General features: G+C 36.4%; 1 pseudogene; it reads left to right on the top strand.

The window, feature by feature from the left end:
- The first annotated feature begins 212,178 nt into the window (after positions 1-212,178).
- On the top strand, positions 212,179-217,782 carry LOC143683394 (mitochondrial import inner membrane translocase subunit TIM14-like; annotated as a pseudogene).
- The last annotated feature ends 70,576 nt before the right edge of the window (positions 217,783-288,358 follow it).

The following is a 288,358-nucleotide window of genomic DNA, read 5'->3' as shown; positions in this document are numbered from 1 at the left end:
TTTTGAGTTAACTTTTGTATAGGGTGTGAGAGATGGGTCTTTTTTCATTCTTTTGCATATGGATATCCAGTTCTCTAGGCACCATTTATTGAAGAGACTGCTCTGTCCCAGGTGAGTTGGCTTGACTGCCTTATCAAAGATCAAATGTCCATAGATGAGAGGGTCTATATCTGAGCACTCTATTCGATTCCATTGGTCGATATATCTATCTTTATGCCAATACCATGCTGTTTTGACCACTGTGGCTTCATAATATGCCTTAAAGTCAGGCAGCGCAAGACCTCCAGCTTCGTTTTTTTTCCTCAAGATGTTTTTAGCAATTCGGGGCACCCTGCCCTTCCAGATAAATTTGCTTATTGGTTTTTCTATTTCTGAAAAATAAGTTGTTGGGATTTTGATTGGTATTGCATTGAATCTGTAAATCAATTTAGGTAGGATTGACATCTTAACTATATTTAGTCTTCCAATCCATGAACACGGTATGCCCTTCCATCTATTTAGGTCTTCTGTGATTTCTTTTAGCAGTTTTTGTAGTTTTCTTTATATAGGTTTTTTGTCTCTTTGGTTAAATTTATTCCTAGGTATTTTATTCTTTTAGTTGCAATTGTAAATGGGATTCGTTTCTTGATTTCTGCCTCAGCTTGTTCATTACTAGTGTATAGAAAAGCTACAGATTTTTGAATGTTGATCTTGTAGCCTGCTACTTTGCTGTACTCATTTATTAGCTCTAGTAATTTTGCTGTGGATTTTTCTGGGTTTTCTACATATAGTATCATATCGTCTGCAAACAGTGATAGTTTTACTTCTTCCTTTCCAATTTTGATGCCTTGTATTTCTTTTTCTTGCCTAATTGCTCTGGCTAGAACTTCCAACACAATGTTGAATAATAGTGGTGATAGTGGACATCCTTGTCTTGTTCCTGATCTTAGGGGGAAAGTTTTCAATTTTTCTCCATTGAGGATGATATTAGCTGTGGGTTTTTCATATATTCCCTCTATTATTTTAAGGAAATTCCCTTGTATTCCTATCTTTTGAAGTGTTTTCAGCAGGAAAGGATGTTGAATCTTGTCAAATGCCTTCTCTGCATAAATTGAGATGATCATGTGATTTTTCTGTTTTGATTTGTTGATATGGTGTATTACATTAATTGATTTTCTTATGTTGAACCATCCTTGCATACAATAGGTAGTTATTTAAAAGAAGATAAAATTGGACCCATAGCACATATAAAACCCCAGAATTATCAATAATTTAAATGTATTTAGAAATGAAATCTTTAACTAAAGAAAAAAGTGAGAAGATGATTTTATGGCTTTGGAATTGGAAGGCTTTTTAACCATGCCTCAGGAACTACTAAATAAATTTCCAGGAGTGACAGAATGTAACAATTTTAACAATTGTTAAAAAAAATAAGAAAAAGCAAAGTCAAACAAAAACAAATGCAAAAACAAATGAACAAACACACACACACTAGGAAAAAAAGAAAATGACAATGAAACAAGTGAAATGATGTTAATTTCATTCATATTAAGAGGACTGAAGGAATTTCAACAAGACATAAATGTCCACATATGTGCACCCATGCATGGCACACACTTTATCTGTCAAAAAGCATATGTTTGACAATGTACTTCATTTGCAGGGCTTTGAGCAAAGAGGTATTTTCACAGATTGCTAGTAGAAGTGTGAAATGGTTCAACCTCTAATGAAGGGAAATTTGACAGTATCTATCAAAACTTCAATTAGATTTACCCTTTTGATTTAGGAATCCCACTTTGGGAAATATATCTTGCATATATATCAAAATATGTAGAAAATGACTTACATATATTGTTCTTCATAGTACCCCTGTTCATAATAGCAAAGTATTGTATGCAAGCTAAGTCGTCTTAAACAAACTGTGGTATACATGCACAGCGTAACAGGTACAGCTTTATAAAGAAGGGAAATGCTCTCTATGTACAAAAAGGAAAACTTCCCCATTATATTTTTACATGTAAAAAGAAAGATATGGTGCAAAATATAACCTGCTATATTTTGTTAAATAAAGGAAAACAAAACTATATACTTTATTTTCATATAGAAACAAGCACTGAAAAGACGAATTTAAAAATCTTATAAAAATTGAAACCATACGGAATGGGAAAATGGTACAGAGAGGATTAAGAGTAAGACTTTTCAATGTACATTATTTTGTATCATTTTGGCTTTGATCGGGGTGAATGTACTGTCTATTGAAAAATATATCATAAGTTATATAAATAATAAATCAAAAGCTGCAACCTGCCAGTTTATGCCCTTTGTCCATTTTTGTATTGAGCTGTAAGTTCTTTTTTTAAAGAATATAAGAATTATTTACAAAATAAAGAGAATAAGTCTTCATAATATATTCTGTAAATATATTTTTCCCATATGATATTTCTCTTTTGGCCTTATTTGTGGTATTTTTCCTCTTGGAGAAATGCTTATTTGGAATCAAATCTATCAGACTTCTCTTTTATGGTTTTTGGTTTTTTGTAGCTTACATCTAGTGGTCTTTTCTGCTCCATTATTAGTAAAACAAAATTTACCCATTCTTTTCCTCTACGTCTTCTATAGTGGCTTTATATTACATAATATAAATAGTCTTTGATCTATCTGCTAATTAATTTTGCTGTAAATGATAAAAGGAGGCAGAGATTTTCCCACCCTGAACAGTTGTAGCTAGTTATTGTAATATCATTTATTGAGTGATGAACTTTCCTCCACAGATTTAAATAACATATTTATCAAATACTCTGTACCTTTTGCATACTTCATTCTATTGTCTTTAACTTACTTTTTATTATTTCACCTGATTTTTAAATAGAATAAATTTCCTAGTATATTCTCCCTCTTCTAAATTTTACCTAAGGTTTTTGTTCCTAGAAAGTCTAACAACTTTTGTTCATTAATCATTTATTCACTCATCTTACTTAATTTTCTTATATTTTTAAGAATTTTATAGGCAGATTTTCTTGGGTTTTGCAATTATAAGATCATCAGTTAAAAACAATAAATTTACTGCATAAATTTATAATAATAATAATACATACTTTAATTAGTGTTAACTTGTCTAAATGAAATCACTTCTTGGCAAACCATGCAAAACAGAGATATATCAAAGTTGCCCAGATGTTTTAGTGTAATACTTATTTTGTTCCTCAGCCCCAGCTCTAGTGTAAAATGGACAAGGAATGAAAAGAGCGGGTGAGTTGAAGGATATTCTTTCTAGTGTCTCTGATGTCTGCTTCATATAGGTAGGATTTGGAGTTATTTTTCGCAAACAATTGCAAAGATAATATTCAACTTTTAGTGAAGGAGGCTCAAGGTTCAAAAGAAAATATGTCTCCTGTGGAAGAAGAGTATAAATAATGATGGAGTTCATTAAATTAGCAATATAAATAGATTGCTTAGTAATGGATAGCCCTATTCTCATCTCTGAATATTATATCCATAATTCTCAGCAAACATTTTCTCCCTGGAATAATCAATATTCAATACAATGTAATAATGTTACCTAACGCTACAGAGAGTTTTCATAAATGCTTTGCAGAAGTCTATAGGACAAATGTATCTTTTGCCACTTTTATTAGTTTACTTCAATTTAATTTATTTTCTCCAGTTGCTTCTTGTTTCTTTGTAATATTAATAGTCACCAGAGTTCAGTTGATTCATAAATGGGTTGTTATCATGGTGTTCAGCATTAACATTTCTCTTTAGAATATGTTAAATTATTTTTATTACCTTTTCAGTTTCCCAAAGCTAAAAATGGTGACAAGTCCAGATTCAATTTTTTATACGGGAACACTTATAAATATGTACCCTACATTTTAAAGAATATGTGATATATTTGATATTTTTGTTACAATAAAAGCTATTTCATTATCATATTTCTAAGATTGCTGTTGGGAAAACTTTACTACAGAGGAAATTCATGCTCCCTTGTCTTGAGTGTTTTCCTGTGCTGGCCATTTCTATTGATTACTTATTCTCCCCTTGGATGCTGAAAGCATTGTTTTGCCTGCTCATATTATACAGTTGGGAACTTTCCATTAGCTCCTTTCTTTATATGTGGATAAATTTCATCCATAGGACAATATGTTACCATGAACATAAGTGAATATAATAAGAGAATTCAGTGATTCTAGGAAGTTTTAGAAATAACTAAGAAAAATGTAAATTCAATCAATAAAGGTTTAATTCTTTTAAATAGTATATCACCAGGCTTTGTGTACAAATGCAAAACCGTGGGTTTCAATGTGGAAATATTTATTGTGTCATAATGTGGAATATGACATCTAGAGGATATTGCCATATACTGGTCAGGAAATTATAGTATTGAGGATTATTTTTAATTTAAAGATACTCTTTACATTTTTTCAAGATAGTTAGATAAATGTCTTTTTCTAAAATCCTCATGATGTGGAAGAGAAAGGAAGAACTGACACAAAAAGTTAAAAATTAAATGTACAGATAAATTCAATTGTACATTTTTTCAAAGTTTTTATTTTCTTCTCATAGAATTTTTAAACATTTTTATTATTAAATATAACAAATATACAAAAAGTAATAAATTTCAATGTACATTGCAACAAGAAGGTATAGAATAGATTTCAGAGTTTGGTATGAGTACAGTTCCACAATTTTAGGTTGTTCTTTTTAGCTGCTGTAAGACATTGGAGACTGAAACAAATAAAAATAAAATGATTCAGCAGTCATACTTTTTGTTAAATCCTGTCTTCTCAGTTATCACGCCTTCTCCTTTGATCTTTCTCCCAATCTTTAGTGGTATTTTGACTCTGCCTATTCTAAGTTTTTCATGTTTGAAAGGGGTGTTTATAATATGGAATAAGGAGTTGAATTGGTTGATGTTCTAGAGAGGTTGGCCCCTCTGGATTTCAGGATGTTTCAGGCAGAGGATCCCATATGGAGGTTGCTGGTTTCTGGAAAGTAATTTTACTGTGTGAAACTTTTGTAAACTCTCGGATAGAGCCTAGGTGTTCTTTAGGGTTGCCAGGAACGGTGATAACTGGGGTTGGTAAACCCTGGTAATTAGCAATATATATCTGAAGCTAGCATAAGAGTAACCTCCAGAATAGCCTCTTGACCCTATATGAACCCTCTTGGTATTGAGGATTTTATACTCAGTAAATTTCTAAATATTGTATACCTGTTTTAGTTTTAATTACTAAGTAATTCAGTCATTGTAAGAAGCTATAAAGACAGAACAATTAAATTGAAAGGAATAAAATGTGAATGAGAATTTTTCATTACAATAAAAGCTTAATTTGCCGGGATACTGCTAGATTGTTCAGCTTCCTCTAATATTTAGATCAGCACATGAAGAAATAGCACTCTAATTTCATTAATGGTGGAATATTCCCAGATTTTTCTTTTATTTTTTGATGATAGGTTTTGTATTCTGACATTTTTAAGAATGAGGGGTGAAGTTTCTTTTTTAAAAAATCCACTTATGGGTGGACAGTGGTGGCACAGTGGCAGAGTTCTCACCTGCCATGCCGGAGACCTGGGTTTGATTTCCAGTGCTTGCCCATGCCAAAAAAAAAAAAAAAAAAAAAAAAAAATAGCCACTTATAAGTTGTTCCATTAAAGTTGTAACTTAATTAAAAGGTTTTTCAGATTCTATCTTTCAAAACACATTAAAAATACTATATTGTTTGTCTGATGGTTTCTTTATCCTTTTAACTCTTATTAGGGCATATTTCCACTCACTAACTTCTGATTAATTAGTAGCTCATTCTTTAATATAGTTCTTCTTTAGAAAAACATGTTAAATATATGTGGTATTCATGTAATATTACTTAAAATACATAAATAATTTAAACCACAGAATTCAAACATAAGATTGCAAAGTGCTTGAGGGATTTAAATATTTACATTGGTATGAGTGCCACTTCAGAGAAAGTCTCATGTAGTCTTAGCAAGTCCCCTCTTGTTTAAATGAAAATAGAGCTCCTTCTGACTTCAATCCATTGCTTTTAATTTTGACTTCTGGGAATTTTTCTAAATACACTGTATTTATCCTATACTATTCCTTGAACTATTAGAAAAAGTACTCAGTTTTTTCATATATATACTCAATAATAAATTTCCATCCCTCCTATGTGCACTGAATTTCAAAGTGGGTACATTTATTCTTAGATTTTTTTAAAGTCCATGATACTAATAAGAGTTTTGAGGAGTTATGAAAGCTAGATATTGGCTAGATAAATTTTTAAATTATCTCATTTAATAATTATAGAAACTGAGAAGATAACAGAATAGGATGGGTTGAGTTCTCCACTGCTCCAAAGAACAGCTAGAGAAGGGAGAGAAAAAAGACTGGGGGAGTGATTCCAGGGTATAGGTGACCTGTGAAGGTTTTCTACACCACATGGGATGGCTCTGGTTGAAGAACCAGAAGAATTGAGACGCAGAGAACCTGAGACTATCCAGCTAGTGCAAACGGCCTGGTGCATCCATTTCCAGATGGAGGCCCGGAGCTATCAGGAGTGCATGGGCAGGGAGAAGGGGACAAGGAAGGAAGCCCAAGCTGTGCTCCATGAACATGCTACCCTCATGTGCACCACCCCTGTCTTGTGACCCATGACTCCCCCCATACCCACGCACATGAACGCTGTCACCCCCACCCACCCCACTCCAAGCATCCTCAGCCCAAGCCCCCTCCCCACATGCACATGCACCCACTCATGCCATGTCCCCTCAGCTCTGGGCATCCAGGCCACACCTGCCCCCAGCTCATGCAAGGACAACCACAATCTCACCCCACTACCCCTTAGCTCAGTGCATGTGTACCCCACCACCCAAACCCAAGCACACCAAGGCCCTGCCTTCCAGATCCACACACTGGCACAGTGTGCCTACTGGGCAACCACATATAATTTGTGAGTGGACCTGTTGACTCCTACACCCAACCCTCTTACCACACACACATGCACACCCTTGACAAACACCATGGCACAAGTGCCTTTCTTCCATACCTGGCAGGTGCTCATGGGCACATCTCTACCATATAGCTTCTGCCCTGTGCAAGCAGACACCCGTACCCCATCCAGCATCATCCATCCATGACACAAATCTCACAACCTGCATTTTGTGTGCCCTGCCCCTACACGCTCACACATCCACATCACGCACCCCCTGAACCCCTCTCCCTGGGAAGAACCCACACCCACTCCCCAATCTCCAGGTGTCCTGACTTCTGTGACCTGTACCTCACATCCTGACACCCACAGCCCACATGCTTCATGCATCCACCAGAGCTCCAGCTGAGCTGTCCCCACATGTCTCCTGCCATGCCCTACCTCTGTGTCCCCCACAACACACCCTGTGCTATAAGGTCTGCCTGAGATTTACCTCACCCCGATGGCCTGCACCACACATCCATGACCTTGTGACCCCACCCCATGCTAACAGGCACCAGCATAGAGTCCCCAACCCATGCATACACCTGCACTGCAAACCATCATCAGACTGTTGTGCTCCAGTCTGTGCCCCACATCCTGCTCCATACCCATGTTGCAAATACAAAGCTTTAGACTACTGAAGGAAATCAACATCCAAAGTAACTCTATCCGAAAGATCACTAACCATATGAAGATGCAGACAGATATAGTCCAGTCTAATGACCAAATTAAAACACTGGAGGAGACACAGATTTGGAACAACTAATCAAAGATGTTCATATACCTTTACTAAATAAAACCAGTAGCATGGCTAATAACATAAAGAAGGTCAAGAAGACACTAGAAAAGCATAAAGAGGAATTTGAAAGAATAAATAGAAAAATAGTGGCTATTATAGAGATTAAAGATGCAGTAGATCAAATAAAATTATGCTAGAGACACACAGCAGATTTGGAGGGGCAGAAGAAATAATAAATGAGCTAGAGGGCAGGACAACTAATTTTCAACACACCAAAGATCAAATGACTGAGAAAAAAAAAAGGAAAAATTTGAACTGGATCTCAGGAAAATGATGGACAAAACAAAGGCACACAAATGTAAGAATTATCAGTGTCTCAGAAGTAGCAGAGAAGAGTAAAGGGCTAGGAAGATTAGTGGAAGATATAGCAGGGGGAAATTCCAAACCTTTATAAAAGACACGAACAATAAACTCCAAATAGAAAAAAATCCAACTAGACTGACCTCAAGACATAATACTAATTAGTCTGTCAAATGTTGAAGAGAAGCAGAAAATCCTTAAAGCCGCAAGAGAAAAACTTTACTACATACAAATGAAACTACATAAGAATGAGTTCAGACTACTCAACTGGGACTGTGGAAGCAAGAAGACAGTGGCATAATATATTTAAGACCTGAAAGACAGAGACTTCCAGCCAAGAATTCCGTACCCAAACAAATTGTCCTTCAAAACTGAAGGTGAGATTAAAATGTTCACAGACAAGCAAAGGCTGAGAGATATGTCAGCAAGAGACCAGCTGCACAAGAAATACTAAAAAGGGTCCTGGTTGCTGAAAAAAGAGACAGAAGAGGGGGATCTGGAGGAAAGCACGGAATTGAAGAGTATCAGTAAGGGTAACTTAAAGGATAAAAAGAGAAAGAGGGAAAAGAACATATAGATCTGACAAATAAAATCCAAAGGATAAAATGGTGGATTTAAGAGATGCCTTTACAGTAATAACTTTGAATGTTAGTGGACTAAACATACCAATTAAAGGATACAGATTGGCAGAATGGATTAAGAAATATAATCCTTAATCCAGCATCTGTATGCTGCTTATCAGAGATGCATTTTAGATAGGAGGATGCAGATAGATTGAAAGTGAAGGAATGGAAAAAGATGTTCCATGCAAGTTGTAATCAAAAGAAAGGAGGAGCAGTTATACTAATATCAGACAAAATAGACTTTAAATCTAAAGACATCATAAGAGACAAAGACAAACATTATATATTAGTAAAAGAGACTATTAACCAAGAAGAAACAATCATAAATGTCTATGGTTCCAATCAAGGAACTCCAAAGTACCTGAGACAGACATTGACAAAACTGAAGGGAGTGATAGATGTTTTATCAATAATGGTTGGAGACTTCAATACACTACTTTCCTCTATAGACAGAACAAACAGAGAGAGATCAATAAGGAAATAGAGAACTCAAACAGTCTGATAAATGGATTATACCTAACAGACATATATAGGTTGTTACACATCAAAACATCAGAATATATATTTTTCTCTAGTGCTCCCAGAACATTCTCCAGGATAGATCATCTGCTGGGGCACAAAACAGGTCTTCATAAATTTAAAAACTTTGAAATTATTCAAAGCACTTTCTCTGATCACAGTGGACTGAATCTAGAAATCAATAACTACCAAAAAACAAGAACTTTCACAAATATATGAAGATTAAATAACACTCAAACAATGAATGGGTCAAAGAAGAAATCACTAGAGAAATCAGTAGCTAGCTGGAGATGAATGAAAATGAGACTACAGCATATCAGAACTTATGAGATGTGGCAAAGGCTGTGCTGAAAGGGAAATTTATAGCCCTATTTCCCATATTAAAAACAGGAAAGAGCAAAAATTGGGGACTTAACAGCTCACCAGGAGGAACTTTAGAAAGATCAGCAAACCAACACCAAAGCAAATAGAAGAAGAGAAATAAGAAAGAGTAAAGTGGAGTTACATGAATGGGAGAATAAAAGAACAATAGAAAGAATCAATAAAACCAAAAGTTGGTTTTTTGAGAAAAGCAATAAAATTGATAGGCCACTATCAAGGCTGACAAAGAAAAAAAGAGAGGATGCAAATAAACAAAATCAGAAATGAGAGAGCAATCACTACCACAAATCCTGAATAAATAAAAAAAAAATCACGAGTATACTATAAACAACTATATGCCAACAAACTAGACCAATTAGATGAAACAGACAAATTCCTGGAAACACACAAACAAGTTTCACTGACCCAAGAAGAAATAGAAAATTTCAACAAACCGATCACAAGTGAAGAGATTTAAAGAGTTATCAAAAGCCTTCCTACAATGAAAAGCCCAGGGCCAGATGGCTTTACAGGAGAATTTTATCAAACATTCCAAAAAGAACTAACACCTATTCTTTTCCAAAAAAAAATGAGGAAAAAGGAACAATAATTAACTCACTTTATGAAGCTAACATCACTTTAATAAGCATATTTAAGATACTACAATAAAACTACAGACCAATCTCCCTAATGAATTTAAATGCAAAAATTATCAACAAAATATTAGCAAATTGAATCCAACAGCACATTAAGAGAATTGTACACCATGCCCAAGTGTGTGTTTATACCAGGAATGGTTCAACACAAGAAAATCAGTTAAAGTAATAGAGTACATTAACAAATCTAAAGGGAAAAATCACATGATTATCTCAATTGATGTTGAAAAAGTATTTGACAAAATTCAACATGCTTTTCTAATAAAAACACTTCAAAATGTGGGAAACAAAGGTAATTTCTTCAACATGATAAAGAGTCATATATGAAAAAACCATAGCCAGAATTGTACTCAATGATGAGAAGTTGAAAACTTTCCCCCTAAGATCAGGAGTAGGACAAGGATGCCCTCTGTCACCACTATTACTCAACATTATACTAGAAATTCTAGCTAGAGCAATCAGGTAGCACAAAGAAATAAAAGGCATCCAAATTGGGAAGGAATAAATAAAACTTTCATTATTTGTAGATGACATGATACTATACTTGGAAAATCCTGAAAAATCTACAACAAAGTTACATGAGCTAGTAAAAGAATTTAGCAAATTGGCAGGATATAATGTTAATGTGCAAAAATCAATAATGTTTCTATACACAAACAATGACCTAACTGATGAGTCAATTAAGGGAAAAGTTCAACTTAAAATTGGAACTAAAAAAAATCAGGTGTCTGGGAATGAATTTAACTAGGGATGTAAAGGACTTGTACACAGAGAACTACATAATACTGTTAAAAGAAATCAAAGAAGATCTAAATAGGTGGAAAGACATTCCACACTCAGTGGAGAGGAAGGTTAAATGTAATTAAAGTGTCAATTCTACCCTAATTGATCTACAGATTCAATGTAATACCAATCAAAATTCCATCAATCTATTTTGAAGACTTGGAAAAGCTAGTTACCAAATTCATCTGGAAAGGAAAGAGACACCAAATAGCTAAAAGCATCCAAAAATAAGAAGGAGAAAGGAGGAGGAGGAGGAGGAGGTGGAGGAGTAGAAGAAGAAGGAAGTGGGAGGATTAACAATCCCTTATTTTAAAACTTATTATAAAGCTGCAGTGGTACCAAAACAGCATGGTGCTGGCACAAAGATAGAAGTATTTACCAATGGAATTGAATTGAGAGTGCAGAAATAGACCAACAAATCTATGGTCAACTGCTCTTCAACAAGGCCCTCAAATCCACTGAACTGGGGCAAAATAATCTTTTCAATAGATGGGCATGGGTGAACTGGATATCAGTACCCAGAAGAATGAAAGAATGAGAGAGGACCCTTACCGTACACCCTATGCCAAATTAACTCAAATTGGATCAAACACTCAAACATAAGAACCAATACAATAAAGCTCTTGGAAGAAAATGTAGGGAAACATCTTCAAGGCCTAGCAACAGGAGGTAGTTTCCTAAACTTGACATGCAAAAAACACAAGCAACAAAAGAAAAGATAAACGGACCTCATCAAAACCATGTGCTTTTGCACTTCAAAAGACTTTGTTAAAAAGGTGAAGAGGCAATGAACTCAATGGGAGAAAATATTTGTAAATTACACATCAGATAAATGTTTGATATCCTGTACACATAAAGAAATCATACAACTCAACAACAAAAGAACAAGCAACCCAATTATAAAGTGGGTCAAAGGTATGAGTAGACATTTTTTCTGAAGATCAAGTACAGATGGCTAAAAAGCACATGAAAAGATGTTCATTCTCATTAGCTATAAGGGAAATGCAAATCAAGACTACAATGAGATACCACCTCACACCTGTAAGAATGGCTTCAATTAAACAAACAAGGTATTACAAATGTCAGAGAGGATGTTAAGAAATTGGGTCACTTATGCATTGCTGGTTGGAATGTATAATGGTACAGCTGCTATGGAAGAAAATCTGGAGGTTCCTCAGAAAACTTAATATCAAGTATCTCCATGACCCAGCAATAGGATTACTCAGTATTTACCCAGAAGAGCTGAAAGCAGTGACACAAACAGAGATGGGTACACTGATGTTCATAGTAGCACTACTCACAATTGCTGGAAGATGGAAACAATCCAAGTGTCCATAAACAGATGAATGGATTAACAAAATTTGGCATATACATATGATGGAATATTTTGCACCAAAAGATGAAATGACATCCTGAACCACGTGACAAGATGGATGAGGGAGCATTGAGGACATAATGCTGAGCAAAATAAGCCAGACACAAAAGGACAGATATTGTATGATTCCACATTTATGACTATGGTAAAGGTAAAATCAAAGGCTTATAATACAAAATATAGGGGCCCTAGAAATACACAGAAGCTTGAGATGGGTGAACGGTTTGCTAATGAGGTTGAACTTCACTGTAAGGGAATAGACAGAAGTGATGGTGGGTCTATAAGTAATATTACCATATTGAAAGTGAACATGATTGAAAGGGGTTTTATAGACTCATGTGTCCCACCAGTTAACACTACAAACATAAATAAGTTCTTGCATGAACTACTTCAAAGTTATGAATCTTGTATGAAGAGTGTAAAATTATGGGGTGTTGGGGGAAAAGGATATTGCATGCTCTGGGCTATGTTTAACAGGAATACATCAACAGTACCACAGTCATACAAGGGACACATAATGGGAAAAGGGACAAGTGTTAGGGGGAGGTTTGGGTTTTCCATTTGGTGAGGGTGAGTTGATTAGTTATGTTTTTCTTGGAAACAATGAAATTATCTAAAATTGAGAGTGTTGATGAAGTGTTGACTTTGGACATTATACATGAGTACCAATAGATAGAGATGACTGAAAGATGCACTGACTGAGAAGTAGATTAGTGAATAATGGTATAAATATATGATCAAACACAGTGCTGTTCCAAAAAGGAACAAAGTTGTCAGGCATGCAATGATATGAATGAACCTGTGGGAAATCTGGTGAGGTAAAATAAGAAGAAATAAAAGAGCAAATATTATATGATCTCATTTGAAAATACTTACAGGAAAACTGGGGCCAAGATTGTAAGTTCTCATAGCAGTCATATTTAGTTCAGAGTAGTAATTGTTATTTCTGGATGGGGGGGCTGTTTTATATATGTATAGCCTGGTGTTTAGAGATAAGAATGAAGTCAGTCAGATCAGGATTAAGGTAATTCAGACACAGTGGCAAGGAGAACATTGCCAGTATTTTAGAACTTCACCTACTCCTTGATACCAAAGGAAGAAAGCTTTATTGTGCCCAGAACCTTGGTTTTCTGAGGCACATAATCTAATGCAACCTGTCTGGATAGATTATTTAAACTAACAAAACACAGGAAATCCAGAATAAGAATGAGAGCCTTTAATCCTGTATAGCTTAATGCAATGTCTGGATACATCCCAGAGTACATTAACCAAATAATCAAAAAGTATTGGCTAAGTCCTTTGAGGGGTGGGAGAAAAATTATGGAACTATTAAACTTTACTACCAATGAAACCCTTGGAGGCTGTACTAAACATTAGGGACACCCAAATTAATGGGCCTAAGCCCTTGACCTTGAGGCTTGCTCTTGTGAAGCTCATGTATGTAAGAGAGAAGCTCAGCCTACCTATAGGTATGCCTAAGACTCACCTCAAGGACCTCTTTTGTTGCTCAGATTAGCCTTTCTTCCAACTCTGGAAGTGAAACCATAGCCTTCCCCTTCCCCTACATAGGACATGACATCCAGGGATGAAAGTCTCCCTGGTCCCATGGGATCATCAATGTCATCTTAAACAAAAGGGGGTAAAGAAGTATAACAAATAATGTATCAGTGGCTGAGAGAATTCAAATAGTCAAGAGGTTATACTGGGGATCACTTTTATCCATGATTCAGTTAGACATTGTTATCTATCAAAACTTGCCAAACCCTAACAAAAACCATTCCTGCCAATACTAAAGAACACCTAGGGTATTGTATAAGATTCTTCAAAGTTTCCATGCAATAAAATAACTCTCCAAAACCTACACCCTCCAGGTGGATCTCTGAGTCAGATAAGTCCTGAAATGCATAGAGGCTAGCCCTTCCAGAACATCAATTAGTTCCATCCCTCTATCCCATATTATCAACAGCCCCTTCCAATATGAAAAAGTTACAGCGGGCATAACCCAAATACCCCCCAAAAGCAGGAAAGATCAAAGGTGATGGTGGAGTTATACAGAGTTGGTCAGGTTTAACAAATGAGTTTGAGTGCTGAATCATTACACTGATATTTCTTTTAGCCTCTAGTACCTTAGAGCAGCTAGAAACAAAAAAACAAAATTGTGAAATTGTAAACATACTCAACTCTGAAATCTGTTCTACAACTAATTGTTGTGATGTACTTTGAAATTCATTGCTTTTAATGTATGGAGAAGGTGGAGTATAATATAGAAGATAGGATTTAGCAAATGAGTATGACTGCTGAATCATTATACTGATATTTCTGTTGGTCTCCATGTCTTGGAGAAGCTAGATTAAAAAAATAACAAATTGTGGAACTGCAAGCCAAGCCAAACTTTAAAATCTGTTTTATAATTACTTTTTAAAAAAAAGTTCAAAAAATAATTATAGGAACTGTATGATATAATAACTCCCAAATTTCATTGACTTGACTCACTAAAAGTTATTGTTTCCTCATGTCAAATTTCCCAAGAGGTGAATAGTTGAAAATTACAGTGAGAGACACTTACAAGCAAGGTCTAGAAACTGCATGCAACTTCACTTCAGTTCCAGTGGTTAGAGCACAGGTACATGACCCAAACTTTACTACAAGGGACAAGAACATGGTTATGTACCCAGGAATAAAATGAAATTTGCTTGCAGAATTCATGGCATTATGAATGCCACAGCGTACTCTTTTGATCAATAATTGTCTGTGTCTCCTATTCTCCCATATGAAGAAGATACTTCCTCACCATTAAAACAGCTATTAAATCCAGCTACACAACAAGCTCCCCTAGTTCTAGGAGTAAGGAGAATAAATATTCCAGGAAATAAATACAGAGCACTCCCCAGACTTAGCTAAAGACTTGAATATGGAAGTCCAAGAAGCCCAGAAAACACGAAAGATTATAAACATGAAAAAAAAAAAACCCTATCTTAATGATCAAACTGTTGAATTCAGAGGACAAGAGGAGATTCTGGAGCTGCAATTAAAAAAGCAATGTGTTATGTACAAGAGATTCCCATTTATATTGAGTACTGAAAGAAAACAACTGTCAATCAATAATTTTATAACTGGCAAGACTTACTTTCAAAAAGGAAGGAGAAATTATGTCATGCCCATATAAACAAACATGCAGGAGTTTATTAAGACTAGGCTAGACTTAAAAGCAATTCTAAAGGGAGTTCTTCAAACTGAAATAAAGGACACTAGGAAGTGGTTCAAAGCACCACAAAGAACTAAAGACCTCTGGTAATGGTAGCCATTCCAGTAAGTATAAATGCCAGGACTATTACTTTTTTTATTTTTTATTTTATTTTTAATTTTTTTATTAACAGAAAGAAAAAAAAAGAAATTAACACAACATTTAGATGTCATACCACTCTACATATGCACTCAGTAATTCTTAACATCATCACATAGATGCATGATCATCGTTTCTTAGTATATTTGCATCGGTTTAGAGGAACTAGCAACACAACAGAAAAAGATATAAAATGTTAATATAGAGAAAATAAATAAAAGTAGTAATAATAGTAAACAAACAAACAAACAAACAAACAAACAAACAAAAAGAACCCTATAGCTCAGATGCAGCTTCATTCAGTGTTTTAACATGATTACTTTACAATTAGGTATTATTGTGCTGTCCATTTTTGAGTTTTTGTATCTAGTCCTGTTGCACAGTCTGTATCCCTTCAGCTTCAATTACGCATTGTCTTACCCTATTTCTAACTCCTGCTGGACTCTGTTACCAATGACATATTTCAAGTTTATTCTCAAATGTCCGTTCACATCAGTGGGACCATACAGTATTTGTCCTTTAGTTTTTGGCTGGACTCACTCAGCATAATATTCTCTAGGTCCATCCATGTTATTACATGTTTCATAAGTTTATCTTGTCTTAAAGCTGCATAATATTCCATCGTATGTATATACCACAGTTTGTTTAGCCATTCTTCTGTTGATGGACATTTTGGCTGTTTCCATCTCTTTGCAATTGTAAATAACGCTGCTATAAACATTGGTGTACAAATGTTCGTTTGTGTCTTTGCCCTTAAGTCCTTTGAGTAGATACCTAGCAATGGTATTGCTGGGTTGTATGGAAATTCTATATTCAGCTTTTTGAGGAACTGCCAAACTGCCTTCCACAGTGGTTGCACCATTTGACATTCCCACCAACAGTGGATAAGTGTGCCTCTTTCTCCGCATCCTCTCCAGCACTTGTCATTTTCTGTTTTGTTGATAATGGCCATTCTGGTGGGTGTGAGATGATATCTCATTGTGGTTTTTATTTGCATTTCTCTAATGGCCAGGGACATTGAGCATCTCTTCATGTGCCTCTTGGCCATCTGTATTTCCTCTTCTGGTAGGTGTCTGTTCAAGTCTTTTTCCCATTTTGTAATTGGGTTGGCTGTCTTTTTGTTGTTGAGTTGAACAATCTCTTTATAAATTCTGGATACTAGACCTTTATCTGATATGTCATTTCCAAATATTATCTCCCATTGTGTAGGCTGTCTTTCTACTTTCTTGATGAAGTTCTTTGATGCACAAAAGTGTTTAATTTTGAGGAGCTCCCATTTATTTATTTATTTCTTCAGTGCTCTTGCTTTAGGTTTAAGGTCCATAAAACCGCCTCCAGTTGTAAGATTCATAAGACATCTCCCTACATTTTCCTCTAACTGTTTTATGGTCTTAGACCTAATGTTTAGATCTTTGATCCATTTTGAGTTAACTTTTGTATAAGGTGTGAGATACGGGTCTTCTTTCATTCTTTTACATATGGATATCCAGTTCTCTAGGCACCATTTATTGAAGAGACTGTTCTGTCCCAGGTGAGTTGGCTTGACTGCCTTATCAAAGATCAAATGTCCATAGATGAGAGGGTCTATTTCTGAGCACTCTATTCGATTCCATTGGTCGATATATCTATCTTTATGCCAATACCATGCTGTTTTGACAACTGTGGCTTCATAATATGCCTTAAAGTCCGGCATTGCTAGACCTCCAGCTTCGTTTTTTTTCCTCAAGATGTTTTTAGCAATTCGGGGCAACCTGCCCTTCCAGATAAATTTGCTTATTGGCTTTTCTAACTCTGAAAAATAAGTTGTTGGGATTTTGATTGGTATTGCATTGAATCTGTAGATCAGTTTAGGTAGGATTGACATCTTAATTATATTTAGTCTTCCAATCCATGAACACGGTATGCCCTTCCATCTATTTAGGTCTTCTGTGATTTCTTTTAGCAGTTTTTGTAGTTTTCTTTATATAGGTTTTTTGTCTCTTTGGTTAAATTTATTCCTAGGTATTTTATTCTTTTAGTTGCAATTGTAAATGGGATTCGTTTCTTGATTTCCCCCTCAGCTTGTTCATTACTAGTGTATAGAAAAGCTACAGATTTTTGAATGTTGATCTTGTAGCCTGCTACTTTGCTGTACTCATTTATTAGCTCTAGTAATTTTGTTGTGGATTTTTCTGGGTTTTCTACGTATAGTATCATATCGTCTGCAAACAGTGATAGTTTACTTCTTCCTTTCCAATTTTGATGCCTTGTATTTCTTTTTCTTGTCTAATTGCTCTGGCTAGAACTTCCAACACAATGTTGAATAATAGTGGTGATAGTGGACATCCTTGTCTTGTTCCTGATCTTAGGGGGAAAGTTTTCAATTTTTCCCCATTGAGGATGATATTAGCTGTGGGTTTTTCATATATTCCCTCCATCATTTTAAGGAAGTGCGCTTGTATTCCTATCTTTTGAAGTGTTTTCAACAGGAAAGGATGTTGAATTTTGTCAAATACCTTCTCTGCATCAATTGAGATGATCATGTGATTTTTCTGCTTTGATTTGTTGATGTGGTGTATCACATTAATTGATTTTCTTATGTTGAACCGTCCTTGCATACCTGGGATGAATCCTACTTGGTCATGATGTATAATTCTTTTAATGTGTTGTTGGATACGATTTGCAAGAATTTTATTGAGGATTTTTGCATCTGTATTCATTAGAGAGATTGGTCTGTAGTTTTCTTTTTTTGTAATATCTTTGCCTGGTTTTGGTATGAGGGTGATGTTGGCTTCATAGAATGAATTAGGTAGTTTTCCCTCCACTTCGATTATGTTGAAGAGTTTGAGGAGAGTTGGTACTAATTCTTTCTGGAATGTTTGATAGAATTCACATGTGAAGCCATCTGGTCCTGGACTTTTCTTTTTAGGGAGCTTGGAATGACTAATTCAATCTCTTTACTTGTGTTTGGTTTGGTGAGGTCATCTATTTCTTCAGGAGTCAAAGTTGGTTGTTCATGTCTTTCCAGGAACCCGTCCATTTCATCTAAATTGTTGTATTTATTAGCATAAAGTTGTTCATAGTATCCTGTTATTACCTCCTTTATTTCTGTGAGATCAGTAGTTATGTCTCCTCTTCCATTTCTGATCTTATTTATTTGCATTCTCTCTCTTCTTGTTGTCAATCTTGCTAAGGGCCCATCAATCTTATTGATTTTCTCATAGAACCAATTTCTGGTCTTATTGATTTTCTCTATTGTTTTCATGTTTTCAATTTCATTTATTTCTGCTCTAATCTTTGTTATTTCTTTCCTTTTGCTTGCTTTGGGATTAGTTTGCTGTTCTTTCTCCAGTTCTTCCAAGCGGACAGTTAATTCCTGCATTTTTGCCTTTTCTTCTTTTCTGATAAAGGCATTTAGGGCAATAAATTTCCCTCTTAGCACTGCCTTTGCTGTGTCCCATAAGTTTTGATATGTTGTGTCTTAATTTTCATTTGCCTCTAGGTATTTACTAATTTCTCTTGCAATTTCTTCTTTGACCCACTTGTTATTTAAGAGTGTGTTGTTGAGCGTCCATGTATTTGTGAATTTTCTGGCACTCCGCCTATTATTGATGTCCAACTTCATTCCTTTATGATCCGAGAAAGTGTTGTGTATGATTTCAATCTTTTTAAATTTGTTAAGACTTGCTTTGTGACCCAGCATATGGTCTATCTTTGAGAATGATCCATGAGCACTTGAAAAAAAGGTGTATCCTGCTGTTGTGGGATGTAATGTCCTATAAATGTCTGTTAAGTCTAGCTCATTTATAGTAATATTCAGATTCTCTATTTCTTGATTGATCCTCTGTCTAGATGTTCTGTCCATTGATGAGAGTGGTGAATTGAAGTCTCCAACTATTATGGTATATGTGTCTATTTCCCTTTTCAGTGTTTGCAGTGTATTCCTCACGTATTTTGGGGCATTCTGGTTTGGTGAGTAAATATTTATGATTGTTATGTCTTCTTGTTTAATTGTTCCTTTTATTAGTATATAGTGTCCTTCTTTGTCTCTTTTAACTGTTTTACATTTGAAGTCTAATTTGTTAGATATTAGTATAGCCACTCCTGCGCTTTTCTGGTTGTTATTTGCATGAAATATCTTTTCCCAACCTTTCACTTTCAACCTATATTTATCTTTAGGTCTAAGATGTGTTTCCTGTAGACAGCATATAGAAGGATCCTGTTTTTTACTCCATTCTGCCATAGATTCCCCAATCTATGTCTTTGATTGGGGAATTCAGTCCATTAATATTTAGAGTTATTACTGTTTGGATAATATTTTCCTCTACCATTTTGCCTTTTGTATTATGTATATCATATCTGACTTTCCTTCTTTCTACACTCTTCTCCATGCCTCTCTCTTCTGTCTTTTTGTATCTGACTCTAGTGCTCCCTTTAGTATTTCTTGCAGAGCTGGTCTCTTGGTCACAAATTCTCTCAGTGACTTTTTGTCTGAGAATGTTTTAATTTCTCCCTCATTTTTGAAGGACAATTTTGCTGGATATAGGAGTCTTGGTTGGCAGTTTTTCTCTTTTAGTAACTTAAATATATCATCCCACTGTCTTCTAGCTTTCATGGTTTCTGCTGAGAAATCTACACATAATCTTACTGGGTTTCCCTTGTATGTAATGGATTGTTTTTCTCTTGCTGCTTTCAAGATCCTCTCTTTCTCTTTGACCTCTGACATCCTAACTAGTAAGTGTCTTGGGGAATGCCTATTTGTGTCTAATCTCTTTGGGGTGCGCTGCACTTCTTGGATCTGTAATTTTAGGTCTTTCATAAGTGTTGGGAAATTTTCAGTGAAAATTTCTTCCATTAGTTTTTCTCCTCCTTTTCCCTTCTCTTCTCCTTCTGGGACACCCACAACACGTATATTTGTGCGTTTCACATTGTCCTTGAGTTCCCTGATACCCTGTTCAAATTTTTGCATTCTTTTCCAGATAGTTTCTGTTTCTTTTTGGAATTCAGATGTTCCATCCTCCAAATCACTAATTCTATCTCTGTCTCTTTAAATCTGTCATTGTAGGTATCCATTGTTTTTTCCACGTTTTCTACTTTATCCTTCACTTCCATAAGCTCTGTGATTTGTTTTTTCAGTTTTTCTATTTCTTCTTTTTGATCAGCCCATGTCTTCTTCATGTCCTCCCTCAATTTATCGATTTTGTTTTTGAAGAGGTTTTCCATTTCTGTTCGTATATTCAGCATTAGTTGTTTCAGCTCCTGTATCTCATTTGAACTATTGGTTTGTTCCTTTGACTGAGCCATATTTTCAATTTTCTGAGCGTGATCCGTTATCTTCTGCTGGTGTCTGGGCATTTAGTCAGATTTCCCTGGGTGTTGGACCCCACAGGTTGAAAGATTTTTCTGTGAAATCTCTGGGTTCTGTTTTTCTTATCCTGCCCAGTAGGTGGCACTCGTGGCACATGTTTGTCTACGGGTTCCACCAGTGAAAGTTGCTGTGGGTCCTTTAACTCTGGAAAATTCTCGCCGTAGGGGAGGTTCGGCAGCCGAAGCATCTTGGAAGAGTGCCAGCCAGCCCAGGGTTCCGAATGCGGGGAGCGTCGCCGGCCGCCACAGCACAGGTGAGCGCCCGGCCGAATTACCTAGTCGGCCCGGGGCGCCAAGCATGGCGGGAGGGCGCCAGCTGTCGCAGCCCGGGAGAGTGCACTGTTCCCAGCCGGACTGGGGAGTCACGTGTTTGGAAGGGACCCCTCGGTCACTGTTCTCCGCAGTCTGGGGATTTCTGACTCAACTCTCTCAGTTGGTCCGGGGGGCCTCGTGTGGTGGGGGCACCATCCGCCACGGCCCAAGGGGACCGCCTGTCCAATTCTGCCAGCTGGCCTGGGAAGGAGGAAGGGATGGACTCTGGCCGCTTGCCGTCCTACCCAGGAAAGCCCGTGCCCGTCGGTGATCTCACCGGAGCTGGTTCTCCCAGACAGTCAGCCGTTCCAGGATGGGGTATGCCGTCCCTTTGATCTCCGTCGTGGCTCCAGGAGCTGCTCTGTATCGTCTCCACTCCCCAAGTAGCTGTTCTGGAGGAGGAAAGATGAGGGTGGCAAGGCTGTCAAGGCCTGTGGCAGAGGAGCCGGTGAAGGCGGATGAGGGGAGAGGAGGGCGGGCGGGTCGGCTGCTGCGGGGCGTGGGCCCCGCATGGCGGGCCGGCAGACAAAGAGGGGAGAGGAGGGTGGGCGGGTTGGCTGCTGCAGGGCGTGGGCGCTGCACGGCAGGCCGGCGGACAAAGAGGGGAGAGGAGGGCGGGCGGGTCAGCTGCTGCGGGGCGTAGGACTATTACTTTTTATTTTTGGTATTTAATTTTACTTCTTAATTCCTACAAGTGCTGTTATAATTTGCTAGCTGCTGGAATATAATATATCAGAACTGAAACAGCTTTTACAAAGGGTAATTTAATAAGTTGCTGGTTTATAGTTCTAATGCCATGGAACTGTCCAAAAGCAAATCTATAGAAATGTCTGATCTAAGGCATTCAGGGAAAGATACCTTGGTTCAAGAAGGTCTATGAAGTTCATGGTTTCTCTCTCCACTGGAAAGGCACATGGTGAACAGGGTGACATCTACTAGCTTCCTCTCCAGATCTCTTATTTCATGAAGCTTCCTGATGACCTTCTCCTTCTTCATTTCCAAATGTCACTGGCTGGTGAACTGTGGGGTTCCTTCATTCTGTAGTGGCTCTGTGGCTTTTTCCTCATTCTCAAAAGCAACTGTCTCCTCTTTTATAAGATTCAGGTAAACTAATCAAGACCCGTGTAGAATGGGCAGAGATATGTCTCCATCTAATCAAGTTTAGTATCCACAATTAATTGAGTTACATCTCCATGGAAATAATCTAATTAAGTTTCCAACCCATAGTGCTGAATAAGAATTAGAAGAAAAGGTTGCTACAACAAGATGTATCAGGATTAAAACATGGCTTTTCTAGGGTACAAAAATCCTTTCAAACTGGCACATTCCATCCTCTGGACCCTAAAAAAGGCTTGTCTTTCCCATATACAAAATTCCTTCATTCCATAACAATTTCGGATAACCTTAAACCATTTCAGTAACAATAAGATACAATACAAAGTGAAAACCAGGACAAAGTCTCATCAAAGTTAGTTATAGGCATGGTCTGTTCTAAAATTCACCTCTGTCTCTGGACCTGTGAAACTTAGACAAGGTATATCCTCCAACATACAAAGGAGGAACAGTCACAGGACACATATACCCATTTCCATAGGGAGGAATTGGAAACAACACAGGGTTACTGGATACAAGCAGTTTTGAAAACCTGCAGGGCAAAGTCCATTAGATTTCAAAGTCTGAGAGTCATTTATCTTTGGGGCTTTAGAAAGTGGCAATCCCACACTTTCCAAGAGCCTACACAGTGACCCACCTGTCCCTGAAGGCAAATTTGGGGGACATTGGGGAGACTACCTTTTTCTCGGCTCCACCCTGTCTAAACATTGGGGCTGCACCTGGGCTCTCTGACATTTCTGGGGCACATGCTCAGTCTCTCCATGTGGTGGCAGCCAGGGTCTCCCCAATCTGCGAGGAGTGTGCTGCACTCTTTCCAAGGCCTGAGGTGGCACCACACTCCCACTGCAATGAGGTGGAAGGCCCATCCTCTGCTTTTGGGGCAAACTCACCCTCTCCATGTGCTTGGGTGGGTCCAGTCTACTAGCCCAAGGCTTCTTGACTTCAGACTTCAGCCTGAATCATTCTGCCTCCAAAGTTATTTTTCCTCCAATGTGTCCCTTCTCTGTCCCTTTCAGGCAACTGACAGTGGTTCTTTTTATACAGATTCTGCAACACTCTCATTGGCTTTCTATGTAGTAGCCTTGGATCATGCCCATCAGACATAAGGAGTTTCCACAAATCCTTCCTGGATAACTCTATGTCCAATCTTGGCCTTTTCAGAAATGACTGACTGGTTTCACATTTGGCCAAATCCTCATGTGGGGTGCCATTCTCTGAGGTCTCCCTTCCTAGAAGTCCAGAATTTTCCAGAACAACAATTTCTTGTTTCTTTGTATCCATGAGCTTAGATTTCAGCTCATCTCCTTTCTGTCACATTTCACTATAAGTTGTGAGAAGAAACCAGGCTGTGCTTTCCACATTTAATTTTGAAAGCTCTTCTGCTAAATATCTAAGTACACAGCTTTTAAAATCTGCCTTTCAGCCAAAGCCACTAGTCAATTTTGCCAGATTATTTGCCATTTTAAAACAAGGATCACCTTCCTTCCAGTTTACAATAACATGCGTCTCATCTCTGCCTAGACCCTTGTCAGAGGCATCCTTAGAGTCCACATTTCTAACAACAATTACTCCAAAACATTCTAAGTCTTCTCTGTCAAGCTCCTCACCACTTCTCTGGAATCTTCTGCTTATCCATTTAAAAAGCTGTTCCAATATGTTCGATATTTGCAAACCTCAGCAGTACTCCTATGGTACCAAAATCTGTTCTAATTTTCTAGCTGCTAGAATGTGATATACCAGAACTGCAACATCTTTTAAAAAGGGGGATTTAATAAGTTGCTAGTTTATAGTTCTAATGCCATGGAACTGTTCAAAAGCAAGTCTATAGAAATGTCTGAACGAAGGCATCCAGAGAAAGATATCTTGGTTCAAGAAGGCCTAATAACTTCAGGGTTTCTCTCTCCACTGGAAAAGCACATGGTGAACAGGGTGATGTCTATTGCTTCCTCTTTAGGCTTCTTGCTTCATGAAGCTCCCCAGTGGCATTCTCCTTCTTCATCTCAAATCTCACTGACTGGTGGACTCTGGAGTTCTCTCATCACTCTATCATGGTTCTGTGGCTCTCTCCTCATCTTCAAAAGGAACTGTTTCCAAAATGTCTCCCTTTTATAGGATTCCAGTAAACTAATTAAGACCCACATAGAATGGGTAGAGACATATCTCCATCTAATCAAGTTTAATACCCACAATTTATTGAGTCACATCTCCATGGAGATAACCCAATCAAGTTTCTAACCAATAGTGCTGAATAGGGATTAGAAGAAAATATCACTCCCACAAGATTAATTAGAATTAAAACAAGGCTTTTCTATGGTACATAAATCCTTTCAAATTGGCACACTTGTAGAAGGCAAATGCATAAAAAGCAATGACACAAATTTAATTGGTAACAAGTACAAAAAATGTGGGGGGTACTGAAAAGTATAGTAAAAACATATGTTTATGCCATTGAGGTCAATTTGGTATCAAACCCTATGTGATTTATATTTAGGATCTTCAGTTTTATAAACAAAAGGAAAATATATGAAAAATTTATCCAGATAGCAATGAAAAGGCTGTCAAAGGACAGAAATTGGCAGAATGTATAAGAAAGCATCAATGAACAATATACTGTCTACAAGAGACTCATACTAAATTCAAAGAAACAAGGATTTTGAAAGTGAAAGGATGGAAAATACATAACATGCAAGTATTAATCAAAAGAGAGTTGGGGTAAGGACACTAGCTTCAGATAAAATGGACTTTAAGTAGTTACAATTGTAAAGGACAAAGATGGTCATCATATATCAATAGACGGGAAAATTCAACAAGAACATGTCACAATTATAAATACATATGCATCTAATAGCAGAGCCCCAAAATATATGAAGTGAATGCTGTCAGATATGAAGGGAGAAATTGATGGCTCTACATTAATAGTAGGAAAATTTAATACACTACTTTCAATAAAGGATAGAACATTCAGATAGAGATCAATAAATAAATATGACTTGAACAATACTCTAAACCAACTAGACCTTAAAAGACATATGTAGACTAATTTCCCCAAGAACAACAGAATACAAATTCCTCTCAGTTCATATGGATCATTTTCCAGCATAGGCCATATCACAGATCAAAAAACAAGTCTCAAAAAATTTTAAAAATATGTAAATTATACAATGTATATCCTTTAATCACAATGGAATGAAGCTAGAAGTCCATGAGAGAAAAATGGAAAAATTTTTGCAAATATATGGAAATTAAACAACATACTCAAGTAATGGGTAGGTGTGATAGTCAAGTACATGTATCAATTTGGCCAGGTGATGGTGCCCAGTTGTCTGGTCAAGCAAGCACTGGCCTATCTGTTGCTGTAAGGAAATTTCATGGACTTAAATTATGAGTGTGTTGGTTGCATCCATGGCTGATTGTATCTGCAGTAGACTAAGGGGAGTATCTTCTGCAATGAGAGATACTTAATCTTCAACCAAAGGCTTTGAATGAAACTTCAGAAGAGAGAATTGTTCTTTCTGCTTCAGCCAGTGAACATCTCCTGGGAGTTCATTGAGGACCTTCACTGGAGGTGGCAGTTTCATAGCCTGCCTACAGGTTTTGGACTGTTATGTTCCCACAGCTGCATGAGACACTTTTATAAATTTCACATTTATAGATATCTCCTGTTGGTTCTATTTCTCTAGAGAAACTTGGCTAATACCAATTGGGAGTGGTTCCTGAGAAAAAGAATCTTAAAAATGTTTTTTTACTGTTGGTTTTCTACTCTGATTAGAGTCAAAGGCAATAATGACTCTGTTTCCAGTAATCATGATGGCACTGACAGATCATGGGTTGAGTTGGCAAGAGGGATACATAAAATATCACAATTTGATTCAAATAATTTTGCAGTTATATGAAACAAGGCTCTGGTGGGAGTACTTTTGAAACTTTAACAGTTTTGTGGAGTTAAAAGATGTAATGATATTGACTTTTGTTCCCAGATATGCTAGATACAGTTATAAAATAAAGGGATGAGCTGAAGGCTTCAATTTTGCACCTTAAGTGCCATAAGAAAGATACAAAAGTTTCTATGAGTGCCCTGAAGGAAATTTCCTTTGTTTGTAGACTTGAGATCTCTGGATATCAGACCCAGTGTCTCATTGTTAGAGTAGCAGATTTACAATGTAAACTGAAATCTCAACCTAGCATGGTGTCTGCTGTTAAAACGGGGACATTGTTTGGAAAGGAATGGGATCCTGAAAAAAAGGATGGTAATACATGGATTAATAATGATGGCTGTGGAAACACTGAAACCCTAGATTCTGCTGAGTCTTTTCTAGATAAACCTGTAATGGTCTTCCCAGAGAATATAACTGCCCCACTTCCAACCTTCTGTAGCAAAAGAGCTACCCAGCTTCCAGCCTGCCTTGAGGAAATGGCCTCCCAACCTCCAGTCCATTCTGAGAAGTCGGCCATTCAAGCTCCACCTCAAGAGATTAATCCTTCACATAACTACCTCTTCTTGTTTCAGCTATATAAATAAAAGAGTTCTAGGTCAAATGAACAGAAGCCTAACTTGCAACACAAAAACAGAGAGCCATAGGCCCTTAGTCAATTCCCAGACTTGAGACAGTTTACAGACCCAGAACCCCTTGAATGAGGGAAAGGCCAGGTCCATTTGGAGGAGGACCTGTTATACTGCCACAAATTTATGCTATTAATCTTCCTTCCAACCGTCCCCAAGGAGACCTACAGCCTTTTACTAGGGTAAGTGCATTGGGGAAAATGAAGTGATGAGGTATTTCAGGGGCTGCTAGACACTGACTCAAAGTGACATTAATTCCAGGTGACACAAAATGTCACTTTCATCCACTTGTCAGTGTAGGGGCTTATGAAGGTCAGGTAATCAACGGGGTTTTTGCTCAGATCCAACTCACAGTGGGTTCAGTGGGCCCCAAGACCCGTTCTATAATTAGCTTCCCAGTGTCCAGAATGAATAATTGAAATAGAAATACCCAGCAACTGGCAGAATCCCCACCTTGGCTCTCTGGCTCGTTGAGTGAGGGCTATAATGGTAAGAAAGTCCAAGTGCAAATCTCTAGTACTGCACCTCCCTAGCAAAATAGCATATCAGAAGCAATACTGGATTCCTTGGAAGGATTACAAAGATTAATGCCATTCCTTAGGACTGAATGATTCAGGATGGTTTCCACCATATCCCCAGTCAACTATACTATTTGGCCTGTGCAGAAAACACATGGCTCATGGAGCATGATAGTGGATTATTGTAAATTAAACTAGGTTGTGACTCCAATTTCAGCTGCTGTCCAGACATGCTTTCATTGCTTGAGCAAATGAACACATCCCTGGCACCTGCTATGCAGCTATTGATCTATAAAATTCTTTTTTTTTTCAATAGCTGTTAGAAAGGACCATCAGAAACAGTTTGCTTTCAGCTGTCAAGACCAGCAATATACCATCACTGTTCCACCTCAATGGCATATCAACTCTCCAGCCCTATGTCGTAATCTTGTCTGCAAGGAACTTGATCCCTTGTTCTTCCAACAAGGCATCACACTGGTTTTTCTAGTTTGCTAGCTGCTGGAAAGCAATATACCAGAAACAGAATGGCTTTTAAAAAGGAGAATTTAATAGTTGCTAGTTTACAGTTCTAAGATGGAGAAAATGTCCCAATTAAAACAAGTCTGTAGAAATGTCCAATCTAAGACATCCAGGGAAAGATACCCTGGTTCAAGAAAGTTGATGAAGTTCAGGGTTTCTTTCTCAAGTAGAAAGAACATGGTGGACATGGCATCATCTGCTGGCTTCTTCTCCTGGCTTCCTGTTTCATGAAACATTTTCCTTCTTCATCTCCCAAGGTCACTGGCTTGTGGGCTCTCTTTTTCTCATAGTTATGTTGTTCTTCTCTGCTCTCTCAGAATCTCTTATTCACCAAAATGTTTCTTCTTTCATAAGACTTCAGAAACTAATCAAGACCTACCTGAATTGGTGGAGACATGTCATTACCTAATCCAGCTTAACAACCACTCTCAATTACTTCACATCTCCAGGAGATGATGTAATTAAAGTTTTAAACATACAATGCTGATTAGGGATTAGAAGAAATGGCTGCCTTTACAAAGTGGGATTAGGATTAAAACATGGCTTTTCTAGGGGACATACATCCTTTCAAACCAGCACACTGGTCCATGACATTGATTATTTCATGCTGATTGTATCTACTGAGCAAGAAGTAGCAACTACTCTAGACTTATTGGTAAGACATTTGCATGTCAGATGATGGGAGACAAATTCAACAAAAATACAGGGACTTTCCACCTCAATGAAATTTCTATGTGTCTAGTGGTGTGGGGCATGTTGAGGTATCCTTTCTGAGGTGAAAAATGAGCTGCTGCTCCTATGACCAAAAAAAAAAAAAAAAACACAAACACCTAATTGGTCTCTTTGGATTTTAGAAACCACATATTCCCCATTTGGATGTGTTACTCTTATCCATTTACCTAGTGACCAGAAAAGCAGATAGTTTTGAGTGGGGATCTGAGCAAGAGCAGGCGCCATGACAGGTCCAAGCTGCTAGACAAGCTGCAGTGCCACTTGAACCCTCTTGATTCAGCAGATCCAATGATGCTGAAAGTGTCAATGACAAATAGAGATGCTGTCTGGAGCCTTTGGCAGGCTGCTGTAGGAGAACCACAATGCAGGCCCTTAGGATTTTGGAGTAGGACCTTGCCATCCTCTGCAGATAATTACTTTCCTTTTGAGAGACAGCTTTTGGCCTGCTACTGGGCCTTAGTAGAGACTGAACACTTAACCATAGGACACCAAGTTACCATGAGTCCTGAGTTGCCTATCATGATCTGGGTGCTGGCTAACCCACCACACCATAAAGTTGGGCATGCACAGCAGCACTCCATCATAAAATGGAAACGGTAAACATGAGATAGGGCCAAAGCAAGTCCTGAAGGCACAAGTAATTTACATGAGGAAGTGGCTCAAGTATCCCTGACCCCCACTCCTGCCATACTACCTTCTCTTTCCCAGCCCAGAGTGATGCCTCTTGGGGAATTCCTTATATTCAGTTGATTGAGAAAGAGAAAATTCTGGCCTGATTTACAGATATTTCTGCACAATAAGCAAGTACCAGTCAAAAGTGGAGAGCTGCAGTGCTGCAGCCCCTTTCTGGAGTGTCCCTGAAGGATAGTGGTGAGGGGAAGTCTTCCCAATGGGTGGGACTTCAAGCAGTGCATCAGGTCATTCATTTAGCTTGTAAGGAGAACTGACAGGAGGTGCATTTGTATGCCGATTCATGGGCTGTTGTTAATGGTTTGGCTGAACGGTCAGGGATTCGGAAAGAGCATGATTGGAAGATTGGTGACAAAAAGAGGTCTGGGGTAGAGTTATGTGGATAGAGCTTTCTGAGTGGGCAAAGAACATGAAGATATTTCTGCCCTATGTGAATGCTCACCAGAGGGTGACTTCAGCAGAAGAGGTTTTTAATAATCAAGTGGATAAGATGACCTGTCCTGTGGATACAAGTAATTCTCTTTCCTCAGCCACTCCTTCCATTGTTCAGTGGGCTCATGAACAAAGTGGTCATGGTATTAGGGATGGAGGTTATGCAGTGGCTCAGCAACATGGACTTCCATTCACCAAGGCTGGCATGATTACAGACACAGCTGAATGCCCCATTTGCCAGCAGCAGAGACCCACACTCAGCCCCTGATATGGCTCCATTCCCCATGGAGATCAGCCTGATACATGGTGGCAGGTTTATTACACTGAACCACTTCCATCATGGAAGGGGCAGTGATTTGTTCTAATTGGAATAGATACATACTCTGGAAATGGGTTTGTCTTTTCTATATGCAATGCCTCTGCTGAAACTACCATCTGTGGACTTATAGGATGTCTTTTCCACCATCATGGTATCACACCAGCATTGCTTCTGATCAAGGAATCCACTTCACAACAAATGAAGAGCGGGAATGGGCACATGCTCATGGAATTCTCCTCTCTTACTGTGTTCCTCATCATCCTGAAGCAGCTGGATTGACAGAATGGTAGACTGACCTTTTGAAGACCCAATAATAGTGCCAACTAGGTGACAAAACCTTGCAGGTCTGAGACATTGTTCTCCAGGAGGCTGTGTATGCTCTAAATCAGCATCCAATCTATGGTGCTGTTTCTCCAATAGCTAGGATTCATGGGGTCTAGGAATCAAGGTGGAAATGTAAGTGGAATCACTCACTATTACCCCTAGTGATGCACTACAAAATATTTGCTTCTTGTCCCTGCAAACGTGAGCTCTCTGGTCTACAGGTTTTAGTTCCAGAAGGTGGAATGTTTCTACCAGGAGAATCCACAATTATTCCATTAAACTGGAAGCTAAGGCTGCCACATGATCTTTGGGCTATTCATGTCCCTGGATCAACAGATAAACAAGGGGATTATTTTATTGGCTGGGATGATTGACCCTGACTATTAAGAAGAAATAGGACTGCAGTTACTCAATGGAGGTAAAGAAGAGTTTTCCTAGTGTACAGATTACCTAGGGCATGTGTGCTGGTTTGAAATGATGTATGTCCCATAGAAAGCCATGTTTTAATCAAAATCCCATTTCATGAAGGTAGAATTATCCCTATTCAGTACTGTATGTTTGAAACTGTAATCAGATCATCTCCCTGGATGATGTGATTTAGTCAAGAGTGGTTATTAAGCTAGATTAGGTGATGACATGTCTCCACTCATTTGGGTGGATCTTGATAAGTTTCTGGAGTCCTAAAATAGAGGAAACATTTTGGAGAATGAAGAAGATTCAGAGAGAGCAGAGAATGCTGCAGCACCATGAAGCAGAGAATCCACTAGCCAGTGCTCTGGAGATGAAGAAGGAAAATGCCTCCCGGGGAGCTTCATGAAACAGGAAGCCAGGAGAGAAACCAGCAGATGATGCCATGCTCACCATGTGGCCTTCCAGCTAAGAGAAACCATAACTGTGTTCACCATTTGCCTTCTCACTTGAGAGAGAAACCCTGAACTTCATCGACCTTCTTGAACCAAGGTATCTTTCCCTGGATGCCATTGATTGGACATTTCCACAGACTTGTTTTAATTGGGACATTTTCTCAGTCTTAGAACTGTAAACTAGCAAATAAAATTCACCTTTTTAAAAGCCATTCTATTTCTGGTATATTGCATACCGACAGCTAGCTAACTAGAACAGCATATCTTAGTATTACCATGCTTATGATTAAAATCAATGGAAAACTACAACAACTGAATCCACAAAGGACTACCAATGGCCCAAAACTTCAAGAAGGAAGGGCTCATTCACTCCACTAGGCAAAGAACAATGGCCAACTGAGGTACTTGTTGAGAGTAAAGGCAACATGGAATGGGTAGTGGAAGCAGGTAGCGATAAATATAAACTATGACCATGTGACCAGTTATAGAAACAAGGAGTGTATTGTCTGAATGTTTCTTCCTTAATTTGTAGTGAATATCTATGTATTTGTACATAAAGCAAATATCTTTGTTTTCCTTTCTATTTTATCCCCTGTATCATATGGCATAAGTTGTGTTTTTCATGTAATAGTATTTAAGTTATAGAATATCAAGTGCAAGAGTGAATATTACCCATGAACTTGAACCCTATTCTGGAAAGATTTAATATGTTTCTCGTTGTTACAGGACAGTTGAATATTATTAGGTGTGGAAAAAATATCTGTTATTGTGTCTTTAGAGATTAAGTATGCTTTAAGGTAACAGCTGCTGAGTTGACAAGTGGTCGACTGTGATGGTCTGGTTCCTGTGTCAACCTGGCCAGGTGATAGTGTCCACTTGTCCGATCAAGCAAACACTTGACTCTCTGTTGCTGTGAGGGCATTTCATGGACTTAAATCATGAGCATGTTGGTTGCATCCATGGCTGATTACATCAGCAGTCAACTAAGGGAAGTGTCTTCTGCGATGAGTGGTGCTTAATCTGATCACCCAATGACTTTTAATGAGAATTCAGAAGAGAGGACTGTTCTTTCCACTTCAACCAGTCAGCCTCTCCTGGGGAGTCCTTTGAGAACCTTCATTGAAGCTGCTAACTTGTGGCCTGCCCTACAGATATTGGATTCTGATGTCCCCATGGTTGAATGAGACAGTTTTATAAAGCTCATATTTACAGATATCTCCTACTGATTCTATTTCTCTAAAGAACCTTAGCTAACACAATAGGTTAAAGAGAAAATTACAACAGAAATTAGGAAATATTTTAAGGTAACTGCAAATGAAAATAAAACATACCAAAACTTATGGGATTCAGTGGAAGCAATGCAGAGAAGGTAATATATAACATAAAATGTCTACACTAAAAAAGAGGGAGGATCTCAAATCAGAGACCTAACCTCAAAACAGAAAGAACTGAAAAAAGAAAAGCAAACTAAGCACAAAGCAAACAGAAGGAAAGAAATAAAGATGATAACAGTGATAAATTTAATAAAGGACAAATAAACAATAGAAAGAATCAACAAAATCAAAAGTTGTTTCTTTGAAAAGATTAATAAAATTAACTAACCTTTAGCCTGACTTACAATGAAAAAGAAAGGACACACAAATGTCCTTGAAAAAAGGACATTAATATCAGCCCTACTGAAATAAGATATTTTAGATGCCTCCCTGCATTTTCTTTTAGGAGTTTTATGGTCCCTGTTCTTATGTTTAGATCTTTGTGAATTTTGAGTTAATTTTTTGTATATGGTGTGAGATAGCAGTCCTCTTTCATTCCTTTGTATTTGGATATCCAGTTCTTCCAGCACAATTTGTTTAACTGACTATTCTTTATCAGTTGAGTGGATTTGTCACCTTCATGGAAAATCAAATGGCCATAGATATGAGGGTCTATTTCTGAACTTTCAGTTCAATTCCATTGGTCAATATATCTAACTTTATGAAAGTATCATGCTTTTTTGACCTCTGTTGCATTGTAATATGATTTAAAGTCTGTTAATGTAAGTCCTCCAACTTTGTTCTCTTTCAAGATGCTTTTGGCTATTCAGGTCCCCCTTACTATTCCAAATATATTTGATAATTGGCTTTTCCATTTCTGCAAACTAGGTTGTGGGAGTTTTGACTGTGATGGCCTTGAATCTTTAAATCAATTTGGGTAGAATTGATATCTTAATGACATTTAGCCTTCAAGTCCTTGAACATGGAATGTCCTTCCATTATTTGGTTTCTGTTTTATTTTTTTTAGTAATGTTTTGTAATTTTGTGTGTAGAAGTCCATTATGTAGTTGGTTAAATTTCCTATATATTTGATTCTTTTAGTTGCTATTATAAGTGGAATTTTTTTTGTGTGTTCCTTCTCGGACTACTCATTACTACTGTATACAAACACTGCTGATTTTTGCATGTTCCTCTTGTATCCTGCCACTTTTCTGAACTCATTTATTAGGTATAGTAGCTGTGTTGTAGATTTTTCATGACTTTCTATATATATCATCTTGCCGTTTGCAAATAATCAAAGTTTTACTTTTTCCTTTCCAATTTAGATGCCTTTTATTTCTTTTTCTTGCTTATCAGCTTTAGTTAGAACTTTTAGCATGATGTTGATTAACAGTAGTGACAGGGAGCATCCTCTTGTTCCAGATTTTAGAGGGAAAGTTTTCAGTCTTTCAACATTGAATATGATGTTACCTGTGCATTTGCCATATATGCTCTTGTTTTTATCAAGAAAGCATGCTGAACTTTGTCAAGGGCCTTTTCTGCATTAATTGAGATGATCATGTGGGTTTTCCCCTTCAATTTGCCAGTGTGATTTATAGTATTAATTGATTTTCTTATGTTGAACCATTCTTGCATACCTGGGATAAACCCAGTTGATTACGGTGTATGATACTTTTATTGTGTTGCTGGATTTGAGTTGCACATATTTTGTTAAGGATTTTGCATCTATTACCATAAAAGAAATCATTCCAAAATTTTCTTTTCTTGTAGTATCTTTATCTTGCTTTGGAATTAGGGTGATGTTGGTCTCATAGAATCAGTTAGGTAATGCTTCCTTCTCCTCATTTTTTGGGGGGGAAATTTTGAGTAGGACTCATATTAATTCTTCTTAAAATTTTTAGCATAATTCACCTAGCAATCCATCTGGTACTCAAATTTTCTTTGTTGGGAGGTTCTTGATGACAACAATCTCTTTAGTTGTATTTAGTTTGTTGAGATATTCTACTTTTTCTAGGGTCAGTGTAAGTTGTTTGTGTTTTTCTAGGAATTTTCCCACTTCATTTAAGTTGTCTTATATACTAGCATACAGTTGTTCATATATGCTCTTATGATCCTTTTTATTTCAGTGGTATCAGTAGTAATGCCCCCCTCATTTTTAAGTATTATTTCCATCTTCTCTCATTTTGCCTTTGTCAGTCTAGCTAAGAGCTTATTGGTTTTACTAATTTTCTTGAAGAGTCAATATTTGGTTTGGTTAATTTCCTCTATTGTTAATTCCCTCTTATTGTTCTTTCTTTCTTTCTGCATGCCTGGAATTGGTTTGCTGTTCTTTTTTTTTAATTCCTCCATATGTGCTGTTAGGACTATAATTTTAGCTCTGACTTTTTAAATGTAAGCATTTAGAGCTATAAACTTCCCTCTCAGTGCTACCTTCATTGCATCAAGAATTGCTCTCATTTTCATTCATCTCAAGAAATTTACTGATTTCACTTGCAATTTCTTCTTTGACCCACTCATTGTTTCAGCGTGGGTCATATATTTGTGAATTTTCTAGTTCTCCACCTGTTATTGATTTCCAGTTTCATTCCATTATTATCAGTGAAAGTGCTTTATATCATTTCAATCTTAAAATTTATTGGGACTTGTTTTGTGATTGAAAGTGTGGTCTGCCCTGGAGAATGATCCATGAGGCATAAGAAGAATATATATCCTGCTGTTTTGGGGTGCAATGATCTGCAGTGTGTGCTAGGTCTAGTTCACTCATCATATCATATAAGTTCTCTGTTACTTATGATTCTTTGTCTATAGATTCTCTCTATTGGTGAGTGTAGTGGACTGAATTATCCAGCAATCATTGTACAGATGTTCATTTTTCCAGTATTTGCCTCATGTATTTTAGGGCACCACTGTTATAAGCATTTATGATTGTAATTTATTCTTCATGGATTTTCCTTTTATTAATATGTACTGTCTCTTAACATTTTAAAGTTCTTTTTTTCTCTCATATTGGTCTATCTATCCAACCTCTTTTTGGTTAAAATTTGTATGATATACCTTTCTCCCACCTTTCACATTCAATCAGTCCTGTTGCATGATCTATATTCCTTTAGCACCAACTGCCCAATCTCTACCCAATTTATATCTCCTGATAATCTGTATTCTTAATTTCAGTTCTCCATGTTCACTCATTAGTATTACTTCATATAAGAAAGACCGTGCAGTATTTATCCTTTTGTTTCTGGCTAATATCACTCAGCATAATGTCCTTAAGTTCCATCCACATTGTTATATGTTTCATGACTTTATTCTCTCTTACAGCATTGTAATATTCCATTTTATGTATATACCACAGCTTTCTTAGCCACTCATCCACTGATGGACATCTGGGCTGTTTCCATCCCTTGGCAATCATAAATAATGCTGCTATGAACATTGGTGTGCAAATGTCCATATGTGTCCTTGCCCTCATGTCCTCTGAATATATACCCAGCAATGGGATTGCTGGATTATATTGCAATTTTATACTTATCTTCCTGAGGAAATGCAAAACTGCCTTCCAGAGTGGTTATACCATTTTATATTCCCACCAACAGTGGATAAGTGTGCCTCTTTGTCCACATCCTCTCCAGCACTTGTCATTTTCTATTGCTGTTGTTTTAATAATGGCCATTCTAATGGGTGATATTCATTGTGATTTTGATTTGCATTTCCCTAATAGCCAGTGAAGTTGAGCATCTTTTCTGTGTCTTTGAGCCATTTGTATTTCCTATTCTGAGAAGTGCCTATTCATGTCTCTTGCCCATTTTTAATTGAATTCTTTGTCTTTCTGTTGTTGAGTTGAACAATCTCTTTATATATTCCGGATACTAGACCCTTATTTGAGATTTCATTTCCAAATAATGTCTCCCATTGTGTCAGTTGCCTTTTTACTTTCTTGACAAAGTTCTTTGATGCATGAAAGTTTTAATTTTCAGGAGTCCCATTTATCTATTTCTTTCTTTAATGCTCAGGCTTTAGGTGCAAGGTCTAGGAAACTGTCTTGTATTACAAATTTTATATGATATTTCCCTACATTTTCTTCTAGAGTTTCTATGGTCCCAGCTCTAACCTATTTTGAGTTAATTTTTTGTGTAGGATGTGATATATGGATACTTTTTCATTCTTCTGCATAAGGATATCCATTTCACCAAGCACCATTTATTGAAGAAGCTATTCTATCCCAGATGGATTGGCTTGATCACCTAATCAAAGATAAATAGTCCATAGATGAGAAGGTCTATATCTGAACATCCTATTCAATTTCATAGATCAGTTTATCTCTTTATGCTAATACCATTCTGTTTTGACCACTGTAGCTTTGTAATATGCTTTAACGTCAGGTAGTGTGAAGCCTCCCACTTAATTTTTCTTTCTCAAGATATGATGGCTATTTGAGATACCCTTCCCTTCAAAATAAATTTGGCTATGAGTTTCTCTATTCCTGCAAAGTAAGTTTTTGGGATTTTAATTGGTGTTGCATTGAATCAATAAATCAATTTGAGTAGAATTGACATCTTAATAATATTGAGTCTTCCAATCAATGAAAACAGTATGCTTTTCCAATTATTTAGGTCTTCCATGATTTCTTTTAACAATTTCTTGTAGTTTTTTGTGTATAAATCTTTTGTTTTCTTGGTTAAATTTATTTGTAAATATTTGATTATTTTGGTTGCTTTTGTAAATTGATTTTTTTTCCTGATTTCTTCCTCAGATTGTTCATTACTAGTGTATAGAAACACTACTCTTTTGGGGGTGTTGATCTTGTAACCTGCCACTTTGCTGTACTCATTTATTGGCTCAAGCATCTTTGCTGTAGATTTTTCAGGATTTTCTACATATAGCATCATATCATCTACAAACAGTAAAATTTTTACTTCTTCCTTTCCAAAATGGATGCCTCATATCTTTTTCTTATCTAATTGTTCTGGCTAGAACTTCCAGTTCAATGTTGAATAACAATGGTGACAGTGGGAATCCTTACTGGTTCCTGATTTTAGAGGCAAAACGTCCAGTCTTTCCCCATTGAGGATGATGTTGGCTGTGGGTTTTTCATATATTCCCTTTATCATGTTGAGGATGTTCCCTTCTATTCCTATCCTTTGAAGTGTTTTCATCAAGAAAGGATGGTGAACTTTGTGAAATGTCTCTTCTGCATCAACCGAGATGATCATGTAATTTTTCTCCTTGTATTTTTTGATATGGTATATTACATAAATTTATTTTCTTATGTTGAACCATCTTTGCATCCCTAAAATAATCTGACTTGTTCATGGTGTATGATTTTTTTAATGTACTCCTGGATTTGACTTGTAAGTATTTTGTTGAAGATTTTCACATATATATATTCATTAGAGAGATTGGTCTGTAATTTTCTTTTCTTGTAGTATCTTTGTCTGACTTTGATAATTGGGTGATGTTGACTTCATAGAATGAGTTGCACAGCTTTCCCTCCTCTTCTAGTTTTTTGAAGAACTTGAGCATGGTTGGTAACAATTCTTTCTTGAATTCTTGGTAGAATTCACATGTGAAGCCATCTTGTCCTGGACTGTTCTTTTTGCGGAGCTTCTTTATGACTGAGTCAATCTCTTTACCTGTGATTGGCTTGTTGAGATTGTCTATTTCTTCTCAAATCAATGTTGCTTGTTCATGCATTTCTGGGGAATTGTCCATTTCATCTATGTTGTCTAGTTTATTAACATATAGTTGCTCATAATATCCTTTCATCATGTCCTTTATTTTATTGCTGTTCTTTCTCTACTTCTTCTAAGTGAGCAGACAATTTCTCAGTTTTTGCTCTTTCTTCTTTTTTCAATACAGGCATTTAAGACAATAAATTTCCCTCTTAGCACTTCCTCTAGTTGTTTAAGAGTGTGTTGTTTAGCCTTCACATATTTGTGAATTCTATTGACATCTATTGATTTCCAACTTATTATATTATGATCTGATAAAGTGTTTTGGATGATTTCAATCTCCTTAAATTTATCAAGATTGGTCTGTGACACAGCATATGGTCTATCATTAAGGAGATCCATGAGCCCTTAAAAAAATTGATGAGAGAGGAGAATTAGGGTCCCCAACTATTATAGCAGAGGTGTCTATTTCTCCCTTCAGTGTTGTCAGTTTTTGCTTCATGTATATTGGAGCACTCTGGCTTCATGAATAAATATTTATGATTGTTATGTAATTCTTGTTGAATTGGTCCTTTATTATTACATAGCATTCTTTGTCCCTCTTAATTGTTTTACATTGTGCTGGTTTGAAATGATCTATGTACCCTAGAAAAGCCATGTTTTAATCCTAATCCCATTTTGTAAAGGCAGCCATTTCTTCTAACCCCTATTCATTTTGAATGTTTGGAACTGTAATTAGATCATCTCCCTGGAGATGTGATTTAATCAAGAGTGGTTGTTAAACTGCATTATCTGGAGGCATGTCTCCACTCATTTGGGTTGGTCTTGATTAGTTTCTGGAGTCCTATGAAAGAGAAAACATTTTGGAAAAAGAAAGAGATTTCTGAGAGAGCAGAGAATGACCTAGCTACGAGAAGCGGAGTCAACCAACCAGTGACCTTTGGAGATGAAGAAGGAAAATGCCTCCCAGGGAGCTTCATGAAACAGGAAGCCAGGAGAAGAAGCTAGCAGATGATGCTGTGTTCACCATATACCCTTCCAGAGGAGACAGAAGCCCTGAATATGTTCGCCATGTGCCTTTCCAGCTCAGAGAGAAACCCTGACCATGTTCACCATGTGCCTTCTCACTTGAGACAGAAACCCTGAACCTCATCAACCTTCTTGAACCGAAGTATCTTTCTCTGGATGCCTTAGATTGGACATTTCTATAGACTTGTTTTAATTGGGACATTTTCTTGGCCTTAGAACTGTAAACTAGCAACTTATTAAATTCCCCTTTTTAAAAGCCATTCTGTTTAAAATTGAATTCTGGCAGCTAGCAAACTAGAACGTACATTTTAAGTCTAATTCATTGAATATTAGCTTTGCTACTCCTGCTTTTTTCTGATTCTTGTTTGTATGAAATATCTTTTCCAAACCTTTCATGTTCAACCTATTTTTGTCCTTGGCTCTAAAATCAGTCTCTTGTAGGCAGCATATAGATGGATCAATTTTTAATCCATTCTGCCAGTCTATGTCTTTTGATTGGGGATTTTAATCCATTAAAATGTACTGTATTACTGTAAAGGCAGTACTTTCTTCTACTATTTTGTCTTTTGGATTTTATATGTCATAACTTGTTTTTTCCCTTTTTACCTTTACTGACAGCCTTCATTTCTATACTCTTCTCCAGACCTCTCTCTCCTGCCTTTTTCTATCTGCCAGTAGTGCCCTCTTTTGTATTTCTTGCAAAGCCAGCCTCATTGTGACAAATTCTCTCAGTGACTTTTTGTCTGAAAATATTTTAATCTCTCCCTCATTTTTGAAGGACAATTTTACTGAATATAGAATTCTTGTTTGGCAGTTTTTCTATTTTAGAATCTTAAATACATCATACCACTGCCTTCTCAACTCCATGTTTTCTGCTGAGAAATCCACGTACAGTCTTATTGGGCTTCCTAAGTATGCAATGGATTGTTTTTCTCTTGCTGCTTTCAAAATTCTTTTTTCTCTTTGATATCTGACAATCTGATTAGTACAAGTCTTGGAGTATATATATTTGCATCTATTCTGTTTGGGGTATGCTCCACTTCTTGGATCTGTAATTTAATGTCTTTCATAAGAGATAAGAATTTTTCAGTGATTATTTCCTCCATTATTCTTTCTCCTCCTTTTTCTTTCTCTTCTCCTTCTGGGACACCCACAACATGTATCTTCATGGACTTCATGTAGTCATTCAATTCCCTGGGGTCTGCTCATATTTTTCTATTCTTTTCCCTATATTTTCTTTTGTGTCTTGGATTTCAGATGTCCAGTCCTCTAGTTCACTCATCCTTTCTTCTGACTTCAAATATACTGTTGTAGGTTTCCATTTTTTTCATCTTTTCTATTGTGCTTTTCATTCCCATAAGTTCTGCAATTTATTTTTTCAAACTTTTGATTTTTTCTTCTTCTTCACCCAATATCTTCTTATATACTCCCTCAACTTAATGATTTGATTTTTGATGAGACTTTCTATGTCTTTTAGAACATCCTGAATTAGTTGTTTCAACTCCTATATCTCATTTGAATTGTTTGTTTGCTCCTTTGACTGGACCATATCTTCCATTTTTCTAGTATGACATTTTCTTTTTTGCTGGTGTCCAGACATTTGATTTCCTTAATTAGTTAGTTCTGGAGATTATTTTCACTCTTTTACTTAGGATTTTCTTGCTGGATGCCTTTGTTCTCTATTTGTTCTTCGACATTCAGTTCAACTTATTCTAGACCTCTAGCATAGGTTCTGTCCATCTGATTTGAATTTTTCAGTTCTTGTTTTCCTGTTTCTTCCCTGCCTATTGGATTCTTTTTCTTTTTTTTTTTCTTTTTGAGAAGAGTCTCCTCAGATATTATACACACCAGTCAGACTTTCCTGGACTGGACTGGGCACCTCTCAGTAAGAAAGAGCCACTAGCATCAATTTTCCCTGAGGGTGAGATGCAGTAGGTTGTCAGACTTTCCTATGAAAACTCCTCAGTCTGTTTTTTGCCATCCTGCCTAGCTTGTCTGCCTATGGCTTCCCACCTGCGTAAAGTGATGTGATGCCTTCAATTTCAGCAGACTCTCCTTTCTGGGAGCATGTTTGCAACAGAGGTGAAGTTGTGGATTGGCATTAATTGCTTCAGTTTTCCAGTCTCTGGGGCCTGAATTTCTTGAAAGAGTGATTACACTTGACCTGGGCCCCACCTTTCTCTTGGGAAAGTTACAGCCTTCAGAGAATTAACTCCTTTCATCTGATAGCTATTTTGTTTCCCAGACAATCATAATCAACTCTTGTCTGGGGCAGTGCTGAAGTCTGAGAAGGCTTCCAGTTCTATCTAAAGAGTTGTTAATGCATAGAAAACAAAGCAAAACAAAGCAAAACAAAACAAAAAGCCTTTTAAGAGCAGGGCCCCTGATCCCTGGGTTTGTCAATCAAGAGCTTAAGTGGGTACATGGCTCTATGTCTCTTTAGGCTTCTAGGTATCTGATTATCTTAATGAATTTACTCTGAAGGTCAGTTGCTCTCTCTTACCTAGGGTTTTGTTGTTCATTGGCTTTGAGTTAAGGCTTTTCTTTGACACTTTCTTTCAACTTATTCTAGAACTTTAGAGTAGCCTCTGTTGAACTGACCAGGTTTTTTCAGCTCTTCTTCATTGGTTTCTTAACCTGGATATATGGTACAATTTTTAAGATTGCACTATGTATGCAATTATTTCACCCTCAGGAGAAAGTTTCCCTTCATCTGTTCCTTCTCCAGGTATCTCAATATCTTCTGTTTCAGTTTTGTTTATATAAGTTTGTCCTTTCATTATCTCTAGCTGCTTTCATCTAAAGAGCAAATTCTGGAAGGAGGACTTTCTGAAGTCGGTATTTCCCAGCCTAAACAAGGGGTGCAGACTGGTTCAAAGTACCCTTAGGAGAGGGTCAGGAAAGACACCAAAAGCCTTTTTGATTGTTCCCTGAAACTGTGCTTTCCTGTCCTACCCAGAAGATGGCTCCCTTCACCAAACTGACCCCCATAGGCCTAAAGAGGCACTGTGCCTTTAAACCTCCACTGCCATCCCATTTGGGGGTGGTGTTGAAATACTGGCTGTTGCTACCTTTTTCCATGGTGGCTTGAAACAGTAGCTCAAAGCCAGGACCCAGTGATCCAAATTTGCTAATCAAAAGCCATGTTCAGTGCTCAGCTATTCTTTCCTCCCCCCCTCCCCCATTCCTGGGGAAGAGAATTTTTATATCCCTTTCTATCCAGAGACTGGATCCCAAGGTCAACCACTTGGAGAGTGGAGAATGGGTCTGGCAGATGCCATGAAGAGAGAACTTCTCACCGTTCTTTACTGTAGTTTGTCTCTTCCTTCTGTCCTTCCCTGTATGCTATAGTGTTCTTCTGGCCTCCACAGTCCCAGATCATTTGCTGCAGATAGTTCCTGCTAACTTACTAGTTGTTTTAGGGGAAGGAGTGAGTCCTGGTGCTCCCTACTCAGTCATCTTCTTCAGAAGTCCTTCAGCAATCAGTTTTTTAACAAGGCCCCCAGGTGATTCTGGTGCAGTTAAAAATTAGAATCTTCAACCTGGATAGTAAGCATGATCAGTCACAGCTGCATTCTGGCACCTGCTTGGCCAGTAGCATACACTAACATTTTCTGATGACTGAATCAACTGCACATGGCTGTCTGGAAAGGGAACACATGAAGCAATTGGATGATGTAACTCTCCAGTTATTATTATTTAGCCTGTTTCCTTATCTATCCCCTACTTTCAGTTTTAGAGACATTTTACCCTCCAAAGCAGGTTCATTGGCTCTTACTCATCATCTACATATGGAATCTATGGACAGCTTGGGAAAACTAACACAAAATACTCTTCCTCCAGATCATATGCACTACTCCTTTTTATATGCTTCAGGGCAGCCTATGAATATTTCTATATTCTGAAGGAGCTTTTGCCCAGAGTCTCAAATGAGTATTTGAGGAACAACACTCTCTCTTTTCTCAATATTATCCTCAGTTTTTAAAATCAATTCTTCATTGAATGCTGAAGGTCAGAAAATCAGGGCACATGAGTCTTTCTCCCTCATTCTCTGTCTCAATTTCCTTCTTCCTTTCTCTAACATTCTCTGGGGCCAGAATAGAGTCTATTTTATATTTTCTTCCTTATGCTGTATCTTACTACCATACAAACCTATAGACACCATAGAAAATATTCATTTTCAAAGCATAAGTAGCTTCTCAATCAGACTGTGGAGAAAAGGAATCTATGATTTGAGAACTTCAAATCCTCTTTCACCACTGCAATGTGATGGACTTCATCCTATTTTAAATATCAATGGCTGAAAATTATTTTGGTCTTTCCTTTTGTATTCCTTTGTATATTTCTAAATCAATATCTTAAGGTAGACATTGCCTTAGATAAATTAGATTGACGGTCTTATATTTCAAAAGGCAAATGAAAGTATGTTAATTGTTTTTGACATGTCCTTGCTGTTGCAAATATTTCTCAGCAGACAATTAGAATAATTCTCAGACAGAACAGCCACTTTTTAATTTTATGATGTCTCTCTCTTCTCAAAATATATTTTAATCTAGAGGTCTCCATGTTATTTTCTAATTTCTCTTCTAACTTTTGTGAAAAATTTTAAGAAATGCATCATATTCTCAACACATAAGAATTCACTGAAAAGAAATGCTAAATAGTGTTTAATAACATGCTTTTAATTTTAATAACTTTTCAGTTTTTAAAAAGTGATTCATATTGTGGTACATTTTAATGACATGAAATTTAAATTCTAAAATTCTTGCTTAATTTACAATTGGCAATTGGTCTAAATGTGGGCATAATCTTTGACCATCAATATTAATTCTGCATTATATAAATTGCCCTTAGCGACAAAAACAAGGACTGGCTTTTTTTCTTCTTTTTTTGTATGCTGTATGGCAGGGTCACATTTCATTATTTTTCCATATAAGTATCCCATTATTGCAGCACCATTGGTTGATTTTGTTTGTTTGCTTGTTTGTTGTTTGTTTTGCTTGCTTGTTTTTTGTTTTGCTTGCTTATTTTTTGGGAAATGCATGGACTGGGAATCAAACCTGGGTATCCTGCATGGCAGGCCAAAATTCTACCAATGAACTACCCTTGCATCCCTCAGGACTGGCATTTAAGCAGTAAACTCCAGAATATAAAGACTGAACATATCTATATCTATCTATCTATCTATCTATCTATCTATCTACCTATCTATCTATCTATAAACATATATATGTCTGTAGATAGATATAATAAACTATATTGTAATTATTTAATGTTTATTTTTATAAATATAATTTATTTATATATTTATTACATGTATTATATTATGTATTATTTATTTATTTTAATATTTTATTATATTTATGTAGTAGGGTACTTCAGCTAAAACTAAAATAAATCACATTACTATTCACTTAGGACACATTGAAGTTAACATAAATGCACATATAAGAAAAATAGTAAAAGTCTATGTATGGCCTTCCACTTTGTTAGCTATTCTTACATATCAAGAACATTTACCTCAGCAGTGCCAATTAAAAAGTGAAATTATGCAACAATTATCATCTTTTGGCTTGTCTTCTAAATTGCTGTGATAGGCAGATGGAGGAGTTCCTTACAGAAATATGAATCATCGGAGTACCAACAAGTGAATTCTTTCCTGAGTTCAATATATCAGACTTCTTTCAAAATGAACACATATACACACCCTCACAAAAAATAACTAAATGCCAAGATTTCAACCACTTTCCTTTAGTATATAATGATAATGAAAATATTTAAATAACTTTTATTTTCATCATGTAATATACACCGTGTACCGCAGTATATATTTTATACATATTATCTATTTTAATTACAATAACTTCATATGAGATATATTTTTCAAAGAGTTGAATCTTGGAGATAAAAAAGGTTAAATATGTCTCCCAATCACAAAAACCAATCACTAAGGTTTCCAATTCCAAAGCTCATGCTCTCAACAACTATGCTAAACTGTCCTAAAATCTGTTAATGAGAAAGTCCTTAATATTTAAGCATTACCCCCCCCATAGATTTATCTTAAAGAACTCTTCTTTTAATAAATACATAGTACAACATTACTTACCTGTACCAAGGCAGTTATTAGACTTTATTCACTTCATTTAGGAGAATACATGGTAAATCTGTTAAGGAATTACCTTACTGAGGCTATAATAATGGCTATCTATGCTTTAGTCCTTGTACAAAGATTTTGAGGGATGAATATTGTTGTAGTTTGCTAGCTGCCAGAATGCAATATACTAGAAATGGAATGGGTTTTAAAAAGGGGAACCTCATAAGTTGCTAGTTTACAGTTCTAAGGCCAAGAAAATGTCTCAATTAGAGCAAATCTATAGAAAGTTCCAATCTAAGGCATCCAGAGAAAGATACCTTGATTCAAGAAGGCCAATGAAGTTCAGGGTTTCTGTCCAAGTGGAAAGGTATGTAGTGAACACAATTAGGGTTACTCTCTCGGCCGGAAGAGCACGTGGTGAACACGGAGTCATCTGCTAACTTCCTCTCCAGCTCCCTGGGAGGCATTTTCCTTCTTCATCTCCAAAAGTCACGGGCTAGTGGACTCTACTTCATGGTTCTGTAGCATTTTCTGAAGTCCTTCTCTGCTGTCCCTTAATCTCTTTCTTTCCCTAAAATGTTTCCTCTTTTTATATTTTACACAGTAAAGTAATCAAGACCCACCTAGAAAGGGTGGAGACACATCTCCCCCTAATCCAACTTAAGAACCACTCTTGATTGAGTCACATCTCCGGGAGATGATCTAATTAAATTTCAAACATAGAGTACTGAATGTTTAGATTAGAAGAAATGGCTGCCTTTACAAAATGAGATTAGGATTAAAACATGGCTTTTCTAGAGTACATCCTTTCAAAACCGGCACAACTGTATTATCAATAATACTTATATTTATGTGCCTTCTTTCCAGAGTAGCAATATGGCATCTTATTTGATCATCCCTTAAGGTCTGTGTAGAAAGTAAGAGAACTAGATTTCATTTTGTTAGGAAAATAACAAACTTCTCTATTTTGAATAAATGAATTTAGCTTCTTGGAAATAATCACTTGACAAGTTCTAGAATATCTTATAGAATGATATCATTTTACATGGTGTTGATTACCTCAATAGAACAGTAAAATTTAACAACCCTTATTCCAGGGCTATGATTTGAACAGTTTTTTAATTGGGCATTTGGGTTATAATGATGAATAAGCCACAGTCTCTATTCTAAAGACCTACAATCCCAGACCATATTTTTAATATAATGGCTTTCAACTCTTTCTCATAGGGTTTTTCAATTAGGGATCAAGATACATAACATCAATAGTTTACATTTAAAAAAAATAATCTATTTTTTAAATTCTGGAAAATAGGAGAGATGTAATTTAAACATTTTGTGCAGGAACATAACTGTATTTCATTAATAGATCTGGCATTGTATGTATTTAAAAGGAAATATTTTCAAAATGATATTGTGAGTGCAGATGCTTTGGAGATCAATAAAGAAAAATTATCTGTACTTTATATTAACCTTTTTATCTCTGTAATCTTACCCTTCCAATATATGTCTTAAGACTCTTGAATTAAAAATAATAAGGGTTAAGATAAAATCAAAAGGAAAAAAATCATGTTAAAATATACTAAGGTAATCATAACTAGTCCAATGCAATAAATTATAGATTATTGGCAAATACTACAGGGTCTATTGTTTTCTAATAATTTATAAAAATTCCTTAGGAGTTTTATTGCTCCTAAACTTACCATGAAAAATACTGTGGAAAATTGTGCTAGTAAGCAAATTTAATTAAATGTTTTCTCGGAGGAATGACACATGGACAAGCATTTTCCTAACCTTGATTTCTTATACTTCTGGTTTTGGAATACTTTCGCCAATGTTACCATCTAAATATTTCAGAATTATTATATGGATGAACCTTCAAAAATACTGCACTGAGGATTTTAAATTAGTTCCAGGTAACTGAAAAAAAAAAAATCACATGCAAATTAGCATAAAAGTTTATATGTGAAACAGCATTGTAGTAGATTGAATTATGTAGTCCAGAAAAAAATCTTAATTTAAAAAATCTAAATGAATGTCATTTTTATTATGGTGCAGCGAAGTGAATCAAGGCCTTAATCTTAATAGTGAAGGCTTTGTAAAACATAACCTGGACACCAATGGAACCTGGAAGAGTATGAAGAGATGTTGCCATGTGCATTGTTGTGTAACAAAAAAATCAAGAAGCCAAGGATCAGTGGACTCAGCATACCACATTCTTCAGGAAGAAAGTATTGACTTAATTTTGGACTTCTCCTACCCACAAAACCATTAGCCAATAAATTCCCATTGTTTGAGCCAATCCATGTTGTGGTGTTTATGGTCCCAGCCAGGAAATTAAGACAAGTATTTGTTTTCATTTGCATTAATTTATTTCACTTCCACCACCACCTTCCTGTAAGGTAGATATCGCAGGTACAGTAATGCTTGCTTATTTATCTTGAAATCTGTACTCTTAAGTAGTTGCAAGATTCAGCCTTTGACTCAGCTTGTAAAGTGCTTCTCAGACAGTATTTCAGAATATCTAACCTCAGGGACAGCAGTCTGTCTATGACGCTGCACTGTACTTTACATGAAGCATGCAAACATGAACAAAATGAATAACTTACAACTTATTGAAAATGTATTATATTCTACATATTGTGCCCAGTGCTTTAGATATGTGTTGTCTCTTATAATCCATGCAGCCGCCTTAACTTCATTGTATAGATGAGGAAAACAAAACTTAGAGACAATTTAAAAGCATTAACTGCATTTAATCTTTTTGACTCCAAAGATAACAAAAATATGGTATCATAGATACCATGATATGGCCTCCAGGAGAGGGAGACAGAGAGTGCTGGATTTGGGAATAGGACAGAAGAGTTTGTGTTCTTTCTGAGACTTTCCAGGGTCTGACTACCAGGAACTCCCTTAAACTTGGAGTCTAGACATTTTGCATTATTGGGGGAAGTAGTGGAAGTTGCCATTTGTTTTCTTTTGCTTTGAAAGTCTAAATTTTGGATTAACAAATAAATACCTTGAAGCCTTTGAGGTTTCAGCGATGCAATGTGTGGCATTATTTTGTTGTTTATAAAGAGCCATACAACCATAAGAAATACATCGATTGTAATTTTCTAAAAGGCTAGCCCTCAGATGCATTTTGAAAATAATTTTAAGGAATGAGGATGAACTGTAAGACTTTTAATATGGTAGGCCAACTCTAGTTTCTAAGAAAGATGAAATGTATGTGTTCCTCCATCCATTCTGTCCAAGGAGGAAAGGTATTTAAAAATTTTTAAGACAATGAAAGTTTATGTTTCTTGTCCCAAAATATAACACTATTATATGACCACAAGGTATTTTTAACAGAGTCTCCAAATGTGAATTTATGAAATTTATAGATTTGGAATAGCTTCTCAACTTTCAAGTAAAAAAATGTAGCATTTTATATTTTAACTAGTTCATTTACTTAAATTAACATCATGACTCTTGCTTCAGAAAGATTTATAGAAACATAGCTTGAATAAGGAAGAGTATGCATATGATTAGTAGAGAGGTTCATTAAATTTCTTAAAGATATTTTGGCATATACTCCTGTGGGTCATTAATAAGTGATGAGTTAAAGCATAGGCTGATTTCACTGTCTTTACAGTGACACTTGTGACCAGGCAATAAAATTCTTGATGTCTGGGAATTCAGCTCTATAACTTCGTTTTGCTCAAGAAGCACAGTGCCATAAGTCATTTTATTTTCCTGCCATTAAAGTACAGGTCACCTTTACCGTGTACTAGAAGTAAAATTAGACAACTATGGTTCTACAAGGGCAAGATAATTTTTACCCTATTAAAACCAGGCAGTTGGCTTTTGGTCTTGTAATTCATATGTAAGTGAACATTCTTGCCAAGAGAAGATACAGAGCTTACTCCAGGAATCTGGAATCATAACTTTATGCCATCATTTATTATCTATTTGAAACTGGGAACATTGATAAAATCCTTTAATCTATGTTTCTTTATTTATTAATATGATATTTTAATAATACCATAATTTAAGTTTTGGGAAAATGACAAAACCATTCATATGTGCATCAAATAATGGTGTATCTAGTCATTCCTTTGAAAAATCATCATAAAAAATTAACATGGTAAGGCAGGTTGGCTATTTTTCATCCAAATTATAGCTTAAAACCTATTTATTCATGAATATGTGTGGCTATATCATATAAAAAATCTGTTTGTTAATTCCTTTAGTATCATGCTTAGTTTCATGCTCATTCCATGGCATGAAATGAGATTACTTAAAAAATGGGAATTTATTGGCTCATACTTTTGAGCCTAGGAAAAGCCAAGAATTAAGACATTATCAAATGATGCTTTTTCCCAGAAATCTGTAGTGTTCTGGGGCTGGTTGATTGCTGCTTCTGGCTTTCTTTCTTTCTTCTTTTTTTCTGACCTTCCCTATAAGGCTATCATTGATTGGATTAAGACCCTTCCTGTTTCAGCTGGGTCGCACCTTAACTGACGTAACCTCATCAAAAGGTCTTATTTACAAGGGTTCAGACCCACAGGAATGGATAAGTTCAAGAACAAGTTTTTCTGGGCACAAAGCTCCCAGCCAACACATGTCAGTTTATCAGTTTATCACTCACTATCCAATGAGTGATAATGACCTAAAAGTAATTTACTTCCAAACCATATCCATTATATATAGTGGTAGAACAGAAATTTAGACTCGAATCTCTTCTTTTTGGAAATCAGGAAGCTGAAGCAACATATGCAAAGTCCCATCTTAAGATCATAGTGAAGTCAGGGCCAGGTCAGTGCTATTTCCACTGCTCCAGAGAGACTCCATCTGCATTCTCTACTGCTCCTAGCTGCTAATTTCTTCTATACTAAGTAGTTATTTCCTGACTGAACCACAGCTTTCTGTGATAACTTCAGGGCTGCTTTTGAAAATACAACTCAAATCATTGTGATTTTGAAATACTCGTGACTTTCTAATTTGGAATGATTCATAGTATGGTGCCTCCATTAAGATATAGCCTCAAGTATCAGCTGTACTGGACATGAGCATGAAAGAAAACATTAAAAAAAAGGAAGAACTCAAAATAGTGATGCTGGTACAGAGAGAAACAGTCTGTGTTTGATATATTATTAGAAAAATAATGTTTCTAAACAAATGAGAATGTATGTCAGCAGAGAAGAAATGAAGAAAACCCTTCGTATACTTTCAGAATAGATCCTAGCTCCTCAATAGCTACAACCAAATTCTCTAAACAAATGAGAATGTATGTCAGCAGAGAAGAAATGAAGAAAACCCTTCGTATACTTTCAGAATAGATCCTAGCTCCTCAATAGCTACAACCAAATTCTCTAATTGAGTGCAATGTGATTCTAATTAAACTTCCATTATTGTCAAAATGAATATTGCAGATCCATCCAAAGAGTACTAGAGAATACTGAAGTAACTAGCTTGATGACCGTGTCATCTTCCTGTATTTGTTTAAAAATGTAAATTGAGTGGTTTGAAGCTATATTGCATTTAAGTTTATTTCCAGTTATAAATTAAATTTTCAAGGCATTTAATCCATTCCCTCCATCTTTTTTACTTCCTCTGTTGACTAATAAACACCACTGCAATGTTAATTTCTGTGTCACTTTGGCTAGGTTAATGTACCCAGTTGTTTGGTCAAGCAAGCATTGGTTTTATTGTTACTGTAAGGATGTTTTATGGATTTAATCAGTTGAGCACCTCCATAGCTGATTGCATCTTCAATCAACTAAGGAAATATTTTTGGTTTGTTAAATGCTGCTAGAATGCAGTATACCAAAAATGGAGTGGCTTTTATTTAAAGGATTTATTAAGTTACAAGTTTACAGTTCTAAGGCCAGTAAAATGTCGAAACTAAGGCATTCAGGAAAAGATACCTTGACTCAAGAAAGGCTGATGTCTGTCACATGGAAAGGTAGTGGCTGGCATCTGCTGGTCCTTGTTCCCAGTTCCATTGCTTCCAGCTTCTGATGCCAGTGGTTTCCTCTCTAAACATCTGTGGGCCTTCACTCATCTCCTTTGAGATACAACTCTGGTTTCTGGCTTGCATAGCATCTCATGAGAAAGCACATGGTGATGTCTGCTGGGCTCTGCATCTCCAAACATCCATGTCTAGGCATCTGCTCTCTCTTTCAGCACTCCAACCATCTTCAAATAGCTCCTATTCTGTCAGCTCTGAAGCAACTCCAAAATATTTCCCTTTTTAAAGGACTCTGATAAACTAATCAAGACTCACCAGAATGGGCAAAGTCAGATCTCCATCTAATCAAAATATCAAACCCACAATTGGATGTGTCACATCTCCATGGAAAGAATACTATCAGAGGTTTTCTACCCTACAATATTCAAGCAGGATTAAAAGAAACATGGCCGCCCCTACAAGACATGGCTTTTCTGGGGTACATAATAGCTTCAAGCTGGGACAGAGATTGCCTTTAACAATGAAAGAAGTCTCATTCAATCAGTCGAAGGTCTGAGAAAGAAAACAGCTGCCAAAAAAGAAGAATTTCCATCTCTGTTTCAGCCAGTCAGCTTCTTCCAGGTAATTCATTGTAAACCTTGATCATAGTTCCCAGCTTACATTCTGCTCTACAGAATTCAGACTTGCCCATCCCCAAAATCACATGAACCAATTCCTACAACAATTCTCATAATATTTACATTATACATATAGACTAATTCATATATAAATACAACCACCAAAGTAGTAAATTGCTGTAATGCAGAAAGTGCCTTCTTTTATAAATATCCACAAGATTCCTTGAACTAGACTATGTTTGAGTTGAAAAGTTGGTAAAAAGTGAAGGAGAAGGGCTTTACAAATTGATGTGATACATTTTTAACTTACCTGTTTCCAAGTCTGAAAAATTCAAAAAATATATATATATATATATTTTCCATGTGATGTAGTTGTTCAGCTAATTGCAGCACTTCAGTAATGTAACCCACACTTATATTTAATAAAAAAATTGTAGGAGCAATATTACAATAGTGACTGCTTATTAGCATATTTTGAAAGAAATGCTGTTTTCTACACATTCTACTAATAGAAACAATGAGTGATGTTTATTGTTAATATAGCGTTTTCACAGTGAATAAGTCACTGATTCTAGTCTAGCAAATGTTGTGTAATATTTCCCCTCCCCCAAGGGAAAAGCATGGTATAAGAAAAGTAAAATGAACAATGTGTAGAAAGTTTAGTTGTGTCACTGATTTGTGACAATGGGGACAGTGATTGTCTTGGATGAGCAGAATCAACAGTAACATTTCAGACTTCATCAACTTCAAACAAACCCTTTGCCAGAGATATTGAGGAGTGGGGAATTGGCCCAATATGGTCACTAGCTCGACCACCAGGCACGGGTGAAGGTGCCAGAGAACCATGTCCCAAAGGAGAAGGCAGCCAGGGCAAAGCCTGACAATAGAATCCTCATTAGATAGTGAGCGCTCCACAAATGTTGTTGGGATGAATAATTTTAAAGAATTCAACTTGATTTTTGCTTTACAGATAGCAGAAGCCCATTTCAACACAGTGTTAAGTGAGAACCAAGTATTCATTTGGGGATCTGTAAATAATTTTTCTGCTATGTTTGGATGGAAGTGTACATATTTATACTACTAGCTCCTCCCCCAAATTTTATATTATCTCTCCAGTTTTCATTTTTCACATATTTCTTCTCTCAAAGGAGCTCTTTTGGATAATAATTTTATTGTAAAACCTTAACATAAGATTTTTGTCATTTGGGGCAAAAAATTATGGTGTTTATGAGTTTGTTATCCTCACAATTAATGAGCCTGTCTCATTCCACCATTTATTCTCTATTTCTCCCTCCTCCAAAAACCTAGCAATTTTATTTCTTCCCAGCAAGTATATTGTAATTAACACCATTACTGTAACAATAATGGAGGTGAAACCAAGAGCCTGCACTGAAAATAACTGTGTGGCAACATGCTACTCAATCTCTTTGTACAACTCAGAATCGTGGGAATAATATAGCATACATGTTTTCTTTGAACCTCTCTTCTCTTGAAAGATCAGATTAAGGCAACAGGACAGGTAAAAGTTTTAGCCTTTGTGATGCTTAAGTTCATCTTTCCAGTTGTTTAATCAAGCAGGTACTGTCATGATTGTTATCCTGAGGATATTTCATGGATTCAAATCATCAGTAAGTTGATTGCATCTATAGCTTACAGCATCTACAACCAACTAAGGAGATTGTCTTTAACAATGTGAGACATCTCTCCCAATCAGTTGAAGTCTTTTAAAGAAGTGATGAAAATTTCTATTTCTATTTGGCCAGCAAGCTTCTCCTGGGGAATTAATTCGAAGCCTTCATTGGAATTCCAGCTTGTGACCTGCCCAATGGAATTTGGACTCACCCATTCCAAAGTCACATCACCCAATTTCTATGTAAAAATCTCATATAATAAATCTCTATATAGAGAACCCTAACTTCATACGTACCTGACTTCAGAGCCTGGATTTAAATATAGGGCCCATTACTTAACTGCTGTGTAATATTCGGAAAGTTATTAAATCTAAACTTTAAATCTACAGAATGGGCAAATGTATTGGATCTACTCTCAAGGAACTGCAAGGGCCAAATGAGATATGTTGACAGCATATACCATAATGAATGCCCCACACATAAAAACACTAAATAAATGATATTTTATGCTGTTCATTATTTTAAAGGCTTTTAGCATGTGATTTCATTTTCATTCATAAGTATCTACTTGTGAAGGAAAAAAATTACATCACTAAATGTAGTGAATATTGAAAAGATTGTCACTATACAATATATTTTTTTAATGATCTTTAATTTTTTCTAAAAATACATGGTGTTTTCCAAAAGTACTAGAGGACAATGGTTGGGGAGGGATGGATTGAGGAATCAAATCAGTCCTTTACCACAGATCATTATAGAATCTCTTGAGAAATACTTCTTTAACTGTAATGTGCACACAAATCACCTGGGTTGGGGTGAACCGTGAGAGTCTGCATTTCTAATAAGCATCCTGCTCAGAGTAAAACATTTTAGTAGAAATATATATAGGAGAGAACTCATACTAATCACAACTTCTGGCTCATTCATAGTTAGTAAAAAACCATACTTGTCACCACAATTGAATTTTATTGGTTGCCTTCAATCAACTGTCTCAATGTGAATTAAATATACAGCTCAATTAGGAAAAGTGAAAATGTTTAGGAGTTATCTAAATTGGCTTTAGTATATATTAGTATATTTGGAAAGCATTTACCTTTGATACAGGACCTTGGCTACCTGTCAAGGATGAAGGTATTTTCTAAGATGCAAAGAGAAAGGCTTTGATATTCTAATCTATTCTGGGATAGAGGCCAATTAGCGTGTCATAGTAGAAGTCACCTTGTATACATAGTGTGTACATTTGCTTCATGAATGTGGGAGAATTTAAAAATGTCTGTAGTAAATTCCATTTGAAGACAGAAATGAAATGTTACTGAGGCAGATAAATACTGGAAAAGATCAGTGGGCTAACAATATTATGAACACAGAATGCCTCCCTTCTAATTTCCAGTTGCTTTAATTTGTGTCTCATCAAATCAAAACTCCAACTGCAAGGCTGTAGGGATTTTACTGGGTATTGCAAACCCAAATGCTGTCCCTGAACCATTCATTTCTGCCTTCACCACCTAGTTGAAAACAATTGTTTATAAAAATAAAAATATTGCCACCTACTGCAATGGTTAGGATCTTGTGTCAACTTGGCCAAGTGATGATGCCCAGTAGTCTGGTCAGGCAAGCACTGTTTTGACCATTGCTGCAAGGAAGTTTCATGGCTGGTTGATAAACTGGAAGGCTGGTGTATTAAATCGTCAGTCAGTTGATTCTATCTATATCTGATCACATCTGTGATCAACTAAGGCGTGTGTCACACCACAAGATAATCCAATCAGTTGAAAGCTTTTAAGGAAGAAAAGAGATTCTTTCCCTGCTTCTTTATCCAGCAAGCCTCTCCTGTGGAGTTTGTCCAGACCCTACATCAGAGCTGCCAGCTTCACAGACTACCTAATGGACTTTGGACTCTTTCTTTCCCACAGTTGCATGAGACACTTTTTATATATCTCATATTTACAGAGCTCTCCTATGGGTTCTGCTTCTCTAGAGAATCCTGACTAACCTACCTACTTAAAATATTTCTCTTTGTGACAATATTAAGATACCAGTCTCTCATCTACAATGTCATCCCCCCTAAAGGATGATGTTTTCCTTTATCGACTCTCTACTGAGAAACAAAACTGTTCCATGTTTTGTTTTGTTTTGTTTTTGTCCAAGAACATAAACCTCTAATAAATTCTAAGTAGAAACTCCAGGATTTTATGGATATCTCAGCAAAATTTTCGTTTTCTGTATGTACTTTTCCTGTGTCCACATTCTGCCTTAACCAATTTAATGGCAAATCAATGATATAAAACTTCAAAAGCAATATGACCCTTCAATTTATTAAAATCCCTCATATTATCTAATTTACTAGGCAGTGAATTAATATTTGTCTGATTTACTTTTCTGCTTTTGGTGCCAACAAATAGTTTGTGAAGTATATTTTGGTTTTGGTTTTCCTTTGGGAGAACACACTAAAATATTAAGACCAATTGTTATAAAATGGGGAAAAAAACACAGAAAATAGACTGCATTTCTCAAATGTCCATTACTATTGTCAGTGTTTGGGGAATATCTGAAGTAATTTACTTTCTAAAACCTTTGCAACATAGCTGTAGTGCTTTCTGCTTTCTATTACTTAATTGTAGCTCAGAATGACCAATTAATTAATTAATCATAAAAATGCTTGCTATTGCCTATCACATGCTCGGCATCATGCCAAACACTGTATTATGACATGCATTCGTAAGGCCCACAATTGGAAGGAAAATGCAATTGTATTAGCAATAATTAAGTACCAGTAAAGGTACATCATTTATGTACTTTACTAGGTAAAGGTTATCTGAACTAACTGTAGTGCAGATATCAGGGAAGGTTGCACAGAGAAAGAAATTGGAATTTCGTAGCACTGAATAAGAGTGTATGCTCTGGCGTCATATAGACAGAATTGAGGTCTCATTCCATCATTCATTAGCTGTGTAACCTTGGATAAATTTAAATTCTCTTGGTCTTGTTTCATGATCTGTAAGATTAGGCTTGTAAGATCTAAATACAGATATTGATCTTAACATAGTGATCATAGATAACATGACCATGGAATGTTAACAAATATTAAGTTAAACCAAAGAATGAGTAGATGCATAGCAAGTGAACAAGGCTAGAAAGGTCATTTCCAGGAAACAACACATGTAGGAGTTGGTAGTAGCATGTGAAGTCCCTGTCCAGTCCCTGTACCAGTTGGAAGTTTCCCCGCACTAGTTTACAAAATACAATGATTATAATGTCAGGACTTTTATGAGCCAGTTGTTAAACATAGCTGTTATTAAAAAAAAACATTTAAACTTATAAATGAATAAATTGTGTTAATTTATTTCACTTCCCAATTATTTGCCTACATTTTATCTGTGTTACTGCAGTTATTTGCCTCTATAGTCTACCCATCCACTAGAAATACTACATAATGACATTGCACAATGCCTAACTTCTCAACTCTGCCTTGACATAATTTCACCTTGGTAGTTATTAACATTAGCCATGAAAATTGACAAATGTGTCAAATATGATTCAGCAAAGAAGTCACTTATGCCACTGATGTATAATTGATGCTCTGACATGCATCTCTTGGCTTCACTTTCTTACTCATTATCAGCAAATGAAAATATCAACCAAAATTCATGTCAGAGGTACATTTGTCAGTCAATCGCAACCATAGATTAGCTATGGATATAAGAGTTCAACAAAAATCAATGAAAGCATTCTGTGAGAATCAGTTGGTTATATGGAATTTACATTAAGGAATATTGTCTATTTTATTAGCATTTGTACATTGTGAGCTATACAACCTTTATATAAGTAACATGTGTAATAAATATATTTGCTTTTTTCCTCTTATTTTTATAGAGAGCCAGTTGCTAGACACTTACCAGAAAACCACTACGGACAGGATAATATGCAAGTATAAGGTCATTGGTTGTTGCTGAAGAGCAGGCAGGGAAGTGACTACAAAGAGTGTAGAAAGGCAAACAATAGTAATAGCTCGTATATTTTGGGAGCTCAACCTTTAATCTAGACACTGTTTGAAAGGGCATTGTCTATCATTTTTTTTAACAAGAATATTATGACAGTCATCTATTACTGTTAGGGAAATCACAAGCGTCTATGAAGTGGCCGTCACCACACCTCATGCACACCTACCTCCTTCTTTGGGGAAGTCATGAACATATGCTAAGTGACCATCCTCCAGATACTCCCACCTCCTTTTCTCTCATGCCAGTCCCCAGTCCAGGGGTGATGTTAAGTCTAGTGAAAAAGCCCAGCCAGACCTTAAACCCAGAACTGGGATAAGCAGCCTCAGATGCTTATCAGAACAGTAATTCTCAGTGACAAGGCTACCTCCTCCTAAGATGAATAAAACCACACTCAAACAGTAGAGATTGAACTCTCTTCTCCAAGTCAAAGTGGAGTGTGAGGAGATACCATCTACTGACCCTGAGCTGATGTAGTTTTCAGACACCCCAGGAGACCGCTGACCTAGGACTACTTCCCCTACTCTACTGGTCTCACTGTGCTTTGTAAGTAGCAAGGAGATTATTTGCCCTTTCTGAACTCTTTATTTGTGCAAGTAGGAAAGGGATCATTTGCTGAAAGTTTCTGTGGGGACCTGAATCTGTGTTCCCACAATGCACTATTGTAGCAGCTGTTTCACTATTGCCATTTAACACATGAACCAAAACTTAGTGGCCTCTTATAACAACCACTTTATTTTCTCGATATTCTGCAATTTGGACTGAATTCAGGTGAGTGGTTCTTCTGCTAATCCTGCCAATGGTCACTTGGATTACATTCAACTAGAAAATCAGCTGGGACTGGACTCACCCGGGAAGTTGAGCTAGGTCGCCTTCTCTCTCTTTCCACTCGACTCTGCCATTTTTGCTCCATGAGAACTCTCCATGAGACTTTCCCTATGTTCTCTTTAGTAGTTTCTTGAGCATGGTAGCAAGGCTTCTTATTGGTGCTTCAGAAATCTGAAAAGCACAAAATGGAATCTTCAGGCTTTCTTAAGACTTAGACCCAGAAAAACCTATCGCACTCCTCTGACATTTTATTAGTAAAAGTGGGTAACAGGGCTAGCCCAGATTCAGGATGAGGAGCTGTATAAGGACAACGATACTGAGACCCCACCAGTATCATCGACTACCACAGTCTGTTCACATTCTCCTGACTATTACTGTTCTCATTCCTCCTGCAAGCATGAGATATTCTCCCTTTAACCAGGACCCAAAATCTCATTCCACTTTGGGATCAGGCTCATGCTAGAGGGTCAGGATCTCATCATCTTTACCAGCTCTCCTTACAGACTAAACCCCTTGGGTACAGTTGCTTAGGTGTAGCTCCTCAATAGAGCTTCTGAGGGAGAATGAAGAACCTGAATGAATGTAATGGAGGGAGGAATGAGGACATGGAGATGTGAAAATTATTTATGCAATGTATGGATATTCTGGAAGTGAATGTTAGCAAAAGGAAAGAGTTCAGAGATGAGACGTGGGTTCCCAATTTTGGGGTACAAGTGGATGCTGCATATGTTATCTAAGAAAAAATAGGGGAGAATGAACATGATTGGGAGCTTGGTAGGGTAAAAATACATTACTTTCACTTATACCTATAGACCCTGGATATCTACATTATATTTAAATATATATGTTCATATAAATGTTATTCTTGCACTTGAGAGAAGGGTAGAGACTAAAAACACACGATTAGATTTATACTGTCATATAAAGTAAAATTAGAAGAATCTCAGTGGATTAAATCATCCAGATAAAATGTGTTGATCAAGAAGAGAACAGGACAAAATACAGCATGGAGAAAAATAGTTTTAATTGACCAAGAAGAAGGCACTTAAAGAAGCCCAAGAATATTAAAAAAAAATTGAAGCACTTAAATATCTATGCTAGTCGGTAAGGTCTTTGGGTCAGTCAGGGTTCTGCAGAGAAATAAAACAAGTTGGATGTGTATGTGTATATGTGTGTGTGTGTGTGTGTGTGTGTGTGTGTGTAAATAAATTATCTTAAGTAATTGGCTCACCTGATTGTGGGGTGGGGGCTGGCAAGTTTGAAATCAGTAAGACAAGACAGCAGTCTGGATGAAAACTGAGACAAGAACTGATATTGTAGTCTCAAGGTAGAATTTCTTCCCTGGGAATCCTTAGACCTTTGCTCTTAAGCTTCCAATTAGTTGGATGAGAACCACCCACATTATTAAGGGTAATATCCTTTGCTTAAAGTCAACTGATTGTAGATGATAATTTATGGCTACAGAATACCTTTGCAGTCACATCTAGATTAGTGTTTGGCCAAACATCAGGACACACTAACAAATGTGACCCATAAAATTAACTATAGAGCCATAAGAGTTTAAATTTGATTCCCTGAAATATTTTGAATGACATCTAACAATCCAGATAAAAGGTCCTACAGGGCATATAATTCTAGTGTTTTCTGTAAGAGAAAGTAATACATAAAAGACATCCTTCCTTTAAAGAAAGATGAGATGTTATCTTAATATGATCAGTGGAAGTCTTAATATGGTTATGTATTAATTTGTTCATTTGTTTTCATTTTAGAATCTTGATGATAATGGAGTGCATCTTTTTGAAAAATCTGAAATCAACAGTAGAGACAATAAAATAAAACATCCAGGAAGGAAGAAATTGCTGAATTTAGCACATAGTTGAGGAGAAAAGACAGTCCTCATTCATAAAGGAGAAGAAAAAATAGAGAGGGAGAGAAAAAAAGAGAGAGAGAGAGAGAAAGTAAGAAAGGAAGGAAGGAAGACACAAAGGAAGGAAGAAAAAAAAGAAAGAGGAAAGAAAGAGGGGGGAAGGGATGGCGGAGGGGAGGGAAAATTATAATCAGTCCTCCAGTTCAAATCAAATTAACCAAATGGACTAAGATTTCTAAGAACTGCTTCTCCTCCATACTTGGCAGCAGTATGTAGGAAGGATTAGAACATTCAGGAAATGCACTAATGTCTTGAGCTCCTTGTGCCAACCACTGGAGATAAAGTGGAAATAACAGGGCTGCCCCTATCCCAAGAATCTTACAGTCTCTCAGGAGGCCAACTTCAAATGATTATATAATTGTGACTTAATAAGTGCTGGGAACAACAACATACTATCAAAGTGGACAATAGTGGCTGCTAATTTAGTGGTGGGGGAACAAGGGGGCAGTCTTTCAAAAGCCTCTTTGAGGAAGTCACAGTTAAGAACTCTGAGGAGGACTCAGTCAGGGGAAATTGGGGAAGGAGCACTCCATGACAAAGGGAACATAATGTGTAAATCCCTGAGGCAAGAAAGAAGTGAAAGATGTCAGTTAAGCAGCCTGTGGCTGGGATATAATGAATGAGAAGAGGAGTGGCTTAAAGTACAGGTATACGGTAGACTCAGTGGGCTGATCTTCCCCACCATGCTGAGGGGCCTGGGTTTCGTTCTCAGTGCAATGGGAATTTACCAGAAAGATCTAAACCAGGAACCGACAAAATGGAATTTTAATTTTTTAAAGATCACTTGGTTGTAGCGCAGACAAGATTAATCTGGAGGAATGGAAACATAGGTTTTGAAGCCGGATAGTCCAGGCAAGAGGTGATGATGCCTAAAATGAAGATACTGAGCGAAGCTCAGTCAGGAGGTGACTGAAAGAGTCTACAGAAGCAGGGCATGAGCTGGGTCGGGAACAAATGGAATGGAAGGGAAATTACGGATTTGAGAAGTTCTGAAACAAGGGAAATATATAAATAAAAGCAGGAATAATATATGGAGATATAAAATGGGTCAGTCTCCAAATGACAAAGACTTTTAATCTATCTGAAATAAAAGATCTATTATAAGAAGAATTAGTACAGGAAGTAAAGTCCAACCTTTTTCAGAGAGAAGAGTCTATTTGAGAACTCACAGAGCATCCCATCATTGGGTATATTGTCTCTGTGCAAATACTCAAAGGCAGAAATGATCATTTTTAAATTAATTGTATATATAAAACATTATATTTACTTAAAACATAATAATTGGTTGTTTCTCATTGTAAAGTTGCATTTTTAACAATCTGAAACAAAATCTGCACTCTCTGACCAGGGATCAAATTGAGAGACTTTTAGCACATCTCCTACAGAGAGGTTTTGTTAAAAAAAAAAAATGGTATTGCATGCCTGGAATGAAAATTCAGGTAGAACAATTTTTCTTCTACCTTAAAAACATCTTGGGGAAATAGTGTTGGAGAATCATCAAATAATATTTTATTCAATTCTTCAGTAATGTAACATCATCCTGAAAAGGAAAATGGATTTTTTTAAAAGGTGGTCTATAAAGTTTGATGAAACTACATGAAAATTAATCAGCTGTGTCCTGTCAACGGCAATTCAGAGCCCTGTGCTGTGCCTACATGTCCAGTGGGCCATTATTTTGAGAGTCTACCAAGACCAGATGCCATGGTTGGCCCTGGATTTACAATAAAAGACAAATTTCATGGAGTTTAAATACTAGACCATTTATTTCTAAAGCTGGTATATATTGAGCACCTACTATATGCCAGTAACTGTTCTGGATACTGTAGATAAAAGCAATAAATTCATTTTATTCAAGCTCTCCCTCCCTCATGGAGCTTATGGAGCTTACAATCTAATGAGGTAAAAATTATACCTTATAATTAAATGATACTATAATACTCTGGAGAATACATTGGACATATCTAAATTATATGTAATATTTGCATTTAAATCACTTTAATCTTCAATTAATAATAGAAATTATTTTGTTAATCATTTTTAATGCATGTATATGAATTGATGACTTCAAGTAATTGCAGAATATACTCGTAGATCTATTATCTGGCTCATTTTTATGCATGAGGACAGAGAATGCAAATCAAAATTTTCAAATGAAATTTTACAGTGATTTTCTAATTATCACATATATTGAAAGTGCCTGTGGGTCTTTTATGTCCTATGTTTTGATTCTTTTTCATAGACACATCAGCTAGTACTTCAAAAAGATTGCTAATGGATTTTTAAAGTTATGGCCTAAGTAAATTTTGAAACAAAAAATTAAACAACAATTTTCTAACACCGCTAATGAATTCCTTCAGAAAACTCTTCTTAGAGGCTCGTGCTCCTTTACTTCTTGATGATTTGAACAGAAATGCCTTAACTGTTTTGTACTGTGCTCCAGTGCAGATATAAGGATATGACAAAATGAAATAAGAACCCTGGATAACAATGCACATTTCAACATCCATTCACAAAGTACCGCATGACCCTCTAGAACTGCAGAAAGCAAACATTGACCAGTGTAGCAATCAGCTAAAAGCCTGATTAAGCAAGTAGGACTTAAGCAAACATTTGAAACACTCAAGATTGATCCCTGAAGTTTCTGAGCTCGGGGACTGCCTTTTTTTATTATCATAAACTATAAGCCCATGCAGACAGAACAGGGTCTCAAATGCAAAAACGGAACTATCAACATGACTGAAATGGAAGCCAGAGTGAGGGACAAAATCAGCAATATAAACGATAGAGTACACCATTTAGAAGTTGCACCTCTAGCATAAAGGTGGGTAGTGCCTATAAAGCACCATATGTGAACCTGAGTGTTGTTCTAAGCCAGTAACATATTATCACCTGCCTAGATGCACCAAAGCATTAAGAAGGACATTTAGTTCATTGGACCACCAATTTTAAGAAATAATGTATAAGTTAATTAATTAGGTGCATAGGGATTTTGAAGATATATTCTGAGTAAAAATTCTTATTATAGATATTTTGTCAAATTTTAATGTCCATATTTTATGTTTTGAATTGGAGTTTTATTATTTAGAATTCTAATTTTCGTACACAATCTTAAAACTAAAATTGGTTTCCATTTATTGATCTTGTATCCTTAAGCTTGAAAAGTAGTGTTGAAGTCTCCAGCTAGAATTGTGGATTTCTCTATTTTCTCTTTTTAGGTATATTAGTTTTTATTTCATTTATTTCAAACATAGATGTTAGGTGCATACATATCTAGGATATTATCTATGTCTTCTTAAGAATTTCTCCTTGTTCATTATGTAATGATCCTTTTATCCCTGATAATATTCACTGTTCTGAAGTCTACTTTGTCTGATAGTAATATAGCAACTCCAGCTTTCTTTTGGTAAGTATTGGCATGGTGTATTGGAAATCCACAATAACATAATCAAGTATGATGATTCACTAGGTGGAATCACAGGACTCAGAAATTGTCATAATCTTAGTATAGCTCATTGTATAAAAAGAATGCAGAGTAAACTCAGCAAAGTAAAAAGCATAAAACGAAGTCTGGAAGAAATCTAGTATAAGCTTCCAAGTATCCTTTCCCAGTGGAGAGGCACAGGATGTACTCGTTTCCTCCAGGATCTATATATGGCAAAATGTGCAAAGTGTTGCCAAAATATGAAACTCACCTGAACCTGGCTGTTCCGAATTTTTATTAGAGGTCAGAAACATAACCATATAACACCTCTGTGACTAACCTCAGTTCCTCAAGCTCCAGAATTCCAGAGAAAAAGGTGTTCACCATAAATCAAAGTGTTAACATAAACCATTTGTACAAACTTGTACAGCATTGTCCAAGGTCTCAGGCCTGGGAAAACATTCTTGCCACACAGAACATTCAGAAAGGCCTTTTGTGGAAATAGTCTGTGTTTGAAAAATCCAGGCCTGTTGTTTTTTCTGCACACTTGGTGTTCTAGTATGCTAGCTGCCAGAATGCAACATATCAGAAATGGAATGGCTTTTAAAAAGGGGAATTTAATAAGTTGCTAGTTTACAGTTCTATCCTAATTAAAGCAAGTCTATAGAAATGCCCAATCAAAGGCATCCAGAGAAAGATATCTTGGTTCAAGAAGGCTGATGAAGTTCAGGGTTTCTCTCTCAAGGGAGAAGGCACATGGCAAACACAGTCAGGGTTTCTCTCTCAGCTGGAAGGGCATGTTCCAAGCATGGCGTCATCTGTGAGCTTTCTCACCTGGCTTCCTGTGTTTTGAAGCTCCCCGGGAGGTGTTTTCCTTCTTCATCTCCAAGGGTTGCTGGGTGGTAGACTCTGCTTCTCATGGCTATGTCATTCTGCTCTGCTCTCTCTGACTCTCTGGCTTTCTCCAAAATGTTTCCTCTTTTATAGGATTCCAGTAAACTAATCAAGACCTACCCAAATCGGTGGAAACATGCCTCTACCTAATTAAATTAAGAATTAAAACACAGCTTTTCTAGGATATTATACATTCTTTCAAACCAGCACACTTGGTATAACTTTTCCAACCTTTTCATTTTAACCTATCTCATATCTTGATTTTTAAAATGAGTTTCATTTAACCTGCATTATAGTTGGATATTGCTTTTTTATCCAATATGGAAATCTCTATCTTTTAACTAAGTTTAGACCATTCATGTTCAATGTGTATTGATAAGGTTGGATTGAAGTTACTATCTTAATCAAGACATTTTTACCAGGTTATGTACAGCCACTTGGTAGATCCAGGAGTGGTTTCAAGAGCCTCTGTAAACCTGCGGAATTTGTATGCAAATCTTTGTATGCATGTATTTGAGTGCAGTTTTTTTGTGGAGAACAGCAACAACTTCTCATTAGATGCTCAGAGGCATCTGTGACATGCTTCACAGACATCCTCCAAATAATGTTTAGAGTGCAATGAAATGAAAAGAATTAAGAGGGAAAAAGAAGGCAGGAATAGTAAAGCAATAACTACCATCACCTAAACACTAAACTATGTGAGCCAACACTGTTTCAAGAGAATTGTATTCACTGAATCACTTCTTTCTCTAAAAATATGAGGAGGAAGTTATTATTATCCCCATTTTACAGATGATTCAATAGAGAGAGTTTAAATAACTTGCATGGGTTGCACAGCTAATAACTGATCAAATGGATGACAAAATTCAGGCTCCCTAGTCCTAGAAAGTACATTCAACAGCATATTTGACAACCAGTCATAAAGCTCTCACAGACACTGAGATCATAAATCTGTACATATCAACACCAGAAGTGAAACATCATTATCCATAGATCCTGATTTTCATGGCAAATAACTGAAGAAAACAGTAAGTTTTACTATCTGGCAGCACAATTATTTATAATGAAAGAGGAAACCAACCCAAAGGAGCTGGTATGCAATGATTGTTTCTCAAATGTGAGAAATTCCAATCCAGTTATTAATGTCAAGTCAATATAGATTTCTCTATATTACTTTATAAATGACACATTTGTCTGTTTGAGCCTTTTTCACATCATCATTTACTGCCTAAAACAGTGCAATTTTTGTACCTGTAAAATATCTAACCTAACCAACATTCAAAGGTATTATTATTGCAATATTATATAAAATATAAATATAGAAATATAGAGATACATTCATAAATAGATAGCTATAGATAGGTAGAGAGAGAGAGAGAGATGGAATTTCTGTTTCACTAGGCAAATAGAAAGGATGTATCATTCCAAAAATCAAACAATATATAATATCTATCTGCTGAATCAGAAGACATTCCCTGCAAACCTCTGGAGAATAAGCATTCAGGTCAATGAAAAAGACAGTGAGTGACACAGTTCTGAGACTGGAACATATTTGGAAAGTTCCAAGAATGATGGAGTCCAGTGTGTCTGGGAGGAAGTGGGCTTTGAATTTATGAGTAGAAGATGATTCAGGCTCTAGAATGAGGTGACCGATCTTGTAAGTCCTTGTAGGTAATTGTAAGAGCTTTGGGTTTTATTCCTAATACAATGGGGAACTATTCAAAGTTTTGAACAGAGAAGATAAATCATATGACTTAATATTTAAAAGGACTTATATCACAGCTGAGTCTGCTCATGGAAAACAGTAGAAGCAGGGAGACCAGTTAGGGGTGTTTTATAATAATCCAGACAAGAGAAGTTACTAGTTACCAGTATGATAGCAGCAAAAGTGATGACAGATGTTTAAAATATGGAAATATTTTTAAGGTAGAGTCAGTGGTACTTGCTTTTGGAAAGGATGTGTGGCATGAGAGAAGAAAAGAGTTAAGGATGACTCCAGAGATTTTGGTCAACTGGAAGAATATCTGGGTATTAATTCAAACTACTAAATGTAGGCATATAAAATTTCATGAGGTACAGAATAAAGTTCAGTGTGGGGCATGTTAAGTTTCAGGTACCAATTACACACCCAATTGGAAATGCTAAGTAAGAATTATTTTGATGAATGAATGAATGAATGAATGGTACTCCTAAATAAGACTTCGTGAATAATAGCATTTGTCATTAATTTCTCAGGTGCACTTTTTTTTTTTGTATTCTGTATGGCAGGGTCACATTTCATTATTTTTCCATGTGATTATCCCATTATTGCACAACAGTTGTTGAATTTTTGTTTGTTTGTTTTTATTTGTTTGTTTTGCTTGTTTGTTTTTGGGGAAGTGCATGGACTGGGAATCAAACCCAGGTCTCCCGCATGGCAGGTGAGAATTTTACCACTCAACTACCCTGGCATTCCCCTTCTCATGTGCATTTTTATCTTTACATGGGAATTCATCATAAATATATAGATTAGGAATAAAGAATTAATATCTATAAAAGGTGTTGTAAAGACAGAAAGAATTTTAATCGCAAGAACTCCATTTGGAGAAGAATAAATAACCTGATAGTTCTTCTCCCAGAGAAAGAACTAAGTTAATGGAAGATTAGGCTGCAGTCTCCCATGGGCTGTGTCATGTGGGCAGGTTCACAAGTTAGAATGCACATCAAGCATGAAAAGAATAGCCGAGGAAATGAAAGAGTGAGAAAATAGAATCTTTTATTGGTGAGACAGCTGAGAAAGGATGGCAGTCAAGCACTTTACTATGCGCTCTGAATGCTAAACTTCTCTATCTTACTATGAAAGTTTCTCACACTTGTATAAGAATTTTTTTTTACCAAATTGAGTAGGATATCAAGGTTATTGTGCAATGAGAATGTGTTGCCTGCCATGTCATGTTTCAGTATGAGCAAGATACACTGTGCAATTGACCGCGCAATGAGTTCTACACAACCCTACATTCATTTAGTCATTTATTTTATAGGTATTTATTGAGAGCCTGTTATATGTCAGGCACTTTTGAGGTTCTGGGATATTTCAATGAAAAAATAAGACATAAATCATTGCTTTCATGAAAGAAATCAGACACAAATCATTGTTCTCATAAAGATTATATTCTAGCGGGGAGAGATGGAAATTTTTAAAATTAAATAAATAAGCAAAATACATAGTAGGTTGTAGAGAAATGCATGCTGTGAGAAATATATATATGAAAGTTTAGAAGGTATGAGAAGTGCCAAAAAAGCAGAGTGGGTGCTATCACTAAAATGTTTACTATATGCCTCACAAGCAATGCTTGTCTTTTATATCTAGACAGTCATATAACATCCAGAGAAGCTTTCTCAGAATTTGCAATATTAGTAAGGTGTCTGCGTTGCTCACTAATGTCCTTGAAAGGCAGAAACCTATGAGCATCCACCTGTAACTTTCAAATGGAAAGTTTGAAAGGTATTTCAAATGGAAAAGCTCCTACAAATATTTATGTGACAATGCAGTCAACAATGAGACACACTGAAAATTGTCCACACCTGAGGTAAGGGCATCATGCTTTTCAGCTAGTGTAATAAGCTTTCAACTCTTTACTGTGATGCAAGAGGTGTAAAGTGGCTGATGAGGGAAAAATAAGAACTTAGGAAAGGGAAGAAGCCATAAAATACAAAAAATAGCAAAAGAGGCATGTTTTGAAGAATCATTGAAAGCCTAGGTTGAAAGTTGTAAGAATGGTAATCACTAACATGCATTGAGTATTTACAGTGTGACAGGAATTATTCCAAGTACAAAACATTTATTAACTCGTTTATTCTTTAGAACAATTGTAAACAATAGGAACAACTTTTAAATCCATTTTATCAACACGGAAATGGGGGCTCAAAAAGTTTAAATAACTTGTCAAATTCACACAGCTGGCAAGTGATGGAGCTGTGACAGTCTCATGCCACATCACATGTTCCTAACTGCTAGGCAAAGCTACCTACTTTTCTTTCAGATAAGAATAGCCTGTCCTATATCCACATAAAGTTTATTGCAAATTCCGTTTAGTTATCTTTGTACATTTACCAAAATAGGCAATAGCTCTGGAGAAAACAAGGCTCAAAGTAGAATGAAATGTTACAGAAATTTTTATTTTGGAGATACTTTTTTCCTGTGAAAAAGTATGAGAAATATCATAGCTGTATATGTTAAATTATGTATATGTGTGTATATGTGTAAATAACATTATAGACATATATAATTATACATTATAGATATGCTATAATTATACATTATAGATAATATATAACACATATGTATGCAATCATTTAACTGTAATCACTGATCTTCAATTTGTCTTATTTTACCATTGAAACGTTCACAAATTGATGAACAAATTAACATCTAATTAGTCCTATTCCTCTCTACTGGTGCATCAACCTCAGTTTTAACCATTTAGAAGGGATGATGATAATAATAATCAGTTTTAAAATGTTATGTGTACAATATTCTCTTTGATATTTGTACCAACACAATGATTTAGGTATTGTCTCCTCTTTAGAAGACTAGTGAAAGAGTTTCACAGATAAAATCTAACTCAGCTAAATAATGTCTAAGCCTCATCAAATTCAGTTCACTAAGTACCAGGTTCCTGTACATTCTTCTCTGCCGACAGGTACAAATAACATCCCTTTGTGGTAAAACTCGCCTACAAAAATTTTATTACACCTAAATGTTTTATTTTTGGCACTGAATCACAAAAAGTAACAGTGCCAAATCTGATAAACAACCTAATTAATCTAGATAGAGAAAAAGAGGAGAAGCAATAAGAAGAAGAGGAGCCTGGGAAATGACAAAGGAAAGGAAATGGAAGCCTTTTTTTTTTTTTCAGGATTGTAGACACTTTGGCTTCAATATTGGTATTAGCCACAAAAGTAAGGATGCGTATAATAACAGATTTTAAAGCTAGCATTTGATCTGGGCATTAAGTTAGCACTATTGGACAAATGGAACCAAACCCTCTCTTGGTGTTCTAGTGTGGTCACGGTTTGAATTTTCTCTATGCCTTTTCCATTTGAAGGGGAAAAGATTAATCTTCATATTTATCTAAAGTAGCATTCATCCATTAATAATGGAGAAACTAACAGCAGTCATGGCTAATTCCTGATTTAATCATTGATATTTAAAGACAGTAAACTTAACAGGGAGACCCCAAAGAGTGAAACTTCAGACAGTAAATCATAATATTCTGTAAAGAGTTTTGGGATAGATGACAAAGGACCTGGAAAGGAACTATTATTGGGAATGAAAATATGAGCCCTCTTACAACATTCTATGAACTCCCATGGTCTCTCTTTGATTCAGGGTGGGGCTGGCTGGGGAAGCCCCCTAAAATAACTAAAGATACCATAGTTCTAGATTTTGGCAAATGTTTTATGCCAAGGTTTAATTAATTGTTGTTTGCCTTGTTTTAAATTATGGCATCTATTAATGACTTTGTACCAATATTAATTTTAAATGGCACCAGTTACAGGTTTGTGAAACATTGTTAAACCTCAAGTAAATACAATAAATAAAAAGGGTTAACGGAGATGAGAATGAGCAAACTGAAAAGAAATATCTCATAAAACTTCGTTGGATACTTATTCATTTTAGAGTATTGCATCCTTCCAGTGTTTGTCAGCACTGATTGTTTCAAATAGAATCTTGTTTGTGCTCCTTTGAACATTAGATCTAATGGGTTTCATTAAATGGCATAACTCATGAAATTCCCTGGGAAATTCTATGGATGCCTAAATGAATAAGCAATCTATTAAATTATGGATATATAGCTTTGATGACAAGTTCACTTAAAAACTCTAGCTGTTTTGGTCCCACAGCACAAACACTCAGTTTAAGGCACTTGTAGTTTAACACAGTGAAAAAAAAAATGGAATTCATATAATGTAGCAATAGATTATAGTTGACTGTGGGGGGGGGGCTTCCATAGAGAAACATAAGCACGCTCCATTTCACTAAATAACAAAGGAGAGGAAAGGTTTCAGATGTGTGAGGAAATAGTATGGCAGAAAGGGAAATGAGTTAGGGCAAAGAGAAGCCAGAAAACGGCAGCAGAAGCAGCCTTAACATATTAGGAATCATCAAGTAAAGTGATCATATGAAGCTTATGAGTTGCCCTAAGACATGCAGAACATTTAACAGAGGATAATGGCAGCTCTTAAATCACTGCAAATGTGCTTTTAGAATTTAGCCAGCAATCAAGTGGAGATGAGCAAGGTCATGTTCCCGCAATGGGGAACTGACATGTTTATTTCCACTTTTCTGGGCAATTGCATACAAGAAGGAAAATTACGTATTATTCTTCTTTCAACCTGCATTCCGTCTGGATTTGTTCACTGTCGACAATGACAGAGGGAGGAGAGGTAGATTTCATTTTTATTTCATTTTTTATTTTTCCTTTGAAGAATTTCATTGTTGTCTTAAAACAGTTTTCTAAAAGGAGTCCAAGCTATAATCCTGTTTTCTCTGATCTAAGAATGTGTTGGCAAACCATGTGAAAAATTGCATGAAATTGTTGGAAAGACTTTTTGGATGCAGGGGCAGAAGATATTTTAAGACACAGAGTTACTGATAAACTCACACTAAAGGAAGGCACCTTTAAATGGATATTATTTTTTTATCATTCAACTTTGTACAGCTAAAGGACAAGGTTACAGATCTTTCTTTTAATGAAATATTGCCCTTTGGAATCCTGTTTGAAAGTAGACATATACCTGTAAAGCAACTTATAAAAATATAATTAGAACCTTCACCTAATAATAAAAAAATTCACATTCTTTTCAAGTACTCACAAAACACTTAACAAAATTGACCAACTCTAGGTCAGGATGTGAACTTTCCTAATAACTTTATTATATGCTGTGAAAGATTGGAAATCTAAGTATATGGTGTGTATGATATTATTTTGTGAATTAATGGAACTTTACTATGTAACAGCTTATTAACATTTGAATATTTTGGTACTTGACATTCTCTTAGGAAAAGTTAGCCTCCAAATTTTGAGGTGGAAAGTTACTGGAATAACTTTAGAAAAGAAGTACAGCTATACAGCTTTTTAGATTTTCTGTACATACATTAAGAATTGTGTACAAATTGTTCATCTCTGTGTGCTGATCTTCAGAACAACCAATAAAATCTGAATTGTGAAAGAAAAAATTAATATCCAACCTTGCTTCTCTAGTAACTACAGCAAACTAATGTAGAGAAAGTAGATGGAAAGAAATAATAAAGATAAGAACAGAAATAAATGAAAAGAAAGCAAATATACAATAAATAAAATCTAGATGCAAAGATTGATAACCACCTAGAAAAACTGAATATTGATGACAGAGACAGAGAAAGAGAGGAAGAGACAAAATTAGACTTGCAAAAGGAGACAATGCTATACACCCCCAAGCATTAATTCAGCAATTTAGGGGAAATGGAAAACTTCTTTAGGAAAACAATATACCAAAATTGATACAAGAAGGAAATGAAAATCTACATATTTCTGTATCTATTATAAATTGAATCTACTATTAAAATTCTTCACACAAAGGAAAATCTCTTCTTTCAATCAATTAAGAAAGAAATAACACTAATAGTTTACATCCTATACAAACTCTGTAAATAAACAGGAAAAAAAGGGATATTTCACACTTGTTTCTTGTGTCCAGGATAATGTTGATAGCAAAACCTGACAAAAATATGACAAAGAAATTTACAGCCCAATTTGTCTCATGAACAGAGATAAAATAAACTAAAATTTAAAATTAGCATTTAAGTTCCAGTGGTGAATAAAAATGATTATCACAAATGAATAAAGGACTTAAAGTTGCTCTCAATATTTGAAAATCCATTTATACAATCTGTTAGATTGACTGCAAAATGAAGAAAATCTAATGAGAATTTCAATCAATGAAGAAAAAGCATTAGATAAAATCATTTGTTATTACAAATAAGTAGCAAACTAGAAATAAATGGAAACATTACTCTGAAAAACAGGATCTAACAATAGCATAAATAACAAAAATACAAGAAAATATCTACCTAATTGTGAAACATATTAAAGTTTTCCCCCAAGAATAGGAAGGGGACAATTGTCCTGTATCCCTCTTATTCATCAATGTACATCTCAGTGATTTTAGCCTGTTAAAGTAAAGAAAAGAGATAAGAGCAGGAAAGAAAGAAAGAAAGAAAACTGTAATTATCCACAGGTAGCATGATTTTGTAAGCAGAACTGTGAAAGAATCTAGTGCAAATAATAAGAATTAAGAAACACATTTAGCAAAGTTATGGGATGAAAAAATAAGATAAATATTCTGTTTCTATAAGCCAACAACAAACAAATCAAAACCAAAATTAAAAAAAAATCCTTAAGTAAAAACTTTAAAACTCAACAAATAGCTAGGAAAAAATTAATAAAAATTGTGCATGATTTCTATGGTAAAAATAATAAAACATTAAGAAAAATTAAATAATTAAATAGTGTACTATACCATACCATACTTGTGTTATAAAAACTCAATATTAAAAATACATAAATTCTTTCCAAATTGAGCTACAAATTTATTGCAATCAAAACCAACAGTTTCAGCTTTCTCTGGTGGAAATTGGCAAGCCAATTCCAAAATTTATAAATTTGCCAATATTGAAGAAGATCAACAGAGCTTTAAGATTTTTAACTACTAAATAGGAAGTATGATTGTAATGACATAGTGATAAAGACAGACATTATTGTCACAAAGGTAGAACAAGAGATCAAAGGAAAAGAGCAAAGTCTACAAATAGATCCATATCTCTAAGTTCTTATTTCTGACAGTGGAGGGAAGGATGGTCATATGGAAAAAAAAGTACATTTTTACTCCTACCTTACATCATACAAAAAGAAAACAAAACAGAAAAATTTCAGATGGATTGAAAAATCTAAATGTGAATGATGACATGAAGACAAAATGTCATTAAATAATCATTCACCAAAATCCCCACTGTTCAAAATACATCCCAATGTAGGTAAGTGGTCAAATAAATCATAACCATTTAAAGTTTAAAGGGATAGAAAATTTTATTTAAAACATGAAAATAAACCATATAAAAATTGATTAAGGAGCATGATTCATATACATATGAATATAAAAAACTGGAATAGATATACGAAAATAAGACAGTAGTTATCTTTGGAGGTAGGATTGTCATTACCTTTTTGCTTTCTTTATCCTTTTCTGCATTTTTAATTTTCTAACCAGGAATAAAGTATTTAAAAAAAAACTGCCTCCATTTTTTTTATAAATCACATGTTGTTTTGCATTTTATGTGCATCTATTTAAGATCATTTATAAAAGGCGATCCTGACAACTTCCTCAAATTATGTGATACTCTGACCAGGGTAGACTTTTTTACAATAAGTTTTTTCTAAATCTTTACACATTTGATTCACTTGTTTTTAACTCACGTTTGATTTTTTCTAAGAACAAACTTATGGCAGTTCTAATATTTACAGACTTTAAAATTTAAAACTCATGCTGTGCTCTCAAAACTCAACATTAATAAAACCAACACTCCAATTAGACCATGGGCAAATAAGGGGAGGGACATTTCACCAAGAAGATATACAGATAACAAATTAGCACATGAAAAGATAATCAACATCATTACAAATGGGAAATACAAATTGCAACCCACAATGCCATTATTATTATGGATCTATTCGAATAACTAAAATTTTAAAAAGTGTCAACAACAAATGTTGGTGTGGGTGTGGATAAACGGGATCTCTCATACAGTGCTGGTGGGAATGTTAAATGGGTACAACTCTCTGGAAGAGAGGGACAGTTTCTTTATGGTACTAAATACTTATCCATCAAAAGATATAGCAATTGCAGCCCTGGGGCATTTATCCCAGAGAAACACAGATTTCCATTAACACAAAAAACTGTACACAAATATTTATTGCAGCTTTAATCAGAATATTCAAAAAATAAGCCAGATATCATTCAGTGGTTAAATAAGCAAACTGTAGTACATCCATACCATGGAATATTACCCACCCAGCTAGAAATAAAATGAACCACTGAAAGCAATAACTGGGATGAATCTCAAGAGAATTACATTGTGAGAAAAAAAAAATTCCAAAAGGTTACATACCGTATGATTTCATTAATATAATATTATTGAAATTACAAAATTATAACAATGGGGAACAGATTAGTGTTGTCAGGGATTATGGAGGGGGTGGGGACAGGAAGGAATTGGGTGTAGCTATAAATGAGCAACATGAAAAATCACTGTATCTTGACTATATCAATGTCAATTTCCCAGTTGTGATATTGTACAATGATTTTGCAAGATGTTACCACTACAGGAAACTGGATAAAGAATACCAGGTATCCTTTGTATTATTTCTTACAATTACACGTGAATCTATAATTATCTTAACATAAAACATCTAATTAAACAGAAAACTAATTTCCTTTGGGGAAAATAGCGTTATAGGTCTCCATATATAAGAGTGAGGGAAAAAAATAAATGAATCAATTAGGTGGTTATTGGACAGAGAACTGAAACATTTCATGAAATCAGTTAATCAATCCCCCAACCCCTGGCATTACATAGACACAGTTTCAATGTAACATCACATGTTTCAGAGATATTGATATGAGAGATCGATTACTCTCTATTCCTTTCTCCTATTGATTTACATACTACTATATATGATGCAGTATTGAGCATACAGACCCAGTCATCTTTAAATGAAAGAAGTAGTACTGATGTTAACATCTTGCAAGTAAATTATGTAGGAAAAATGCACAACTGAATCATCAGACATTATGAATTATCCCTTAGTCTGCAGAACCTGAGCAAGGCCTCCATTGGAAGAGCATAATTAGCTGCATTACAGCATTTGTGTGAAAAGAAATTAATATTTGGGCAAGTCAAGTAACTTTAAGGGAAGAAGTTCTTTACATAATTGCAAATAGCTCGGCTGCACATACCTTAAAAAAAGAAAGTTTATCTTTGAATATAATGTTGGCATTAATGAAGACATCCTCAAAGTAGTGACCAAATGAAGTGCAGCAAATATTTAAATTAAGGGCTCTCTTAATGTTAACTCAGCCCAGTGATAGGAAGGCCAATTTTTCTCTGAATATCATGATTTAGAACTCAGGCACTCAAAGATCTGATGAGAACTACTGTCAGGAAATGACAACAAAAATTAAATAGCTGTTGTGTGATGCACAAGTTAGATTCAGGAGGTGATAAAACTGCAGAATTATTTTTATCTGTTTTAACAAGCTACTTTCGAAGGTACTGCCTTTCTTACAAAGATGGTAAAAAAGAAGTCTGAAAAGTTTCATTAAGTACATCATTATCAGAATATCTGGAAAATGTGCCTAATGACATGCTTTCCTCATCTTCACTCTGTGATGTTGCTCATTGGGAAATCCATGTAAGTGTTTAATACTAAAAATTTGCTGATCCTTTGTGCAGTGTTTTAGTTCATATTTTAGCCATCAGGGTGGAAAAAAACCTTAAAACAGGCATTGTCCATTGTTTTTGAATGGGTAGGTTTTTGATAGCCATGATTCGTCTCTGGGTTTTCCTGGTCCATATTCCTTCACAGTCAAGCAGGAAAGGGGTGAAAGTAATAAGTTTTGATTAACAGATTTCGAGATTTCAATTCTCTTCCACCCACTACCACACTTTGCAACAGCAAATCTACTCACTGTTCATCCATGGAGCTTGCAAACAGTCATCTTGGTTTTTTTTATTTTATAGAAGAGATCCTTTATTGTCCCCTCTTGAGCAATATTTACCTCTCTGAACTGGTTGAAATTTGAATTAAATGTGCCACACCCTCCTCTCTTCTGGAGTCTAGGCAGCATTGCAGTAGTTCAGTATTTTTGTTGGGGAGTAGCACAGATGCTTTAGAATCAGCTTCTGCCAGTTATATCTTCAAATCTGACTCATGACTAGGGCCAGACATAAAGAAATATAGGCAGGAGTCCAGCTAAGGGGAGAAAAGTGAGACTTTTTCAACCTTAGGGAGATTTATGATGTCTGGATTCTCTATGGGAGGGTTCTGCCCTCTTCCCTAAGTGAAGTTATAACAGTACACAGCAGAAGAGAGACAACTAAGGAATTGCCCCAACCCTTCAGCCAGTTTAAGATTTTCAAGTAATCTGGACAACTAAATAAAAGTTTGTCTGAGTTGTTGGGCTTTAGATAATAAACTCAATAGTTGCAATCAAATTGTTCATTGGAAAATAAGGACTTGAAAGGACAGGAAAGGTTCAATCTAGTTAAACACATATTGCTGGTTTATATTTGCAAATGTGAATTTGTGAAAATCCTTGTGAAATAGGTGACAATCTTGTGTAACTCTAATATTACAAAATAACCTTCTGAGCAGATGCCAAGTGAATTAGGTAATTAATTCAGTCTGAATCTCACCACTGTTTATTTGGGCAACTGCATTATAACAGATGAAAGGGATGTAATTGGCAGTCCTAGTCACCGAATTAGTTCGAAAGATTGGAAAACATAGTGTCGATATGTCCAAAAAAATAATAAGCATTTTTCTAAGGGACCTATTTAGATACCTACATTTGTACCAAACATAAAAAATATTTTACAAATATTCTCCAAAAATTTGAATACTTCTGCTTCTCTTACTTCTTGCTTTGAATCGATCCCCTTGCTGTCCCCTTTTAGCACTGTCTTTTATTCTTAAGGGATTCAGGTGATTACATCAGACCCTCTCACATGATTCATGATAATTTCCCTACTTTAAAGTCAACTGTTTAGTAACTTTAATTATAGTTATATCTATATTTGAATTATAATTCAAATTATATCTCCAAAGTCCCTTCCCAGCAGTACCTAGGTTAGTGTTTGATTGAATTCCCTTCGGTTGGGACCGTTGGGGAACATGTTCAGAATCCTCCCTACCATAGGACCCCAGAGGCAGAGCTGAGAGTAGTGAAAACTGGAGAAAAGATAACCAACTTCACCAGAATTACATATGAGATTTGTCATAAATCCAAAACTATTCTTTTATTTTTGGGATTGGAGTTTTTGTGTGTTTTTTTTCTTTTAAACATGGCATTTATTTTGTAAGTAAAACATGATCATTGCAAAAACTTGAAAACAAAATAGAAATGATGAAACTGTGAGAAAATGATCCATAGTTCCATCATGCAAAGACAGAAACATTAACCCTTAATCTGCCTTTTTCCTTTTTTTTTTTTTGCTGCTAAAGAACATTTATGTGTGTGTGTGTGTGTGTGTGTATACGTATTTGTGCATGTATTTCTGTCTGTCTGTAACTTCTTATGCTTAAGCAGTTACATTATATTTAATTAAATTTCTTGAATAGTAGAAACCTGCCTGTGAGAATGTTTTTCCTAGAGAAATTTTGGGAGATTCAATAATAAGACTCTTACTGTAAGTGATATTAACTCATTGGATTTCTTGTTTTGACATTTCTTCCATTAACAGAAGAAGCAGTCCTTTATTCTTCTCAGAGTTTTAATCAAATTACAAGTTTCAAATAGATGTTGCTTAGAAAGGTGATGATTTTCCTCAAATCTCACAGTATGGATTGCTGATACGTTTATTATATGCAAAAATTCTGCTTAGCTCTTTCATCCTGAAACTTCCAAAGTTTTTAATCCAAATTTGGATTTTTCCCAATCAAGTTGATGGTTCCAAATAACATGTTGAATGAGTGCAAAAACATGCTTTATATAAACCTTAGTGCTTATGTAAATACTTTATGATTGCCTTCACATTTAAAATATATCTCAGTTGGAAAAACAAAATATTGAACTTCAAATTTATCTCTGTCAAAATTCTAAGTCTTTCTCTATCCAAATTTTGGTATTTAGAATTGCAAAAGAGAAGATTAAATTCAAACTAATTTGTATTTATCTGGAGGTAAACAAAGTTTTCTACTGTAATGCATGTGTTTGTTTTACTTTAGCATTCAAATTCAAAATGTTTCAAGGATTTTGAATTACTTGAAAAAGAACTTGATTTTTTTTTTTTTTTTTTTTTTTTGCTATGCTATTTTATCTATATCCTGAGTTCTATAGTGATTCAGGAATAAAGCAATTTTGTATTACTGCTTCTGTGATTATTTCGGTATAATCTTCAGGAACACTGACAACTTTTAGATTAAATCTTTGCTTTCTGGCCCCACGTGTGTCATATTCTCTGTCATTGTTTTAATCTTCTTGTCTTGCAGATTCTGGAAGAGTGACTGGAAGAGTAACGAAGGCATTTTCCTCTACAACTTTGATACAGTTTGTCAGTGATAGTTTTTCTATAGCATTTTTTGTTTCCCTCCAACCATTCCTGTCATGATCTCTCTTTTAAACATAATTCTGCAAGCTTTATAACTTTATCTATTCTTTCCATGTAATTTCTGCTTCTCTGCAAAGAAGTCAATCATTCTCTCTCCTTTTCCTATTAAATATGTCAGATATGGCTATATAATTTTCTTCTGGCTCTTGGTAGGAAACTGCCAGGACTTTCTGAGTCTTTATGAAGATGTTCTCTTACTATTGTTCTGAAACATTAGCTTCATGTTGTTTGACTCTCCTAGAGAGATGAGCGCTACATCCAGAGCCTGTATTTGCAAAGAGACAAAGTGAATAAATGACTCTTCACCTTGTTATTGGTTCATTCCAGTGCTAATCAAATCTCTTTTTCAGATGGCTAAGTGAAAAAGAGTCAAGGTTCTTTGTTAACAATTCCCTTTGTTAAAAATACTTTTATTTGAGGCAGCACTTACATATTTATGGGTACTCATCTCCTACCTGTAGCCTTACGTTTGCTTGATTAGGTTGGGCACTTGCGCTGAAAACATTTATGTTATTTATTGGAGAAAAGGCTAATCCTGACTGCCCTAACCACAATGAGACTTCAGAAAGACCTACTTTCAAATCTATCACTTTCTCGCTGCATAGCTTTTGGCAAGTTTCATAACCTCTTTGAATCAATTTTTAATCTGTATGATGGGAGTAAAATCATCTACTCCTCGAGATTCTTGTGTGAATTACATGAAAAACACCAGTAATTTTCCTAATATTGAACTTACCATGAGGTTCCTGTGAGTGTTGAGTTTAATGATTACATTCTCAGTATGCAGAGAGCCAACAGCAATTACCCTTGCTTCCTGTCCAGTTTTCCCCCCTCAATATTGCAGGCTTTGACTCAATATAAAAAGCAAATTTATACTGAGGGATGGGAAGGGAGGGGTTAAGGTCAGTACTTTGCCTCAGTAAGTGTCACACCCTTGGGAGCAAGGCAGTTGATTGCTTTTTCTATTGATAGAGATCTTGACTGGTGGAGCCAGAAGGTAGAATGTCTTCTGATTGCAGGCGCAAGCTGTAGAAACTACCAATTTTGTTTTCTTCAATCCCATTCCCCCAGGCTCTTAGAGGAAATCCCTCACACTTTATCAGAATATGTTGACAGTCAGCCCTAACTGTTAGCATGAGTTTGAGAGTCTGTGTGCTGTGTGTGTATATGCCATAAGTATTTTAGTGGGAAGTGGGACTACCTCAGGGGCTGCTACCAAATAACCATTTAGAACAAAAAGCTCTGTTTTAGTAAAAGATTCCTCTTTAATTCAAAATCCTTGAGGTGAAATTGGCAACATTTCCAGCGGGCTTCTTCAGGATACCCGTTCTATGATATATCAGTACAATTCATTTGGGAATACTCAATTGAAAAAAAATGAATCTTTTCCTTCCTGCCTTGCTTCTTAAGATCTATAACAGGTTCTTATACATTATGTTTCTCAGAACAAGTATAGTACATAATGCTTCTCACATTAATTTGACACAATAAGCATTTGGGATGTGAGTAGTTGCTGTGGACACTCTCGGTGTCCTACCTATAAAACTTGACCCCCCTTTAAAAACATTGCGCTCCATCCTCCAGGTTCTGCTTGTTTCGCTGCTAAAATTCCTCACCTGCAAACTCCTTCAGAGGGGTACCCTCGGGCACGGGAACAGCCTTGTCAGTGGGAAGAGCTGGAAATGCATGGGCATTTATGCTCTTTTACTCCCGTTTCAATCGCCAATGAATGATTGTTGTGTGAGTACAAAAGGCTAGATCCGGGCGGGCCGCGGTGGCTCAGCGGGCAAAGTGCTTGCCTGCTATGCCGGAGGACCTCGGTTCGATTCCCGGCCCCAGCCCATGTAACAAAAACGGAAAAACAAAATACAATAAAGCAAGAAAATGTTTGGAGATGTTTCCCTTTCTTCCTTCCTTCCTTCCTTCTATCCTTCCTTCCTTCTCTCTGTCTTTCCTTTAAAAAAAAAAAAAAAAGGCTAGATCCATTTCCAGGAGAATTCTCAGGCTTACTTCATGCTTCAGTCCTCCCTGTGGATTAGGCTGAGTCTGGTACCTCACCTGATTCCCTGCCCTGTCCTACGTTTCCATTTCCCCACCTCCCAGTGGAAATATCTGAAAGTATTTCTTAAGTAAATCATGTATGCTCAAATCCTCGGCTAAGGGTCTTTTTGTGGGAAAACGCAACCTAAGACAGCAGAACATTTAATAACTATGGCTTGAGAAATAACAATTGAGAAACACTGCTCTGTACCATGATGATTGCATTCAGGATAGCTGGAAGTGGATTCCAGGATCTGTGTTTTCACAAGCATCCCAAGTAATTTGATGCAATTTTAGGCTTAAGAATAAAGTAACAATAAGTACATTAATAGTGCTTATTAAATTTGTCTTGATAATGAAAGTCTTTCACTCTTGTTCACTGATTCCAGTCTTCATCACTCCATTCTTCAGAAATAATTTCTAAATGCTCTTTGTTAAGACTTTTATCCTTTACTTTCTCAATTGCTTTAAGCAATCATTTCAGGAAAGTTTCAGTACCCAGAGTAAAATTTGCATTAACCTATTTGAATTTCAAATAATAGTCTGTTAGCACTGGGAGAGACCTCAGTGGTCATTTATTTTAACCCTGTCATTTCAAAGATGAGGAAACTTAAATTTAGAGAAGGAAAGTTATGGCCCAAGGTCATGCATAGCCATCAGAAGTCTTCTGAATCCAAGTCATATACTTAATTCTTTATACAACAGTGCCTTTCTAATTTTACAGATAATGACTAAGCAGGAATGCATTACATTTCTTGAGTATTCATTTTAGTTGTAATTCTTTTCACAAAAATATGATCATTGCTTTATGGAGAATTCATACTTAACATTCTAAACTTCACAGATTGAAACTGAATTTTTCTATTTTACCTGACTGTGAGAAAGAAGAAAATATTTAAAAATTCATATATGCAGGAAAATGCAAAGATAATTATCGTCTCTCATGACTTCCCTTAGAATTTCACAGCTATTGTAAAAATCTTTATATTATTGGCCCCTAAATAGAAAGAAAATGCTTTTTGTGCAAAACTACAGTTGATTACACTTTTCCAAGGAATAAATTTGGAAACTTCTCTATGACTAAGTTTACAATAAAATTTAAGGAGCAAATGACACTTTTGAAAGTGAAGGATGGAGTTATTAGTAGTTATAGGAGGTCAGTCCCAGCAAATTGGGACTATGGTCCTTCTTTTCACAACTATGTGTTAATAAACAACCTACAAATCCCACCTTCACCAAGAACATTTCTCATTCCTACTCTCCCAGACTGACTCTTTCCTTCATACAACCTTCCACAGGCCAATGCATTTCTCTCTCTCTCTCCGTCTCTCTGTTTGCCTCTCTCTTTCTCAGTCCATCTTTTACCCTACATACTGACTGATACATTGTTCATACTTGGTTCCCAATTAATGTACTTACAATTTGAGTACTTGAGTCAACCATTTATAAACTATAGACCACAACCTGAAAATAACACAAATACATCCAGCCAAGGCAGCTCAAACCCAGTTTTCTTATATTTGGTTACCAAACATGAAGATAATAGTCAAGAAGTGAAAATATTTGCTAGGCATATATTAGGGGCTTCAAAGAGATTTGTAGAATGGAAGATATGTGTGTGTGCCTTAATTATCTCTTACTTACAATTTTTTATATAAAGAATTTAGAGGAATTGTAGATGTTTGGTAATGTCAATTAATTCATTAGTGTTGCTATTATTCTCTTCTTGCAACCCAAACTAATTCTCCTAATAGCCAGTCATTTTTCTTAATTATATTACAAGCTCTGAGAATATTGATCTGATTGCAAATATGAGAAAAAATTAAAGAATAGGAGCAAAAGGAAAAGGTAATGCAAATTCCACTCCTCCTGGTCTCCTTTCATACAATGTAATGGCTTTGGATACTTATAGCAGTCAGCATCTCTGTCTGCCTTGTTCTATAATAATATGACATTAAAATATTGGTCCACTGTCACGAGAAAAACATGAGTTATTGGCACTGAGGCATTAATATCACATCACCACTTTACAGTCTTACTTCATGGAGTTTGAGTGGCAACTGTTACTTCAGCCATTTAAGTGAGCAGTTTTTTTCCCACAGACTTCAGAAAACCCTATGGGTTAGGTAGTAACATTTCCCTGTATTTCTAAATGCCAGAAACCTAATTTGGAATCCATTGGTCTCGAATGTTTATGTTCCATGAACACGTTTCACATCAGAAAACGTGAAAATGCATCCAAGGAAAATTGTGTAAAAAAAATTGCCAAGCAACTGGAACAATTTTAGCTTCCCTCATACCTAAATAGTTTAATTTGATAATTCACAAGGCTTGCCACAAGTAATTATTTAGTAGGCAATTTTGCAGATATTTGCAATCTAACAGGGCATCAGGAAATGTAATAAATATTGAGCAGAATTGGTTTTAGTTGCTTTCATTATTGTTTCATTTTATCCTCAAAATAACTGTGGCAGAGAAGTATTATGATTTCCGTTACATGAGAAAACTTAGCTGATGGAGGTTAAGGGAATTGCTCAGTGGCTACCCATCTACTAAGTATGAGATGAATACAAGTTAGTTCTGATTCCACATGTTTTACAGTACATCAGAGGGCTATGAACTCTAATTAGAGGTGAAGTATATTTTGAAATGATTTTTACCTCAGCTTCTGATTTTTGGCAGTATCATTTTTTATCAATCTACTCATGTGAGGACAATGTATTAGAGTAGTTGGGGTAGTTGAAACAAGTAACCTTGGAAATTAAAGCCTATGTGATTTGGAGCACATCACTTAATATTAAATTTAATCATATTTATCCTTAAAATGGAATTGATACATCTCTTACTCAGAGTTGTGAAGACTAAATGTTAAATTGCCTGGTATAGTATTATTACTACAAATACTGTTCATATGGAAGATACTCATTGTTTTTTTTAAGACTGGGTTGAAAATTTACTGTAACTTCTCAACTAGGGAATTTTGCTTTCACAAAGTAACAATGAAGCAAATATTTACATATCATTTTATATTATACATTGTTATGTGCTACATGTTAAACTTCATATATCCATCTCTGTACTTGAAATTTTGAAGTCTTAAGGGGAATGAAAATATCAGAAATCCAAAAGTAAGTATCAGAAATCATTTTTTATTTAAATTTTTTATATGCTGATTATATGTTTATTTAATTAGGCAGTTCTGCCAACCTGAGTGGCTCACTGAGGACCATACACACAAACTTGTAACTATGACCTTTCTTACATACAGTTTCTATCAACCGTGAACATGTGTAGGACGAGGTAGTTAATGCTTAATGATTTTGTGAGAAATGGTACATTATTAATTGAAAACTATACATTTATGATCATTGATTTAAAACTTGGCAGAGAATAAACCATTTATCTAACCCCCTTCTTCCTCTGTAGAACTTAAGAATTTGCACTTAGCAAGACATCTAGATGGATGAGCTAGAAAAATTAAGCTCTTTAAACAGAAGGCAGGGTTCAGACAGGCAGAGGTGATATTTGTTTCACAAATTGCATTGCAAATGCTCCCGCCTAACAATAACGACTTTAAGTGTAAGGAGAAAAGATAGTGGTCAGTTGTAATAAAAACGTATTAAGCACATTCCTGCCATTCTGATACAACTGGTGCAGAGAACATAACATGTTTTATATTATTGATAAAATGATTTCTGTCTTTAAAGGTGCAGAACACTTTTCCTATGCATGTGTAAAGCCCAAGTCAAATCCTAATTGCATGCTGCCCCTCATTCTGATATATTTTATTTACCCCATCAGCACTTCTGTACTATTTTTACAAACATTCTTTAACTATTGTTGTATTTTAAATATTTGCGTGGTGTTTTAATTTCCCATCTGCTAAAATGAATGCCATATACATTGGGTTGGCTTAACAATGGGGCGTCATTCCTATCCTTACGGACACAACCTCTCAAGTCACCATTTGCTCTATATTGGATTATTGAATCACCCTAATCTATTTTTCCTCCAATATTGTCCCTCTCCATTCTATCCTTCATACTGAATTCAAAGTCATTGTTATAAATGCAAACCTGATAATGTCACTTCCCTTGTTAGAGCCTCTAAATGCTCTCTGCTCCTTCAATAAAGTCAAAACCCAATACACGGCTTATGAGGCTCCATATGATTTGGCCCCGGCTTAGAATTTCACTTCAGCACTCAGCACGTGCATCTTACACTCAATATTGAAGTCATCTTACATTCTGGTGTTCCTCTAAAAACAAACACTTTGTCATTATAACCTTCATACTTGAACTTCTCTCCCTTACACCTGCTTTCCTTGCACATCCTCATCTTTGCCTGGTGTGCTTCTCCAAGCCATCCCTAAAGTCTCTTCCTCTAGATCTGCTTCTGTTCTAGTTTGCTAGCTGCCAGAATACAACACACCAGAGATGGATTAGCTTTTAATAAAAGGGGATTTATTTTGTTGGTTCTTCAGAGGAAAGGCAGCTAACTTTCCACTGAGGTTCTTTCTTACATGGAAGGCACAGGATGGTCTCTGCTGGTCTTCTCTCCAGACTCCTGGGTTCAAACAACTTTCCCTGGGGTGACTTCTTTCTGCATCTCCAAAGGCCTGGGCTGAGCTGCTAAGTGCTGTGATGAGGAATGCCGAGCTGCTAGGCTGTGCTACATTGCGCTCTCTCATTTAAGCACCAGCCAATTAAGTCACACATCACTCATTGCAGCAGACACGCCTCCTATCTGACTGCAGGTGTAATTGGCAACAGATGAGGTTCACGTACCGTTAACTTATGTCCGCAGCAACAAGATTAGGTATGCTCACCTGGCCAAGTTGACAAATGAATCTAACTAACACACCTTCTCTTCAACTTACTTGTATCTGACTTAAATGATGCCATCCTCTCTCTCTCTCTCGTATGCTGGTACAAAGGTCAGATCATATGTCTTTATGCCATGTGAGATCTTAGGTTCTAAATGGATAGAAAATGCTTGCATCTTATTTACAGGTTTAATTTATTTTTTAAGGAATATTAGTATATTCCTTAATAAATGAATGAATATGAAATGAATGAAACATTGCATGTGAATCCATTACCACATTTCTTAAGATGATTTTTCTTAATCTCTTAGTTAGGATTTCTCCATTTTATTTCAAACAGAATATTCAACTCCTAAACTGATCAACTTTCAGTGCTCATTTAAGTTCTTAGTACTTGTATCCTCAAATACATGAAGGCATAAGCTTTGGATGTTTTTCTTCTCTTGATGCCAGATAGTGATCTTTTAAAAATACCCTGAAAATTGATAAACTCAATACAAAAATTCAAAGAAAATTATTCTTACCAATTAACATCAAAAGATACGTGCTATCTTTTATTTTATAAAACAGTAAACACCATTATAAATTGCTCTTTTACATTCCATATAAAGCTACTGATAATAGCAGATCAAAAAGTTAATTTACATTTTTTAAAGAAATCAGAATAATGAGCAAGAAAACTTATTTTTTATTTTTAGTAAAAAAGAGTTGGACATAAAATGAAGATCTCCTATATTGAATTATAATATCTTAGTCAATATTTAATTTCCTTATAGAATTCTTTCAAAATCTTGTAGAATTATATTTTAATAAGATGGTTCCTATATGCTGGTACATCAAAATACAAAACAACATGTATACTGCACCTACATTTTTGGTTAACAAAATGAAAAGTGTTTTAGTTTAGTAAAACTGATGAAATGCAATATACCAGAAATGGACTGATTTTTACAATGGGGATTTAGTAACTTACAACTCACAATTCTGAGGTGATTAAAATGTCAAAATCAAGGCATCAGTAGGTAACACTTTTTCCCCAAAGATAGGGTATTGGCTATTGGGCACCTGGGCTCCTCAGTCAGAAGGCAAGGCTCAAGGAAAATTCTGCTGGTCCTTCTCTCCTGGGTTTCGTTTTTTCCAACTCTCGCTGCTCATGTGTGGCTTCCTTTCTGAGCCTCTTTTGTGTCCTCTTTGCCTTTAATCATATTATAAAGGAGTCCACGTAAAAGGATTAAGATCCACCCTGAATAGGATGGGTTACATCTCAACTTCAGATCTACTCACCAAGACGCCTTACTTACAATGGGTCCACATGCACAAGAATGAATTCTGGGGTTCGTACAACTTCAAACCATCACAGGGTCTTTGAAAGTAGTCTAGAAGCAGCTGGCCACAATTTTTAACATTTCTTAACAGACATACGTTTAGGTAGTGAGATACCAAATAACTTTTCTTTCTGCTTATCTATAATATATAATTTTCCAGAAGAAATAGGAATCCTTTTGAAATAAAATCTTAAAATACTTCAAATTAGAAACACTGTTTCTTCCTGTATCACTACGAAGTCATTATTTTTTATAATTATAGATTTACTTTAACATAATATATTATAATTATATATTAATTGTGTGAATTAAAACAGTTATTGACGTAATGAATAGTTAAGTTTTCAACCTTTGTTTTTAAAATCAGCCCAATTACTATAAATTTAGAAAAGGTAAAACATTAGGCCACAAATAATTTGCTCTTTTCTTTGTATAGCCCCATAAAAAAGTAGATGCATTGTCATCTAACATACAAATTAAGGTCATTGCAACTGTCCAAGCATGAGTAAGGAATGAGTAGAATATTATTAATGTGTGCATAGATGTTTCAAACTTTCTGAAAAGTAAACATATTGATTTTCCTATGAATAAAATGGCTTTTATTTCTTTGAAAGGGTGCATGGTAAAGGGTATTGTCTTCTGTAAAGTAAATCTATTTTCACTTATCTTTTACCTAGGGTTCCTATAATTTGGGAATAACTACTGTAAAGAAAAATGTATTATTGTTGTTATCATCATTACTGATTATTAATTAAAACCACATATCCACCATGCTTTCCTGCTCTCATCATTGATTTTCAACAGTAAATTTTATCTGTGAAGCAATATTTGATATAACTATGTCTAATATGTAGTTATGATGATTTATGGTTTTGCCAATTTCTTTTATTTTATAATATAGTAAGTACATAAAAATATGAACTTGACTTCTTTTCTAAATTTATTTGCAGATAATTTCTGAATTGGTGCTAACTTGTAAACTCTGAATAAAATCATAGGGTTTAAAGTTTAGAGTTGACAATAGTGTTTCAAGTATCAACAGGAAAAAAATAGCACACCCCATGGAACTGACACTTTGCATCACTGAACTTAGGCCATTACCTTCTAGTAATTTCTTACCACCAAATTGCAGAGCCTTCAGGTTTAATTGTAGATACATTAACTTTCAATCATTCTGCCCAGCTTTTTCCCTTTTGATTTGACAACAATGTATTAAATTTGTTCTTTCCTCCAAATCAGACCGTTGAGCTAAAATGAATGTAGGATACTCTGAAAATGCTGAGACATGGCTTATTCATAACTCACATTATGTGGTGAAAGGAAATGAACACAATGGGTAAAGCTCTGAGATTCGCTAGTACTTGTAACTCCAGTTTAGATGTATAAAATCAGAGCCATGAAAGATGCAAAAGGAATAGAACATAATGTCTCTTCCAAAGCAAAAGAAAACAAGATTCATAGGAATGTTTGCAGCACTGGAAAGTGTTCAAATGAGGGAGCAAATAAATATTTCACAGAGGAAGTAGATGAGGTTGAAATTAGAGGAAAAAAGTGAAAGAAACATCGATCATTTGTTGTTCTGAATAGCAGCTTTAACACAAATAATTAAAATGAGCCTTGTTAGCTTGCTTTACTTAAGCACATACCATGGAAATGTTATACAGGGTGAAACTCAAGCCCTAGATTTTAGAGATATCTAGATTCACATAGTGGGCAGAGGAAGGTTAGGCTTCTAGGAGTTCAGTTAATGGAAGTAGACACTTTCTCAGGGTCTGTCTACTTCAAAAGCAATGCTTTATCTATCCTGAAACCAGTAACTGCAGGGATCCAGTTGTAATATCACTCAACCTGTTGGACATAGCAAATTGGAATCTAACTCCTTCTAGTGGCATAACTGCATTCTTGTATATAGAAAACATATTTTCTTATCTTGTGACATTAGTGCCTTGAGTCAAAATCATTTTAGGAAATATTATATTTTTATTTATTTATTAACTTTAATCCTGTCCAGACAACCACAGCAGAATTATAGTGAATAATGGCATTTTTCTCTAAATTTGTATCTCCAGTCCAGTTTTAGATTATTGGAACTGTTAGAAAATGGCTTGGTGAAAAATATTATAAGGTATTATGTAACTGAATGGTGCTTGGCATATTTCTAAGAAAAGCTTGATTTGGGGGAGTTGCTACATAAGTGATTTATCTCTTCTTTCTCTTAAATGTTTTTCTGAATTAAATATTTTTAGAATAAGAGTATGTTACACAAATAATCAGAGAAAATACAAAGTGAGTTATCATAGTCCTGCTCCTCCAAATGAAAGAAATTAACTTTTTTCTAAACAATTACTAGACATATTAGAAAATAAAAGGCTAATTGTAGTCAACAGAGCTGGGCGACTCCAAGGAGGTAGCACTGATTAGTGAATAAATGGCATAGTGGATATTTATATGGCTTTCCTTAACTGGATTAGTATATGAGTATGTGAGCACATGTGTCAATGAGTTTATAACCATTAGTTTCCCAAGATGAAAGCAAGTGACTGAGAATTGCAATAACTATGGTAGGCTAAATAATAGTCCCCAAAGACATCTAGGTTCCAATGCCTGGAACCAGCAAATGTTACTTTATGGCAAACAAAAGGACTTGCAGATATGATTAAGTTAACAATATAGAGATGAAGAGAGTACCCTGTTATTATCTGGGTAGGTACTAAATACAATCCATGCATATTTACAACAGCAAAGCAGAGGGAGATTTCATATAGAAGGGGAAGAAACAATCTGACCATGGAGCCAGAAATTGCAGTGATGGGGTCCCAAGCCCAGGTATGTTGGCTGGTGTGCTGGTTTGAAAGGATGTTTGTCCCCTAGAAAAGCCAAGTTTTAATCTAAATCCCATTTCATAAAGGCAGAATAATCCCTATTCAATACTATATGTTTGAAACTGTAATCAGATCATCTCCCTGGAGATGTGATTTAATCAAGAGTGGTTGTCAAGCTGGATTAGGTGATGACATGTCTCCACCCATTTGGGTGGGTCTTTAAAATTTCTGGAGTCCTATAAAAGAGGAAACATTTTGGAGAATGAAGGAGATTCAGAGAGATTCAGAGAGAGCAGAGAAGAACAACATAGCCATGAGAAGCAGAGTTCACAAGCCAGCAACCTTTGGTGATGAAGAAGGAAAACGCCTCCCGGGGAGCTTCATGAAACAGGAAGCCAGGAGAGAAAGCTAGCAGATGATGCCATGTTCGGAATGTGCCCTTCCAGCCAAGAAAGAAATTGTGACTGTGTTCACCATGTGCCTTCTCAGATGTGAGAGAGACCCTGAACTTCATCGGCCTTCTTGAGCCAAGGTATCTTTCCCTGGATACCTTTGATTGGACATTTCTATAGACTTGTTATAATTGGGGCATTAACTTGGCCTTAGAACTGTAAACTAGCAACCTATTAAATTCCCCCTTTTAAAAGCCATTCTGTTTCTGATATATTGCACTCCGGTAGTTAGCAAACTAGAGCAGCTGGCATCAGAAAATGGAGAAGCAAAAACCAGATTCCCCCGTCAAGTCCCTGAAGGGAACAGAGCCCTGCTGATGTCTTGATTTTGGGCCAGTGAAATTGATGTCAAATTCATAACCTCCAGAAAGTTGAGGGTAAAAATATATATATTTTTGTTGCTTTAAGCCACCCGGTTTGTAGTAATTTATACAGCAGCTATGGGAAACTGATACTATAACCAGTTATAGCTAATAATAAATCCTTTGATTTTATCTAAGTCTGATTGAGGAACTGTTGTGAGCTATACCAGGCCCAGGTATAATGCTCTACAAACATGGATGGTTCCTTCATTTCCGGAGCTTGCAGTTCACAGAGGATCAGTTATTGAAGTCAGGGCAGAAGCCTGTATCTTAGTCATGCAAAACCTAGACTGTACTACTGCACGGTATCTATGGGGGTCCAAGACCTTAGTTTTCTTCCCTTACGTCATGGTTTATGCCTGGAAGGCTGGTAATAATATGGTAGTAGAGGCTATTTAGTAAGTACTTACTTTGCCAGGGGATTTTAATTTTATTATCATCTAATTCTATCCCAGTCCTTCAGCTTAAATGCTATTATTCTTATTTCACAGATGATAAAATATTTACATTTGTCTAATTTTACTAAAGTTTTCTGAGCTTATGGACATTAAAATTACTGACATAAAATGCCACAGGCTTCCATTAGAACACAAAAATAAGCATTTAAAATTTGGAAATGTTTTAATGAAATATTTATCATTATAAATATTCCAGAAATATTATGATTTTGTTTTTTGTTTAAAAAATATAAATCTGCTGTTAATAGGTTGAGTTAGTCATTCAAGTTGTGAGTTCAAGATTTACCCAATATTACATTACAGAATAATCAAAGATGTTCGCATTCATTCAATAGGAAAATTGCTTCATAGAAATAATTATGACTGGGTAATTTGAGGATGATTACTAAATAATTACTCTAGGAATAAGCAAATATAATGTTGGAAATTAGATTTCATTAATCACCGGTCCTCATATTCATATTGTAGGTTATTTCAGCTTAATATGGCAAGTTCAGGCAATGGCAAAAGTGTTTTTTTTCCCCATAATATAAATTTCAAAGAAAAAAATATCATTTAAATGTGCATAATAATATGGCACATATGGCACATTTTACATGCTTCGTTCCTTCTGGGATAGAGCAAATTATTAATGAATTTTTAATAAATTATTTGGAAATGTAAATATACCTTTTCAGTAAAGGAAACAGGATTAGGTAACATAATGAATGGAACAGTGTTGAAGGAGTACCTTGCAAATTCAAGAATTGTTAACTATATTACTAATAATGACATAACATCTGATTTTTAGTGAAAATTCAGTATACTTGTTAAATGAATAAGGTAATTTTCTAGAGGAAAAAAAAATGTGATTTTAAGCTAGTATCTCTACTAGCTTAAATGATCTATGTATGATCTATGTATTTCCCCACAACAGGGACTACAGGGAGACTCCTATAACAAGGATCTGATAAACACTTTTAAAGATTTGATAAGCAGTTTTATTCCTTTTTTTTTTTACATGGCAGGCAGCAGGAATCGAACCCAGGTCTCCTGCATGGGAGGCAAGAACTCTGCCTACTGAGCCACTATGGCCCCCATGATAAGCACTTTTTAAAATATTTTATACCTAAGACCCTTTTTTTTCTGGGATCTGACAAATGTGCAAAACATTTCATCATCATCTCTTCATAGAATCTTGGAGTTGCAGAGATGATAGCTGTAAAGTCTCCTAGTCTGGAATCAGTCAATATGGGAAACAATTCTCCCATATATCTGACTCATGATTAACTATTTTCTGCTACTCCACTGTTAGTATTTTTGGGGAAAGTCTCTTCATAGTCTCTTTGGCCCAAAGTCTTCTCATTGGCCAAAATAAGGTACCTTATCCATATTTACATTACAGGAGTTACTATATTGCATTTTGCATCTTCTTTTTACATGTCCTTTCCCACTAGACTGGGGGACAATTTTAATGGAAGGATCAGGCCAGAGCTCCAATTTTACCTGACCCATAAGAGATTGTGTGACTGAATGAGCAAATGGCTATTCTCATTGTAAACACATGTAACAGTTTACTCTTGTTCACATGACAGAAATCAAAATATATTAGTTCCATTGTTTATTTTTCTAAGTTATTTTTCATTGCTTTTAATGTTTGCATTTAATTGCTATTACAATAATTCTTCCTCCAATAGCCCTTACTTTTATCATCCAACCTTCTCTATTGGGTGGCACCAAAAAATTTCAACAATAAAAAACAAAACTGGATAGGGAACAAGGGTAGTTCGGTGGTAGAATTCTCACCTGCCATGCAGGAAACCTGGGTTCTATTCCCAATCCATACACTTCCTAACAAACAAACAAGTCAAACAAACAAAGAAAAATTCAACAAAGGGTGCTGCAATAATGGGATATTCACATGGAAAAATGATGAAATTTGACTCCGTCATACATTATACAAAAAATAAAAGCTGGAAGAAGAAATGTTCATTGAATGAATGTGAGAATGATTATTAAGATAATGATATTTTCAACTACAATGCCACAAGAGAACGTAGCAAGTAGCCAGTAGGGAGAAATCCTCTTGCCAACCAGATTCATGATTATTTTAGATTTTTAAAAACATTAAATTATCTCTTTCCAAATCTTCATGAATAGGTGAAAATAAAGCATAAGCATTAATTATTAAGAATATGATATGAATGTGGCAGCCCTACTTGCAGAGGCTAAGGAACTGAGAGGCAGAGGGCTGTAGCCTGTTGTGGAGGCGCTGAGTGGCAGAATCCACAGGAATACACTGTCGGGTACATGGGACTAGAGAGTAAGCCAGACTGCGTTCCTTGGTTGTGCTACCCTCACAGAACAGACCCATGACTAATGACTCACCCCACACCCCATGCAACTGAACCCCATCACCCACTCCTATTTCCCGTGCTCCAGGTGCCCACACTTCACCAGCCCCCAGTGAGTGTACCTGTCCCCTGCCCCCACCCCAAGTGCACCCCAACCCACCTCTCCCACACCCCTCCTGAGCACTACTCCCCCTCCCTGTTCCCTGCAGGCTGTTACTAGTGCATAAAGGTTAGGGGCACTAACTTCCATACCTAGGCTACTCCTGCCTCCACCCCCTACCACGCATAGTGTCACACAGCCTAACCCCAGCCTCCCTGAGCTCAGCACATCTATTTAAGGCCCCTATCACATTATTCAGCTCTGGGCCCACATTTTACAGGAGTCCTAGAACAATGCATGTGCACAGTCACAATGGCCCACAATCCATGAAGGTGTAATGCCAATCTGCTGCTACAGTTCTACACATGCACACAAAGGGCCCCATGCCTTAGACCAGCATATACCAGGGTTACAAACCACAGACCGGCACACCTGCACAGCTACATCCTCCCTGGTCCTTGGGTGCCCAAGTTCACGAGCACCAGCATAACATCCCCAACCTGCACCCATACCTGCCCTGAAATAAATCACCTTACTGAGTACTCCACCCTATGCCCTGTTCCATGCTGTACAACCATCTCACAAACAGAAAGCCTTAGACTACTGAAAGAAATCAGCTCCCAAAGTAAATCAATCAAGATGCCTACACGCAATGAAGAAAGCAGAAGATCACTAAGCACGTCACAATGCAGACAGATACAGCCCTGCCTAATGAACAAATTAAAACACAGAGTTGATGCAAACATTGGAATAGTTAATCAAAGATATTCATGCAAAGAAGCGGGATAGCAAGTGACATGAAGGAAATCAGAAAGACAGTGTAGAAGAACACAAAGAGGGATTTGAAAGAATAAATAGAAAAATAGCAGAAACCACAGAGATTAAAGACTTTGTTGATCAAATAAAAAACATACTAGAGGCACACAACACCAGATTTGAAGAGACAGAAAAAAGAATAAGTGATAGAGAAGAAGGGTAATTGACTTCAAATACTCAAAAGAGCAAATGGCAGAAAAGATAGAAAAAAATTGAATTGGATCTCAGGGAAATGATAGACAAAACAATCTGCACAAATATAAAAATCATTGGTGTCCCAGAAGGGAAAGAGAGGAATAAAGGGCTAGGAAGAGTAGTTGAGGATATAATGGGGGAAAACTTCTGAACCCTCATAAAGGACATAAATATAAAAGTCAAAGAAATCCAAAGAACTCCAAACAGAATAGATCAAAATAGGCCTTCCCCAAGGCACATACTAATCAGTCTATCAAATGTTGAAGAGAAGCAGAAAATTCTGAAAGCAACAAGAGAAAAGCAATCTACTACATACAAGAGAAATCAAATAAGACTAAGTCCAGACTACTCAACTAGCACCCTGGAGGCAAGAAGGCAATGGTAGGATATATTCAAGGTCCTGAAAGACAGACTTCCAGCCAAGAATTCTGTACCCAGCCAAATTGTCCATTAAAATTGAGGGAGAGATTAAAGCTTTTACAGACAAAGAAATTCTGAAGAAATGTGTCAATGAGAGATTGGCCCAAGAAATACTAAAAGGAGTTCTGTCAGCTGGAAAAAAAAAAAAGAGAAGAGAGAGTGGTCTGGAGAAGGGCACAGAATTGAAGAGTACCACTAAGGATAATTTAAAGAATACAAAGAGAAAGAAGGAAGAGAATATACAGATCTGATAAATAAAATTAAAAAAAGATAAGATGGTGGAATCAAGAAACGTCTTTTCAGTAATAACTTTGAATGTTAATGGACTAAACTTACCAATTAAAAGATACAGATAGGCAGAATGGATTAAGAAACATAATCCAGCTATACACTGCTTACAAGAGACTCACCTTAGACACAAGGATTCAAATAGTTTGAGAGTAAAAAGATGGAAAAAGATCTTCCACACAAGTTGTAACCAAAAGAAAGCAGGAGTAGTGATAATAATATTGTACAAAATAGACTTTAAATATAAAGACATCATAAAAGACAAAGAAGGACACTATATGCTAATTAAATGGTCAATTCACCAGGAAGGTATAACAGTGATAAATGTTCATGCTCCCAATCAAGGAGCTCCAAAGTACATGAGACAGACATTGGTGAAACTGAAGGGAGTGATAGATGTTTCAACAATAATAGTAGGAAGCTTCAATACATCATTCTCCTTTATAGATAGAACAATCAGACAGAAGATCAACAAGGAAATAGAGGAGTTAAATAACTTGATAAATGAATTAGACCTAACAGATATACATAGATAATTGCACCCCACAGCACAAGGATATACATTCTTCTCTAGTGCTCACGGAGCATACTCCAAGATAGATCATATGCTGGGGCACAAAACTGGTCTTTATAAATTCAAAATATTGAAATTATTCAAAGCACTTTTTCTGATCACAATGGGATGAAGCAGGATCTCAATAACCACCAAAGAATGAGAACATTCACAAATATATGGAGATTAAATAACACACTCTTAAACAACCAATGGGTCAAAGAAGAAGTTGCAAGGGAAATCTTCAGCTATCTGGAGATGAATGAAAATAAGAACACAACTTATTGGAACTTATAGGATGTAGCAAAGGCTGTAATGAAAGGGAAATTTATTGCCTTAAATGACTTTTTAAAAAACAAGAAAGAGCAAAAGTCAAGGACTTAACAGGAAACCTGAAGGAACTTGAGGAAGAACAGCAAACTAACCCCAAAGCAAACAGAAAAGAGAAATAACAAAGATTGAAGCAGAGTTACATGACTGGGAGACACAGAACAATAGAAAGAATCAATAAAACCAAAAGTTGGTTCCTCAAGAATATCAATAAAATTGATGGGCCATTAGCAAGACTGACAAAGAGAAAGAGAGAAAGGATGTAAATAAACAAAATCAGAAATGAGAAGGGGTGCATTACCACAGACCCTGAAGAAGTAAAAGAAATCATAAGAGGATACTAGGAACAAACTAGACAGCTTAGATAAAATGGACAAATTCCTGGAGACACACAAACAATCTTCACTGACTCGGGAAGAAATAGAATATCTCAACAAACCAATCATATGTAAAGAGGTTCAACCAGTCATCAAAAATATTCCTACAAAGAAAAGCCCAGGGTCAGATGGCTTCACAACATTTCAAAAAAAACTAACACCAATCCTGCTCAAACGTTTCCAAAAAATTGAGGAAAAAGGAACTTTACCTAACTAATTTTATGAAGCTAAAATAATTTTAATACCAAAACTGGATAAAGATGGTATAAGAAAGAAAAACTACAGGCCAATCTCCCTAATGAAAATAGATGCAAAAATTCTCAATAAAATATTAGCAAATCGAATCCAACAACACATTAAAAGAATTATACACCATGACCAAGTGGGGTTTATACCAGGAATGCAAGGATGGTTCAACAACAAAAAAAATCAATTAATGCAATACAGCACATTAACAAATCAAAATGGAAAAATCACATGATCATCACGATTGATGCTGAAAAAGCATTCCACAAAATTCAACATTTTCTAATAAAAACACTCCAAAAGATATGAATCAAAGGTAACTACCTCAATGTGATAAAGGGAATATATGAAAAACCTATATACAACATTGTACTCAATAGAGAGAGACTGGAAGCCTTCCCCCTAAGATTAGGTACAAGACAATGATGCACATTGTCACCACTATTATTCAACATTGAGCTAGAAGTTCTAGCTAGAGCAATCAGGTAGGACAAAGTAAAAAAAGGCACACAAATTGGAAAGGAAGGAATAAAACTCTCATTATTTGCAGATGATATGATACTCTACTTGGAAGATCTTAAGAAATCTACAGCAAAGATACTTGAGCTAATAAGCAAATTCAGCAATGTGGTGGGATATAAAATTAATGTACAAAAATCAATAACATTTCTATACACAAGTAATGAGCTAGCTGAGGAGTCAATTAAGGAAAAATTTCCATTTCAAAATAGCAACTAAAAGTATCAAATACTTAGGAATGAACTTAACTAGGGATGCAAAGGACTTGTACACAGAAAACTACATAACATTGCTAGAAGAAATCAAAGGAGAGCTAAACAGGTAGAAAGACTTTCCCTGCTTATGGATAAGAAGGCTAAATATAGTTAAGATGTCCTTCTCCCCAAATTGATCTACAGATTCAACACAGTACCAATCAAAATTCCAACAGCCTACTTTGAATATTTGGTAAAGCTGATTATCAAATTCATCTGGAAGGGAAAGAGATCCCAAATAGCTAAAAGCATCCTTAAAAAAAAGGAACAAAGTGGGAGGATTATCACTCCCTGATTTTAAAACCTGTTATAAAGCCACATGTCAAAACAGCATAGTACTGACACAAAGGCAGAAGCACTGACCAATGGAATTGAATTGTGAGTACAGAAATAGACCATGAAATCTATGGTCAACTGATTTTTGGTGAGGCCCCCAAATCCTCTGAACTAGGACAAAATAATCTTTTCAATAATTGGGCATAGAAGAATTGGATATCAATAGCCAAAAGAATGAAAGAGGACCCCTATCATACATCCTGCACAAAAGTTAATTCAAAGTGAATCAAACACCTAAATATAAGAACTAGCACCATAAAGCTTCTAGAATAAAATGTAGGGAAACCTCTTCAAGACTTAGTAATAGGGGGTAGCTTCCTAAACTTTACACCCAAAGCACAAGCAACAAAAGAAAAAAGATAGATAAATGGGAATGTCTCAAAATCAAATGCTTCTTCACCTCAAAAGACCTTATCAAAAAGGTAAAGAGCCAACCAACTCAATGGGAGAAAATATTTTGAAATCACATATCATACAAAGGCTTGATTTCTTATATATACAAAGAAATCATACAACTCAGCAACAAAAGAGCAAGCAATCCAGTTATAAAATGGGCTAAAGATATGAATAGGCATTTTTCTGAAGAGCAAATAAAGATGGCTCAAAAACACATGAAGAGGGCGGGCCATGGTGGCTCAGCAGGCAGAGTTCTCACCTGCCATGCCAGAGACCCGGGTTCGATTCCCGGTGCCTGCCCATCCAAAAAAACAAAACAAAACAAAAAAACACATGAAGAGATGCTCATTTTCACTGGCTGAAAGGGAAATGCAGATCAAGACTACAATGAGATACCACTTCACACTTATAAGAATGGCTGCTATTAAACAATCAGGAAACTATAAATGTTGGAGAGGATGTGGATAAACTGGGACAACTTATGTACTGCTGATGGGAACGTACAATGGAGCAGTCACTATGGAAGACTGTTCAGTAGCTCCTTAGGAAACTAAATATCGAGTTGCCCTATGACCCAGCAATAGCACTACTTGGTATATAACCAGAAGAGCTAAAAGCAATGACACAAACAGGCATTTGCAAACCAATGTGTGCAGCATTATTCACAATCGCCAAAAGATGGAAATAAACCAAATGCCCATTAACAGACAAGTGGATCAACAAAATGTGGTATATACATATGATGAAATATTATTTAGCAGTAAGACAAAATTACATCCTGAAGCACATGACAATATGGATAACCCTTGAGGACATAATGTTGAGTGAAATTAGCCAGACAAAAAAGGACTGATACTGTATGATTCCACTTTTATGACCAGTATAAAGGTATAATCAGAGATTTACAATATAGAATATGGGAGACTTAGAGATATACAGATGCCAGAGATGGGTGAACCATTAGCTAATAAGGTTGAATTCCAATGTAAGGGAATAGATAGGAGTGAAGGTGATTCTCTAGTCGGTCTAGAAGTAATACTATCATATTGAAGATGAACAAGATTGCAAGGGGTTGTATAGATAGGCCTATGTGTCCCACTGACTCACACTAGAAATATGAATGAGTTCTTGTAAGAATTACTTCAAAGAAATGGTTCTTGTATAAAGAGTATTTAAGACCAGAGTAGAGGGGGGAAACTGCTGTTGCATGCTATGAGCTATGTTCAAAAGGAAAGCATCAGCACTACCAAGATAAATAATGGAGTGAGGGAGAAGAGTTAAGAGGAGGTTTAGATTTCCTTTTTGGTGAGAGTGTATTTACTGGTTTTCTGTCTCTTGGGAACAATGAAATTATCTAAAATTGAGAATATTGATGGACTGTGGACTTTGGGCCCTCTACATATTGCCCAGTGAATGCAGGTGGCTAAAGATGCAGTGATGGAGAAGTAGAATGGTGAACAATGTTGTATACTTATGAATGAAGGCTGTGCTGCTACAAAAAGGAACATCAGTATGAGGCATGCAATGATGTGAATGAATGTGTGGGATATTTGGTGAGACAAAATCAGTCAGAAACCAAAAACAAGAATGTTGTGTTCACCTTTAGAAAATGCTTATAAGTAAACAGAGGCCTAGACTTTAAGCTTTTAGAGCAGATACATTAAGTCCAGAGTGGTGATTACCATCTCTGGATTTTGAGAGGCTGTTCTACATATGTAACCATATATTTAGAGATAAGAATGAAACTGAACAGGTTGGGGTTAAAGTAATTCAGAACATAAGGGTAAGGAAGACAGTGTCTATATTTTAGAACCACACATACTCTTTGAGATCAATGGAAGAAAGGTTTATTTGATCTGGAACTGAAATTTTCTGTAGTGCATAATCTAATTCAACCTATCTTGTATAGTTCATTTGAACAACTGAAACACAGAGAGTACAGAATGAGAAAGAGATCCTCTAATCCTGTATAGATTACTGCAATGTCTGGAAACATCCTAGAGTATATTAACCAGATAATCAAAAAGTATTGGCAAAGTCCATTGAGGGAGGGGAGAAAGATTATGGAACTATTAAACATTACCATCAGGGAATCCCAGGATACTGTGTCAAAGTTTAGGAATACCCAAAACAATAGGTCATGCCCTCTATCATGAGGCTTACTCTTGTGAAGCTTATGTAGGTAGCATAGAAGCTTAGACTACCTATAGGCATGCCTTAAGAGTTACTTCTGGAGGACCTCTGTTGTTGTTCAGATGTGATCTCAGTCTCTCTAAGCCCAACTCTGCAAGTGAAATCATTGCCCTCCTCCCTACATGGGACATGACATCCAGGGGTCTCATAGTCAGGTTCATGTGTCCACTTGGCCAAGTGGTGGAACCTGTTTGTTTGGGTAAGTGCTGGCCTGTCTGTTGCAATGAGGACATTTTATAGAATTAAATCATGATCATGTCAGCTGCATCCACAGCTGATTCCATTTGTAATCAGTTAAGAGGAGTGTCTTCTGCAATGAGTGATGCTTAATCTAATCACTGGAAGACTTTTAAGGAGGATTCAGAAGAGACAGTCTCTCTTCTTGCTTCGGCTGGTGAGCCTCTCCTCTGGAGTTCATCCAGAGCCTCCACTGGAATTGTTGGCTTCACAGACTGCCCTGTGGGTTTTGGACTCTGTGTCCCCAGGGTCAAGTAAGACACTTTTGTAAATTTTGTATTTGTGAGTGTTCCCCATTGATTTTGTTTCTCTAGAGAACCCTAACTGATATATGTTGGTATCAGGAGTGGTTCTTAGGAAACAGAATCTTAAAAATGGGTTTTTATGAATGGCTTTCTACTCTGACTGGATTCAGAGGCACTGAGGACTCTGATTTCCATAATCAGAATGACACTCCCAATCCATGGAGTGTGTTTGCAAAAGAGATAGTAAAAATATCACCATTCAATTCTCCTAATGCTTCGCTTGTATGAAGCCAGGCTCTGGGGGATAATGTTTTTGACACCTTCACGGAGTTTTGTGGAAATAAGAGCTACAGAGATGTTGGCTGGTTGTTGTTAGAAACACTGGCTACATTAAAAAGTGAAAGGGTTGGGCTTAAGGCTTCAAACAAGAAGCTTAAGCGTCATCTGACAGATGTAGAATTTTGATGAGTGTCCTGAAGGAAAATTTATTTCCTGTAGCCATAGATTTGAGATCTCTGAAAATGAGACTCGGAATCTTATTGTTAGAGTAGTAACTTTACAACATAAACTGAAATCTAAGTGTTACATGGTGTTTGCCATTAAAATGAGGGCAATGATTGGAAAGGAGTGGGACCCTGAAAAATGGGAAGGTGACATATGGATTGATAATGATGTCGGAGGTAAGGGTGAAACCCTAGGTCATGTTGGGTCTTCTCTAGAGAACCCTGTAGTAGTCTGCCCGAGGACATAGCCACCCCACCTCCAGCCTGCCTTGAGGACTTGGACACCCAACTTCCTCCTGAAGGGATTAGCCCTGGAGTGTTTAATCCTGTTTCACCAGATGAAACTGCAAATTAATGCCCTAAAGCAAATGACCTGTAAGATATTTCTAATTCTTTACATGACCCACCCAAACCACCCCTCATTTCTTCCAGACCTATAGCTAGACTAAAGTCCCAACAGGCCCCTAAAGGTAAGGTACAAAGTATCATATATGAGGAGGTATGTTATACTCCAAAAGTCTGTGTGAGTTTTCCAATTTATATAGACAGAAGTCAGGGAATTATGCATGGGTATGGATTTGAAGGGTGTGGGATAATGGTGGGAGAAGTATAAGGCTGGATCAGGCTGAATTTATTGATATGGGCCCACTAAGAAGAGGTTCTGCATTCAACATTATAACTCGAGGGGTTAGAAAAGGCATTAACAGTTTGTTTGGATGGTTGGTTGAAACATGGATCAAAAGGTGGCCAACATTACCTGAGACTGAAATGCCAGAACTGCCCTGGTATAATAGATGAGGGGATCCAGAAGCTTAGAGAGATTGGAATGTTAGAGTGGATTTATCATGCAAAGCCTGCTCTTACACCCCAGGAATGTCCAGAGGATGCACCTTTTACCAGAACAGTGAGAAATAAATTTGTGAAACTAGTGCCATCATCCCTGAAGAGCTCTTTAGTTGCACTTCTCTGTAGGTCAGCTTTTACTATAGGAACTGTTGTCGCTGAGCTGGAATCTTTAAACACAATGGGGATGACTGGATCTCAAGTTGGTGGAAGCCAGATGGTAGCACTTAATTGCCAAAGACAAGGTAGATGTGGCTATTATAATAGACAGCAAACTCAAAGCAGGAGTCAAAATTATATGACTTTCAGAGATTTGTGGCATTGGCTAGTAAATCATGGGGTATCTAGAAATACAATAGAAGGGCAGTCTACTAATTTCCTGTTCAAACTGTATAAACAAAAGCGTTCTAGGTCAAGTGAACAGAAAAACAGAGACTCACAGCCCCTTAATCAATTTCCAGACATGAGATAGTTTACAGACCCAGAGTCCCTTGAATGAAGGGGAGGCAAGGTCTCTTTAGGGGAGAACCCTGTTACACTGCCGCAAATTTATACTGTTACTCTTCCTCCAAGCCATCCCCAAGGAGACCAATAGCCTTTTACCAGGTTCACTGTGCATTGGGGAAAAGGAAATGATCAGATATTATGGGGAATATTAGACATTGGTTTGGAAGTGACATTAATTCCAAGGGACCCAATCTAGTTCACCAGTCAGAGTGGGGGTTTATGGAGGCCAGGTGATCAATGGAGTTTTAGCTCAGGTCCATCTCACAGTGGGTCTGGTGGGCCCCTGGACCCATTCTGTAGTTATTTCCCCAGTTCCAGAATGTATACTTGGTATAGACATACTGAGCAACTGGCAGAATCCCCACATTGGCTCTCTAACTCATTCAGTGAGGGCTATTACAGTGGAAAGGGCCAAGTGGAAGCCACTAGAACTTCTCCTACTGAGCAAAATAGTAAATCAGAAGCAATACCAGATTCCTGGAGGGATTGCAAAGATTACTGCCCCTCTTAAAGACTTGAAGTATGCAGGGGTGGTGATTCCCACCACATCCCCATTCAACTCTCCTTTTTGGCATGTGCAGAAAACAGATGGGTCTTGGAGAATGACAGTGGATTATTGTAAGCTCAACCAGTGGTAACTCCAATTGCAGCTGCTGTTCCAGATGTGGTATCATTGCTTGAGCAAATCAATACATCCCCTGGTACCTGGCATGCAGCTATTGATCTGGCAAATGCTTTTTTTCTCAATAGCTGTTAGTAAGGACCACCAGAGACAGTTTGCTTTCAGCTGGCAAGGTCAGCAATATACTTTCACTGTCCTACGTCAGGAGTATATCAACTCTCCAGCCCTATGTCATAATCTTGTCCATAGGGAACTTGATCGTTTCTGCCTCCCACAAGACATCACACTGGTCCATTATATTGATGATATCATGTTGATTGAACCTAGTGAACAAGAAGTAGCAACTACTCTAGATTTACTGGTAAGGCATTTGCGTGTCAGAGGATGGGAGAAAAATCCAACAAAAATACAGGGGGCTTCCACTTAAGTGAAATTTCTAGGTGTCCAGTGGTGTGGCATGTCAAGATATCCCTTCTAAGGTTAAGGATAAGTTGCTGCATCTGGCCCCTCCTATGACCAAAAAAGAGGCACAATGCCTAGTTGGTCTCTTTGGATTTTGGCCATAACATATTCCTCATTTGGGTGTGCTACTCCAGCCCATTTATTGAGTGACCAGAAAAACTGCTAATTTTGAGTGGGGACCTGAACAAGAGGTTGCTCTGCTACAGGTCCAGGCTGCTTTACAAGCTTCTCTGCCACTTGGCCCATATGATCTGGCAGACCCAATGGTGCTGGAAGTGTCAGTGGCAAATAGAGATGCTGTCTGGAGCCTTTGGCAGACCCCTATAGGAGAATCACAAGGCAGACCCTTAGGATTTTGGAGCAAACTCTTACAATTTGCTACAAATAACTACGCTCCTTTTGAGAAACAGCTTTTGGCCTGCTACTGGGCCTTAGTAGAAACTGAATGCTTAACCATGGGCCACCAAGTTACCATGAGACCTGAGTTGCCTATCATGAGCTGGGTGTTGTCTGACCCACCAAGTCATAAAGTTGGGTGTATGCAGCAGCACTCTATTGTAAAATGGAAATGGTATATATGAGATAGGGCCAGAGCAGGTCCTAAGGGCACAAGTAAGTTACATGAAGAAGTGGTCCAAATGCCCATGGTCTCCACTCCTGCCACATTACCTTCTCTTTCCCAGACAAGAGCTGTGGCCTCTTGGGGAGTTCCTTACAGTAAATTGACTGAATAAGAGAAAACTCAAGCCTGGTTTACAGATGGTTCAGCACGATATGCAGGTACCACCTGAAAGTGGACAACTGCAGCTCTACACCCCATTTCTGGGGTGTCCTTGAAGGACAGTGGTGAGGGGAAGTCCTCCCAGTGGGCAGAACTTTGAGCAGTGCACCTGGTTATTCATTTTGCTTCAAAGGAGAACTGGCAAGAGGTGCATTTGTATACTGACTCTTGAGCTTTTGCTAATGGTTTGGCTGGTTGGTCAGGGGCTTGAAAAGACCATAATTGGAAAATTGGTGACAAAGAGGTCTGGGGAAGAAGTACGTGGATAGACCTTTCTGGGTGGTCTAAAAACATGATGATATTTCTGTCCCATGTGAATGTGCACCAGAGGGTGACTTCACCAGAGGAAGATTTTAGTAATCAAGTGGATAAGATGACGCTTTCTGTGGATACCAGTCAGCCTCTTTCCCCAGCAACTCCTGTCATTGCCCAATGGGTTCATGAACAAAGTGGTCATGGTGGTAGGGATGGAGGCTATGCATAGGCTCAGCAACATATCCTTCCACTCACCAAGGCAACACTTCTGAATGCCCAATCTGCCAGCAGCAGAGACCCACACTCAGCCCCTGGTATGGCAACATTCCCCGAGTTGACCACCCAGCTACATAGTTGCAGGTTGATTACATTGGACCACTCCCTTCATGGAAGGGGAAGCAATTTGTTCTAACTGGAATAGACACATACTCTGGATGTGGGTTTGCTTTCCCTGCATGCAATGTTTCTGCCAAAACAACCATCCATGGGTTTACAGAATGCCTTATCCATCATCATGGTATTCCACACAGCATTGCTTCTGATCAAGAAGCATATTTCATAGCAAATGAAACGCAGGAATGGGTACATGCTCATGGAATTCTCTGGTCTTACCATGTTCCCCATCATCCAGAAGCAGCTGGATTGATAGAATGGTGGAATGGCTTTTTGAAAACTCAATTACAGTGACAACAAGGTGGCAAGACCTTGAAGAGCTGGGGTAATGTTGTCCAGGAAGCTGTGTATGCTCTGAATCAGTGCCTGCTATATGGTGCTGTTTCTCCCATAGCCAGGATTCATGTCCAGGAATCAATGGGTGGAAATGGGAGTGGTGCCACTCATTATTACTCCTAGTGATCCACTTGGAATATTTTTGCTTCCTGTCCCTGTGACCCTGAGCTCTGCAGGTCTACAGGTTTTAGTTCTAAGAGGGGGAGTGCTTCCACCAGGAGAAACAGCAAGGATTCCATTGAACTGGAATCTAAGACTGCCACCTGGTACTTTGGGCTACCCATTCCCATGGATCAACAAGCCAAGAAGGGGATTACATTATTGGCTGCAGTGATTGATGCTGACTATCAGGGGGAAATAAGACTGCAACTGCACAATGGAGGTAAAGAAGATTTTTCTTGGAATACAGGAGATCCCCTAGGGCGTCTTTTAGTGCTACCATGCCCTGTGATTAAAATCGATGGAAAATTGAAACAACCCAATCCAGGCAGGACTACCAATGGCTCTGAAACTTCAGGAATGAAGGTTTGGGTCACCCCACCAGGCCAAGAGCCACGGCCAGCTGAAGTGCTTTCTGAGGGTAAAGGGGACATGGAATGGGTAGTGGAAGAAGGTAGTGATAAATATGAACTTCAACCACATAATCAGTTACAGAAATGAGGACTGTAATGCTGTTTTGTTCCTGTTATACTATTTAAGTTGTAAGATATCAAGATACCCAAGGATTTGCACCCTCTTTTGAAGAGATTTAATGTGTTTTCAGTTACATGCAGGACAGCTGAGTATTGTTAGGTGAAAGAAAAAAAAAAGTGTGTTTCATTGTTTTTTATTTAGGAATTAGGTATGGTTTAAGGTGATATATATATATATATAGCTGCCAAGTTGACAAGGGGTGGACTATCACAGTCAGGTTCATGTGTCCCCTTGGCCAAGTGGTGGTGCCTGTTTGGTTGGGCAAGTGCTAGCCTGTCTGTTGCAATGAGGACATCTCATAGAATTAAATCATGATCATGTCAGCTGCATCCACAGCTGATTCCATTTGTAATCAGCCAAGGGGAGTGTCTTCTGCAATGAGTGATGTTTAATCTAATTACTGGAAGACTTTTAAGGAGGATTCAGAAGAGAGAGGCTCTCTTCTTGCTTTGGCTGGTGAGCCTCTCCTATGGAGTTCATCCAGACCCTCCACTGGAATTGTCGGCTTCACAGCCTGTCTGCAGATTTTGGACTCTACATTCCCATGGTCACGTAAGACTCTTTAATAAATTTTATATTTGAAAATGTTCCCCATTGATTCTGTTTCTCTAGAGAACCCTAACTAATACAAGGATTGAAAGTCTCCCTAACGACATGGGAGAGAAATCCCAGGGATGAATCCAGACCTGCCTGGAACTGTGGGATCAACAATTACATCCTTAACCAAAGGGGGAAAAGAAGTGTAATTAATAAAGTATCCATGGCAGAGAGAGTTCAAATAAAGTCAGGAGGTTACTCTGTAGATTGCTGTTATGCAAGGTTCAGGTAGACCTTGCTACCTATCGTAACCTGCCAACATCCAACCAGGACCATTCCAGCCAATCATAAAGAACACCCAGGGCAATTTATAAGATTTCACAAGGGTTCTAGGCAGTAGAGTAACTTTCCAGAAACCTACAACCTCCATATGTGTCCCTGGTCCAGAAAAATCCTGAAACCTACCTTAACCTCTCCAGAACATCAGATAGTTCCATCTCTTTACCCCATATTAGTGACAGACCTTTCCAATATCAAAAATTTGGAATTGCCATAGCCCAAACAACTCCAATGAGGTATGGAAAGATCAAAGGTGAAGGTGGAATTATACACAGAAGATAAGACTTAAATGAATATGAATGTTGAATCATTAAATTGATATCTCTTTTAGTCTCCAATATTGTAGAGTAGCTAGAAATAAAAACCTAAAATTGTGAAATTGCAACCCATGTCAAAGTCTGAAATATGTTCTACAACTAATTGTGGTGTTGGAAATTTATAGCGTTCTTGTATATATGTTATTGTTCACAAAAAAAGAAGGAAGAAAAGTTGATTGTGATGATAAAAAAAGTATTTAAGTCTACTAGCCTCCTATATTCTGGAGTAGCTGGAAGGAAGACTATGAGAGGATTATATGGTAGTCCATGACAAACTCTGGGATCCATCCTGTAACCACTTTTTGAAGAGTGTTTTGAAAACTATTGCTTTTTTATTTCTTTGCTTTGTATGTATGTCAAACTGTCTAATAAAAAAAGTTTTTTTTTTTTTTAAAAGATGTGATTGACACCGATTTTGTGGAAACTAAGGTAAATCAATACAGGATTAAAAATATATATTTGTGTATTTTAAAGCTTTAATTTTTATTTGAAACAAAAAGAAAAATGTTTATTTTGTCAAAAATTTAATTTTTCTGTAGCACACTCTCTAATTTAATCTGTTTCATCAGTTTATTTAAACAACCCAATTCAGCTTTATTTGATATAGAATCTAGAAAAAGGAATAAAATCTTAATATTCCAACAAAAAAATATATAATATGCCTTTTGAAAATGCTCATGAAAACTTCCAATTCCAGAAAGATGGAGTATATCTACTTTTCCCTATTCTTTCAGTCAACTATAACTAAAAGCTCTGGACATTATATATAAAACAAACAAAAAATACTCTTGAAGTTGAAGAAAGAAGGCAGAAACCCAGCTAAAGATCTTGGGATCCATGCAGGTGAGTTCCCTGTTCCCGTTGTTTTCATTTTTGTTTTTATTTATTTTTTGACTCATATGTCCCAAAAGCCAGAAATCCTGAAATGCTAGCAGGTGCAGACAAAAAAGTCCCCAACAAAAGCCTACTCTCTCAAGCCAAATAACCAGGAAAAGGGCAGCCTAGCAAAACAGAAAACTTCTGGAAAATAATCATTCTACTCCAGTCAAACACTAAAGAAAAAAATCAGTAAAGTCTAAGCAGCAAGTCCTGACATCTGCTTCACCAGGCTGTAAGAAGACACCCAACTTCCCTTTCTGTCCCCACCCTGGTGGTGTCAGAGGGGGCAAATAGAAAACCAAGACTCCCATGACATAAAACCTAAAATGTTCAGGTTTCATGCAAAACCACTCATCACAGTAAGAAACAGAAAGATTTCAAGCTGAATGAAAAAGACAGTACTAAGTGTATCCAACACTAAGATAACAAAGGTTATAACCAGCTAACAAAGATTTTAAAGCAGTCACCATAAAAATGCTTCAACAAATAATTATGAAAATAATTCAAATAAATGAAAAATAGAGTCCCTAAAAAGGAATATCCAAACTCATATGGTTACACTGGAGAATTTTGCTTTTCTAGAAGAATTAGCACTAATTCCATAGAAATTCTTCCAGGGAAAGAATAGGAAGGAAAACATCCCAATTGATTTTATGAATTTACTATTATCTTAATACCAAAAGCAGATTTGGCAGGACAGAAACAGAAAACTATAGAACGATATCCCTTAATTAAATAGACACAGACATTTTTTATAGAATATTAGCAAGTAGATTCATGCCAGGGTTGAAAGTTGGCTCAACATTGGAGAATCAAGCAAAGTAATCCATTATACCAATAGGCTGAAAAAGTAAAATAATAAGATCCCATCAGTCATTATAGAAAAGTCAACTGACAAAGTTCAACAACCAGTTATAATAAAAATTCTCATACAAATAGGAATAGCCATGAACTTTCTCAATTGATGAAAGCATCTACAAAAATTCTACTGCTTACATTATCCTTATTGGTAAAAAAAAAGAAAAAAAAAAGAGATGAATGTTTTGACCCTAAGATAGGGAAAAAAGCAAAGATGTCCAGTCTCACCACTCTCATGAAATATAGGGCTGGAAGTTTTAGCTAGTTCAAAAAGGTAGTAAAAGGAAAGTCAAAGGGATGCACACCAGAAAGGAAGAAATAAAACTGCACCTATTTGCAGAAGACATGATTTTCCATGGACAAAATCACACTTTTGATGAATTTCAAAATGATCATTTGACATGAAAGAAATCAAACAATAGCAAGAACCTGCTGTATTCTAACTGATATGGACAAAAACAAATCAGTGATTACCAGGGTATAGAAAGGGACAAGTGGACATGAGTAACTTTCAGGAATGATGGATATGTTCATTTCCTTGATTGTGATGATGGTTTCACTACTTAAACTCATCAAATTATATATTTCAAATACGAATAAACTTTTTTCATTGATTATACCTTAATGAAATTGAAAACATTTAAATAATACCTTAGAGAGTATTATCAAATATAATGTATAGCATGAGAAATAGACCTTTTGTGTCTGCACCAATACTATGTATGTTGATTTTGTTCATGTCTGAATGATACAATTTAAGGTAAATATTAGCTACATACCATGTATTCAATAGGTAAGCATCCACAAGACTCAAGACCAAAACCCATATGAACAGAAAGAAACTGGAGATTTTTAACCTGGTAGACTTTGGAGGAAGACTTTAATCTCCAGTTTTTTCATTTGTCTTGAAGGGAGGCTAGATGTATTCATGTTCCCAGGTTGTAGAACTTGGTTCTAAAGAAGAAAATTGGAATGAATTAGGTATCAGCCAAATAAAGTTGTTGTTCTGTCAATTGTGAACTTCAAAGAGAATGAATTTTCCCAGGCATGAAGAAACCCAGTTTTGTGTCACCTTGGTAGAAACATAACAGAGGAAATTTGAGCATCAGATCAAGTAGATTAAGTGATTTCTAAGGTCACTTTCTACCTACACACTACTTTGACTTCATCATTCTATACCAAAAAGAAAGGGTTATCTTTAATTCAAAATTGGACAGTCTGAGATTTAGAAGCTAAAAGTACAGGTATGAATGCTGCTTGATGCATGAATGAAAATGTATTATAAAAGAATCATGATTTCTTTGTCATGATTGAGTCCTCTGTGAACTATCATAAATGAAAAGAATCCTCAACATTCTCTGCAAGCTGTATTTTCTTCCTCTTATTTGAACCAGAGATATAGACTGTATTTCCTTGACTTTCATGGCCAGGTGGACACCAAGGCTTGAAAATAAATGAGGTGAGAGTGTTATGTGCTCACTCCATGATTTCTCACTCACATATGACATGCAAGATACTTTTCTTGTCTTTTCAATTGTTATCATCATTTATAGCTACCTATTTGATTGTTCCCCATAGACTTTCTAACATTAATGACTTTTCTGAGGAAACATCTGTAAAGTAATGTGGCTGGTTATTAAAAATATAATAATTACTGTAATTCATGCCTGTGTACCTATTAGATTAGTAATTAAGTATCAACGTGAAAAGTTGTTTTCTAATTTACATTTTCCCTCACTTGGCCTTATTTCTTAGACATTATAATAACTTTTATTCCAATTTAAATCTTCCAACCTTGCCTTCCAAAACTTTGGAACAATCAGAAACATTTTTAAAAAGTACAATACATACTGTTAAATTGTGTTAGGACCAATAAAGAATAAAAAGCAATCTCAGTTCCATGACTGCTGTGAAATAGAAGACATAAACTACCAGTAGGCACATGGGAGAAATAAAGACAAGTATCATTAATTGACAGTTACAGTAGAGAAGTTAACCTCAATTCTCCATTGTAATATAATTATCCATATCATTTTGAGGAGAAAGAATCTTCAGGCTATTCAATGCTTTTGTTCAATGTTTTTTTTTTTTTTTTCCTTTTTTCATCTCAAAACGCTTTAGCATAGGAAGAAACTCTCAATTTCACAGAATATTGAAAAACAATAAAAAAATAATTCACCATAACTCTTCCTAAACAACCAGCAAGCTCTCTAATAACCTCAAAAGAGTGAAAATAGATAATACCAATTTTCACTATTTCTAAATATTATCTCCCAGTTTGCTCCCCACTGCACTACACTTCCAATAATTCCTAGGCAAAAAAAAGGGGGGGGGGGATTTATGTAGAATTCATTTTTAATTTAGAGCCTTAGAAATAGCAACTACATTCCTTTGTTCAGATATTTTCTCTTCCAATTCCTTATTTATCAAGGAACTTTACAAGGTATAATATTACATTTTAGCTCTTTTGATTCTATAACTGACCTGTCTTCATCACTTGAAAACATATCCTGACCCCCTCAACATCCATCCATCATTGACAAGTGTGCTTGTCTAATTTATTCTTGCAGATGTCCACACATGGTGGTATGACTGTGTACTCTTGGTACGCCTTGAAATTAATATAATCTTAAGGAAAATAGTTAGATGAACTATGATCCTCCCATCCTTTGGCAATTGGAAGGAGAAATGAAAATAGTGTAAAAGATTATTTTCATCCTAGAAAATAGTGAATGATTAACCCAGTTTTTGTCCAGATAGAGGATTTATACAATTAAAAGCCTACTGTCTTGCACCTTTCTCCAAAAGTTAATGATATAATAATTTCTTCTCAGTTATCTATGTATGCTAGTGTTCACATATTATCTGAAAAGATTAACTGATATGAAAAAAATACAACTTATAAGTCTACAGGTAAAACTAGCCAGATTCACACCTCCGTATCGCCTACTAATTATGTATTCTATCCAGAAGAGTTGGCTCTATCTTTCATACAATTTTTAAATTAATAATATAGAATTATACAAAATAAAGAGATTAATTGCCAAAAAGTCCTTGAGTTCAATTCTGAATTCTACACAATTTTAGGAGGGAGATAGGACCAAAAATAATAATAAAGTGGAACTAACAATCTTGGCAATGTAGAAAGGGAGAAAAGTGTGGGCTGGTGAGGAGCAGGAAATTCACATGTAGCAGGTAGAGGGAAATCAGAAAGAGATAAAGGAAGGAAAGTTAGAGAAAGCAGAAAAAAACATTCAGAAAAAAGTCAAAGCATGTTGTGCTTCCTTCTCTAAGCCAGATGTAGCTGATTGGATTCAGTGCAAAGCCAGAGCTTTCACATCATCAAGCTTACTAGTTGAAGTAAGAGAGGAATTCCAAACAAATGGAATGAAAGCAACCAAATTCTGTGCTATCACTGTCTAGAGTGACCAGCATAAAGCAGGGGCTTGTTAATTTGTTTCATTCAAATTATTATCTGATCTCTTTAACCACTCTTTAAAGGTGAGCTAAGTGTTCTACTTGGGAATACATCCTCTCCACAACTAATGGAAAACAGCTGTGGTGATGGCAATGTTCTTAATACTCAACAGAGACCCAATATGTGGAGGATTTTCTGATGGACTTGCAGTTAATTCATTTGTACTGGTATGTATTTTGGGGGGCCCATTATGGTTTACTTTTACTGACCGTATTTATTAAGAACTTTGCATCCATATTGGTTTACTTTTACTAATGGTATTTATTAAGCACATTACAGTTAAATAGCTGTGGAATGTTATCAAACAGTATGTAGGAGTCTAAGAAATGTCCCTACACAGCTGAATGTATAAAGAGGCACTGTTATGGAAGTTGTTTCAATATTTTAATATGAACTTTTTATTATGATCCATGGGAAAAAAGTATTCTCTGGTATCAATTCCAGCAATAGATATACTTGATCTAGGCAATAATTTTGCCTTCATTTAGTTTAATTCTGAGGATAACATAATCCCTTATATTTCTCACTTTACTTAGGGTACTGTAAACATTGAACCAAATTTGTATCCCACAAATAGCAAATGCACAAAACATCATGGCACACATCATGGTAATAATCTCACTACCGACTTCAGTAGTTAAATATTGAACTCATGTTTTTATTTCCAAGTTCATTATATGACTTAGTGGGATGTAAATCGGAGACAATTGAAGGCCTTCACGTGAGAAATTTCAAGATGAAGGTGATAAGGGTATTTTAAATAAATAATTCTGGTCTCCTGAGCATGGCTACATTTTTAAAACTTACCTTTTATTCTAATTCATTTTGAGTTGATTTTTAGATAATTAAAACATACTTCAGCATCAAACACTAATGTACTGGGCTGGAAGTAAAAAAAAAGTCATATGAACATGGGCTTTTAAAATAAGTGGCTTATTTTTCCTAAGCAATATAAAATCCAGGTTCGAGCAACCCGGAGTTAGTATAACTACTCAAGGAAATCTGGACTTCCCAGACTCTATTTGTCTTCCCTATTGGTATTTTTTTATATGATCTCAGGACGATTGCTTGAACTTAGATATAAAGTCTATTTTTTTCAGCCAGAAGGAGGAAAGACAATAAGGCAATGTTCTGTAGGGACTTGTTTCTACAGTTCATTAACCAGATTGGTGTCATCTGCCCACCCCTAGCTGCAGGGAAATAAAGGACTTAAATGTCTAATCTCCATTACATGAAGACAAAAGGTAAAACTATTAGACTGGAAATTGAATGAGCCAAAAAAATGTATATGCCCTATTTTATTAATAAGAGGTTGGTCTTGAGAAAATCTTGCACAAATGCTGTTTTAATAAATGCATTATACCCCCCCAAAAAAAATCAAGGAAGAAAAACTGAGACTATAAAAATATGTATTAGTGTAGGTATAACGATTTAATCTATTCACTCTTACTGATATTTATCATCATCTATGTAATTCTCTTCTATTTTCTTCTTAAAATTCTGTTTCCAGATTGTGAACAGTGGTATAGGAAAGAAGGATCTCTATTCTGATATACTGTGGCATCTGAAATAAAAACTGGGCTTTGAATTTAAAGAATTGAATTTCATTTGACTACATTACTTGTTTCCTGGGTGGCCCTTGGAATAAAACATTTCTGAGCCTCATTTTTCTCATGTGCAAAGAAGGAAATAATTTCTACTTCAAATATTTCATGAGTCTATGATATGAAATATACTATTTGAAAGTGCATCTAATAGGTGCTTAATAACTGTTAGTTTTTATTCCAAAGTTAAGTAATTTATACAAGGCCATTACACTCTTCTTTTAAAATAGGCAATTTTAAAGAATGATTTCTAATTTTTCTTCAGCCTAGCAGAGAAATCTGGGGAGAAAGGAGGAAAAATATATCTAAAATGTAAGCAATATTCTACTCCAGGCATAACAACAATAAGTGCTTTGCATACACCAGTTTGTTGGCTATAATTTAAGAATTTATTATACCATAGTGTACTTTTCTGGGTAGTATGACTAATGCATAATTAGCAGAAATACACTTACTCCATAAGCCTTTGAAAATGAAAAAATATATATATAAGTTCACATTTTGGATTCTCTATTAACATTTAGGGGGCTGAATATAACAATCATATGTTATTCCTTTATTCCATTGTTATATCTTTGTTTCAGTTGTTGAAAGCCATGCCATATTCCTCTGGGAAGAAAAGAAATTCTAAATAGCACATCATGACAGTGATTCAGAAAAGAAAAATCGGTTCCTGAAAATATATCATGAAATCAATATATTTCCACAAGTGACCAGCTTAATCATCCAACCCTCCAGTTAAAAGAATTCCAATTGAAATGCTGTACTGCCTCTCCATCTTCAAAACTTAGTCTGCTCAACAATACGTTGACCATTTTATATAAATAAGTAGATCTAGAGAGCTATTTATTGACTGGAAAAGAGGGTATTGCAAGTCTAGCCAGAAGGCTGCAATGTCTCTACATAGAAGTAATCAATAATGAAAAAAAAGGCATAGTCACAGTTCTATTTATTTCTGTCAGATGTATTATGGTGATCATTTACATTCTAAAAATGTCATAGTATAACAGAAATAAATTTTCCACTAGATAAAGGTGCTACTGGGCTTTACAAAAGAACTCAAAAGTTACAATACAGTATTATGTAAAAAGTAAAAAATAAAGCTTTCTCTACTATAATCGGTCCTAGGAAACTATTATAAATTTTAGAATAAGATAATGTGTATATGAAATATTTAAAATTCTTTTACAAATATATCTAATCAAAATTCCTTTCACTGTATTCTAAGAACTTACTTTTTACAAAGGGGAAACACTACTTGGTTTGTTGTCTACTATTTTTTTCTCCAAAAAGAAATATGGTAAAATAATGACCAGTATAACTTACCTAAAAGTGAACTATCACAATTTGCTTATTTACTGGTAAAACAGAAGTGTTGGTATAACTTTACTTTATCAATGAAAGACACGCTCCTGCCTCTTCCATATGACCAAAGAAATGTTCTCAATTCTGGAATTTGTCCACTACCACAATTTAGCTATTTGTGTAGAAGACTTCATCTAGGACAGCGGTGTATGGTCCACATATCCTCCATGTCAGGTCTATTCAGATAAAGAACATGATTGAGATAACAACTCCTCACTGTTTCTTCACAGAATTGACACTCTGCACTTTGTCAAATACTTCTGGGTTATTACGTGCTGCCTCCTTGCAAAGTCTATCTATTATTCTACCTATTCTAAATTAAGCAAAGAGGTTTGTGGCTCTCCAAGGATTAAGACACAAACAATTACATAAACAATCAACAAGGCTTCTTCTAGTAAGTCCTGGTGCTTTTTTTAAATTTTCACTTTAAATATTTCCTTTTTAGGCAGAGTTGTTTAATTCTACATTTTAAATTCCTAACATCCATGCACGAAATTAATTGGGCCAAGTCTTTCAGAAATAATAATTGTGTTGATCTTTTTATATATAACAACTTTCACATACTCCAACTTTGACCTTGGGCAAGTTACTTAAATTCTCATGCCTCAGTCTCTCCAGTAGTAAAAGTAGAAAAAAATAATGGCACCTGCTTTATAGATAATCTTATATATCATTATATTTAATATGGTATAGTCTTCATTATTTAATATAGGAGAAATAAGCCTTTAAAATTTTTTAGGAATAAAAAAGTGTTTCCCCTTTGTAAAAAGTAAGTTCTTAGAATACAGTGAAAGGAATTTTGATTAGATATATTTGTAAAAGAATTTTAAATATTTCATATTTTAAAAAAAGATCAGGGTTCCTTCTTGGGAAAAGAGAGCAGTTGTATCAAAAGCAGAGAAGTATTTTAGCTGTTTCATATGCCAGAACTATATTACTTCATATAGTTCCTCAAGTGCTTCATAAGCCAGTACTTGAGGAAATTTAGATTTTAGGCTGTATGCAAAGAACATTCACAGAAGAATTTAAGTAGAGACATATATGATCATTTTTGTTTTGCTAAAAGACTGCTCATTGTATAAGATGAATTAGATGGGAACAAGACTGAAGATAGGGGTGGTAATTGGAAAACTATTGCAATAATACAACAAAGATGATCAAGCTGTTTACTGAAGCACAGGAAATGAGTTGGTGAGAAGAGTTAGTCAATAGATTTTTTTTAACTTTTTTATTAATTAAAAAAATTAACAAATGAAACATTTAGATATCATTCCATTCTACATATACAATCAGTAATTCTTAATATTATCACATAGTTGCATATTCATCATTTCTTAGTATATTTGCATCAATTTAGAAAAAGAAATAAAATGATAATAGAGAAAAAAAAGACTATATATACCATACTTCTTACCCCTCGCCTTCATCTACCACTATTTCAAACTGAATTTATTTTCACATTTGTTCCCCCCACTATTTATTTTTCTTCCATACATTCTACTCTTTTGTTGATATAGTAGCTAAAGGGAGCATCAGACATAAGGTTTTCACATTCACAGAGTCTCATTGTGAAAGCTATATCATTGTTCAATCATCATCAAGAAACATGGCTGCTGGAACACAGCACTACATTTTCAGAAAATTCCCTCCAGCCTCTCCACTACATCTTGAACAACAAGGTGATATCTACTTAATGTGTAAGAATAACACATTCCAGGATAAACTCTGGACTCTGTTTGGAATCTCTCAGCCATTGACACTTTGTCTCATTTTACTCTTCCCCGTTTTGTTCGAGAAGTTTCTCTCAATCCCTTGATGTTAATTCTCAGCTCATTCTAGGGTTTTTCTCAGTCCCTTGATGCTGAGTCAGCTGATTCTAGGATCTCTGTCCCACGTTGCCAGGAAGGTCCACATCCCTGCGAGTCATGTCCCACGCAGAGAGGGGGAGGGTGGTGAGACTGCTCGTCATGTTGGCTGGAGAGAGGGGCCACATCTGAGCAACAAAAGAGGCTCTCTTGGGGGTGACTCTTAGGCCTAAATTTTAAGTAGACTTGACCTATCCTTTGTGGGGTTAAGTTTCATGTGAACAAACCCCAGGACTGGGGGCTCAGCCTATAGCTTTAGTTGTCCACACTGCTCATGAGAATATCAAGAATTCAACTTGGGGAAGTTGAATTTCTCCCCACTCTCACCATTCCCTGAAGGGGGCTTGCAAATACTTTTCCAGTCACTGATCAAATCATTCTGGGATTCATCGGGGGATCACTCTGGACAAACCAACAAAATCTCATGTGCTACCTGAGATTCCAAGTACTTATGACATTCAATCAAACTATCTACATGAGTTATATTAGGAAATGCTCTAGTCAAAATATACATTTTGTAACAAATAAATATTTTTTGCTTTAGCCTCACACATAAGGTGACATTTTAAAGTATTAATTATCATCTATTTTCAGCACCCTCCATTAATGACATTCCTTTGTTCTTCCTCATGCCAAAACATTTTTAAAATTTGTACATTGTACATTTCACTATTATTATACACTCTAGGCATTCCTAGATTACACCATCTCGATCTTTAACATCTATCTTTCTTTCTGATTTCATTTATGCCCCAGCCCTCCTCCATCATTCTCACATGCAGCTTCATTCAGTGTTTTAACATAATTACATTACAGTTAGGTACTATTGTGCTGTCTATTTCTGAGTTTTTGTATCCAGTCCTGTGGCACAGTCTGTATCCCTTCAGCTCCAATTACCCACTATCTTACCCTATTTCTATCCCCTGATGGTCTCTGTTACCAATGACATATTCCAAGTTTATTCACTAATGTCAGTTCATATCAGTGAGACCATACAGTATTTTTCCTTTAGTTTTTGGCTAATCTCACTCAGCATAATGTTCTCTAGGTTCATCTATGTTGTTACATACTTCATAAGTTTATTCTGTCTTAGAGCTGCATAATATTCCATCGTATGTATATACCACAGTTTGTTTAGCCACTCGTCTGTTGATGGACATTTTGGCTGTTTCCATCTCCTTGCAATTGTAAATAATGCTGCTATAAACATTGGTGTGTAAATGTCCGTTTGTGTCTTTGCCCTTATCCTCTGAGTAGATACCTAGCAATCGTATTGCTGGGTCATATGGCAATTCTGTATTCATCTTTTTGAGGAACTTTCAAACTGCCTTCCACAGTGGTAGCACCATTTGACATTCCCACCAACAGTGAATAAGTGTGCCTCTTTCTCCACAACCTCTCCAGCACGTGTCATTTTCTGTTTTGTTGATAATGGCCATTCTGGTGGGTGTGAGAGGATATCTCATTGTGGTTTTGATTTGCATTTCTCTAATGGCCAGGGACATTGAGCATCCCTTCCTGTGCCTTTTGGCCATTTGTATTTCCTCTTCTGAGAAGTGTCTGTTCAAGTCTTTTTTCCATTTTGTAATTGGATTGGCTGTCTTTTTGTTGTTGAGTTGAACAATCTCTTTATAAATTCTGGATACTAGACCTTTATCTGGTATGTCATTTCCAAATATTGTCTCCCATTGTGTAGGCTGTCTTTCTACTTTCTTGATGAAGTTCTTCGATGCACAAAAGTGTTTAATTTTGAGGAGCTCCCATTTCTTTCTTTCTTTCTTCAGTGCTCTTGCTTTAGGTGTAAGGTCCATAAAACTGCCTCCAATTATAAGATTCATAAGATATCTCCCTACATTTTCCTCTGTTTTATGATCTTAGACCTAATGTTTAGATCTGTGATCCATTTTGAGTTAACTTTTGTATAGGGTGTGAGATACGGGTCCTCTTTCATTCTTTTCCATATACATATCCAGTTCTCTAGGCACCATTTATTGAAGAGACTGTTCTGTTCCAGGTGAGTTGGCTTGACTGCCTTATCAAAGATCAAATGTCCATAGATGAGAGGGTCTATATCTGAGCACTCTATTCGATTCCATTGGTCAATATATCTATCCTTATGCCAGTACCATGCTGTTTTGACCACTGTGGCTTCATAATATGCCTTAAAGTCAGGCAGCATGAGACCTCCAGTTTCATTTTTTTTTCCTCAAGCAATTCAGGGCACCCTGCCCTTCAAGATAAATTTGCTTATTGGTTTTTCTATTTCTGAAAAGTAAGTTGTTGGGATTTTGATTGGTATTGCATTGAATCTGTAAATCAATTTAGGTAGAATTGACATCTTAACTATATTTAGTCTTCCAATCCATGAACACGGTATGCCCCTCCATCGATTTAGGTCTTCTGTGATTTCTTTTAACAGTTTTTTTTGTAGTTTTCTTTGTATAGGTCTTTTGTCTCTCTAGTTAAATTTATTCCTAAGCATTTTATTCTTTTAGTTGCAATTGTAAATGGAATTCATTTCTTGATTTCCCCCTCAGCTTGTTCATTGCTAGTGTATAGAAACACTACAGATTTTTGAATGTTGATCTTGCAACCTGCTACTTTGCTGTACTCATTTATTAGCTCTAGTAGTTTTGCTGTGGATTTTTCAGGGTCTTCGATGTATAGTATCATATCATCTGCAAACAGTGATAGTTTTATTCTTCCTTTCCAATTTTGATGCCTTGTATTTCTTTTTCTTGTCTAATTGCTCTGGCTAGAACCTCCAAAATGATGTTGAATAATAGTGGTGATATTGGACATCCTTGTCTTGTTCCTGATCTTAGGGGGAAAGTTTTCAATTTTTCCCCACTGAGGATGATATTAGCTGTGGGTTTTTCATCTATTCCCTCTATCATTTTAAGGAAGTTCCCTTGTATTCCTATCCTTTGAAGTGTTTTCAACAGGAAAGGATGTTGAATCTTGTCAAATGCCTTCTCTGCATCAATTGAGATGGTCATGTGATTTTTCTGCTTTGATTTGTTGATATGGTGTATTACATTAATTGATTTTCTTATGTTGAACCATGCTTGCATACCTGGGATGAATCCTACATGGTTATGATGTATAATTCTTTTAATGTGTTGCTGGATTCGATTTGCTAGAAGTTTGTTTAGGTTTTTTGCGTCTATATTCATTAGAGAGATTGGTCTGTAGTTTTCTTTTTTTGTAATATCTTTGCCTGGTTTTCGTATGAGGGTGATGTTGGCTTCATAGAATGAATTAGGTAGCTTTCCCTCCACTTCAATTTTTGGAGAGTTTGAGCAGGGTTGGTACTAATTCTTTCTGGAATGTTTGGTAGAATTCACATGTGAAGCCATCTGGTCCTGGAGCTTTCTTTTTGGGAAGCTTTTGAATGACTGATTCAATTTCTTTACTTGTGATTGGTTTGCTGAGGTCATCTATTTCTTCTTGAGTCAAAGTTGGTTGTTCATGCCTTTCTAGGAATTTGTCCATTTCATCTACATTGTTGTATTTATTATCATAAAGTTGTTCATAGTATCTTGTTATTACCTCCTTTATTTCTGTGAGGTCAGTGGTTATGTCTCCTCTTCCATTTCTGATCTTATTTATTTGCATCCTCTCTCTTCTTCTTTTTGTCAATCTTGCTAAGGGCCCATCAATTTGTTGATTTTCTCATAGAACCAACTTCTGGTCTTATTGATTTTCTCTATTGTTTTCATGTTCTCAATTTCATTTATTTCTTCTCTAATCTTTTATTTCTTTCCTTTTGCTTGCTTTGGGTTTAGTTTGCTGTTCTTTCTCCAGTTCTTCCAAGTGGACAGTTAATTCCCGAATTTTTGCCCTTTCTTCTTTTCTGATATAGGCATTTAGGGCAATAAATTTCCCTCCTAGCACTGTCTTTGCTGTGTCCCATAGGTTTTGATATGTTGTGTTTTCATTTTCATTCACCTCGAGATATTTACTGATTTCTCTTGTGATTTCTTCCTTGACCCACTGGTTGTTTAAGAGTGTGTTCTTGAGCCTCCACGTATTTGTGAATTTTTTGGCACTCTGCCTATTATTGATTTCCAACTTCATTCCTTTTTGATCTGAGAAAGTGTTGTGTATGATTTCAATCTTTTTAAATTTGTTGAGACTTGCTTTGTGACCCAGCATATGGTCTATCTTTGAGAATGATCCATGAGCACTTGAGAAGAAGGTGTATCCTGCTGTTGTGGGTGTAATGTCCTAAAAATGTCTGTTAAGTCTAGCTCATTTATTGTAATAGTCATATTCTCTGTTTCTTTATTGATCCTCTCTTTAGATGTTCTGTCCATTGATGAGAATGGGGAATTGAAGTCTCCAGCTATTATGGTAGATGTGTCTATTTCCCTTTTCAGTATTTGCAGTGTTTGCCTCATGTATTTTGGGGCATTCTGGTTCAGTGCATAAATATTTATGATTGTCATATCTTCTTGTTGAATTGTTCCTTTTATTAGTAGATAGTATCCTTCTTTGTCTCTTTTAACAGTTTTACATTTGAAGTCTAATTTGTTGTATATTAGTATAGCTACTCCTGCGCTTTTCTGGTTGTTATTTGCATGAAATATCTTTTCCCAACCTTTCACTTTCAACCTATGTTTATCTTTGGGTCTAAGATATGTTTCCTGTAGACAGCATATAGAAGGATCCTGTTTTTTAATCCATTCTGCCAGTCTATGTCTTTTGATTGGGGAGTTCAGTCCATTAACATTTAGTTTTATTACTTTTTGGATAATACTTTACCATTTTGCCTTTTGTATTAAATATATCATATCTAATTTTCCTTCTTTCTACACTCTCCTCCACACCTCGCTCTTCTGTCTTTTCATATCTGTCTCTAGTGCTCCCTTTAGTATTTCTTGCAGAGCTGGTCTCTTGGTCACAAATTCTCTCAGTGACTTTTTGTCTGAAAATGTTTTAATTCCTCCCTCATTTTTGAAGGACAATTTTTGTGGATATAGAATTCTTGGTTGGCAGTTTTTCTCTTTTAGTAATTTAAATATATCATCCCACTGTCTTCTAGCTTCCATGGTTTCTGCTGAGAAATCTACACATAGTCTTATTGGGTTTCCCTTGTATGTGATGGGTTGCTTTTCTCTTGCTGATTTCAAGATCCTCTCTTTCTCTTTGACCTCTGACATTCTGACTAGTAAGTGTCTTGGAGAATGTCTATTTGTACCTATTCTCTTTGGGATGCGCTGCACTTCTTGGATCTGTAATTTTAGGTCTTTCATAAGAGTTGGGAAATTTTCAGTGATAATTTCTTCCATTAGTTTTTCTCCTCCTTTTCCCTTCTCTTCTCCTTCAGGGACACCCACAACATGTATATTTGTGCACTTCATATTATCATTCAATTCCCTGAGTCCCTGCTCATATTTTTCCATTCTTTTCCCTATACTTTCTGTTTCTTTTTGGATTTCAGATGTTTCATCCTCCAGCTCACTAATCCTAACCTCTGTCTCTTGAAATCTACCATTGTAGGTTTCCATTGTTTTTTCCATCTCTTCTACTGTATCTTTCATTCCCATAAGTTCTATGATTTGTTTTTTCAGACTTTCCATTTTTCTTTTTGTTCATCCTTGCCTTCTTCATGTCTTCCCTCAATTTATTGATTTGGTTTTTGAAGAGGTTTTCCATTTCTGTTTGTATATTCTGAATTAATTGTTTCAGCTCCTGTATCTCATTTGAACTATTGGTTTGTTCCTTTGACTGGGGCCATATCTTCAATTTTCCTGGTGTGATTTGTTATTTTTTGCTGGCGTCTGGACATTTAATTACCTTAATTAGTTTATTCTGGAGATTGCTTTCACTTATCTTACCTAGGGTTTTCTTGCTAGATGAGTTTGTTGTCTATCTATTCTTTGACCTTCAGTTCAGCTTTTTCTGGGCCTCTAGCTTAAGTTTTGTTTAACAGAGGGTAATTTTTCAGTTCTTGTTTTCTTGTTTCTTGTCCTGCTTGTAAGGTGCCTTTTCCCTCCCCACCCTTAGAAGGGTCTACATACGTATTACAGACTCCAGCCGAGTTTTTTCCGGACTAAACTGGCCTCCTATCAGGGGTAAGGAGTCACCTGTGTTAGTTTTCCCTGAGGGTGAGACCCAGCAGGTTGAAAGACTTTCCTGTGAAGTCTCTGGGCTCTGTTTTTCTTATCCTGCCCAGTATGTGGCACTTGTCTGTCTGCAGGTCCCACCAGCAAAAGATGTTGTGGTTCCTTTAACTTTGGAAGGCTCTCCCTGCTTGGGGCATGGTGGAGACAGAGGAGAGGTTGTAGGCTGGTTTTAATGGCTTCAAATTGCCAGGCCCTGAGGTCTGAATTCCTTGAGAGAAGGATCCCACCTAAGTTGGGCTTCACCCCTCCCCTGGGGAAGGCACACGTGGGAGATAGCCCTGAAAGCAGTCTGTTTCTGCCTATTCCTGGGGCAGTTGCAGCCCGAGTAGTCCTACCACTGAATCCAGAGACAGCCAAGCCTCCGTAGAAACAGCCACAAAAACCTGTTTCATCCCCTTTCCTCTTTTTCAGTTAGCCCAATAAGCAACCTCTGCCTTGACCAGTTTCACCTGAGCTGGGGGCCTATTTTTAGTAGTCAGAATTTGTTTATTAATGCCACAATTGGTGTTTGGTTGGACTCAGTCCCTGGTACTGTTAGAGTCTCTTTCCTTTCCCTCCGGGAAGCTGCCTGTGGGGGAGGGGCGCCGGCTGCTGCAGTTTTTGGGGAACTCACTGTTCCGGAGACTCGCAGCCAGTCCAGCTGGTCCAGACTGGGGTGCGCTGTGTGTCTGGTCACTATCATGGCTCTGGGAGCTGTTCTGTACTGTTTCTGGTTATTTAGTAGTTGTTCTGGAGGACCAACTAAAACGCACACATTGCTAAGCTGCCATCTTGGCCCACTCTAGTCAATAGAGTTTAAGAAAGTAAAATTTACAGGACTTCATGACTGGTTTTAAATGAGACATAGGGAGGCAAAGGAACATTGGGATATGTGTGTTTATAATTTAGGACAAGTCTGTGCTGGAGTTTCAGATGTGGCTCAGGTTAGGGAAGTAGCTGGGATATATTAGAGATAATAGAGTATGGCAGAAAGGCAAATATCTTGGTTCTGACCATGTTGTTAGATATTCATCTAATAATCCAAGGCCTACAGAACAAAATGAATTGGGATAAATAATTAATAAAAAAATATCTGGCCTAAATAATTTGACAAATTCTGTTAAAATGTCAAGGGACTGGTTCCGTCCCAGGTTTAAGCACCACAAAAAAAACAGTCAAAGGAAAATTTTGATATTAGATATTTACAGGACTGTCTTTCTAATATTCCCACTCTGCACCTCCTTAGCACTGCAGAGCTGCCACATGAACACTTGCCCTATTCCTCTAGGTCCAGTTGACTAGTCCAGAGAATTCACTTGAGCTAAGCACTTATCACAGTGCCACACATTTTTTTAAGTGATCCATTTATTACTCCTTTGGAATCCAGGATGACAACAAAAATAAAGCTATTGGTAGCCACAACTTGGTATCCTGACCATTAGATGAATGCAAAGAGTATACGAATGCAGAGACAGTCTAGAGAGCATGTCATTTGTAGATTTGGGACTTCAAAAGCAAAGTAATTGTGAAAAATAATGGGGATGAAGGGCCTGGGTACCGCTTCCAAGTCTATTTCACCCAGAAAAGAGAGGAATGAAGTTAAGGATAATTCTAGATGAGAGAAGGGAATTCTAGCAAAATTGTTGCAGTGAATGTTCTAGAGCCTCACACTGTGAATCTGCCTCCTTATAAATAAATCGTGATTAGATAAATAGCTTTATCTAATCTAAATAGCTAAGTATGTAATATCGGTGACTTAGCATGTACAGGTTTCAAGCAATAGTAAATTATCAACAACAACAACAACAGATTGAATTAGATCATTCAAATCTGTTCATCATTTCCTCTTTGTTGCTTTGGTTTTCCCTGCTTTTCATTTTGAAAGCACTTCCCCACCCCAGGATCAAATAAATGATCATTTATTTCATGTTTCTGAAAAAAAAAAAAAAAAAGAAAGAAACTAAGAGAAGTCAAGTTAAAAACAAGATATTGTGCTCAAAATTTGTTTAATCATATACAGATTATCACAAAGTTAGGATTTTGTAGTAACTATCCTATATGCATATGCAGATACGTACACCTATATGATACAATTTGGATTGAATATTGAGAATATTTAAGAATGATTGAAATATCTAACAGACTTTGACAAAATATTTGAAGTTCATTATTGAAAGTTTATAAATTAATTTTCTCTTTATTCATGGGTATTTAGTATTCTCCATTTCTAATTTTTTCCTGCTCTGCTCCTCATTAATTATGTTGTCATTTTGCCTTTGATGTTTAGAAATATTCCACTGAACTTGAATAGAATCTCTCAGATGAGTATTAAGATAATAAAATATCGGCATTAAATTTGTTCAGCAACCCAAAGAGAAAACATTAATCTCTTTCATTAAAAAAAAAAGATGGGATTTATTTAGATTCTTGCAGTGAGTAGATAACTTACTATTTGCTAGATATCAGATGTAGCAACTTCAAGCTTTGTTTCCATAATTCTTCATAGGGATACGTAATATCTGTGGCATGAGCACTCCAAAATCTTCCATGTGAGGCCAGCATTCGTTTAATCAAGAGAAATTGCAACCATCAAAGTAAATTCAGCATGTGGAACTTGTGGGCCGACTGTCACGGACTCCCATTCTGTCCTTCTAGAATCATTGCAGCCTTGTGTAGGTGTTAGAAATTATATCTAACGGAGAAATTGTTTTCTGGAGTTAATGAATACCATCCATCTGTTCTGCTGGGGTTACTGTGGGCAGGTGTAAAATACATAGGAAAAGAGTTTCCTGGAGATCAGTTGAGAATGTGTTGAATGCTAGGGAGAGGGCAAGGAAGAAAGAGTAAATTGATGGCAGTTATAAATCATATAATAATATGTGTCCTAAAGAGTAGTACTCAGTTTAAACTATACAAAGTGGGGAAGGAATGGGGAGAAATGATAAATCTTCAGTGCAAGAGGTCAACTGAAGTTTATTCTGGATTTTCTCATGTCTTCTACTTAACAAATAATTGCCTCAAAGAAATAAAAGTTGAAAAGAAGAAATAGATATTATGATAACTAGACCCTACTGACACAAAAGTGAAAATGGATGTTAAAAATAACTAAAAAATAAGTATAAATCATCATCTTCTAGTAAAAAAACACCCAAGCTACAAAATATGGGAGCTATACACTGCACAACTTCATGAGATATCGTTCTCATAGACTACGATATTAGGGTGCCCTTAGAAGCTGGAAATGAAGTGGCCCCTAAAACACTGCTATCATCATTATTATTCTAGAAGCACTAATATCTTATGCCCAATATGAGAACAATGAAAGACACCTAGAAACAAATGGATACCATCAACTTGGTTTTATTTATAAGCTATACCTTAGTAAGAGTAAAATTTAATATACCTATCAAGTCATATAATTTTAGTTGTTGAAGAGTCTAAAAATAATGAGACCACTCTATTATATTATTTTGAATTTTAAGAATGTACTTTCCATTCCAGTGCTACCAGAATACTTTGCTTAAATGTTAGAAAAGACAATATAGATAATGCTGTAAGCATTTATAGCATGCTTACTCTCTGTATAAAATAATCCATCTCTGTTGATCGTTTGTCTTAATAGTCTCTAAATCTAACTTCCAAACCCTCTAAAGCACATCTTTTATATTATCAGATGTTCAGAACTTCAGTAGGCCTAAGATATTTTTTCTCCTTGTATTTAAACACACAAACATACACCTGCATATGATTTAGACACGTATTACCTTCTTACAATGTATCTTCCCCACAATTTCTAATATAATAAAATTGCACTGACCACCAACCTTGGTGATTTAATTATTTTATCAGTTATTTGTGGATATTCAACAAAATTATTGTGGCAATATAGAAAGAAAACAAAACTTCCAGTGGCCATACATCATTCTAATATGGCACCAGTGAAAATGAAGTTGAGTTAGCTTATTTTATTTCAGAAAGTTAAAAGAGTAAGTTAATATATGCTGACAAAGAAAAATCAATAGTGCATTGTGCACAAAAGGAGAATCAATCATCATTTCCATGGCCTCTATATTCATCATGACATGAATTTATTGAGGAAAACACAGCATTCATATATGAGTTCAGTTTGCACAAAGTCACTAAGCTCATCGAAGACTTCATCGAGACCCTAGCATTTTACTCTTTTATGGCCCCCAATATCAACATAACAACCTGCAAACAATGGATAGTGAATAAGCATATTTGACTGGGTTCAGTGGCCTTTTCAGAATCTTAAATCTTAGTTCTCAAATGCGACTGCAATGAACATTTCCACCTGGTATATCTGCATACTCTAATTTTAATTTTATCTTCTATTAGTCTAATTTAATTTTATCCACAAAATCTACAGAATAACTCTAGCATCTCAGACCCCCAATTGCTCACACTACTTGCAAAGGAATATTTGTACAGACGTTTCTGCTCATTCTCCATTTTCTTGAAGCTCTCCTTTCTCTGAAAAATTTTTCTATCACTATGGTATCACTTACTGAATAGAATGCTTTATTCTCTTAAGAGCACATTTTAACATGTCCTTGTTAGACATTATGCATCTGTAAGTGGCTTTTATATCCTGGGTCATCCATGCAAGTGGGTAAATAGAGGGTCTAGTTCAAATCCATGGTCTACTTGTCTCAAATTGCAACTTAGAGATCTCTAGCTCTGGCAGTTTCAACTGTATCTTTATAGAGCTAATATCCATTTGAAAGTTGAGTATTTTTAAGTAAGTGAATTAGAAGAGTTTTCCTTCTTTATTATTCTAGTGATAGCAAATTAAACTGAGCCAACCAGTCACCCCCACTGCAACAATATCTCTCTGCTGCCACCCTGACCTCACAACCCACCTGGCCCTTGCACCAACAGATCACCATTGCCCCAGTCTAGTTGCAACCAGAGCAATTGAGTTACTGTTTTCACTGATTTTAAGAAGGCTGTGCTGCCATGGGGAGGATTATTTTCCCTTCAGGAAAGTTCTCTTCACCTCAATGGCATTAAAACAAAAAGACAACTATTTTCATGGCTGCAGCAGTTTCCAAAGAAAGTGTAGAAACTGAGCCTTCAGGGTGGAGGCAGATATGCAGCATTGTGCAAGCACTCACCGCTACTGAGCAAACAGAGACCACTTTTAATTAATAATATAGACCATAAAACGAGACACAGATACATAGTGAGGTGGACAAGATCAACCTGAGACACAAAAGAAGAATCAGGGCAGAACCACACAACTCGTTCAGCTGTAGTTTTAGATCACATCAGGGACCCTTAGAAGAACTGGATACCCATAGACATGGATAACTCTTGAAGATAATGATACTTTAGATTATGGCATCTAAAATTGGAAAAATGAAAACAAAAAGAATTTTCCTTTAAATTTGTCTTTTTCCTAATGAAATTTTTGCTAGAAGGACAAGGTGGGGCCATTCTGAAGCTAGGAAGTCCTTTCCAAATCTTTCCTCACCATGCTGGTCCCATCATAGCTCTGGCTGTAATTGTGACTTCTGATGCCCTTTAGGGCATCACTATCCTTCCTGGTCCTGCTGCTTGAGAAGTTCTGCTCCAAGCCTGATGCCAATGCAGTTAGAACTGCCATTCTTTCCATCAACCCAGTTCAACTACTAGCAGCCTTTTTTTTTTTCTTCTTTGCATGGGCAGGCACCAGGAATCAAAACTGGTCTCTGGCATGGCAGGCAAGAAGTCTGGCACTGAGCCATCAGGGCCTTCCCACTAGTAGCCTTTTGAATGATACAATGAAATGGCTGATATGAGAGAAGGATCTCTCAAGCCAAGGAATCCACTTCTTAAATATATTATTTTGGGGAAATTTCCTCATGTCATTGAGGTTTCCGCTTATCATAATAGCAAGATTGTCTTACGGATTGCACACAACAAGATACATAAGGCACTAAATTCATTGAGATTACTGAATATTTGGTAGTTCTTGCAATTATTTATCTTGACTAAGGTCAAACTGATTAATTTTATATTCCTTTGCATGTCTCATAGAGAACACTCTTTCAGCTCTATTAGTGGTTCTTAATCCTGGCTATGAACCAATCACTAATGGAACATAAAATAATACAGCTGTTTGGTATATTTCCCAGTCCTAGCCACCGTATCAAACTCTTCTAGGATGGTGCTCCATTATGTTTCATTTAAGAAAGCTTGAGAGGTCATTTTGAAGTACAGCCAGGGATTGGGATGTCCCTTTTTAGTTACAGTGCTATAATAAAGTTTAACTGTGTCATTTTTGAGTTAAAGAATTAAACACAGAATTAAATGAAGTACTTTGGATTTGGCACAAATAAGAATATCCCCTTCTGATATTTAAATATTCTACTCATTTAAATGCAACCAAATCTTGTGGATAACCAAGAACTTCTTGTGGATTTTTGCTATGAACTTTAAAAATTAAGTCTGATTCTGTTTTTATCCTGTTGATTTTGATTTTTGCCAAAGTTCAGGATTTGATTCTTTTCCCTTCTATTGCATATCCTGTTGTTGATTCTGGAAGTGAGTCAGGAGCCTCAAATGTGTTGTATTGGCCCTCCCAAAACAGCTCATGTTCACCCCAGATTTCATAAGCACGCCTTATCAAATTTGCTCATCATGTTTAGGTCAGAATGAAGGATAAAGTGCATGAAAGGAGGCACCATGTCTGATCACTACCTTCAGCACCCCTCAGGCCCTAAAACAACTGATAAAATTCTTCAGGATTTAAGTACAGTTGATTTAATAGGTAAATGGAAAGCTTAAAGCATATTCCTTTGATTATGTCAGAACTTATTGTGGACGTTGACAAAGCCTTTTAATCTGCAAGTAGGGTTAAAGGAATCCATATTGAAATGTCCATATATATCCTAATATAAAAGTACCTCAAAATGTAAATGATGATATCAAATAATTTCTGGTATGATAGATTAAATTAGAAGAACCAAAACATACTGCTTGCCCAATGGAGTCACTGGAAATGGCAGTATAAGGAAAAGGAAACATGAAAAAGAATCTTTGACTCATGAGATGCAAATTACCTTACAGATTAGAAGTCTCACCCTTCATTTTACAAATGGGAGAAGTGAAGAAGTGACTTGCCAAAAACTGTATATCTAAATAGTTGCAGAATTACTATTATGATCCAAATCTTCTGACTTCTACTCCATTTTTTTTCACTGTACTAGATGGCCAGGCAAATCTTAAAGGGGATTATAATAGTAGGTAACCTCAGCAATAAATTTATAACCAAGCTTTATTTGCTGATCTTTGATGACCCCTTAATATATAATGCACCTCTATTCATTTATAATCCAATCTCATTCAAATTCCTTTCAGAGATATCCAGAATCAAGGTAGAAGATATTGTGTGTTATTTCATTTCAAATCTCTAAGAAGCAATGATTAGTATAAGAACAATCCTCTTAATCTTTCACCTGCATAAAAGGCAAATATCTACCTCCTTGACTCAATTTACAGAGTAGTCTTTGAAAAGCCTCTTTGCAATGAGATGACAAGTACCTTTGTGTAAGAATGCATGTATAGAGTAGCATTTGAAATATACATCAATTATTTTCGCCCTAACACCAGCCAGAAGCTGTATTGCTAATTAACAAGCTGAACTCCAGAAATCCCTTTGCTACTGCTCATTAAAGAGTTCATCACAAATGTTAAAAAATCTCAGGATAAGCAAACTCTAGAGCATTGCTATTTAGAGAAGGAGGCAGATGCCCATCTGGTTGGTATTATTAAGAATGCAAGTATGAAAGGAAAGAAGAAAATGTTCCTGGGGAGATAAATTGTCACATAGATTCACAGAAGGACTATACTGACATTTAACAGAAGTATATCTAAGTTTCTTAAAATAAGGCAGTGCAATAAGCTAGTGGTCAGAGTGGCACTGATTCCCCAAATGCATAATGGAATGGGGCAACTGTGAGTGAAACTACGTACCTTAGCACAAATGAGGTTGGTAGGTGAAGCAAGGACACATGAAAGTCTACAGTGTTCCACTAATACATTGAACAGCATTCCCTAATGTGTTAAATTTGGCCTACTCATCACTTATTTTTCAGAGCTTGTACAGCCATTGTGTTGTAAACAGAGGGACTATGTTGAAAACAAATAAATAAGCAAACAAGCAAATTCATATTCTGTAAAAGCAAGGAGCCAAACTGTTGCTTCTGAAAAGGAAGCATTCTGTCTTCTTAGTGTTAAGTCTGTTGGGCAGTTGAGAGGCAGATAGAGCCACTCTTAAGGCCAAGGATACATTTGTAAGTCTGTTGAAATTCTCCTAAGAGTCAGCACCTTATTGCAGGTAAGGATTCTCACTAACACGAGAGAATACAAACATAAGAGGAATAGAAAAGTAAAAGCACCACAGTTCAGTTCACCTGTCAGGGAGGGAGGGGAGTCACTGGTCTATTCTTGATTTCTCTGTTCTGCATTCTCATAGCTTCACCCTTAAATGTAACTTACTAGCCTATCGGGCCAGGCCTCTCAATGATTCTCTTTTACTTGCGTGTGTTTCTCTTCACTCTCATGCCATGTCCCTGTGCCAGCTTGATAAGATTATGTGCCCTAGAAAAGCCATGTTTCAATCCTGATCCGTCTTCTGGAAGCAGCCATTACTTTTGATCTCTATGCAGTACTGTAGGTTGGAGACTTGATTAGATCATCTCCATGGAGTTGTGACTCACCCAAGTGTGGGTATTAACCTTTGATTAGAAGGAGGTGCGACTTCACCCATTCCAGATGGGTCTTAATTAGTTTACTGGAATCCTTTAAAAAAAGAAACATTTTGGAAAAGCTTCAGAGCCACGAGAACCATGAGTGCCTACATAGCCAAAGACCTTTGGAGATGAAGAAGGAAAGCACCCCCAGGGAAGTTTCATGAAGCAAGAAGCCTGGAGAGAAAGCTAGCAGACATCACCATGTCCACCATGTGCCTTTCCAGTGGTGAGAGAAACCTTGAATGTCATTGGCCTTTCTTGAGTGAAGGTAATCTCTTGATGGTGCCTTAATTTGGACATTTTTATTAGACTTGATTTAATTTGGAGATTTTCATGGCCTTAGAACTGTAAACTTGTAATTATTTAATTCCCCTTTTTAAAACCATTTTGTGTCTGGTATATTGCATTCTGGCAGCTAGCAAGCTACCCATTTCTAAAGGCACCTTTCAAAGTATACCTCCTCTTAAAGTTTCCTCTACACCGTGAAATCCGTGTTGCTCTCTCCACTCAAACCACAAATGCATAATTTCAATGTGTCACTCATTTGACACTTTGATTTTTAGTGATTTATCTATGAACGGGGTATTCCCATTCTTTTCCAATCAGGCTGGGTATTCTGACATTGGAAGGCACGTGCCATGCTACATTTTTTCACTACAGTGTGGTTATATTTTATGGGGTTATGTTTTATTGTATGAGATCATTGAAATTCTAGATCATTGATCTAGAATCCACCTATTCCTGCCAAACCATTCTTTCAGAAAAATCCATTCTCTACTCCAAATAATATACAACAAATTTAGGAAGCAGCGAATACGTGGGACAGAGTTGTATATATTTTCTCAATTCATTAAATCAAGCTTGAAACCTAAAATTCCCATGATACCTTTTTAAAATTTTAAAATTAAATAGGAAGCCAAGCATTTTTTACTCATTATAATCTTATCCTGCAAATACATAGTTAAAATTCTGACCAGGAATTCTGAAAATTGATTCCTATCATTACCTCAGGCAAAACAACTCCAGATTATCTCAACACATATATAAGTCTGACTAACCGAAGGAAAAAAAAAAATGCTGGTAGGGTCGACATGCATTTCTCATCTTTTCACTCAAGGGAACATAAAAGCTGTAGGAATAGGAACAGCATAAAGTTTTTAAATCTCCAACTTCAGTGAAGCTCCAATAGAAAGAGTAGAGCTTTGATTGTTTCTTTTGCATTTCTTAGCTTTGTATCTACCTTCCTCCAGTTGGGGGGGATGGATCTCTAGATGGTAAATTATGTCTCAACTCTGTTATTTCAATCCATGAACAATCCCAACCTAGCTACCTATTTTCACCCCAATTTAGACATTGTTTACACAGGTCCAAAGATGCAGACTGTTCAACAAAAACAGCAGATTGTTCAACAAACACAAAATTTCAGAATTGAGTAAGAAAATTTCAGTGGATTGTGCAATGTTGCAGCAGTAAGGGACATTTATCGTGAAGCAAAATAAAGCATTAGGGAGGGTTAGGGGTTGGTCAAAGCCCTCCCACTCCTACTCAGCAATAGCAAACTATGACTACCTGTTACCATTAAGCAAAATAAGTTTTTAATACATTAGCAACTTTCTATCTAAAGTACCTCACTATCAAGCATTCCATTTACCCTAAACATGGACAGGACATTATCAGATGTTGAATATTTATAAATGTGAGTCTATTATGTCTGTGTTAATCAGAGATTGTTATAATAAACATGTATGGATCACCACAGTTTAGAAAGATGCAATTGATTCATTATAATTTTTACCATACCACAAAAAGTATCTAATGGAATAAGAGCATATCCTATCCTTCTTTATCTAGAAAGCTTCCAAAATTCTTTAAACATTATGATAAACTCTTAAAAGCACCTTCTTTGATGGAAGGGCCTCCATACTTCTCATCTCTTCTTTCTAACTACAAAAGTAGAATTGAAAACTCCCTAAATGAAGTTTAGAAGGATGATCAGATCACTTCTCCCCAAACACTGCTAGAAATGCTGCTTCCAACCAACAATGCTACAGTAAAAACATCTGAAGATGGTCTACACTCACAGAGCCTGGTAATCACATGCTTTGTTCCAATTTGGCTGTCCCAACATGAACCACTACCAAGGTTTTCTAAGGACATTTAGCAATCTCCATAGTGCTAAGACAATGAACACTTTCTTTTGTTTAATTTACTTGAATACTCAGCAGTGCTTACCCAGTTAACCACTCTCTGCTTGGATTTTCTGTAACCCAGCAACCAATCTCCCTTATTCTCCTAGACTGGGTACTCAATGAGACTCTGTAGTAGATGCTTAATAGAATGGTAGAGAGATTAGATAAATCCATTTCCATAATTTAAAGATCTTTATTCTGATGACTCTCTCATATACCATTCAAGGTCTGATCACTTTCTGAGCTACAAGCTTAAAAATCATATCCTTATGTCTTTGTTTTCAAGAACCTTTGTGACAAATTGTATACAACAGGTTGGCTAAAACAACGTACATTTATTGCTTCACAGTTTTGTACACTAGAAATCCAAAATCAAGGTTTCACCAAGGTCATGCTTTCTTCCTAAAGTGTGTAGCATTCTGATTCTGGTTTACCATAATCCTTAGAGTGCCCTGGCTTGCATCTCTGCTTGCCATCACATGGCAGCCTCTCTCTTATTTCTGTTCTTCCAGTTTCTACTGACTTCCAGCATCTTCCTGTGGTTTTCCCTGACCTATCCATATATACCCTCTTTATAAGGCCTCCAGTTAAGTGGATTAAGACCCACCCTGATTCAATCTGGGCACATTTTAAGCAATAGCAACATCTTCCAGAGATCCTATTTACAAATAGGTTTGCACCAACAGGAATAGCAATTAAGATTAAGAACATGACTTTTTTGGGGGTTCATACTTTAATCTATGACACTTTACCTAATCTATCCCTTAAATATCATTTTAATATACGCTTCAACATAATAAACATAAATTCTTAATTCTGCTCAATCAGTTATTACCCAATTTTCTCAGATATTAAAAGCAGCATGATCGTCTATCCTGTCACTGGACCTGAAAACTATGCATTATCCTTGAAATAACTAATTTTCTCAACCTCTTATCTAATACATCAGAAGATTCAGTGAATTTTACCATCAAATACAATGTTAATTTAGTTACTGGTCTCCATTTTCACTGTTATTATCCTAAACCTAGCTATCAGCATTACTTCTCCAATCTTTCCATGGCCTCCTATCTTGCCAATGTACAAATGAGATGAGAGAAAGCCAGTCTAAACTCTATGCCTGGAAGTCCAAAGGGATTTGGGGCTGAAATATAAATCCTAAGTGAAGAATTGGAGATAACCTTCTCTTGCTTCCTTACCCCAACTCTCCCATCTCTAGGGCAAAACCCACTCTCATGGCACTGCCAATCTATTTCAGTATAATAACAAAGTTTTTAATGTAAATCCAATTAAACTATTGCCATTGTTGAACTTGGCAGTTCAACAGTGAATAAAATCTGAATTTCTTGGTGCATACTATAAGGAGCTCCAATCTCTGGTCCATGCCCTCTCTTCCTTTTTTACACTCTTCTCATTCTATACTAAGTCTCAGCAATTCTGGTCTTTTTCAAGTGCCAAACTCATTCCCAGCTCTGGACTTTGGATATCTGTTCATACTGTGTAAAGCAACCATCCTACACTTTCCCTAAGCTTCTACGTCGCATTATCTTTAAGTCAATATACATAACCTCTCCTCCTCCAGAAGCCTTTCCTGACCTAGGTGTTCAAAATAGGTTCTCTCCTGTTTTTCTTACTAGCTCTGTCTTTAGCTTGTCTGCTTAATAGCAGAAATCAGGTAACACACTTGTTCATAATGTATTTAATTATTTTATTTAGTTTTGTTTGTGTTTTTCTCTGACCACACTGTATACTACATTAGGTAGACAAAAGTGCCTAGCTTTTCACTTCTGCACAGTTTCAGGCTCACAAGTTACATAATTGGAAATACTTTTGTAATGAGTATATATGATAGACATTAAAATACTGCTTAGTAAAATGTACATAAGTTATCCATTCAAGGCTAATTGTTTTTAACAATATAATAACAAACCTGTTGCATATCAAAATTCGCGATCAAGATCCTGAAAGTCAAATAGAGAAGTGCACAGTATCACTCTCTTCAGAATGGTGACTGAATGAAGCTTATTAATATGTGCATGTAATGGCCCTACATCACCAAATAATAGGTACTCAATAAGTATTTGTTTAATCAATTAAGGAAAATAATTCATGGAGAAGAATCTTCATGCTCCCTGTTTTTCAACTATGCTGTTCATCATTCTCAGAAACCGTCTGGCTCTCAGAATGCAGAAGCTTTATTCCTGACAGAATTCCAGTCTGTCTAGTTAACTTCAAATTTGGACTTGAGAAAATTCACATTTGGCATGCAGTTTTCTTGGGTAGGTCCAACATTAAGGTTGGTCCATACCCAGTTCAGGGAAAAAGAGTTAAAGCCATGTAAGTACTGTAGCACGAAAACCAGAAACGAGGCCGCAGGCCTCCAGGAATGTTCTGCGAAGTTAGAACAGGCTGAGACTAAGGATCCGCAGTTTCGGGAATCAGGTTTTATTAGCTCGTGCACATGAGGGCCCAACTGAGTCACCTCAAAAGTCTGAGCCCCGAACAAAAGGCAACCTTAGCTTTTATAGACTTTTTGACATGATAAAGACAAGGTACACAATTGGCTGATTTAAGTTGAGAATGGCCCAGAGCTGAACCATTGAGGGGCCCCCACCCCAGGAATGTCTTCTTTTGCCTATGTGCATTTTTACCAGTTCCTGAAGGCTAGGGGAGGGGGTTTCTATACCAGGAAATGAACCTTATCTCCCTTGCCTACAAGAAGAGGGGGTTTGGGGATTTTCCACAGAGAGCACAGCTAAACCAGAAAGAGGGCAAGGCCTGCCTGCTACAGTACAAGAGTTTCTAGGAAGATGTTGGCTGGAGTAACTCTGTCCTGGTTACTAATCTACTAATGCTCTCATCTTTCTTTCAGTCAAGCTGTTGCTGACTGCAATCGGTAGACAGGCAAAGCCAAAGGGATACAATTGAGGCACCATGTCCATGGTATCCTGACCAATAGATGGTAGAGAAATCTCTCCTCAGAGGGTCAGATAAGAGCTCTTTAGGATGAGAAGAATTAGGCCCTCAGAGACTTGTGGAGCACCCACTCCACCCAGTGAAAGGTGATATTTTGTCTCTGGTACTTGGCTTCCCTGCTCCTGAAAAAGCTGAGGAGGGGCTGAAAGTTTGACTTAAATTTTCTCTTCATCTGATCCTGGAACAGTGTGAAGAGACCAGGGAGTAGAGAGGTTTCTACATGGAAGTTCCCTGAGGAGCCCATGGGTTCCTTCTGTTACAGGGCTAGCCCACAGGTATAGAGAGTTCTACCACTACAATACTGCTAAATCCTACAGCTTAAGCTGAGCTGCCATTAGCAAATAAAGCCAAACAATGACATGCCAAAGAGAGGACGATACCAGGAAGAAAATGATGAATCAGTACACTCAGAACTATTTCTTACGTGGAGGAGAAGAGGGAAACCTGAAAAGAAACAATAAGAAAACATAAGGAGATTCAAGGACAGAACCAAATATAGAATTTTTGAACTATAAAACATACTTTTTTCAACTAAGTAAATCCACTAGTTTAATTGATTTATTGAAAGAGAGCATGATATTGTTAAATTCCAAATTGATGGCCTGATAAATGAAGAGAAAATATAAAATTGGCAGAGAATGAATCTAGAAGATTGAATATAAGAATAATAGAGGTTTCAAAAGGAAATAAAAAGGAAAAGATTGAGCAGAAGCAATAATTAAACTAATAGAAAAAAGTCCCTGAAATATAGAACAAACTGAGACTAAAGAAAGGATCAAGGAGTTCTTGGCAGTATTGATGTAAAACGGCGCACACTGAGGTATATCCTGGTAAAGACAAAGAGAAAAATCTTACAAGGTCCTGTGATGGTTAAAGTCATACACCAACTTAGCCAGGTTTTTATGTTCAGTAGGTTTGGTCAAGCAACCAAGGTTCTGATTGCTACTGTGAGGACATTTTGTGGACTTAATTCATCAGTAAATTGATTCTATCTATGGCTGATTACATATACAATCAACTGAAGATGTTACTGTAAATAATGAGAGAAGAAGTCTTATCCAGTCAGTTGAAGGTTTTAAAAGGAGAAGTGATGATTTCCACAATCAGGAGAGAGAATTCCCATCTCTACTTCAGCCAACCAGCTTCTCTTTGTGAATTCATCAAAAATCTTCATGGGAGTATAGAGCTTGCAGCCTGCCTTATGGAATTCGGGCTTCTGCATCCCCATAGTTACATGAGACAATTCTTATGAAAATCTCATAAGTTTACAATTATTTCCTATTGGTTCTGTTTCCCTAGAGCTAAATGATACAGTTTTGGGACTTGGGAGTCATTCTTGAGAATCTTAAAGATGAGACTCCTGAGCTGGTTCTGATGTTTTTGGAATTGGTTCTCTAATCTTATTAGCTACAAAGCTAAAAATGACTCTATTTCCAATAATCAAAATGGCACTGATAGTCCATGGCTTGAGTTGGCAATAGAGATATGCAAAATATCATCACCTGATGATTGCTTAGAAAGAAGCAAAGCTGTGGGTGAGAGTGTCTTTTACTCCTTAACGCAGTTTCTGTAGGGATAAAAGATATAATGACATTGGCTGGTTGGTCCTAAATATACTGAATATAGTTGTAAAAGAAAAGGATGAGCTCAATACTTCAAATTTATAACTTAAGTGCCACATGAAGGACATGAATGTTCCTATGTGTGCCCTGAAAGAAAATCTTATGTTGTAATTTACTTGAGATTCCTAAACACAAGACCCAGAGTCTCATAGTGTAAGTGGCTAAATTAAAATGCAAACTATATCCATAACCTTGCAGGGTGTCTGCTATTAAAGTGAGGACATTGATTAGAAAGGAAAAGAATACTGAATATTGGAATGGGGACATATGGATTGATAATATTGGTGAGGGGGGTATTGAAACCCTAGATTCTGTTGAGTCTTTGCCAGATAAAATTGTAACAGTCTGGCCTTAAAAACCAAGCTCTTGCACTCCAGTCTACCTTGAGGAATCTGCCATCCAACTTTCTACTGAAAAGATTATCCCTGCTGTACCTGATAAGCCTGTAACCACTTCCCCTGAGTAAACAATCCTCACTCCTCTGTCTGAAGGAATTAATCCTATTTCACCAGATGAAACTGCAATGGAATGCCCTGAGGCAATTGGTTTGCAAGATATCTCTAATTCTTCTCAGGAAGCACCACAACCACCCTTCTTTTCTCCAGATCTTTAACTAAACTGAAGTTCCATCAGGCCCCAAAATATGAAGTGCCAAGTGTGAACCATAAGGAGGTGTGCTATGCTCCAAAAGAACTGTATAATTTTTCTAATTTATATAGACAGAAATCAGAAGAATATGTGCAGGAATGAATATGAAGAGTTTAGAGTAATAGTGGAAGGAAAATAAAGTTGGATCAATCTGAATTGTTTTATATGGGTCCAGTAAGCAGAGATTCTAGATTCAAGTCATAATTTGAGGGATTAGAAAGAGTGTTAACAATTTGTTCAGGTGGTTGGCTGAAACATGGACCAAAAGTTGGCCTACATTACCTGACATTGAAAGGCCCATACTGCCCTGATATAATATAGATGAAGGGATCCAAAGGTTTAGAGAGATTGGAGTGTTAAAGCAAATTTAACATGTAAGACTTGCTCACCCACCCCAAGGATGTCTAGAGGACACAACTTTCAACAGAACTGTGAAGAATAAACCTGTAAATCTAATTCCATCATCCCTGGAGAGCTTTTCAGTCACTCTTTGTAGGTCAGATATCACTGTGTAGGACCTTCTGTCACTGAATTCGTATCTTTAAACACAATAGGGATAAATGGATCCCTGTTAGCAGAAGCCAAGTGGCAGCACTTAATTGAAAAAGACAAGGTGGGTGTGATGACTGAAGATTTGCATTGACTAGTAGATCATAGGCAGATGGGCAGTCTACTCTTCTGCCTGTATAAGCAGAAGAGTTCTAAGTCAAGTGAAGAAACATCTAACTTGACTTACAAAATCAGAGAGTCATGGTCCCTTAATCAAGTCCTAGACTTAAGACAGCTTAAGGATCCAGAGCCCCTTGAATGAAGGGAAGGCTGAGTCACTTTGGGGAAGAACCCTGTTATACTGCCCAAAATTTATACTATTAATCTTCCTCCCAGCATCCCACCCCCCCTGCAAAAAAAAAAAACTATGGTCTTTTACCAGGATAACTGCATTGTGGAAAAGGAGATGATCAGACACAGGGAATTATTAGACACTGGCTCAGAAGTGACATTAATTCCAGTAGACAAAAAATGTCACTGCATTCCACACATCAGAGTATGGGCTTATGAAGATCAAGTGATCAATGGATGTTTAGCTCAATTCCTTCTCACAGTGGATCCATTGGGCATGCAAGCCCATTCTGTAGTTTTTTTCCCAGTTCTGGAATGCATGCATACTTGGAATAGACATACTCAGCAACTGGTAAAAACTACACACTGGTTCTCTAACTTGAGTAGTGAGGGCTATTATGGTAGGAAATGTTAAGTGGAAACCACTAAAACTCCCCCTACTTAGAAAAAAATAGTAAATGAAAAGCTATACTGGATGGCTGTAGGGATTTCAGAGATTAGTGCCAATTAACTAAGGATTTAAAGGGTGCAGTGGCTGTGATTTTCACCACATCCCCATTCGATTCTCCTATGTGTCCTGTGAAGAAAAGAGATGGACCTTGGAAAATGACAGTTGATTATCATAAATTTAACCAGATGGTGAATCCAATTGTAGCTTCTCTTCCAGACATGGGACCATTGCTTGAGTAAATCAACACATTCCTTGGTATTTGGTATGTAGCTGTTGACTTGGCAAATGCCTTTTCTTCAATTGCTGTTAGTAAAGATCACCAGAAACAATTTTCTTTCAGATGACAAGGTCAGCAATACACTTTCACTATCCTACCTCAGGCATATATCAACTCTTCAGCCCTATGTCATAATTTAATCTGCAGGGTCCTTGAATATATTTCCTTTCCACAAGACATCATATTAGTCCATTATATTGATGATATCACGTTGATTAGACCTAGTGAGCAAGAACAGCAACTACCCTAGACTTATTGATAAGTCATTTGCATATTATAAGGTGGGAGATAAATCACAGGGCCTTCAACCTCAATGAAATTTCTAGGTATTCAGTGGTGTGGGGCATGTTGAGATATCCCTTTTAAGGTGAAAGATAACCTATTTATTCTGGCCCCTTCTATGACCAAAAGAGAGACACAACACCTAGTTGGCCTCTTTGGATTTCAGATACAGCATTTTCCTCATTTGGGTGTGTTACTCCAGCCCACTTACTAAGTGGCCTAAAAAGCTGCTAATTTTTAGTGGGGACTAGAATAAGAGGAGGCACTACAGCAGGTCCAAATTGCTCTACAAGTTGTGCTGCCATGTGGGTCATATGATCCAGCAAATCCATTAGTTCTGGAAGTGCTGTGGCAAATAGAGATGCTGTCTGAAGCCTTTGGCTGGCCCCTATAGGAGAATCACAATGTAGACCCTTAGGATTTTGGAGCAAAACCCTGCAACCCTCTTCAGATAACTTCTCCCTTTTTGAGAAACAACTTTTAGCTTGTTATAGGGCCTTAGTAGTGACCAAACACTTAACCATGGGCCAGCAAGTTATCATGAAATATGAGTTATCTTTCATGAGCCAAGTGTTACCTGACCCAACAATCCATAAATTTGGAATTGCACAGCAGGACTCCATTATGAAATGGAAGTGGTATATACCAGATATAGCTCATGCAGGTCGTGAAGGCACAAGTAAGTTATTTGAGGAAGTGGTCCAAATGCCCAGAATCTCCACTTCTGCTGCATTACTTTCTCTTTTTCAGTCCACAGCTCTGGCTGTGATTCCTTACAATCAGTTGACTCAGGAAGAGAAAGTTCAGGCCTAGTTCACAGATAATTCTGCATGATATACAGGTACCACCCAAAAGTGGACAGCTGTAGCACCTCAGGCCTTTTTGGAACATCTCTGAAGAACAGTGGTGAAGAAAAATCCTCTGAGTGGGCAAAACTTGGAGCAGTACACCTAGTTTTTCATTTTTCTTGGAAGGAGAAATGGCAAGAGGCATGTGTGTATAATGATTCACGGGCTGTAACCAATGGTTTCACCAGGTGGTCAGGGACTTGGAAGGAATATGATTGGAAAATTGAAGACAAAGAGTTCTGGGGAAGAGGTATGTGGATAAACCTTTCTGAGTGGGCAAAAACATGAAGATATATGTGTCTCATGTATATGCTCATCAGAGGGTAACTTCAACAGAGGAAGATTTTACTAATCAAGTAGATAATATGACACATTCTGTGGCTACCAGTCAAATTCTTTCCCCAGTTATGCGTGTCCTTGCCCGATGAGCTCATGAACAAAGTGGCCATGGTGGTAGAAATGGAGATTATGCATGGGTTCAGCATCATTGACTTCTACTCACCAAGGCCATTCTGCTTATAGCTACTGCCAAGTGTCCTATTTGTCAGCAGCAGAGATAAATAATCAGTCCCCAATATGGCACCATTCCCCAAAGTGATCAGCCTGCTCCTTGGTAGCAAGTTGATTACATTGGACCACTTAATTTTGTTCTAATTGGAATAAACACATACTCTGGATATGGGTTTGCCTTCCCTGCACACAATGTTGCTGTCAAACTACTACCCAGAGACTTCAGAATGCCATCAACATGGTATTCTACACAACATTACTTCTGATCAAGGAACCCACTTCACAGCAAATGAAATGCAGATACAGGCAAATGCTTATGGAATCCAGTGATCTTATCCTATTCCCCATCATTCTGAAGTATCTGGATTGATAGAATGACAGAATGGCATTTTGAAAACTCAATTATGGTACCAACTAAGTGGCAGTGCACTAAGTGGCAGTGCTGAGACAATGTTCTCCAGGAGACTCTATCACCTCTAAATCAGTGTTCTTTATATGATGCTGTTTCACTCATAGCCAGGTGTGATGGTTTGAAGCTGTTATGTACCCAAGAAAAGTTCATACACTTTTAAACCATTCCTCTGTGTATAGACCTATTGAAGGTGGGAACTTCTGATTAGATTATTTCAGTTTAGATATGATCCATCTCATTTAAGGTGGATCTTAATTTTCTTATTAGAGTCCTTCATAAGATGATAAAAGAAAGAAAAAAAGCCCCAGAAAAGTTTACAGAAAATACCTAAAAATACTCTGAGTGGACAAACAGAAAATAGGGAGGAAATCACTGAAGCCAGAAGTTTAAAGTGATGAACCTAGGAGAGTAGGACCAGCAGATGCCAACCATGTGGATTTTCCATATGACAGAGGTGTCCCAGATGCCGATAGTCTGTCTTCAGAGTCCAGAATTCATGACTCCAGAAATCAAGGGGTAGAAATGGGAATGGCACCACTTACAATCACCACTACTGAGCCACTAGAAAAATTTGTGCTTTCTGTCCCTGAAACCTTAAGCTCTGTTTCTCTATGGGAAGAGGAGTGCTTCCCCCAGGAGACACAACAATGATTCCATTGAATTAGAAACTAGGACTGTCATATGGTCACTTTGGATTTCTCATACTTCTGAATCAATAGGCAAAGAAGGGAATTACTCTACCAGCTGGGGTGATTGATCTTGATTATCAAGGGGAAGTAGGACTGCAGCTACACAATGGAGGTAAAGAGATTGCCTAGAATAGAGGAAGATCCTCTAGCATGTTTCTTAGTATTACCATCTCCTATAACTAAATTTGATGGAAAACTGCAACAACCCAGTTCAAGCAGGAAAACCAAAGGCCTAGAAACTTTAGGAATGAAGGTTTGGATCACCCCACCAAGCAAGAACAAAGACTAACTGAGGTGCTTATGAGGGTAAAGGGAGTATGGAATGGGTAGAGGAAGAAGGTAATTATAAAAAGGAGCTACCACCACATGACCAGTTATAGAAACCACTGTAATGGGTTTGAATATTTCTTCATTGTTTTGTTATGAAGTGTTTGCATATGTACATAAATCAAATATGTTTGTTTTCTTCCCTATCATATTGCTTATCATATGATATTAGTTGTATCAGCTTCATGTAGTAGTATTTTAGTTATAAGATATGAGGTATAAGAGTGAATATTCCACAGTGGCTCAGCAGGCAGGAATGCTTGCCTGTGATGCCAGAGGACCCGGGTTCGATTCCCGGTGCCTGCCCATGTAAAAAAAGAAAGGGTGAATATTACCCAAAAATTTGCATCCTATTCTGGGGAGACTTAATGCATTTCCAGTTTTACACAGGACTGTTGAGTATTGTTGGACAAAAATATGACTATTACTGTGTTTATTTAGACATTAATTTAGTTTAAGAAGATGTGTGGCTGCCAAGTTGACGAGGAGTGGGATGTGATCATTGAATTCATGTGTCAACTTGGCCATGTTTTGGTGACAAGTTATTGACTAAGCAAGCATTGTCCTGATTGTTACTGTGAGGACAATTCATGGACTTAAGTCACCAGAAAGTTGATTGCATCTATGACTGATTACATCTGCAATCAACTGAGGAGATTGCCTTCAATATTGAGATAAATCTCCTTCAGTCAGTTGAAGCCCTTAAAAGGAGATAATGATTTCAGCAATCAAAACGGAGAATTTCCATCTCTACTACACCCATCCAACATCTCTGGGAATTCATCAAAAACCTGCATGGGAGTTCACAGCTTACAGCCTGCCTTATGGAATTTGGACTCATGCATCCCCACAGATAAGTTTTTTTTTTAATCTCATAATATTTAGAGGTATCACCTGTTGGCTCTGTTTCCCTGGAAAACCATGACAAATACAGCTCCCAAGCCAAAAGAACTTGTTACTTACAATAAGTGCTAGGCATGGGGAAATCAACTACCATTGGGTTTTCAACAGCAACATTGTAAATACAAGGTGGTGAAATAATATGTGTCAACCACTGAGGTAAATCATCTGTGCCCAAACAAGACAACATTTACCTGTTAGGTTAATGTGGACATGCAGAGATGCAATAAATCTATAACCCACATACCCTATCTGAGGAAAATTTCAAGAAAATTTTGTAGCCAGACCATAAACAAATCAGAATAGAAATCTCAAAACTGGGAAAGATGAGGGATAAAATAGATGTGAGGGTTAAAATGGATGTGAGTAATAAGAAATGGAAAGATTAGATAGATAGATAGATGTAAATAAGTGGATAGACATAGATGAATACAAAGTATTCTTAAAATAGAAAGCACACATTACAGAAAAAAGTAAATAACCTAAAATAAAAATTTCTGAAGTATCTCAGTAAAATCTATTGATATTGGAGAGAAGAGGGAAGAGGTGAAAGTATTCTAAATAGCTTACTTTATTGGATTTGATGGAAAGAAACAGTAGAGAAATAGTGTCTATGGGTAAAGTAAAGTAGATTATTTTATATACTACTAAACTATGCATTTAATTGTAAACACTGAGCAAGAGAAATTGATCATAAATAAAATGAGTAAGTACAGTAAAAATTCTAAAATAACAAGAAGGAAAAAGGGAATGAGCAGCAATTCAAATACTTCAGCAAAAGTTGGCTAAAGAATAAAAAGACTAAGAAATAAGGAAAATAAATTTAAAAAACATAAAAAGCAAGCAAGAATAAAATCAGTTTTATTTAAAAAAATTAAATAGGGGGTGCACAGGTGGTTTAGTGGTAGAATGCTTGACTTTCATGAGGGAGACCCAGGTTTGATTCTCGGACCATGCACCGCCCCCCCCCCCAAAAAAATTAAATAGGGATTAACATCACCATTAAAAATTTTCCCTATTAAAAAATAAATTAGATATTTTCATGTTGGCATAGAAAACATAGCATTACTATATGTCATTTACAAATAATGCACTCAAGTAATACTCAAACAATACATACACAAGTAAAACAAAGTATGACATTGGAAAAGGGGGCTGAACAAATAGAAATTTAATCAAACAGAAAAGCAGGATGGTAGGGCAGGATTTAAACTTTTAAGTAATTCAGTAGAAAGAAGAAATACATTTAAACTTGAAAAGACATAGACCTTTGAGAGAACATGGACAGTTTCGTAAAAATAACCTGCAGTTTAGGGCCACTGATTATGGGGTGAGATCAAATATGAGAACATATGAGGTTAGCACCAAATGTGACTACTTCTCTTAATCAGACTTTTTTAGACTGATAATATCCAACCCTCTAAGTTACTGCCTATGGGATCAGAGCCATAATAGCAAAATTATTAGCTTCCAAGTCTGAATCATGTTTTATATAGCCACATACTATCGAAAGGTGAAAACCTGTCAAAAGGACAATTCTGAGATTTTCACAATGCCAAATTGTACATTTTTAAGGCTTCTAGGTTCAAACTCTGTTCATTCTTGACATAGCACATTAACATGAGATAAAGCATTAACTAATTTACATTCTAATGTTCTTTTGGCAGAAGAAACTAACTATATTTCAAATAACAAAAAAAAAGCTAAGTATGGAAGACTAAGAGATTATCAAAAGTCAAAGATTTCCAGTAATGTTATTTTAGCCATGTTAACATATTGGAGATTTTATGTCTCTCATTTAAGTAATACTCATTGTCTATGTCGACAAGTTATTGCAGAAATGCTTGTAGAGATTTGCTTGAGTATTAAATTTCCAAGCAAATAAAATGCATATACACATAGGTGTATTAAGAAGTTTTCTGCTTTTTAAGAAAATAAAAAACAGTAACATCTGAAAGATGAAAGAGGGTGAAAATATTAATAAAATATTTAAAGGCTTTCCAAAGAGGATATTATTTCCCCAAACAAAATTTAAATGAAAAAATTTGAAAATAGATGCTAAGATTTATTTTCCTGACTCTCCAAGTTTAAAACTTAATGTTTTAGAAGGAAGTGCTTATTTTCCTCAGTACCACCTGTTTCTTAGATACTGAATAGACCTTTAAATTGCAATTATAATTAATTTAGGCTACACTGATAAATTTAGGCTAATGTTTATTAGTTTTTCTATTGTTAAATATCAGAACTTGTGTCCCTGGCATTCCGGCTAGCTTTGTCCCCTTTTGGGTTTTGTTGCTGGATGCTGTGCTTATTTCTTCAGCAAGCACTCATTAAGAAGACACCACATGGACCGGGGACCAAGATGGCGGCTTAGTAAGGTGCGTGCATCTTAGTTCCTCCTCCAGAACAGCTACTAAATGGCCAGAAACAGTACAGAACAGCTCCCGGAGCCACGACAGAGACCAGACACGCAGTGCACCCCAGTCTGGACTGGCTAGACCAACTGCGAGACTCTGCCGCGGTGAGATCCCCGAGCGGTACGCGCTTCCCCGGCTGCAGTGGATGGTGGCCGGAGCCCCTCCCTCCCTCCTTCCCAGGCCAGCTGAGAGTCTCGGAGAGGCAAGTTTCCCAAGCTGCAGTGGCCAGTGCCCCTCTTTCACAGGTGGCTTCCTGGACAAGCTACGAGTCTCAGATCAGCGGGCACCCCAAGCCGTGGTGGCCGGCGACTCCGCCCCTCCCCCACGGGCAGCTTCCCAGTCCGGCGGCGGGTCTCAGATCAGCGAGATCCCTAAACCGCGGTGGTCAGCGGCTGGCACCCCTCCCCCACAGGCAGCTACCCAGAGGGAAAGGAAAGAGTCTCCAATAGTAGCAGGGACTGAGTCCAACCAAACACCAATAGTGGCATTAATAAACAAACTCTGACTACTAAAAATAGGCCCCCAGCTCAGGCGAAACTGATCAAGGCAGAAGTCACCTATTGGGCTAACTGAGAAAGAGGAAAGGGGGTGAAACAGAGCCTTCTGCGGCTGTTTCTACAGAGGCTTGGTGCCTCTGGGCTCAGCGCCAGGATTACACAGGTTGCAACTGCCCCAAACGCAGAAACAGGCAGCTTTCAGGGCTCTCTACCACCTGAACCTTCCCCACGGGAGGGGTGAAACGCATCTCTGAATTCTCTCAAGGAATTCAGATCCCAGGACTTCGCAATTTGAAGCCATTAAACCCAGCCTACAACCTTTCCTCTGTCTCCACCATGCACACAGAAGGGAGAGCCTTCCAAAGTTAAAGGAGCCACAACATCTTTTGCTGGTGGGACCCGCAGACAGACAAGCACCACATACTGGGCAAGATAAGAAAAACAGAGCACAGAGACTTCACAGGAAAGTCTTTCAACCTACTAGGTCTCACACTCAGGGAAATCTGATTAAATGTCCAGACACCAGCAAAAAATAACAAATCACACCAGGAAAATTGAAGATATGGCCCAGTCAAAGGAAAAAACCAATAGTTCAAATGAGATACAGGAGCTGAGACAACTAATTCTGAATATACGAATAGAAATGGAAAACCTCTACAAAAACCAAATCAATAAATTGAGAGAGGACATGAAGAAGGCAAGGGATGAACAAAAAGAAGAAATGGAAAGTCTGAAAAAACAAATCACAGAACTTATGGGAATGAAAGATACAGTAGAAGAGATGAAAAAAATGGAAACCTACAATGGTAGATTTCAAGAGACAGAGGTTAGAATTAATGAACTGGAGGATGGAACATCAGAAATCCAAAAAGAAACAGAAACTATAGGGAAAAGAATGGAAAAATTTGAGCAGGGGCTCAGGGAATTGAATGACAATATGAAGCGCACAAATATATGTGTTGTGGGTGTCCCAGAAGGAGAAGAGAAGGAAAAAAGAGGAGAAAAACTAATGGAAGAAATTATCACTGAAAATTTCCCAACTCTTATGAAAGACCTAAAATAACAGATCCAAGAAGTGCAGCACACATCAAAGAGAATAGATCCAAATAGGCGTTCTCCAAGACACTTACTAGTTAGAATGTCAGAGGTCAAAGAGAAAGAGAGGATCTTGAAAGCAGCAAGAGAAAAACAATCCATCACATACAAGGGAAACCCAATAAGGCTATGTGTAGATTTCTCAGCAGAAACCATGGAGGCAAGAAGACAGTGGGATGATATATTTAAATTACTAAAAGAGAAAAACTGCCAACCAAGAATTCTATATCCAGCAAAATTTTCCTTCAAAAATGAGGGAGAAATTAAAACATTCTCAGACAAAAAGTAACTGAGAGAATTTGTGACCAGCTCTGCAAGAAATACTAAAGGGAGTACTAGAGTCAGATACAAAAAGACAGAAGAGAGAGGTGTGGAGAAGAGTGTAGAAAGAAGGAAAATTAGATATGATATATTTAATACAAAAGGCAAAATGGTAGAGGAAAGTATTACCCAAACAGTAATAATACTAAATGTTAATGGACTGAATTCCCCAATCAAAAGACATAGACACGCAGAATGGATTAAAAAACAGGATCCTTCTATATGCTGTCTACAGGAAACATATCTTAGACCCAAAGATAAACGTAGGTTGAAAGTGAAAGGTTGGGAAAAGATATTTCATGCAAATAACAACCAGAAAAGAGCAGGAGTGGCTATACTAATATCCAACGAATTAGACTTCAAATGTAAAACTGTTAAAAGAGACAAAGAAGGATACTATCTACTAATAAAAGGAACAATTCAACAAGAAGACATAACAATCATAAATATTTACACACCGAATCAGATTGCCCCATATACGTGAGGAATACACTACAAATAATGAAAAGGGAAATAGACACATCTACCATAATAGTTGGAGACTTCAATTCCCCACTCTCATCAATGGACAGAACATCTAGAGAGAGGATCAATAAAGAAACAGAGAATTTGAATATTACAATAAATGAGCTAGACTTAACAGACATTTATAGGACATTACACCCCACAACAGCAGGATACACCTTTTTCTCAAGTACTCATGGATCATTCTCAAAGATAGACCATATGCTGGGTCACAAAGCAAGTCTCAACAAATTTAAAAAGATTGAAATCATACACAACACTTTCTCAGATCATAAAGGAATCAATAATAGGCAGAGCGCCAGAAAATTCACAAATACATGGAAGCTCAACAACCCACTCTTAAACAACCAGTAGGTCAAGGAAGAAATCACAAGAGAAATTAGTAAATATCCTGAGGTGAATGAAAATGAAAACACAACATATCAAAACCTATGGGATGCAGCAAAGGCAGTGCTAAGAGGGAAATTTATTGCCCTAAATGCCTATATCAAAAAAGAAGAAAGGGCAAAAATTCGAGAATTAACTGTCCACTTGGAAGAACTGGAGAAAGAAGAGCAAACTAACCCCAAAGCAAGAAAAGGAAAGAAATAACAAAGATTAGAGCAGAAATTAATGAAATTGAGAACATGGAAACAATAGAGAAAATCAATAAACCCAGAAGTTGGTTCTATGAGAAAACCAACAAGATTGATGGGCCCTTAGCAAGATTGACAAAAAGAAGAAGAGAGAGGATGCAAATAAATAAGATCAGAAATGGAAGAGGAGACATAACCACTGACCTCACAGAAACAAAGGAGGTTATAACAGGATACTATGAACAACTTTATGCTAATAAATACAACAATGTAGATGAAATGGACAAGTTCCTAGAAAGGCATGAACAACCAACTTTGACCCAAGAAGAAATAGATGACCTCAACAAACCAATCACAAGTAAAGAAATTGAATCAGTCATTCAAAAGCTTCCCAAAAAGAAAGGTCCAGGACCAGATGGCTTCACATGTGAATTCTACCAAACATTCCAGAAAGAATTAGTACCAACCCTGCTCAAAGTCTTCAAAAATTGAAGTGGAGGGAAAGCTACCTAATTCATTCTATGAAGCCAACATCACCCTCATACCAAAACCAGGCAAAGATATTACAAAAAAAGAAAACTACAGACCAATCTCTCTAATGAATATAGATGCAAAAATCCTCAACAAACTTCTAGCAAATCGAATCCAGCAACACATTAAAAGAATTATACATCATGACCATGTAGGATTCATCCCAGGTATGCAAGCATGGTTCAACATAAGAAAATCAATTAATGTAATACACCATATCAACAAATCAAAGCAGAAAAATCACATGATCATCTCAATTGATGCAGAGAAGACATATGATAAGATTCAACATCCTTTCTTGTTGAAAACCCTTCAAAGGATAGGAATACAAGGGAACTTCCTTAAAATGATAGAGGGAATATATGAAAAACCCACAGTTAATATCATCCTCAATGGGGAAAAATTGAAAACTTTCCCCCTAAGATCAGGAACAAGACAAGGATGTCCACGATCACCAGTGTTATACAACATTGTGTTGGAGGTTCTAGCCAGAGCAATTAGACAAGAAAAAGAAATACAAGGCATCAAAATTGGAAAGGAAGAAGTAAAACTATTACTGTTTGCAGATGATATGATACTATACGTCGAAAACCCTGAAAAATCCACAGCAAAACTACTAGAGCTAATAAATGAGCCCAGCAAAGTAGCAGGTTACAAGATCAACATTCAAAAATCTGTAGTGTTTCTATATACTAGTAATGAACAAGCTGAAGGGGAAATCAAGAACAAATTCCATTTACAATTGCAACTAAAAGAATAAAATACTTAGGAATAAATTTAACTAAAGAGACAAAAGACCTATACAAAGAAAACTACAAAAAACTGTTAAAAGAAATCACAGAGGACCTAAATAGATGGAAGGGCATACCGTATTCATGGATTAGAAGACTAAATATAGTTAAGATGTGAATTCTCCCTAAATTGATTTACAGATTCAACACAATACCAATCAAAATCCCAACAACTTATTTTTCAGAAATAGAAAAACCAATAAGCAAATTTATCTGGAAGGGCAGGGTGCCCCGAATTGCTAAAAGTATCTTGAGGAAAAAAAACGAAGCTGGAGGTCTCGCGCTGCTGGACTTTAAGGCATATTATGAAGCCACAGTGGTCAAAACAGCATGGTATTGGCATAAAGATAGATATATCGACCAATGGAATTGAATAGAATGCTCAGATATAGACCCTCTCATCTATGGACATTTGATCTTCGATAAGGCAGTCAAGCCAACTCACTTGGGACAGAACAGTTTCTTCAATAAATGGTGCCTAGAGAACTAGATATCCATATGCAAAAGAATGAAAGAGGACCTGTATCTCACACCCTATACAAAAGTTAACTCAAAATGGATCAAAGATCTAAACATTGGGTCTAAGATCATAAAACAGTTAGAGGAAAATAGGGAGATAATCTTATGAATCTTATAATTGGAGGTGGTTTTATGGACCTTACACCTAAAGCAAGAGCACTGAAGAAAGAAAGAAAGAAATGGGAGCTCCTCAAAATTAAACACTTTTGTGCATCGAAGAACTTCATCAAGAAAGTAGAAAGACAGCCTACACAATGGGAGACAATATTTGGAAACGACATACCAGATAAAGGTCTAGTATCCAGAATTTATAAAGAGATTGTTCAACTCAATAACAAAAAGACAGCCAACCCAATTACAAAATGGGAAAAAGACTTGAACAGACACCTCTCAGAAGAGGAAATACAAATGGCCAAAAGGCACAGGAAGGGATGCTCAATGTCCCTGGCCATTAGAGAAATGCAAATCAAAACCACAATGAGATAATCTCACACCCACCAGAATGGCCATTATCAACAAAACAGAAAATGACAGGTGCTGGAGAGGTTGTGGAGAAAGAGGCACACTTATTCACTGTTGGTGGGAATGCCAAATGGTGCAACCACTGTGGAAGGCAGTTTGGCAGTTCCTCAAAAAGATGAATACAGAATTGCCATATGACCCAGCAATATGATTGGTAGGTATCTACTCAGAAGATAAGGGCAAAGATACAAACGGACATTTGCACACCAATGTTTATAGCAGCATTATTTACAATTGCAAGGAGATAGAAACAGCCAAAATGTCCATCAACAGACGAGTGGCTAAACAAACTGTGGTATATACATACGATGGAATATTACGCAGCTCGAAGACAGAATAAACTTATGAAGTATGTAACAACATAGATGAACCTAGAGAACATTATGCTGAGTGAGACTAGCCAAAAACTAAAGGACAAATACTGTGTGGTCTCACTGATATGAACTGACATTAGTGAATAAATTTGGAATATGTCATTGGTAACAGAGACCATCAGGGGATAGAAATAGGGTAAGATAGTGGGTAATTGGAGCTGAAGGGATACAGACTGTGCAACAGGACTGGATACAAAAACTCAGAAATGGACAGCACAATAATACCTAATTGTAATGTAATTATGTTAAAACACTGAATAGAGCTGTATCTGAGGTATAGTTTTTTATTATTATTATTTTATTTTATTTTTATTTATTTTTATTTCTATTTTTTCTCTGTGTTATCATTTTATTTCTTTTTCTGTTGTCTTTCTATTTCTTTTTCTGAATCGATGCAAATGTACTAAGAAATGATGAATATGCATCTATGTGATGATATTAAGAATTGCTGATTGTATATGTAGAATGGAATGACTTCTAAATGTTGTGTTAGTTAATTTTTTTAATTAATAAATAAAAGACACTACATGATCATTTTGTATCACGTAAAAAAAAAAAAGGAATATATATATATATATATACATATATGACTGGAACCTTTTCTCCTTCTTATGTTTTTCAGTATTGAATCACACTACACCTGAGCCATAGGATAATTCATTCTCCAAATAAAAGTAAAATAATAATGATGTGAAGAATTTAGACGTTTGTCGTTTCTAAATGATAATATGTTAGTACTGAGAGGAAAGTGTTTTAGTTCAATTAAATCTTTTCAGATAACATGCTTGTTTCTTTCCTCATGAAAAACCATGCATAATAATTAAAGAAAGAACATGTAAAACTTAGTAAGAAAAAAGATACAGAATCTCATCATCTAGAGATAACCACTATTAATATTTTGGCATACACAATTAACATACAATTATGGATTATCTATTTCCAAATATAGGAAAGAAGAGACGAAAGGTAAGAATGGAGAAAAGAAGATAGCTACTTCAAACTTCTTTTTACATGATATATTATGAAGCTACTTCCATAGTAGGCATTTTAATTATTGCTTTGTATAATATCTTTATTTTACTTTTTTCTTTTGTTTAAGGTCATTTTTGTTTTTTTTTAATTTTTGGTTGTTTTTTGTTTGTCTTTCTTTATATGATTTTAATTTTTTTGCATTGTATACCATCTTAACACGAAGTATAAACTTTTATAGTCTTCTGTTAAATATCTAGGTTGTTTATAAGAATCACTCCTGATAAATCATGTTTCAATGAGTATCCTCATACATAAACCAATGAAAATAGTGTAATTATTTACTTAGGATACCCTAAAAGTAGAATTTCTGGTCAATACCATGCTTATATATTAGGCTTTTGAAAGGTTTTGTTAGTCTACATTTTTCTCAGTCAAGTTTCACATTTTCAATACTCTTCACTAACATTTGCCTGTTAAAATTATGTGCAATTGGACAAATGAAAAGCATCTCACAGTAATTAAATGCCTCACACATCTCACAGATACCTTATAAGAGGTCAAACCATTATCCACATTTTTATAAAGAGGACAGCTAAGCTTTGAGAGATTCTATAACCTACTCAGAAGTATGCAGAAGATAAATGAGAAATTTGGATTTTACACCCAGGCATATTCTCATCAGATTCTGAATTATTTTTCTTTTTCGCTGTACTGCTTTATTTGATATCTGTCTGATTTTTATTAAAAATATTTTCTATATTTTCCCAAGAAATTGATGTTCTTTATATAGACCTGCTCTTCAAAAATGGCCGATTTTTAACCATATTCTTTTTCTTTCTTTTTGATTTCTAAGAGCACTTTATAAGCTAAGGTAAGAACCATTTGCCTGTTCATATGATAGCAATATATTATCTCAATTAGTCCATTTGTTTTTTAGTTTTATTCATTGTATTTTTGGCATACAGACATTTGCCATAAAATCCACCAATCATTGTTAGTAGAATTTTGTCTTTGCAAGATAAGGAAGGAGGCATTTTTTATTACCAAGGAGTTCAAGCAGATTTGGTGACCAAGTACAGAGTCCAATTGACTCCTACACAGCAAGTACATTTGTAAAGCTCAAGATTAAAATTTGAAAAGAAAGCTTGGAAACAGAAATCTTAAAACTCAAGTGTTAAAAAGCAAAAAAAAAAAAAAAGTAGGAAAGCTGACTTCAATTAGCTTGGTAAGTATTAATATTTTGTACAAGGAGGAACTTGCATTTACAGTGCTCAATCAGCAAGATTGAATCAACTCAAGACACCTGCAGGAAATAACTAACAAATAACTTCAACTGAATCCATCTGTTTCCTTCCCTGCACTGCATTCCAGGATGCTTCTAGTTCCCACACCCGGGATGGCCCTCTGGCATCACGAATCCTCCATGTAGACCTCTCCATGGGGTCATAGATTTTGGTAGGATTACAGTGTGGAGGAAAGAGAAAGTGCACATTATTAATTTGCAAGAAAGATAAACAAGGGGAATACTTAGTGACTATGAAGAATATGGACCAAGATCCAGGGCTCGAAAGAAGGAGTATTTATCCACCTATAAGTAGCCATTAAAACCTTGAGGATAATGAAGAACAATCCAGGGAGGCTCCACAGAGTTAGATGGAGGAGAAAAGACAAAAGATCAAATACTATAGAGTATCAGTGCTTAAGGGCAAGGAGATAAGAACGTAACTATAAATGATGTAAGAAAATGAAAAAAAAAAGAAAGAAAGAAATGAATTCTGTCATAAGCATTAAGAAAATAGAGGAAAATTCAAGAGCCAAATGATTCAAGCTTTCAAAATTAGTATAGGTATCAGGTGAGACAGGAAATAAAAATCATACTCTGCATTTGGCAGTTGAGGATTAAGTAATGCTTTAGGGAACATAATTTCAGGCTGAAGTCACCTAATCCATGCTATGGATTAAAATAGTGCACACGCGTTAAGAATCTGGGAGGTAAAGAGGTATTGGTGAACTGCACGGGGCAGAAGTTTAAGGAAAGGTCCTGTCAAGAATTGTAAGGATGTGGTTATGTGTACGCACTGAGGTAAAATTGTAGTGAAGTACAGCTGAGGAAGATACATGTTATATCTTATCTAGGGTGAAGAAAATGTACAGGAATGAGTCCAAGGCACTATCCCTCCAAAATGTGTGTTGATTCCATCTACTTGCTATTCATCTCCTTAAATTAAGCTGTCACCACCTCTAGATTACAGCTTTAGAATCCTAACTGATCTATAGGATTCCATTCTTGCACCATTCTCATTACATTCTCCACAGGGAAGCCAAAGTGATTTATTAATGTGCAAACCAGACTACATTACATCTGGTTTACCTGTACAATGGCATCCTATCATATTGAAAATAGTATTACTTACTTACCAGCGCCTTCAAAAGTTCCCTGTGACAGGAGACCACTGCCTTATCTCCAACACCCTTAGTGTCATTGTCCCTGTATTCACTTATGACCAAGGCAGCTTGGTTTTCTATCAGTTTCTTGAACATAATGCTTTCCATCTGTAAACCTTTGTAGATGCTGTTCCCTGTATCTGAACTTTCTCCCTACCCTAAATAAGGAGCCAAATCCCCTTTTCAGGTTTGAACACAAAAATCATTCCTTCAGACAGAACTTCAGTGACAAACCAATATACAGCAGACCTCTCTCCTCTCAAAGCATCCTTAATATTTATTACAATTTTAGTGACATGTTTATCTGTTTATTATTTGTTTTCTCCACTAAATTTTAAACTGTGATGGCAGAGATCACAGGGACTCAGATCTTTAAATGATATTTGTTGTGTGCATGACAAACAGGATGTGTATAAATATATAGTGATTTCAAGAGAGGTAGAATTGAGATCTTGAGAGCTGGATTCTGCATTTTCCCTATGAATTAAAAATGAAATTCAGTTACTAAAAATGATTCACATGCTATGGATTAAAATACTTGATAAATGTGGCATAGGTTTTAAATAGACACTGATTTTGCTAGAGACCCTGAAGATTTTTGTTAAGGAGTTTTGTTAGGAGTCATATGCATAGGGATCTTATTGAGATTTTTATTAGGGATCATATTGAGTACCCCTTAGCCTTTTCAGAGAAGCTAACATCTGAAGGATTAACAACATTTATGACATGAAGTTGGGGTTGAGTGATGGTTTGCAAACACAGTGAAGGGGTGACCAGTAGGGCTGAATAGGAACCTGAGAATGTCTTGAACTCTCCCACAGCAGCATTTACCTCCTCAAGAGACAGCTGCCCCATCTTTTCATTTTCACTGTTGCTGCTATTGTTGTATTGTTTGTTTGTTATCTAAGATCTTGTGTCAGGCATGAGTAGAAACAATATAACAAGGGTACATGTCCTCTACTTTGCTTTTAAAAAAATGTAAACAAATGTATGGAAGACCTAGATTTAAATAAACAATTTGCTAGCCCACTTCATCCTTCTGCAGCAACAACCACATTTAAAAACATTTAGTTCTGTAACTGGGAAATCAGGATTTATGGTATGATTGTGATTACCAAACGATGATATAAATATTCCTTTTTCCTTTCTGGTATATTGGAATAGACAGGGAAATATCTGAAATCTCCAAATTGTAATCCAGCTCCCTTGATCTCTGATCATGGTTGTATAGCCCTTATCTTCTGCCCCTGTGATTGTAAAACCTAGTTATCCAGTTTTTCAACTTTAGAGTCTTGTATTCACTAAAGACAGCCCCTAATGTTTGTTAATGAAGGGTCATGAGTCCGGCCAATTCACCCCAAGTCCTGAATTATCTTGATGACTGTATTAGTTAGGGTTCTCTAGAGAAACAGAATCAACAGGGAACACTTGCAAATATAAAATTTATGAAAGTGTCTCACATGACCGTAGGAACGTAGAGTCCAAAATCCACAGGGCAGGCTGCGAAGCCGATGACTCCAATGGATGGCCTGGATGAACTCCACAGGAGAGGCTCACCAGCCAAAGCAGGAATGCAACCTGTCTCCTCTGAGTCCTCCTTAAAAGGCTTCCCATGATTGGATTTAGCATCACTAATTGCAGAAGACACTCCCCTTTGGCTGATTATAAATGGAATCAGCTGTGGATGTAGCTGACGTGATCATGACCTAATTCTATGAAATGTCCTCATTGCAACAGACAGGCCAGCGCTTGCCCAATCAGATGAACAGGTACCACAACTTGGCCAAGTTGACACCTGTCCCTAACCATGACAATGACCAAGACTGGATTTAACTTAAGTGGGACACCAGTAGCTTAGACTTTAACCTACAAGTCACCTACACCTTATTCCATCGTTTTCTTCCATGTATTCTGTAACTAAGCATGTAATCAATCTGTGCATGCTCACCGATAATTACATCATCTGGGGCCACTCTACTCATTATCTTAAACCCTGCCCATCTTCTCTCTAATAAAACTATTCGAATTACTGCAGTTCAGGGAGACAGATTTTGGGCCATTAGGCCATCTGCTCTCCTAGTACATGCCTAGTAATAAACTTTTTCTCTCTTAGAAACCCCAGTGTCTCAGGAATTGGCTATTGAGATAGCGGGCAGAAGAATCCAGGGCCTCTGTCCAGTAGCAGTTCCTCTTGTGATTACCCATTACTTGGATATAATGATTTGATACCAATTTATTATCAACTTTAGAATTATCTCCTGAACTTTGTCTACTCAACCATCCCTGCTTCCAAAACACTTCTATCACTATTATTAGTTTCTCTACTGACCTCTACAACAACAAGTAAGGGATTTGCATTTCAATCCTTGCCCCATCAACCACAGGCAGGATCTCTTCTGATCCCTGATTTTACAGAAGGAGTATATTAGTACCTGCAACATTTCTTTTGTGGATCAGTCTCTTTCCACTATTCTTTTATATTCAGTCCAGTAATCACAATAAAGGCTTCCTTACCTTGTCAATTGGATGGCCTTAACAATTTAAATCAATGTAATGAAGATATATTTTATAATAACTCATCACCTATTTTGCCCATTCAGTAATCTAGTTTTGCAGCCCTTTTACTGTGTGAGGGAAAGGAAGGCAAATATCATGTAAAACAAGGAAGAAGAGATGACAGGAGGTACATATCTATCAAGAAAGAAAAGGAAGTATACATTCCTTCCAGATTGTGAGAAAAAGAAAGAAGGAATGAGAATCGTTGAAGTAGTAAGTCAGCATGGTCTGAGTTATCGCTTCTTACCTCATCTGCAATCTTCAGGTGTCAAAATCCATGGCCAAGAGGGTTTAAAAATAAGGGGTTTGATGGAAGCCTTTTTTTTCCCCTGAAATGTCCATTGCAATATGGTTCCCTTTTTCTTTCTATTGCATAATCTATCAATATTTCTCTCACTTCCAGAAGTGTAGCTGTGTACACTTTTAAGCTCCTTAGAGAAGTCCTGCATTCTGCAAGGCACTGCCAAGGCAATTTAGTAGATGTGATGAATCAAAACCCCCCATAAAGCTCTGCCCTCATTCAGTTTACAGTCTCAGGTTGGAAAGATATTATTTTGCTCCTTAAATGTTTACTAGAAGCATATATTAGGAAGCACACAGTCCTTAGTGATGAGACCAGAGATGAACAACGACAGCAAAAATGCATTAGTAGAGAGTAAAGACAATATAAAACAAAATGAAGACATAGAAAATATTAATGATATGTTTTTATAATTCAACTGAAAATTTTGTTTTGAAATGTGCTCCCTAAACATAGTAAATATATGTCCTTTGGGAGTGACCATTTTTTCAGACTATTCATTAAACATCATTAATCACAGAAAAAATCAATTTTACAGGCCACATCATTTTAAGGCAATTTATTAAATTTTAGAAATTGATGACAAAAATTTGAATTTTTAATGATAATAGTAAAGGGAAAAATGATACAATCTTGAGCAACACCATGGTGTATGAAGAGATAAAAATGATATTTTTAATCATGGTTTTGAGAAGAGGAATTTTTTTAAACACTAATCATTGTTTATAGGATATGGTCAAAGCAAATCCATTGTTTTAAATATTTTAACTGAGAGAGAAGAAAAAAATAAATGCACTCACCACTTAAATGAGAAAGAAAGAAAATGAGAAAAAAGGAAAGTAGGCATAATTAGGAAATAAAAAGAGAAATCAACAAATTAGAAGATTTTTAAAGATTTAAATCAATAATTAAATCCAAGAGCAAGTTCTATTAAAAACAACAGAAAATACCAATTTTCAGCAAATATAGTTAAGAAATATATGAAGAAAAACCCAAATAGAAAAGATTCAGAATATGTAAAAGACTATCATACAGACATAGTGGATGTTTTTCAAAGTATAAGAATATGATATATATGTATGTTAATAATTTTGAAAAAAAGCTCTATGAAATGGGAAAATATAAAATAGTCAAACTGATTCCAAAAACAATAGATAACCTGAGTGAGTAGTTGTAGAGCAGTAAACATGTAAAAGTTTTAAATGGCTTTTAAAGATTTACCTTGTAAAATACTATGAGATCTTGACTGATTTATTTGATTAGTCTCTAAGAATTTTGCTACTAATACTGTTCCAATGTATGAAAAATCCAGGTTCTCAAAACCAGCTCAATTCAAAAAGTTATAATACAATTGCATTATTTATTTTAGGTTGAGTTATTTGTAACTACTAGTATTTGATTATTTTAACTTACAAGGATGGCAAATTAATAATTCAGCACAATTAAATATAAAATCAAAAAGTGCTAATTAAAATGCTAGCAAATGTATTCAGGAGTATATTCAAAGAGTAATGCCATTTCTGTAAATTATTGCAAAGGTAACATCGAGCTTTTTGTAAAGTGGGGAAAAAAACAGTGCATGAACTTAAACAAGGTATCCTGTTCAAGCAAAAATATTTTTGTCAAATTTGGAAATAGGGCAAACATGCCTACATGAGCCCAGAATTTGAAATTGTACTGTAGTTGTCAGCCAGAAAAAGGAGAAATAATATCAGAAAAGTGCTATAAATTTTTTAAAGGAGAAGACAAATATTTCCTTAATTTAGAAAGCAAAATGGGTAATCAAGAAAATGCAATAAAATACTTATAGTAAAAACAATGAGTTCAATAAGGTGGATGAATCGTCTCACTATTTTTAAAATAACTACCTTAATAGAAATCCTATAATGTCTCAATATCCACTTTGAAGATTTAATAAAAAACTCATTCATATTATTAAAAAATCTAATACTAAAAATTGGCTTAATAAACACACATGAATTACAAGAATAAAGCTGTAAGTCATATGATATTGCAGTAATGAAGAGGAAAACATACTGTTGGGATATAAACAAACTATCTAGAATTAAGTCTACATAAGAGACAGACAGACAAAATAAAAATAGGTGACATGTTGCAATGACTCAGGCCATCAAGTACTAGCATGGGTAGTTAGGTCTTTAAATTATGTCTTTTTTTCCCTCAACATAATATAATAATAGGTTAAGGGTTATAAGTAGGAACAGTGAGCATCATTTTTTAAAATTGAGAATTGCACAATACATAATTCATTTATGTTCTAGTTGAGGATGTGCTAAGCCTCATATGTGGTTTATTTTATAGCATTTCATAAGCACTTATAAATTATATTCTATCTTTTCACTGCATACTGCTTAGTATAATTCATTAGAGCTATCATAATTAGTTAAACTATTTGCTTCTAAATCCTTACCCATTGTTTTTTTCTTTTTGAAATGTCAACAAATAAATGGAGTTAAATTAAGACTGTCTCTTTATGGTTTTTCATTTTTTTCATATTCTTTATTTGTAATCTTTGGTTTAACAAATGTTTACATTATAATAATTTATTAGACCAATATGTTTTACACATATTATTTTTAGTGGTATTTTAAGTTACCTTCTTCTTGAATTCAACCTTGTTTGATGTAATTTTAAAAACTGTCCTTTCTTTCTTGTTAGAGTTATCTTATATTCTTTTGTCCACAGTTGCATGTTCACTTTTTGAATAATTTTAGATATCTCTTGACTATATCATAAAATTTTTTTTGAAAACTACTATCTTTTTTAGATTAGTTTAGCACACTAGAGTGTATTAATGTGACAGATATGACTAGCTTTAATTCTGTCATATTGTATGTGCTCTTTCCATCTGTAATATTGTAATATCTTCATTTTGTTCCATCTGGTGTTCCATCTAATAATTTTGTATTGTTTAATTTTTATTCTAATGTCTAACTTTATAAATGTAACATTATATAATGTACAATCATCTATTGTAGAGGATATAGTGAATCCCTACCATGAGCAATGATGAGATTAAAACATTTCCATTTCCATCTTCTCCTAATTTTGTTTATTAGTCTCTTTGCATATTTAGCATTCTTATATTTATATTCAGTATTTGTTATTTAAAGTATATCTTTTAAAGCCCAGGTATAAATGCTAAAATCAGCATAATTATAGTCCTTCCGTTTTCCCTCCTATTTTTCCTTCTGTTTCTCTGTCTCTGTCCCCAAAAATGTAATTTCAATATTATCATCCATAGTATCAGGCTGTATAATATTTATATTCTAGTCTATCACCAAATTCACCAGATAGATTTGCTTTTAGTAATTAAGTAGGTTTAGTGTTTACCACTAGTCCATTGACCACAGTTTTTTGGTGTTTGTCACTTTTTAAGTAACCACTATTTAGCTAAATCTCATGACCTCACAGATTCATCAGGAAGGAAAGTAAAATATTATTCAATATTTGTATAACTGTTTATATTCTAAGGGAAAAATCAAGTTTTATATCCATGTATTATTCTACTAAATTCATTTACATGAATTCCAGGGCATGTTAAGAGATAAATAAAAGACAAAGACAGTTCTAAAATCTGAAAATAAAGTACTGATCAATATGTTTCGGACCTGTGGGTTTCATATGTTTCATAAAATCTATGAAAATATCATAATGTGAAACTCAATAGACATTACATAATTTTTAAAAAAACTTTCCCATGTCAGAAACCCTTTAAACAACCTTAAAATAATAGAGAAAACTGAAATTAAAATATTTTCAACAACTATAGTGTATTGATTTTAATACCAAGAGTCTTAAAAATAATTAATTCTCATATAAAGTATTGTTGAGAACTTTACTTTAAAGGTCATATTTGTTTAAGGTCTTAAAGTAGGATCTTAATAGATAGAGAAATACACCTTAGACATTTCAGATGGAAGGAACAGTTTGAACAAAACTATGGAACTATTAATGTCAAGATAACCAAAGCCAGGGTATTTAGAAGGAGATAAGGTCACTCTTGAGACTGGGACAACTTCAAAGTAAATATAAGCACACTAACAAGCAGCTGATTAGAGAATCTTTAGACTGCTGGAACTGGACATATTTTGAATTTCAAAGTTTATCTTATTTTATTTTTCTCCCTACCAAGGTTTGAACATTGCCTTGTAAAGCTATCTGCTTCCAAAACTATGCCCACCTACTATTTTACAGACCCCTTCCTATGAGCCATCCATAACCCAGAATAATAGCCTTTGTACTAAATACCTAAATCCAGATTAAAAATACATGTTAGGAAACTCTCCCTGAAATCTGCTTTCCTGTATGGGCACTGGAGGGGAGCGTTTTCCAAATAATCATCTTAATGAGATAAGGAATAATGACACAGACTTTCATTTGCTTTATTAAAAAAAGAATGATGCTCTTTCGGACTCAGAATCCACTACCCCAATTTAGAAGACATAAGACCATTTTCGCCCAAATGGAAGAAAAAGAAAAAAAAGGTGGGAAAGTAAATAGAGCTTGAAATGTTACATTATACAGATGTTGATTGTTTGGAAATGCCCAGGGTCAACAGACTCACTGGCCTGCAACAGCTGAAGATGGAGTGGTTTAATTTGTAGAAAACCATTACGCTGTCCATATTACAAAAGAAAAAGCTTCTACCAAGAATGGGAAATTCTGCCGGCCACTCTCCCAGCTACTGTTCAAAATACAGGCTGTCACGTAATCAATGTGTATGACTGCAGGTCAGCCATCCATCTTTCTAACCAGGCACTATGAAAAGCACATCTTAAAAATAAACATGGGTGATATATTTTATTTGTAGGCAAAGTTGACACCAAACATCTAACTCAAACTTTCCACTATCCCCAACGTCTACATCTAGTGATGTCAGATTCTTCTAGTTACATGAGGGGCTAAAATGCTTTCTCCCTACTTTGTCTTCCCATGTTATACTAATAGAACATTACCTTAAAATTGCAAAATCTCTTAAAGCCTGTCTTATTCTGGGAAGCGATCACTCTTATTTCCTCACCATGAATTTAACGTTCATAATAAAGAACATTTAATTATAGCAACAGCAACCCATTTGAAATAGAAGTTCAATATCTGTGCTTTTTAATGACAAGCTAGAGTTTGTGAAGATGTATTTTTATTTTCGGAAGATTCAAGCAATCCCTCAAATGGGTTTGAGTCTTCAATTACAAAAAAGGCACTTTACATACTTGAGGCGAAAGGCACTCACAGAGTGGCTTCAACTTTGCTTTGCCAGATAATGATATAAACTAACACATCAAAGAAGATTATGAGATTCTAGAGCTTTTACCAAAACCTCATGAGCTTAAATCACATATTTACTGTCTCTAACCAACATCTGAACATTCTACTGGATGTGCATAAAAATGCTTATAGACAAAGATAAATGTTTGTGAAACTTTAAAATGCTTATAATATAGACACATATCATACAGAATCTGACAAGCCATCCAGGATACAAAAGATGAGCTGTCTTGGGGTACAGAGCTCCCATGGAAGCAAGTGCCAATGATCAAATTTCAAAAGTAACATACCTGGCTTAGGAAAACATATTAATGCAGTTCTGGGTATACCAATTTAATTTTCCTCCTTAGGGAACTAAAAACTCTCAGAGCGAAGAGATACTTTATACAGCACATTGTAAAAAAAAAAAAAGTCAAAATTTCGGTAATTTTTGACAATTTTAAGTGATTGTTCACTCTTTTTCCTCCTAGAACAGATATTTTTTAAAATTACCTTAGCTTCCAAAAAAAAAAACAAAACAATTAAGTGAATAGACAATAATAAGAAAAGTCACTGGTATTAAATTATGACTGTCAAATATACTATCAGTACCAAATTTTAGGTCTCAGTTATCATTCTGATCAATCAGTTGAATAAAGCACTGACGTTGAGCTATTTTTAGTTAACGACAAAGTCAGGATTTTTGTTTTCCATTCTCTCAAACTTCAAAATGAGAAATAAAATAGAAAAAAATCTGTTTTAAAATTTATCCCTCTTTAAGAAAAACAAAGAAACTCAAACCTCAGTTACTAACTTTTTTATCAGGAACTGGGTCTTATTGTACCAAAGTTCAAGGAGTTAAAGCAAGATGACATAGTAAAAGAAAACGTTCCACAAATGTCAACAGACAGCAGGTAAGTATGAGATTTCCAAAGACAGCTTTTAAAACTAGAGATAGGCTTACCTAGGATCCACAAGACAGCATCAGACCCAAGGCTAACCCTCTCACTGAGGAGAACTTGTTTAATGACCAAGAATCTTAAATGTAACATGTCTAGCCAGGGCCAGCTTCAGAATGCATGAGGCTCAGAACCAAATGAAAATGAAAGGCCCCTTATTCAAAACCAGGAAAAAAGCTTTTTCCTTTTTTCTATAGCCTCTCTCTGGTCCTGACATGCTGTTCTTTTATGTGTTTTTTTTGTATATAATGTTGTACTCCCTCAGGCCTGGAGATATACTCCTGGGGTGAGTGCAGAGCTGCTTTCCACCCCTGTGCCCAGGCTTGTGACTTAGCCCATCAGGTCCACATTCCCATTCTAGCCCTCCCCTCCACACACCCAGGCCCCCTCCAGGGGTGGTGAGTGGCACTGGTTTCTGGGCAAGAGCAGTGAGCAGGCAATCAAGAACCCAACCTACGGAGATGGGGAGGTGGTGGGAGGTGGGGACATGCATGAGTAGTGATTCCAAGTCCCCAGAACATGCTCCACTGTCCCACTGGAATTCAATCATAAGACATGAAGTCAATGATAAAATTATTAAGAATTTTGAGATAGCCACCAGAGCACATTAAGCCCTAAGTCCCCTCTGAGTCCTTATACGATTGCTCTGTTCAAAGTCTCATGAAGTTGACCCAGTGCTGAGCCCTAGACTAAGGTTTCTCACATTCAGCACTTCGGATATTTTAGACCAGATGGTCTTTGTTGCGGGGAGGACATGTTGTGTATTATAGGATGTACCATCCTGAACTTTACCCAGTTGTCAGTTGTGACAACCAAAAATGTCTCTAGCCATTGTCAAATGTCCACTGGGGAGGTTGGGAGCTGGGGGGGAGTAGGGGGAGGTAATCATCTCTGGCTGAGAATTAGTGTCCTAGACTAACATCTACTCAAACTCAGGCTGCCCCTCCCAAGCATTTCTGACATTCCGCTACTGCTTTGCTAGTAAGGGAGAGATTCAGAGGTGTAAAACCAACTTTATGATAATCATTTGGCAGTTACTAGGAAACAGAAGACACCAAAGATGAGTTTTACACCGGTGTTTTGGTCCTCAGGGATGACACCTTTCTAGGTGATATAAACTGAACTGTGCACCCCAGTTTGAACATGTTCTTAGTCCTGGTCCTTATTCTGATGGGTAAATGAGACCTCTTTAAGAAGTTACTTCAGACAAAGTGTGGCCCAACTGAATTAGGCTGGGCTTTAATCTGGAGTACTGGAGTCTTTAATAAGTAGAGGGAAAGTCAGAGAGAAAAGCCATAGGGAGCAGGCAGGAGCTAGAGTCAATAGAACCTGGAGGAGAAAGGAGAAGACATTGTCATGTGCACTGCCCTGTGACAGAAAAGTCAAGGAACCCCAAAGATTGCCAAGGGCCAAAAGAAACTGACCCTGGGATGCAGCAAGCCTTCTAGCCTCTGAAACCACACCCTAAAACTTCCTGTACTTAAGCTAACCCTCTGAATGGTATTTTTTTTTTTTAACAACTAAGTGACAAAAACACCAGACCCATTTCTGCTCAGAGGAGACTCGGCCACACAGGAGTATTTAGGAGCTAGGCTCAAAGGACACATTTATTGTTCTTTAAACACAGTTGCTATCTATCTCCCATTCCTTTTCAGATGCAGATAAACATTTTCTCCAGAGTTGTAAGTCTCTTGCCAGCTATTGCTTGGACTTTGAAGTCTTTGTGGTGCTAGAAGCAATGAAGCAAGATCACGCAGGTATAGGAACACCTAAAGAACTAAATGACCGGACTAGGTCATTGCCCAGGACGAACAAAACTATACAGAAAAAAATTTCCCCATCACTGTCTATGGTGATCATACTGATTTTTTTTTTTTTATCTTTTACATCTTTATATGTTTATTTTCATTACTTCTTCCTAATTTTAAGTAACAAAATTCCAGTATATATTTTTTTGGCTGAATATGATTGGTCAGCATCTTCTTTTACAACTTTGAGTCTCTCTACCATACCTTCTCAAAGCCCCTTTCTTCACTCCCTACCTTCGCCCCTGCCCCCCACCTCTCCAAGACTCTTTACCTCTCAACTTCAGTAACTCTTCATTCTGCAGATACAAATGAAGTTAGGATGCGTGCTATTGTTTCAACCTTATGATTCTACATTTCCCCACTCAAGCTCTCTGGGCTGACTGGGATGCACTTGATCTCATGTATTTCATACCATCTTGTCTTTCTTTTTATGTCCACCCTAAGCGCTTACCTGTATGCCTGTTCAGCTCTTCTTATTCTAGACCCAGATCAATTGCAGCTTTCTCTATGAAATCTTCTCTGATGCTTGCATTCCACAGTAATTGCAGACTCTATCTCCTTAGTAGGCATTGTTTGAACAGCACATAGCAGCCGATTACTATCAATGGTAAATAAATATCTCCTCATATTTTAAGTCAGTATTATGTTACAATGTTACATTTTGTCTTTCTTCAGAACTATATTATGACTGTTAAGAGCAGAAGCTCTCCTCCCAAAAAGGATGAATAAATCAATGCACAATGAACTAGTAGAACATAATTAGTCACTCACTTGATTCTATTTCTCTTAGTTCATTCCCTTCTTATTCTGAAGCACTCATTACCAAGGCACATCTCTATATCTCTCATTTACTTTCTATTATCATAATTTTTTTTTTTTTTTTTTTTTTTTTTTTAATTTTTTTAAGAGAGAGGGAGGAAAGGAAGGAAAGACAGAGAAGGAAGGAAGGATGGAAGGAAGGGAAACATCTTTAAACATTTTCTTATTTTATTGTATTTTGTTTGTTTGTTTGTTTTTTACATGGGCTGGGGCCGGGAATCGAACCGAGGTCCTCCGGCATGGCAGGCAAGCACTTTGCCCGCTGAGCCACCGCGGCCCGCCCTATCATAATTTTTATAAGTTCCTAAAATGCAACTCTTCCCAAGCCCACTAAATATTTTCCCCAGTCAAAGGAGAAATTGAGAACATTGACATTTTTCTTACTGCTTTCCACCAAAATATTGACTATCTGTTGGTTCTTTGGTTGAATTATATTGGCTGAATAATCATCCCACGGAGGGCTATTTCTCTATGTTTTATAGTACCAATAAAATGGTGCAGGCACTAAATGTTGTAATTATTATTGTAACAAAAGAATTTCAGGCCATTATATTCTTACAACAAAATTAGAAGCATTAGAGAATTATTTGTGTCCAGCAGGAGCAAATTGAGAACAATTATTTTTTGTAATAGATAGGTGCATCTGAATTCAAGAAATGAATATTGACAAATATTTGGTCAATTCATTTTCTCCTGTACCATAAGAAGGTGTTTGGTATAAACACATGAAGAAAAGTATTCATAGGGTAACATTTATGATGCAATGTTACTGTAAAAATGAGTTCAAAAATATGCATAGATGTGATTTAAACTGCATAAATATGGCAGAAAAGTGAGAAGGAATTCAAATGATATAAGAGTGATGGTTTCTGTCTGACAGAAGAATTTGTTAGGTTTTCCTTTGTCCTGTTGTGCTGCTTTTCTCTATTTTTTAAGTTTTCTGCAATAACCATGTATTTGTTTATAAAAACAAACAAACCAACAAATGTAACAAATCTGAGAAATCAGGACTAGCAGGATGTGAAATTGGGCTTTTCTTTTGATGTCAAAATTGCTGGTGAGTCCCCAGAGCTGAGGCCCCCCAGACCCTGGGGCCTCCTATGCCAAGGGACTGCCAGGCGTTTCCTTAAGAACTTGCTCCAGAAGGGCTGTCTTCCCCCTCAGCATCCCACTTGCGCAACCACTGCACCCCTAACCCAGCTTATAAATGATGGCACGCACAATTTCTCAGAGGAACAATTTGTCTCTTCAGGGACTTTGTGCTGTGACTTTTCCCTCTCCCTACTGGCGCCAAGCAAGGGGTCCTGTAAAATTAAAACAGAAAACATTCATAGAGAACACAGATGCTGGCAAGAAGAGGAGTGGCATCTCATTTTCCGGTTGGGTACATATTTGTACTGGATTTTCTTCTCTCCTTTTCTGCCCGTCTAAGCAGGAAGGAACAAAGGAACTGCCGAGATGGCAAGAAGAGGAAAGAGAACAGCTGCTGGGGAGCCTGGACTTCTACTATTTGGCATGAAAAAGGTGAATTCCCACATAGCTCAAGTGAACCCTACAAATAAAAAAACATCTGGGCTTCAGTTGCTTGCCAGGCAAAGAACCCCAACTACAAAAGCATGTTACAGGATGTCTTATCAGTTTTTCATGCTAAAAGAAAGAACTCATTTGAGAGCAGTTGACATTCCCAGGTGAGGACTTCCGAAGGGCTCACATGTCAACAGTCAGTAGAAGATCAACCCATTACAGTTAATGGAGAGAATTTTTCTTTTCCTCAAATCCTTCCTTCCAGTCTCTAATACTGCGAAGGAGAAATGGAGACCCAGAAGAGGGAAAGCACTTTGGCTATACATCGCTAAGAAACGAACATCATAAAGGCATTGGCTCAAAGTTAGTTTTCTCTCATTATTCTGTGGGCTGACTGGGCCTGCTGGGTGATTGCTTCACTGGTCTTGCTCAGGGACTTTTACACACTTGTGCTCTGGAATTGGAGCTGGAGTTAGTTGGGCGATGAACTGGGACACTGGGACAGCTGGGCTTCTCTTCCTCTCTACATAATCTCAGGAATTCTCCATCTCTCTTGGGCTCACCAGCATGGTAGACAAATCAGAGTTCTCATAAGCATGAGTTCCATAAGGGAAAAGGCAGAACCTACAGTCTGCTAAACCGGCATAGAGTTACTACTACCAGAGTCTAGTATAGTTACAGGGCCTGTACAGATTTAAAGCAGAGGGGTCCTTCTCTAAACCAGAGAGATGGAAACTTTGTGCCTATCTTTGATTCATCAGAGATAAGAAAATTTCTGGAGATAAGTGAATAATTCAGTGGAACAAAAACCCTTCCTTAAGCAGATCTCCAGGGCCAGGTGGCAAAGCAATGTTAGAGACAGATAAATAGTTTTAAATGAGAAGTGAAATTTGAATTTAAACTAGATCAAGTTGGATGAAACAAGAATTTTACACTTCAACCTATTTAGAAAGTAATGGAAACAGTCCAACTTATCATTCACAAATAGAGAGGAACATAATTGGACTCAGGGATAAAAAGATAGAAAACCACTTTATGTTTCTACTGAACAATGTTTATATTGTTCAATAAAATTGACAAGCAAACTGAGACCAGCCAAAGGAAAATGGAATTTTTTACTCAGAAAATTTCATAAATTATTTAACTTGTTTGCATATATAGCTTGTCTTTATAGCTATTCATTCATTCAACAAATATTAATCAGTGCATACCAAATGCCATGTAGCGTGCTAAGTTAGCTGTTGAACTTTACGTAGATTATGAGAGCTTTTCCCACCTGGGTTTCCAGCCACCAGAAACAGACACCTTATTTCATACCTCGGGAACTAAACATTCCAGGACCATGAAATAACATACCACTGGTTTGGGACATCCCAGTGAAGCTTCTCTGGAGTTTGAGTTGCTAGCTACTTCAGAGTCCAGAATCCTTTTATTGGAGTGCTGGCTCAATTATCACTGAAAGTTATTCTAGTTATATGAGAATTTAGAGGCAAGTATCTGGAACTCTCTTCATGATTCACAAGTCGTGCTGCCATCAGCGCACTCCCAAAGCTCATGTAATTGCCTTGAACTTCTCTGGGCTCAGACAGTACCACCATGCCCAAGGGACAGAAGAGGTGATCTTATATACTGCAACCTAGACTGGAAACAATCTCTACTCTTGCCTAGGGAGACACTTCTCTAAGACAGGTCTTTAAGATGCAAGACAAGAAGATTTTCTTTCAAGACATCTTGGTGTAGAACAGAAGAAATTAATATAAAAAATATACTCCTTAAACATCAACCCAAGGGATTTAATTTTTGAAAGAGGCCTTCACTGAAATGATTCACATGGATGATTTAATTCCAATTCACATGTACCATAAGCATTCTCACATTGCATTGAATTATTGAACTAACCTTATATTTAATTCTGTAAGTTTCCAGGCAAAGTTTTTGGGATGATATTTATGTACCAACAAGTTAGGAATTAATCTTCTTACAGCATAGATCAGATAACTTTGAATACAAACATAGAAAGAGGAACACTATCTATACAAAGCAAGCAGCTTACGCATCACTGCAATTAGAAGGAAAACCTTAAATATGCACATTGTTTTTATTCTAATAATGATCCTCAATTCTAAACTCTAAAAATAACGCTGCACGCTGAGAGGTCTTTTGTTCTGTTTTGTTTGTTTTATTTTGCTAAGTCATTTGGAGATCAAACCTGGCCAGAACTGGAGGAAGAAATTTGCAATTATTTGTTCTATATAGAGAAAATACTTGCACTGCAGAGATGTTAATAGGTGTGGTTCCAAGATGCTTCCAGTCTTAGTTTCCTGGCTGCTAAACAAATACCATAAAAATGAGTTGGCTTAAACAATGGAAATTTATTGGCTCACAGTTTTGAGGCTAGGAAGCAAAATCATGCTTTCTTCCCAAAGACCATGATGTTCTGGGGCTGGCTGTCGGTGATCCCTGGTCCTTGGCTTTTCCTCACATGTCAGTGCACATGGCGGCATCTTTTCCTTTCTCTTCTATGTTCCAGTGACTTCCAGCTTCTATCTGCTGCCTATGGCTTTATTTATTTTTTTTTATCATGTCCACTTTCCTTTGCTTATAAGGACTTTAGTTATATTGGATTAAGGCCCACCCTCATTCAGTTTGTGTAAATCTTAAACAAAACATCTTCAAAGATCCTATTAACAAATGGGTTCACACCCACAGGATCAGAAATTGGGGCCTGGACATGTCCTCTGTGAGGGACATGATTCAATTCCCTTGACCTTGCTTTGAGTTGTTGCACATAGGATATTGTACACCCCTACCTTTCTAAACTGTAAAGGATTCTGGAATTTCAAAATCTGCCCTCAAGGGTTGTGGATAAAGGACTAAAGATAAGTTTAAAGACTTCTCGTCATCTCTTAAAATATATATCCAATGAAGCCATCAGGTCCCAGCTTTTCTTTGGTGAGAAGATTTTGATTACTGATTCAATCTCTTTACTTGTTATTGATCTATTGAGAGCTCCTATTTCTTCTTGGGTCAGTATACATTGTTTGTATGTTTCTAGGAACTTGTCTGTTTCATCTAGGTTTTCTAATTCATTGTCATACCGTTGTTCATAGGATCCCCTTAAGATCCTTAATGCTTCTATGTGGTCAACAATAATGCCTCCCCTCTTTCATTTCTGATGTTAGTTATTTGTGTCCTCACTCTTTTTTATTTTTTTGCATCAGTCTAAGAGTTTGTCAATTTTATTCATCTTTTCTATGAACCTACTTTTGCTTTTGTTGATTCATTCCATTGCTTTTTTATTCTCTATTACATTTATGTCCATTCTAATCTTTGTTATTTCCTTCCTTCTGCTCACTATGGGTTTAGTTCTTTTTCTAGAACTTACAGCTGTGAAGCTAAGTCTCCAATTTGAGGTCTTCTTTTTTAATGTAAGTACTTAGAGTATTAATATTTATGCTGTGTCCATAAATTTTAGCATGTTGTGCTTTCATTTTCATTGCCTCAAGTTATTTCCTAATTTTCCTTGTGATTTCTTCTTTGTCCTGTCAGTGGCTTAAGAGTTCATAGTTTAATATCCAAATATTTGAAAAATTTCCAGTTCTCCATCTGTTATTGATTACCAGATCCCTTCCATTGTTGTTTGAGAAGATATATTGTATGATATTGATATTTTTAAATTTATTGAGACATTTTGTTACCAGATATTTGGTCTATTCTGAAGAATGGTCCACATGCACTTGAAAAGAATATGAATTCTGTTGTTGCTGGGTGAAATGTTCAATACATACCTGTTAGGTCAAGTTGGTTTACAGTTTCCTTCAAGTTTTCTATTTCCTTATTAATTTTCTGTCTAGATGTTCAAGGACTTAGATATTTTACCACTGATGTTCATAGTGGCATTATTCATATTGCAAAAGATGGATGCAACCCAAATGTCCAAGTATTTATGGATACATAAAATGTGATATATACATACAATGGAATATTATTCAGTCATAAATAGGAATGAAGTTCTGGGTGGGCAATGGTGGCCCACTGTCAGAGTTCTCACCTACCATGCTGGAGACCCAGGTTCAATTCCAGGTGCCTGCCCATGTAAAACGTAAAAGGAAAGACAATGAAGTTCTGATACATGCAAGAGTATGGATGAACCTTGAAGATATAATATTGAATGAAATAAGTCAGACTCGAAAGAGCAATACTGTATGATCTCACTGATATGAAATAATTAGAATAAGTAAATTCATTGAGTTAGAAACTAGAATCCAGGTTACCAGGGGTTAGGGTAGGGATAGTGAAAGGAGACTTAATTATTAATTAGTGCAGAGTTTCTGTTTGAGGTGCTGGAAAAGTTTTGGTAATGTATGGTGGTGATAACATAACATTTTGAATTCAACTAACATGATTAAATTATATATTTGAATGCAATTAAAAGGGGAAATTCATATTATTGGAACAAAAATTTTTAAAAAGCAAGCATAGGACAATACAACACAAATAGTGAACACTAATGTAAATATGGATTGTAGTTAATAGTATAATTATAATACCTCATCAGTTGTAACAAAGCTACCATATTAATGCAAAATGTTACAAATGGGAGTGGGTAAATGGGATTTCTGTACTTTATGCATGTCCTTTCTGTAAATTTACAACTTCCTTAATAATAAAATGATATATCCAATCTCTAGTATAGATAAGATTATATGAGTCAGTTCTACATTTTTTTAGGCAATAAAGACAGACAAAAAATTATTCTGTTTTTAGTAAGCTCACTGATCAATGGTTAAATGGCAAAGTCTTCAAATGACATATATCCTGGCAAAAAACCTTAAGGAAGGAAGCATAATTTTGAATTGATAGAAGCAGAATCTTTGCAATGCGTCACTTTTATGATCTTAAAAATTCTGAATGAATTGAACAACACTTACAGCTTGATGGAATCAGTTGTCTCTATTCATTGAGAGTAGAGCAATAATATTTTAGGATTCATCAGCTCAGCTGGTAAGAATAAAACAGAGAGTAAACAAAAATGATGAACATTTGTGTTTTGGGACTGGCAAAATTCTAAGAAGTAGCTAACCTATGCAGTGCTAATTAAAATCCATATTTTAGTGAAGTAATTGTAATCTACAAATCAAAGAATATTTTAGATCCCCATGCTGGTTTGAAGCTGTTATCTGTAAACAGCTTTTCCGCTACCCCAGAAAAGCCATGTTCTTTTAACCCAATCTTGTGGGTGCAGACCTATTGTTGGGTGGGACCTCTTGATCAGGTTGTTTCCATGGAGATGTGACCCTGTTCATCAAGGTGGGTCTTAACTTTTTCCTGGAGCTCTTTATGAGAGAGAGCTCAGAACCAACACAGAGAGCAGAGATGAAACCAAGACACAGATGTTCAAAGATCCTAAGCTAACAGATGAAACCCAGAGTTTGTCCCAGAGAAGCTAAAGTGATGACCCACAGACATTTGGGGAGAAAGCCACTAGAATCAGAGCTGAAGGCAATGGAACTGGGAACACGGACAAGCTGATGTGCCTTCCCAGCTGACAGAGGTGTTCCAGATGCCGGTGACCTTTATTCAAAGTCAAGTTATATTTATCTGGGTGCCTTTTTGGACATTTTCATGGCCTTAGAACTGTAAATTTGTAACCTAATAAATCCCCTTTGTAAAAGCCAATCTATTTCTAATTTATTGTATTCTGGTAGCATTAGCAAACTGCAATAGTCCCCAAGGAAATGTTCAACAGATATAATCAAAAGTGGTAAAAAGAAAGAAAGTTATTGTGCTTAACATAAGCTAATTTAAATTATGAATAAATTTTGATTCTTGGCAGACTAGTTGACCTATCTTTGATCACTGTAGAAGATTTTAAGATATGTAATTTACATGGTATGGTTCTGCCTTCCCTACCTTAAACTAACTGTTCCAGAATACAATATAGATGATCACTCAGTCTCTTAAAATTAAGACTAAATTTTCAAAGAAACAATTTTTAAATAAACTGATCCTGTGTGCTATCTTGTGTACTTGAGATGCAGTAAATGAGACCCTGAAAACTTGCGACTGGGGAGTTTTGTTATGCTAGTTTCTTATTCTTTTAACAGAAAGAACATATTCAGAATTAATTCTGTCATTTTTCCTTAAATTTCAAACATATAATACAATATTCCTATCTGAGGCATATTTATAACAATTAATTAAAACTGGGAAAAGAAGGAAATGAAACAAGCAGGAAAAGTGACCAAAGAGTATGGTAGAAATCTTTATGTTATAATAAATGATGGGAAGATAGGAAGAAGAGTTGTCTCCATATATTCTATCCAAAAAAAGATAGGGCAGAGAAAGTCCACTGGCACAAACGAAAACAAAATTAAATACACACATACACAGAAACTTACAGGTCAGGAGTGAATTTCAAGGATAGAGAGTACATCTCATCCTTCCAAACTCATAAACATTGAGCAGGATAGAATTGCCATCTATTCATTCCAATCAATATCACATTTTGACATGGCTAAAATCCAACCAACAAGGAGACCCAAAACTTGTAAATTTATGGATCTCATCAGGTGATAGGTAGAGTAAGAATGAGGAGATTGTCAGAAATTCATTAAACAAGTGGGTTAGGTTTGAAAAGCTAAATATCAGAGAATAAGACACATTTTCAACTTGAAATAGATTTTCTCCTTTTTTTGCTTGGTGTGCTGGTTTGAAAGGATGTATGTCCCCTAGAAAAGTCATGTTTTAATCTAAATCCCATTTTGTAAAGGCAGAATAATCCTTATTCAATACTGTATGTATGATCCTGTAATTAGATCATCTCCCTGGAGATGTACCTCAATCAAGAGTAAGAGTGGTTAAACTGGATTGGGGGAAATGGGTCTCCACCCATTTGGGTAGGTCTTGATTAGTTTCTGGCATCCTATAAAAAAGGAAACATTTTGGAGAATGAAAGAGATTTGGAGAGAGCAGGGAATGCTGCAGCACCACGAAGCAGAGAGTCCACGCCCCAGTGACCTTTGGAGATGAATGAAGAAGGAAAACGCCTTCCAGGGAGCTTCATGAAGCTGGAAGCTAGGAGAGAAAGCCAGCAGATGATGCTTTGTTCACCAGGTGCCCTTCCAGTTGAGAGAGAATCCCTGTCTATGTTCACCATGTGCCTTCTCAGATGCGAGAGAGACCCTGAACTTCATCAGCCTTCTTGAACCAAGGTATCTTTCCCTGGATACCTTTGATTGGATATTTCTATAGACTTGTTTTAATTGGGACATTTTCTCAGCCTTATAACTGTAAACTACCAACTTATTAAATTCCCCATTTTAAAAAGCCATTCCGTTTCTGGTATATTGCATTCTGGCAGCTAGCAAACTAGAACAGTTGGTCTTCCATTTTCCAAAAAGGAAATGAGCTTAAAGGTGCTTGTCAAAGTTTACACTTTAATGAATGCAGAGTAGCCAGCCTTGAAAAAGACTTTCTGGATGTGTGCCTGGAAGCCTAGTGTGTACTCTATTCACATGAACAGCAACCAGAAACTTTGGGTTAGTCTCCTTTGTTTGTCAAGAACCTACTGATGTACATGATGCTTTTGTCTTTCTATACTTTCACATCTAAAAACACCTTAATAATCCTTAGTAATGCCTAAATAATAATTGTGCGTAATCAGTGTATGAGAATAATTTATAGCATCCAAGAAATGAGAGGGAAAAGATTTGTATTCTTGACTGTAAAGTTCCCTATCATATTTTTGAGGCAAATTCAATGAAATGACCTTTTATTAGGTGAATAGCAAGTTAGGAAGTTTATCTTAAGCCCCTCCTCCTTCTGCCATGGGAACCACACTGCACCCTAAGGGGACTCAGGCAACATGAAACTCACCGAAACGTGGTCCTTGACAGAGGACAGACCATTTTGTTCCAATATTGTCAAGTTGTGGAAAAGTGTTTGTGATCCATGGCAAATTCTGTCTCTCTCTCTCTCTCCTACTTGTTTTTCGGCAATTTGGTTACATGAACACCAGAATAAGTCATTCTTGATACAAATCAATTTTTTCCTGCTTCTAAAATAATGCTTATTTGTATATATGTGATATATAAATTCCTTCTTTATAGTTCATTAAAAGAATTCTGTTTTCTTAAATATTGGAAATTGCCAATTGTTATATATTTCTCATATAGATTTATTATTAAGTTCTTTTAAAATAGTTTGCATTAGCTTAACATCTCAATTCAATTCCAACATTAAATTTATTGATTTTTGCATTAAAGTAAACGAAAACAATCTTCTCTAGAATAAATAAATATAAAAACAACAAAAACTCTTCTGTATCATTATATATAATTCATATAAAGCTTACCTCTTTGTCTTTTTAAGACTTTCAAAAAGCATGCCCTAGTAGCAAACAAACAAAAAAACCACCTTTTTCCCAATCAGCCAGAGGATGTAAGAACAGTATTTTCACTGGCTGGTACTTGAAGGATGTACACACAGCTGTCCTGCTCAATGTCTATGAGTTTGGAAGCATGAGATGTACTCTCTGTCCTTGAAATTCACTCCTGACCTGTAAGTTTCTGTGTATGTGTGTATTTAATTTTGTTTTCATTTGTGCCAGTGGACTTTCCCTGCCCTATCTTTTTTTGGATAGAATATATGGAGACAACTCTTCTTCCTGTCTATCTTCCCATCTTTTATTGTAACATAAAGATTTCTACCATACTATTTCCTTGCTAGGAAACCCTCCTAACCCCCCTTCTCTATTTAAAGTCATATCTCTGAATGGCAGGTAAGTTTTATAAACACCACTGATGCTTGATTATACAGCAGAGACCAGGGAAAATAAAATCTGTTGCCGGGCATCCTTACCATCTCCTCACCTCAATCAACCAACATAAGATATTCAGGCATTGCCAGAATTCTGGTTTCTGAGTGGTGAAAAACACACTCAAACATAACCCTTACAGGAAGCAACATTCACAAGTGATGGGGGTTCAAATGTAAAACTTTGTTTAAAGTTTAATAAGTACTCAAATTCCATGCATGAATATTTGGCATCTCAAAGAATAGCTTTAGACTACAAATGAACTATAAAATTAATGCATTCTTGATGTCTATAATTATGGCCTTAGGCAGCTGTAAATATAGGGCTATGCATTTTTAATATGTTTATCATATGACCTTCCTTCAACTTCATGAGCTATAGTTGTTATTTCCATTTTATAGATGAGGAAGCAGAGGCTTAGAAACTTTAAATAATTTGCTAAATATCATACAGCTGGTAAATGCGGAGCTGGGATCAGACACTAGTCTGTCTGATCTTAGGAAGTAGCCAAGACCACTATTAGTAAATGCAGAGCTGGGATCACAACGGTCTGTCTGACCATTCTAAACTGGCTACTTTCTAAACTGATATGGGTGTTTTCCTTTGGCGCCCTCTTATTTTTAAAATGCTCCCTGGCTCAAAATATTGAAATTATTCCCACTATTTCCCTCATATCTCATAGTCAGTTATATCCCATCTGTGCAATCTTGCCATTGCCCTTGTGGAAAATAATCCCTACTGAAATGTCATCCAGAAGCATCACCCTGGAAAATAAGGATAGGTTTATCTTGAAGTTCGACACTCACTGCATAAAATGCATATCTCATATTTGGCTTTTGGTAATTATTTAGTTTATTTACTCTACTATCTCTACTAAATATTCTTTGGAAGTAAAGAAGAATTACAGAGGGTAACTTTTTCATACCTTCTGAAATCCTTTGACAGCATTAATAGCTGGTAAATTAACACATAGTGAATAAATATTTTCATAGCTCAGGAATCTTAGAGGTATGTTTGATTTTTTCCAACAGGAGAACTGGGTGTGGAGAGAGTGTTGCCCTGGCCTTAGACATACACACCAGGACACAGAAAAGCACCAGGCACTGACTCAAGTACAAGTTCTGATGGAAGACTGGACTGCAGTCAAAGCCTACGCACAGTACCAGCAAGACATCAAAGCTCCAAGATAAACTGGAGAATACGGTGGCCGGATCACAGAAACTCCAGAAGGCACAGAGTGAATTTCAAAGGCATCTGTCAGGGGTGGCAGAATTCCAGCCAAAGGCCAGGGTTCAGATCGGAACTCTCAATTTGGAAGTGAAAATGACACAAGCAAGTCAGGGACAATAAAGAGAACTTGCTCTTAATACTAAGCTGACTACCAAAGTATATCCTAACAAATGGGTCGCAGGAGCCCAGCATAAGCCCTTTCACCCAACTCAAATCTCAGGCTAAATCTTCATGTTTCATAGTCTGAAAGCCTGTCTGACTCAAGATGACAGACTAGAGAAGCTAAATGATGCAGAGACTGTGAACCAGACCAAGTTCCTCAAATACAAGCCGTCTTCATTTCAAATATCAGAAGGTGTTTATTTTTAAACAAAGGTGAAAAACAGAGTCCAATTTGGAGCAGCAGTGTGCCCCAAGCTATAAACTCTTCACCTCATACACAGCACACACTCTTCTTTGTTTATGAGCTCTAAAACCCTCAATAAGTTCAAATCCTCTTAGCCAGATTAAAAGGGCTTTGAAAGAAGCTAGATGTTTAATTTTGAACCAGGACCTTCTGTCAACTTTTCTTCTTTAATTTCTCTGGTTATTGATCCATTTCATATAACCCATTATGTTTTCTATGAGTTGGAGCAGTGCATTTTCAGGCAGTCAACATCTTTGCCTACTGTTTGAGCCAAGTAGCAGTTTGACCATTGCCCTGCTATACTTATGCAAGAGGACCTATATATCAAGATTCTCCAATTATAAATGGTTGAGCTATTGTTCATTTATTTTTGCATCAATTTACTTAATTACATCCATTCTGTGTTTCTGACACCTTATACATGTTTATGAGAGACTGATGAAAATATTACAGGTGCCAAAAGAAAAGAAGGGATAAAAGTTAGTGACAATTCTAAATGGAAGAGAGTGTCTTGTTGGGATTGGAGTGATTTTTTTTAAATTCACTGCTCTTCTAACTTTATAATTTCTGAAAGCTCTATGTAAGACTTTTATCTTTTTTAGTTCTGTTATTTCTAAACTAGGTTTTGCAATTTTGATTTTTGCTAAAGAGTTATATATTCCTAAACACAATTACTTCTCAACCAATTGTTTGAGAATAGAAATATAAATTTATAATAGTTACGTACATTTTGATAGAGATTTCTACTATTGGAAAATACGTGGTTCAGAAAGAATGAAGAAGAAGAGAGAAGTTAAGATGCTGTGTGAGGATCTGAAATTTTCTGATAAACGGGTCACTGTCTCAAGACATGTTATGGCTAAAATTTTTTATAATATTACAGAGAATGTTTACATTCCTGTATCATAGTACTTGGAACTAGTATATGCTCCAAAAACATTTGTTAAATGCCTGCATATATATATACTCTTAAGTATGGATTTAAATGACTTCAGAAACTGAGAGAAACATCTTCCAATAAGTTAAAAAAAAAAAAAAAAAGAAGACTCTATATGTGATCTTATAATTAGGAAAACTACTACTTAGGACACCAGAGGGGGGGAATTTAACTTAAGCTGTGCATTAGACTTACTGGGATCAGGTTCCTGCCAAGGTTATTCTGAGTAAAGGTTTACATCGAAATTGTAAACTGGTGGACCTTGGTTATCTTCCTTGCAGATACCAGTACAGAGGAGAGCAGGAGGAAGACATTGGGATCCTCTGAAGATGAGGAAAGCATTGCTCACAATGAATAGTCTAGGCAGCATGAGAGAAAAGAATTTATCGGAAGGAAGAAATGTATCAACTGCAGCTTTCCAATTTGGAAATTGGAATTTGACTGCCAAGGTGACAGAACTCACCTGATCTGTTATCACAGGATGCAGTGCAACATAGTCATCAAGAGCACAGACTTAGGAGTCTGAGGTCTGGGTATGATTCTCAGCCACTTGCAGCAGTATAATTTTTGGCAAGTTTCCTCTGTGACTCAGTTTCCTTATTTGTAAAATGAGGATAAAAGTGATAGTAACTATCCCATAAGATTTTTGTGAAGATTAAATGAATTTATTAAATGAATTTATTATTTTTCTGTGTTACACTAAGTGACATGAAATTTAGGTCTTTGTATAATACCATTATCTCTTGGTGGCCTGGAGTCCAGATGACTTAGGGTGGGAAAGATTATTTAGCCCTAGTATCACTGAGATGAGGTCAGTAAGGGGAGATAAGGAAAAGTTCTCTGGTTCCAGGACATAAGCCTTTCCCAAGTCCCACCAGAAAAGATATATGGAAGGTCCCTCTTTCCAGGGGAAGTGGAAGAGAAGAGATTGTGAGTTCATGAGCTCTGACAATGGGTTGCATGTGATCATGATATCCATTTGATGAAAACATCTGAACTGCCTCTGACAACACAGTTAACCGTTTCTATTCTTGTGTGACCGAAGTAAAGAAACCTACTTTTTCTTTACTTGCCCATTAGGTATAACTTTAGTTTGCAAAGAAAATCTAAAGATATTGTCACTATTGTGTGTCAGACTTGTAATGTGTTCAGAAAGTGTTCTCTAACTGGTATGAGTTGCACATTTTTAAAATTGGGTGCTGAGTAGCACACAGTTTCAAATGTATAGAAACCATTTCTGTTCACATTCTATACACTAGAGCCACAGAGAGAATTCACAGACTCAAATTCTACTTCTTCCTATCCTTGGGTTGTTTCCCCAGTATCCTTCAAAATAAACCATGGCAACTTTGGGTCTATAGACTTCCTCATACCGAAAGAGTGAAAGGACAGATTCAAAAGGAAATTCTAAGCCAAGATTAATATTTCCTTTGACTATGAATAGGATATGAACTATATTAATATTCCTCATAATAAAAGAGAGTTATACAAATTCAACAGTTCTAGGAAGACGTCTAGAAAAAACACATTTCCTGGAATCAAGAACAACATGTTAAACAGTTGTTGGTTAATGAAATGATTGCCAAGTCATCATCCTCTATCAAAGATGTATAAGAAATCAGGCAAAATATATATGAAGGCTTTGTCTTACTCTGAACAGGTCTGATAGATCACTGCATTGTACACTAAATTCAGGACAAATTAGATAATTTGCTAGAAAGCCAGAGTTTTTGAGTATTAGACTCGAGTAAACATTATTAATTATCTCTTACTGATAAAAAGTAAACACTGCCTACACATGCCCTGTGGAGTTTGATTTATTTGAAGTGATCCTCCCCTAATTTCAGGCACCATGTATTAAATGATGATTGAAGAAAATAAATGTTTAAAGGGTTACAATATTTAGACGGTATAATTGTTTTCACTACAGTTGTTGATAAACTTGATTATCAACTCTCTATGGTACAAGAAACCTTGGGAAAGGTGAGTTTGAATTCTTTGATAAGGATAAAATATGCCAAATTTCCTTGAAAAATGTCAGGCATATATTGTAAACGTCAACTTTAAAAACATACCAGCTTCCACAAATTGAAATTGATTAGCAACCAATAACAAATGAGCAGACTAACAGATAAGCCAACAAGAAAATTATACACTAGATAAATCATTAGCTAAACTACTCAAAAAATAAAATCAAAGTTCAAACACAGTGCATAAATATTAGTATGTGGAAAAAAACAAGGACATACAGGGATATAGGTGTGTTGGTTTGAAAGGATGTATGTCCCCTAGAAAAGCCATGTTATAATATAAATCCCATTTCATAAAGGCAGAATAATCCCTATTCAATACTGTATGTTTAAAACTATAATCAGATCATCTCCCTGGAGATGTGATTTATTCAAGAGTGGTTGTTAAACTGTATTAGCTGGAGGCATGTCTCCACCTATTTGGGTGGGTCTTGAGAAATTTCTTGAGTCGTATAAAAGAGGAAACATTTTGGAGAATGAAGGAGATTCAGAGAGAGCAAAACAGAACAACATAGCCATGAGAAGCAGAGTTCACCAGCCAGCAACCTCTGGAGATGAAGAAGGAAAATGCCTCCCGGGGAGCTTCGTGAAACAGGAAGCCAGGAGAAGACGCTAGCAAATGATGCTGTGTTTGCCAAGTGCCCTTCCAGATGAAAGAGGAACCTTGACCGTGTTCACCATGTGCCTTTCCAGATGACAGAGAAACCCTGACTATGTTTGCCATGTGCCTTCTCACTTAAGAGAGAGAAACCCTGAACTTCATCGGCCTTCTTGAACCAAGGTATCTTTCCCTGGATGCCTTAGATAGGACATTTCTACAGACTTGTTTTAATTGGGACATTTTCTCAGCCTTGGAACTGAAAACTAGCATCTTATTAAATTCCCCTTTTAAAAGCCTATCCATTTCTGGTATATTGCATTCTGGCAGCTAGCAAACAAGAATAATAGGGAAGTAAAAGAATTATGGGATTATTTTGCTTATATGTATATAATTACATTTGAAAATTTGAATAAAGCAGTTTACCATGAAAATATGAATTTTCAAAACAAATCTCAAAAGACAAAGGAAATCTAAATGTGCTTTTTCCCTTAATAAAATTGTCAAGGGCTATTACTCCCAAACATATACTGATAATACAGATAAAGTCTAGTAAATATTTGTGATAGAAAGAAGAAAACTTTTTTTTAATTTTGTTTCATTTGTTTTCTATTGTTCATTTGTTTTAGTTTTGGTTTGTATTTTTACATTAGCACTTTGAAATAAGCATCATAGTACAGTAGTCAAAAGAAAGGACACCTTTTGGACTTGAGGTCTATTTTTAATATATTAGATAACCTCTCTAGGCCTCCATTTTATGATTCATAAAATGAGAATGGTAATAGTATTTCCTTCATAGGTCTATTATGAAGGCTAAATAAGCTAATATGTATAAAGCATTTAGAACAGTGCCTGGCACATACTTCTGTATGTTTTTTGTTAAATAAAATAATAAAATATCTCACCAATACAATGATTTGAAAAACACAAATAAATCTTATTTTAGCATTATTAATGTAAACATCATAAATAAACATTAGTAAGACTGTTCTATTAATGCACCAGAGAATAATATGCAATGATAAAGCAGGTTATATACCAGTAATGCAATAATGACAGTCTAGTAATACAATTTGTTAGATTATAAAGCTGTTAATGAAAGTTTCATATTTATTCCAATTGAAAATTTCCAATAAAATATGAAGAGATAAATACTAATTCATATATGCATTAATCTAGCATCACCTTCAATGGTCAAACAATGAAAGTAAAGATAGGACAGAAAAACAGAAACAAATTCCCTTATTTAGTCTTATTCTAGAGAATTAAAGTCAAGAAAAAAATGTGCAAAATGTAATATGAATATGCATAATTATCATTATTTTATAATAATATTATTGTATAACCAAAAAGGACACAATTGAATCAACTGAGATACATTATCAAAAAGAGAAAATGGGCCAAAAACACAAAGGGAAACAAGATGTGTTTTTCTCAATTTTCTCAAGTCATCATTTGAGTGATGGCGGGAGTGGAGAGCTTAAGCAGGACTGTAAGTTCAATGATATTGCTTCTCTTTATGTCCAATGCTACGTTATGCTGGGGAAGTTTCCTAAAATTTCTGACCACAATAAATGGCAGTGAAAATAACAGAGCAGGAAACCTAGAATCTACCTTCAACTCTGCAGAACTAGCTATTTCACCATAGTAAGTTAGAAATGGAACCTCTCCAGGATTCAATATTTGCATCTGAAGGTAAGGAGGAGAAAGCACGATGCCATCAGTTTCCACAGGCTATTTCATCAGGGCATAGGAGAGAAGAGATCCATCTTTTAAAAATTCCACAATTCAGAAAACCATTTGGATTCAACAATAGAAGCCCATCGTCAATACAACTTTAGTGTCTTTAAAGAGGAAGGAGGACATGAAGATGAAACAAGATTGGCAAAAATGTTAAGAATTGTCGAAGCTAGTTGTTAGGTAAATGAAAGTTCATCATATTCTTCTCATCATTTCTGTTTATATTGGAAACATTTCAAAGTAAAAAGTTTTTTAAAAGAAAAACTATATTTAAAATATATGCTTTTGTATAATTCCCACTCACCCACAGGAAAGAGATTTAAGTGGTTTGAAAAAGAAAAAAATTAGAATATAAAATGCAGTGTATAGTTTATTTTTTTTCTGAAACATAACACTAGAGACAACTAATACTTTTTAAAAACTTTTTCAAGTAACACTCTAGAGAAATAGACATTTTGCACAGAACTCCTTTATAAACTAAGAAGAAGATGTAACTGATTTATGTAGAATTAATGCCTTTTAAAAATCAAATCGTTCTGGGCAAGCCACAGTGGCTCAGCATGCAGAGTTCTCGACTGCCATGCTGGAGACCCTGATTCATTTCCCATGTGAAAAACAAAACAAAAAAAGAAATCAAGTTCTATATTTTAAATTGCCCACACCAAATAGAAGTAATAATATATTTCTTATGTTTCCTTTCCATTAATAATCATATTTATAAGAAAAGTGAGACCAAAAATATTGTGGTTTGACCATTTTTCAAAATGGATTCTAATATTGTGAGTTTTATGCTAGTAACAACATTTTTGCCACAACTAATTATTTTATGAGTTTAAACTAAGTCTGGAATCATGTGACAACCTTGACTGAGCATCTTGAAAACGTGAATTTCTATTTTAAACAAAGGAAAAATATATATATATACAGAAGAGAAGAAAGGATTATCTTTTCCTTTTTCTTTATTACTTATATTTTTGGGTATCTTGTATAAAAAACACTTCTTAATCTCACATTCAAAAGAAATAAAACAGTGAGCAGTTGTTGAGTGGCTACCACATTTCCCACACTGTGTCAGGATCTGTGGAAACTAAAAAGGATAAAAAAATGATTCTTCTTTTTGAATCATTTATGATCCTGTCGGAGGGAACAGCAATAGGGATTCAGAGAAGAGAGATGGACAGTGAGGCCAGTGAGAGAATGGAACCTGGGGTCTCATGGAGGAGATGACTTGAGGTAGATCTGAAAGAAGAGGAGAATTTGAAGAAGTTTGTGGACAACATTGTAATTAACCTCTGGAATTCAACTTGATGTAGGAACTACAGGAAACTTCAGGAAGTTCTTGAACAGGGAAGTAATATAAAGAAAGATCATTTTAGAAGAGAATTTTGCTTATTCTCTGCTGGCTAGATTTGAAAAAATGAAAAGCTTAGGTTCAGAGACACCTATTTGGAGTCTGTTGAAATACTCCAGGTATTAAGGGTTCCATGGTTTTAAAATGTCTGAAGTTATTTTGTACTCTTCTCTTCAAGTGATAGAACCTAAATCCACTCTTGTTGAGTGGGCCAGACTTAGTGCAGTTCCTGCCAAAACTGTGACTACAAACTTATAAGGGAACCTGAACCAGAGTCAATTAGCTAAGCCATTCCCAGATTCTGATCCTTCAAAACTTGGTGACATATTAATTATGTTGTTTTAAGCTACAAATTTCTTACTCAACAAAATAAATCAATACACAGGATGAAGGTCTAAAAGAGCTTGCAAAAAATTGATTGGAGGCTTTCAAAAAGAAGAAACAATCAACAAGTAAAACCGCCCCTCTCTGGGTAGCACCCTCCCTTGCTAACAATTTTCCACTACAACTGTTACCTGCTAACCCACTTTGCAAAAAACAGCCCACCCCCTGACCCACTTTACTGCAATCCAGAAGTTTCCATTTCCCTTTTCTCAGAACTCCCCACCTCCTAATGTAAATTCACAAGAAGCTTACATAACCCATAGATAAATTCCTCTTCTTAACCTCCTCAGCTTCACGGGTCAAAACTAGTGCTAGCCAGCCTTAACCACAGGAGCAGTAAGGGACAGCCCTGACCTTAAGTCACTTTTATTTCATTATAATAGTTACAATCACACCCACTCATCATGCTAGCCACCATTTTTGAATATGTATGAGCAAGCATCTTTTGCTAGAACATGTCACTTAATCCTGCCCCTAAACTCATATTGCCTTGCCTCATCCCTTAGACCCTCCTTTGATCAGCCCTCTCCAAACCAGATAAATAATCTTCAGTCCCTTCAGTTGAGGAAGAATGATTTGTGCTTGCCTCCAGTCTCCTTGCTGGTCAACTACTCAACAGACTCTTTCTTATCTTGAATCCTGGTGTCACAATATTGGCTTTCATGCACATCAGGCTAAAAGAGCCCCATTTTGGGCAGCAGCAATTTGATGACCCAGATGGGAACCCTGCCCAAGGCCCCATGGCTCTACAGATGGAGACTTCTTGCCACTGACCTTGTGTGACAAGTTGGACCTCCTAGTCTACAGGCTCATTGACCAGGAGCTACCTCTGTCCCCATCGGCATCTTTGGCCCTTTGGCACAGTCCCACTTCAAGAGAAGAAACAGTTTCATAAACAGACATCTTCTGCATGAGTAGCCTGATACACAATTTATTGGGATTCAAGTTCCCTCTTTTGATTCTGACTGAGTGGTCACACTTCTCCTGACTTCATCTATTAGAGATTAAGACTGGGTTCAAGGTCCACATTGGTCTAGCTAGGCTATCTGATTTAAGAATATATATGTGATTTGTATCTGGCTGTGGGTTCAAATCCCACTCTCTGGTAATCTTAATTCCCTTTCCCAGAGCATTTCCACACCATAATCAAGCTGCTAATTGTACTTTGCCCAGCCTAAACATCTTGTAACACAACAGATATTATTATTGCAAACATGGGATATGTAGAGTATTGATGGCTGCAACCCTTTAAAGTGTGCCTTGCATAATTGGTCTGCCTTCAGTTATGAATCTCCAAAAAGGAGTATTTTTCTGCAATGCTGTCTGGTCTAAATATAAATTGTAATCAGGAGAAAAATAGCTGGAGTATAGATCCCTTAATTTTAACACAATACTGCAGCTAGAATACTTCTGTGAAAGGGAGGAGAAAAGGTAATTTTGAAAACATTTTCAAAATATTTTGAAAAATACAGGGAAAGTTCAGGGTATAGTAAATTCAGAGAAATGTACACCCCAAACCAGGTAGATTCTACCCAATTTCTGTCCAGATGGAGACCTCTCCCTAATGCATTTAGAATAACCTTTTGCTCTCCTCCCCTATATGTGAGGAATAAAAGGAAAACAATGTCCCCTTATCTTGGAGTGAGTCCTTATTTAGTGCCCCTTTATCTCCTAGTCAATATGAAATGGTCTGTCTGACCCATACCCATCAGGGAACTCAATTTGGTTGGGAAACTATCCTACCCCAGGCAGGGCAATTCATTCTTAGAGAAGTATGTTGGTTTGAAACTGTTATGTGCCCCAGAAAACCCATGTTCTTCTAATCCAATCTTTGGCGGGCAGGCCTATAGTTGCATGTGACCTTTTGATTAGATTGTTGCCACAGAGATGTGACCCACCCAATTGTGGGTGGGGACCTTTTGATTAGGTTGTTTCCATGGAGATGTGGCCTCACCCATTCAAGGTAGGTCTTCATCGGTTTACTGGAGTCCTTTAAGAGGGGGACATATGGAGAGAACACAGGTGTTTGGAGATGCAGAAAGTGCTGAGAGAACCCTTTAAGTCCAGAAGCTGGGAGAAAAGGATAGCAGATGTCACTATATGCCTTCCCATGTGAAAGCCTGGATATGATTATTCTTGAGTGAAGGTATCCTCTTGTTCATGCCTTAATTTGGACAATTTCATGGCCTTAGAATTGTAACTTTTAACCTAATAAATTCCCTTTAATTAAGCCAATCCATTTCTGGTATTTTGCATTCTGTCAGATTTAGCAAACTGAAACAACAAGTTGCAACTAGAATAGATGACCATGGACATTCTAGAGAATTCCTCTTTGTACATACTCCCTTCTCAACCTCTGATTTTTATAATTGGAAAAATACCATGCTTTCGTATTGATTGAGATTACGCTAGAAAGATGGAAAATCCTTTTTCCTCTATTCTGTAACTCACAATCCTATCTGGGAAGATATTCAAGGACACTTAAATATTCTCCTCACCCCTAGAGAGGGCAGGATGGAACTTGAGAAAGCTAGACTGGAAGCCAATAGATTACATGATTCACAACCTACCAGCCCAAACCAGATTCCTGGAGCCTTAGCCACTCCAGCTACAGAACCCCATGAACCCAAATGAGCAAGGGGATCAAGCCAAATTAGTTCACTATAAAAGCTGAATAATAATTGGATTACTGAAAGGAACCCTAAAACCCAAAAGTCTAAAAAAGATCCATGAAGTCCAATCGGGGCCAAAAGAAAATCCCTCAGTCTTCCTCAAAAGGAATATTGAGACTCATTGTTAATATATAGACATAGACCTGGAGCAGTCTGATGACATAAGGCCAATCAATATCACTTTTTTGATCCAGTGTGCCCCAGACGTAAGGCAGAAATTACGAAAATTAGTAGGAGGAATAGAAATGCCTATGTCTCAAGTCATTGAAAGTGCCTCCAAGGTGTTTAACATCAGAGACCAACTCCAAGAGGAGCAAATGAAGCACCAGGCCAAATGAGATGATTCAGAGCAGTCAATGAAGAATGAGGAAGGGTAAGACCTCAAGGACGCACCAAGTAACCCAAGACCTAACCATCTCCTAGAGCCACAACTAAAAGTCTTTTGCAAAGAGAAGGGCCACTGGAGGCAAGAATGGTCACTGGAACTGCCCCCACAGATGGGAGGTTAGAGCAACTCCCTGGTCACAGGGGACAAAAGTGACCAGCAATGATGAGACCCAGGGGCACCTTCCAACTCCAATAAGCATTACCATTTCCCATCAGGAGCCCTGGGTATCTACACTAGTGGGAAAGAAACTTATACCTTCTAATTGACACTAAAACCACCTACTCAATTTTAAGTCAGAAACAAGTAACTCTTTCTCCAAAAACTGTTGCAGTAACTGGTGTGTCTGGAGCCTAAAATAATAAACAGTTCTTGAAGCCTCTGGAATGCCAGCTAGGGGATACAAATCTAAAACATAGCTCCCTTTCTATGCCCTACTGTCTTATGTCTCTACTCCAACAAGACTTGCTAACCAAATTAAATGCACAAGTGAATTTTTCAGCTAAAAGGCTTGATATTGACAGTCCCCTGGACCAGGCTTGTGCCTTCCAGTCTGCTCTGCTATACCTTGGAGAAGAAATTCAATCCAAAATACCTAGAGACACCTTTCAAAAGGTAAAGCCAGAAGTGTGGGCTGATAACATACCTGGAAGAGCCAGAACTGCTGAGCCAATGCAAGTAAAAATTCAGCCCAACGCAAAGATTTCTAATCTCAAACAATATCCACTGCTAAAATAAGCACAAGAAGGCATAAAAAGCAATAGTTAATTCGATCTTGCCAATCTCCATAAGACACCCCTATCTTAACTGTCCTAAAACCAGGTACTGAAAGAAAATATTGATTTGTACATTATTTGAGAGTTATCAATCAAATAGCAGAAGACATCCACCCAGTAGTGCCAAACATATATACGTTACTAACTACTCTGTCTAGACACCTTTCTTAGTTTACTCTGTTGGATTTGAAAGATGCATTTATAATGTGCTGTTCAGCCAGGTCCCAGGAAACATTTGCTTTTGAATACAAGGATCCCAAGACTAATGCAAAACAACTGTACTCTTGGACTGTGTTCCCCATCATTTAAAAAATGCCCCTATGTTGTTCTGGGAAACTTTAGCTAAAGACTTAAGAGAGCTGCAATTGCAAGACAGAATGCCTTTGCAACTCGTAGATGATAGTCTGATGGCTAGCAGATCCAAAGAAGCTACAAACCACAATACCATTTTAATCTTGAAGTTCCTAGCAGACAACAGATAAAAGGTGTCCCAGAGCAAAGCTCAAGCCTCAGAACTGACTATAAAATATTTGGGATTTGAACTGTCAAAAGAACAGAGAAATTTACTGTCAGACAGAAGGGAAACTTGAATCAGGGTGGCCAAACTCACAATCCAAAAACAACTAAACAACTGTAGGGACTTTTAGGATGACAGGATTTTGGTGCATTTGGATACCAAGCTTTGAACTACTAGCCAGACCTCTATATGAGGTCTTGAAAGGAGGAGGAAAGTCTAAATTGGACATCAGAATGCAAACAAATATTCTATAAAATACAAGAAAAGATGCTGAATTCTTCAGCCTTTGGCCTCCCGGACATTAGGAAGCCTTTTGATTTATTTGTCATGAGCTCCAAGGAGTCAGCCTGGGAATGCTGACTCAAAACCTTGGCAGCACCTGGAGGCCAGTTGCTTACATGTCAAAGCAACTATATACCATGGCACAAGGATGCATCTATGAGATGCAGAAAATATACATTAGGATAGCCCACAATTGTGCACACTCCGCACTATGTACTACCCCTCTTAGAACAAAAAGGGGACACTGGCTTACCTCTGGGAGAATGGGTAAATATCAAGCTATTCTACTAGAGAAGCCAAATGTAAAGCTAAAGGCCATGTCTTTTTTAAATCCTGCTACATTGCTACCTGGGAATCAGGAGGAACCAATGCGTAATTGCATACAAATAATTGAACAAGTTTATTCCAGCTGCCCTGAATTTCCAAGCCAACTTCTAGAGAGCTCTGACCTGGAAATGTTCACTGATAGGGATGTTCTCGTAGACTGAGAACATCAGAAAACTGGGTATACTAGAGTAACCACTTAGGACATACTTGAAGCCAAAGCTCTAGGTATGTCCACACACTAGGCAGAACTCATAGCACTCATAAGAGCATTACATTCAGGAAAAGACAAGAGAATAAACATGTACATTGACTCCAAATAGGCATTTTCAGAAGTGCGTACACATGGGGCCATACAGAAAGAGAGAAGATTATTAACTTCAGGAAAAAATGAGATTAAACATGCTGATCTGTTTCTAACTTTGCTAACCGGCATAATGCTACCATGGAGGCTGCAATCATCCACTGACCTGAGCACCAGAAAGAAAAGAATTTCATAGCTACCTGGACCATTTTTGCAGAAAACATAGTGAAAAAGGTTGCTAGATTCAAGTAGCCCATCATCATTTCTGCCTTTGTTCCTACTTCTTTGGGAGACATTAACTTAGCTCCATTTGTGCCAGAATATTCTCCTAAAGATTGGCTAAAGAGCTAAAGAAAGGGGGTACACTTCTGAGTCATTCACCTATGGTTAGAAACAAAGTGAGACATGGATTCTATTAATACAAAAAAAAAAAACAACACAAAAAAGCCAATCCTCATTTACACCAAAGTACTCACTTTGGGTGCGATGCCACATTCTAAGGGTTATGAAAGTACACCACAAGCCCTGATGTGAGAAAAACTGTCCAGAAGTAAAACAAGAATGCTTAACTTGTGCCAAAGTCAATCCTAAAACAGAATCCCCTCCTCTCATGCTGGGAATTCAATTTAGGGGATTAGGTTCAGGAGAAGACTGGCAAATAGATTTTACAGTTATGTCAAAAGCCCAAGGAAATTACAAATATTTGCTCATAGATGTAGACACCTTTTAAAGATGAGTTGTTGCCTTTCCCTGCACAACAAAGGAAGCATCTGAAATAACTCAGGTAGAAATAAAAGAAATCATACTCAGATTTGGAGTACCATACCCCATTCAAAATAATAATGGAAGTGTTTTTATTTCAAAAGTCACTCAAAAAGTATCTAATGTCTTAAAAAATTTCTGGAACGCTAAATGCTTCTTCGAGGCAACAATCCAAAGGAAAAACTGCAAAAGTGAATCATACATTAAAAAAGTATATAACTAAAATTTTCCAAGAAACAAACTTAACCTGGGATAAGTCTTATTGTTTCCTTTGTTTAGGATAAAGGTAGATCCCAGAAGCAAGCTCAACTTGAGACTATGAAATACGGGAGACGCTTCCTTACAACTAGTTATAATAACAACCCAAATGATGAACATCTCATTGCTGAACTAGAAACTGAAAAGCTACTCTGTCAACAATCCAGCAATATGCATCTGACAGGCTCCTATTCCCCACAGATGCCGTCCTGCAATTTATAAAGCCAGGAGACTAGGTGCTTCTCAAAATTTAGAAAACAAAGCATCCAGATAATTAATTAAAGGCCTAGTGGAAAGGGTGCCCAATTCTTGCTTGTTACTCATTCTTCTGTTAAGTTACAAGGAACATGACCTTGGATCTGTCCCTCAAGAGTGAGCTGGTCAATAAATTTGGTAGATTGAAATGCTAGTGATCAATGAAAGGAAGGGGGTAAGGTGTGTATGAATTTTTTTCTGTTTTCTTTTTATTTCTTTTTCTGAATTGATGCAAACGTTCTAAGAAATGATCATGATGATGAATATACAACTATGTGGTAAAAAAAAGAATGTTCATATTGCATGTTGATTGGTTTTATTAATAAAAATTAAAAAAAAAAAAGAGTGAACTGGGCTCCATCCAAGAAGGCGACTCTCCACCCTCTTATTGGATGAAAAACACCTCAGCAGACTTGTCAGCCTAGCATCTCAAGAGACCCCTCATCACCTCCTGATTACACCTGTGAACCTATCATGGACCTGAAGTTACTTTTTAGAAGAGCTAAAGATAAGTGATGATTAATTTAGATTACTCTACTTGGTTATGTTTTTTTTATTTCTAATTAATTGGACTATCTTGAACATTTTTTCATGGGTTAATGTGCACTTGTCTTTTACCCAAAAGTTAGAAACATTTTCTTTGTAATCAGTAAGAACTGCCCTATTACATAATCTAGATTCAAAAGATGTACTCATAAAAATGGCTTCCTTTATTATAACTCTCATATATCTATCTTTCTATAACCTCCCTTGTCTCATAGACAAATGGAAAAAAACTTTCATTTTTCAAACATCTCAAGGCTTAGCCTGGGGAGGGCAATTAAAAATTTCTGGATATGTTACCCAAACTCTTACACAAAATCTGTATTGCTGTAATACCAAACTTCCACCAGATCCCAGAGCTAACTCCTATTATGGACTGACAGAACCTGACATTTGAGCTTCCAATAGAAGGAAGGCTGCTTATTTATAGTCCCTTTCCAAGTTTTGACCTGATTTTCTATAAGAACCATTCGAGAGTGAAGATGGAAAATGTGGAACTTTATATGTAAGTTCTTCCAACCCATCCTGGGTCCTATATAGCTCCAGAACAAGTATAATCTGGCATTTCATGGATAGGTACAATGAAACATCATGTAATTACACTATAAATGGAGTCCCAAATAAAAAAGTCATATATGGGGATTTCAAAAGAAGAACCATAGACAGAGGAGGAGAAATTTTCATATACTGTATAATACAAAGGTCCAAAGATGACCAAAACTGGGAATAACCTATAAAAAACCAAGAAAATGGGATGCTTGGAGAAGATCTTGCTCATACCTTTCCTATAAATTACACTCCTGCAAGAGGCCTATAAATTAGGCCCCCTGTCCTACCTCTCCCATAAACTAAATAAAACCCTGGATAGCCCTAAAGTTTTCTGGTACACTCAAACTCTCCAAGGAACTACTTGGGAAATCCCAGGTGCACCAAAAGGTTATATCCTTATCTGGGAAATCCTATGAGGCACCTGCCTTTTAAAGGATCTGAAGAAGGCAACTTTGATCATCAAGTCAGGATGTTTCACTGGGTAGACAATGTTTGGATAAGAGGCCAATGTATACTGGGATATCTAAAGCCTAATAAATCAATATATCAACCCACCAGTTATATCCAAAAACAAATGAGTTTTCGTTTTGTTATAGCTATAATATAAAGTCATCATTCCTTATCCTTCAAGATTGAGGAATGGGACTACAAAAAGCAGGGATTGAAACCACCTCTTTCTGGGTATTGCCTTCCTTTGCTAGCAACAGTTTCCATTGTAACCATTACCTGCAAGTCACTTTTCAGAGAAGCATCCTCCCAACCTTATTGCGTGGCAGAAGTTTTCATTTCCCTTTTCTCAGAACACCCCTCCTCCTAATGTATATTCATGAGAAGCTTACATAACCCATAGCTACATTCCCGTTTTTAATCTCCCCAGATTCACTGATTAAAACTAGTTCTAGGCAGACCTAACAGGAGCATTTGCAGTAAGGAGCAGCCCTGACCTTAAGTAACTTTTACTTCATTATAATAGTAAAACGCATACCCACTCATCATGCTAGCCACCATTTTGAACATGTGATATATGAGCAAGCATGTTTTGCTATAACTCATGTGTCACTTAACCTGCTCCTAAACCCACATCACCTCATCCCATCCTTAGATACGCCTTTAGACCAGCCTTCTCCAAACCAGATAAAAGTCCCCAGCCCCTTCAGCTTGGGGAGACTGATTTGAGGCTTGCCACCAGTGTCCTTGCTGGTTGATTATGCAATCAACTCTTATTTTTTTCAAAATCCTCATGTAACAGTACGGTCTTTTGTGTGCATTGGGCAAAGGAGAGACATGTTGGGTGGCAATCCAATCAAGGTCTTTTGCTGTCTTTGGTTTAGTTTAAAATTTCTTTTGATTTTTTTTGTTTTTGTTTTTAGGAAGAAAGAGAAATATGTGCTATATATGAAAATTTGACTATTTTGAGTTGAAAAAAAAAAAGAATCACAAATGATTGCTGTAATATAGCAGTATTGATAACTTTAAAAGAAAGCCACAATCTGTCCTAAAGGGAATTTTGGTAAGGTCATCAGCTTCTTGAATCTGGTCATAGTTTTATAGTTTCAGGATGTAAGGGGATCAGACCATGAAAAACAGAACCAAGAGATTAGTGTAAGATCTAAGAAAAAAAAAAAACTACAAAAAAGAAACGCTATGAAGAAAGTATGTAACTCTATCTTTGCCCTAGGGCTCCAACGTATATGCATGGGAAATCAATTAATAATCAAATTGTGAGTTTCATAAGGTTAGTATGAAAGGAGAATGACTTGATCCAAGATATGGCAGAAACTGCAATGTTGAAACAGAACCTGTTTTGTGTGGCCTCCACCATCGTATTTATCAACTAAGGTTTCTCTCTCTCAGGCAGTGTTAGATGAGTTTTTAAAATCATGTCTCCAAATTTTCTTAGTAGACATACCCCATAACATAGATCCTATTTACATGGATTGCTTTTTATGTTGGTTTCTTCTTGATGACATACTATTAGTTTGTAGTCTCACAAACTAGTAAGGGGTAATTATACCCCCAGATTTAGCATTATGCATTAGGCATGATCCTTCCCTTACTCTGTTCTTAACAAAAGGAAAATGATATTTTTATGGCATTTTATATGTGTGCTTTCTACCAAGTAGACTCAATGGAATTTGGAAATGTAGTCCATGGACAGAGTTTGTAATATTTACTTTTTCTGCCTAGTAACTACAATAATATAAGGATTCTACCTTGAGGAAATGGAAGAGTAGTGCTATTCCTGACAGAAATAAAGTAGTTGATATATACTGCCAATTTTGAGGGGAAGGAAATGAGCTAGATTCAGGTAAATAAAAGGGAGTTTCTCAATATAGTAGTACAATAAGATACTAACAGCAATTGCTCAGAAATAGATACCATGGTCAAACATTTGAGTAGTAGAATTCTTATGAACACACGGTGGCATTTGATAGACTTGATTTCTATGCAAGTTTCAGACCTATGACAAATTCTCTTTGAGACGTGGATGGAAATGAAAAAACAAAAGCACAAATTGAATCATGAATCTCCAAAAGCAGTTTAAACAATTCCACAATGTTCTAAAAACTTGTGATTATCTTCACTGCACTGATTTAAAATGATTACAAAACAATTACTTTGTGAAATGGATCCATATGTTTTTCCCTATATTCTCTAATCAAATTGAATTCCAAAATGAAAATAGCTAAGAGGTGTTATCTTATTATTAATCCAATAATTTCCAAGAAGCTTCCCTTGTGCCTAGACAAATACGAGTTGTTTAGATTGTGATTTTTTTAATGGTTCAATTAGTAGGAAAAAATTAGAGGGTTAAAAGAATCAGTAGGCAAATATGATTCTTGTTATAACAGTCATTTCCTGATATTCCCAAGATACAACAAAAATTTCTGTATCTTCCTTGGTAAATAACCCTTCTAATTAGTAAAACAATACCCATCATTGGATACACTCAGCTAAAAGAGGAATGATATGTTTGCAACTATAGCAAATTATTAGAAAAAGGCCTCAGGACAAGAAGCATGATCCAAGGTGCCCTGGTGTTATAAGTAAAGAAATAATGTGCTTATAAATTTTTCCACCCACTGTATGTCCAACCATCTGCATTCTATTGTAAATATGTCCAGCATAAACATTCTGGAAGACTTGAAGCTAAGGTTGAACATGTGCATTCTATCATGGGTGCAAGCTGTGTAACAGTGAAGAATGGGTTTCATTTAAAATTTTGCAGTTTCCCATAATGTCCTTGCAACTTTGGTTATTGGTAGAAATAGTAACTTGAAAATGTATAGAACCAGTGTTGTACATGCCTTCTTTTGTGAAGTGGAAAATTTTATTTTAAATATCTGTACTTATTTTTATCAGAAAATTATAACAGAGACCTTTTAAAAGCTCTTAATAAAGAGTAACTTTGTCTCACCCACATTCCAACATACATTTTTACAGCTGCTTGTCAAATTATATATTTTTATACTCATATCAACAATAAGTAGAGTTTACAACTAAAATATAGGATGCACAGATAAATTTGAATTTCAGATAAATAATGAATAATAATTTTGGTTTAGGTATGTCCTAAATGTCACATAAGACACATACTAGAAAGAGTCTTGATTATTGAATGTCAGCGTTCTCCAGAGAGAGACAATCTATGGGATACAGATGTTTATATTAAAAGGACAATTATAAGGAATTGGCGCACATGATCATGGGTTCTGGAGATCTGGAACTCCATAGGGCAGGTTACAAGCCGGACATTCTGATAAACCTAATACTGAAGTCCTAAGTCTAAAATCTCCATGGGTAGTTGGCTGGCTGAAAATTCTAGTAAGAGCCAATGCTGAAATTGAAGCAGAAATTCTTCCTCTGATCTCTAAAATCCTTAGTTTGTATCTTTTAAAACCTCCAACTAGAGTGGTGCCATGGAGGCTCAGGGGCAGAATTCAGAATTCTTGCCTGTCATGCCAGAGACCCAGGTTCGATTCCTGGTATCTGCCCATGAGGAAAAAAAAAAAGAAGAAGAAAAAAAGAAAAACCTCCAACTGATTGAATGAATAGACTCCCCATATTGTTGAAGGCATTCTCCACAATCTCCTTTGTTGATTATAGATGCAATAAACAGTAAATTAAATCGACTGATTATAGCTGCAAATTCTACGTAAAAAATGCCCTTACAGTAACAAGCTGGCTAGTGCCTGACCAAACAACTGCATACCATAATGTAGCCAAGTTGACACATGAAATTAACCACTGCAGTTGTTGATCTCAAATTCAAATATAATTCGCTGCCATACATTTTCATTTGCTAAATCTGGCTACTCTCACAAAGAGCAATTTATCTTATAAATTAACTGATAAATGAAGGAATGGAATTAGGAATAATTAAGAATAATGATATCAGAGTAAGCAAAGAGATTGTTAACAAACTGTTCAAAAATATTTTCATTTTATTCTAATAGTTTCCTCCAAAAATGAGACAAAAATTACAATTAGAGTCATTTGAGTGGTTGTGAAGTAAGTCATAAAATTTCTTATTCAATTTCTATTGCGGCAAATATAAATTCATTTTCTACTTGGTACCTTTCAAGCAGTCAGCTCAATCACTTTTTTTTCTAGCATTTTAAAACTTTTTGATTGTGAAATATATATACAAAAAAAGCAATACATTTCTAAGTACATTTTAACAAGTAATTATAGTACAGATTTTAAAGTTTGGTATGGGTTGCACACGAGTTTTGTTTTTTCTTCAAGCTACTCCAAAACACTGGAGACCGACAGAAATACCATCATTCAGCAGTCATACTCATCTATAAAGCCCATCTTTGTAATACTCCTACTTTTCTCTAAATAACATATATATAAAAGCAATAAATTTTAAAGTACATCACAGCAATCAATTTTAGAACAGATTCTAGAGTTTGGTATGGGTTACAATTCCACAATTCTAAGTTTTTATTTCTAGCTGCTTTAAGGTACTGGAGGCTAAGAAACATCAGCATAACGATTAAACAGTCCTACTCATTTATTAAACCTGGCCCTCTCTGTATAACTCCACCAATAACCTTTGTTCTTTCTCCCACTCTTTAGGGTTATTTGGGCTATGCCTATATTCTAACTTTTTCATGTTGGAAGGAGCTGCCAGTAATGTGAATAAGGGATGGAACTAATTGATGTTCTGGAAAGGCTGGCCCCTCTGCACTTCAGGAACTGTCTGGTCCAGGGACCCATCTGAAGGTTGTAGGTTTCTAGAAAGTTACCCTAGTGCATGGAACTTTTGCAGAATTTTATATAATGACCTAGGTGTTCTTTAGGATTTGCTGGAATGGTTTTGGTTGGAGTTTGGCAAGCTATGATAGGTAACTGTGATAGGCAATGTCTAAATGAAGCTTGCATAAGAGTGACCTCCAGTGTAGCCTCTCAACTCTATTTGAACTCTATCAGCCACTGATACCCATGGTGCAGGGCAAGGTTCAACCTTGGGAGCCATCTCCCATGCTGCCAAGGAGACCCCCCCAGCCATGGATGTCATGTCCCATGCAGAGGGGAAGGCAATGTTCCCACCCACAGAGATGGGTCCAGAGAGAGTGAAGCCACATCTAGCAACAAAAGAGATCCTTAGAAGGGGATTCTTAGCTATAGGTAGGCTATTGATTGGGGTGTCCCTAATGTTTAACAGGTATCCAGGGTTTCTCTGGTGGTAAGCTTTAATAGTTCCATCATTTTTCTTCCATCCCTCAAAAGACTGCCAATTCTTTTCAACTTCCTGCTTAATATACTCTAGGATGTATCCAGGCACTACACTAAGCCATACAGGATTAAAGGCTCTCATTCCCACTCTAGGCTCCCCATGCCTGGATTGTTTAAATGATCTACCCAGATGGGCCGAGTTAGATTATATGCTACAGAAAATTTAGGTTCTGGAACTAATAAAACTTTCTTACCTTAGTCTCAGAGTAAGTAGAGTTCCAAAATACATGCAATGTCTTCCTTACCCCTGTATTCTGAATTACCTTAATCCCAACCCAATTGGCTTCATTCTTATCTCTAAATACCAGGTTATACATATATAAAACAGCCCCTCAAAATCCAGTAATAACAATTGCCACTCCAGACTAAATGTGACTGCTATAAGGGCTTACAACCTAGGCCCCAGTTTTCTTTGAAGTATTTTCTAAATAGGATCATTCAATATTTGCTCTTTTGTTTCTGGCTTATTTTGCCCCACTAAATATCCCACAGGTTCATTCATATCATTGCATGCCTCACAACTTTGCTCCTTTTTGTAGCAGCATCATTTCAATCATGTGTTTACACCATTATTCGCCAACTACTTCTCAGTCAGTGCAGCCACCTCCATCTACTGGGCCTCATGTGTAACGTCCAAAGCCAACAGTACATCACCACTCTCAATTTTAGATAATTTCTCTGTGCCCAAGAAAAAGACAGCCAATAAACCAAATAGAAAATCCAAACCTCCCCCTAACGCTTGTCCTTCCCCCCATTATGTCCTCCTGTCAATCACTTTTATATACCTCTACTGAGTATAATTCACATACCATAAAATTTACCATTTTAAAGTGTAAAATAAAGTGGCTTTTATTATATTTACAAAGTTATGCCACCATTACAAATGTCTGATTTCAGAGCACTTTTATCAAACTGTGCTAGTTTGAAACTATTATGTACCCCAGAAAAGCCATGTCCTTTAATCCTCATTCAGTATTGCTGGGTGAGATCTTTTATTGTTTTCATGGAGATGTGAGTTACCCAATTGTGGGTGGTAACTTTTACTTAGATGGTTTCCATGGAGATGTATCTCCATGCATTCAAGGTGGGGTTGTTTACTGGAGCCCTTTATGAGGGATCCATTTTGGAAAAAGCTTAGAGCCACCAGAGCCACGAGAGCTACCAGAATGGACAGAGCCCTGGGGCAGCCATTGAAGAGAAAGCTAGCAGATCTCACTATGCTTTCCAGCTGATAGAGAAACCCTGAATATCACTGGCCTTCTTGAACCAAGATATCTTTCCCTGGATACCTTAGATTGGAAATTTTCACAGCCTTAGAGCTGCAAACTTGCAACTTAATACATTCCCCTTTTTAAAAGCTGTTCCATTTCTAGCATATCACATTCTGGCAGCTTGCAAACTACAACAGCACTCTAAAAAGTAACTTCATGCCCATTAACAATCACTCCCTATTCCCTAACCTACCCTTTATCCCAAGCCCCTACATAACACTAATTTACTTTTTATTTCTATGGATTTGCCTATTTTTGATATTTTATATAAAAAGAATCTTATAATATCTGGTCTTTTATGCCCGGTTTCTTTAATTTAGTACAGTATTTCCAAGAACCATCCATGTTGTAGCATGTACCAGTACTTCATTCTGCTTTATGGCACAATAATATGTTACTATATAACTATATCACAGTTTGGTTATCCACTCATCAGTTGATGGAAAATTGGGTTGTGGGTTGTTTGCATTTTTAGCTATTATGACTAATGCTGCTATGAACATACATATACAAGTTTTAGTGTATGCATATATTTTTCTTTCCCTTGGATAGGTACCTAGTAGTGGAATTGGTAAGTCATATGTTGTTCTAGTTTGCTAGCTGCTGGAATGCAACACACCAGAGATGGATTGGCTTTTAATAAAAGGGTATTTATTTCATTAGTTCTTCAGAGGAAAGGCAGCTAACTTTTGACTGAGGTTCTTACTTACATGGAAAGGCACAGGGTGATCTCTGCTGGCCTTCTCTCCAGGCCTCTGGAGTCCAACAGCTTTCCCCGGGGTGATTCCTTTCTGCATCTCCAAAAGCTTGGGGTGAACTGCGAGTGCTGAGATGAGGTATGTTGAGCTGCTTGGGCTGTGCTACGTTGACCTCTCTCATTTAAGCACAAGCCAATTAAATCAAGCATCATTCATTACAGCAGGCACGCCTCTTTGCCAAATGCAGATGTAATGAGCAACAGGTGAGGTTCATGTACCATTGTCTCATGTCCACAGCAACAGAACTAGGTACCTTCACCTGGCCAAGTTGACAACTGAATCTAACTACCACATATGGTAACTCTAAGTTTACCATTTTAAGAAACTGCCAAACTATTTTTAAAAATGGCTACACCATTTTACTCTCACCAGTAACATATATGAGTTCAAATGTCTCTATAACCTTGCCCAACACTGGTTATTGTCATTTTAAGTCATCGTAGTGAGGATGAAATGGGATCTCATTGAGGTATCGATTTTCATTTCCTTAACAACTTATAATCTTGAGATTTTTCATGTGTGTGTTGGCCATTCATACATCATTTTTTGAGAATCATCTACTCATATCCCTTCGCTTATTTATTAAGTGATTTATTTGTGTTGTTTATTGCTGCATTCTGAGTATCCTTTCCATATATTTTCCATATATTCTAGGTACATGTCCTTTAGGAGATATATAATTTGTAAATATTTTCTCACATTCTATGGACTGTCTCATGTTTTTGTCAGTGTCTGTGGAAACATGACATTTTAATTTTGATTAAGACCAGTTTATCTATTTTTCCTTTGCATTTATGTGTTTAGTGTCATATCTAAGAAAACACTACCTAATACAAGTTCATGAAGATTTATTTCTATGTTTTCACTAAGAGCTTTACAATTTTAGTCCTTTTAGGTCTTTGGCCCATTTTTGAATTATTTTTATATGGTATACAATAAGGATCCAAATTCAATCTCTTGCACGTGGATATTCAAATAGTACCAGTATCATTTGTTAAAAAGACTATTTTTTCCTCATAGAAATGTCTTGGCACTCTTGGAAAAAAATTATTTGACCATAAACGTTTTAATACTAATTCAAGATCTATTCAAATTTTCTGTTTCTTCTTTAGTTTATGTCTTTCCAGGAATTTGTCTATTCCACCTAGGTCATCTAATTTTTTTGCATACCATTGTTCATAGTAATCCTTTATAATAGTTTTTGTTTCTTTAAGTTTTGGTCAGGCTCTTATTAGCCCCAACTGGTAATAACCACTTGGGCAGATGTGATGTTAAGCAATTGCCCAGGAGTTTTTTTAAACTAACACCTTGGGATAGGACTGTTTGCATAGAACAAGCACTGAGTCAAGTCAAATAAAGACAATTCCTGCAAATGGAGCTCTTCAATGAGCTGACATACAGGTAAAAGTGGCAATTCTGTGTGGATGGGACTTTTGAAGTCCTCCAAACCTAGTTTGATCCTCTAGTAACAGCTAGGCTGCTCCTGTACATAGCTCACATAACAGCAAGGCAGTTGTTTTTCAGGGATATGGTGGCTCTGGGGAGAGCAGAATGGGATTAGAGAATGTGAAAACATCACAGAGCTCTCTGTCTTTTTCTGAGATTCATCCAATTTCTTGACTAATAAGATTATTGTAAGCTTTTACCTATTTAGGGTCTACAAAAGTTGGTTGTGGCAATTATTACCAACGGTCTTACTGCTTTTATGGAAGAGTAGATTTTTGTAGGTCTTTGTTGCACCACTTTGAAAATGTTTATTCAATCACTTTTTAAATGTGAAATAATAAATCATCCAAAAATTTTAAAATCTTTGTGTAATAGCTGGAATTGAAAAGTATCATGGTTTCCTTTTAAGTTGTAAATAAACAGTGCCAAGTATTTAAAGATTTATGCAAAATATCCCAGAATTTGTGGTAGAGCAGATAGATTAGCTATACATATCTAAAAGTTCATATATGTATTTTTATTTTGGTGTCCTCAGAGATTTACTCAGAATTTTTCATTGACAAAATCTCAGTGGAAATGGAATCTGCCTACATAAGATTGAAAAATCTACAAAAGTATTTTTAGAGGGGATCTCTGTTTACTTTTTCAGATTCTTATTATACCTTCATGATGACAGTGAGATCTATGGATTTAACTATGCATTATGAACAATTAGGAAGAAATGACAGTAACTTTATGAAGAATAGTAACTGGGAGAATTATAGAGTACTTCTTACATGATTTCATTTTCTTTAAGAGAAGCACTGCCATTTTCCCAAGTTTTTCATCCCTTATTCTGTGAAAATCAAGAATATACTATAGCAAGCACAAATTTTCAAATTCATTTTACTCTTGGTAATACAGCCAGTTTTGCTGTAACACAAAGTAACCCTATTTAAAACAAATTTAAAAGTTAATAAATACCTAAATACTACAATAAATACGACACTTTTCCTTAAAAAAAAAAAAGAGCTGTCATTTGCTTGTAGAAGTGATTGTAAAAAGGATTATAGCTTTTGAGTTATAGTTAAATATTGGAAGGATGGTTCTCTGAAATAGGACAAATTGTGACATCAGATATAGCTGAGTCCACACAATGAACAGAAGTGACTGATAGATGTGTGAGGTGTGCATACATGTGTTTTGTGTATTCCTACATGACTCTGATACTCTAGGTAAAGTTTTTTTGCATTCACCTAGTGTGAAGGAAGTTGCACATTGCAAATGCAAAATTCACTTTATACTCCAAATGTTTCTTAGCATAACAATCACTTTGGGACAAATTCACATTTTCAAAACAAGTATCCTATCTGCGCTGTTTCTGAAAATGTCTACAATCATTTTTTAAAAATAAAAATTGAATGTCTATCCATCCTAGACTGCATATCCATTCTAGATGGATGCTTGAGTAAGGAGATTGAGCAAATAAATCCATCTTTTATAGTTGGCAGTCCAGGGGCTGTTTGGAAAGTCATTTGAACTGACACAGTTAAGGTGCCTAAGATGTATATTGGAATAGTTGGGAAAACTGAAAATATGCTGCATGAGAGTGCACCATAGCATTTGTAGTCCTCAGAGAAAAAGACACGGTCTCAGTCAGCTTTACAATATAGCCTTCTTGTACCACACTGAACTCCAGGTCACCCATACAATGCAGTCCTCCTAGGCACTGCCAAACAGTCTTATTTCCTTGTGTTAAAGTAAAAAACATATGGCTGTTTTTTAAGATTTCTTGAAATATAATTTAAAGAAAACATTTCATTTTATGCCACTGCCATGTCACACTAGTTAATATGTTCCTGTGTATATAAATTACATAAAAATAGAAGTAAAACTTCAAAGGTATCTAAATTCAAAATGACCTTGAGGTCTTCATTTGCATAGTTTTAGATTTTGAAGATTTTATTTCAGGAAGGAAATACACACAAGTCAGTGCAGAGACTGATATGAGGAGGTTACAAGTCTTTCAGTTCTTGCTTCCTTTTTCATAAATACTAATTTTTATGGCTTAAGCATAATACCCATATGCATCTACGTCTCTGTCCCATCTTATATATAGTTTTATGTGTTATTAAGTAACTCATATCTCACTTCCAGTATGCTATTATTTTTTGTGTTACTGGCATTTGAATATGGTATGAAACCACATTTCTTGCTTTTAATTATTCCTACAGCCAAAGAATTATTTTACTAAAATAATTTGTAAGCCTAAGTGCTTGAATATCTGATCTTTTAAAATGAGATTTAAAGTAGGTGCTATATTTTCTATATTTGATTACTATATATTTATATATATACATATATCATTTGAGAGAGAGAATCTGCTATCATTTTTCTTCCTCCCCCATCAAAGTTGCTCCTTTACAATTCAATAAAGGAAAAGCAAGACTTCAGAGATGCTGGTAGGCTTATATTATCCAAGCAGATAGAAAGAATTCAGTAAAAAAAATTTCAATTTCAGATTTTAATCGTTTCTAAACCAAAAATTATTCTATTATTCTCCCTTCTTTCCTTAATATTTGGAGTGAAGGAAGTAATTATTCGGTACTTGATGTGAAAGCCACCAGATATGCCTGCCATTTAGTCTTTCTTAAATAACGATTAGGCTAATAGAATTGTTCATATTTTATTCTCTAATCATTATTGGGAGATTTTCATCCCAAGAGTTAAGCTTGTAGGAAAACTGCAGGTGCAAGCATTCTTTGGGTGTTTTGTTTTCCTATGTAGCCCATGATTATAGCTGGCCTTGGACTTTACTCCTCTATGTCAGAATAGGTTAAATTATAATATCAAATAGCCTAACAATGAACTCCTAGCTTTAGCAGAATAGCATTATAATTCTTCACATGTCCTGAATGAAAATTAAATTTCCAACCAAAGTTTTCTTCTTAAAAACAAGGTTTAACCTTTTCAGGCTTTTGATTTTTCTTTGATTCAGATTGCATCTAATAGTTTTAGGATTTTGTTTCCCTTTTTTGGTCTTCTATTATCCATTTACCTTACTTTGGTGATATTCAAATATTTCTGCCTAAAGAGCTTCATAGATATTTTTGTTCATAATTTTGTAATTTTTAAATAAATTCAGAAACCTCACAATATTAACCCTCTTGGCTTAATGAATATTCATTGTTTTACCTAAAATTATTTTTTACAGACTTTAGTAGTGTGAAGCTATATGGACCCCAGAAACACATGTTCTTAAAGTTAATCCATTCCTGTGGGTGTCAACCTATTGTAAGTAGGATCTTTTGATGAGGCTACTTCAGGTAAAGTGTGACTCACCTCATTCAGCGTTGTCTTAATCCTATTACTGGTGTCCTTTATAAACATAGTAAATTCATACATGAGAGAGAGAGAAAGCAATGGAAGCAACAAGCTGATACCAAAATCCAGAGGAGAATGGAGAGACCAGCAGATGCCGCCATATGCCTTGCCATGTGGTAGAGTTGTCAAGGATGGCTGACAGCCAGTCTTTGGGAAGAAAGCATTGTCTTAATGGTTTGAACATTTTCTAGGCCTCAAAACTGAAAGCTAATACATTCTCGTTATTTAAGCCAACCCATTTCACGGTACTTACTGGATCAGCTTAGGAAACTAAAACACAGACAACCGATTCGGGATTAAAACAGTGCTATGCTAGTCACCTTAAGTTGAATACAGAGATCTCACTTCAAAAGCACGCAAATTTTCTAAATTTCTATGTTAAGACTTTTATTAATGTAACAACTCAGGGGATATATGAAATCATTCTCAAGTAAATTATGAAACAATAGAACCCCATGTAATAAAGTTTATTATAATTGATATGGTTAAATCATGCCATAAAAATGATCACACCAATAAAACCTGGTATGACATGAATAACTCCAAAAAAGAACCAGTTGAATATTCTAACACTGATAAAATAGTATTATCAATATCAATACCATATTGTGCAAATTTTGAAAGTGTCTCAAATCAATGGTAACTTTTATCTGAAAATAATTATTAATTTCATAACTTAAAACATTGAGTATATCATTGCAATATGTATCTCTATGAATTTACAAAAAAGAATGAGTTTCTAAATCCTTTTTAGAAACACTTTAGAAAGTATTTTAGGGATTCGGTCTTAACTATTTATTTGAAACTCAATACCACAGGTATTAGAAATTTTTCTGAGAAATTTTAATGACCTTAAGTCTGATTTAATTTCATTGACTACTTTGACAAAAATATAAAACAAGTTATTCCTAAATCTCATATTTCAAGTTATGTGCTCATGTAGTTTATCTACTGAAATTCAGATTTTATTTTGGGTTCCCCGAAACACTATTTTTATTATTTTATATGTATTTATATAAAATATGCCATTCCATGAAAGGATCAATAAAACTTATTGCCTGGCATTCTTCCTATATCATGTTTTTCTTTATCAGTATTTGGGTTACTGCCTTTTCCACCTTTTCATTTATTCACATTCACCCACATATTTAATGAATACTTATTTAATGTCTCGTACATGTTAGGTCCTGAGATAAATATTATAGGTGCAAAAAATCAGCAAGATTGAGAAACTGCTTTCAATATGATCAGAGGTCAATTGGCAGATAAACAAGTAAAAACAACGTAAAGATACATAAGATACATATAATATGCACCTAAGTACATATAAACACAAGGAACTAGGAGTTTCCTGGAGTCAATTATACTAGGAGGAGTCCTACAGTACTAATAGGAGTTAACCATATAAAGAGCAAAGGCATAGGGGAGATTGTTGGGAGACTAAAAGATTATTATGGGCAAAGGTTTTGGAGTAGACAACACATTGCATGCAGATTGATGACAATAGCTGAAGAGGACAGCATAGGAACACATAGGAGAAGGAAAGTGACGAGAAGGAAGGTTGGAAAGATGCAGAGATAAAACCAAGAGCCATATGTTCCTGAATTCCTGTGAGCCACTGAGAATTTCTAGCAGAGGATGGCATCCATTCAATTTTTATTTTAGAAAGTTTGCAAAGGTGAAGGTATGGACAACAGTCTGAAATGCAACACTACAACTATGCAGTTATAATTAGGAAGCTGTTACCAATATCTGGAACAAAAATATGAGAAAGTGAACTAAAATAGTGCATGGGAAAGGGAAAAAACATCCCTTAACTTAAGCAAAATCATGGCAGAATTAACTGATTTGTTTTTGACTTGTTCATTTGGAGGCAAGGGGTGGAGTAGATAGTGACATTAGCTTCCAAGAATTGTTTTCTGCACTAGAAGCAAATTTGACATAAGAGAAAAGGAGTAAGTAGACAAACAGAAAATGAGTGCATATTTTATGTTAAGTTTTTGCTGCTGTGATGGTTAACTTCCAGTATAAAAATAGTCAAATGATTATACCCAGTTGTCTGGTCAGGCAAGCTCTGACCATTGCTACAAGGATATTTCATGGCTGGTTGTTAAACAAGAAGGCCAGTGTATTCTCATCAGCAAGTTGATTGCATCTGTGACTGATTACATCTGCAGTCAACTAAGGCTTGTCTCCCACAATGAGATAATTCAATCAGCTGATGGCTTTTAAGGAAGAAGTGATATGCTTTCACTACTTCTGCATGCAGCAAGCCATGGTGTTTATTGAGACCGTTCATCAGAGCTGCCAGCTTCACACTCTTCCATCCCAGTGGTTTCATGAGACACCTTTATAAGTCTCATATTTACAGACATTGCCTGCTGGTATTGTGTGTCTAGGAAAACCCGACTAACACAGCTTGGTACCAGAAGTGGTTCTGGAGAGACAGATTCTTAAAAAATGGGTTTTTACCATTGGTTTTCTACTTGGACTAGACTCAGAGACACTAATGACTGTTTCCAATAATCAAGGTGGCATTGACCGTCCATGGGTGGTTTTGGCAAAGGAAACATTCAAAACATCACCATTGGATTCTGTTAATTGTACGCTTATATGAGGCAAGGTCTGGGTGAGAATGATTTTGACACCTTTATGAAGTTTTTTGGAAGTAAGAGGTATAATGATGTTGGCTGGTTGTTGTTAGATATGCTGGGTACAGTGATGAGGGAAAGGGATGAGTTGAAGAACTCAAATTTAAAACTTCATTGCCATATGAATGATGTAAAATTTCTGTATGTGCTCTGGAAGAAAATCTTAATTCCTGTGATTGCAGGCTCATGATCTCTGAAATATAGACACAAAGTCTCAATGTGCAAGTAGCAGATTTACAACAGAATCTAAAATCTCAACCTCACAGGGTATCTGCTGTTAAAGTAAGGGCTTTGATTAGAAAAGAGTGTGATACTGGAATATGGGGGATATATGACTTGATAATGATGGCAATGGGGAAACAGGATCCCTGGAATCTGCTGAGACTTTGCTAGATAGATCTTTTATGGACTGCCCTGAGGAAAGAACTTCACAACCTCCAGCCTGCCTTGAGGAAATAGCTTCCCAGCCTCCAGTCTCCTCAGAGGAGTCTGCCATCCAACCTCAACCTAATGACATTAACCCCTCACAGTTTACTAATCCTGTAACCACCAATCCTGGGGAAAATGCCTTATTCCTCTATCTGGAGCAACTAATCCAGTTTCAACAGATGAAATTGCAATGGAATGCCCTGAGGTAACTGGCTTGAAAGACACTTTTATTTCTCACCACCCCTCTTTTCTTCAAGAATTATAACTAAACTTAGCCCCAACAGGCCCCAAAAGGTGAGGTACAAAGTATGACCCATGAGGAGATACGCTATACTCCAAAAGAACTGTATGAGTTTTCCAATCTATATAGACAGAAATCAGGGGATAATGGTGGAACAATAAAGTTGGATCAAACTTAATTTACTGATATTGGCCCACTAAGCAGAGATTCTGTATTCAGTGTTGTAGCTTGAGGGTTACAAAGGTCATTAGTAGTTTTTTGGGATGGTTGGCTGAAACATGGATCAAAAAGTGACTGACATTACCTAGAGTTGAAATGCCATAACTGCCCTAGCATAATGTAATTGAGGGTGTTCAGAGGCTTAGAGAGATGAGAATGTTAGAGTGGATTTATCATGGAAGACCTGCTCACACACCCCAGGAATTTCAAGAGGATGCACCTTTCAACAGAATCTTGAGAAGTAAATTCACGAGACTAGCTCCATCATCCCTGAGGAGCTCTGTAGTCACCCTCCTCTGTAGGTCAGATATTACCATGGGAACTTGTCACTGAGCTGGAATCCTTAAACTCAGTGGGAATGATGGGAACCCAAGTCGGCAGAAGCCATGCGGTAGCAGTTAATCCCTATAAACAAGGTGGGTGTGGCCATGGTAATGCACAGCAGACTCAAAGCAGCAGTCAAAATATCTGATTCACAGAGACTTGTGGTGTTGGCTAGTAGATCATGGGGTACCTAGAAGTAAAATAGATAAGTAGTCTGCTAAATTCTTGTTTGACTATATAAGCAAAAGAATTCTGGGTCAAGTGAACAGAAGTCTAACTTGAATTACAAAAACACAGACTCTCAGCTCCTTAATAAATTCCCAGACTGGAGACAGTTTATAGACCCAGAACACCTCGACTGAAGGGAGGGCCAGATATTTCTGGGGAAGGACCCTTCTACACTGCCCAAAATTTACACTGTTAACCTCCCTCACAGCCTTCCACAAGAAGACCTACAGCATTTTACCAGGATGATTGTGCACTGGGAAAAGGAAGTAATCTGATATTTCAGGGATTATTATACTGTGGCTCAGAAGTGACATTAATTACAGGAAACCCAAAACACCACTCTAGTCACCTAGTCAGAGTAGGGGATTATGGAGGTCAGGTGATTAATGGAGTTTTAGCTCACGTCCCTCTCACAGTGGTCCAGTGAGTCCCTAGACCCATTCTGTGGTCATTTCCCCAGTTCTAGAATGCACAATTGGAATAAACATACTCAGCAGCTGGCAGAATCCCCACATTGGTTCTCTAACTTGTGGCATGAGGGCCATTATAGTAGGAAAGGCCAAGGGGAAGTCACTAGAACTGCCCCTATCTAGCAAAATAGTAAGTCAGAATCAATACTGGATTCCTGGAGGGATTGTAGAGATTACTGCCACTCTTTAGGACTTGAAGGATGCAGGGCTGGTGATTCCCACCACATCCACATTCAACTCTTCTATTTAGCCTGTGCAGAAAATAGACGGATCTTGGATTATCATAAACTTAACCAGGTGGTAACTCCAACTGCAGTTGCTGCCCCAGATGTGGTATCATTGCTTGAGCAAATCAACACATCACCTGATACCTGGTATGCAGTTATTGGCCTGGCAAATGTTTTTCTCTCAATAGCTGTCAGTAAGGACCAGTAGAAACAGTTCGCATTCAACTGGCAAGGCCAGCAGCATATCTTCATTCCCTGCCTCAGGGTATAACAACTCTCCAGCCCTATGTCACTACCTTTTCCACAGGGACCTTGATCATTTCTTCCTCCCACAAGACATCACACTGTTCCACTACATTGATGATCTCATGCTGTTTGGACCGAATAAGCAAGAATTAGCAGCTATTCTAAATTTATTGGTAAGGCATTTTCATGTCAGGAGACGGGAGGGAAATCCAACAAAAATGCAGAGCCTTCCTCCTCAGTGAAATTTCTAGGCATCCAGTGGTGTACGGCATGTTGAGGAATTCCTTCTAAGGTGAAGGATAAGCTGTTGTATCTGGCCAGACCTATGACCAAAAAAGAGGCGCAATACCTGGTTGGCTTCTTTGGATTTTGGAGATAACATATTTCTCATTTGGGTGTGACACTCTGGCCCATTTAACAAGTGACCAGAAGAATAGCTAGTTTTGAGTGGGGACGAAAACAAGAGAACTCTGTAACAGGTCCAGGCTGATGTGCCACTTGAGCCATATGATCCCATAGATCCAATGGTGCTGCAATTGTCAGTGGCAAATAGGGATATTGTCTGGAGGCTTTAGCAGGCCCCTAAAGGATTTCAGAGCAAAGCCTTGCCATCCACTGCAGATAACTACTCTGCTTTTGAGAAACAGCTTTTAGCCTGCTACCAGGCCTTAGTAGAGACTGAATGCTTAACCACAGGCCACCAACTTGTTATGAGACCTCAGTTGCCTACCATAAGCTGGGTGCTGTATGACCCACCAAGCCATAATTTTGGGTGTGTGCAGCAGCTCTCCATCATAATATGGAAACAGTATAATAGAGACAGAGCTCAAGCAGGTTCTGAAGGCTCCAGTAAGTTACAAGAAGAAGTGGCCCAAATGCCCATGGCCCTTGCTCCTGCCACATTACCTTCTCTTTCCCAGTCCAGAGCTATGGCCTCTTGGGGAGTTCCTTACAGTCCATTTTCTTAGGAACAGAAAACCTGGGCCTGGTTTACAGATGTTTCTGCATGATATGCAGGGACCACCTAAGGACACGGACAGCTGCAGCACTACAAAACCATTCTGGGATGTCCTTAAAAGGACAGTGATGAGGGGAAATTCCTCCCAGTGGGCATAATTTTGAGCAGTGCACCTGGGTGTTCATTTTGCTTGGAAGAAGAACAGACCAGACGTGCATTTGTATACTGACTCACAGCCTATTGCTAATTGTTTGGCTGGATGGTCAGGAACTTGGAAGGAGCATGATTAGAAAATTGGTGACAAAGAGGTCTGGGGAAGAGGATATGGCTAGACCCCTCTGAGTGGACAAGAACTTGAAGATATTTGTGTCCTTTGTGAATGTTCACCAGAGGGTGATTTCAACAGAGGAAGGTTTTAAAAATCAGGTGGATAAGATGACCCATCCTGTGGATGCAAGTCATCCTCTCCACTCCTGCCATTGCCCAACGGGCTCATGAACAAAGTGGGCATGGTGGTAAGGATAGAGGTTATGTATGGGTTCAGCAATATGGACTTCCACTCACCAAGGCAGACCTGGCTATGGCCACTGCTGAGTGTCCAATCTGCCAGCAGCAGAGACCCACACTCAGTCCCCAATATGGGATCATTCCCTGATGTGATCAACCTGCTACCTGGTGTTAGGTTGATTATATTTTACCCCTTCCATTGTAGAAGGGGCCACAATTTGTTTTAACTGGAATAGATACATACTCCAGATATGGGTTTGCATTCCCTTCACGCAATGTTTCTGCAAAAACTACCATATATGGACTTATAGAATGCCTTATCCACCATCATGGTATTCCACACAGCATTGCTTCTGATCCAGGAACCCACTTCACAGCAAATGAAGTGTGAGAATGGGCACATGCTCATGGAATTTTCTGGTCTTACCATGTTCTCCATCATCTAGAGGCAGCTGGGTTGATAGAACGACAGAATGGCCTTTTGACCCAATTATGGTGCCACCTAGGTGGCAATATTTTACAGGGCTGGGGCAATGTTCTCCAGGAGGCTGTGTGTGCTCTGAATCCACATCCAGTCTATGGCGCTGTTTCTCCCATAGCCAAGATGCACTGGGTCCAGGAATCAAATGATGAAAATTGAGATGGCACCACTCGCTATCACTCCTATTGATCCACTAGGAAAATTTTTGCTTCCTGTGTCTGAAACCTTAAGCTCTGCTGGTTTATAGGTCTTAGTTCTAAAAGGAGGGGTGCTCCTACCAGAAGACACAACAAGGATTCTGTTGAACTGGAAATTATGACTGCCACCTGACCATTTTGTGCTTCTCCTCCCACTGAATCAACATGCCTGAAAGTAGATTACTGTTCTGTCTGGAGTGACTGATCCTAACTATCATGGGAAATATGACTGCAACTGCACAATGGAGGTAAAGAAGAATTTTCCTGGAATACAAGAGATTCCCTACGGCCTCTCTTAGTACTACCATGTCCTGTGATTAAAGTCAATGTAAAACTGCAACAACCCAATCCAGGTAGGACTGCCAATGGCCCAGAAACTTTAGGTCTAGGTCACCCGACCTGGCAAAGAAGGTCTAGGTCACCTCACCTGACAAAGAACCATGTCCAGGTAAAATGCACCCTATTCTGGAGAGATGTAGTATGTTTCTAGTTGTACACAGGACAGTTGAGTATTTTTAGGTGCAACATATGCTGTTATTGTGTTTTATTTGGAAATTAAGTGTGTTTCAAGGTGATGTGTATAGCTGCCAAGTTGGCAAGGGGTGGACTGTGATGGCTAGGTTCTGGTGTCAACTTGGCCAAATGATTATGCCTAGTTGTTTGGTTAGGCAAGCACTGGCCTGACATTTGCTACAAAGATATTTCATGGCTGGTTAAGCTGGAAGGCTGGTGTATTCAGTCATCATTCAGTTGACTTTATCTTTGACTGATTACATCTGCGAGCAACTAAGGTGTGTGTGGCCCACAATGAGATAATCCAATTAGTGGGAAGTTTTTAAGGGAGAAGAGAGACTCTTTCACTGCTTCTCAGCCAATGAGCCTCTACTGTAAGTTTATCCAGACACTTCATCAGAGCAGCTTTGGACTGTTTCATTCTCATGGTTGCATGAAACACCTTTATAAATCTCATATTTACAGATCTCTCCTGTTGGTTCTGTTTCTCTAGAGAACCCTAACTAACACAGGTGCCTTCTGATACTTATTTGAAATGTTCTTTACAGAGTTGTGCAGGCTGATTTGTAACCCAAAAGAGATACGTGGATTAGTGATATAAATTTGGGACTCATTAGGACGTATGTGATAATTTCAGTAGTGGAAATAGATCCCCAAGTAAGGGAAGGTTCAAAGGTTGCAATTTGGTGACCTGCCAGCAAATTCAAGATAAACAAACTATAGTTGTGGGTGGGGTGGGGTATGGTCATTTGAGTGGTTATTAAATATCGGCATTTGAATGTCTTTTTATGGAGCATGCCGTCTCTGGTTTCTCACAGTCCTTACAAGTCACTATTGTGTTTAACACAGCCTACTCCACTGCCTTATATTACTAGACTGGCTCCTGAAGTCACTTGCCTGCAAGACCCGGAAGCAGATAAGAGGAGAAAAGTTGAACTCTGGGGAGCAGCAATGTATAGCCATGGACAGAGGAAAGAAATCATGTGAATGATACTAGAAAAGATGTGTACACAGTGAGAAAAGGAGATTCAAAATAGCCTTGCTTTTACTGCAGTTCTTCAATGGCCTTCCTCACCAATTGCTGGTTTTCCTTCTACTCAAAGAGATTATATATAACATTGCATATCACTAAGCAAAACAAAGCACCTCTCCTTCTTAATAGTGTGGAAATGCTATCACATTTTTTCACTAAAAGGCCAAAGTTGTTTGAAAATCATAGACTAAAAATATTTGAGATATCAAGAGAGTAGGGTAGGGTTTATAGCTGCTAGAGGTATGACATCACTTTCTGGTAGATGTGTGACTTGGTGGCTGCAGCCTCCGTGCTGGGATGAACTGGGTTTCCACTCAAGACATGGGGAGCTGAGCTGGAGCCCTAGCCAGTACAGTGGTAGCAGTTGGACTTACCATTGCAACCACAGGATTTGCAGACCATTATATTTTGCAAGCCATAATGCATGTGGAGCCTCAAGTGAAACAAGTTCTTCAAAGTCTTCCAAAATCTGTCTTCAGTAATGGCTATTACAGAGGTGGGTTTGATTCCAAAATGACAAAATGGGAAGCAGCATTAATACTAGGTGTAAGCCTGAGTGCCAATAGAGGAAAAATAAGAGATGCTCATTGTCAAATTACACTTCTTCAATCACCCAGACAAGGGAGGATCTCCTTATTTAACAGCCAAAATAAATGAAGTCAAAGATTTTCTAGAAGGTCAAGCTAAAAAAAACAAAATAAATGTAGATGAAAATTTTAAGTCCATGTTAGGTTCTGTATTTGATGACCAACTTTTGATAATAAATACTTCAAAGCTGTAATTTTAAGAAATGATTGAGCACAAAGCCTTGTTACAATTTTAAATTTGAAAATTTTAAATTAGATTACAGACTATTTTAGGATATTTGGAGGTTAATTAATTATGAGTAAATGTACTTATACCACTTGGTTAGAAATATTCATTACTCCTTTAGCTAATAAGTTGATACCTATGTGTACCAGACATACCCCAAGGCAAGATGAACATGACAGTGTAGCACTCAAGGATTCCAGTCTAAGGGGAGGTTGATTGTAATTAAAATATAATGATATTATGATGGAATTAGCACAAACTGTTACATAGTAGGCACTCATCTCATAGAGAGAAGGGTTTATTCAAGGTATGGAGAACCACAGTGTAAAAAGCAAAGGTTCAACTATTTGGAACCATGCAGCTAAGCTGATTTGCTACAATCTTGATGTAAGAAATTGACCCACACACATATATATTATAATTAAAAGAACCCAGATTTTATACTTTAAAAATTGTAATAGTATTATAAAAAGAAATCTGAGAGCACAGTTCCTGTTTTCAATGAAGAACGTATTTACATCATGTTCAACTAGCCCCTTGATCATTTCCCAATTTTTCCTTTAATTAGTTATTTTTTGACAAAGTTTTGCAGTTGTTGTGCCCAAGCTTAAGCACTGCTAGAGAAACTGATAATGCCGTCGGTATCAAAATACCATTCAGCTTGGACTCCGAAGAATCTATGCACTAATGAATTCAAATAATATTTGAAGGCAAATGTCTCACAATTACTCTAACACTAAAATTTACAGAGTGTCATGGATCTTAATCAGAGGAAATGTATAAAATACCTAAGATAAATTACAGTCCGTGGTCTCGGTATTAGTTAGGATTCTCTAGAGAAACGGAATCAACAGGAAATATTCATAAATATAAAATTTAGAAAAGTGTCTCACTTAACCCTGGGAACATAGAATCCAAAATCCATAGGGCAGACTGTGAAGCAGACGATTCCTATGGAGGGTCTGGACGAACTCCACAGGAGAGGCTCACTGGTTGAAGCAGGAAGAGAGACTGTCTCTTCTGAATTCTCCTTAAAAGGCTTCCAGTGACTAGATTAAGCATTACCCATTAAAGAAGACACTCCCCTTGGCTGATTACAAATGGAATCAGCTGTGGATGTAGCCGCCATGATCATGTTTTAATTCTATGAAATGCCCTCATAGCAAAAGACAGGCCGGCACTTGCCCAACCAGATAAACAGGTACCATCACCTGGCCAAATTGACACATGAACCTGACCAGGACAGTCTCCAAAATGAGTAATTTTATATTGTGCAGTTCTAAGATGAATATATTTTACCACCTACCATATAAATTTTCTTAATTAATCTTAGAGTTCTTAATTATTAATGTAGTACACAAGAAATTTCAAAGTAAATATAGCAGAAAATCATTTGGTATTGGTCGGTGTGTAGGACATTTTGAGGTACGGGTATATGTGCTATTTTGCTTTATTTTTCATCCTGTTCCCATTTAAAATCTTTCTAATCAAATCTATTCATTGCGATTTAGAGTATGATAAAGCATCAGCCTAAGACAGCCAAAACTAAAGGAGAGCGTAGGGTAGTCTCCTACATTTTCCTTACTCCTGCCTCCTTTATTTATGTGTAGAATGTCTATTGTTAAAGTGGTTGACATAGGAGTTGTTTACAAAAAAAGTATTCTTTTATTCATAAAGCAAATTTTTGAAACAGAGTTGCTAATGCCAATATGTATGCTGTCGGCCACTACCCCATCCACAGCAATTATTTGTAAGAGTGTGGTAAAGTGAAAGGAGGAAGAGCTGACTCAGTGCACCATACAAGCCAGGAAAACATGTAAAAGGGTAATCATGAGGGAGAACCAGCCCCAACTGTTGTTAAAATATATTATGAGATAATTACAGTAATAGGAACTATTGCACTGGAGAAAGAGTAAACATAAATCAATAGAAAAGGATTAAGAGCTCAGAAATGGGAATTTTATTTATGAGAAACTATTCAACTTATGTTATTGGGGAAAATAGAGGATTCATTCAATAAATGTCATTGATATTAATACATACAAATTTATAAACATTCTATACCATAAAAAAGCTGAAAGCCACAATTACTTAAATATTTTCAATTTAGAAAAATAAAAAGATACTACCAACTTGATGAAAATTCAAATAAAATGGTGGGGAATAAATTTTAAATGAACATGGGATTAAAAGCCATGATAAAGTTTATATGAATAAATCAGAAAAGGACAAATAACCCAAAATAAAATGGGCAAAGAAAATCAGTAGGCAACTCATAGAATATGAAAAGCATTTTGAAAGTATGCTCAATCTCACAAACATTTAAAGAAATACAAATTCAGATTTTGAGCTAGGTTTTTCTGTCCCAAGCATGGACAAAATTTAAATGAATAATAGCATTCATGACTTATTCATCTGAAGAAATGACCACCAGTATCCTTTTTTGGTGGTGGATAAATTGGTTCAGCCATTTCAGTGTTCATTTCACCAGTATTTAATACAATTTAAAATGTTCAGAGAGTTAGAGTCAATTTTCAATTCTGTCCACCTATCCTAAGAAAATATTTGCAACTATAAATAAAGGATTGTACACAGCTTACAACAGCAACATTATCTGTAATACTGGGGAAAATATCCCCTTATCTATGGATGTAATTAAATGGTACCAATACACTGAGATATTACCTGGCAATTAACAGAGTGTAGAAGTACAAGTACTGACATTGAAGAAGAAGAAGGAGAAGGAATGAGGTTGAACTTATGATTCACATGAGTTATGGGAGTAGGGATGGGGTGTTAATATTTACTTCATAGCAATTTCAATTGGAGGTTTATAAGCCAACTAGACTGAATCACATGGTGATCTAAGATCAGACCCAGGAATTCAAATTTTGATGAATATGCTTTACTTTACTTTTCAACTTCATGGAAGCATATTTTACATAACATATAAGGCACCCATTTGAATTGCACAATTCAATGATTTTTAGAAATGTTACTTCTTGTGCCATCATCACCGTTAATAAGTTTTAGAATATTTTCATTGCTCCTTTCAGACCCTTCCTCCGTTTTACTGTTAATCCCCTTTCCTACCTTCTGTTTCAGGCAGCCACTAATCTACCATGTCCCTATCACTTTGATTTTTCTGGACATTTCATAAAAATAGAATTATAAAACATACCTCAAACTTTAACATGCGTAGCAATCACATGGGAAACTTGTTAGAACGCAGATTCCATAGGTCTGAGGTGGCACTGAAAATCTGTAATTCTAACAAGCTCCCCAATGATGCTGGTTCCATTGGTCTATGGACAACATTTCCAGGAGCAGTGCCGAGGATGATTCTGGTTCTTACAAATTTTGAGGACCACTGCTGCATGTCCTTCTGTACAGTTTTTAACAACATACCTTTGTCCCTGTCTTACCTCTGCCAATTTTTTTAAAAGAAAGTGAGAAAACAAGGAAGTGCATAGCATTATCTATTTACAATAGCAAGAATTTTAGTACAGCAACAATAACTCTGAGAACATTATGTGGTTGCTTAAAACTTTGTAACACCCCCAGGCTCATTTGTTTATATTTGTTACAACCGAAAAACAAAGAGCCAGTCTCCTGGAGATAGGATACTAGGAAATAGAAAAGGAGAATATGTAAAAGGAAAAGAAACTTAAAAAATTATTGGAGCCTATAGAAAAAAGTGCACAGGTGCCTTACCCAGCAAGGACTGAACCATGTTCCAAGTTGTTCCCAATTCTTGTTTCTACAAATAAGTGACAAAAGATATTTTGCTCATTTGTATCCTCTCTTAAAAAGTTTCTTTTTAGTGTCTGCCCTTAAATTGTTTATTAAACCCTACTAGTTGTTGGGACCATTTATTTATGCTTTCGAATTGGTATTTTCTATTTGCAGCTAAAAAAATTTCTCAGGCAGCTTCTTTCTGTTATATAAATCTATTTGGGTCTGGAGAATGTATCAATAATTATAATAAACCTTTAGTTTTTTTGACTTAACAGTGTCTTGTTGTGAATACAGACAAAGAAAGAACAGTAATAGATGTCCATAACACTGTTATTTTTTATTCTGAAAACTTGTTGGAGTAAATCTAAATTATATAACATTTTAATACAAGCCAATCTACATTATAAAACATGTACTTGTCATACTCCCTTGTGGACCTCTTTCTTCTATTCACTATAACCAACTACCGAGTATCTACTCTTACAAAGAAGAGCTGTAATATAGGTAATTGAAAACAACAGGTAAATAAAAAATAAGATATTTGGTTTTGTAATGCTTTATAAAAATCTAGTATGCTTGTTTACTTGGGCTTCCAAATTCCACAAGTATAGTACAGGGAGTGATCCTCAGTCTATTAGAGATATCTTAGAAAAGTCAGAAAGAAAGGAATATAACATATACTTCTATTTTGCAGAGTTTTGTTTTGTTTTGTTGCATACTTGCAACATTTTTTCTCAGACAAATTGTTGCCATTTTATTCAGCCAATGCAACATCTTTTGATCTTGAAGCTCAAAATTTTACAATACAACTTGTCATTTTTCTCTTCATTGATTGTTTGTCAGTGACTTCAACAGGTAAATTGACTTTTTTTTCCTCAGGAAAGCCTTTTAACTATGACCTGGTAAAATCACTTCTACAAATACACCTAAGAACAGGAGGAAAGGTAGAAAAAGCTTTTACAATTAAAGAGGCTCATTACATTATTATTTATAAAATAAAATATTGGAAACAACCTAAATCCCAGATAATATAGCAGTGATTACTAATTATGGCATATTTCCTTGATTAAATAAACTAAATTTTTAAAATATTGTTTATGAAGAATTTCAGTATGCACTGCCAATGATTGTGTTCTTTAATTCTGTTCCTAAATTTAACAAAAATTTTGAATGTATCTCACATACTATATAAAAGCATTTATATAATTGTAAGGAATGAAAAGTAGCATGCAAAATTACAGTGATATATTATTGCAATTATTTTTGTAGCACGAAAACTAAAAAAAATCAGAAGGCAAATAAGTAAATGTGAAAAATTCATGTACACTTTCTAATTTTCAGTTCGTTTATAATTTATATACAGATTTTAGAAATATAATTTTTAAAGTTTAAAGAAGTAAAGCAGAGTTTGAAAAAAATGACCTACAAAAATTTGTATCAAAAGAATTAAAACCTAGTTTCTAGCTCCTATTTAATAAAATACAATGTCTCCGTCAGTTCTCTCTTCTTTTTATGCATAACAGAGCTTGTCTGCTCTCATTATTTTCTATTTCAATATCAGTGATAACCAGGCCAGAGGGACCCCAGGCTTTGAAAATGTGCTATATAATAGATTAGTTATAGGGTATCAGTAAATTGGATCTAAACTCAAGGCATTTTTCACAAAGCATCTCAATGTTGTTTTCAGATTCTTGCTTGTAACTTCAGTAGCAGCACAAGTAGAAAGCTAGCTTAGCCTACAGAAAATCTTTTGACTGATACTAATTTTCAGGTCCACAATAAAAATTTCAGAAGTTGACTCATTGGCTGGCTGCCTGAATTCCAACTCAAGTGGAGGTCCTATATAGTTTCATACAAAACAACTCTCTCTCAGGAGATTCCTAAAACTTTTGGAGAATATATTGGAACTTGCTGGAGAACACTGATGGAGAAAGGATGCACTGAAGAGTAATTGATTAAGTCAAAAATGTGTGTTTACTACTAAAGAATCTCCTTGTATTTCAGATGCTGTTAAGACCACCTTATGTCACTTGGCAATTATAAATGTAAAGTGTACTGGTCTCCTTTAAGTATCATAATTGCACAGAGCTGCTTACAGAATATAAATAATCAGCCATGCTATAAATTCTTAGGAAGAGTTCTTTTAACTCACCTCATGAGCCAGGTCTGGACTTTTAGTTCCAGTGTCTTCCCCATCCACTCCTTTTAGATCCTTTGGTCAATAAGAGCACAACTTGGACATTGTGGTCTAAGAAGGATTACCCTACCAATAAAAAATACTGTGCTGGTTTGAAACTGTTATCTAATCCCAGAAAAAGGCATGTTCTTTTAATCATAATCCATCCTGTGGGGGCAGAGCTATTGTTTGGATGGGACCTTTTGATTAGGTTGTTTCCATAGAGATGCAACCCACCCAATTGTCAGTGAGATATTTTGAATGGGTTGTTTTCATACAGACATGACCCTGCCCATTCAAGGTGGGTCTTTTAATTGATTTCCCAGAGTCCTTAAGAGACTCTGAGAGAGAGAGAAAGAGCTCAAAGCTGACACAGACTCCGATGCTTGGAGATGCAGAAAGGAAATGCTCCAGGGGAAGCCCTATGAAACCAGAAGCCAGGAACAAGGGCCAGCAGATGTGGCCATGTGCCTTCCATGTGACAGAGAAACGCCAAGCGTCAGAGGCCTTTTCTTCAGAGTCAAGTATATTTATCTGGATACCTTAGTTTGGACATTTTATGGCCTTTGAACTATAAACTGGTAATTTAATAAATCCCCTTTATAAAAGCCAATCTATTTCTGATATTTTGGATTCCACCAGCACTAACAAACTGGAACAATCAAAACTAAGCAGGGTTTCACATGGAAATTTTTAAGAAAATCGGTCATTACAGTTAGAAGTTTAATTATATTTAGTTGCAACAGAAAAATGGATATTTATAATATTTCCTTGAATAATATTTACAAGGTGAAGGAAGCATTTTTCAAACTACTTGGTTTGGACCAAGCAGGTAAATATGAACGTTTTACAACATTTACTTTAGATTAAATGCAAGCTTTGTAAGTGCTGTGAACTCATTTTTAGGACCCAACTATCTGTCAGAACAAAAGGCTCCTGGCTATCTGGAAAGCCAGGTGCTTAAATCCAGCATAACACTGTTCTTCACACAGTATTTGTCTGACAGCAAAGTTAACATATTCAATAATTTTACATCTAAAGAAAAGGGAAAAGAAACTTGCAAGAGCAAAAGTATTCCAATTTAAGGAGAAAATCCCAATAAAATATCAATAAGTTCATCTGATAGACTACAATGAGATCAAACTTAATCTGCAAAATTATTAAGCATTTCAGATATTAAGCATATTCACTGCTGGGTTGAAAGGAAATATTAAATCAATAATGTTCCCCCGTCCTTTTCCAGTTCTTTTGCTTTTACTTATAGCCACAGCCCATTATAATGAAGCTTCAAGGACACAAAGGGCAGACAGGCCATATTAAAAGAGATCATTGATACATTGACATATTGTAAAGCTTAACTGGGGTTATGTGGTGATGAACTTTAATGCGAATCTCTTTATGAACTTCACACATTAAAGTTATACACCAGGCTTCCTTAGGCTACTAGGCTACTAGGAAATACATACACAGAAAACATTGGGGTAAATTTATGTAGCCTGGAATACAAGGGTAAAGATGGCCAAATAAAAATGACGATAAATACTGTGGATGTGAGACCTACATGGATGAAGATAGCAACTTCATATGAGAGACTATGGCACTGGGGTAAGGGGACATCAGCTTATGAAAACAGTGTTCTGGTGTATAACAAGGTAAGTCACTGAAATAGCTTTGAAACTAACTCCCAAGAGACTTTATCCAAACTACTTGACAGAAGCAGCCTGAGGAAAGTTGAGAAAATTACCTGAACTAGAGAGTGCCTAAAACAGTAAAATGTATAGCAGATATAAAAATATATACTAACAATTAAAGTTATGAGCAAACAAAGTGAGAAGAGAAACACAGTTTTAATAACAGAAAGAAATGGTTATGGCAGAAAACATGAGAGTATGAACCACCTAGGTAAAACAGAAAAAGAACCTATTGGCAGCTTGCACTCCCAATAGTTATATAGGAAAGTTGCACAGGACCCAAACCCATTACAGCTACCCAAGCCTTGATTATTCTTCAAGGAGTATGCAACAAGATATCTTGACCTAAGGTACATGTACTTAATTCATTTTATTTTTAAAAAAAACAAATGCTGCATATTATTAAAATATTGCAAAGTGATATTTTTACTACGTGAACATTTTTATAAATAATCATCAAAGGGCATTGTAGAATTGTTATGTCCCTAAGAAAATATAGACAATAACCTTGATTTTAAAGAGTAATTCTAAATATAGCTATTGTGTTCAATTATAATTGCTACTTCCTTGGGTATGGTTATCTCATTTACAATAAAACATCCTAAAATAAGTAGGAAAATTTTAGCACTTGAACAATATTTTCTCTTGGATTTCACATTATCACAGGCTTATATTTTCCCTTGTCTTGATTTCACCTCCTTTTCAATTTCTGTGGCAAGCTTCTAGTTTATTCTGAATATTTAAATAAATTAGGTTCTTCAGTGTTCAGTTTTAGGCCCTTTGCTGGTTTGAAACTTTTGTGTATCCCAGGAAAGCCATGTTATTTAATCCTGATTCAATATTGTTGAATGGGATATTTTTGATCAAGTTGTTTTCACAGAGAGGTGGTTACCCAATATTGGTAAGACCTTTTGAGTAGGTGGTTTCCATGGAGATGTGACTCCACCCATTCAAGGCGGTCACTTATTGGAGTACTTAAGAGAAAACCATTTTGGAATAAGATTCAGAGCTAACACTGACAGGTTTGGAGATGCTGAAGGAAATTGCCCCCATGGAAGCCATTTGAAAAGAGAAACCTGGAGAGATAGCTAGCAGATTTCACCATTTCCTTCCCAGCTGACAGAAAAATCCCAAATGTTATTGGTCCTCTCTTGAGCCAAGGTATCTTTCTCTGGATGCCTTAGCTTGGACATTTTTATGGCCTTAGAATTATAAACCTGTAACTTAATAAATTCCTGTATAAACTATTTTTTTATCTGCAGTCCTGTCACTTTGCTTATTTCACACCCATCCACATGTATATAAGTACACAAGAGTAGAGGTTCATATTTCTGAATAACTTGACATCTACATTTTGGGGTCTCATGGCATTTAAACTTCTGAACATTCAAATGTTTGAAAAATTGAATTATTAATTTCCTTCTGTAAAACTTGTTTCTTTCCAGTCTTTCATGTATCATTAAAGGGCATTTTCCAGCCTTGTCATTTCTCTTTTTCTCATTCTCTGCATTCAATTCATTACTACATTTTCTTAAATCTACTGACAAGATGCATATCATTTTCATTTTTATTCTTACTATTCACTTCATTTCACCACCCTCGTTCATCATCTCTTACTGGATTACCACGAAGTCTCTTAATTGCTCTTTCTGCTTCCCTTTATTCCCATGCCAGTTCTGACCCCATATACACGCCAATGTGATCTTATCAAAACATAATCTGGGTCGTGCAACTTTGGCAAAAAACCCTTCCATGGCTCATTGTAGTTTGATTAATATCTAAAATACTCCATGTGGCTTATAGACCCTTTTAGACTAATCTGATATTACAGCTCTTTCACTTTCACTTCCAATGACCTTGCTCACTCCACTTCAGACCCATCAGGTACCCTTCAGTTCCTAAAGTAAGTCAGGGTCTTCTCTCTGCACTGTCTGCCAAACTGAAGTTCCCTCTACTGGATTGTTCTCCCTTCCTGCAATTCACAGTTTCCACTTAAAACTTGGTTAATTCCTAGTACCCCACATCACAAGAGTGCCTGAGAAGACTTCTTTAAATATTGAACAAAAGTTAGAATTCCCATTATATTCTCTCAATGCAACTTTTGCCCTTTTTTCTTACACTCCAAGACTGTATTTAGTAATTGTTTGTTGAACAAAAATGAGTTGAAACAGAAAGAATGGAAAAAATATATTCCTTGCAAATAAAAGCCTACAGATAGCTGGGTTAGTATACTAATATAGACAAAATATATTTTAAATAAAGCTCTGTTATAAGAGAAAAGACAGGATAGCATATATTGATAAAAGGGTCAATTCAATAAGAATACGTAACAATTATAAGCATAACAACAGGGCTTCTAAATATATTTTTAAAGCTTTGACAGCATTGAAGAGATAAAATAGTTCTCTATTAATAGTTGGAGATTTCCAAACACCACTTGCAACACAGAATGTAACATCTAGATAGAACTTCAACAAGGAAAGAGAGGACTTGAACAACAGTATAAACCGACTAAACCTAACACGGATACATAAACCACTTCACCCAACAACAGCAGATACACATTCTCTTCAAGTGCACATGAATAATTCTCCAGGATAGATAATATGTAATATGTTAGGGCACAACACATCTCAATAAATTTTAAAATTTTGAAATCATACAAAGTAACTTGCCTACCACAATTGGAAGGAGCTAGAAATCACAACAGAAGGAAATTGGAAATTTTGCAAATATGTGGAAATTAAACAGCACACTTAAACAACCAATGGGTTCAAAAAATCACAAGGAAAATTAGAAAATACAGGTGAAGGAAAACATAAACAAAATGTAACAAAACAGCCAAGGTGGTGCTGAGTGAAATTTATAGCTAAGCATGCTCATATTAAAAGAAGATCTCAAATCACCTAACTACACCTCAAAAGTAACTAGGAGAAGAAATTAAATCCGAAGCAGAGGGAAGGAAAAAATAAAGATTAGAGCAGAGATAAATGAAATAGATAATACAAACGCAATTGAGAGAATCAACAAAATAAAAATTTGGTTCTTTGAAAAATCAATAAAATCAGTAAATTGCTAGCTAGATTGACAAAGAAAAAGGAGAAAAGATACAAAAAACTAAAATTAGAAATGAAAACGATCATATCACCACTGACCTTAGAGAAATAAAATGATTATAAGTGCAAATTTGAACAATTATATGCCCACAAATCTGTTAACCCAGATAATACAGAAAAATTCCTAGAAACACATAAGTTACTTAAACTGATTCCAAGAGAAATGAAAAACCTTAACCAACCTATAAAAAGCATCGCAATAAAATCAATAATCAAAATACCTCCTAAAAAAGAACATACAGGACTAAATGACCTCACTGGTGAATTCTGCCAAACACTTAAATAAGAATTAATATCAATCCTGCTCAAATACCTCCAAAAAATTCAAGAGGTGGGCACACATCATAATTCATTCTCTTTAGGAAACGCAAATCAGGGAAACACAAGTTAAACCACAATGAGATATGAGCCACCCTGATCACAGTTAAATAAAAAATACCGACAACACCAAATTCTGGCAAGGATGGAGAAATCCTGGATCAAGTATACATTGCCTGTAGAACTGGAAAATGGTACAGCTACTTGGGAAAACAATTTGGCATTTCTTATAAATAAACATTGCGATTGCTATATGACTCAGCTATAGCACTCTTGGGTATCTGTCCCAGAAAAAATGAAAAGTTATGCTCACAGACAAACCTATATATGAATATTCAGAGCACCTTTATAATAGCCTGTAACTGGAAGCAACACAGTTGTTCTTCAGCAGGTGAATTATTAAAAACTGTGGTTAATCCAAACCATGGAATACTACTCAGCAATAAAGAGGAATGACCTATTGATATTTGTGACAACTTGGATGAAGCCAGAGAATTATGCTGAGTGAAAAAAGGCAAATCCAAAAGGTTACATACTATATGATTCCCTTTATATGGCATCCTTGAGGTGACAGAATTATAAAAATGGAGAATGAATTAGTGATTGCCAGAGGTTAGGGACAGGGTGGAATGGGGTTATTAAAGAGACAATACAGGGATTCTTGTGGTCACGAAACTCTATTCTGTATCTTGACTGGAGTGCTTGATACAGGAACCTACTCAAGTCATTAAATTACACAGAGCTAACGTACACATGTAAACTGGGGAAATCTAAATAGCATCAGTAATGGTATCAACATAAAAAATATAGGATTTTATTTTGTTCAATATCAATGTGAAATATCCATAATGACACAAAAGTTCAATTTCTGTAGTTTAGTATGACATGAATTTGTAAATAGTTGTTCAATTTCATTATAAACAGTCTTCCTTGTTTCATGGAAAATGTCTTGGAGCAATTTTGGTCTTAGGATTTAAGTACTTGCTGGCAGGTTGTCTAGAAACCAACCTATTTCGTTTTTATAAATTCTTTACCCTGAATTTAAAGGTAAAGTTTTGAGGACTGCATCCCCCATTTATTTTACAACCCCTCATATTATTTACACAGCCACAGCATCTATTCAGGAAAAGTTTTTCCTACATTTAGAATATATTGCATATTTTAGAGCATGCAGCCCCTCTCTACTGCCAGATTTTTGTTTTCTATACATAGTTAAGTGGACCTGATCTGTATGATGTCATTAAATTTGTAGAATAATTAGCGTTTTCCAAAGAGTTGTAAGCCCGCAGATTGTAGGGGCTGTGGGAAGATAAGATAGCTCACTAGAAGAAATTTAAAGAGAAAAAATAGGTATGTTGTATTCACACAGCTACTTACTCCAGAAAACAAAGGGAGACAATTTGGTTTTAATAAGATATTATTTTGGAGATTTAGGAGCTTATGTAGTCTTGCTACATGTTGCTTAAGTTTTGTTCTTGCAAGTTGTGTAATTTTACTCTCAAAAGAAAGGTTTTTTATTACAAGTCTGAAAATGTGCATTACTCCCTTTGACCAGTAACTTGCTCCCCCTGGTGGTTTTGCTAAGCTCAAACTGTTGACCAATATATAAATATTTAATTTATAATTTGGCTTTTTTTACATAAGGCATTCAAAGACTGAAATCACCGGATCATATTTCTAGAGGGTTGTAAGTTATCACTGAGCTTATTGTTAAGAAATGCTGGGCATTGATTTGCAGGATTGCCCAAGTGATATTTCTATTTCACAACTATTCTCATTATTAGAGTCCCTAAATCAAAGCATTTTAAAGTGTCACTATAAGAGTTACCATGAAGAAGTGTGATGACAATAATTGAATGCTTATGTTAAGGTTCTGTTGAGATGGACCACTAATATTGAAGATTTTGGAGGGGAAAGGCAAAAATGTCCTGTTTTGGAAAAATCTTCCAACTCGACCCTGAAAATATCCCATTTCACTGAATGCTATTACGCCTTAAGGAGTTCCTTTTGAAATCACTAAACACTTCTAACAAAAAAGATACAAGTTGCAGAGGAATTAAGAGAAGTAGCACTTACTCGAATCCGGTTTTCCAAAACAAGTTACAGCATAAAAAATAAATGGTCACATTTCTAAAGATCATTAAAAATAAATGTCCTTTTCTAATTTGACATCACACAAGTACTTCAGATGTTTAATGGTGGCAGAGTACAAGGCTAAATTCTGAGTCAAATATTAAAGCAGTAGACTTGTGTCAGAATGTCATACCGACTTCCAACTTAAGAAGCTTCAGTGAAATGCGCTCAGAGCCCAGGGGTGGGGAGCTGTCTGCAGCTGAACATATGTATGTATGCTCCCAAGCTTCGCTTGAAGTGTTTTACTTTGGGCTGTTCATGCTGGAGAATGCATTCAGAAGGAAATCTATGATATATTTTCCTCAGATGCTTTATGGTTAGGACTTTGCATTTTTTAAGCTTCCCTATCTGTCAGAACCCAGGGAAAAGCTGGATTCACTCCAGTAAGTTTTGTAAAAGCTACTGGCTATTAAGAATAATGAATATAAAGGAAAAAACAGAAAAAGAACTGAGGACAAGGGAAGGGAGTGAGTTGAGCATTTACATCTGAAGCATAATGACCTTCAGAATGTTTTTGACTTAACGATATTTTTACATAACAAATACTTAAGAAGATTTGGAACTCCTTAGAATCACAGGATTTAGGTGGTTTTAGCGACTTTTCATTCAAGAGCTGTTCAGCACAGATTTATAATAATGCTGCTGGATTTATCCCAGGCACATTAGCTGCTTAAGGGCTAGGAGGTACTGTAACTGTGCAGAAATAATAACTAGTAATTGGAGCATATTAAGAATTCTCTGGAGAAATCATCTGTGACATCCTTTTGTAAGATCAGGGCATCTATAATGCCTTTCTTTATTGATTTTGAGATACTGGACATCTGAAAGGGGTAAACCCTTTCCGTTTATGGTAGTCCTAATCTTAACAGAGAACCAGCTGGTCTTTGCAAAGCCCTCTGCTCCATTTAGCATGTGGCTTTGTTGGACATAGTTCTCTTGAGCCTATTAAAACTTGACATTCTGGATATCCCTGTAATTAAAATGCAAATGGTGGGATGGATTTTGTTTACACAAACAAATAATATTGCTTAACTAAGATGGGAATTTACCTAGACCCAGTTTTACAATTAAGTAGAGCACTCAAAGAGTCTGATAACATGGTAAAATATGAATGTGGAGACTGTGTACTATATAATAGGAAAAGACCCATTATCGTTTTGGCAAAGCAAGGAAGGCAGTCTCAGAGATTGGAAAATACAAGTATGAATGTACTCGTTAAAGTTACAGTAAGGAGAGAGCAGTTCACCAGTTTCTGCTTGAAATTAATTTTTCTATACTTTCATTTTGCTTCTGACTTTGATAATGCTAGCCAGCTTTCAAAAGCACATAGCCTTCAGATGGCATGGATAATGAAAATTCCAACAATAGATGCATTAATGGGAACCATAAACTTTTGTGCATTTATTCCATTTGTACCCATCCACCTGAGTAATTAGAGGGGAGGTTCTGGGCACATTGTAGACACTCAGGCCACAATTCAGACACATAACCTCCCTTCATAAGAGGAAAGGGGAACAAAGCTAAGCAAAGCCAGCACGTTAGAAATGACCTTGCATTATTCTTGGTGCTCCTGCAAGAAGATGTAATTCTAAGGGTGATGATGGAAAGAAATAAAATGCAGCATTCATTTTCCACACTGAAAAGCCAAATAATGCTTTGTTAGTGGTTTTGCCAAGGGAGCATTTTCTAGTCTTTGCCACTTAATCATAGCTGAACTCCTTGCACATACAAAACACAAAGTCACATTTAATTTTTAGCTATTCGAAAGATGGATTTTGTGTGGATGTTAAAAGCAGTAAAGATAAAGAAACAATTACATGATTTTTATGGCATGAGAAATAAAATATTCCTACATACCACAGATAAAATACAATAATTAGTTTAAAACCTGAAAGCATTAACACAAAATTGAAAACTTAGGGCACAGGATAATTAACATGGGGTTAGAAAAGGTCACCATAGTTACCTTGAAACTAAAACTATTGCCACAGTATAAATTAGGCTGTTAGAAATTGAATGCAGGAGTTGAACCAGCCTCCACAGCATGATATAGCACCCTAGAACTTCTCATTAAACACTTCAAATTGATGAAGTGCTTTAACATCCTTACGTTTTTATTTACTGATTTAAATTCAGTCTTCAAAACCTGGAAAAGAGACAGAGTGCAGGCCAGCACCTAAAGGAATGCTTGGAGAGAGGAGACATTTCTACTGGGCTCTTCAGAAGACATTTGTTTTTCATGCAAGTTGCTTCAGTGGACTTTTCTGGGCACAATCTTTTCTCAAGAGACAACTGGGACTGCAGATTTTTCTCTCATTTAAAAATTCCCCCCACTATCCTCCCTTTCTCTTATACTTCTTTTTAGACACAAATCCCTAATTTCTTGCAGGTTTATTATATATTTTATACATAATCAAAATTTTGAAATCCCAACTGTGCTGATTTGAAACTTACATACCCCAGAAAAGCCATGTTCTTCTAATCCATTCTGGTGGGTGCAGACCTATTGTGGATGGGACTTTTTGATTAGGTTGTTCCCACAGAGGTGTGACCTACCCAACTCATGGTAGATCTTAATCCTCTTTACTCGAGTCCCTTGTGAGAGGATAAAAAGACAGTAAAAGCTAAGAGAACCCAGAGACATTTAGAGAGAGAAAAGGAATGCCTAGAGATATTCTGGAAAGAGCCCATACAGAGCATGGGAGAGAGAGAGAAATGTCTCGGAGATGCTAATGGTGGACCTGCAGAACCTAGAGAACTCAGAAAGGTGTCCCCAGAGGAGCAAGTAAGGACCTGCAAAAGCTTAGAGAGAAAGCCACTAGAATCAGAAGCTGAAAGCAATGCAATCCAGGAACAAAGGTCCAGCAGATGCCTGCCATATGCCTTCCCCATGTGATAGAGGAGCCTCAGATGGCATCAGCCTTTCCTGAGAGTCGAGGTATCTTTCTCTGGATGACTTAATTTGGACATTTTCATAGGTTTAGAACTTTCCATCTGTAACTGAGTAAATCCCCTTTGAAAAAGTCAACCCATTTCTTGTATATTGCATTCCAGCAGCATTAGTGAACCAAAACACAAACCTAATGAAATATGTATGATTTTTTCTTAGAAAATAACAACTGAATTTTTCCAAAGGTATTCCTTTTCATTTTCTTTGTACACGCAATGTGCCAGTCATACTTCAATGTTTTGTCATGTATCACCTCCCTTCTGGCTCTTTTTTAATGTCTTAACTCCTGGACAGGTTTTCTCCTGAGCACTTGAAACATTTTTATCATCACAAGAGTCTTCATTCTCAAGTATGTGGTTATTAGCTTTCTTTCCTTATAAGACTTCTAAAATCCTTGCTTTGAATCTTTACCTAACACCTTTTCTTCTCACAATTTTAGTCATATGGTTCCAGAGGCTTTTTTATAGGGCATCCAGATGTAGCCAAATGTCTTGCTCTGGGGTGTCCAGCATGGTGAACTAATAGAACAGCAATGACCTGGGAATTTAGGAAATTCAGCTCTTTCATCCACTCTGAAAATAAGATGAACTCCCAAGTCTGATTCAGAGCTCTCTTTAGACTGTAGGAAAGACAATGATTTTGCCCCTGGGAATAGTTTAAACCTTTATACTCCCCAGCTGTTGGTCAAAACCTTTAAGGAAACAATGGGCAACAACATGTGAGCGTTGCCATGGGAAATTCCACCAGCCCTAGAAACAAGTAAGCTGCCCCTCTGGGAGAAACATGGACTGTTGCTTTAAATCCAGTCCAGCCTCTACCCCATTTGCTTTCCCTCCTGTTCTCAAAATTAATTTGTTTCTCCTTCTGAGACCTTCCTGCAGCACACTCAAAGGTAAATTCCTTATTTCCGTATTGCTCCAGTCTTAGAGATGGCTACTTCCCTTGTTGCCAGCTCTCATCTCAACAGGGAATCAGGAATCATATAGCTTGCATCATCATTCTAAAACTAGTTTAGAGTCCCTAGGGTCCTTCCAAAAAAGTCCAAGTTTCCCACCCACCAGAAACTGCTACAATTTGCAAAGGCCTATGTCCCAAGGACTGACTCATCTATCCCCTCTAAACTTAGCCTTTTTTAGGGGCATCATAATGAATTCTCACTAACATTCTGTTGTAATCCTGAAGAAGAGTCTATCTGTCTGCCTCATGCTTATCTGACTCACCTGGAACATGTCCTAGAAGAAATGCTGAACTGACTAAACAGTAGAGATCAATGGAACCTTGAGATACAGCAATATTCACTGTGCTTTACATCCTTGTCATCCTTAACCAGAATTCAAAATGTATCCCTTCAGTCACATTCCCATATAGCTTTGTGCTTTACTTCCTTATTTAGCGTTCACTGCTCTTCTCCTCCTCAGATCTTTCCCCATTCCTTCTAAATATTCTGGTACAGGTAAACAAAACAAAACAAACCCTCATCTCAACCACATACTCATCTTTTCTTCAAACAATCCATCTATTCCTTTGTTTTTGCTTAAGCCCATCTTTTCCTCTTTCACTAACCTCCCGTCGTTCTGAAGTGGTAGTGCAGTCACAGGCACAGGAGTTAATTTGTTGGGAATGATGTCAGAATTCTGCCAGTCCCCATCGAATCCCGTCTTGACACTGAGTACCTAGAACTCTTATTCCTCCTTCCCCTTGCCTGCCTCCTTCCCTATCTTGTAATTTGAATCTACAACTCAGAATCGTGCATAGGCCTCCTGGTCATTTCTTTACATTTTCCAAGAATCCAGGTCTATGCTCACAGTTTTCCCCTCTACTCAAATCCCTTCCATTATTCTTGGTTAGTGTACTGTCCAGGCAGGTCATTAGTCCAAATCTTACTTTGCAGTTTCTTGAGCTTTCAACTCTGCTGACCATCATACCTACTTTACTCTAGCCCCTCAAATCCATAGGTCCTCCCTGAACTTTGTTTTCACCTAAAACTGCTCCATCTTTGAACTTTTTAGCTGTAATTCCCATTTGCATTACCACCTATCCTTCCACTTTCTCACTTATTTACTCTTACTATAACCATAATTCAAGCCCATAAACCTCTAGTCCCTTGTGTCCCAACCTTTCTCAATCCATCGGTTACCTCTGTTATTTCCTACCCAGTCTAGACACACTAACATAACTGTATCTCTTGTTAAATATATCAGTTTCCTTGCCCCTTTAAATTTCTACCACCCTGCCTTGAAAAACACTCCAGCCTGGATCTATAATGTCCCATCTCCTCTACTTTCACAACAGAGTTGCTGAAATTACATTGGAAACAACCACATAGTTGGCACATTGGGCAACAATAAATTCCAAGTCTATAATTTCACCTTTGCACATTACCCTGCTCGGCAATCTTTCCATTTAGTTCTTCATTACAGTTACAAATGTTGGCTACTGCAAGTATTCTTAATCCTCATATCCTTCCACGTACATGCAATTATTAAAAATAAGTTTTTTATTGAAGTATAATGTGACAAAAAAAGGTACACAACAGTTTACAGCTTGATATACTTTCAGAAGTTTAATATGCCTGGGTAGCCAGTACCCCAACCAAGAAACCAATATCCAGAAGGCTCCTTTGCTCCTCACTTGCTTGACTTCAAACAGTACAGTTAATTTTTAATTTTCTTTTCTTCTTTCTTTCTTTTTTTTAACTTAATATCTGATAGTATGTCCTATTTTATCTCCAGTGGCTTTAGTTCAAAATCATGTCTCTAACATTAATCGATATTGTCATGTATAGTTTTGTCATTCATAATGTTGGATAGTATTCCATTTTATAAACATGCCATAATATATTTACCCACTGTCCTACAGAAAGACATTAGGGGTGTTTCTAGATTGGGAGTATTAAAAAATAGCACTCCTATGAAAATTTTAGGACATGTTTTTAGGTTAACAGGATTGTAAATTTCTGATGGGTGCATGCTTAGGAGTAGAATTGTTATATCATATGGTATGCATATGTTCAACTATATAACATGGTACCAAAACACTCTCCAAAGTGAGTGTACTGATTTGCATCCTTATTCAGTGATAAAGATTTTTGGTTGTTCTATATCCTGGTACTTTTTGTTTGTCTTTTTCATTTTAGCCATTCTAGAGGGTATGTTGCAGTATCATAATTAATCTTTAATTTGCATTAAAAATACATCATATTTTAATATTAATGTTTATGACCCTGGTGATCATTAAGGATTGAATTGTGCCCCTCTGAAAGAAAATGTTGAAGTCCTAACCCTCAGTCCAGTGAATATGAACACATTTGGAAATGGCACCTTTGAAGACGTTATTACTTAAGGGAATGTCAAACTGGAGTGGGTGGGCCCTTAATACAATGTGACTATTGTCCTTGTCAGCAGAGAAATTTGGATCAGTAAGGAAGACAAAGACAAAGAGAGAGAGAGAGAGGTGGCCATGTGACGAGTTGGTGATTGAGTTATGCCACAAGTCAAGGGACATCATGCATTTCCAGTCCTTGCCTGTACCCTACAGATTTAAGAGGAAGCCTGGCTCTGCCAACATCTTGATTTTGGACTTCTAGCCTCCAAAACTATGAGATAAATTTCTCTCATTTAAGCCAACTGGGGGCACATTGTTGCTGCAGCTCCAGCAAACTAAGATTGATTATAGTTAAACACTTTTTCATAATCTGATTGATGTTCTCTGTTGTGATATGTCTGTTCAAGTCTTTTGTCTATTTTCTTCTTACTCACGTGTGCCTTTTTATCATTAATTTGAGGACTTTTTAATGTATTCTGTATAAAAGTCAGACATAACATATTCTTAGTATTTTCTTCCATTCTGAGAATATCTTTACAGTTTCTCATGGCTTCTTTTGATGAACACAAGTTTGTAATTCTATGCAGTCCAAATTAATATTTTTTATGCACCCAATAAGGAATATTTGGTTTCTCCAAGGTGATGAAGATGCCATCCCAATATTATTTCTAGTAGTTTTGTATTTTCCCCTTCACATTTATATCTTCAAACCATCTGATATTGACTTTGTGTATATTGTCAGGTAGAAGTCTGGATACAGTGTTTTAAAACATGAATATAAATGACCCACCATGACAGTAAAAATACAATTCTTTTCCTGACTATGCAGCAGTGTTACATTTGCCATTAATCATGTGGCTTAAAATGTGTCTACCTGTTTCTGAACTCTCTATCATTGCACTATGTCACATAATTCTTAGATTAATTTTCTTTTCACCTCTCTGATAAAATAGAAGCCATCAGTTACGAATCATCTCATGTTCATGCCCCACCACTGACATAATTACCAGCATCACCTTCCATTCACTGAAAATATATCAGGGATACTGATTATCTGCATATACTGTATTAGGCACTTGAGCATAAAGACGAGTGAGACAGACATGATTCTTGACATCATAAAACTTACCTTTCAGTGAGAGAAGACAAATACAAAGATGTAAACAAAGTAAATAATTGCAGGTTGTGGCAAGTGCTACAAAGGAAATCAATAAGTGATGGGAGAGATAGTGCATGGGAAGTTAGAAGTGTGCTAATTATTTTATGTGGTGAAGGAGGAACATTCGAGGTAATGGACCTCAGAACTTGGTTTGGCCTTGACTTATCAGGGAGAGTGCCTCCCCACTCCCTCCCCCTTAGGAAGACTGTCTGCAGAAAGAAGAGCAAATGCAAAATCCCCGAGGGGGAGAAAGAGTTTCGTGTGTTTAAGGCACACAAAGGAGAGAAGATACACACAGGAGGCAAGAAAAGATGGGTTCTGAGATGAGTTGGGAGAGATAATCAGGGATCATGCAAGGTCTTGTAGATTATTGGCCAGAGTTTGCTTCAATGTCCAATTGAAGCCTCTGGGAGATTTGAAACTGGGAGTGGAGGGGTGGCTGGTGGCACCAACTGATCACTTTTCAAACCTGCGGCCACATGTAAAACAGACTAAACAGAGGCATGAGTGGAAAAAGGGACATTCATTACTAGTGTAACCATTTCTCGTGGGACTTTGAGTTTTGCTTAATGTTCCACATAATTATAAATAACACCCCGTATCATTCTCAAAAGTCTTTTGCTTCAGTTTGGGAATTAACTATGTATTAGCTATCCATTAGGAGGCTTTAGCAGAAGTTATGAAATAGATGCCAGTTGCCTGAATTGGGTCAATAGTGGCAAAGGGAAAAAGGAGTGATTCACTCCAAAACCTATGTGAAGGTAGCACTGAAGAATATATTAATGGGTTGCATATCGGAGGTAAGGGAAAGATACAAATCAAGAATGAATTCTAGATTTTTGTGCAGGTATCATTTGTCAAGATCTGAAATGTGAAGGGAAACTGGGATTTAGTGGGGAGAGACAAACTAGCAAAGACTGAGAAATCAGAACAAAAGATCAAAGAAAACTCAGAAGATAACATCGCCAAAGTATTTACTTTTCTTCATCTTTTAGTGGAAGGGTCCATGTTGACCTGATGAATAATCCCTCTACTTGTTTTTTCAAACTTTTCCCTGTTCATAATTTGCCTTAAATTCTAGGTTGTTCTCCCTCCTATTTTATATTCACCATCCTCTTTTCATTTGCTCTTGCTGAAAAACTGTAGATGTGAGCAATTATTAACCATCTTATGAAACATAACAAGCAAACCGGCAAACCGTTCACCCATCATGGACCCTACCACTCTTAGCCTGATCATCTTAACTAACATCTTCAAAGATCCTATTTCCAAATGGGATCACATTCATGGGATCAGAGGTAAGGGCCTGACCTTATCTTTTAGGGACAAATCCATCCCACAATAGTCCATTTTCTCATTATCCCAAAGACATCATGATACTTCCAGAGCATTGTGATATGCTGGAGACCCCATTAATAGTGGTATTGGTCCCAGGCTAACAATAGCTTAATTTTGGAGAATGTGCACTTTTTTATGCTGGGAAGCGATCAATATTTCTCTCTTAGTATCACTCTCTGAAATACCAGTTCACTTTATTGGACAGCACACATCAAGCCGAGGGATCCATCATTGTTGTGGTATGGATTCTAGTGATAGCCCAGCTGTTAGCTTTGCAAAACATCTTAAGAAAAGCAAGCTGTTCCTATTAGTGTTCTGAGAGTACAACCTGTGGGGAACAGCAGATGCATCTCTTTTACTCATGTCTGACCTAAAATAAAGGATGGAATGTACTCTTCTAGAGGTGCCATAATGAAATGTCCTATAGCATCCCATTTAGCACAAATGAAGACAAAAAGGAAAGAGTTGTCATCAGTCCATACTTAGAAGGACAGACAATAACATACTCCTGATCATTATCTATGGTGATCCATTTCAACTTACAGAACTTTCTATTTAAAAATGGGACACCAGATTTCACCTTCAGATGGGTTACGAATAAGATCTGCCCCTGTGATTATTTTCCTGGAGACTGTATATAACATGACCCCAAAGCTTCCCAAACTGACTTCATTGGTGTTATGAAAATTTGGGAGGGATCAGTGACAGCCAATATGGGGAGTGTTGATCAATCATTATCTGAAGACCATTGACAGGCTTACCTTATATCTCAAGATTTACTTGGTGATACTGGTATGTAAATTAATGAATGTTTACCTGACTTTAGCACCTACCATTCTGCCTTAGCAAGTCATTGTCCAATTTGCCCAGGACAATTCCAAATGAAATATTTCTAACTGTGGTCTCCAAATTTCCTTGATCCAGGACCCATATAATTAATAATTAATTAATTAATTAAAAATAAACAATAAGTAATAAAAATATTTATGCATGATTAAAATCTAGATATCTAGATTAAAATCTAGATAAAATCTCTAAAAATTACACATTTTTACATTATTATTAGCTAACCATTCAAGGCACAATATGCATTTAGGATGAGGTTCCTTATCAATAATAGTGTACATAAATCAGTATTTCAAATAGTTTCCTTCATAATTTCAAATAATTTGGCTGACTTTTTTATCAGACCTGATTAAGTCTTTTACCGATCCTGCCATGGAATGTGGCTGGCAAAAGGCCCATACTAAGAAGCAAAAGTTTCAGTTCTAACATTTTTGGGGAGAGTAAGGGGGTGTTACTTGTATGCATTTATAAGTTTATCTTTGCTACAGCATTATTTTGAAAGATTTCTTTTAATTTATTATCCATTTTTGGAAGTTTAGGGTAGTCAAAATTGGTCCACTGTCTTAGTTTCCTGGCTGCTATAACAAATACCACCCAATGGGTTGGCTTAAACAATGGAAGTTTGTTGTCTCAGTTTCAGAGGCCCCAGTTCACTTTCTCCCATGATCAGCAGCTTTTAGGCTGGCTGACAATCCTTTGACTTCCCGGCCCTCAGGTCACATGGTGCTGTCCTCTCCTTCCCCTTCTGGTTTCCATTGACTTCTGATTTCTGATCCTCCACTTGACTTTCTCTTTATAAGGCCTCCAATGATCAGGTTAAGACCCATTCTGATTCTATTGGCCTCACATCTTCAGTAAGGCCTATTTACAACCAGTTCACACCCACAGGAATGGATTTAAATTAATAACATTTTTTCTAGGGTACATTATTTAATCTGCCATAACCACCTGATGAGAAACATGTAAATTTTAATGCATCCCAAATGCTGAAAGCAATGAGACAATCTCTTGGTGTTGTCAACTTCCATTCTTCCCTTGGGATTTTTCATGGGTTCTTCATAAAATAGGAAATCTGACATAATGAACTTGTAAAAGACACCAGTACCAATCCATAGTTCAAATACTAGTAAAGCTTAATTTTTATTTCATTTCTAGGAAGAAGTATAAATATAAGTGCTAATATTTTCTTCCAAAACACCAGTGGGTTATCTTTAGTCTACCATGAGTGTACTCACCCAATTCAGAGACCTCAGTGAATACTTGAGACACAATTCTTACTGTCAGGCAGGCAAGATTTCTTCCATCCTGGTAATCTGTATTTATTTTTAACACAATCAAGTAAAATATTATATCTCTGCACTTGCTCAGTTGATGTCTCATGATATCTCATTAAGACTGTTCTAAAATGAACTTTCTTTAAATAAAAAAGGCAATTTTAAATTTTAACTCTATCCTATACCAGACTCTATATCATCCTATATCAATAAAAGAGGGTGAGTTATTTGGTTTAGAAAACCTAGCAATCAAGTACAAACAATATACAAGCAGTACTGAAAGCTCTCAGCCAACAATCCAGGCCTCCAGCTAGCTCTATTTGATGGACACATTTATTTTTACTTTCTATCACTAACTATCCATCTATATGCTCAAGAGATGCAATGATTGTTGTTTCACTACCATTATCTAAAGGAATAAAATATGAATCCCATTTTTATATATTCTTGCCCTCTAAGAACATTAATATTTAAACATGATTAAATATTCAATAGTTTAATTTCTTAGCTAGATATTTAGAAAAAGTCACTGAGTCTTAGGTGCTCAGTATGGAACAGACAATACCTGTGAAGGCATTATCTACGAGTAGAGAAATGATCTAAAATTGAACACACCAGTTCAGCAATAATTTAGCATAAGAGTGAAACATGGAATTAATTCTATTTATTTAATGAGTAGCCACTGTGTTCAAAACAGGCCAGTGAATCCTGTGGATAATTATCAAGTTGACTAAATGACTAATTGACATAGGAAAAATGTGGTGAGGACAAGCACTAATATAAAGATCTGGGAAAATATATGAAAATAATGGGGTGTAAAATTTCACTAGGCAGAAAACAGGGAATAAATAACTGTGTTCTATTTCTCAGTAAATAAAATCTCTTGCATTCAGAACTCACTTTGTTCCAAGAAAAATATCATCTCAATCATCTAACCTTATACTTTGTGATTCCTGACTTTCTGTAATCTTCAGATATCATTTTTAGTTAGTGCTTGATAAATACTTATTGTATGAATTAATATAAATGATTGGAAAAATATGTGTTTCTGCTATAAAGTGAAGAATCGTCATTGTTTTGCAGTGCCTAGCATAAATGTTTATTATCTGTCTGTGGTCTGTAACATTAAGATTATACCATGCATAATAATTTCATAGTCTCTGATACTATGGGCAAAATACTTCTTTAAATTTTGAACATATGGTCTACTTTGCTATTTGTGGAGCAATATGATTAATATCAAAGTTAGAGTTAAGGTCGAGTTAGGTTTAGAGAAATAATTTTCATAATCAAGTATCTGCTCACTTGGGAATGCTTTGTGATTGTTGCCGGACTAATGTGGCAGCAAACATTTTGTAAACAGACAAGAAACAGGCCCTCTACACTTATATTTTGCTAACACATTTTTTCTGACTAAAAGTAACATAACTGCGATTTTAAATGACTAGAATACTCTAGTTCTATATAGAACTAGCTCTTTATATCAAATAAAGTCTACCCACAATCACGACTAATATTTCCATGAATTTTAAACCTGTCTTCTCTTAGACCATACAATGAATTTATATTCCTATAAAATGTAGTTACATCTTACTTTTGAAAAATAATTAGCCCCCTTTTATGAACCTTCCCCCTTTCATTAAATGTTTTCCAAACATTCAATTTAAAATCCCATGGGTCTATAGCAATTTATATAGTTTTTCTCAGATTTGGGGATATTTAACTGTATCTAATCTAAATATACTTATTTGGAAAAATTCTGATTAAAAAGTTTATTTAAAACTCCTAATACAATCCACCAAGTAAACTTTCAGAGAAACTATGGGATCTTATATCCCAGCTAGCAATGAATGAGAGTAACTTCTGTGCTTCTGTAATCTACTGCAAAGTGCGTACTATGCTGACCCTAGCGAATATGGGAGATGAAAGGGCATTATTTAAATTTTACTTTGCTTTCTGTACAAACTCTTAACAAACATATGTTTACTTGTTTTCTTTCAAAAATAATGTTTTGAGTTTACTTAACCATATGTCCATTTCTGATTTTTCTATTAGGTATTATAATTATCCAATTGATTTTAATATATCACTTTATATAATAAGAATATTTCTCTATTTAACATATGCATTCCAAATATTTCAGCTTATTACTTCTTCTCATTTTTTGACCTTCAAAGTTTTAACAATTTTTCTACAGGTAAGTTGATTGCTTTCCTTGTACCTTTTCTTCTGCTATTTTTATGCTTAGGACATTCTCCATTCCGAAATCAAAGAAATAATTAATATTTCTTCTGGTTGGTAGTTTTGTTTTCTTATATTTTGTTTTTAATCCATCTGAATTAATTTTGCTGAGTGGTGTATGAAAAGACTCTAAATATATTGTTGTTCTGGAACAATTGTCCTAACATGATATATTGAAACTACTCTTTCATTCCATAAGCCCTTCGTGCTTGCTATGAGCCAGGGGCCTCCCTAGATGCTGAATGATTACCCCTTTACCATATTAGGCATATTCAGTCATTTTTAACTATTCTGCATCATTCTTATGCCAGGAATTCATTATTTTAAGCTTTGACTATTTATAACGCATTCTAATATCTAATGGGCAGTCCTTGCTCAGATGTCCCTAGATTCTCTCCCTTTGGCCACTTTGGGGAAGTGACTGGAGGAAAAAATAAAGGATAGGTCTTTTAATGTTTTACTTCATTTATATATGTATGGTTTAAATTTAAATATCAGATTGCTTTTATAATTTCATCACATCACTTTTCCATTTTAGTGCTCAATATTTCTCTCGTTATTCTGATTAGAATCATGTCATGTCAATGAATATAACTAATGTATTTTTATTATATTCTGTTTCCCATTCAAGAACATATTTTGTCTCTTCATTTATCCATTTAATTGCATCCTTAGTACTGATTTGTAATTGTTTTCCCAAAGGCCCTACATGCTTCTTTCTTATGATGCAATTGTTAGACATTTTGGGAATGTGATATTTTAAGATTATTTTTGCAACTGGTTTTTCTACTGTTTAGAAAACTATTGTTCTCTGTTTTTAATTTTTCGGTCTCTTTAATAAAGTTTTATCTTTTCTTATTTTCAGTAGAATCTCTTAATTTATATTTTATATGAAAATACTGTGAATTATATGTCCTCATTTTCAGTGGTACTGACTGGTCTCACTGATGATGGTTTTAATTGTTTGGTTCCTGCTCCCAGAACAATGCAAACAGTGGCATCATTGCCTCCTGCTCTTGTTTCTGATTTTAATGGAATGTCTCTGGTCTTCCAAGCTTAAATATGATGTTGTCTGTTGACTTCAACAAATAGCCTTTATTAATAAAGGTAATTATTTTTCCATTCCTATCCTTATATAACTTTAAAAATAAGAATTTGTTGACATATATTACAAAATTCCCTTTCTATATCTTTTCAAAATAATGTTTCCCCTATGATTTATTAATTACATGTATTATATTAGTAAATTTTCTAACATGAAACCATTTTTGCATTCTTAAAATAAACACCACCTGGGTAGGTTATATTAATCTTCTGATAGAACAGTATGACATATACTCTGTAGTTTTCTCTTTTGTCTTGCCTTCAACAGATTTTGGTATGCAAATTATGATTTAATAAAATCATGATTAATTCTCAAATAATAAGTATTTTAATTTTTAATGGCTTATACATAAAAAGAACTATTCATTTGTTAAATCTGAAAAGAGTATATTCAATAAACTTGGGTCTTGAGTCTTCTGGAAGTAATTATTCCAGCTTTTATTTTCAGTTTTTCCATGGGCTTGGTCAATTAATTTATTAACAATTCCATATTGTATTTATTTGGTATTGTGTTATTTAAACAGAGTTTTAGGCAAACCTTATTGCATTTGATCCTCAAAACAATACTATAAATTAGGTGGAACAGATACTCATCCTCATCAAAGATAAAAATAGTAGCTCAAACAGCTAATTTTCCAGTAACCGTGCAGAAACAAACAGCAGTCAGCTTTAATATCCTAAATAGGGTGTATGAGGGTAGTGCAGTGGTAGAATTCTTTCCTGCCATGCGGGAGATCTGGGTTTGATTCCAAGTCCATGCACTTCCCAAACAAGCAAGCAAAAACAAACAAACAAAAAACCAAACAGAACACAAATTCAACAAATAATGCTGTAATAAGGAGATACTCACATGGAAAAAGAATGAAATGTGACCTCTGCCATATAGCAAGCAAAGAAAAAAAATCCTCATTAAAAAAATTTAAAACAATTTAGACTCTGGTACACTTTTGACCACTTCCTCTTAACTCAATTTGTAAATGTCCCTGTGGGTGACCTAAACCTATCTCTCCAATGTAATTTAGTTCTCTCTCCTGTTTGCTCCTTGAGATTAACTCCTATCGTTTCACTTACCACACTGCATTAAAATATTTCTTTCTGTCACTCTCTCTGCTCTCTGAAATTCTTGAAGTCTGTGCTGAGTTTTGATCCTGACTTGAATCCCTAACACTAAACAAAAGTGCTGAGAACATAATTGCTCTTTTCTTAAATGTTGACTGAATACATGAAATGTATTAGAATGTATAAATGGATGAATAGGCTGAAGGTTGGCAGTTTCTGGTCCAGAGTCCCTGTCTACATGATAGGAACACCTGACAACTTTTTGTTCACTTCAGAATGGCTGAAAATGCTGACTTTGTAGCAACGATCCCTCTAACACAGAGATGGAAAGCTAACAAGTCACTAGCACCTTAGAGGATCTGTTCTGCCTCATGGCCACCCGCTCTAGAAAATTATCAGATATTTTGAGGGATGAGCACATCCTCCTTATTTAATTCATCCTGAACTTGCCAAAGTATTGCTAGTTGAAATAATGTTATCAGGTTTGTGCCTCAAAAATAATTAATTAAATGCATGTTTTATGGGTAAATGTCCAAGAAATAGGACAGTCACATAGAGCTTTGTTTCAATGGGAGAGTTTGTTCCCAGCCACCAACGTTCACTTTTCTTTGTGTCAGAAGAGCAGAGAGACTCTTCTGTTATCCTTGTGGGCACTGTCATGCAGTCTGAATACAGCGTATGTTAGACAAGTATCAAGTCCTTCTCCTGTTCCTCACCTTCTGCTAATGGCACCCTTAATGAAGGGTGGATCATTAGGGTCCTTATCACAATGCATCAGTGATGCAGCAGCTTTACTTCATCACCACCAGTTTCCATGGCATTTGTATTTCCTTTTGCTATCTTATCACATTTGCTTTGATTCCTTCAGCTCTGGATTATTTGTTGTAACCAGCCAATAAGTACAGTGTGTATCATTGTGTATGCCTTCCAAGACATATTCCTTCTTTCCAACTGAGCCAATCCTACTTCTGTGTATTTCAACTTCTCTGTGTGGCACAGGTACATTCTCATACCTTCCTTTCACGATATGTTGGGCTGTTTAATTTTAAGGGGAAACAACCTTGCAGGAGACCAGGGTTTCCACCTTTTCTACAGCCCACCTCATCTGTAATTTTACCTCCAGGTGCTTCCTTACTACTCACTGTATTAATATTTCCTCATTGCACAATTTGCAATAATGTGTTTAATCATGTGTCTATTTGTTTGTTATTTATTGTTGTCACCAGACTGATCAGACTAAAGGTGTTAGGCATCCTGGACTGCAAGTTCTTCTGACATTGGTCAGCTTTCGTGGATAGCCCCCTCCCTACCCTACCTCAGATTCAGGATAATATAGTTGTTATATAATATAACTGTTTCTATAGATACAGCAAACATAAGAGACTATTGTGGGAGACAAATAGGTGTGAGAGAACAGTAATTTAAAAAGTGATTGAAAGGTGGTGTAATAGTTAGTGTCAGGTGTCAAGTTGGCCATGTGATGGTGCCTATTTGTTCTATTGCTGTGGACTTAAATCATCAGCATGTGAAATTCATCTATAGCTGAATCAATCTGTGGCCGCTTAAGTGGGGTGTCTTTCACGATGAATGAGGCTTAAAAGCAGAGGTCAGAAGAAAGAGAAGCAGCTCAGTACAGCCCAGCAGAGCTCAGCAGCCCAGCACAACACAGCTCAGTGCTCAGAGCAGCACAAATTCATGTTCGGAAATGCAGGAAGGACATGCCCTGGGGAAAGCCAAGCCATTTGAACCCAGAAGCTGGTAGAGAAGCCCAGCAGATGTCACCATGTGCCTTCCCAAATCAATAAATTTGTAACAAAATAAATCCCCTTTATAAATGCCAGTCCATCTCTGGTGTACTGCATTCTGGCAGCCTTAGCAGACTAAAACCAGTGGTTTAAATACTACCATGATTACAGAGCCTGTCTTTTTATTGACTTCTATATCCTGACACATGGTGGGGCATTTGAAAAACACCTTCTGATTGCGGAATGATAACTTTAAAGAGCCAGACCCCAGATGAAAGGGGACACCTACATGCCTTGGATGGAAAGCTCATGAAAGGCCAGAGGTCCTAGACAGTCCAAGCCCCGAACTTCCATGAGAAGATCCATCTCCCTCGAAGAGGGAAGGAGATACACTGAGGCCTATCACTAGAACCACAGCCATAAGCCACTGTCAGTTCTTTAAAATACTTGGAAAACATGTAGTTGAAATTGGCACAGTTTAAAAATGTAGCATTTATAGGGCAGCAACATTTAGATAATTTTTTATGAAGCAAAACTTTTGAGCAGTATTGTTTACATTTTTTTTTCTGAAACATTTTCTCTTCTGCTCACCTCACCCATAGCTGCCTGTAGGTATTCCCTTGTCACTCACCATTTTCCCTTTTCCTGGTAACTGGTAGACATTTGCCAGGAAGCAAGGGGAAGGGTTAGGGTGATAGGTGGCCTGAAATGCTGCCCAATATTAAACTATTTACCTTAAGATATGAAAGCCAGAATGGCAAATCATACAACTCTGCAAATATCTTTATTTGAACAGTAATACGAGTAGGTGTGGGCTGATATAATTAGTGGTTAGAACGCAGGTTTGGAGACTAAAAATACTCAGATGAAATTATTAACTCCTTTCTTCACCTTTTTGAAACTGGTTTTCATCACATTATAAAATAACACATACTGCTCTCTTTTTCTGTATTACAGCTGCGTTTGTAAAGTATCAACACAGCGCCCACCACACCATAAACACTCAGCAGTGGCGATGAGGTGATGATGGCAAGGACAGTGAGGATGAGATGATGTTACTGATACTTTAATTCAGTCATCTCCATATTCTGAGTAGCTTAAAGAAGCCTTGTTAAAAACCACATGTGCCATAAACACAACCCTTAGTTTCAAGCTGTTAAATTTAACAGGAAAACTTGTGTGGGGTGTGTGTGTGTGTGTGTGTGTGTGTGTGTGTGTGTGTATGTAAGCCTCCAATCATTCTTTAAATGATCATTCTCCCAGCAATAGACTCTTTTTCTGTTGTTTCTGTGGTGAGAATCTATATTACCCTAGATCCGGGCTCCAGGAGGGAAGGGGCAATCCAGGACCAGTGGCCAGTGTCAGAACCATCAATCCAGGATGTCAGATGCCTTTTCTCTGGAGACTAAAGTTCCAGTCCTGGTAAACTACCAGTTAATGATGTGACCCTGGGCAGACGACAAGCTGCCTGGGCTTAACTCTCTCGTTGAAGGGATTGGCAAAGATTCCCTTCTAAGGCTCCGTCCAGTGCTACGAGGTCTGTGATTAGAGCCTGTCACTCTAGGTAACATCTTACTGTCTTAGGTAATAAAGTCATGTATGTTCAACTCTATCAATGTATCATTTTGGAGAAGTGTTACAGTTTTCCTTTTATTGATGTTCTTCAAGATCACTTTGAAAAAGTGCTGACTATCAGTAGAAATGTTCTCACTAAAAAATGTACCCAGTAATAAACTTCTAGTTTTACCCAAGCATTCATTAGCAAGTTATTCCCAGGAATTCAAAAGCAATATTTCTTTAGGCACGCTCTTAATATTTGCAGATATTACGCTGGTTAATTCTAACATCAATAGCCATTTTCACCCCCATCAATTACTATTATTAGTGATCACAAGCGACTTGTGCTTTTTAAGACATCCAGAAATTATGCAGCTTTCCCTGTAAGAAAAGAGATCAAAAGAAATAGGGCTTTATATAATCCCTGTGCTTTTCTTATTTCTTTTTGTTTAGGGAATGGGGCACTTGATCCTTCTATGTCATTTTCCTGGTTCCATTTAATGAATTTTTAGTAGTGTAATCTGTTTAAACAGTTTTTACTTAGAAGTTTTTCTATTCATTTCTCTTCCAGAACCATATTTCTAGGCTTTATTAACTTTGTCTCACTCAGTCCCAAAATTATGTTTAAAACATACATACACATGCACACAGTGTTGACTAAACTTCTTAATGCAGATCTCTTTACAGGACTTGACTTCCTTAGATTCTTTAGAAATGCTTGCTACATGTGACACAATAACCCCGTAGATAAATATCCTAAATAGAGAGTATAATTAAATTAAAAGTTGACTGATGGTTTTTTTTACGTTGTGGTACTGGTAGCTGGATCAGAGTATTTATATTCACATTTTAATCCTCTAATCTAGAAATCAATGTATGGCCTGAGGCAACAAGTTAACAGCTTGCCAAAACTAAGCCTGGGCAGATGGCAACATTGATCCAGATTTCAATTTTCCAAGACCCCTGAAAATATCTGATGCAGGAGTTGGACAAATAGTAAAAAAGAGGTTAATGCTCTGCTCCCAGCTTTCTGATCTCTGTAACATCATACTTACCTTCTCTCCTACCTTAAGGCAGCAAGAAAAAAAATTAGTGGGTAAAGAAAAAATATATACCTTCCAGGTCATGTGAGTTAGAGGCAAAGAAATGAAGGGGAACTTAAGTGAGCAAAGCAAACACACATTCTTTGACAAGAAGCATTACAATCTTGTCTTTCCTGTTACAATTATGCATCTTAGTAACAAGTCTTATTTCCTTTCGGACACCTTGGGTCAAGACAAATCATATTTTTATCTAACCCACTCAAATCATTAAAAATATGCCCTTCTTTTCCTACTCCCACAATTTCAATAGCAGACCTTCCTATAATCCTTTCCAGGTTTATTTCCTCCCTCTGTCCCTTCCTTCCTTTCCATTTCCCCTTTCCTCCCTCTATGCATTCTTGATTGCTTGCTTCCTTTTCTTCCCTCTTGTGACTCCACCTCAGATGGCCACATGTTCGGTCAATAGTGCCCATGCGTGGTGCAGCAGTGCTTCTCCTGGTGGACACTCAGACCAGTGGGTTGATTCTGTCTGCTATTTTGCATTGTAATGCTCCTTGTCAAAGAGTACCTACCCTCCCTGGTGTGTTTGCTTTGCTCACTTATGTTCCCCTTCACTTCTTCTCCTCTAACTCACATGACTGGAAGGTATATATTTTTTCTTTACATGCTAATTTTTTTTCTTGTAGTTAGGGTTTACTCCCAACAGTACTTTCATGATGATAATTTGCAGGTTGCATAGATCCCATTTTGATCAGCCCAGCTCTTTCATTTCCTCCTGATCTCTTAGGTAATTGCAATGACTTGATTGTCTTCTTTATTTCATTCTCACATCCAATTCACGTGGTTCTATCACTTCTTTTATTGTTCATAATCCTGCTCAAAATCTAGCCTCACTTAAATTATCTAGAGTTTATTCTCCACTATTCTCCAATATGCCAACTTCAGTCAGGTTTGCCTTCTCTCCTTTTACTGAACACTTGATGCTCCTTTCTACCTCTACTCCTTGTGCTGCTGGAAAGCTTTGCCCTTTCTGTGGACAACATGCATCTTCCATCAGGCACAGGTCAGAGTCTTTATCCTTGAAACAATTCTGCCTACAGAGCCCACAGACTTCACCAAGTCTTACAATTTAGCACGCATTAAATAGATACTCTCTTTTACTGTTTCAACTAGATATTAAGCTCTCTGTGGCCAATCCGACTTTCTCTATTGGTACTTCCATACCATCTATAGTTCAATGTATAGGACTAAACACATGATAAATGCTTTTTGATTGAACCATACCCTCAAAGCTAGGCCACTTTATTTGTATTTTATTTTGATCTTTTACAATTGCAAGATAAAAATCACCTTCTTAAAATGAATACATCCAGGGAAGGCCACACTGGCTCAGCAGGCAGAGTTCTCACCTGCCGTGCCAGAGACCTGGGTTCAATTCCCGGTGCCCACCCATGCAAAAATTTAATTTAATTAAATTTAAAAATTAAAAAAAAATAATCTGTCCATATTTTTCCAAATAAAAAATATAACTCAAAACTCATTGTGAAAAATGTAGATAGGTAACAATAACAGTCTGTTAACCAAATACCCACAGAATATCTGCGGTGAATGTCTGGATATATTTTTTCCCAGTCTTTTATAGATAGCTATAGAGAGACAGAAAAGCCATTTCTTTCTTTAATTATCAGAAAATGTGCACAGCCATTTTATTTTTCCGTTTAGCAGAAAATGAGGATTTTTATAGTGACATTGTATAGCTTTACATGATCATATACTTGTATAATCATATAATTGTTCTCACATTATTGAACATTTAGACTTAATACAATATTCTAATTTCAGTATTATTATGAGTATTGCTGTTATGAACACTTTTCACATAAATTTGTACGTTTCTGATTATTTCCTTATAACAAATCCCTAAATTAGAATCATTGGAAGAAAAGGTAGTAATTAATTTAAGACATTTGATTGATGCTGTCAGTTTGGCAGATTTAAAATGCTTCTTGATTTCTTTTCAACTCTTTATTCATTCTATTATTAGATTCATTCATTCTACAAATATTTGCTGAGCAAAATATTGCTGTTTGCTGAGGTGAACCAAGAGCAGACTTCAGTCCAGTTCTATTATTATAATTAGGGCAAATTCCTCCAGAATTAGGATGGCAGGTTGGCTGACAGTCTTAGTTTTAGTGTTGTTGAGTTTCTGCCTCAGGATCTGTTAACCAGATACTATTTGAAACAGAACATAATCTTTTATGTGATTTTCTTATGTGCCATTATGTGTTTACTCTCTATAAACGAGTTGGTTTTCTTGACTTCACTTCACACACAAGTGATTTTCTGAGCCTCACATAGGTCCTTTGTTGTTCCTTTTTGCAGATCCTACTCTATTAAACCTTAGTAAAAGGCAACTGGATGTTATTGACCTCTTTCCTCGGTACAAAATACCATCCATCCTGTCATTTTACCGGAATAATCAGAAAACAAGCTAGAATACCCCACACTCACTTTTTCATTCCTGTAGACAATAAAAATGCTGTTTAGATTAACCCCTTTACAAAGAGTACTGTAATCCTTTCCATCAGCTTCTGGACATTTCTTCTTGACTTTACTAAGTTGTACAGAATATGTGTAATTTCTCTGCTGAGCTAATGATGACTCTGGAACTTTCTGGAAATGAATTATATTCATATGTTTCCTTTAAGTTTACTTCAGTTGAGAGGCATGAGTATCTCCATCATTTTATCTACTTTGCAAAGGTAATTCTTCCGGAGTATTATGAAATTTCAGCTTATAAAAACTTCAAATGTCCACATCCAACTTCTTCATATACATCAGAAGTTGAGGCAAGGGAAGTCAGTCAGCGTGAACAGGAAATCAACAGGTAAGTTCTCACTGATACTAAAATAGAAATTCTATACCTTCCATCTTGGTTTTACATTTTTGGAAATAAGACAAACACCTCTCTGAGGTGCCACTTGCCCTAGTTTGCATTCAACAGAAAGATTTAGGGCAGGGATGTTAACATTTTTATAAAACTGCAAAGGCGCTATTCACACTTCCTTTCTTTATATTCCCTGCATTCCAAAGACTATCCAATCACACCCACACCCACACACTCACCCCCCCCCACACACACACACACATTGTGGGTGAATTTTCCCTCACCCATGCATACCCTGAACTGTCTCCCAATATGACACTGTTGCAAGTGATGGACAGAGCTGAGCAAACTGATCACGCTTCAGCTATATCCTCTGAGAGTGGTTACTAAATTCTGGATTTCTACAGAAATGGTGAATTTGGTTTTTATTCAGGGATACCTAAGGGGATCTTATTCATTTAGATGGGTGCAGCCATTAATAGAGCTAATAATTCTCAGCTGTGACAATACATTAGGCTCAATCACCTGGGAGTTTTAGAAACTACCAATACCAGGGCTATTCTGATTTAATTTGTGTAGGGTTGGGCCAAGGTATCTATATGGTCTTAAAATTTCCTCAGGTATTTCTTATGTGGAGGCAGCATTGAGAAACATTGAACTGAAATAAGTGTTAGTTTCAAAGGTGGGAAGCAATGTAGTTTTGGGTGGAGTGTCCATTTATTAGAGGGTCACAAGGAGTATGTCAGCAAATAGCATTTTGTGCATCCCCCTGAGGACGATGACTCACAAAACAGTAAAGTTGCGAGTCAGAGCCTCCTCAAAAGCTGACTGAGGTTCTCAACAATATGTCAGCTTTCCAAGGAGAAGCGAAGTTCTAATCATGACCCAATGCAGAAGTTCAAGCAAGAGGACTTGGCTTATATACTTCCAGAAAACTGACACCTGAGATGGCACGCTGGGCTCCCTCAAAGCACAATGGACCCTAGACCGTTAAGTTTAGCTCTCTCCATAGTTGGGTGTGAGTATCCTAATATATTCCTTGCCATGTCAGAAATGGTGACAGCATTTGAGGCAACAATTTTTAGGGTGGTATGTTGGAGTCCCCAGCTTAATGAAGCTAGGGACCTCTGGACTTTTAGCACTATAGATTTTAAATTTGAAGAATGAAACTGAATCAAAGTGAAGGTTTAACCTGAAAATATAGAAGACCACAGAGGTCTGGAACTAGATTCTTCTCTCATCCCCAGCTGTCCAGGCTGAGCCTTAAAGTCTACCATGAGCTCTCATGAAAGAGAAAGGTCATGCAACTGATCAGGATGGCCAGAAAATAAAAACTGGAAGACACAGGAAAGCTGGATGAAACTTTAGAGAATCCCCCTTCCAGGTGGCATGGATAAAGAGAAATGCCATCAAAACCACCTGAGAAGTAGGTCTGCTTCTTGCCCCTAGAACATAAGCCAAGAGGGCATATAGTCCAATCAAGGGCAAGGCAAGGAAGCTCTTTGTTCTTTCTTTTTCTCACTAGCATTTTCTTTTGCCTTCTTTTTTCCCTCCTTTTGCTCCTTTCCTCTGACCTTTTTTCTTTCATATGTGATTTCCATCCTCTATTTCACCTCAGAATTGACTGATCTGAAATATGATTACTTTAAGTTTGTTCTTCTTTAAATCATTCAGAGACAGTTTCAGATTTGCATTTCTATTCCTGTCTTTCAGAGGGAGTATTTTCAAATTCTCCCCATTGTTCTTCAGAACCACCTCTATCGTATCACATTTCTAATCAAACTTTAGTCTGAAAATACCTGTCATTCCTCACAGACATTGGAAGTTGTGTGCTCTGTCTGAGAGAAGTTTTTGAGGAGCTTTTCTCCTTTTGTAAAATAAAATGAAACTATATTTTAAGCGAATAATTTGATTTATCCCTCTAGGTTCATTCTGTCAGTGATAGTCATCAAAGACAACCTTTGCAATATTTTCTCTTTTATTTTATTTTTTTAAATATTTTTATCATATAGTATAACATATATTCAAAGCAAAGAAATAAAAAAAGCAATAGTTTTCAAAGCACTCTTCAGCAAGTAGTTATAGGACAGATCCCAGAGTTTGTCACGGGCTACCATACTGTGGTAGTTAGGTTCAGGTGACAATTTGGCCAGGTGAAGGCACCTAATTCTGTTGCTGTGGACATGAGCCAATGGTACATGAAGTCCATCTGTTGCTGATTACATCTGCAGTCGGCAAGGAGGCGTGCCTCCTGCAATGAATGATGTTTGATTTAATTGGTTGGTGCTTAAATGAGAGACCTAAACATAGCACAACCCAAGCAGCTCAGCATACCCCATCTCAGTACACGCAGCTCAGCCCAGCCCTTTGGAGATGCAGAAAGGAATCATCCTGGGGAACGATGTTGGAACCTAGAGGCCAAGAGAGAAGGTCAGCAGAGATCATCCTGTGCTGTCCCATGTAAGAAAGAACCTCAATTGAAAGTTAGCTGCCTTTCCTCTGAAGAACTATACATTAACTGATAAATCCCCTTTTATTGAAAGCCAATCCATCTCTGGTGTGTTGCATTCCAGCAGCTAGCAAACTAGAGCGCATACGATCCTCTCAGATTTTTCCTTCTAGCTGCTCCAGAATACAGGAGGCTAGAAGGCTTAAATATTTTTTTATCACCACCATTGAATTTTTTCTTTCTCTTTTGTGGAAAATAACATAAATACAAAAAAGCAATAAATTTCAAAGCACAGCACCACAATTAATTGTAAAACATATTTCAAAGTTTGACATACAATTCCACAATTTTAGGTTTTTACTTCTAGCTGCTCTAAGATACTGGAGACTGAGATAGCAATGTGATGATTCAGCAATCATATTCCTTTGCTAAATCCTATCTTCTCTCTTTAGAAAAATCAAGGGTGATGGTGGCATTATTTTATTTTTTAACGTTGTTAATAAGGTTGACTTTTATTTCTCATAGGCTGGCTTTAAATAATTATGTACAGATACTGTGGGTGAATTCAGCCACACACATTTATATGAGTTGTGAGATTAGTGTATTTATATCCATTTGATAGGTTTCAGCAACTCTCAGAAGGTCACAGTTGGTTATTCCTCTGCCTCCCAAATTTTTCTACCCCAGAAGGGAAGCTGAGTGTTTTCTGGATAGCCTGCCCTGGCCTGAAATGTTTGGCCACGCTATGCTCCTGGCTGAGTTCTCATGTGTATTCTCCCTCCCAGTGCAGTCTCCACTGATTGAGAGATGGGACCTCAGAGAGGACCCACAACCTTGGGCTTTGGGCTTTGTCCATCCCTAACCAAGTTTAGGCTTCTTTCAAAGGGCTGGATGTTTGTCCAACCATCCAACTCAAGTTCCCATCTTACTACCCTCTCAGCACCACCCACTCCTAGTAGGGCAGGAGCCCTGTTCTCTCACTTATCCCTTGGCCCATACCACTGCCCTATACTTCACAGCCTCTGTCTACTGGCAAGTGTCCTGCTGGAGAGAGATGGTGCAAACTAGAGAAAGGACCTATCATTTACTTTTTGGCTCCCTTGTCAGCAGGATTACATTGATCCCCTTATAAAGGATTCCCTCCAATAATGATTCACTAGCCCAGGGTCTTTGTGGTGTGTATGTGTCTTCTAAAACACTTATTTACAGCTTAGAGTCATGACATCTATTTACCTGGATGAGGATTTTGCCTGCCTTCATGGACACTAGGACAATGCCTATTTTGTTAGTTTTCTTATTGTCAAAATCAAGCACAGAGTTAGGAATATATCAAGTGCTGAATAAATGCCCATTAAATTAAAAAATCAATATTTCTGACTGCTAAATATTTTCATGCCAGATTCTGTGCTACCATCATCAAAACTAGTCATCTAATCTCAGCCTTAGTGACAGTTTCAACCTGAACCTGAACCAATGGACACCAGAAATCCCAGAGGAGTCACTTCTCTGATTCTGGCACCTGTCCAAGGTTCCTGCTCTAAAGCCTCACTCCCTCTTCTCATGTGAATATGTGATTATAGAATCAGAAACTAACTTTTAAGTATTATTGCTTCCAGAATTGCTACAAAGATATAGCTCTTAAAGGGAGAATGTGCTTGGGTAGCCTTTAGCTTCTGTCCTGAATACATATTAAGGGTCATTTCTAGAATTAAGCATTGCTTCTCAGCAAGCCCCACTCTTGCCCTGACTAGGTGTATATTCAGCCCTGCTTCAGTTTTGACTGAGACCTAACCCAGCCTGGCCATATAATAGCAATGCTAGCCCTCAGTACATAGAGTCTAGATTTTCCTACTGCCCTCAGCCCAGCATTCAATAGGCAGGAACAAGCCAATACTCATTCACACACTCACTAAGCTTCAGCATTTCTCCCTGACTTCCAGCCTGTGTATAAAATATGCATGACCAGACATTCATCCTGGTTGCTGATTGATGCTCTAGTTCTCTCCATTGCAACAAAATCATTTCACTAAAGCTTAGGTCATTTGGCTGAACTAGAAACTTGACAATTCATCCAAATCTTGCCAACACTCCTTTCCAGGAGCTAAATACACTTTACCCTGCAGTTGCTGTCTCCAAATTATCACTGCAATGGCACTACCACCTGCCAATCCTGGCCCTGCTGCTCCTGTGCATCTCTCACTTGAGCGGAGCCCCTGGTAGCCGGCATGCGTACAGATCAGATCCTAAATGCCAGGACCCTTAGGTTTTATGGTTTGCATTGTAAGCCATTAGTCTCTAGAGCCAGGAGAGGGCCACTTGCCTCTGTTCACTATCCTCTGACTATAGTGTTTCCAAAACAGACAGCTTTGGGGTTCAGATGTACTCTGAGATCCCTGGGTTATGAATGTCAGCCTTGAAGAGAAGACTTTACTGGCATTCAGAGCACTTCCTTGCCAACTCCATATAGGCTTTTTTTTTGGTCTCATTGGAATGGAGCAACCATTAGGAAATCCTTTAATGCCAACTCTTTTTCTCAGTTCTTGCCTAGTCACAAGACCATCTCTCTCATGTTGAAGGCATAAAGCAGCCTGCATTTACCTGTTGTAGCTTCCAGGATGCTGAAAGCATCTCCAATATCTCATCACTGTGATGGCTGAGATCCAGTAGGTTCCTAACCAAGTAAGGCTAGATCCAGTGACTCCTTCTAAAACTAGCTATTTGACCTACTCTGAGTTTTGCCACCCATCAGATACCTTAATTACCTTGTACCTGTTACTACCACCTTCCTGATTTGGCCACTATATAGGACCCAGCTAAGAATCAGAAATTCTAGGAACAAGTTATTGATTTAAATTCCTGGATTCAATGTTTTTATACTCCCATAATCTTTCCAATGCACCTTTAGCAAAGTGACCTCTCTAGCCCAATCTAGGAATGCTTGAGAGCAATCAATGAGGGCAGCTGCCCACAGCTGACCCTAGTCATAGAAGGAGATGTGACCTTCAAGATGTGACCGTCACAGAAGGAGATGTGACAGCTCAAATGACCCTAGGAATAGGAAGATAGAAGCTCCAGGCACCTGAATCATATAGGGAGAGAACATCATGGGAATTAGATGAAAGATAGGGCATCTCTTCCAGAAAAACTGATTAAAATACAGATATTGCATTGTGTCTACAATCCGAGGGGCTCATAGACACTAATAATGCATCATGAACCCCAGGTTAACACCTGATGAAATAAAGCCCACCAGAGGTCATTCATCAGTCCGTGTCAAGTTTGTAGTGAGAGTTTCTGCAGAAGTCATTCTTTTCTTTTTCATGCCCTGACTTTAAGGTTACATAGTCCTTTAAAAACAAAACAAAACAGAGTAGCAGTTGTCTAAAGACAATGCTGAGACTCCGGGAACTATAGCAATCTGGTGCCTTCCTACTAAAAGGTGCCCTGTGTCACTTGGGGTCCTGCTAGGAATAAAGACTCTCAAGTTCTAAACCTGACCTGTGAAATCAGTATCTGAATGTTAACAAGGTCTTCAGTTTATATGTGTGCCTATAAAAATTGAGAAGCATTTGAAAATTAAGCCAGCCTTTGTTCATTTGGCAACTTTTTATCTATCCTTCAAAACCCTGCCCAAGCACAGCTCTTCTATGAAGGCTTTCCTGCCCCTGCTCCCAACCCCAGAAAAAATCACTTCCTCTCATCCTCTAGTTAGCTTTGTGCTGAACATCTTTTGTTGCACATTGCTCAATGAATTGCAATCCTACTCCTCTCTCCTCTAAAAGCATCTTGAAAACCCCAACCATGCTGTGGTTATTACTCTATTGTAGAGCCTACCACAGGAACGAGTGCAGAGCAGGTCCTCAATATATGCTCTAAACCCATTGCAACTTTTTCCTTACATCAGAGTCTTCAAGAGCAGATGGAGCAATAACCATTCTAAGGAGGGAAATACCAGAGATGCGCCACAATATCCCAGAAAATTGAAGAAATGTCTTAGCTGCCCACATGGAGCCAGCCATCTCTGCTTCTGGGGTCCTTTAATAAGCCCTCAAAATGGCTGTACCCCAGGAATCTGCACTAGCATTTCAAGATGTTTCAGTTGCAGAAGAGAATGAACAAAAAGGGGCACTCATTCTTATTTATTGACTATCTGTGCTCTCAGCCCCACTACTAAAATAGAGTGTCTCATACAGTTTTCACGAAAGCCCTTGTGTTGTGGAGAGATTTATTCTCTTTCTAAATATGTGAAGACTGATATGTAAGACAGTTAACAAGTTTTATCAATGGTCACATGATAACAGCTATGCTAATAATAAGACAGTTAACAAGCCTTATCAGTGGTCACATGATAACAGCTATGCTAATAATAATTAATAGTGATAGCAAGAAAATAATAATGTTTTGGGTATGACTTAGCCCACAGGTTCAGATGTATACAAATATATCATTTTACTTTTTCTATACAAAATTATTTCTGTTTCAAGCTTCTATTGCATGAGATTGCTAATATTTATTGAAACAATTAATGCATAAATGTAGTAGTGGTAGCTTTCTAGGTGAAACCCAAAACACTATCCTAAAGGCTGCAAGGATAACTAGGAAGTAATTTATATGCACACCACTGTCCTCACCCGCACCCTGGGAGTTTTCAGCCTGGTTGGGTAATGGCAGAGTCAATAAATATGAATATATGTGCAAACATTTTATAAAGATAATTAATTATCCAAGAGTGAATTTATGGGTCATGTACATTATCGACACTAAAGAAATATTTGTTTGTGGTTTTTGCTGTATTCTTTCTGAGTGATATAAATGTATTAACTCATTTAACCCCCAAAAGCTGTGTTAGGTAAGTGCTGATATTGTCCCCAGTTTCTGACCATGTAACCTGTAAATTCAGAAACTTAGAGTAAATTCATAACATTGGGAAAACACCATGGTTCCCAAATTAATTTGATTTATATTTTCTTAAGTCCTGTCATAAAGTACAGAGTACAAATACACTGGGCCGTGTATTAAATTTGTTTCCAAAGTCTCACGTTCCTAATGCAACATAGGCATACAGTTTCCTTGAAAGCTCAATTTCACATGCAACAAGGAGTTATTTTTTATTTTATGAATAAATAGAGCTTAATCTATACCTTGCTAGAGAGAATAACATCAGAATTTCTAGACTATCTCTACACTGCTGCTTCTGTATCATACCATAGGAAGTGGTTATACACATGCCGCATCCACACGGGTGAGTGTGACTCGGGTCCTTCAAACCTACGTGGCCCTGAGGTGCACTTGGCTGTATTGTTAGCCTTCTCCTCGTCACAGGTTCTACAGCTCTATGCACAGAGCCCAGATAACAAGCAGGGCCTAGGCTGAAGCCGCTTTCTCGGGTTTCTGTAGGGCATGGTATTGCATGGCAGCACTTGTCTGATAGGAGCAGCTCAAGTGCTAATTTGCTGTTATGTAACAATGAGCTTGGCAGGGCTCCACCCCAAATAGCACCCACAAAGAGAAAGGCCCAGGCAGAGCCTCTTCACCAGCATCTTCAAAGGTGTCAGATTCTGATATTCTGCCATGTTTTGGGGCCATTTTCTTGGAGAGGCTGCAGGGGACAAGAATCTGACTCATTAAATCATCTTTACTGCATATTTTATTTCCAAGGAATTTAAAACAAAAGAGGAGAAAGAATCAGAAGGTGAATGCAGGGTGAATTAAACAAGAAGGCAGAGGACAAAGCAAAGTTAAGAAAATAGAAAGGAACTGTATCTGACATTTGAGGTTCTAAACTCCAGTGCTTTCCAGTATTATTCCCTATAATTCTACTTATTGGGACCATTTCTTTTATAGAAGATTTTATTCTGCCATTCTCCAGTCCCCAACTAAATAAAAACCTTAAAATGTAAGGTGCCACAGTGTTAAAAACCTAATTCAGGACATGCAATGATCAGTGTAGTGATCTAATAATAAGTGATTTAATATCAGAGAAAAAAGCTCTAATTGTGTAGGAATTACCGTGCATTCAACTGTTCAATGCAGGCAATAACCAATACTATAACCAAATAAAATCATGTTGGGAAACTATCAGCACTTTTTCACACAAAGAATTTTCCCATCCTGTACCAGTGTTACATGACTTATACATTTCGTAAATATCAAAAGATATTAAAAATTAGACACAATATTTGATAGGTATGCTGGCAAAAATATAAAGACAGGGATTTGAAAGTTCAGTGAAATATTCTCCTGCAGCCTGGCATAAGTTAATTCACTGTTTCATTCATCTTTGACTGTTGGGTTAACCATGTGAAATATTTTAATCAAATTTATGCCTTCTTGGTTTTTAAGTCATTTCTACTGCATATTGAAGTATAAAATTTGTGGGGATTGGAGACCCTCAAATTTCTTTAATCAGTTTTGCACATCTGGAAATTGCTGTTCCTGCTACAACAGACACAAACAGTGATACTCATTCTGTCAATAGAAACAGTATCGATGCTAAGAAGCATTTTAGAGTATTGATCCCTGGCAGTCTCATACAATCTAAAGCCATTGTTTATTATCCATTATCACCCATGGCTAGAAAAACATTTCCGGCTCTCAAATTTCAGACCGTTATCTAACTGCTAAGGCAGCTGCTGTTATTATAGAGTCAAATGCTTTCAGTAGGAGATTCCATAATTGTACTGCAGGGGGAAATTCCACAGAAACTCCACTTCGGTTTTAAAGAACTAGGGCAGGTAAGGGAGAAGGATTTTCTCTGAGGAAGCAGTGTTGCTACGGTCCTGGAACAGCCAGGCTGCAACAGGCCCGATGAGATCAAGTCTGAACACAAACTCCATTGATTCCAGCTGCTGCTTAATTGGCCCATGACTAACACTTTGTATCACTAAAGTAAACAAGCAGCTCTCACCCAGCATAACACCAGTGCTAACGCTGCCTGGGAAGAAAATGCTCTCATCTGAGTCTTCTGTTCCCAGATTTCTGGATCTTGTGGCCTTTTGTACAATCTCTGCAATTGACTTTTTTAATAGGTAAAATTCTAACAGATCTCTGGTGGCATGCCGACTCTTACACTTTAACAATAATTTAATAATAAGAATAGGAATAAACGCTTGAGGAAGAATAAATTGCACAGTATGCAAAAACTCCAAAGAAGTAACTAACTATTGTTATATGTAACTAGAAATAAATGGAAAAGATACTTTTAATCTTGCTATCTCAATAAAGGATAAAATCTAACTTTAGAGACATGCCAAGAATCTTTCTCACTCTATTTCTGAGGGTGAATTTACTGCAAGTATTTAATCTTGGAAAATAGAAGTCGTTGGCTTTTTGAGCTGCATTTCTTTTCCCCTGAAGCAAAGGGGAGGAAAATAAATTTATTTTAAAATTGATCTGGGAGGGCGTTTTGCCATTCTTCTTAGTTTTCATTATGAATGAAATGGGTAACAGCTGCCATCTGCAAGTCAATGGTGAAGTAGAAATTACTTATCATCAGCTGGCTGATCAAGTTAGCCTTGCCTAATGACCACACAGGTCAAGATAAACAAGGCAAACAAATAAAGCAAATAGGATTTGATAGTTTCCTTCCGGTAACCATTTTACAGGATGAGTTCATTTTAGGAGACATTTCAAAATCTTGCCTTCACTGAATAAGGCATATAATTTTACTTAAAGGCAGAAAATGTGTCTATGTACTCTATACATCATGTGCATAATACTATAATAACTTTAAAATTCATGTTGATACACATAGCAATATTGGGAATTTACAACAGGATCTATAATTTCATGAAACTTACATTTTAGGGACTCAAGAATTCCCTTTTGTTTCTAAATTCTCAGATGGTAAATTAGTTGAGAAAAAAAAATCCTCTTCAATTAAACAATTTTCACCCTTTTCTCCAACATTTCTAATCTTAAGCAAATTATTTGGAAAATACAAATTTTAATTTCCAAAGAAACCTCCAGAAAAATTTGACAAGCATGGCCTAATTTTTATAATGCATACATACCCTGCTTGGTTGTAAAATTAGATTGACAACTGACAGTCATTCATCCCTTCAGCCATGGGAAACTGCCTTTAGTTTGATTAATTAGTCTCAGTGTGGTCCTCTTGAAGACTCAGGAGCCAATGATGTTGTTCATATGTTGAAGGTGATACAAATGCATTGGAGAATAGAGCTTCATGGAGGAAAAGGTGGCAAACTCTAAGAGAAGGCATGGCTATGAACTGAGAATCTTCAAAAAAAAATGGCATTCAATCCTAAAGAACACCTAGGGCAATATATATGATTCTACAAAGGTTCTATGCACTAGGGTAACTTTCCAGAAACCTACAACCTCCAGATGGGTCCCTGGACCAGATGAGTCCTGAAACCCACAGGGCTCAGCCTTTCCAGAACATCAGCTAGTTCCATCTAAAGACCACTGATTATTGAAAGCCCTTCCAACATGAAAAAGGTAGAGTGGGCATAGCCCCAAACCCCCAGAGTGGGGCAAAAAGCAAAGGTGATGATGGAGTTATACAGAGAAAGTAGGATTTAACAAATGAGTATGATTGCTGAATCATTGTATTGATATTTCTTTTAGTCTCCAGTATTTTAGAGCAGCTAAAATTGTGGAATGGTTGACCCATCAAACTTTGAAATCTATTCTACAACTAATTGTTGTGCTGTTTGAAATGTATTGCTTTTTTGTATGTTATTTTTCACAAAAAAAGTGATGATAAAAAATATATATTGCTTCTAGCCTCCAATGTTCTGGAGCAACTAGAAGCAAAAAGCTGAGATGATGGTAATGATAGCCCATAAAATCTATGGGATCTGTCCTGTAACTGCTTGTTGAAGGATACTTTGAAAACTTTCCTTCTTTTCTTTTCTTTTTTTTTTTTTTTTGTTGGCAGGGCATGGGCAGTCTCTGATTTTTCTCTTTTTTTGGCATGGGCAGGCTTGGGGTATTGAACCTGGGTCTCCAGCATGGCAGGTGAGAATTCTATCATTGAGCCGCCGTTGCACCGCCTGCTTTTTCCTTTTTTTGCTTTGTATGTATGTTATATTATACAATTAAAAGAAAGCTAAAAAAAAAAAAAAGAATGGCTTTGTTCCAGCTAATCAAATGGATTTGAAGTACATGCGATAAAAGTTTTAGAATATCACTAATAATATCTATGGCAAAAAATTTGGGAGCTATCTTTTGTTTTTTTATTAATTAAAGAAAAATTAACTAACAACATTTAGAAATCATTCCATTCTACATATGCAATCAGTAATTCTTAATATCATCACATAGATGTATGATCATCATTTCTTAGTACATATGCATCGATTTATTTATTTTTTTTTTTTTTCATTTTACATGAGCAGGCACCGGGATCGAACCCGGGTCCTTGGGCATGGCAGGCAAGCATTCTTACCTGCTGAGCCACTGTGGCCCGCCCACATATGCATCGATTTAGAACAAGAAATAGCAAGACAACAGAAAAAGAAATAAAATGATAATATAGAGAAAAAATAAAAAAATAAAAATAAAAAATACAAAAATATATAAGAAAAAAAAAACTATAGCTCAGATGCAGCTTCATTCACTGTTTTAACATAATTACATTACAATTAGGTAGTATTGTGCTGTCCTTTTTTTTTTTTTTTTTTTTTAGAAATCATACCATTCTACATATGCAATCAGTAATTCTTAACATCATCACATAGATGCATGATCCTCGTTTCTTAGTACATTTGCATCGGTTTAGAAGAACTAGCAATATAACCGAAAAAGATATAGAATGTTAATATAGAGAAAAAAAATAAAAGTAATAATAGTAAGAACAAAACAAAACAAAACAAAAACCTATAGCTCGGATGCAGCTTCATTCAGTGTTTTAACATGATTACTTTACAATTAGGTATTATTGTGCTGTCCATTTTTGAGTTTTTGTATCTAGTCCTATTGCACAGTCTGTATCCCATCAGCTCCAATTACCCATTATCTTACCCTGTTTCTAACTCCTGCTGAACTCTGTTACCAATGACATATTCCAAGTTTATTCTCGAGTGTCGATTCACATCATTGGGACCATACAGTATTTGTCTTTTAGTTTTTGGCTAGACTCACTCAGCATAATGTTCTCTAGGTCCATCCATGTTATTACATGCTTCATAAGTTTATCCTGCCTTAAAGCTGCATAATATTCCATCATATGTACATACCACAGTTTGTTTAGCCACTCGTTTGTTGATGGACATTTTGGCTGTTTCCATCTCTTTGCAATTGTAAATAACGCTGCTATAAACATTGGTGTGCAAATGTCCGTTTGAGTTTTTGCCCTTAATTCCTTTGAGTAGATTCCCAGCAATGGTATTGCTGGGTCGTATGGCAATTCTATATTCAGCTTTTTGAGGAACCACCAAAAGGCCTTCCACAGTGGTTGCACCATTTGTCATTCCCACCAACAGTGGATAAGTGTGCCTCTTTCTCCGCATCCTCTCCAGCACCTGTCATTTTTTGTTTTGTTGAAAATGGCCATTCTGGTGGGTGTGAGATGATATCTCACTGTGGTTTTGATTTGCATTTCTCTAATGGCCAGGGACATTGAGCATCTCTTCATGTGTCTTTTGGCCATTTGTATTTCTCCCTCTGAGAGGTGTCTATTCAAGTCTTTTTCGCATTTTGTAATTGGGTTGGCTGTTTTTTTGTTGTTGAGTTGAACAATCTCATTATAAATTCTGCATACTAGACCTTTATCTGATATTTCATTTCCAAATATTGATTCCCATTGTGTAGGCTGTCTTTCTACTTTCTTGATGAAGTTTTTTGATGCACAAAAGTGTTTAATTTTGAGGAGTTCCCATTTATTTATTTCCTTCTTCAGTGCTCTTGCTTTAGGTGTAAGGTCCATAAAACCGCCTCCAATTGTAAGATTCATAAGATATCTCCCTACATTTTCCTCTGTTTTATGGTCTTAGACCTAATGTTTAGATCTTTGATCCATTTTGAGTTAACTTTTGTGTAGGGTGTGAGAGATGGGTCTTCTTTCATTCTTTTGCATATGGATATCCAGTTCTCTAGGCACCATTTATTGAAGAGACTGTTCTGTCCCAGGTGAGTTGGCTTGACTGCCTTATCAAAGATCAAATGTCCATAGATGAGAGGGTCTATATCTGAGCACTCTATTCGATTCCATTGGTCGATATATCTATCTTTATGCCAATACCATGCTGTTTTGACCACTGTGGCTTCATAATATGCCTTAAAGTCAGGCAGCGCGAGACCTCCAGCTTTGTTTTTCTTCCTCAAGATGTTTTTAGCAATTCGGGGCACCCTGCCCTTCCAGATAAATTTGCTTATTGGTTTTTCTATTTCTGAAAAATAAGTTGTTGGGATTTTGATTGGTATTGCATTGAATATGCAAATCAATTTAGGTAGGATTGACATCTTAATTATATTTAGTCTTCCAATCCATGAAGACGGTATGCCCTTGCATCTGTTTAGGTCTTCTGTGATTTCTTTTAGCAGTTTTTTGTAGTTTTCTTTATATAGGTTTTTTGTCTCTTTAGTTAAATTTATTCCTAGGTATTTTATTCTTTTAGTTGCAATTATAAATGGGATTCGTTTCTTGATTTCCCCCTCCACTTGTTCATTGCTAGTGTATAGAAATGCTACAGATTTTTGAATGTTGATCTTGTAACCTGCTACTTTGCTGTACTCATTTATTAGCTCTAGTAGTTTTGTTGTGGATTTTTCCGGGTTTTTGACGGATAGTATCATATCGTCTGCAAACAGTGATAGTTTTACTTCTTCCTTTCCAATTTTGATGCCTTGTATTTCTTTTTCTTGTCTAATTGCTCTGGCTAGAACCTCCAACACAATGTTGAATAACACTGGTGATCGTGGACATCCTTGTCTTGTTCCTGATCTTAGGGGGAAAGTTTTCAATTTTTCCCCATTGAGGATGATATTAGCTGTGGGTTTTTCATATATTCCCTCTATCATTTTAAGGAAGTTCCCTTGTATTCCTATCCTTTGAAGTGTTTTCAACAGGAAAGGATGTTGAATCTTGTCAAATGCCTTCTCTGCATCAATTGAGATGATCATGTGATTTTTCTGCTTTGATTTGTTGATATGGTGTATTACATTAATTGATTTTCTTATGTTGAACCATCCTTGCATACCTGGGATGAATCCTACTTGGTCATGATGTATAATTCTTTTAATGTGTTGTTGGATACGATTTGCTAGAATTTTATTGAGGATTTTTGCATTTATATTCATTAGAGAGATCGGCCTGTAGTTTTCTTTTCTTGTAATATCTTTGCCTGGTTTTGGTATGAGGGTAATATTGGCTTCCTAGAATGAATTAGGTAGATTTCCCTCCGCTTCGATTTTTTTGAAGAGCTTGAGGAGAGTTGGTACTAATTCTTTCTGGAATGTTTGATAGAATTCACATGTGAAGCCGTCTGGTCCTGGACTTTTCTTTTTAGGAAGCTTTTGAATGACTGATTCTATTTCTTTACTTGTGATTGGTTTTTTGAGGTCGTCTATGTCTGCTTAAGTCAAAGTTGGTTGTTCATGTCTTTCCAGGAACCCGTCCATTTCCTCTAAATTGTTGTATTTATTTGTGTAAAGTTGTTCATAGTATCCTGTTATTACCTCCTTTATTTCTGTGAGGTCAGTAGTTATGTCTCCTCTTCCATTTCTGATCTTATTTATTTGCATCCTCTCTCTTCTTCTTTTTGTCAGTCTTGCTAAGGGCCCATCAATCTTATTGATTTTCTCATAGAACCAACTTCTGGTCTTTTTGATTTTCTCTATTGTTTTCATGTTTTCAATTTCATTTATTTGTGCTCTAATCTTTGTTATTTCTTTCCTTTTGCTTGCTTTGGGGTTAGCTTGCTGTTCTTTCTCCAGTTCTTCCAAATGGATAGTTAATTCCTGAATTTTTGCCTTTTCTTCTTTTCTGATATAGGCATTTAGAGCAATAAATTTCCCTCTTAGCACTGCCTTTGCTGTGTCCCATAAGTTTTGATATGTTGTGTTTTCATTTTCATTTGCCTCGAGGTATTTGCTAATTTCTCTAGCAATTTCTTCTTTGACCCAGTCGTTGTTTAAGAGTGTGTTGTTGAGCCTCCACGTATTTGTGAATTTTTTGGCACTCTGCCTATTATTGATTTCCAACTTCATTCCTTTATGATCCGAGAAAGTGTTGTGTATGATTTCAGTCTTTTTAAATTTGTTAAGACTTGCTTTGTGACCCAGCATATGGTCTATCTTTGAGAATGATCCATGAGCACTTGAGAAAAAGGTGTATCCTGCTGTTGTAGGATGTAATGTCCTATAAATGTCTGTTAAGTCTAGCTCATTTATAGTAATATTCAGATTCTCTATTTCTTTATTGATCCTCTGTCTAGATGTTCTGTCCATTGATGAGAGTGGTGAATTGAAGTCTCCAACAATTATGGTATATGAGTCTATTTCCCTTTTCAGTGTTTGCAGTGTATTTCTCACGTATTTTGGGGCATTCTGGTTCGGTGCGTAAATATTTATGATTGTTATGTCTTCTTGTTTAATTGTTCCTTTTATTAGTATATAGTGTCCTTCTTTGTCTCTTTTAACTGTTTTACATTTGAAGTCTAATTTGTTGGATATTATATAGCCACTCCTGCTCTTTTCTGGTTGTTATTTGCATGAAATATCTTTTCCCAACCGTTCACTTTCAACCTATGTTTATCTTTGGGTCTAAGATGTGTTTCCTGTAGACAGCATATAGAAGGATCCTGTTTTTTAATCCATTCTGCCATTCTATGTCTTTTGATTGGGGAATTCAGTCCATTGACATTTAGTGTTATTACTGTTTGGATAATATTTTCCTCTACCATTTTGCCTTTTGTATTATATATATCATATCTGATTTTCCTTCTTTCTACACTCTTCTCCATACCTCTCTCTTCTGTCTTTTTGTATCTGACTCTAGTGCTCCCTTTAGTATTTCTTGCAGAGCTGGTCTCTTGGTCACAAATTCTCTCAGTGACTTTTTGTCTGAGAATGTTTTAATTTCTCCCTCATTTTTGAATGATAATTTTGCTGGATATAGGAGTCTTGGTTGGCAGTTTTTCTCTTTTAGTATTTTAAATATATCATCCCACTGTCTTCTAGCTTCCATGGTTTCTGCTGAGAAATCTACACATAGTCTTATTGGGTTTCCCTTGTATGTGATGGATTGATTTTCTCTTGCTGCTTTCAAGATCCTCTCTTTCTCTTTGACCTCTGACATTCTAACTAGTAAGTGTCTTGGAGAACGCCTATTTGGGTCTAATCTCTTTGGGGTGCACTGCACTTCTTGGATCTGTAATTTTAGGTCTTTCCTAAGGGTTGGGAAATTTTCAGTGATAATTTCTTCCATTAGTTTTTCTCCTCCTTTTCCCTTTTCTTCTCCTTCTGGGACCCCCACAACACATATATTTGTGCGGTTCATATTGTCCTTGAGTTCCCTGATCCCCTGTTCAAATTTTTCCATTCTTTTCCCTATAGTTTCTGTTTCTTTTTGGAATTCAGATGTTCCATCCTCCAAATCACTAATTCTATCTTCTGTCTCTTTAAATCTATCATTGTAGGCATCCATTATTTTTTCCATCTTTTCTACTTTATCCTTCACTTCCATAAGTTCTGCGATTTGTTTTTTCAGTTTTTATATTTCTTCTTTATGTTCAGCCCATGTCCTCTTCATGTCCTCCCTCAATTTATCGATTTCATTTTTGAAGAGGTTTTCCATTTCTCTTCGTATGTTCAGCATTAGTTGTCTCAGCTCTTGTATCTCATTTGAGCTATTGGTTTGTTCCTTTGACTGGGCCATATTCTCAATCTTTTGAGCATGGACAGTTATCTTCTGCTGCTGGCATCTGGGCATTTATTCAGCTTTCTGTGGGTGTCGGACCCAGCAAGGTTGAAAGATTTTTCTGTGAAATCTCTGGGATCTGTTTTTCTTATCTTGCCCAGTAGGTGGCGCACGTGGCACACGTTTGTCTCAAGTGTTTGGACTGGGTCTCCCCCGGTCACCGATCTCCGCGGCCTGGGGGTTTCCGATCCAATTCTCTCCATTGGTTCAGGGGCCGTGCGTGGTGGGGGCCTCAGCTGCTGTGGCTGGTCGCGGGCCGCAGCGGGCCTGGGGGATTCCCCACCGGACCAGGAAGCCTCCCGCGGTGGGGGGGCACCACGGCTTGGATAGCCCTCTGATCCGAGACTCGTAGCCGCGGACTCGAAGTCGAGACTCGACGCTGCCCGCAAAAGAGGGGCGCCGGCCGCCTGGCTTGGGAAACTTGCCTCTCCGAGACTCTCAGCCGGCCCGGGAAGGAGGGAGGAAGTAGCTCCAACCGCCGCCGCTGCCACTGCTCGGGAGATCGCGCGCCGCTCGGGGGTCTCACCGCAGCCGAGTCTTGCAGTCAGACTAGCCAGTCCAGACTTTGGATAGCCCTCTGGACCGAGACTAGTAGCTGTGGACTCAAAGCCGAGACTCGAAGCTGCCCACAAAAAAGGGGCGCCGGTTGCCTCGGCTTGGGAAACTTGCCTCTCTGATACTCTCAGCCGGCCCGGGAAGGAGGGAGGGAGTAGCTCCGACCGCCACAGCTACCGCTGCTCGGGAAATCGCGCGCCGCTCGGGGGTCTCACCGCAGCCGAGTCTCGCAGTCAGACTAGCCAGTCCAGGCTTTGGATAGCCCTCTGATCCGAGACTCGTAGCCGCGGACTCGAAGCCAAGACTCGAAGTCGCCCGCAAAAGAGGGGCGCCGGTCGCCTTGGCTTCGGGAGCTATCTTTTTATTCCTATATTCTATTCAAGAAAAATTAGAGATACAGGAAGGCAGTGTTGATGTATTATCATCATTTTAGGTTTAATACAATTTTTCCTAGGTTAATTTCAATAAAAACATTTAGTAAGATCAAGATGAGAAACTTAGATACATTTTTAAAATGAGAGAAATAAAAGATTTTTTAACAATTCATCACCTAGAAAATTTTAGAAAAAAATAAAAGATAAGGAATAACCCTCTCATCTTCAAGAATTCTATTTCTAGGTGGATTCCAGAAATAAACAAAAAGTTTAATCAGTCTCCTTCAACTTCCAGGGCCTTGGTCTCCTCAACCGTAAAAGCAGATATGGGATTAAATAAGACATGTTCCACGTCTCTTATACTTTAACTCAGACAGCAGTTGTTTTATCTGTAATACATTTCTTCTACTAATTTATATTTGAATATTTTTAAACCATCAAGATTTGTTTTACTTTTCTTTATTATACAGCTCCCTTTACCATAATTAATACTTCGTATATTTATGAAATGTATACAAGACTGTAATTCTTTTTTGAAAGGTTTTTATTGTAAAATACTTATACAAAAAAAAAAAAAGCAATAAATTTCCAAGTACATTTTAACCAGTAGTTATAGAACAGATTTTAAAGTTTGGTATGGGTTAAAGTTATGCAATTTTTTTGTTTTTTCTTCCAGCTGCTCCAAGACACTAGAGACCAAAAGAAATATCTGTCTAATGATTCAATAGCCATACTCATGTGTTAAATTCTATCCTCTCTGTTATACTACTCTTTCTTTTCTTTTTTTCTGATAAATAACATATATACAAAAAAGCAATAAATTTCTAAGTACATCACAACAATTAGATGTAGAACAGATTTCAGAGTTTGGTATGGGTTACAATTCCACAATTTTCGGTTTTTACTTGTAGCTGCTCTAAGCTACTGGACAATAAAAGAAATATCAATATAATGATTCGGCAATCGTACTCATTTGTTAAACCTTACCTTCTCTGTACACCTCCACCATCACCTTTAATCTTTTTCCCACTCTTTAGGAGTATTTGAGCCACACCCATTCTAACTTTTTCATGTTGGAAGGGACTGTCAATAATATGGGATGAGGAAATAGCTGATGTTTTGAAGAGGCTGGCCCCTCTGAATTTCAGGACTTTTTTGGTCCAGGGACCCATCTGGAAGTTGTAGGTTTCTGGAAAGCTACCCTAGTGCATGGAACCTTTGTTCCATCTTATGTAATGCCCTAGATATTCTTTAGAATCAGCAGAAATGGTTTTGGTTGGGGTTTGGCAAGTTATGACACATAGCAATGTCTAACTGAAGCTTGTGTAAGAGCAACCTCTGGAGTAGCCTCTTGACTCTATTTGAAATCTTTCAGACACTGATACCTTATTAGTTATGCTTCTTTTCCCCCTTTTGGTCAGGATGACATTGTTGATCCCACAGTGCCAAGGCCAGGCATATCCCTGGGAGTCATCTCCCACACCACCAGGGAGAATTTCAGCCCTGGATGTCATGTCCCACATAGGGTGAGGGCTGAAACACTTGCAAAATTGGAATTAGAGAGAGAGGCCACATCTGAGCAAGAAGAGAGGTCCTTTGGATGTGACTCTTAGGCATACTTATAGGTAGGCTAGTCTTCTCCAGTACATACATAAGCTTCACAAGAGTGAGCCTCAATATCAAGGGCTTGGCTATTGATTTGGGTGTCTCTAATGTTTGACACAGTATCCAGGTTTTCCCCAGTGGTACACTTTAATATGTGTAACTATTTTTTCTCCCATCCCTCAAGGGACTTTGCCAATACTTTTGGATTATCTGCTTGATAAACTCTGGGATGTATCCAGGCATCATATATGTGTGTGTATATATATATATATATATATATATATATATATATATATATATATATATATATATTCATATTTATACAAAGCCTCTCAAAATTCAGAAATAAAAATTGCCAGTACAGACTAAATGTGACTGCTCTTATAAGAGTTTACAATCTAAGTCCCAGTTTTCTTATAGGTATTTACTAAATGAGATCATACAATTTTTGCTCTTTTGTTTCTGGCTTATCATGCCTCACCAAATGAGCCACGGGTTCATTCACATAATTTCACACCTCACAACTGTGTTCCTATTTGTAGCAGCACAGCATTTAATCATATGTATACACCATTGTTCATCAATCTACTTCTCAGTCAGTGCATCTCTGAGCCACCTCCATCCATATATACCGTATGTATAATGCCCAAATTCAACAGTCCATCAACACTCTCAATTTTAGATAATTTCATTGTTCCCAAGAGAAAGATAACCATTAAAAACACCCTCATCAAATAGAAATTCCAAACTTCCCCATAAATCTTTTTTCTCCCCCAATACTTGTCCCTTCCCCGATATGTACCCCCAGTATTGCTGCAGTACTGTTGATGTTTTCCTGTTAAATATAGCCCATAGCATGCAATAGCAGTTTTCCACTTATACTCAGAACTTATACAGTCTTTGAGGAAGATTCATACCTTTGCAGTAGTTCATGCAAGAACTTATTTAAATTTGTAGTGTTAATCGGTGGGACAATGAGTCTATACAGCCCTTTTCAATCATATTCACCTTCCATATGGTAATATTATTTATAGACACACCATTGAACCACCTTCACTTTTATCTATTCCCTTACAATTAAGTTCAAGCTCATTAGATAACTGTTCACCCCTCTCAAGTTTCTGTGCATCTCTACGTCTCCTATATTCTGTATTATAAGCCTTTGATTTTACCTTTACCATAGTCATAAAAGTGGAATCCCTACAGTATTATCCTTTTGTATCTTATTTCACTCAGTATTATGTCCTCAAGGCTCATGCATCTTGTCATGTGCTTCAGGACATCATTTCATCTCACTGCTGCATAATATTCTATCATATGTTTATACCACGTTTTATTAATCCACTCGTCTATTGAAGGGGACTTGGATTGTTTCCATGTTTTGACGATTGTGAATAATGTTGCTATAAATATCAGTGTGAAAATCTCTATTTGTGTCTCTGCTTTCAGCTCTTCTGGGTATACACCAAGTAGTGCTATTTCTGGGTCATAGGGCAACTTGATATTTAGTTTCCTAAGAAACACCAAACTGTCTTCCATAGCAGCTATACCATTATATATTCCCACCAGCAGTGCATAAGTGTCCCAATTTCTCCACATTTTCTCCAACAGGTGTAGTCTCCTCTTTGTTAATAGCAGCCATTCTTATAGGGTTAGGTGGTATCTTATTGTAGTCTTGATCTGCATTTCCCTTATAACTCATGAAAATGAGCATACCTTCATGTGCTTTTGTATCTGTACATCTTCATTTGTATTTACTCTTCAGAAAAACGTATATTCACATCTTTAGATCATTTTATAATTGGGTTGTTTGTTCTTTTGTTGTTAAGTAATAGAATTTCTTTGTATATACAAAATATCAAACCTTTATCCCATGTGTGATTTCCAAATATTTTCTCCCATTGAGTTGGCTGCTTCTTCACTTTTTTGGCAAAGTCTTTTCATGGCACAAAAACATTTGATTTTGAGGAGTTCCCATTTATCTATCTTTTCCTTTTGTTGCTTGTGGTTTGGGTGTAAAGTTTAGGAAGCTACCTTCTATTACTAGGTCTTGAAGATGTGTCCCTACATTTTCTTCTAGGAGTATTATTGTACTTGTTCTTATAATTAGGGTTTTTTTTTTGTTTTTTCATTTGGGGGAGGGGGTGGTGGTGCATGGTCTGGAATTGAATCCGGGTCTCCCACATGTAAGGCAAGCATTCTACCACTGAACTACCCATGCACTCTTATATTTAGGTTTTTGATCCAATTTGAGTTAACTTTTGAATAGGGTGTAAGGTAAAGGTTCTCTTTCATTCTTTTGCTATTGATATCCAGATCTCCCAGGCCCATTTATTGAAAAACTATTTTGTCCCAGGTCAGTGGATTTGAGGGCCTATTGAAGATCAGTTTACCATAGATTTGGTGGTCTATTTCTGCACTCTGGATTCAATTCCATTGGTCAATACTTCTATCTTTGTGCCCAGTACCATGCTGTTTTGACCACTGTGGCTTTATAATAACTTTTAAAAACAGGAAATGTTGATTCTCCCACTTTATTCTTCTTTTATAGGAATTTTTAGCTATTTGGGGTTTCTTTCCCTTCCAGATAATTTGGTAACTAGGTTTTCCAAGTCTTCAAAGTAGGTTGTTGGAATTTTGATTGGTACTGAATTGAATCTGTAGATCAATTTGGGTAGAATTGACATCTTAACTACATTTAACCCTCCTATCCATGCACATGGAATGTCTTTTAATCTATTTAGATCTTCTTTGATTTCTTTTAGCAATGTTATATAGTTCTCTGTGTATAAGTCCTTTACAACACTAGTTAAGTTTATTCCTAGATACTTGGCTGTCTAGTTGCTATTTTGAATGGAATTTTTTCCTTAACTGATACCTTGGTTAGGCCATTCCTTGTGTATAGAAACATTACTGATTTTTGCACATTAATTTGATAACCTGCCACCTTACTGAATTTGTTTATTAGCTCAAGTAATTTTGTTGTAGATTTCTCAAGATTTTCCAAATATAGTATCATGTCATCTACAAAAAATGAAATTTTTACTTCTTCCTTTCCATTTGGATGCCTTTTACTTCTTTTTCATGCCTAATTTCTCTAGTTAGAACTTCTAGTACATTTGTGAATAGTAGTGATGACAGAGGGCATCCTTGTCTCATTCATGATCTTAAGGGGAAAGATTTCAGTCTTTCACCATTGAGCATGGGTTTTTTCATATATATGCTTGATCATATTGAGGATGTTACATTTGATTCCCATCTTTGAAATATTTTTTATCAGAAAAGGATGTTGAATTTAGTCAAATGATTTTTCAGCCTCAATCAAGATTATGATATGATTTTTCCCTTTTGATTTGTCAATGTGCTATATTACATTAACTGATTTTCTTGTGTTGAGTCATCCTTGCATTTCTGGCATAAACCCCACTTGGTCATAGTGTATAATTCTTTTAATGTTCTGTTGGATTCGATTTGCTAATATTTTGTTGAGAATTTCTGCACCTATGTTCATTAGGGAGATTGGTCTGTAGTTTTACTTTCTTTTAGCATCTTTACCACTTTGAGTATTAAACTGATGTTAGTTTCATAAAATGAATTAGGTAGTGTTCCCTTTTCCTCAATTGTTTGGGAAAAAATTGAGCATGATTGGTACCAGTTGTTTTTGGATTGTTTGATAGAATTCCTCTGCAAATCCATCTGACCTTTGGCTTTTCTTTGTAGGAAGATTTTTGCTGACTGATTGAATCTGTTTACTTGCAATTGGTTTGTTGAGATCTTCTATTTCTTCCTGAGTCAGTGTAGCTCGTTTGTGTGTTTCCAGGAATTTGTCAATTTCATCTAAGTTGTCTAGTTTGTTGGCGTATAGTTGGCATATAATTTTTGCACATTAATTTGATAACCTGCCACCTTGCTGAATTTGCTTATTAGCTCAAGTAATTTTGTTGTAGATTTCTCAAGATTTTCCAAATATAGTATCACGTCATCTACAAAAAATGAAATTTTTACTTCTTCCTTTCCAATTTGGATGTCTTTTACTTCTTTTTCATGCCTAATTTGTCTAGTTAGAACTAGAGAAAAATCTTATAACTTTTTTTAATTTCTTTAGGATCTGTGGTAATGATCCTTTTCATTTCTGATTTTATTTGCATCCTCTGTCTTTTTTTTTTTCTTTGTCAGTCTTGCTAGATATCACTGATTTTCTCAAAGAACCAACTTTTGGTTTTATTGATTCTTTCTTTTTCTCCTGTTCATTTAACTCTGCTTTAATCTTTTTTATGTCTCTTCTTCTATTTGCTTTGGAGTTAGTTTGCTGTTCTTTCTCAAGTCCTTCAGGTCAGCAGGTCAGCCCTTGATTTTTGCTCTTTCTTTTTTTTTTAATATGCACATTTAGAACAATGAATTTCTCTCTCAGTACAGCCTTTGCCACATCCCATAAGTTTTGATTATTGTAGTCTCATTTTCATTCATCTCCAGATAGCTATGGATTTCTCTAGCAATTTCCTCTTTGACCCACTGGTTGTTTAAGAATGTGTTATTTAATCTCCATATATCTGTGAAAGTTCTCATACTTTAGTGGTTATTGATATCTAGCTTCATTCCATTGTGATTAGAGTAAGTCATTTGAATGATTTCAATGTTTTTAAATTCATAAAGACCTATTTTGTGCCCCATATATTTGAATTTTTAATACTCTTATTGCTCAACCTCCTCCTTACCAGCAGCCACTTTTGGGTATCTTTCAAAAAATTAACAGAGCCTTGTTTTCTACTGAAAGGGACAACTTCTTTCAAATGCAATATATCCATAATAGAATTGTTCTGTTATTTTTCCATCAACAAAATTTGATCTTGAATTAAAATTTTCCCTTTTCAGATAAGAATATTAGGTCTTCTTTGCATGCTTACTACAGCAAAATATTAATGAGAATGACATGATCAAAAACTCAGCTTTTTGACCCAAATGCCTGTGTTGTTGCATGCTCTGTGCAGCCTGAAGCATGATGGTTTATAGCTAAGACATTTGAGGTGAAAGAAGCAAGCAACAGCAGAATCAGGGAGTATCTGGACAAGGCCAGCAGCAATAAGCTCCATCAAATTTAGGAAACACAGATGAACTTGTTCTTCTGTAGAAATTTCCCAGTTGCCAGAAATTTTCTTCATCATCTTTCTCTAATCTTCAAAACTTACTAATGGATACGAAAAGTATACAAATCAAAACCTAGAATGTAATTAATCAGGAGATTTAATGAAAAACAGGGAAGTCTTAATAAGAAACCAAATAAAAAGCAAAGATTTCATCAAGAAAAGTTTTACTATTTTATGAGACATGTTCACTCCCTCTCTTTAATAAAGACAGCAAAAATGAGCATAAGCAAAGCAAAGAAAATTCAATAAATTTTAATAAACATATTGAATTTTTGAATATTTTATAGTCAATTCACAGTTTTAGAAGAATGTGTACAACTCTATGAGTTTCATTCTATTCTGTTGACAAGGCTACTTAAAGTAAAGATGGCTACTTTTGTCACATAGCTATAACTATCATTTTAGAGATGTTATTAATTGTGGCAGCTCTGAAATAGGACAGGTAGGCATCTAGACGAGATGTGATGATTGGGAAAAAATTAACAAAAATGTTCAACTCCTTCAAAAAATTGCAGTTCTGTTTATAGGATAAATGATGATTGGGGTGAACAAAAAGATTTGAAAAGTTATCAAAAATATATTAGCCAGTCTCTAAATTCCACCAAAGCTGAGAATAATAATAAAATAAATAAACAACCATAAAATTTTGGACCCATAAGAAGCTCACTCTATAGGATGTGTTATTTTTTTGTTTCATTTACTTGCCATACACGTTCCAAAAATGTGATTATTTATAATATAATGATATGCCCACAAATTTGCAAACTCTTGTGATGGGATCCTTTTTGAAAAAATAATGATTTTCCGCCTATCAAATTTTCTCAAAGCTGAAGCAGAAATGGTCTCTGTTTATGGCATATCAAAATTAATAGTTTCTATTTGTAATTTTTGGCTTTTATAAAAAGAATTTATTAAATTATGAGTTTAGAGTTAGAAGGCCATAAAAATGTCCAGACTAAGGCATCCAGATAAAGATACTATATCAGCTATGATTCTCTGGAGAAACAGAATCAGCAGAAGGTATCTGTCAATATAAAATTTATAAAAGTGTCTCACATAACCATGGGGATGTAGAGTCCAAGGTCGTTAGGGCAGGCCACAAGCTGGCTCCAATGAAGGTCCTCGATGAGCTCTCAGGAGAGGCTGACTGGCTGGAGCAGGAAAAGTGATTGTCTCTTTTGAGTCCTCCTTAAAAGCCTTCTGACGATTAGATTGTGTCACTCATTGCAGAAGACACTTCCGTTAGCTGATTACAAATGCAATCATCTGTGGATGCCACCAACATGGTCATGATTTAAGTCCATGAAATGTCTTCATAGCAACAGACCAGAGCTTGCCCATCTAGACAACCAGGCACCACCACCTGGCCAAGTCAACAAATGAACCTGACCATGATGGTACACTACTTGTCAACTTGGCAGCTATATGCACATCACCTTAAGCCATACTTAATTTCTAAATAGAAAACAGATGCATTTTTTTTCCTTGCCTAACAGTACCCAACTGTCCCACATACAACCTTGAATAGGGTGGAAGTCCTTGGGTAATACTCACTTTTTTTTTTTTAACTTTTTTTATTGTATAGTTTAACATATATACAAAGCAATGCAATAAAAAAGCAGTAGTTTTCAAAGCATCTTCAGCAGTGGTTGCAGGAGAGATCCGAGAATTTCTCATGGGCTGCCATATGATCCTCTCATATTTTTCTTTCTAGCTGCTCTAGAATATAGGAGGCTAGAGGGCTTATATATTTTTCTATCATCACAATAGACTTTTCCTTCTTTTTTGTGAAAAATAACATATATACAAAAAAGCTATAAATTTCAAAGCATAGCACCACAATTAGTTGCAGAACACATTTCAGACTTTGACATGAGTTATAATTTCACAATTTTAAGTTTTTACTTCTAGCTGCTCTAAAAAACTGGAGACTAAAAAAGATATCAATTTAATGATTCAGCATTCATATTCATTTGTTAAATCCTATCTTCTATGTGTAACTCCACCATCACCTTTGGTTTTTCCATACCTCTCTTTGGGGGTGTTTAAGCTATGGCAATTCTAAATTTTTTATATTGGAAGGGTCTGTCACTAATAGGGGGTAAAGAGTTGGAACCATCTGATGTTCTGGAGAGGCTGGGCTAGGTATCAGGATTTATCTGGACCAGGGACCCATCTGGAAGTTGTAGGTTTCTGGAAAGTTACTTTAGTGCCTGGAACGCTTGTGGAAGCTTATATATTGCCCTGGGTATTCTTTGGAATTGGAAGGAATGGTTCTGGTTGGGGTTTGGCAGGTTATGATAGGAAGCAAGGTCTAAGTGAAGCTTGCATAAGCGCAACCCCTAAAGTTGCCTCTCAACTCTATTTGAATTCTCCCTGCCACTGATACTTTATTAATTACATTTATTTTCCCCCTTTTAGTCAGGATGTAATTGTTGATCCCACTGTGCCAGGTCTGGATTCACCCTTGGGAGTCATCTCCCACGTCACCAGGAAGACTTTGACCCCTGAATGTCTTGTCCCATGTAGAGGGGAGGGCACTGATTTCACTTGCAGAGTTGGTCTTAGAGAGACTAAGGTCACATCTGAGTAACAAAAGAGGTCCTCCAGAAGTAACTCTTAGGCATCCCTATAGGTAGTCTAAGCTTCTCAACTACCTACATAAGCTTCACAAGAGTAAGCTTCATGATCAAGGACATGGCTTATTGATTTGGGTGTTGGACACAGTATCAGGGGATCCCCTAATGGTAGGGTTTAATAGTTCCATATTCTTTTTCCCCTCCCTCAGTGGAATTTGCCAATACTTTTCGATTATCTGCTTAATATACTCTAGGATGTTTCCTAGCATTACAACAATCTTTAGAGGATTAAAGGATCTCTTTCTTATTCTGTGCTCCCTGTGCTTCAATTATTCAAATGAGTATACAGATAGGTTGAATTAGATTATGCACTACAGAAAATTTCAGTTCCAGATCAAATAAACCTTTCTTCCATTGGTCTTAAAGAGTATGTGTGGTTCTAAAATATAGACACTGTCTTCCTTACCCCTATGTTCTGAATTACTCTAATCCCAACCTGTTCGGCTTCATTCTTATCTCTAAATATCAGGTTATACATATAAAACAGCCTCTCAAAATCCAGAAATAAAAATCACGGCTCCAGACTTAATGTGTCTGCTGTAAAAGCTTACAATCTAAGCCCCTATTTTCTTATAAGCATTTTCTAAAGGTGACCATACCATTGTTGTTCTTTTGTTTCTGGCTTATTTTGTTTCACCAAATGTCCCACATGTTCATTCACATCATTGCATGCCTCACCACTTTGTTCCTTTTTGCAGCAGCACAACCTTCGCTCATAAGTATACACCATCGTTTGCCAACCTACTTCTCCTCAGTGCATCCTTCAGCCACCTGCATTCATTGGGCATCATGTATAGGGCCCAAAGTCCACAGTCCATCAACATTCTCAATTTTAGATCATATCATTGTTCCCAAGAGAAAGAAAATCAATAAACACACCCTCACCAAATAAGAAATCTAAACCTCCTCTTAACTCTTGTCCATTGTAATTTAAAGCTTAAGTAGGATTTACGATATTGCAGAGGAGATGAAAACAAAATTCACATTTGAGGAAAAACAACTAAGCTATTTTTTTTTGGCATGGGCAGGCTCCAGAAATCAAACCTGGTCTCTGGTATGGCAGACGAGAATTCTGCCACTGAGTCACCGTTGCACTGCCCTAAGCTATTTTTAATACTCTTAAAAATTTCATCTTTTCCAGGTCTGATAGAGTTTCAGCCCAAAAGGTGAACCACCAAACTTTTATATAACAAAGAAGAACAAAATTATAAACAGCAATAGCAATAAGATGTTTGAGAATTTCAGGTTGAATATTAATCAAAGGAGAATGAACATGTTCTCAAGAACTAAAATAGATGACTCTTCAAGGAGTTTATAAAGTCCACTAAGCGTGACTGAATTATAGTATAAACTATAATCTTATTAGATATACATATGTACACACAAAACAGGTTTCATAACTATTAGAATTTCTGATATATTTTTGCCAATGGAGTTTGCTTAAACAGAATATACAATTTCACAAAAGCAATAGCTCAATGGAACAAAATCACTATACTCCTAATATTGCAAACATAATTAACTTTGAATTATGTGAATTAACAGAGCCTAACAAATTATCATTCAACTCTGAAATTAAATTCTTTCATACCATTAGATTTGTTTGTTAAGCTCAAGTAGGCCAAAATAGTATTTAATAAAGTAATAATGGTGCTTTGTTGAGAGTACATTTGAGAAATATATAGATTTATCCAAAATAAATCAAGGCATTTCTATTATTAGCTCATTTGTGAATATCATTATATTTATATAATAAAATCAAGGGAAAACTATGATGTTCTTGCAGGTTATTGTATGCTTATTACAGGAAAGCCTTTTCTAATTACCTCCTTAATTAGATATTTCATAAGGATAGTTTGTGGTTGCATACATGTAATATAAATTTATAACATTTAAGGTAGTTATAAATTCACGTCTTCTTCTCTTAGAGTTATACTACTACCACTTTCACCTGAAAAAATATGACAGTCAAGATCATCTAAACTTTACATCTCTGTCAGATAATTTTCTTCCATCTGGATATATATTTAATATTAAAGAACAAGACGACAAGGGAAGCTAATAAACATCTTTTCATGTGACCACAGGAACTACAGTTTGAATTATATATATTTTTCATATTGCAGAATCTAGCCATGTAAATTATAATGTTTCATTGGGCTGAATTTTTAATACTGTAGGAGTAGGGTTAGAGACATGCTTTCACTTCTTTTTGCAAAGAAAAGGACTTTGCCCAAATGTTTAATTAAGTTTTCCTTCAGGGTCTATCATATGAACACAATGGATCCATGCACTGAGAAAGGGGAAGCTTCTTAGAGACCTGTGGAATAACTGTGACTGAGAGGAAAGACAAATGATTAAAAACAAATCGAAATAAGATTCTAACAGGCTTAGCCAACTTGAATGCTAGCTTAATGCACCTGCTCTCTCATTCAAAAGTAACTCTAAGAAAGTTTCCCAAAGTCCAGGACTGTGGCAAGCTCAGCCACTATTCTTCAATGATATTTAAAAGAGGTTTGAAACTTAGCTTCCCACGAGGAGAAATAGAAAAAAAAAAATCTACGTGGAGATATCTGGATTTTAATCTTAATGGTCATGTTGCAATTACATTTTTCACTCATAGGCCTTCTGCATATTCCAACTGTAATAATAAACTGGGGAGATTTCAAGGAGGACCTTTTATCGTGAATTTCATTCTGCAGTGAAGAGTGTTGCTATTGTCAGGCATATGCTGGCCCTTTTCAAGACACCTCACCTACCTCACCTTCAGTAAGGACAGTCGTATATAAATTGTTTTTCTGGTCAGAGTGATGGATTTCCCCTTAGTCACAACCCTATCCATAATCTCTTGCTGGATTCCTCCTGTAACAAACGGCTCAAACATTGGAGGAGAATTGTCAGGGTGAGGCATTAGCCGCTCTGGTGAAACAAATAAATAAATAGAACCACTGATGCCCAGGGAGATAGAACGTGTCCCTTTAAAATAATTAGAGCAGCCTGTCTACAAACCTACTTTTAGTGGAAAAATATTTTCTATGATTTTAATGAAAAAATATTATCATTTATCCTAACCTTGAGTAAACTGAAATGTCTGTGCTACTAGAATCTTTCATAGCAATGTGATTTGCCCAAAAATTTAGTAAATAATTTTTCCCATTGAGAGATAAAACTGTACCTTTCAAGATGGTTTGCAGTTTGGAAGAGAAAAGTGCATGGACAACAAATCAGTTGCCAGAGAAAAGTTGTTTTGCTGGCCATCAAGAAATGGTCCTCTCCAGGAAGGCTTAGCTTTAATAAAGACAGACTAGTCCAGTGTCTTGCCTTCAGCTGTGGGTTGGAAATTTTGTGAACATGCCATGAGCAGGTGTGTTTTGTAGAGAGGGTAGACATACATTAACGAAGTTCACAAAGGTCCGTGTATAAAAACTATCAATTTATCAAATAAGAAGCAAAACTATCCAGGACACAAATGCCCCCATGTTTGGGGGGCAGAGCATTTTCTTTTCTGAAACCTAGTAGAGACACAATGTCAGAGAGATAATAGATGATGATCAGATAGGTAGAAAGATAGATAGATTAGATAGAATGATGGACAGATGGATGGACAGATGGATGGATGGATGGATGGATGGATGGATGGATGGATGGATGGATGGATGGATGGATGGATGGATGGATAGATGGATAGATAGATAGATAGATAGATAGATAGATTGATAGATAAGAGTCTCTTGAGGCTCCTATGGCTATCTGGCTAAACTTACCTCTTCTTCAACATATTCCTTCTTTAAAAAAAGAATGGGAACTTCTTAGGATAACACAGAATCCAGCTATGTCTCACTTTATATTACCATAAGAATTTGGCTGCCTTTGGACTTCTCTCAGACAATTTCTTGAGTTGTTTCTACATCTTGTTGATTATATGCTTCACTGACTTAACTTCTCTTTTGGTTCTTCCTAATTTTATGTTCAGAGAATATGTTTCACTGACTTTTCTATATAAACCAAATTATTGCCCGTAAACACTGTCTATTGAGCATTTCATGCATAACTGCCTTATTTTGAAAATGCTTGCCAAAAAGAAAACAACTGCATTTGATCATTATTATTCTAGTTTGGACCTCAAACACTCTTAATTCCAGCTCTTATTCTACATTTTTGAGTAATTTTATGGTTAGTTGATGCCCCTGGCATCTTATTGACATCATGATATGACTGCCCTCCAATGTCTATGGATGCACTACATTTAAATTTGAGGACCTTCCTTCTTTTGCCCATTCTTCATGGGTTGGTGTTTCTTTGCAGTCTTTGGCCAATTTATCTTCTCAGTCCTCCAGCTCTTCTTTAATGTTTACATAATGACCAATATATATTCTGAACTCCACATTTAGATGATCCATAATTACCTCAAATTCAACATGAAAAATACCATATTAGGCAAAATCTGGTTTTTCACCATTCACCCATTTTCCCATCCCATGAAACTGGAAAATACTGTTTTTTCCACTATATTCAAATATTGTTCAAATCCTACTTTTAGACCTCATAAAATTCTAAAAATGTTCACATTCCCTTTGCCACTGGCCTAGTCCATTACACCTGTCCTCTGTAGTAGTACAGTAGTCTCCTAACTGGCTTCTATGTCTCCATCAATGCCTCCATTGCAGTTCTTTCTACACATTGCCGAAAAAGTGATCTTTCTAATATGCATCTCATACCCTGCTCATAACATTCAGAGACTCCCCTTTTGGTTTTCCTGGTAAATGCTACATAATGTTTAAGAGTGCATCGTATAGTAATTATTTCATTACATGATAAGTTCTTCCTGAAGACAGTCACGGTTTCTCGTCCACTAAATTGCTCTTATCCCCTACCAGCATCTGAAAAACAGTACTTCAATAAATATTTATTTGGCAAATTGATAAATGAATATTAACTTTTTGTGAAGGGAGTGTGGGAAATACCTCCAAAGAAGAAAATAATATATTTGTAACATTAGGGGCATTATGACAAAGGAATATTTTTGAAACTGCTACACCTATGTGAAACAGTGTTATTCATAGAGGAAGGATGAACCCATGTCCGGTATCTTATTTGACCTTCAAATGACACTGTGAATTAAAATCCTCAAGTGAAAAAATAAGAATAAAAGTAATACATCTTAGGGAACTGACCACTTTTGCACTGATTTTAGAGCCAGCAGTAAGTAACGAATGTTATTTTTTCTTCCAACAATTTACCACTCTCACTCTTTGTTATGACTTGCATTGTGTCCTTCTAGAAGATGTTCCAGGGCAGGCTACGGTGGCTCAGCAGGCAAGAACGCTTGCCTGGAATGCCAGAGGACCCAGGTTCGATTCCCGGTGCCTGCCCATGTATAGAAGACATTCCATTCCTAAACCCCAAACTGTGAATATGCCCTGATTTGGAAATGGGGTCTTTGAAGATGTTATTAGCCAAACTGGATTAGCGTGGGCCTTAAACCATGTTACGGGTGTCTATATAAGGACACCATGCTTCAGTTCATTTTATAAAATAAGGACAGAAACTGTACCTTATAAGTTTCTGTAAGGCTTAAATGAGTTTGTGTAGAGGATAATGAGAACAGAAACTAGTACCCAGTTATTAGGTCTTATAATTACTATGCATGCACAATAAGTTACTATTTTGAACTTTATCACCTTTTCTGGAATCCAATATTTAACTATACAGGGGTCACTCTTAGAAAGTTATGCTAAGCTTACTGGAAGACAATTGATAATAACATTTATTTGCATTTAAATTGTGTGCATGCCATTATTCTAATTATATAATAATTCTCCTAGGTTTTTGTTTATTTTTTCAAATACTTTCATGATTTTGATAGAAAACTTTGGGATTAAAGTACCCAAACAAATTTCTTCTGGAATCAATTTACATTCATCAAATTCTATGCTCAGATCTAAATACTTCTTGAATATTCTTTCCTCCTCCCTAATATTTATATTGACAACATTTTCATTACTTAACTTCTAACAGCAAATTACTATTAAAACCAAATTTTTACAGGCTATTAGTTTCTGGTGCAGATAATTGCCTCTAGGTGTTGCAGAATCAAAATTAAAACTACTAAATAATTTAGAGGTAAATTAGAAATTAACTTAAAAAGACATTGCAAACTGTGGTTCATACATGACAAGTAGGCTGACAGAATGTGTGCAATCGGGCAGCCAGTGGTCTCTCTCTCTCTCTCTCTCTCTCTCTCTGTCTCTGTCTTTTTTCCTTAAAGAGATAACAACCTTTAAAAGAGATTAAAAAAAGACACTTGCATTTATATAATTACAAATAATTAATACAACTTCATTTCCCTTCTCCTGCAAGATTAATTGTGCCTAAAAACTATAATACATTGGCATCTAACTGCTTCTGTATTCTTATCATTTAGAAAAAATCTTGTACATAGGAAACAATTGGGAGAAATTTGATTTCAAGGTAGAATTTGAGAATTTCATTTCATTTTCTATTCAACTGTACTCTCAAACCTCAAATAATTTAATCATTTTAAAGGAAATTGAAAAATACGAGCCTTTATTTAGGGTCGGATATAATCTGACTTTTTCAATGCCCCATATTGGAAACGGAAAAATAAACACGATAACTAATACTACCTTTTAAATTCTGGCACCATCATGAAAGGAATTGCAAAAGGCAAAATTACAGAGTTGGAAAGGATTTCAGAGAATGCCCCCAGATTTTATAGCTGAGAGGAGTGAGATACAGAATGGATTAAATGTCATGCCAAAAGTAACACACAGGTTTGAACCGTTCCTGGAACAAGAACCTCGGTCTTCTAATTCCAAGTCCCTTGTGCTTTCTGTGTCTCAATTCACAGTAAATTACTGTGGACCATTGGCTCCTGCTAATTTGTTTTTAAGATAAAACGTTTCTGTCTTTCACGCAAGATCACCCATACTTCAGAACACAGCAAATGTCATTTGACTCTAAGCCAAATAAAGAGAAGCAAAAGGCCACAGGCTTACAACAATACTCAGAACGCCTGTATTTTTTAGGACTATATTTTTTAGGACCTTTCTGTAAAGCTACAAATTCTCTAATTAAAAACAATAATAATAATTTCATTAAAAAAAACTATGCTGAATGAAAGAAACCAGACACAAAGTACCACGTATCATATGATTCCGTTTATATAAAATGT

Source organism: Tamandua tetradactyla, chromosome 5, assembly GCF_023851605.1.
Source record: "Tamandua tetradactyla isolate mTamTet1 chromosome 5, mTamTet1.pri, whole genome shotgun sequence".
Taxonomy (NCBI): domain Eukaryota; kingdom Metazoa; phylum Chordata; class Mammalia; order Pilosa; family Myrmecophagidae; genus Tamandua; species Tamandua tetradactyla.
Note: the sequence above shows the minus strand (reverse complement) of the source record. Positions and strands in the feature narration are given on the sequence as shown.